This window comes from Megalobrama amblycephala, linkage group LG17 (genome assembly GCF_018812025.1).
Source record: "Megalobrama amblycephala isolate DHTTF-2021 linkage group LG17, ASM1881202v1, whole genome shotgun sequence".
Classification (NCBI taxonomy): Eukaryota; Metazoa; Chordata; class Actinopteri; order Cypriniformes; family Xenocyprididae; genus Megalobrama; species Megalobrama amblycephala.
The window spans coordinates 33984926-34233629 of record NC_063060.1 but is presented as its reverse complement, the minus strand read 5'-3'; the positions used below and the strand labels follow the sequence as shown (position 1 = coordinate 34233629).

At 37.0% G+C, this 248704-nt stretch overlaps 5 protein-coding genes across 19 annotated transcripts; 2 read left to right on the top strand and 3 right to left on the bottom strand.

Annotated features, from left to right (window-relative positions):
- The first annotated feature begins 12298 nt into the window (after positions 1-12298).
- On the top strand, positions 12299-56014 carry lg17h10orf67 (linkage group 17 C10orf67 homolog). Of its 8 annotated transcripts, none has more exons than XR_007180789.1 (17): positions 12299-12747; positions 12911-13031; positions 13629-13772; positions 13874-13948; positions 14081-14197; positions 17250-17388; positions 18509-18567; positions 18642-18707; positions 22085-22150; positions 25921-25968; positions 26045-26124; positions 26214-26279; positions 26359-26446; positions 30078-30164; positions 30252-30335; positions 35516-35613; positions 55811-56014. XR_007180789.1 is itself a non-coding variant. In XM_048162951.1 (16 exons), exons 1-15 carry the CDS (start codon positions 12668-12670, stop codon positions 30333-30335), a joined length of 1320 nt encoding a protein of 439 aa, XP_048018908.1. In that variant the 5' UTR covers positions 12299-12667; the 3' UTR covers positions 55811-56012. The 8 variants fall into 8 exon arrangements, 5 of the variants coding, with proteins under 5 accessions (XP_048018908.1, XP_048018907.1, XP_048018909.1 ...); XR_007180787.1 differs by having other exon boundaries at positions 12301-12747; positions 30242-30335; positions 55811-56011; XR_007180788.1 differs by lacking the exon at positions 55811-56014 and adding an exon at positions 35691-36158 and having other exon boundaries at positions 12301-12747; positions 30242-30335.
- Positions 41310-51920, bottom strand: ptf1a (pancreas associated transcription factor 1a). 3 transcript variants are annotated; one of them, XM_048162954.1, is made up of 5 exons: positions 49407-51920; positions 48881-48988; positions 47233-47334; positions 41948-42898; positions 41310-41826 (listed from the first exon to the last, which is right to left on the bottom strand). In XM_048162954.1, exons 4-5 carry the CDS (start codon positions 42540-42542, stop codon positions 41624-41626), a joined length of 798 nt encoding a protein of 265 aa, XP_048018911.1. In that variant the 5' UTR covers positions 42543-42898; positions 47233-47334; positions 48881-48988; positions 49407-51920; the 3' UTR covers positions 41310-41623. The 3 variants fall into 3 exon arrangements, with proteins under 3 accessions (XP_048018911.1, XP_048018910.1, XP_048018912.1); XM_048162953.1 differs by lacking the exon at positions 48881-48988; XM_048162955.1 differs by lacking the exons at positions 47233-47334; positions 48881-48988; positions 49407-51920 and having other exon boundaries at positions 41948-43602.
- On the bottom strand, positions 53189-191395 carry dlgap1a (discs, large (Drosophila) homolog-associated protein 1a). Of its 6 annotated transcripts, XR_007180786.1 has the most exons (13): positions 191186-191395; positions 143459-143535; positions 98028-99092; positions 89425-89636; positions 82075-82252; positions 80755-80992; positions 60861-61264; positions 60638-60717; positions 56637-57055; positions 55793-55884; positions 54614-54769; positions 54125-54265; positions 53914-54046 (listed from the first exon to the last, which is right to left on the bottom strand). XR_007180786.1 is itself a non-coding variant. In XM_048162941.1 (12 exons), exons 3-12 carry the CDS (start codon positions 99018-99020, stop codon positions 53831-53833), a joined length of 2988 nt encoding a protein of 995 aa, XP_048018898.1. In that variant the 5' UTR covers positions 99021-99092; positions 143459-143535; positions 191186-191395; the 3' UTR covers positions 53189-53830. The 6 variants fall into 6 exon arrangements, 5 of the variants coding, with proteins under 5 accessions (XP_048018898.1, XP_048018901.1, XP_048018903.1 ...); XM_048162941.1 differs by lacking the exon at positions 54125-54265 and having other exon boundaries at positions 53189-54046; XM_048162944.1 differs by lacking the exon at positions 54125-54265 and having other exon boundaries at positions 53189-54046; positions 54614-54766.
- A 6144-nt stretch (positions 191396-197539) lies between these two features.
- cahz (carbonic anhydrase) lies at positions 197540-203669 on the top strand. The gene is given in 8 exon segments (XM_048163976.1): positions 197540-198177; positions 198719-198916; positions 200094-200212; positions 200465-200557; positions 200646-200708; positions 200819-200941; positions 200943-200975; positions 202853-203669. Coding segments are annotated over 8 exon segments (783 nt in total). The 5' UTR covers positions 197540-198143; the 3' UTR covers positions 202973-203669.
- A 10466-nt stretch (positions 203670-214135) lies between these two features.
- LOC125251870 (proline-rich receptor-like protein kinase PERK14) lies at positions 214136-223931 on the bottom strand. Its single transcript, XM_048164974.1, has 3 exons — positions 223466-223931; positions 221486-221549; positions 214136-215222 (listed from the first exon to the last, which is right to left on the bottom strand). Exons 2-3 carry the CDS (start codon positions 221491-221493, stop codon positions 214922-214924), a joined length of 309 nt encoding a protein of 102 aa, XP_048020931.1. The 5' UTR covers positions 221494-221549; positions 223466-223931; the 3' UTR covers positions 214136-214921.
- Positions 223932-248704: the final 24773 nt, after the last annotated feature.

Genomic DNA, 248704 nt, shown 5'->3' with positions numbered 1-248704 from the left:
AAATGTGGTTAAAGTTACCATCGCTTCTTACTATATTCACGGAGATAAGAGAGCCGTCGCTATTTTCATTTTTTAAACACTTGCAGTCTGTATAATGCATAAAGACAACTTCATCCTTTATAAATCTCTCCAACAGTGTAGCATTAGCCGTTAGCCACGGAGCACAGCCTCAAATTCATTCAGAATCAAATGTAAACAATATAACAGTATACAATACTCACATAATCCGACGCATGCATGCCGCATACATGACGAACACTTTGTAAAGATCCATTTTGAGGGTTATATTAGCTGTGTAAACTTTGGTAAGGCACTGTTCAAGGCAAGCGCGAGCTCTGTGGCCGTGGAGCACGGGATTTAAAGGGGCCGCAGCATAAAATCGGCGTGTTTATAATGATGCCCCAAAATAGGCAGTTAAAAAAATTAATACAAAAAAATCTATGGGGTATTTTGAGCTGAAACTTCACAGACACATTCAGGGGACACCTTAGACTTATATTACATCTTTTAAAAACATAATCTAGGGCACCTTTAAAGTAATATAATAATCAAGCATAGCGTCATGTTAGTCAAGTTCACGTCAGCTGATTAATGTCTAATGACTCAGCTGACGTGAGCTTGACTAACATGACCTGCCAGAACTAACTTTATGCTTGATTATCATATTACTCTAACTGTTTGTATAATCTTTGGTCAGTATTATTTAAAAATTCACATTAAATCTTGACAGACTTGTGTTCTAAGGAATTATGCAGGTGCAGAGGAAGGATGGTTCTATGGTAGTTGGAGCTCTGGAGAAGGGTCAAGACATGTTTTTCAGTTTGTTTACTGATGTTTAGATTCTGAGTGGGTTAGGCAAAACAAAAATGGCCATAATGGCATCACCACAATTATGAAGTTCAGTGGGGCACATTACTGATTTATTGGATCATTTGGGGGTTTCTTCAGGGGTGAGAGACTTCTGACCACTCTATGCATATATTCAGCATAATTTCAATTTCAAGCAAACATGCATAATTTCACAACATCTGATTTTCAGACATCTTTACATTTGAACCAGTCTACCATGATGACTTTGAGCTCTTTCCCTCTCCTCTATTTAAGGGGAACGGGCAGTTCTCTGTCCCTGATTGTCTAAGCAAAGTCATCAGGAAATGAGTTTTCCTCCTCTTAATTTAGTTTGCCTTTGCTATGAGCCAAAGGGTATGTACACATACACACCTGACTGATCTTTGTACTTACAGTGTGTGTGTGTGTGTGTGTGTGTGTGTGTGTGTGTGTGTGTGTGTGTAGAGGGGGAGGAGGCACATTGATTGTGAAAGGAAGTAAGTGACTATGGGCTACAAACCTACTTATGGGTTATTGATTTTTTTTTTTTTTTTTTAACAAAGCTCAGCCATGGAGACAGATAGCAGAGTATAGTTCAGCTAGTGTCCAACTCTGTGGGAGAGGATAGGGCACAATGGCAAGCAGAGATCCCCAAGGAGGAGACGGTGTCACTATAGTCCTTCCTGTGTTTCTTCTCCATTAGCCACAGTAATATAAATGTCACCTTCTTACTCACAGACAAGATAAAATAGAGCCCTCATTATCTCCTCTCAGGATGAAATGCCGTAGCTGTGTCATGGTCAAAAATAGGCCACTCTGACTTCCCTGAGTAAGAGTGGATGAGTGTACACTGGATTTGCTTAGAATATACAGCATGTCTCCTTTCTCAAGCTGCTTATTGTGACACCACTTGTTAGGAGACAAAAAGCAATAAGACACGATTGTAGCATTCTGTTCAAGACATATTACAATGCTAAAACCAGATGCTAGGACAAATGTAGCATATCCTGTATTTTTTTTATAATTTCCAATAAATGGAATAACAATAATGCTAATTTGTTTGTACATCCTTAAAATTGCTATTTGCAGCCAGAATCCAGCACTAATTTGAGGAATGAGGAAGATGGGCACAAGTTGATAGTTTTAGGAATGATCCATTCCAGGTGCTTGTATCCATATACTATTTTTCAAAGAGCTTGTCCTGTGTAGGGTGGCGGGATGTTGGAACCTATCCAAGTGTCTCGGGCTGTATGAAGGGCTGTGTCACTCCTAATCCATCTTAATTTACAACGAGTCAAAAATTATAGTGATGACCTGGCATTATGTACTTATTATGATTGTTGGGAGGTAATTAAAGGGTTAGTTCACCCAAAACTGAAAATAATGTAATTTATTACTCACCCTCATATCGTTCCACACCTGTAAGGCCTTTTGTTCATCTTCGGAACACAAATTAAGAAATTTTTGATGAAATCCGATGGATTATTGCGGCCTGCATAGCCAGCAATGACACTTCCTCTCTCAAGATCCATTAATGTACTAAAAACATATTTAAATCAGTTCATGTGAATACAGTGGCTCAATATTAATATTATAATGCTACAAGAATATTTATAAAACAAAATAACGACTTATAAAGTGATGGCCGATTTCAAAACACTGCTTCATGAAGCTTTGGAGCGTTATGAATCTTTTGTGTCGAATCATGATTCGGATCGTGTGTCAAACCGCCAAACTGCTGAAATCACGTGACTTTGGTGCACTGAACCGCTGATTCGACACACTGATTCATTATGCCCTGAAGCTTCATGAAGCAATGTTTTGAAATCAGCCATCACTATATAAGTCATTATTTTTTTTTTTTTTTGGTGCACAAAAAATATTCCTAAACTCACTTAAAGGGTTAGTTCACTGAAAAATGAAAATTCTGTCATCATTTACTCACCCTCATGTTGTTCCAAATTCATAAGACTTTCGTTCATCTTCGGAACACAAATGAAGATCTTTTTGATGAAATCTGACAGCATTCTGTCGCTCCATAGACTGCGTTTGCAAGTGAAACTTTCGTAAAGAGATCGTAAAACTAATCCATAAATGAATCCATAAGTTATTTTAATTATGAGGGCACATGAATTTTAAAATGAAATTTAATTATATTTAGAAATCATGATGTGCATGGATAAATAATTTATAATAAATTCTGCAATATTCCATTAAAAAATAAGAATAGTCCATTTTGATTTATTTTTGATGACTTGGGAAAAAAAAAGATTATGGTTAAGCATTGGGTGAAAACTTTTGAACAAGAAGATGTCACAATTTTTCTTATTTTGTTTAAATATCATTGTTTTTCATTTAGTACTACTCTTAGGAAGCAACAGAAGATACTTGCATATTTCCCGGAAGAAAAATTAGGTACAATTTACCTTGATATTTGAATTCAAAAGTTTTCACCCCCCGACTCTCAATGCATCGTGTTTCTTTCTGGAGCATCAGTGAATGTTTGAACCTTTTTTAATTGTTGAGTTTGAGTCCCTCAGTTGTCTTCAGTGTGAAAAGACGGATCTCAAAATCATTCAGTCACTGCTGTAAAGCGTTCAAATATGCAAAAAATGCTTGAAAACTGATGAATCTGCAGCAGGAGCTGGAGGATTTTTCTGAAGAACAGAGCTCAGTTTAACTGCTCAGGACAAACAAGAGACTCATGAAGAAACATCACAAAACAAATCAGGTAACCACACACAGTATTAAGAATCAATGGTTCACATACTTATGAATGGGGTTATTTTAATAAATTCAGCTATTGTTTTGTCTTGTGAACTAAATGTAAACATTTTAGTGTAAAATATCTTACTCAGGACAGTACTAAATAAAAAATAACATGCATTTTGTATGATCTCTCTTATTTTATTAAAATTATTCACATTTTCACAGATTTTGCAAGTGGTTCACATACTTTTTCTTGCCACTGTATTTCTGAAATGTACAGTCACTTTAGCAACAAAATTCTGCTGACAAAAAAAAAAAAAAACAGTGTAGCCATGCGTGAAGCACCACTCACACAGAAGTCACTTTGAAACCAAGCAGGTTTCTGATGGTCAGTCAGGTGAATTGAACACGACCAAAAGCTGCCTAGGGAACTCCAGATTGCACAAATTTAAATGATTTTAATATTAGGCTTACTGTAATACTGTTGACATGTTTATATTGTTGCTAAGCTAATTGTTTTGTACATTGTCACTGACTTTTTTCCTTTTTTAGCAGAAACCAATATAAGCTAAAATAATATTCAGGCTCAAATCAATATTTCATATCCACATATTTAGCCTATTTATTTGGTGTGTAGGCCTTGCCATGTAATAAGTGTGATGATGCACGGTTAATGTGCATTATTCCTCACTGGATATTTTGAAAATGGTTTTGGCTACACGTTCATCTCATAGATACTGCTGGTGACTGTATGAGCTGGCTTGTAGGTGGGCTGTCAGTGAGTTGAGCCTTGTGTGCTGAAGGAAGCCAAAGAAGTCCATTTTAAATTAACTGGACCCTAATACCAAGTCCAGGTCACTCTCCCCCACTCTCATTTCTTCCTTTGAAGTCTACTCCTACTCAGACTGCACTAATATCCATGCGTCTGATGTTCTCTCCCACAGACCTGTGGTTACAGACAAGCTACGGTAAGAGCAGACTGTGGGGGTTGGAGAGACAACTATTTCTATCATGTTGAAAACACTATTAATTTAATCACCGAAAATGACTCATACCCCTGGTGACCCATCATTAACCTGAAAAGACTGTCCAAAAAAAAAAATGTCCATAGATGAGAGACATTGCAGCATGAATCAGTCCATATGAATGGAGTTGTATGGTGACTTATGTCATCGAAGGTCATATCCAGAGCTGGAACATCCTACAAACAGCGCTCATTAAATGCATGTGTCAGACTCACAAAGTTCATCGGACACAATGACTCACACTATTCTGTCAGACACAAGTTGGAGACTGACAGAGGAAATAGATTCTCACTTTTTGTGACTCAAAGATGCAGATGCGAGATTAATGCAGGGCTTCCACAGTCACGAAAAACCTGGATATATCAGGGATTTTCAGGCCTAGGAAACGTGGAAACAAGCAACATTTCCAGAATGACTATATTTCTAGACATTCACAGCTACTCAGTATGTGCTAAGATTACATTTACTCTATTACATAATACTTATCTAGTAATTACAAACGATTAGTAAATTTTAAAATTGTGGTTATGGTCAGTTTAATAACACCAAGTGTCATTCAAAACTTGAGTCTGAATCTGCAATTGTGAATGTGAAAATTTTTTGCAGTGAAAAGACACATTGTTTGTTTTGTTAAATATTAGCAATAATATTTATGAGTTAAAGTGCCCAAGAATGCTTTTTCACAAGATGTAATATAAGTCTAAGGTGTCTCCTGAATGTGTCTGTGAAGTTTCAGCTCAAAATACCCCATAGATTTTATTAAATTAATTTTTTTAACTGCCTATTTTGGGGCATCATTAACAATGCACTGATTTACACTCGGCGCCTCCCCTTTAAATCGCGTGCTCCCTGCCACACGAGCTCTCGACTATATTACAGCTCATTTACAAAGTTCACACAGCTAATATAACCCTCAAATGGATCTTTACAAAGTGTTCGTCATGCATGCGGCGGATTATGTGAGTATTGTATACTGTTTTATTGTTTACATCTGATTCTGAATGAATTTGAGGCTGTGCTCCGTGGCTAACGGCTAATGCTACACTGTTGGAGAGATTTATAAAGGATGAAGTTGTGTTTATGCATTATACAGACTGCAAGTGTTTAAAAATGAAAATAGCGACGGCTCTTGTCTCCGTGAATACAGTAAGGAACGATGGTAACTTTAACCACATTTAACAGTACATTAGCAACATGCTAACAAAACATTTAGAAAGACAATTCACAAATATCACTAAAAATATCATGATATCATGGATCATGTGAGTTATTATTGCTCCATCTGCCATTTTTCGCTATTGTTCTTGCTTGCTTACCTAGTCTGTTGAGTCACCTGTGCACAGATCCAGACGTTAATACTGGCTGCCCTTGTCTAATGCCTTTCATAATGTTGGGAACATGGGCTGGCATATGCAAATATTGGGGGCGTACATATTAATGATCCCGACTGTTACATAACAGTCAGTGTTATGTTGAGATTCGCCTGTTCTTCGAAGGTCTTTTAAACAAATGAGATTTATATAAGAAAGAGGAAACAATGGAGTTTGAGACTCACTGTATGTCATTTCCATGTACTGAACTCTTGTTATTTAACTATGCCAAGGTAAATTCAATTTTTCATTCGAGGGCACCTTTAAAAGTTTAATCCATGTTATTGTATGTGGGCTTAAATTAGAAACAGTTCAGTCGGTCTTTCACAGTTGTAACCAAAGTTGTAGTTTGTTGACAGATGTTGTTCTTGCTTCCCTTTCAAAAAAGCTTTGTGTCTATCGATGAGCAACATTTCAGTTATGTACCTTGGCACATTGTTTTCATAATCAGCCACTGGCAGAGAATAAAGGACGTCCTTTGTGTTCAAAAGCCATTAGTTTTAGCAGATATCAGCTCTTTGAGCAGGTTCTTGGCACAGTTTGATCTAAGAGCATTAACAGGATTAAAAAATCCCAGAGGGATGGTGGGCATTCACTGAGAAATATCAGAACTGGAACCTTCCATCTCATAGAACACACAGTGGGACAAATGAATGTTGCATATGACACAGAAAAAACTTAATTTTTTGATATTGTAAAGGTTTGTTTACAATATTGCATCCTAAATCACAGCTACAGTAGCACTTTTGAATGGCCATCAATTAAAAAAGAATGGTGTAGTTATCACATTTACCAGCAGGGGCTGACTGGAACCATAATTAGCCTGACCCCTTGATTCCATCCTGTTAAACCTTTTTAATATCCTTTTAACAAAAGCCAGTTCCTTGATGGCATTTTCCTCAAACAAGTGATGATTTTTGGTGGAATAGTATTAGTTTTTTTGGACATCTGTGATGTTTTGCGGAATGGTGGTGTTACCAAAATTAAGTTAGAGGGATAGTTCAACCAAAAATGAAAATTCTGTCATCATTTACTCACCCTCATGTTGTTCCAAACCTGTATGAATTTGTTCTCTTGTTGAACACAAAATAAGATATTTTGAAGAATATGGGTAACCAAAGTATGGAAAAACTCAATGGGGTCCAATGACTGTTTGCTTCCCGACATTCTTCAAAATATCTTCCTTTTTGTTTAGCAGAAGAAAGAAATTCATACAGGTTTGGAACAACTGGAGGGTGAGTAAATGATGACAGAATTTTTGGTGAACTGTCCCTTTAAGGAAGGAGTTTCATGAGATTGAATGTAGTATCTGTTTAATGATGTCACACCTGGTCAGCTACTGCCCTCTAGAGAAAACAGTCAAAAACAGCAAATCTGCAAAGCATGTCCATACACAGTTCTTAAAATAAATAAGGAGCATTAGATAAAACAGCGGATAAGCTCAGGATATTTGTTATTCAGCTCATTTCTGTGTCAGCCTAGTTGTTCTCACTTTCTCCAGCGTAAGACTAAACCATCAGCAATAATCAAACTTATGCCATATGCCATTTTGAACCTCTGTCATATGCTGTCAACTCAACTAATTATTTTCTCTGTTTATTCAGAAGGGAAGCTTTAGCTTATGTCACCAGAGGCCATTTGTTAATATCATGTTTTCCCCCTCCCAGTGGTGTGTTCTCTGGGGGCTGCCATGTCTCGTTTTGGTTTCCTAAACAATCTGGCCCTGATTAGATCCCATGGGGTTCATTCAAAATCTGCGTTCCTTTTCCAGTGTGTTTGCTGTGTTGTGGATTTTAATAAATATTACATGGGTCAATCACACAGTAGGTGCTTCGTTATTTATTACATTACCCTCCGGAAAATAAATAAATAAATAAAGATCTTTAATCAATCTTTATTTATTTATTTTTTTAAATAAAGGCCTATATAAATTTGTTTCACAATTTTGTCATGCTCTTTTTGTTGTTTAAACAAAATTAAAGTAAAGATATTTATTTGACTGCTCATAATAGATAACAATTAATGACCGCAATCAATAATTAGAGACAATTTCTTACTATGACAAATGATTAATTTGGCAGCCTGCCCATTTTTGACTGCTGGGCAAAAAAAAAAAAAAAAAAAAAAAAAAACTGACTGCCCACTGACCTATTTTCCACAGTTTAGTAAATATGGGGATTACTGTGATTACTTCTGTGCCCATATTGATAACAATTTAATTAGGAAGTATGTAAATTAAGAGTCAGAATTATGCATTAAGTAGACAAAAAAATAAAATAAAATAAAATAATATTTTTTTATTTTCTTTATAAAGTTTTAGTGTTGCAGGTGTCTGAAATAACCAACATTTAAGTTTTAAAAAACAAAATAAATAAATGTAAAATAAATTTAAATGAAAAAGACTGTTTTATTTGTCATGAACTGACTGTTTCAAAAATAACTCTTTGCAGGTTAAAACGTTTTAACCAGTGGAGGGCAGCAAAAAGCGACCTTGTGTTTGAGCCCATTAGAGTAGAATCAACCAGAATAGTGATACCAGATCTGCCTCCTGACTTGATAATGAACTGAAATCACCTTAAAATGAACTGTTTGCAAGGACACTGCTGTCATTTGTTGGCATGGCAAATCCAAAGAAGCCCCATGAAACTGAACCCCTGCGTGCACACTAACGAGAGCCTGGGTCGTTTATCCATTTATGTTGCCGAGTGTCATGTTGACATCTATAAATGTGCAATATATAAATACATATGTGAAACATTTTAATAATTTGCATAAATTAGTGTCAATAGACCAATATAATGATCTTGTTGTCCTGTCCGAGAGCACCCATATCCCCAGTCATTCTATTAGATTAGTTTTATTATTCCTCAGAATGGTCCCTATGAATGGAGTCCATAGTGTGACAACACCCCTTTCAGCACAGCTCTCCTCAGGCTCGCACCGGGGCCCCAAGGCTTCTGCAGAGTGCTGGTTCAGACTAAATGAATTAAGACTGATTTCCATTGTCAGCTGGTGGGCCATGTCTTAGGGAATTTGTTGCTTGACTTGGCTTTAAAAATATACCCTCCATTTTCTGTAAAGTTATGCCTGCCTCATCATTATGACGCAGAACTATTCAGAGTGGTTTCTAAATAGCTGCTAAAAGATATGTGTTTTAAAGACAAAAATACTATTGTAAATATATTTCAATCTTTAAATTAAAGGGTTAGTTCACCCCAGTTTTTTGTCATTAATTACTCACCCTGTTGTCCTTCCAAACCAGTAAGAGCTTTGTTCATCTTCACAAATTAATATATATATAAGTAAAGTTAAGTGCTGCTCTGTTTACAACGTCAACAGCGTAGGAGACTGAAATGGAAGAAATTGTTAAATAAAGACCTTATTTTTGTTTGTTTTTTGCACACAAAAAGTATACTTCACTTCATAACATTAAGGTTGAATCACTGTAGTCACATGGACTATTTTAATTATGTTTTTACTACCTTTCTGAGCCTTGAGTTCATCAAAAATATCTTAATTTGTGTTCTGAAGAACGACATGAGGTGAGTAATTAATGACAGAAATTTCATTTTTGGGTGAAATGTCCCTTTAAGAATTTTGTTGTAAAATTGTACATTTCATGTTAGAACAAAATTAGCTACTTATTACAAATAAAACGGTATTTGTTCATTTATTCACATCGCATCAGTATCATCATGTAGATATTCCCATGTTAGTTTTCAATAAATTGTGCTCAAGATGGAGAAACAACACAGAATTGACATTTTATCACATTGAGACATACTCTGAACAGATATGATATTGTATTTGTCTGCAGATTTCATTGTTTTTACATATAGCACACTATGAGCAATGCAACATCACATCCTGTGTGAGCTGAAAATAACAATCAGACAAAATAACATACTGAAAAAATTTATTTTGGCTCATTAGTAGGTGTGTGTTAAACAAGCATGTCCAAGACGGTTGCTCTCACTTCACGCCTGACTGATACTCAATGATGCATATGTTATTGATCATCATTTGGAACAGCATGAAATAACAAACCACTTTTGACTGCTTACAAATGAAGATCAGAGATCTCCATGCAGTGAAAATAGAGCCATAAAGCTCCACTATTAGCCCTTTACTAAACTGAGAGGACTACACTGATTAATTAAAGGGCCATATTGGCTTGCCCCAGGGCAGACTCTTACAGTAGAAGCAACGCTGTCTCTGAGGGGGAGGGGACATACCTAGAGTCTGCTGTTGTGACTGCTTCACTGAGGGTTGGGCTTACACCATGCAGGGGAGTATATTTCAGTATCGGGGATTATGCTGTTTAAGCAGACTCCAAGAGATTATGCCATCTAGACAGACTATGGCAGACTAATCTATTTTAATGGACTTTTCCTTGTCTGAAAATGAAGAGTGGGCTTTGTGATTAGAGACATGAAAGTGCCCAACAGCCCCCTTAAAATATATTAAGGAGGTAAACACAGTTAATTTGAAGTCTGTTGTCTGTCTTCAGTCTGAGATATGAATTGACTAGAATTGCTTACTAAACACAGAGAGCATAGTCGTCTGCTGTCATAGTGAATTAGGATAGCTGTTTAGAGCTAATCAAGGGTAATAGGCTTCAGAATTTCACTTGTAATTTCATTTGTCAATATCTGTTCTGCGAACAAGTGGAGCAGGTTCAGTCCCATCTAAATAATGTGGTCCCTGCAGGATTAAAAGCAATTTAATGCCTTTGGCTCAAGCTCTTTTTTAATTTAATTTTACTGTAAACTAGTTTTATAGTAGTAAACACTTACTGTGCAACTTTGAGACAATAACTCATTTTATATGACACTTAAGCAGTGGTTCTCAACCTTTATAATACATACTGCTCAAGTGTCATGTAAAATGATTATGTTATTGTCTCAGAGTTTCACATGAATTTGATATAGGTAAATTAATCAACCACCCCAATTAATATTGTGATTCCAGAAGTTTCTAGAACTTCAGTAGAACAAGGGAAAAAAGGAAAATTGTATTTACTTTCATCTTGATTTAATGTATTTAGTATTTTATTAAATTAGACTGTTTTAATATATTCTGCATAATATGATATTAATAATAATATATTAATTTAAATCATTTTAAAGTCATCATGTGACACCCTTGGAAGTTTGCTGAGGTCCCCTAGATGAGAACCACTAGCTTACATGCCCTGAGTCATATCTTTTTATTTATTTATTTATTTATTTATTTTTATTGCAAGAAAATAAACATCACTGCATTGAAATACAATAAGATAAAATGAAAAGGAAAAGAAGGGACATTCTAAAACGCTTAACGCTTAACGTGGCTTAATGCACTAAAGGGGCTCGCACAACGCGAAGCTCAGCGCCGCGACACGTCTTTAAAATTCGAACGCATTGTTTTCTATGAGCGTACGCACACCGGCATCGACATTCGGCGCCTGTCCGTGGCGCCCAGCTACGACTCAGAAAACAACAGAAAACAATGCATTCGAATTTTAAAGATGTGTCGCGGCGCTTAGCTTCACGTCCGGTGTGCGAGCCCCTTAAGACAGTGATTTTAACAGACAAAACTTACTAAATATCATACTAATAAAGTATAGGCCTACTATGTGCAAAAAATCAGATGAGCCCAGATCTTAATGTGTTTAGTAACACGTTAAGCCTTTTCCTGAAAACCTATATAAGAAAAGGCTTAACGTGGCTTAATGTACTAAGACAGTGATTTTAACAGACCAAACTCACTAAATATCATACTAATAAAGTATACTATGTGCAAAAAATCAGTTCAAAGTTTGCTCGGTTAAAATCGCTGTCTTTAAGCCTCGTTAAGTCTTTTCTTATAAAGGTTTTCTATGGGAGGAAAAGGTTTAACGTGTTATTAAACGCGTTAAGATCATATTCTGAGCTTATCTGATTTTTTGCACATAGTATACTTTATTAGTATGATATTTAGTAAGTTTAGTCGGTTAAAATTATTGACTTAGTACATTAAGCCACGTTAAGTGTTTTAGAATGTCCCGAAAGGGGGAAGAAGATAGAAAAAAATTCATACAAAAAAACAAAACAAAAACAAAAACAAAAAAAGGCACCTCAACCAGTAAGAAAAATGTGTTCATAATTCTTAAGAAACATGTTGTTCTTATTGTTATCAATGAGTTTAAGATATTTTACAATAAGGGAAATCTCAGCAAGAAAGACATCAAGTCTGGGCAGAAATTTTTATGTATTTATGAATAAAAAAATGCAACACAAAGAAAGCCCTAGTAAAGCTCTATCGCTATACTACCTCTATTGCGAATGTACTCGCCTTGAGACGCATGCGCAGTCTTGGCTCTAAATTTGACCAAATAAAAAAATTGGGTGGCAAGGTAGGCTACAAGGTTGCGTTTAGTTAAATCAAATGGATTTGAAATCCCCGCCATAATATTAGTTATTACTCATAATATACAGACCTGTTTAACTAATTAAATTATTCACAACATTTTAGCATAAAGCCGAACGTATTATATGTTCTATATCGTGTAACTATCATATTTTTATCATGTGAAACGACTGTATCCTATGGGAGTCCAGCTAAAAACGGCTTGCAGTGAGAAACAGAAACAAGTTGCAGTGAGAGTCGTTCGCTTCCTGTTAAGTTTCTGTTGCTACGGCAACCGGTTGAGCACCCGAAATCTGTAGCCAAATATTATGCGATAGTATTTTATGCCCTGTGTAGTTTGGAAACATGGACGTTATCGAAAAGAGAATAAACAGCATTGAAGCCGAAGAGGTGCTGATTTCAAAAGAAATTGAGGAAATACGTCGGTAAGAAGTTTTTCCATGCTCTCTTTCTCTTGCAAACAAGCTGTAAGACATCCAGACCCAAATTCATCTTCAGCTAAGTTCTGTCGGTGAACTATGTCGATCTTTTCACAAGGGTAGGATTTGAACTTAATTTCATCACCACACGATCTTTCTCCCTCTTCAGGTATTCTCTGTCACATGAGTTGAGAACAGGTTTTTTTGGACAAGATGCTTGTGTCCAAACTGACGAATCAGAGCTGCCAAATATAAAGATTCTCGCTGCCGACACTACCAATCTTATGAAGGTGTGTATTTGTTATCTTTAGATGAATAGCCAGTCCATTTTATCGTCAGTTTAGTCTGTTAATAGCACTTTTTTTTTTATTTTACCTCAAAAATAGGAAGCAATCTGTCAGCTGTCAATCAATCTGCCGCCATCTTTAAAACTAAAGTTTTTCTTGCCTCAAAAAAGGCCCACAGAAAGCTGATACTTTGTCAGTGCATTCCGCTAGATATACTCATTCACGCTGCTGGCTTTTCATCTTATTAGCTCAAGATTCTTCTAACTTTAGCTCTGAGTGGCCTCACTGTGGGCTGCCTAGGTCACCTGCTGAGAGGGCATATGGTGGCTTTGTGGAGAAGAACAGTGCCTTCACAAGGAATCCTCTAGCCTGCAGAGTTAAACATATTGATTAGCAGGCTAGCAGCCAAATAAATGCTCTACTAAATGCATGTTTAGTTCCATCACTCACAGATATCCTGTAGGCCTACAATATTGTGATGGCAGCACAAAAATTAATGCATTTACTTGCAGTTGGAAGTTAGCTTTGTATTTCCTACCCACAGCAAGATATTCTGTGTTAAATAAATAACCTGTTTTAAAATATTGAATTTTATCTCAGCAAATGCACGTGTTAAAAGAAGACACTGAAAAGAAACTGAAAATAATACGTTTTCAGTATGAGACCAAATTGCAGGAAGAATCTGATACACTTTATACAAGAATGAATGAAAAAATCAAGAATTTGGAAAACTGCTACAAAGAGGTTTGTATTCAGGTTTCATCAATAAATGTGTTTCTTCTGTAATGATCATTACAAATGCATTGATCTTCACTTCAATTTGATGTCTGTTTTATTATTTGAAGAAATTATCTGTTCTCCGGAGAAGCTATCAGCAGCAGCTCTCTGATGCTATGCAGGTGATCAAAGCCAGTTATAAGGTAAGCTTTTAATGAATTTGGAATATCAACGAAGATATTGCAAAAATATTTTGTTTTTAATTTGATATAATTTATTGTTACAAAATTCACAATCTTTCAATATGATATCTTGCATGGCCAAAACTTTACAAGAATAAAGAAGACACGGTTTGTGATGTTACTGACGGAAGAGTAAAGGACCTTCTGAATGAGCTTCACGAGAAGAACCTGAGGATTGAGTTTATAAGTGAACAGCTGAAGAAAAATGAGGTACAGATGCACTGCCAATCATCACAGAAACACAATAGTGTTTCATTTGTTGAACTAGTGCTCACCAAGGCTGCATTTATTTGATCAGAAATACAGCAAAAACACTAAATATGATTGCCAACTTGCCATCAAAAATAACATTTTAAACATACATAACATACATTTTAAAATATAATTTATTCCTCTGATGGCAAAGCTGAATTTTAAAGGGATAGTTCACCCAAAAATGAAAATAATCAAGCCATTCTGGGTGTACTATCTTCTTTCAGATGGACACAATCAGAGATATATTTAAAAATATCCTGGCACTTCCAAACTTTATAATGGTTTTTAAGAAAAATATCCATATTTAAAACTTTAGTTAATAACTAGCTTTCGGCAGACGGCTGTACGCATCGATTTGCAGCGGAAGAGTAACCTCTGACCCGACACATGACGCAATGACGAACGCGGAAGCGCAGAGGATAGAGCAAAACAAAACACTGGTGACGAATAAGAAGTCTAAAATAAGAAATTGTAAAGAAAAATATAAGAGGATTTCATTATAAAAGAAGAGGAGCTTGAGTTTGTTGCACAGCCCTATTTGTTTAAACCGCGTTTAAGCTTACGATACTCCCACATCCTCCATCATACATCGCGTCAGGGGTTACTCTTGTGACGCAAGTTGACTTGCGCAGTATGCGTACGGTCGTCTTCCGGAACCTAGTAGTTATTTTAGTTTTAAATATGGATATTTTTCTTTCAAAAACCCATTGCTTCCCTTCAGAAGGCCTTTATTAACCCCCTGGGGCCATATGGATTATATTTTTGATGGATGGATGCATTTTTTTGGGCTTCAAAATATCTCATCCCCCATTCAGTACCATTATAAAGCTTGGAAAAGCCAGGATATTTTTATATATATCTCTGATTGTGTTCTTCTGAAAGAAGATAGTCATATACACCTAGGACAGCTTGGGGCTGAGTAAATCATGGGGCAATTCTCAATTTTTGGATAAACCATGCCTTCATGCAGCCAATACTCTATTTTTCAGGGTCACATGATCTTTCAGAAATCTTTGTAATATGCTGATTTGGTGCTCAAGAGACATTTCTTATTATTGTCAACGTTGAAGGCCAATATATATATATATATTTTTTTTTTTTGAGTGCAGCTTTTGCACTGAGGCATTACTTGGCCAGTAGTGCATTTATCATTAATGATGTCAATATGATTCCTGATTACTTAAATGTCATCCAGCGTGTGTTGATATTGACCAGCAGGATGGTAATTATTGTTTAGTGGCCTGCTCTATTATGGCCTGAAGTGCACTTGGGAGTGGCCCGGCCCCATGGCTATACACTAATAAGCAGGTTCTTGCGTTCCACAAAGTGAAATCAATTACTCAGCTTTATGCCCTTGCAAAAGGGGTTTACATGCAACATGAATGAGCTATCAGGTGCCAATAAGTGAGGTGTCTATTATTAGCCTTTTTAATAGGCTGCCCCTCTCACTCTGCCTGAGAGAGTTATCTCTCACCCTGAGTGTCTGAGCTCTGTCCAACCAAAACGGCTGCTTGTGTAGGCAGATGGCCGGGAGAACGGCCATACAAAACCTGCCACTCAAAGTGTAACAAATGAGTCCAGCCCGGCGGAGTTGAGCTTTGTTCATTGTGCTAATGAGAACTCTCACGCCCACAGGAGAGATGCATGGCTAATCACCTGTAGTTCTGTTGCTGCAGCAGATGGTGGAGCCAGAGTTAAAGGTTGGGGTGTTCAAACAGGTCTATAGGATAATTTTTTTTTTTTTCCTCTTTGAGGATAAAAAATTAGGTTCAGTAACTATGAATGAATCCATTTAAGTTTACTATCTCCGCCACTTCCTCATGGTAGATGATGATAGTGTAACAGGGAGGGAAGGATGAAGTGACCACCCTGCATGGAGGAATATTCTGTCATGCTGGATGCATTGATGTCCATTCCTATTAGTGATGGAGTAATCCTCCGGTCCATGACATGTACATCATCATCTGACCGTCACACTTGGGGAGTCACGTTCATAACACATGGCTCTTTATTCTGGGGTTAAATCTGTAGTAAGCAACCATATGCAAGATGTCATAAATCGGAGCGTTTATTTGATTCTGTGTGACTAAAATGGCACCTTGACTTGTATGTTGAGATCATCCCAAATCATCAAACATTAAATTAACTTATTGCAATCAAAAACTCTTTATGATCGCAATTTATTTTCTTTATGAATGAGAGAGAGAGAGAGAGAGAGAGAGAGAGACAGAGTGAAGAAAGTGAAAAAAGAAAACCCTTTGAAAGCCTTTGAACGCCTGCACAATCTTAAGTGTGACAGGCATGCAAAAGCCCTGTTAATGTTCGGGGCATGAATGGTTGCTGCGGTACAAAGTAGAGGGCCAACTGCGTGGATATCACAGGAACCTGATGGGCTCCATGCGGCTCCCAGTCTGCAAACTTCAGCGCGCTGACATGTGATGTGATCCTGGTGACACTGGCAGCGCTGCTACTGAGGGACAGCACAAAGGCAACAAGCCCCCCCGGGAAACTGTGCTCTCTGCAAACCCCCTGGGGCTGCTCAGCCATCCTCCAATCGCCCCCCTCACAGCCTGGCTCTGCCGAGCTTGTTAGAAAGCAGAGCCCAGACTGTGGGTGGATAGGCCCCAGCTGCCTTCCTTGACTTCCAGAATAAATTGACCTGAATGACAGGGGCACACAAACAGTATGATATGTATTATTCCTGTCAATAAAAATGTCCCCATGAATTATGGGCTTTGTATGTAATGTACTGCCGTCTTTCTTCCGGGCAAGAAGAAAAGGCCGAAAGAGGGAAGAGGAGAAAAAAAAGAAGAGATTTCCCTTTTCTAAGTGTGTTTGCTTTTTTGTTTCTCGCTTTTTATTATTCAGGGGGAAATGGTAGGAGGCAGAAAGTTGTACGATTGCTTTGTGCCTGAATGGCACTCATATTTGCCACGCAGCTTGAGCGGCGTGGCTTTTGTTTCGCGCTGTAAAGGGAAAGTTAAAAAGGACTTGTGTCATTTTTCAGATCGGCACCGAGGGAGCGGAGGACCCAGAGAAAAGCAGATTGAAGTCAGAGAATGAAAAGCTAAAAGATAACATCGACTTGTTGCACGTCGAGCTGGAAGAAATTCACCGAGCCCTGGAGTCCAAAGAGCAGAGTCTGGGTAACACGTCATGTTTTAGCACACACACACACACACACACGTTTGTTTTTGTGAATTTTGGGGACATTCCATAGGAGTAATGGTTTTTATACTGTACAAACCGTATTTTCTATCCCCCTACACTACCCGTACCCCTAAACCTACCCATCACAGAAAACTGCACATTTTTACTTTTTATAAGCCTTTTGAAAAATGGGGACATGGGGTAATGTCCTCATAAGTCACCCTCTCCTTGTAATACCTATGTCATACCCATGTCATTATACAAATTTGTGTCCTGATATGTCACAAAAACGCGCGCGCACACACACACACACACAGTCACGCAAGTATGTTTCTTTTGATTTTCAGTGTGTTTTGGGACAAAAACACACATTTGTCTCAAATGGTTGTTTTGGAAATGTAGACTCATTCCCTTATCTGACTTGATGTGAGGGAGTTAGCATTCAGAGCGCAATGTTTGACGACACTTGTCAGATCATAGCTATCATCTCACACTCTGTGGGAGTCTGTGAGGAGAAAGCAAACACAAGACAGGTGTATTCTCAAGGGTCAGGCCTTTATCTCTCATAGTGTTTGATATTCATTCATTGCTTATGTAACTTTGGTAACCGTCTGAATATTTTACGCCACTGTTTTTTTCTGATTACGCATGAACACGTCTATTTTTGAAATGCTCCAAAACAACATATCAGCCATTTTATTGGAACATAAACTCCTTTTATGTATCTCCATTCAGAATGTGAAGAACCATCTGCTAAAACGTTTTGCATTGGCTGTGACTAAAGATAAGAGCTGTCCAGGTCTTAAGTCTCTATGGAAATAAAAGCACTTGGGCATTAACACACACTTGGCCCTTGAACTTAGTGGTTTGTGTTTGGTCAGTGCATGTGAGTGGACGTGTCAACAGCATTGCACCAGGTCAGAAGCTTGTCAGGACCCTGAGCCAGAACAGGTCATGCAGGCCAGGACTGGGCTTCAGTCCACTGACCCAAGATGCAAAAGATGAACAAAGACAAGTGGATGTCCTGTCGTTGTGCTCATGACATCAGCCTTTGTTTCTCTTCTAGATATTGTGCTTTTTAAAAAAACAAATATTCTCTCTTGCTTCTGTCCATAGCTCTGAATTTGGAACAGTTGAAATCAGAGGCGGACGACAGCAAAAAGGCCCTTCAAGAGGTATTATATAGTAAGAAGTTAAAAACATCCTTATTGCATTTGTTTTATAACACTGTAATTTCCATTTATTTCAGTTGGCAAGTGAGCATGAACAGCTGAAAATGCAGTTAAACTTTGAGAGAGAAAGTGGCAGAGAAAAGGTGAGAATTTTTTTTTTTTACTCCTTTTCAAAAGGCAGCATTTGTGGCATAATGTTGATTGCCACAAAATTAATTCGAACCTGACCATTGTTTCCTTTTAACAAAGCAAAGATATGGTATGTTATATTATAGTGAGACACGACAATTTGTGGATCCAATCTGTAAACGGTAAAATCCTCATTCTTTCAATAGTACAAAATGCAGTTAACATGATTTTAGTGTGAAAAAATTGGGTAACACTTTAGTTTAGGGTCCATTTTTCACTATTAACTAGTTGCTTATTAGCATGCATATTACTAGGATATTGGCTGATTATTAGTACTTATAAAGCACATATTAATGCCAAATTCTGCATGATCATATTCTACATCCCATAACCAATACATAAACATAAGAACTACCTTACTAACTATTAATAAGCAGTAATTAGGAGTTTATTGAGGCAAAAGTCATAGTTAATAGTGAGAATTGGACCCTAATCTAAAGTGTGACCAAAAATTGTTGGTTAACCTTTTGTGTGTGAAGTTAATATAACTTTTATTGAATTAATATAATTGCTTTTATAAATTATAAGCTTTGCACTTCTGCTTTTAAATCTTTAAATAATTAGCCCCATTCACTTCCATTACATACATATTGTTTTCCCTGTTCCTCCCGGGAAATAATTCTCCTTACCAGAAATGTTTACTGTGTGACTACTGTGTGACATCTAAGATAAATAGGGCAGCATATGTCAGGTTTGCAGGCCAGACAATGTTGTCCCTCATAATTTTGCATGTTTTACTCGTGTGTGTTAGCTCTATGAGCAGAGAGAAGCATGCCAGCGGAGCAAATTACCATGAATTAAATACTATGCAGCAACTGGTGCATGAGGGAGAGCTAAATTATTTTATGATATGTGATCAAGCACAGCTGAGAATATCCAGCATCAAGCTGACATTGTAGCTTGTTGATTTGGTAAAACATTTGGCGAATGGACGTGGAGCAGTGTATATATGTGTTGTTTATTTAGTGTTTTATCTTTTGTGCAGTAAAGATGAAATGTGTGTGAAGTAGCACTGCGTGGTGTTAAGATTGGGGCCATGCCAGAGTTTATATTATTGCACTACAGTAAGAAACCATGTGGTCCGAGTGCTTTGTTGTGCATTTTGAATACGCTGTAAGTTGGACTGCTGCCTTGTATTCATAAGTCCTGAGCTCGAATGTCAGCCTATTGCTTTATTTTACTACCAAAACCTTTAAATACAATATTAATTCATTTAAAATACTTTCAAAATGGAGAATTGTTCATTTACATACTTAAAACACAGACAAAATGTGGTTAGCAAGTATCATTTTACACAGGATCTGCAGTTGATTGCGAGGAACAAAATGCACCAAGTTTGCCACACAATGGCTGGAATTAAAATATGAACACAGAGGACAACGTAAAAAGAGTGTGAAAGACTCAGCCATTGAATCCGGCCACACAGAATCTAGGAGGTTAAAAGTCTCCCTCTGGCCTTGCAGGGTTGCTGGGAGACAAGCAGCAAGGGTCCTGTCAAAGCTGGCATAATTTACCCTGCAATCAAACGCTCATATTAGCACAGCTCTTCAGCCGAGTAAAGAAGAGTACGCATACAGATGTTTATTGTTGTCACTTGGTGCTTGTTAGTTTATTTATTTAGTTATTTTAAATAGGTATTTATTATGCATAAACTAAAGCAAATGCTCTTAAAAATCATCTGGTCTGTTACATGACCATACGTACCACTGAAAATTAAATGATAACATAAAGGAAAAAATGCAGACAGATTTTTCTTCATAAATGTATAAAATAAAAAATTGGTATTGGTCTCTTTTTTTAAGTAATGTTTATTTAACCAGGAAAATGTGACAACATTAAGCATAAAAAATACTGTGAGGACTGTGAGGACTTTGCCTCATCATTTTAAAACTCCACCGTATGCCATATATATATACAGTCAAACCAAAATTTATTCAGACACCTTGAACATTTTATTCATTAATACAGTTTATTCACTATAGTTTAAAAAATGGTAATAAAATATGACAAGATGTCAGAGTTAAACTGTGTCAGAAAAATAAAAAAATCTTAATTATGTCAGATAACACTTAAGCAAAACATGGTCAAGTCAACGTGTCTAAATAATTTTTGGTTCCAAATTTGTATTAATTTTACTGGTAGTCCACTGTATGAAGATTTTTTTGGCCACAATATGTCACAGTTTGCTTAATTTTGCTATCCTCACTTACATAAATGAACTATAGTGTCCTGCACCCACTAGTAAAAACATATCAAAAATATAAAAAATGTCTGAATAAACACACACACACACACACAAATATATTTTTTTATTATTACATACAGTATATTACACTGCTCACCACTGTTCTAGCTCACCACTGAAAATGGAATTAATTGTTGAAATCCATAAATAAACCATAAACAAAAGTTCAATGCAACGAAGACTTTTTAAAAAAAAATAAAGACATTTTAAATTTTTATTGCATATATTGTTATTATTCATGTATGTATAATTTGATATACAGATATACTGATGCAGTCTTTAATTATATATGTTATCTTAATTTTTAACTTTGTTAACAAATCATTTCTATCTTTTTTTTTTTTTTTTTTTTCATTTTTTTAAAGTGCTTTATAATAGAGAGGCATATTAGTTTCAGATCAATAATGTTCTTCCGGCTCTTCACATAATACTGAGTGGACACAAAACCTGGTAGGACCTGGAAAGAGGCTAATGGAGCAGGTGGTGGCCAAACACACTCCATGTAGAAACCCTGGTTAAAACCCACTAATGAAGACCTCCTTAATGTTGTTTGAGCCACCGGGAGAAAAGGATTATCCATATTTAGTGTAGCAGTTCAGATTGGCCTCTTTTCAGTCTTGCATCCTTTGTTGAGCCGCCCCTTTGTGCTTTGACTGACAAACTCAATGTTAAGGTCTAGCATGGTGGCTCTGCATAAAAATGTAAAGTAAAAAATGACATTTTGAAAAAACAAAGTTTTTTTCCATTTTATTTTGGTGACTTTGATCAATGGAGCAGAAAATTTGTTTCCATAGCCAGAGGGCTGCGGGAAAAACCTATAATGAGAGGCTGAAGCCCAGGCCAGAGTGGAGTGTGAAGCTCAGCTGGGTGTAGGCTTCGCCTCTGTGAAAGGACACCCAAATGAATGGCCCATCAACCACACAACTGCACTTGTCATCAGCACCATTGGCTGACCACTTCTGAAGTTTTAACCTGGGTGTAAATACTCCTAAAATCCGTTGGGATGGTACGCGAGTAAGCGAGCAGCATGAAGTCTGACTTACTGTCTGCTCTTGTTTGCAAGATAACATTTTAATTCTTTTGCAGATAAAACAGATAAAAGAGGAGATGAAGAAAGAAATTGCATGCATTGAAGCCTCACGCCTGAAGGAGGTGAGTATGAGACGCAGCAGAACTCGTGCTCAGATACGGCACGGACTTGACTCAAGTCCTATCTGTCTCAGGATGTTTGGAGGTCTTGAACTCTTGACCAAAGGACGGTCCCTCCATTACCCCAGACATCAGTGTCCTAAAGCAAAGACAGAGGATAAGGTGCACACGCAGTGTCTAAGTCATATCGATTTTAGCCATGAGTCTGTGGTTAAAATTCAACCCGTACCAACAGTGAAACGCATTCATTAACAGCCCTGAGTGATGGATGGCAGCTCCCTCTCCCTCTGTCAAGTGCAGTTCTTTTTCTTTTTCATCCAAAATGCCTTTTCTATCACAGATGTGAATTACAACCTTGCTAAGTCAAGTAAATTCTTAATTCAAGCTATTTTTTTTTAATTTTATTTAATTAGCAAGGATAGATTAAATTGATCAAAAGTGTTACAAAAAGTTTCTATTTCAAATAAATGCTCCTCTTTTGAACTTTCTAATCATCAAAGAATCCTGAAAAAAAAAAAAAACTTTTCCACCAAATGTTTATCAGCACAACTGTTGTCAACAATGATAATAAAATGATTCTGAAGGATCATGTGACACTGAAGACTGGAGTAATGCCATCACAGGAATAAATTACATCTTAATATATATTAAAATGGAAAACAGTTACTTTAAAGGGGTAGTTCACCCAAAAAAATGAAAATTCTGTCATCATTTACTCCCTCTCAAGTTGTTACAAACCTGTATGAATCTTTTGTATTCTGCTGAACACAAAAGATGAAACCAAACAGTTGTTGGACCCCATTTACTTCCATAGTATTTTTTTCCATTAATCATATTCTTCAAAATCTCATCTTTTGTGTTTAGCAGAAAAAAGAAATTCATACAGGTTTGGAACAACTTGAGGGGGAGTAAATGATGACAGAATTTTCATTTTTGGGTGAACTATCCCTTTAAGGTGTTAAAACATTTTACAATATTACTGTTTCTTACAAAAAAATTATAAAAACATGAAGCCTTGGTGAGCTTAAAGAATTAGCATAAGAACCTTTCAAAAATACTGACCCCAAACCCAAACGATAGTGTATAAATTGTCATACACACTAATAGCTATATTATATTATGCATTAAACTTTATTTTTCTTTATCTATTTTTATATAATGCTATTTTCAGTGTTTATCATACTTATCTTTAAATAAACTATTAATGTAGTATCACAGCTTTTTTTATTTGATTGTTCATGGATTGTCATTGAATGGGGGTGTTGGCGTTAGAGTGGGGGGGGGGATCAGGACGATGACTCTGTCAACATAGTGACCGCATAGAGGCGGCCGAGGAGGTGGCCAGTGTGAATCCCTGGCCTCAGCGCCTAGGAGAGGGTGGAATGTGGCATGCAGCTGACACAACACGGTGACAGGCTGGAGTGGGTGATGGGGTACAGCTGAATAAAAGTGGACAATAAGCCCGCTTTAAAGTCCACTTCATAAAGGGCACCCTTACAATGAGCTTGGCCAGTGTGGCTAGTTATTATGGAAATGTGTGGAACTCTTATCTTTTTTTATAACGCCCAAGCCTCGATCTTAACTGGCACGTGCCTGGCCCTGTATAGACAGTGACTCAAACGTAGATACAATGCAGAAACAGTTTGATTTATTCACCTTGGAAAACAATAGTTCTATAAACATGTGGTCTGTGCTTGAATGATTAGAAGCACTATTCTTCAAAATCATGTCATATTAATTTTTTTTTGTTTTTCCTCACCAAAATACACACTACACACAAAAGTTTAGGGTCAGAAATTTTTTCAAGTAAATGAATCTGTTTAATAAGGATGCATTAAATTAATTAAAGTGTTATTAAAGACATAAGACAAAAAGACAAAAGATTTCTGTTTAAAATAAATATAAAGAATACTGAAAAAATATTAAGCAGCATAACTGTTTTTAACATTGATAATAAGAAATGTTTCTTGAGCACCAAATCAGCATATTAGACTGATTTCTGAAGGATCATGTGACACTGAAGATTGGAGTAATGATGCTGTAAATTCAGCTTCGCCATCTCAAAAATATATTACATTTTGTATTTTACATTATTATTGTTTTTACTGTATTTATTTATTTATTTTCAAATAAATGCTGCCTTGATGAGCATGAGAGACTTAAAAAAAGTCTTACTGACCCCAAACTTTTGCAATGTAGTGTACATGGAATGTATCAAAAATTTTCAGAAGGTTATTCTTCGGTTGAATGTGAAATTATTAATTATTTTATGTCCAAACTATATGTGTAGTTGAATCCATGAAACTAGTAAGGAAACAGACTGAAGTGTAACATGACTTCATTAGTGTTCGTTTTCAATGCAGAGTACTTCATGAGTCCTTACACAACTCACTGTTGTATTGTCACAAATCAACACCTACTCCTTTTTGCACACAATGGGTCCCTGAACAATCTGGCAAGGAAACTTTGTTTTTCCCATTCTCTTTTTTTCTTTGGTTAGGATGAAAGAAAAAGGGTGGACTCACATCCTTTCTGTGTTGGGTTAGACTAACAACACACTCTGCACCCACTCTTACTAAGAGAAACTTAAAAAGGCACTCCCACGTTCTGTTAGGCCTTTTTGGGGGAACACGGGTGGAAAAGTGGATGTCCGAGCTGACCTCAGGTGACCTGACCTTCACACTGCTCTGAACGTATGCACTCAATCAGCCAACATGACATTCCACAAAGCTGTGTCAAGCCTTGATTGGACATGCCAAACAAAGTGGACATTTGGTGTTAAAATGACCTTTTGTGAGCCACGGATTGATATAATGACACACAGAATATGGCCCTCCGTTTAAATCTCCATTGGAAAACAGATAAAACTTCAAAGCCATTTCCTTTTCGATCTGAGCTGAAGTAGAACGGCACATGAAACGTGTTGCTAGATTCAGTGGATAGTTCACCCAAAATTGAAAGTTCTGTCATCATTATGTTGTTCTAATCCTGCTATATAAATTTTCTTTCTTCTGACAAACACAAAGGATGTTTTAAAGAACGTTGGAGTCCAAACAATATTGGACCCCACCGACTTTTATTGTACGTGCGAAAAACACTGAGACATTTCTCAAACTATCTTCTTTTGTGTTTCATAGAAGTAAGTAGTTACTAAGGTAACTACAGATTTCACCAGCTCCAGTTTGAATCAACATCTCTGACTGATAACAGAATATTGTAACATTGGAACATGAATTTTTGTGAAGCTGCACCTTTGACGGAATAGTATGGAAAAAACACTATGGAAGTCCACAACTGTTTGGTTAAAAACATTCTTCGCAAAATCAGGACAAAAGCACGCACATCACTGGCAAAAATACGCTCAAGGTTAGGTGCTTGACAAAAAAATAATAAAAAAACAGAAAAAGTTGGCACACCAAAGCTCCAAAATAAGCAAAAAATTTAATAGAAGACTCATGCATTATGTTTCGAGCATGCAGGCTCTTCATCAGACATTTTTTGCTTATTTTGGAGTTTTGGTGTGTTTTTTTTTTTACAAATATTCTTCAAAATATCTTCAGCAGAAGAAAGAAATTCATACTGGTTTGGAACAACTTCAGTGTGAGTAAATGATGACAGAATTTTCATTTTTGGGTGAACTATCCCTAGATGTACTGTAATGAAAATGCAAAGACAAAAGTAACATTTTATTTGTACTCCTTTATTGACACAGACTTACTATACAGAAATGCATCATTGTAATTTTAGTATGTTTGTGATTCTCCCATTGTCAGAAAGCTGAAATTGAGAAGCAAAAGCAAGGAGAACCTACATCCATGGAGGTACGCTTCTCTTTGTTGAAGTAGCATACATATATCCATAAACTTCTCTGAATCTTTGCATTCTTTTTTCTTTCAGCTTCTTGGGGATGCAGAGCTGGTTCAAAAAATTAAAGATCATAGAAAGACAGAAGCAGTGCTGAAAAAGGAGATTGAAAGGTATAATAAAACTTTGAAAGAGATCAATCCTACAGTGCTTGTTCTTTCCACTGCCTTCTGTTGTTCTTATTGTTTTTAAATGTTATCAGGCTCAATAAGCAGTTGTGCATGTCAAATCAGGTGTGGGAGAAGAAGTTTGAGATTTTAAGACAGAGGTACACAGTTTTTTAAAACTCCAATTTTTGTTTTATTAGACTCCATGAGCTCTGCCACATTGACTATTTCTCTCTTAAGTTTCCATGCCATCAAGGATGAGATGTTTTTACGGCAGACGTTGCAGCGACAGGAAGCCATTCTGCACAACGCCTCAGTCAGCTTTGCGGTCAGTAGCTTCTCTGAGAGCGATACAGTTTTGTCCACATGGAATCAATATGCCCTCCCATGATATTTACACCAACACGTCTTTTTCTTCATCAAAGCTAATCTTACCACTCTGAAAGAGGGAAGGAGCTTTAATCATGTAACCCTTAATGAAATCTGCACCTGTGGCCTGTCCCGCACACACACACAGAGCACATATACAGTAGAGGTTAACCCAGAACAGACTTTAACAGGTGCACGCCCATTAAGCCCCTCATCTCTGGCCTCAATTGGTGAAGGCTGATGAATATGTATAAGTTTTGTTTTTGTTTTGCTCTGTACCCCACACCCTATTTAGCAGGCGAACAAATGCAACTCGGATCAACTCGTTGAGGCCCGCCTGTGTCGGATGTCATTAATTAAACAAAAAATGCACATGAAAACAGCTGAGAATGCCTTAATAGAGACAAGTACCCAATGTTTGCCATTACATGGTATTTTTTGTTGTATATACAATACCATTTAAAAGTTTAGGGTTACTAAGGGTTACTTTTTAATGTTTTTGAAAGTCTCTTATGCTCACCAAAGTTCCATTTATTTTATCAAAATACAGTAAAAACATCAATATGGTAAAATGAAGAGACCTGAACAGTACACATTGCTTTCAGTGCTGCCAAATTGATTTCGTCGCTACATTTAGCGACTTCTCCGCTCCTTTTGAGACTTTCAAATGCCTAGTGACAAATTTAGCAACTTCTTGGACAAACCTTATCTAGATTCTGTGACTCGCCCACTGATCTATGTTTATATTAAAGGTGCCATCGAATGTTTTTTTACAAGATGTAATATAAGTCTAAGGTGTCCCCTGAATGTGTCTGTGAAGTTGCAGCTCAACATACCCCATAGATTTTTTTTAATTAATTTTTTTAACTGCCTATTTTGAGGCATAATTAGAAATGCGCAGATTCAGGCTGCGGCCCCTTTAATTGCTCGCGCTCTCCACCCCCTCCCGAGTTCTTGACTCTATCATTGCATAAACAAAGTTCACACAGCTAATATAACCCTCAAAATGGATCTTTACAAAGTGTTCGTCATGCAGCATGTCTAATCGCGTAAGTATGGTATTTATTTGGATGTTTACATTTGATTCTGAATGAGTTTGATAGTGCGCCGTGGCTAAAGCTAACATTACACACTGTTGGAGAGATTTATAAAGAATGAAGTTGTGTTTATGCATTATACAGACTGCAAGTGTTTAATAATGAAAATAGCGATGGCTCTTGTCTCCGTGAATACAGTAAGAAACGATGGTAACTTTAACCACATTTAACAGTACATTAGCAACATGCTAACGAAACATTTAGAAAGACAATTTACAAATATCACTAAAAATATCATGTTATCATGGATCATGTCAGTTATTATTGCTCCATCTGCCATTTTTCGCTGTTGTCCTTGCTTGCTTACCTAGTCTGATGATTCAGCTGTGCACAGCTCCAGACGTTAATACTGGCTGCCCTTGTCTAATGTCTCGATCATGAGCTGGCATATGCAAATGTTACGTAACAGTCGGTGTTATGTTGAGATTCACCTGTTCTTCGGTGGTCTTTTAAACAAATGAGATTTATATAAGAAGGAGGGAACAATGGAGTTTGAGACTCACTGTATGTCATTTCCATGTACTGAACTCTTGTTATTCAACTATGCCGAGGTAAATTCAATTTTCAATTCGATGGCACCTTTAATATAGATCAGTGGACTTGCCAGTATAATGTCATCTAGCGACATTTAGCGACCTGTTTTAATTACTTTCAACTGAAAGCAGTTGGCAACACTGGTTTCTATCTGTGTTTAAACAAAACTCATTTAAGCCTTGCCAAATTTAACATTTGAGCACAAGAAGTGAAAGAGAACTCGCGTAAGCGCTATGAGAAGATTTGTGCACTCATCAGAAGTGGAAGTGCGGAAGCGTGTTTACAGCGTGCAAATATTGAGTTTTCTTGCGCGTGAACGGACAAATTCACACAAAAATTATGTCAACATGCCCGTCTTGGCGATTACCCTAGCAAACATAGTAGGTTATGTCTTAAGTGAACTTAAACACTTGAGAAAGGACCCCAGTTATACTTTTCACATGTGCAACTGGGTGAGGGTCCGCATGATGTAAAAATCATCATCGGAGGGTGTACGCGGAGATTCTTTACGGAAATCCATGTGCATCCCATTTTTTGACCGCGCGGACAAGTACGTATAGCATATATATATTTGGGCTGTCAACGTTAACACATTAATGCATGCGATTAATACAAATTGCGTCATTAACGTAATTTACGCCACGCAGTTAGATGATCTTAGGGGTGTTTACACAACACTAAAAACTGAAAAAATGTTATGTGTTTTGGCTGTTCATTTACATAACAACACCGTTTTGAGGTTCTGAAAAAATGCAAAGTTTTGAAAACAGGTTTCAAAGTGCTCTTTTTTTTTGCTCTCATTATCAACTTAACATTAACAGTATCACAACATATATTCATGTTACAGAATGTACGAAACCTCAAAAACAAGAAGTAAAAAATTTTATAAAAGTAAAGAACAAGTAGATGTAATCAGAAAAAAAGACAATGAAATGTAAACATGACAAGAAATAAAAAAGTTACAGTATTTTAGGGCAGTCTTTAAATAGGAAATCAAAGTGCAATTTTTTGAAAACAATAACGCATGTGCATGCGTATTACATATCCTTTTTATAGGTGTGTATAGTTTTTCTTTACAAAGTGAACTCGTCATCTACTGGCCTGGCATGCATAATACAGCATTTTTAATCATTTTTGTGGATCCATGTGAACGGGGATCTCTTGGACAGCGTTGCCATCTGTATGTGAAAAACGCAAAGGAAAAACGTTCCCCTTTTTAGTACATCGTACCCTTAGGCCCTGTCCACACAAACAAAGGTATTTTCAAAACCGCAACCCTTTCTATGCGGTTTGGCTGTTTGTCCACACGCAAAAGCAGTATCAGGTCACTGAAACTGAACCTTTTTGAAAACTCCTGCCAGGGTGAAGATTTTCAGAAACTCCGGTTGCAGTGTTGATGTGTAGCCAGTGAAACCGGAGATTTTGGCTTGACCAACTTGGCTTTACGGTTGAGTCTTGACAGTGCTTCATAGCGTGTTTTTGCATTTTCATGTGGACGGAGATGTTTTTTTAAATGAAGGAGGAAAAATCTGTTTATAAAAATACCTGTGTACGTGTGGACTAGGCCTTAGAAGTCGAGAGTTCATCACACTGAGCATCTACAATGGCGCAAGCACCAATAACTCTTTCTTTTCTACCCCTTTAAGCTGATTTCGCTTCTCAAATCATTTTGAGGGTATGACGATGTCCTCAGTAATATAGTGAAATATGTTGAAAGCTTACTTATGAGACATATGAAATAGTCCTCATTGCTTGAAAGGCTTTCATGATGTTTTCACTATGTGGTCCTCATTTACAAGGTTGATATATTTTCATTTTCAGCAAATAGTTTGGAGTTTAGCAAATATCATGACCTCTGTATAAAACCAACTGCATATATGAGATGTCCGCATTAATAAAGTGAAACCAACATGTGCATTTGAGAAAATTTGAGATATCTCAGATGTCTTTTTCTTGTAGATGGATGCTCCTTGCTCACCACAGCAGAAGAGTCCAGCAGACGATACTTTTAAAAAGTTGTGCCTAAATAGCAAAGTGGCTCCTTTGGTAAGAAACCTTCCGACTGAAACTGTTCTGGTTTTGGGGTGATGGACTTTGTAGTTTAAATGTTCCTCTGCTGTAAGCCACGTATAGGTGCTGGAGGTCAGCAGAAAAGGGACAAAGTCGTGGACATCAGCCTACAGAGTGAGAGAGGTGCAGATGCTCTCCCTGGATTAGGTTAGTGCATGTCAACCTGAAAGAGATAACAACACAGACAAGTAACTAAAAGATCTAATTTAACTTGATTACAGTTGTGTTGTAGTATAGCATTAACACCTGTCCTCAATTTGATCACATCAAAAAAAGATGTTTATAAAGATTTCAAAGATATTGATTTAACCAAACATGTCACATCACTTTGAAAGGCTGCCTTGTGCACTATTATCATATTTGCACTGACACATGAGGAGCAGGAATGAGAAATGATGGAGAGAGTTGTCTTGCCACAGCTACTTTTTAATCTCTCTTTTGCCTATTATTGACTTTCTGATGATTGGGATCTAGGTTAATGAGCTTAGCAGGCATGACTTGGCTAGATAACTGAAAGACTTAATACCCTCTGTCAATATGGAAGCTCTCAGACACAAATATCTGATGCACAGAAGCTAACTAATCAATCTGCCCAGATTACAACGCTGTCCTGTCTGTGGATTTCAACAGGCCAGTAGTCATAGACAATATGTGTCTGGTTCTGCACAACTGTTTTCTACACTGATAATAATAAGAAATGTTTCTTGAGCACCAAATCAGCATATCAGAATGATTTCTGAAGGATCATATGACACTGAAGACTGGAGTAATGATGCTGAAAATTTTAAAATATATTAAAATACAAAAAAAATTGTAATAATATTACTATTTTTACTGTAGTTTTGATCAAATAAATGCAGCCTTGGTGAGCATAAGAGTTTATATGTGTATATATAATTTTATATTTTAATATAAAAATTGTATAAAAGCATTAAATGTAAAAGAAGGATCAAAGCTTTCACTTTATGTCTAACCCTCTTTATATTTGCTTAAGTACTTGTGAAAAGCCTTGTACTTGCAGCCTGGGCTCTGGATAGAGATGTCTACAGGCCACTGCAGTAGTTTATAGTGGGTCAGCATGAAGGGGGGTCACTGGTCCTCTGTCCAGAGGGCCTGGCCAGTGACCTCTACAACTGCTAGCCGGCCCCTGTCTAAACCACGGGAATCTGGTCCATACATCACCACTGACACCCAATAATTGAGACACTGGAGATAAGGCACCGGCTACTGAGGGTCTTGACACTTGGAAAAGAGTTGGCAAACATTGTTGTCACACAGCAGATTATGTTTATTCAGTGTGTCACCAATCTAAGGTGGTGTGAATAATTTCAAGCCTGCACTTTTACAAGCTTTTATTTGGACATCCGTGCCAAGTTTGCCTTGCCTGTCTGTCTGAGTGGTCTTGTTAGCTGAGCTAAATTTCTAATAATGAATATTGTCTTCTAAAATGAATCCAATTTAAATGCCAGTATGTTTGATTGAGGAAAATGTTTGACATATATAACAATATTTAATATAGAAAGTATTAAACTTTTTAACCGCATTGTAAACACTAGGAAAGAGAGTAAAGTTTAAGCAGCATGTTAAAATCTCACTTTTTTCTAAAAGAGTTAAATGTTCCCTTTTTAATATGGCAAGTGCATGGCTTCAAAGTCACTCGGCAAATGATCAAAAGAAGGGGGACAAGACTGCTTGGACACAACCATAATAAATTTTTTCTTCTTTTTGTTCATGAATACGTCTGGCCCATATGCTTTTCTGCACAACTATTTGAAAGAGGCATTTACAAACCCAGGCCCACCACATTAAACTCTATAACAATCTTCATTCATGGTAACTTATCAGACTCAATTAATCAACTTCAACAATGGCAATTCTGATGTGTTCAAGCAACCTGAAAGGCGTAGGTCAGCACTAGGGCAGTCCTGAGCTTGACTTTTTTTTTTCTGCGCTTAAAACTGCATATTCTGTCATTAGCCATTATTAAGACTCTTTTGACCTCATATTTTAGACCCACACCCCCAAAAAATAAATAAAAAAATAAAATGACTTAATAAAAAAACAAACAACTTTCAAAACGAGCTTTTGTTTTTCTTTTTTTTCCTCTAAAAGGCTACAAAGCCTCGCAGTTGATAAAAAGCCTCTCAGTCAGTCTCAAAGGAGCATGTCTTCTCTGCTGCAATGTGAATGGTATTGTTATGGCTATTCCAGTGGGCTGAAAAGGGGTAACCACTGGTTTGATTCGGTTACACGGTGTGGTTAAGTTCTCCCTCCCACCGCCTTGGTGTCTATGGAGGGTCCGTGACCTGTTTTGAATCGGCCAGGGAAATGTCATGTTGCCCCTCCCATGGGCAGTACTCGCATTCACTCGATTGGTACAAAAAATGACTTGGGATGGTAAAAACCACAGTTCCTGCATCACAATTTATAGGTGCTCTAATATCAATGAAATGTATGATTTACTAGTGATATTCAGTTATGTGGCTGGAAATGCTATGTACTACCTTGCACTAATTTAAAATAAAACAAATAATTTTGGATTATTTTGTGAAAGCCAAACTTGTTTGGTATATATTAGATTATTTTAATGGGTGCTGTTGTTTTAATGTATAAGATTTCCTTTGTGTTTTGAAGCTTTTTGCTAAATTAAGTGTTTTATTTAATTGCAGATTCCCAGGTGACCCTTGCTGATGAGGAAGATGAAGTATAAATTGGAGTTCTTTCTTTCTTTCTTCTAAACAGGCAACCACGCCATCACATTTGAAATAGAAATGGCACCACAAATTGATAACTATATTACACTCTATTACATTTTAACCCAGTCAATGGGTTGTTTTAATCCAGCGGTTAGGTTAAATGTTTGCCCAACCTGCTGGGTAGTTTTATTCAACTCAGCTATTGTTTAAAAATTACTGTATTGCTTGCTTAAAATTAACCCAAAATATGTTGGAAATGAACATTTATTAATAAGTTTAATGAATAATAATTAAACAATAAACATTTATTAAATTGCTTATTAATAGATGTTTGCCTTTTGAATTTTATTGTTCCCTCTAGTAATTATGTGTATGATTTTTAATTTCCAACCTATTTTGGGTTCAATTTAAGCCAGCCATACAGTCATTTTTAAACAATAGTTGAGTTAAATAGAACTGCCCAGGCAAACATTTAACCCAGCCGCTGGGTTTGTCCATTTGTCCGTTTTTAACCCAGCATGTTTTAGAGTGTAGTATCCACATATTGTTCATATATTGTTCTGTTTATTCTAAGTGCGTGCTGCAGTTATGTCTCTAGCGCTTTAAATGCTCAGGCTCTTTAAAGCAGGATTGATTCTGATTGGCTGTTGATGTTTTTATCAACGATATTGTTTCTCTGTGCCGTTATTGTTATAGTTGTATTCTTTTATATTTGTTGTTATTATCCTTGCTGTGAACGGGCCTTTAGTCTGTGCACTGCATGTTTTTGTCATTTCAAAACTTGACTATGGTATGAAAGTCGCATAATAGAACTTTTTTTTTCTTTATAAATCAGAAATAAAATCCTTAATACCTTCGTTTTAATTATTTTAATTGTTTTTGGTCTGAAGAATAAAATACCTAGTTAGAATGAAAGTAGAATTCACAGTCTATAATTATATTTAAGGATATTGATCTGTATCAAGCTGCTCTTCGTAATAAGTCATTTGCACAATAATTCCTACTCCACGAATTTAAACAAAAGTCTATTCATTTTGTCAGTGAAGATATCACGGCACTGTACAGTGCGTTTGAACTGTTTTGGCATGTTTTCAAGCAAAGCAAAGAGAAAACTTCAAATCTCTTTAAGTAAATTCATTAGATTTCCCCCATAGTGAAGCCACACAGAGCTCCCATTAAGAGAAAACAAAGGCTATCGTGACTTTAACTGACTGTAATTGACTGTGCTGTGAATGGACTCAGTCTACTGCAGCTCTTAAGCCTGAATGCTGTTGGAGAGGTGCAGACATGAGTAACTGTATGCATTCTTCTGCCACAGTAAAGAGTGCTCCAAGAATGGTCTTTAGCTTTCCGCATGCCGCATACAGCACAAAACCAGCGGAATGCACAGCTTTGGAGGCCATCTCAATGGCTGTGAAGCCAAACAATAAGATCTTGGCTCTCAAACCCATTTCAGTCTTTAGCCTTGCTCAGCCCCCATCGCTTTCGCTCGGTCTTTATTTCACTTCTTCACACTGTACAGAATAAATGATCATAGAAATGCCCACTACTTTTACGTTCTGTTGTATTGTACACGCTTTCAAAAAAATCAAACATTTTTAAAAGAGTTAATCACCTATAGGATGAAATGTAGTAGCATTGACCTTCTAAATCTCTAGAACGGAGTGGTTTGGCTGGTAGCTGTAGTGTTCTGTATAAACAGTGGCAAACCCCTGCAGAGCTGTTCTCCAAACTCTGGTCTCACCAGACCCCACTGACCCTCAGGGACAAGCTTAGAATCAATTACCAATTTCTCCTTTAACTATCTGTCATGTACAACGGACGGTTATTGGGTTATGACTTGATCAGACTGATCACTGTGCCGTGACCCTTTTCTCAGGGATTATGTGATTATGGCCTAATTCCTTGTAATCTTCCACTAACTGGCCCATTGCCAGAATCACAAAACAACTTTTCCATACTGCTGTGCTACTGAACAGACCAGCGTGGTCCAAACTGCTTGCAGCCTAGTTACCATAGAAACTACTATAAGATGTCAGATATATATCATTAGCTAAAACAATCCCAGGAGGGGGTATCGCACTAAAGTTGTTTGCTACTTTCACAGGGTTTCAGGCTCAGGTTGTAAAACAACAAAGTGGAATTTTAGCTGAACTCCAGAAATTAATTAGTTTCATTAGTTGGTAGATAAATGGCGATGGCTGGTGTGTTGGATTCCAGCAGAGTTTCACCATAGAGGGTTAATGGGAGTCTGGCCTGGAAGCTTTCCCGGCTCTGGCCCAAGGCCATTTCAGCCAATCACTCTAAACTTGTGGTCAAGTTGCACTGAGCTGTACGCCTTTGCTTCTTTGCCACAGCTATAAGTTTGTTCAAAGCTGGAAAACAATTGAACGGATAAGTGAAGTTTTTTTGTTTTTTAAAGTAATGGGGTTGCCAAAGGGACTTATACTTATAGCAATTAATAAAAAAAACAAAGTAACATTTTTATATTAATATAGTCCCCACTTAATTTATTCCTTTTTTTTTTTTTTTAGTTGCAGAGAAATAAATTATTAATGTCATAAAGCTGGACATCTTTACTCTAAATATATTTCTATTTTGTGTGTGTGTGTGTGTGTGTGTGTGTTACAGCTGCATTTGTGTTGCAAATACCTCCCCGCTGAGAAATGCTTATAATAGGAGAAATCAGTTGGACAGCAGTGAGGTTCATGCCAGCGAACAACTGAAAGGTCTGTTTTCATAGATTCCCTTTTGTGAATATTAAAACGAGACCTGGTGAAAAATGATGCATGCTTTTACACTTTAGAAACCTGGCAACTAGGGGAAAAACCCTCTCAAGTCCATCCTGTCGAACAAAGGGCGGTCGACGCATTGAGCTAAGATGCAGCGAGTTCTGCGTCCCAGGCACATGACGTGCATCATGGAAACATATTGTATCGAAATCGTTTGTGGGAGAATACCGGGGATGAAAAAGAATGGGGCGCTTTGATCCGCGCCCTGGGGTCCCGAGCTCCCCGAGTGCGCGCAGACTGACTGCAAGGCCTTATTCACTTTCAGATAGACACACTTACAAACGCCAGTGAATGAAATTTGCATATTTGTAATTTATCACATTTTAGCCGACTTTTCTGTCTCTTTGCGGAAGGTAGAAGTCTGAATAAAAAAGTGGATCAATTATCAACGCGAAGCTGTTCCCTTCTCATAGGCAGAAGGCTGTGGTTTGGAAATTAAAGTTGTTGTAAAAAACAAAAACAAAGCAAAACCTCAACAAATGAAAAAATAGAACTATACAACGGCATTTTAGACGAACCAACAACCATAAATGTTTTAAAGCTATTTTATAGCTTTTTGCTTTTTTTACATTTTGCCAAATTTTACTTTTTAAATTTTGTCATGTCATGGAAAAAAAGCCTATGCCAGCCAGAGTGCGATTAATAATTATTTATTATATGAGAATTCATAGAAACTGAAAGCTCTATGAAAGCCCTCATGTTGCATGCTATTAACATATTTAGTCGCGTTGTTCTGCTAAGCCCTCATTCCTTGAAGAACTATCGGAATATGTGCATTCCCTTGCGATGGGTTCAAACAAAGCAAAAAGCATTAATAAAAGTATGGGATCCAGGCATTTGAATGCAGTGACAGGCTGGGTCTGGATATCTTAGCACTGACACAAAACCGCATACGGTAACTACATGCCTGCCTTGAAATACGAGGGTTTGAATAAAGGAGCAGTAATATTTCATATGAGGCACGCAAAAGCTGGATACAATGCCTCTCATATTAAGAACAATATTCAGTCCATTCTGTGGCGAACAAAGATCATAGCACGACGTCTTTGAGGCTAATTCAGTCAAAGGCACATTTTGGCTTTCCCCGCGGTAAGGTCAGTGTCGTTGTGTATGGTCCACCAAGGGTGGTATGGGGTTCCATGGCCAAGCAAAGCCAGCTGTCCCTGGTGTAGGGCGACCAATCAGAATTGTTATTATAAAGCACCAGAGATACTATTGTGGCTAATCGTGAACCTTGTGTTGTGGAGTGTAAAGTTCAAAGTTTTGCCTATAGCTTAGCACTTAATATTTTACGCACAATGCAAGTTTTGTATACTGTCAGATACGGCTTCTAAAGTAACGATTGGACTTTTTTGTCTAGAAGTTTGCTTTGACCGTGACTTGGAAAAACACAAATACAATTCGATGAATTGCTGTAATCGGTTCATTAACCATCAAAACTAAAAACTAATAATTAAAAATGGCGGTAGGTTAATCATGGTCATCATATTAAGAGGTGTCATGCCTGAGGTTATATGATGTGTTTTAACGTTCAAGTATGGTTTGACTTGTTAACTTTGAACATATGTGCTCTGTAACGCTGATCACAAGGTAAAAACTTAATTTAGCCTACATAATAAAATATAATTCATCATTTCATTTTAGTGACATATTAAGAATATTATTTATTGAGAAAAAAAAAAACAATTCACTTTCACAAAAATATATTAAATATGCACATTAAATGCATAAAGAACGCCTTATGTAAAAGTAACTGCAGCAAGAAAGTAGAATTTTTTCCCTGAATTGAATCTTTGAGGTGAAGAGAGGGAGGCCACCTTCAGATGAGCAAAACTCTACCAGCTTCCTATTTCGCTCTTGTTAGCTGGACATCCCGTGCGCAAAAACCCAGCTTGCCTTGGTGATATTTTATTTTCCAAGGTCCAATGTCATGGCATAACAGTATTTTTTTCTGGAGGTAACTGGCGTCTTTTGTTACAAAAGAGAATGAGGAGCTGCCTAAGGGGGTCATTCTCTCCTTTTATGCTCAATTGAACAATATTTTCTTTTTCTTAAAAATCCTGCACGCGTGCGCGCTTTTGTGCACTTGTTTCCCTGGATCCTGTTTGGCTGCTAAGAAGTTAAATGATTCGCAATAGACACCGGTTGCTGTGTCGAGGGTTTCGTCAGTACAAAGGCTGCTGCTTTCGCACCATATGCTTAATGGACACAGCCGTAAAGGCCATAATAAAGGTAAAACGTGGTCTTTTAAAAGTTGGAAAGGTTCCCTTTATTTGATTTAGATGGAGCAGACTACGTGCGCACAAACCAAAGCGCGCCCGGGCATTGACTCGCTCTTTCTTTTCTGAGGCACTGCAGCCACCACGTAGTGTTTCATTACAACATAAGCTTTTCATCACCCGGCTTTGTTCTGAATGAAAGTAATGCTGTGAATTAAAGAAATGACAATATTTTCTATCAGCTTGAAGGTCCAAGAGAAGGGCTCTCAAGCTTGGCAAAAATCAGGCACATCATTCATCACGTCACCCCGCACCTGTGGTCCTGGCATTCAAAGAAAAAAAAACCTATTCTTATTAACCTTAATTATTCAAAAAGGACACAATGGCTGAAATAGAGCAGGTTGAAGTCTGTTTATTGGTCGTAAATGTCTCTCTGAAGATCTCCAAGGCTCTTTGTTAGTCCCGCGCGGAGACCGCTCTTCTCCTTTCAGACATGAGTAGCCTTGGACTTTTCAGTTTTCAATCGTAACATCTGCTTAATCGTACGGATCAAAATATGGAGACACCAAACATATGCAATGGAGGATTTGTTAAATCCGGGTAATGAGTTATTAACAAGACGAAACAATGGAGCAGGATGGTGAGGGCCTTATGTTAACGGAGTCACTTTTCGGAGCGCCTCGCATTACCCTTCCCTCTAAACCGAACGCCAGGTGATGGCGAGGGAATCAATGTCCTTGGGAGGCAGTGCTCCGGTCCTTTTTTCTGCACGTGAAACATTGGTGGACATAAATTTAATGGCTTGATCAAGCCACTGCAGTGCGTCTATTGCCCCTGGACTTGGAGGACAAAACAATCCCGTCGGCTGGCTCGTGTTGGCGCCCTAAATCCGGGTGGATCATTGAAAATGTGTTTTATTATAACGCACGTCATGCTTTACTGTTCCCATATTGTGTCAGGACAAAGGCTAATGGTACATTAAAGACAAGAAAACCATGCCAACACGTCTTGGAGACGTTGTAGACGGAGACGGGCCTCCCTCTTTGCTTGTTTTAAGCAGCTGCTGTCCAGGACCCAGGCGCACAAAAAGAACAAGTTTGAAATACCAGGTGCATCGGAGAGAAACTCGACAGGGACGGATATTTTAAAGCTCGGAGCACAGTCCTAGCAATAAAGATATCATGGCAATTATCTGCAGACTCAGCACCGTGTAAAACTAGGGGCGCCTGGACAGCCTGTACTTTGGCAACAAAGTCCCCCTACCCGGGGTGCATGATGAGCCCGGCTTTCTCAAGCACCTGTTAGCCTGGGCCCTCCCGAGGTAGCCTAATATTTTTTTGGACAAATAATTAGTGATATATTTGCTGTATTGAGGATTACGCTGTACCCCCCAGAGGCCGCTTGGACATGGGGGATTTAGTAGGCTTTAAAGAGTTTGGGTATCGGGGAATCAACTGGTGTTTGTTCAAGCTGGCAGCTGGCACCCCGATGCCACTGTTGCCATGCACTAATGAAAATGCGCTGGACTCAAAGATTTTCAGTCTTATCCTCCATATTTTTGCAGGCGATAATCCGAATATGAGCAGATTTAAAGCTTATGAGAATCTTGATAGGCGTTGTTCCCAGCTTAGCGCGCATCCTAAGATTGTTGACACTGATAGTTTTAAACCGTGCGTAATCGTTTCACTTTCTTTAATAATTATAAGTGTTGACTATATGGGGCTCATAATTAATGACGGCGACTGTGCCTTTAGTTTCCTAAAATGTCACTGCGCAAAATCTGTCTGCTTTAACGCGCACAGGAAGAGAGTGGAACAACTTTTTTATTCACTTTTTTTTTCTTTGTACATAATTAATCAAATCTGACCAAACTTTGCAAAGCCTACATGAAACCGCCCTGCAGCGATTCCAGTTTCTGCACAATACCATTAGCTACCCACTGTGGGACGTTGGAACACATAATAACGGGTATAAACCTGACAAGCAATAAACGGTCACCTTTTAAGCTTTGCCAAGCCAAAACCCCAAAGTGACAAAATGGAAACCTGAAAAGATCCAGTGCATCAGCCTTTTTCTTCCGCTTCATCGGCGCTCTTCCAAAAGATGCTTTAAGGGTTTTGTACTGTGCCTGTTTTTGAAAAAAACTCTTTTCACTTGTATAAGATGCCAAAATACAATGATAGCCGCATTTTCTTCCCTTAATCAAATTGAAATGTTACCACGGGCAAATAGTTGAAATCGCCATAAGACGTTTGGGTCCTTTATCTTAGTTAAGTCTGACTTGCTAACATTTGACTTTCTAATGAGCATAATGGGATTACATGGTTTTAGTCCTGCGCCCTGGATAGCAGGAATCAACGCGTTTAATGAGGCGCTAATACATGGAAAAGTTGGATTATGTCCATCAGTTAAGATTTCATTTAATTCATTAAGAGAATTCACAATGGAGTTATTGTTGACACTGATTAAATGGTCATCTCCACATAATAAACGTACATAACTAAATAGGGAAGTAAACACATTAGGCTAGTAAACGGTAAGCATTTGTTAACAAGAGCAAAAATGTAATAATGCTTCCGCTTATTGTATGATTGCACACAGTGTATTAATTATAGAACAAAAAAGATTAGACATTACAAAACAAACAATAAGATTTTACAGTATTAAATAAATACCTGTGATTCCAGTCCCAGTCCATCCAAGATATTAGCCTCCAAGCGCTCTTCATGAGTTTACATTGGACATGTGGACATGGGCATGTGTTTGGGCTACCTCTTAATAACTGCGAGAGCTGACGTAGAGACAACTGGGTACATAGAACACGAGTGGATACCACGGGAAAATTTAGCCTCTGAGCACCTGCAGTGTACCCAGGCCAACTGCCCAAGGCAAAGGAAACGTCATGCCTCTTTTAGCAATTTGGACCCACACTTTAAAACATACTCGTTCCTCTCCTGTTTAGTTATTTATTTATTTTTCACCCAAACTGTCAGAGTCACAGCGAGGGTCCGTCAGATTTCCATAATGATAAATAGTGACATCTTTCAGCTGTTGTTGCACACTATATCCAAGGCTTCACACCTCACATTAAAGTGTCTATTCAGAAATGACGTTTTAGTTACAGTTAATCGCACGATTTGACTCTGGCCTATTCATTGTCACAGAATAAAAGATGACCTGTCTACAAGATATATCATCATATATGCCTACTCTATTGATGTTATCATATTGTAAAAAAAATAGAATTATATAGTATTGTACCAAGTGATGCACGTTTGCCTAAATTATTTCATTTTGAATCAAACTGATGTTGAACAAACAAAATAGATATTTTGGGAGTCAGTTTTGTGGTAGGAATTGTTTTATATAGGCCCATTGGGACATCGAAAGATTCAAACACATGAGCGTGGGATACTATAGACAAATTTATTGAGTCATCATATCAGTATAAATATAGACGATTTTTCATGTTTCGTTTGTATAAAAATATGTTTTGTTTGACATAAAATCCGTATTAAATTAGAAAAATATATTACAGCACAATTAAAACAATTAAATACACACAATGATTGCCAGTGGCCTTATGTTCAATTCAGACTAAAAAGCTGAAACATGGATAGACACAATAATATATTACAAATAAACAAAACAAAAAAAACAAAAAAAATGGATATATCCATACAATTCAGTTGTACACAATGTGTATACAGGATAATAACGGCACTGCCTTAGGAAATAAAGTTAAAGGGAGGTTCATTCTCAATGTTGTTTATGGATGATTTCAAGTGCAACTTTCGTGGGTCCTCTGGTGTCCAGACTTTCGCTGTTCTAATGATGTTCTGATCTTTTAACTGCTTCTCATCAGTCCATGAAAGAGAGTGTCCGGCGAGAGGAGGCAAGCCGTAGTCTGGGTCGTTTGGAGATGGGGATCCTAAAAAAAAAAAAAAAAAAAAAAAACGAAAGTTGTTTAAATAATGATGATAACATCAACAGTAAATAATAATAATAATAATAAAGACGAAATAATAAAATAATCATAAAGATATACATACTTGTTCCTCTGTGGCAAATGATGACTTTTTTAGGTTGGTTTAATGTATCACTGTGTGGGTTCCGGATTGGCATGTCGGACTGCACAAGTTCTGCAAGGAAGTTTATGTAGCCGATTGCCAGACGTAAAGTGTCAACTTTTGAAAGTCTCTTCTCGTATGGCAGGGTAGGGATGTGAGATCGTAGTCCCTCGAAAGCATCGTTAATGGACTGCATCCTCCGTCGCTCCCGGACGTTAGCCGCTTGACGCAACTGTTGCATCTCCGCTTCGGATCTCATGCGCCTCCGCCTCTTCAGTAAGAGACCGTCTCTGTGAGGGGACAGCTCCGAGGTGCTGTCAGCGCATCCGTACGAGAAAGTCGAAGAAGACGAGGAAAAAGAGAAGTTGCCAACGTCACAGTAATCTCCGTCCTGCGCTATCCGACTGTCCTTGTAATATTCTTGGATTTGACTGGTGAGGAAATCGACGTCCTCGTCCAAAAAGTCGTCTGTGTCTAAGTGGTCTCTCGAAGAGTGGTCCGTGAAGAAGTCATCGTCGTCGAAATAAGGGGAGGAGAAGGAGTCTAAGCCTGTGAATGGATCCAACACAGTGTCCATTTTTTGTGCTGTGTTGGTGTTGCCCAGTAACAACAATCGCCGACTTTTCTAGCTTTCCTCTTGATGCTCAAGAGTTGGTTCGGTTTGAAAGGCGGCACGCGAGGACTCTTATAACTACATCCATAGTCGCGTGCCATTGACCGTAAGCGCCAACCAATCAGCGCCAAGCATCCCCAGCGTCCGCAGCTGAGGCAGCTCACCTTAGGATAAGGCATGTTGACAGGCCACCTCCCCCAGAACACGCCCCCTGAGCCCAAAACACCGAGACAGGACATGCTCCTAAATTGTCGACAAAGCGACTGCCTATATTGACAACTGTATCAGAAATCATCTCTCCGTCAGTGTCCCAGTCAAACCTTAAAAAACGACCACAATAAATTAAAAGTTTTTCTATGTAGGCCTATTTTTGTTTTTAAATTGTATATTTTTTACATATACTTCAATCGACCTAAATGACAGAAATGCGTGATTTTGATATTTTATGGTACAAAATAATAAATGAAAATCACATAACTGCAATGCATTAATGTTTAAAATATTATATATATAACTTAATTTTGTCATGTGAATTTTCTATCAATTTTACATTATTCTGTGGTATTTTGTAATTTATCGGTTCCTCGGATGTAAAACAGACAAAATAGCAGCAGTTAAAGGGTTAGTTCACCCAAAATTTTAATTTATGTCATTAATTACTCACCCTCATGTCCTTCCACATGTAAGACCTTCATTCATCTTCAGACCACAAATTAAGATATTTTTGATAAAATGCAAGTTTAAAAAAAACAAACAAACAAACAAACAAAAAAAACAATAGAAAGCGATGTAATTACCGTCATTCAAGGTCCAGAAAGGTATTAAAACATCGATAAAATAGTCAAAGTCACATGTGCAGGCGTCGGCCAATACTGAGTCGATGTTCAGAAACTGGAAGCGCAGCAACGAAAATATCGTAGGAGAATGACAGAGGAGAGATGAATTTGTTGAATAAAGTCATTATTTTGGTTTTGTTTTTGCGCACAAAAAGTATTCCCATCGCTTCATAACATTAAGGTTGAACCACTGTAGTCATGTTGACTATTTTAATGATGTTTTTACTACTTTTCTGGACGCTGAATGTGGTAATTTCGTTGCGTTTCTATTGAGGATAAAAAAACTCTTGGATTTCATCAAAAATATCTTCATTTGTGTTCCGAAGATGAGCGAAGGCCTTACGGGTTTTGGAACGACATGAGGGTGAGTGCTTAATGACAGAAATGTCATTTTTGGGTGAACTAACCCTTTAAGGGTACATGGTGTACCCTCTTAATTATTGAAACTTAAATGTTAATTTTGTTTGGCGTTTGTCTTGCAGTGACTGGATAAAGCGCACCCAGTTATCATATGTAATTAAGGGGTCAGGGAGGTAGGTAGGCCTACTGTTGACCCTGTCACCTTGAGGCTCCTCTTAAAGCAGGTAACCATTCAAGCGCCCACCATTCGCGTGCGCGAAGCCCCTTCCATCGGCCTCTTAATTATCAAGACGTGCAGCTATGTTAAAGCCCCATTGGTCGTCCACGAGGTCCACACAATACAGCACAAACATTTGTGTATGAGTGATGTCAGTGAAAGGAACTGTCATTTAAGAGGCAGAGAGGGTAAAGAATAGGTCTCTCATCAATCACGGGTTGTAGGATGCCTGGCCGCACGTTTGTATCAAAGCAGTGGACACTCGCCTGTTCAAGAAACAATCACAAGAATAAGGCGAGAGCTCCAGTGGTAAAGCGGAGGCGTTTTCAGCTTTCAATACGAACAACCTATAGTCACTCTAAAGCGCATCTTTAACAATACGTGTTCTTGAACAGACGGAAAAATATTGAATGGCAAAACAAACATGAATGAAGATTGTACATTAAGAGGAGCGCTGTTTGCAAAACACATTTGCAGAAAGACAAATTAAACTATTGTCTCTCAATTTCCTAAAAAGTTAATTACCTCTTAACACTGAGATATTCAAAGGCGAAAGATGTTAGTGTTATTCATACAGGTAGTTTCACAAACCAAAAAGCAGTTTTCAGTGAAGAATTTTGAATATTGTGTCCATAAACATTATTCTTTGGAAAAGGTATGTTTTTACATTTTTTACTTTATTAATACATTTTAATAAAATGATTTAACGTAATAACATTGACGTAAAAAGCCAATCTAATATATTCTGTAGTTTAAATCCTGCTTTAAAATCATAATGTTATTTTTTATGTATATTAAATATCTGTAAAACGTTTAAAATAGCGTTATTGATTTGGCTATATATATATATATATATATATATGTGTGTGTGTGTGTGTGTGTGTGTGTGTGTGTGCGCGCGCTTTTAAATACATTTAAATAAATAGTGTAAAGTTCAATTAGCAGGGACCGCCACGCTTTTGACCGACAAATTCCCTTAGATTTTTAGAAGAAAAAAAAAAAGGAGTTGTCATATAAAAGTGTGTGGTTGTATATTTTCTTTTAACACGAGACATCATTATACAAGTCCTTGAATAACAAACAAGACTAAATATATCATGCAGCGGAGGAACGACGAGCAGCGGGCCGGGTAGGGTTATTATGTATGGGGCTGGTACTGGCATTAAGAGCAGTGTGCCTCACAGTGGTCGCCAATGAGGAGGTTTGTAAGACACCTCACAACAAATTATGCTGGTACCTGAGATGCTAACTGGTTGGAGCCCATAAACAACCCTTATTCTCTGCTATTCAAACAAAGATGGAGGGGGTCACTTTGTTAGTTAAAGGGAAAAAGGGTCTGGTGAGTGTATGGTTGTTGCACCCCGCTGCAAGCTGCAACGCGAGGGACAATCCGTGGGAATCACACCACTTGCGCGCTCTGCACTCAAAGAGACCCACTGCCGACAGTGAATGAACAGAACAGCCGTACAGCTTGTATGCTAAAACGCGTATTTAGAATATTAAAAAAGGTGTTGATAAATGTCTCTCTTTTTTTTTTTTTTTTTAGGAAGAGTGCTCTTATTGTTTGACAGTTTAAAAAATTGACGAGGAGCAAACACACCAGAAATGTCATTATTCAATTCCAAAATATGAGAAATGATTTTGTTTTTCATCAGACTATATAACACAAATAAGAAAAGTCACTGAACGACTATTTACTCAAGAACACAAAGTTCACGTTCAAGTGCGTATATAAACTCTCCATGATTTGGAATGGTGCACCTGTGGAGTCCACTGTGGCGCGACACAAGTGGCACCTGAACGCCCACCGGTTGTTCAGCAAAGCGAGTCATTCAGCCATTAAGCGCAGACAGGACCGTGACCGTCACCTTTGCGCTATCAATTTAGCAATGTCACATATCTCAGCGACCGCGGCTGCAGACCTTGGGCTGGCATGGGAATAGCAACACATGGATTTTTGAACAGATATTACGCGTTATAAATGAGACGTCTTATTTCAGGTCATGGTGCATTACAGTTCATGAGGCGAGGCTGCAAGCAGCAAGAACCGACGCGGTAAAAATATTAAAAACTAAGATAATAATATTTATTATTATAATAATATTTTATTTTTAACGATACAGTTGATTTAGAAACTTTTTGTGGATTAGCGAGAGGAAAAAGTGAACAGAATTTCAATTTGTTTAAGTGGAAATCGCTACTAATCCGTTTAATCTCTTGTGTCAATCCGGATTAGAGAAAGGATTAGATTTAAATGAATCAATCAATGACAATAATTGGACTACTTAACAAGGTAATATGGGCTTGATAGGTGTACCAAGCCTCTTGTTTTAGAGGACATGATTTTTGACTTGGCTTCCCTTCGTGGGCCATTTAAAAAATCTATTTTCAGCAACAAATAGCCAACAATTGTTGAAACAAAAGCCACACAATGTGATTGGCGCTGGTCCTCGCGTGTTGGGTAATGTAAAACGATAAAAGGCACCACACTTTGTCGACGCGCCTGTCAAGTGGCTTTCATTGTTTCTACACTTTACATTTATTGACCTGGTATTCAAAAAGGTTGACTGGTAGACAACTATTGACTACAGGAGCCTTGCGTTTTCACGGCCTCTTTGAGGGGTCATAGATGTTAGGAGCGCAAGCTGCAGAACACTGGGGATCCCTGGGAATCCAGCCACATGCGCCAGAGCAACAGGAGCAGCAACAGCGCACTGAGCGCTCGTCCTCCAGCTTGCCAGACAAATTAGAACGCTAGTCGTGGGGTGTGGAGAGATTCCTGCATTCACAGCGATGAACAAATAACGCACTCTTTCTTAAGTGGCACATCACACGGGGATACATTGTCCCTTCAGATTTAAGACAGACAATGGTTTCATTCAAATATCAGCATCTCAATGTATGAAAGATACTTCATCGGATATAGGTATGGCTAACTTAACTTCGATTAAACCAATTAAAGGACGACTCATATTTTATCCTAGATTAACAGCATCGATTTCATGGATCTGGAACTGGGGAATGTAGTTAGAAGCGTAATCATAATCCTCTCAAAAGCGTAAACAGCACCTATAAAAGTGTTATATAGTCTAGTTATTATTATCCTCGCGCTGAAATTAAGAAGATTATCGATTCACTACATCCTAGACTAATTGATTTTTCCTGCGTTAATCTGAAAATATGGCTGCCCTCAGGCTGTTTCAGATTAGTGAGGTGTTTGAGTAGCGTCCAGCAAATAAACCTTATAGAGGAAAAGGGGAGCGCGGGGGTGCAGGGTCGTCCTCTTCAGGAGCTCTATGGCCCTGGTGCATCAGTCCCATTTTTTCTTCATCATTCATTCATTCTGCAAAATAGTAAACAACCTAGTCGACAAGTTTAAAACTTCAAAAATGGATTAACATAAAAAAAAAGTCTGTTCGGATTATCTATTTTAAAATTTCTACTAATAAATAGTTCTCAACAATGCTACACGCATAATGGCAAGTTAAATAGTTCCACAAACCAAAAAGCAAACTTCATTATGAAGCAGAACGTGTTAACGCATCGTTTCGGGAGCTGTCAGCTCCAAAGGTGCTGAACTAAGGTCCAAATTCCGTAAAATCTCTAATTTAGGCTATCTACCATACACAAAAAGAGTGCATGAATATGAAATGCATATTTTTTTTTACTTTGCAAGTATACATAACAAATATAAGAAAATACGCAATAATAGACTTTTATTAATATAAATGTATAAATGTAGGCTATTTCCTGTAAAATTTGGCATTGTACTAGTCAAGACATGATTGCCGTGTTTCGGCTAAAAACCAGTTGAAGGTTTTACTTGGCTGGATTTTATGGGCAAGTGGCGACTCAAAACGATACCAAAACGGTTCGTAGAAAAGTGAAAAACAAACAAACAAACAAACAAACAAACACAAAAAAACGTCTTTATAGGCCTATTTGAATTATGCGCAAAATAAAGCAATTTCATTGGGCGCACGGCCTTTGACATCATCAACGAGATGGGCTAGAAAGGATTCACACTCAATTTTTAAAGTTGATAATTTCGCTGTCCAAACTATGCAATGCTTTTTATCCTCACATTAATCTTTCAACCCCTATGGTAGCTATTAATGCATTAATAGTCCAAAGCTATTTACGTTTTTTACAATTTCGATTTGTAAAACGTGTCCTTTACGATCTAACAGGCCTATTTATGAACATAATGAGACACTGAGAAACAAAACAGCCTATTTAGACATACAATTTAATGTATTTAAGAGAGCTAGGCTACATTATTTGCAAAAACGACAACCTAGGGCCCAGTTTTTCTGATAACGATTTAAGCCATTAAGAGCTATGGCCTACAAGGTTATACATTTTCCTTTTGGTTTCCCAACAGCGCACTTAACATGAACGATCATAGGCTACTAAAGTCGCTGTCTGTTCAAACAAATGTTTCCTAATAAAATGTTATATGTTTCCATAACTTACATAGGAATTCCATGACATTTTTGTCTAATGTTAAGAATATGCTACTTTTAATTTAGCTAGCCTATATGGTGGAGACAGAAATAGGCTACAGGTTTATGGTTATAAATATTAGATTTTTTTTTTTCATTTATAATTTTCAAATTCAACAAATAAAAGCTTTAAGTTATATTATTATTTGCGGGTTTTGCAGGTGACTTCAAAAAGTCTGTCACTCTTGGATCACTCCAAGAGTAGCCTACAAGGTATTCAGATAGCCTAGATAGATACTTCTTTACCTAATGATGCTTTTGGGAATCAGTCAGCAACATCAGACCGTTTTTACTTTAAACAAAAGGGGTCGATGATGTTTAACTATAGGCTACTTTAAAAAATAAAAGTATATTTAGGTGTATAGGGTTACACTTATATCTTACCCATTAACATAGCATAATTAGTATAGGCCGTCCAAACTGAAGAATGTGTGGGATGGTGGAAGGTACAGAAGAGCAACAAGTGCTTTGTTGCTGGATCATCAGTGACGCCTAGTGTTGGAAGAGAGCATTGTACAGAAAAATCTGGCTCTGTTTCCGCAAATTACTTTGATTCACTCAAAAATATCGAAATAAACAAAAATGTCAGAACAGGACATTACGATGAGGGAAAACTAAAGATTACATGCATGGTCATCTAATTGTAGTCTAAGTGGAAGAGATGAAGGATGGTAATCCCTTTGGGGGTACTCCACTATAAAAAGTTTGAGAACCACTGACATAAGCTATCATTCTTGTTTGTTTCACGTAAAACTTGAGGAATAAGTATGAGGAATAATTAGCTTTGCAAGCACTACTAATGATTGTTTACAAACAAGATTCCCACATGCCCCTCAGGTAGTCCAGCCATTAACATTTTGCTAACAGCTAAAAAGCTAATTAGCAAAGTTGCTGACCAAATCTTGCTTACCTGTAATGATATACCAACAGTTCTTTTAAAATCCTCCACCACATGAATGATGCCATTGCTCATGTTGTCCTGAAATCCTTGTCATTGGCCTAGTATTTATTTGGTGATAGCATCGAGTGTTATTTTTCTTTACAGCGTCTCCTTTTGTTCGAACTTGGTAACTGCCCCTAAACAGCATTACAGTCAGTCACGCTAAAAAATACACAGTAGTATTTATTTTTTATATAAACATAACGACTGAAGTTATATTATTTTAATATCCATTGGAACCGCAAAAAACCAAATTAACAAGAATATACATTTAAATTCATTCATTACAAACTTGGCCCAGCCAATTCATAACATCTAAAAGTTCAGTTCGCCTTCCCATCATGATATGACAAAAAAAAAAAGTGAATTAATATTTTTATGTAGGATATTGTTTGTATACGTTTTGTAATACATGTCAAGACATATAGGCCTAAAGTTTCAAGAATTTATTCTTTGTTCATCGTATGTATGCACATATAATGTTTATACATACAGTACAACATATTCACAATATGAGGGTGGCATGACAGATCACTAAACAGAATCAAAACCGTATAAAATAAATCCTAAATAGATAAGACAAGTAAATAAGTACATAAATAAATAAATAAATAAATAATAGTATAAAGCAGATATATATCTATAGGACTCAAATTGTGTCTGCATGCTTACAGGAACATCCTCATCATTTTCTTGTACAAACAATATAGACTAAAATAAGAACAAGGGGCTTTGATACTGTACATGAGTTCATGAGGCTACTTGACTTCAACCAACAGAAAAATTCAAAGATTGTGTTAACCAATAAAATTAGGAAGCACTTTTATAGACTCACACACACACGCAATGCGCACAGGCTCTCACACACACCTATTTACCATAAAGATACATACATTCTTTAAAACACAAACGGACTCACACACCTGTGTGCATTTAACACGCAAACACGCTCACAAATACACGCGTAAAACATCACCACTGGGAGACCCTGAATTTGCTGCACTCGCTTCATCTCCGTCTTTTCCTGAGAGTTTAACGCTAGTTTAGCTCACCTGACACGGCTGATCAGGCAGAGTCACACGGTCCTCTCAGAGTCACAACCCTTTTGAGCACAAAGCTTACAAAAAACTTCCCCCTGTGCCCCAACACAGTATTAAAACACACATGAAATTAAGTCACTGGAATTGCTACTGGAAAGACATAATCTTGTGGACAATGATGAAAAGCTTGCATTTTATTAGAATTCCCCTTCTAGTGTCATTTTTTTTTTTTTTTTGCAGTCGTCTCATTGGAGTACCTCTACTTGTCTACATAAAAATCCACAGAAGGCCCCAAATCTATGTTAGAAAAATGATTAGTAGGTTTATTTGTATTTTATACACTAAAGAATATAATAATGTGCCTAAATGTCCCACGTATGACTAAAGAGGTTTTAAAAGAAGAAGAACTGTTCAAGAGTGGCCAAGCGTTCACAATAGCAAGCATCAGAATGACAAGAAACAGAAATGGCTACGGAATAGTGAAGGCATCTTTTCATTAGCGATGAATCACTTTTACAGAATCTCTACATCAAAATAATGTAGTATGATTAGAATTTTATATGAGTATTGCTTTTAGCTGAAAATACCCTGTTATGTGGTAATCATTTTCCAATTGTACTACAAAAAGAAAGAAAAGGGCAGAGATGGAAGCGAAAAAATTGCAAAACATTCTGCTCTTCTGAGAAAAACAGAAATGCTAAAAGACAATAGGATACAGTATTTCTAGTTTGTAAAATGGACTGAGAAAGAGAGAGAGAGAGAGGGTTTACCTACTTCACATGGCTAGGAACATAATTCACTATGATCACATCTCTTCAGATCTTCAGATTAAGACAGTGTGTGAAAGAGAGAGACAGATGGAAGAAGTAAAACATTAAACCTGCTATAAAATTCCTTCAACCCTCAAGGGAAAAGGTACAGACAGATTATATTACAAACCCCCAGCCCATTCCACTCAGAGTGAATACGCTTGTTTATTATCTGTTAGAAGTCTGTGTGTAGAACTGTTAAATGATAAAGTATATATGTGTGTATATGCCCACGTTTATCTACACGGAGAGCAAAGGTCAGCCTATGGCTCTGAGAGAGGTCGCTATGCATGTGGAATCATGTCTGTGTGTATATGTGATTACAAACAAACTGTATGTAACCACACATGCATAAAAAAAAGAAAAATATTATATATAAAGTGGCTGAGCTCCAAATGGTGTGTGTGCATATGATCTTATTCAAGGTAGACATATTTAATTTGACGTGAATGAAAGTGAGGCTGTAAAGGAACAGTTGAGCTATTGATAATATGATGTGAGGTGTAAAGAAATGCTGCTGTAATCTAAAAAATGTTATATTCAGTAGTATATAATTAAATGGTTAGTTCACCCAAAAATGAAAAATCTGTCATTTATTACTCACCTCATGCCGTTCCACACCCGTAAGACCTTCGTTAATCTTTGGAACGCAAATTAAGATATTTTTGTTGAAATTCGATGGCTCAGTGAGGCCTGCATAGGGAGCAATGACATTTCCTCTCTCAAGATCCATAAAGGTACTAAAAAATATTTAAATCAGTTCATGTGAGTGCAGTGGTTCAATATTAATATTATAAAGCGATGAGAATATTTTTGGAGCGCCAAAAAAACAAAATAACGACTTATATAGTAATGGCCGATTTCAAAACAATGCTTCAGGAAGATTCGGAGCATAATGAATCAGCGTGTCGAATCAGCGGTTCGGAGTGCCAAAGTCACGTGATTTCAGCAGTTTGCCAGTTTGACACGCGATCCAAATCACTATATAAGCCACCATCACTATATAAGCCGTTATTTTGTTTTTTTGGCGCACCAAAAATATTCTCGTCGCTTTATAATATTAATATTGAACCACTGTACTCACATGAACTGATTTAAATATGTTTTTAGTACATTAATGGATCTTGAGAGAGGAAATGTCATTGCTGGCTATGGAGGCCTCACGGAGCCATCGGATTTCATCAAAAATATCTTAATTTGTGTTCCGAAGATTAACGAAGGTCTTACGGGTGTGGAACGGCATGAGGGTGAGTAATAAATGACATTTTTGGGTGAACTAATCCTTTAAGCATTTGCCCTACCTTCCAGTTAAAGTATTTAAAAATCCTTGAAACAAGATACATGTTGAGAAGCAACATTGTATAAGACATAAAAAGACTTTTCAGAGAATGCATCTGTAATACTAGTGTATTTTGTGTAATTCCACTGGCAGATTTATTTTTTCTTTTTTCTTTTAAGTATAAAAAAAGTTTAAAATAAGTGGAAGATATCTGCCAGTGTTGTAAGACAAAAAAAAGTTTGGGGCTAGTAAGATTTTCTCTTTTGAAAGAAATTAATACTTTTATTCAGCAAAGATATATTAGATTAATCAAAAGTAAATAAATTTATAATGTTACAATAGATTTCTATTTTAAATAAATGCTGATAAATATGAACTTTCTTTTCATCAAAGAATCCTGAATAAAATGTATATCACCGTTTCCACAAAAATATTAAGCAGCACAACTGTTTTCAACATTGATAATAATAATAATAAATGTTTCTTGAGCACCAAATCAGCATATTAAGACTGATTTCTGGAGGATCATGTGACACTGAAGACTAGAGTAATGATGCTGAAAATTCAACTTTGCCATCACAGGAATAAATTACATTTTAAATATATTGAAATAGAAAACTGTTACTTTAAATTGTAATAATATTTCACAATATTACTGTTTTTACTGTATATTTATTAAATAAATTAAGCCTTGGTGAGCAGAAGAGACAAACAAATCTAACAAACCCCAAACTTTTGAATTAAATTCAAGATACAATCTATGAAAACAAGTATTAATATTTTATGCAGTGTTGCTTGTCAAAGAAAAATTAATCTTGGTTTAAGGAAATGTTTTACTGTAAACAAGTAAAAAAAAAAAAAAATCAAAGGTTCCTCCGGTGAATCTCAATCATTTCGTCCACTGCATGTTCAGGATGTTTAATTGGTTGTACTGGAAAACAGTCTTTACAAAAAGTCTCCAGGGGACAAGAAACCATACAAACTACAGCCTCGTTTTCATTTGCGTAAAATTAAATAAGGCGTTAATAAGTCCTGACTAAATCTTGGGGTCATAGAAATATGATGTACATCTATGTTGGATGTCATTTTTTAAATGATGAAAGGTCAAATTACTACTACTGTGCTATCATGGTGCTGGTGTATGTCGCTCCTAATATACAGTGGTCTTAGCATTAGGCAAATATAGATCTGTGTGACGTGTTGTGCTCATGGCGGAATTCTGCACTTGGGCGTTCATGTGTGAGTGCGTTTTTGTGTTTGGCAGTTTCATAGTCTGGTCTGGGCCTCAGGTATATAGATCTCGATGCTGTCTGCGCTCTCTGTGGCCGAGTTCTGCCGCACTGAAGCGGCTCGCTTGGCCGCCATCAAGCGCTTGCGAGCCTCTTGACGCTGCTTCTCGGTGCTCTCCAGCGAGCGGTCTCTGGCCAGGGGAGGGTGGCCTTTCGGGGGTTTCTTTGGCACTGGGGGAGGCAGCCTTCTCTCCTGAACAGGGATGACAAACAGTCAGTTAGCCGCCGCGGCGGGCGGAGAAAGACGAGCGGAGACAGCAATATGGCACACCTGCACACAGACAGTGCTAAGGCCAGCCGCGGCTCCGCGGCCGACTGAGTGCGGTAAGAGAACGGCCCGGCAGGGGTGATAGGTTGGGGGCCGCTGCCCCCATGGTGCGTGCCAGATGGAATGACTTCTGAAAACAGCTCACTGTCAAACAAACAAACAAACAAAACAAACATGAAGAGGATGTCAGGAAATTAAGAGTGAGTGAGAGAAACATTCACAGTCACATTAGACCAACAGAGCGACATGAGGGAGGCAAAAGCAACATTTTTGGAGGCAAATTAATAATCATTCACAATAATATTGTGGATTTTGGAGGTTTGTTATTGCCAATGCCCACCCCTGAATGCATAATATCACACTACGGAAGCAACAGATCATGCACATGAATGAAAAAACGCAATGTTGCCCTTCGATCAGGCATCTGGCACGTCTGCATTCATATTCTTCATATATCAATGACTCTGTACCGATTCTGCAAGTTTGTTGTACCTTTCTCTCAGGGGGGTCGAGGGGTCTCCAGTTGTTGGCTTTGAGCTGGTGAAGCTCATCGAACTTTAGGCTGATATTCTCAATGGAAAGTTGAAGCATGTCCCAGAACCCAGCAAGATCTTGAGCCACTGGCCGCGGGTGAGCATTTGGGTTCTGCTGAGTCAAGAGGTGTTACAGAAGTGGAAGAAGGAAAATTATATATTACTATTAGTTTTCTCTACACTGTGCACATCTAAAGGGTTAGTTCACCCAAAAATGAAAATTCTATCATTAATTTCGCAAATGATAATATGTTGACCGTGTAATGTTATTTACATGCGCCTCAAGATAAAGTGACACCCAGACTCTTAACCTGAAGGGAAGGAGAGATCGTCAATAGCCAGTGTAATACTTTCACAATTTTGCAGTTTTGATTTAGTTCCTACCAACAAAATTTCAGGCTTTTCACTATTAACCTTAAGGAAATTATATGTAAACCATGACTTATTTCAGATAAACAAAGCAAAAGAGAGGAAGGTGGTAATGTTAAATTAGGCTTTGAAGACATATAGAGCTGGGTGTCATAAGCATAACAATGAAAGTTTGTACCAAATTTACAGAAAATTTGTCCTAAAGGCAATAGATATATAATAAACAGAAGAGGGCCTAAAACTGAGCCCTGAGGCACACCACTAGTAATCTGAAATGTCCGTGATTTGAAACTTTTAATTTGAATGAACTGAGGCCGACCCGATAAATATGATCTAAACCAATCAAAAGGAATACCAGTGATTCCAATGGAAGGCAACCTCTCAAGTAAAATACTATGTGAAATGGTGTCAAAAGAATGAGTATTGATAAAAGTCCAGAATCCACAGCCATTAACAAATCGATAGGCAGACTGAAATTGCTCAAACAATTTATTCTCCATTAGATAAGCATGTACCAAAAGGGATCAGACTGAGAAGTAGTAGATTTTGATTTTCGGACACTCTCAGCTATTTCGTTGGCCATAGGCAATTAGGAACTAAAAATGATGTTTAAGAGGAGTCAACCTAGAAAATCATGTACTACATGCCCCATTATTGTGAGTCATCAAGTTATGAATAGTTTCGATTTTATCGTTAAAATAAATCATAAAAGTATCACACAAGGTAGTAGAATGTGAGTGTAATTATTATCATTACTGTTAGTACTCACCATATTTTCCTCACACAGCTCCCTGAACTGCTGAAACTTCTGGGACATGAGCAGCTGTGCACTTCCCACTGCACTGCGGATCTTCCCCAGGACTGAATGGCACACACACAAACGAACAGGTGAGCATCAAATACACACATTAAACTACAGCACTAGAAACGAGGAATTCTGCTCATTCTGAGACTTAACAGGCTTGAAAAAAGGAGCTCTATTATGATTAATATAATTAAGAGAGACTAAAGTGTCTGGTGTGATGCCAGCATTTCTTAAAGCAATGCCTGAGATTTCAGGCAAACAGTGTGAGGACCAGGATGTCCAGCAGGAGGCAGATGACTTCATGCAGACAGGGTGATCTCAATAAACAGTTGTTGCACTTTTGCATGTGGTTTCAGCAAAAAAACAAAAAAAAAACAATAATAATGATAAAAGTAAATAAATAAATAAATGGTTTATTTTAAGGTGACGTAGTTACATTGTACTTAATAATTAACTACATGAGAGAGGGTTAGGGTTTGGTTTAGGGTTAGTTACTTGTAATAATGCATAATTTACTGTTATTACTATAGTAAGTACATGTAGTAACATGTAAAATAAAGTGTTACCAAATAAAAATATAATTTTGCATCCCTAATCACCTGCATTCCATATTTAATTTAGCTGTTTTAAAATAAAAGTCATTGTCATTATTATTAGTGCAAACATGCCAAAACAATGTACAGAGCACACAAAAGTAACCAGAATAATGTTTAATATTATATTTGACTTTCTTTAAAGATGGACGACCTATTAGAAGATATTTATATGAGACTCTATTATGGCATTATGGGTAAAATCAGTCACTCACTGTCATCAGGTAGCTTGTTTTCCTTCTCATCGTGCTCCATCTGCCTGCACCAGCCCTCCATGCGCTCTGTCTCCGCCTGCAGCAGCTTGAGGAACCAGCGGCCGTCACGCTGGCACACCGAGCGGCCCACGACTTCCAGGGGATCTTCTGTTACGCTATCAATCCAGGGGTCAGGTGGAGGCAGGATGGATGGATCAAACCCAACGTCCTCATAGTCGTCTGAGGTGCAGGCATGGTAGTGATTCCCTGAGCCCTGGATGCTGACGGTGGAGGTGGCGGCATCACGCGAGTACTGCCGTGACAAGCAGCCTGAAGAGGGAAAATCTGTGACAGGAGAGTCAGCTGGTGTGTAGTCCGGAGTGTCCAGATCAGCTTGTACTGCTGCCGTCACGCTGTTAGAGCGAGTGAACCGCCGATGACTGAGGCACAGAGGAAAGAAAGAAAGAAAGAAAGAAAGAAAGAAACTCAATTTATTCCAGTACATACAGTAATACGCACTTTTATGATAAAAATGGATTTAATTTCTGAATTAATATTCATTTTGATAATTGTTTAGGAAGCATAAAAATGTTGAAATTGTCAATTGAAAATCTTGAAAATAAAACCTTATTAAGTAATTTGGCGTCATCCTTTATTAGTAATTTTATTAACACTAATGTTACTTAGAAAAAATATTTTAAGAAAAAATACACTGTTTATTAAGATTTGAAGAACAATGTCATTTGGTGCAACCAACATGCAGAAAAAACAGGAAATCATGTGAAATGACCCCTGTAGTCAACATGTCTCTTGGGTTGTAAAATGTCATTTTGGATTTCATGAGAGCTACACATTCCAAAAAAGTTGGGACAGGTAGCAATAAGAGGCCGGAAAAGTTAAATGTACATATAAGGAACAGCTGGAGGACCAATTTGCAACTTCTTAGGTCAATTGGCAACATGATTGGGTATAAAAAGAGCCTCTCAGAGTGGCAGTGTCTCTCAGAAGTCAAGATGGGCAGAGGATCACCAATTCCCCCAATGCTGCGGCGAAAAATAGTGGAGCAATATCAGAAAGGAGTTTCTCAGAGAAAAATTGCAAAGAGTTTGAAGTTATCATCATCTACAGTGCATAATATCATCCAAAGATTCAGAGAATTTGGACCAATCTCTGTGCGTAAGGGTCAAGGCAGGAAATCCATACTGGATGCCCATGATCTTCGGGCCCTTAGACGGCACTGCATCACATACAGGAATGCTACTGTAATGGAAATCACAACATGGGCTCAGGAATACTTCCAGAAAACATTGTCGCCATGTCATCCGGATTAAAGAGGACAAGGACAACCCAAGTTGTTATCAGTGCTCAGTTCAGAAGCCTGCATCTCTGATGGTATGGGGTTGCATGAGTGCGTGTGGCATGGGCAGCTTACACATCTGGAAAGGCACCATCAATGCTGAAAGGTATATCCAAGTTCTAGAACAACATATGCTCCCATCCAGACGTCGTCTCTTTCAGGGAAGACCTTGCATTTTCCAACATGACAATGCCAGACCACATACTGCATCAATTACAACATCATGGCTGCATAGAAGAAGGATCCGGGTACTGAAATGGCCAGCCTGCAGTCCAGATCTTTCACCCATAGAAAACATTTGGCGCATCATAAAGAGGAAGATGCGACAAAGAAGACCTAAGACAGTTGAGCAACTAGAAGCCTGTATTAGACAAGAATGGGACAACATTCCTATTCCTAAACTTGAGCAACTTGTCTCCTCAGTCCCCAGACGTTTGCAGACTGTTATAAAAAGAAGAGGGGATGCCACACAGTGGTAAACATGGCCTTGTCCCAACTTTTTTGAGATGTGTTGATGCCATGAAATTTAAAATCAACTTATTTTTCCCATAAAATGATACATTTTCTCAGTTTAAACATTTGATATGTCATCTATGTTGTATTCTGAATAAAATATTGAAATTTGAAACTTCCACATCATTGCATTCTGTTTTTATTCACAATTTGTACAGTGTACAGTTGTACAGTTTTTGGAATCGGGTTTGTATATAAAAATATGAGATGATCAAAATAATGATTAATGGCAATTTTTTTTCAAGTTTTTTCTTCATCGTGGCCTTGCATGTCATTGACTCATCAGCAGTAGTCAAAGGCTCTGTCTCAAAACATGAGCTGCCTACTGCCTACATGAGCTACTGTCTATATAGACACCATTTGTACTGGTAAGAGATGATCTTTGCAGGCACAAACATCATTAACAGCTATTTATTTGGCAGACAAATAGCACCACTCAAGTGATTTGCAAAAGACACTGATTTAAAGCACACAGCTAGTGATCATTTAATAAAAAGATGTAGCAAACATGAAAATTGGATAAAATAATGCATCTTTTAAAGCTGGTTTCCTGTCAACACTTTTCAGTAATGACATAATAAACATTTACACTCTCCTTTAGCTTTGTTCAACCATATTTAATGAAAATGTTTTGCTGAGCTCATTACATTGAATTGTGGAACTGCCTTATTGAAAGAAACATGTAGTGGTACTTCAAATTTAGGCAAAAATTAGGTCTTTTAGGACGCTGCATAATCGGTTGTCTACAATTTATGACATCAGGAGCACGTCTATGGTGCCTAAAAATACTGTCTAGCTAGGCAGTTTTGAGAAGAGCCATGGTGTGCCAGCTTTAGCGCACTGGGATAATCCTGTCCCTGCTCAATAAGTTTAATAAAGTGAAAGTGTCTCCCTAATACAGAGTTTCTTAATCCTTCATTTTAATGCACTCTCTCACCATATGTAGTGTGCAGTTTAACAGCTGAAGGTGATGAACAATACTTTTCAGAATATTCACTTCAAACCAAAGCACTAGTCTATAGATCGATACAATTTGATAAAATACACATGGATCAGACATGTTTTAGAACCAGTAAATTATCTGAGAGCAAACAGAGTAATAGAGAGTTAGAGAAAAGCATTACCCATAACTACAATGATATAGCCCAACATTAAAGACTGAAGTGATTTGGAAATATTTGATTATTCGATAATTTAAAAAAATCCATATTGATTTGAATATTGGAGGCATCATCAATGTTTTTGATGGTTTCTGTCCTGAATCACTGGATGCTAATCAAACATAAACAGCACTGAGCAGATTGAAACAGATTAAGAGTATAGATATACTATAGGTCAAACATTTGGGGTCAGCAAGATTGCCTAAAACCCCCTTTAGCTGTTATACATTCACTGTAAACCACGGCTTCACGGGGCTTATTGCGTTTATAAAACGACAATTCCATATACAAATATTAAAACAAACTTATGTAGCCTATATATCAATGCAACTTTCATGAAGTAAAATAACTAAATGCCTTCCTTCCGCTGGAAAAAATAGTCCCTGACCGTGAACATGTGATCATGTGACACTGAAGAGTAATGATGCTGAAAATTCAGCTTTGCCATCAAAGGAATAAATTACATTTAAAAAATATTGAAATAGAAAACTTGTAAAACTGTTTCACAATAATGCTGTTTTTACTGTATTATTGATCAAATAAATGCAGCCTTGGTGAGCAGAAGATACTTCTTTCAAAAACATAAAAAAACTTTCAAAATCTGTCAATGCGAGTCGAACATCATTGAAAAAGTGATGGTGGCGAATGACGTCAACTCAGACGGAGACCAAACCGTGATCACATGACTCTCTTCACTCTTCATTTTCTCCGCCTTTAGAGACCAATGTTTTGCTGACATTTAAAGATGGTGCGGACAGCAAAAGTTGATTATCATTTCGTCTGTGTCCGTTTTTAATTCCTTTTCAGCCTAAGCTTTTCCGGGTCAGTATGTCTACCTTGGGTTGTTTCGCCAAGTCTATAGTGTAAATGCAGAATTGGATATGAGTCACTTTTAAAAGTGATGTAATCTGGTCATCAAAAAAAATCATATATCATCAACAAATCGAAATTGGACATCAAAACCTGCAGTGTAAATGCGGCCATAGACTCACCCATGCTCTTCTTCTACCTGAATCCCCACTGACTGGAACTTGGACGGGTCCTCTAGTTCCTGGTCCTCAGGTCCATCCACCTGTTTAAATGCATTACATAGTAAACCAGCCACCTCCACACTCATTTGAAGATTCATCTACTAAATGCTTTTCTAATAGCCAACAGGAATGATGAAACTATGAAAGCAATGATTAAAAATATGCTGAATATTTTCTCACTCACCTGGATGCCAATAGAAAGGCACCTGCTCTTCCTGAGCACATCCCTGCGGACGTCTTCCAGGGCTGGTATGGGTATGGGAACGGGAACAGGCATGGGCAGCGGAGAGGACGGGGTAGTGCTGATGGTGATGGTGCTGTTGCTAACGTGCTGACTGACAGGGCCGTGGATCTGAGCGTTGGCCGCCTCGATGGCTGCCGTCAGCGCTTTCATGCTGTCAATGCTCTCTGTGGAATTGCTCAGGCCGGAGTGGAGGACGGGCTCACCCCGCGTTCCGGGGCCGTCCATGTAAGCGTCCTGCGCAGACTCAGTGCTGCTCTGGGCCGTGATGGAGATGAAGGGCTTGGTGGAGGTGCGGGGAGGTACAGGTGGAGGAGTCTTCTTGTAGGTGGTGATACACGACGATACTGTAGACAGAAAAGTACACATTCATTTCGCAGATGGAAATACAGAGGAAATACAGACTTAGAAAAAAATTATTTAAATGGTTGCGTTAAGGATGTAAACAGCTAAGGAACTTTGAAGGGAAAAAATAGGGTTTTATATTAATAGTCAGGATACAAATTCACCATGGCTGGTGAACTTATTTTTGTTTGGTTTTTGCGCACAAAAATTATTCTCGTCGCTTCATAACATTAAGGTTAAACCACTGTAGTCACATGGACTATTTTATATCTTTACTACCTTTCTGGACCTTGAAAGTGCACTGTAAAAAAAATCCCAGTAAAATTTACGGTAAAAAACCGGCAGCTGTGGTTGCCAGAACTTTACCGTAAAAAATACAGTAGCAACGTAAAAAAAATCTGTTAAATTTACCGTAAAATAACGTATTTCATTAACTGATATAATGTTAATTTACCAACCTAATGAAGTACTAATATCTGTTTTGCACCTTTAAAATACACTGACAGTCACCAAACACAGTGGTGATAAGAGTCACATGATGAATCAAAGTTCATCACAAGCAGCTTTTCCACAAGCTGAGGAGAACAATACTAATATATAGAAGGTGCACACAGTGTCATTCACACACACTAAACACCATCATGGTAACATGCATGAAATTTTAAAAATGCAATAAACATTAATTTAACAACATTAGATGTAGCATAAACCCCTAATGTACATAACTGATTAGAAAAAAATGAGAAAAAGTAAGAAGAAACAGAGTTATTTCAACGAAAATATATCAAATGTGAAGTGTCACGCAGGGAATTGTGGGAATGTCAATTTACGTTTTTTCACTGTAAATTTTACAATGAATTGTTATTCCAAAAACTGTGAATTTAACGGTATTTTACCGTAAAATTACATTAAATGTACCGTTAGATCTGTTACAGTTATTCACCGTATATAGTACGGAAACTTTCTGTAAACCAATTGACAGTTTTTTACTGTTAAAATCACGGTCATTTAACGTTGCAGTCAATCGGAGGTCAGAAAGCTCTTGGATTTCATAAAAAAAAATCGTAATTTTTTTTTTGAAAATGAATGAAGGTCTTAGGGGTTTGGAACGACATGAGGGTGAGTAATGACAGAATTTTAATTTTTGGGTGAACTAACCTGTTAATGAGAGGTTTCCTGAGCTTGCGTAACTCAGCACTCTGGTGTTTTGAGCAGTGAGTGGACTCTGACTAACTTAAACACCTCTGATTGGCCATTGCGTTCAAAAGATAAACAACTATGTCTGTGATTGGCAACATTGCTCACCACTGCAAAAACATGTTGTAAATGGATGCGTTTGACGTTCTCCAGGGCGCAAACCAAATATTCAATGGAGTGTCTGCCAAATCTGCTTCGTCAGTATTACAGTATCAACTGAGGGTGCTCTTGCTTACGTTTGAGGGTGCTTAGCACCCCCGTAGACCTGGGCCTGATTCAAAATAGCTACAGCAAGATAATCTTATATCTAAACCAGAGAATCCTGACTGCTGATCTAACGAAAGCAATTTTTCTGAATGTAAAATCAGTGTCGTGGACCTCTGTTTAAATATCTTATATATTGTGAATGCATATCTTGCAGTAACTTGCCATTACTTGAATGAAAACTCAGTGCCGCTCACTGTTATGCTGGTTTTTGTGTTTTCAGCAACACACACAGCTAAGCACATTAGAGAGGCCAGGAATGTTTTGCTGGAGTCATGGGGAATAAGAGATAAGACTCAGAACAGACCACGCTTCCAACATGACTCTGTGAGCTAATCTTTTGCCTTTGCCACAACTTTAAATCTGGCAGTAAAATGTCCTTTCACAAACCATGGATTTGCATAAGATTTGTCTCGTAAACCATTTCAGGTCAAGCTCAGCTGCCACATAGATATGGTCTGCGATCCAGCAACAGATGGGACCCAAGATGGAACAGCAAATTCTGGATGTTTCCAATATATAGCAGTGTAAGCTAATTGATCTTCACTGAGCTCTGGGATAGACCCCTGCCATGTGCTGGTTACTGGTAAACCTGCAATGTTCTGACTTACAGTCTCACAGATATATAGATAAATATAGAGATAAAAACAAATACAGTAATGATGACTTGACAGTAACAGTAATTCAACATAAGATAATTATATTCCCCAAATAATAATATATTAAATACAATTTAAAATAATAGATTTATATATTATTAGTTCATTATTAACATATTGGTATAAAATATGCACATGATTATGATTTTTTCACAGTATTATCTGACCAGCAGGGGCCATTGTGGTAAATACTCATTGCATTCATTTTAATTTTATTTTTAATCCTTAAAAAGCTTCTGATAGAGAGCATTATTTAATATTCACTTATTAACATACTTATGGAAGAATCCTATTATATCAGTGGGCCATCTGTTGACACTGAAAGTGTTATCTTGAAGTGCTACTGCTTGACACAGTGCTGGTGGAGCACTGACTCATTTCCTCCAGCACTTCACTTCAAAGAGTGAAACACCCCTCACAACCCGGGTAAACATGAAATCCCTAAACGATGGCCGCATAAAGCTGCAGATAGAGGTGTGTGTTGCGAGATAAACAGTGAGAGAGTCTGTGTGAGCAAGGCATATATTTTCTTCATTTTGTTTTCTTCAAAACAACCACAAGGGGGCAGGCTAAAGCGAGACAGAGACCCGCTGTTAATGTCCCGTCTGATTTCACTTCCTCGTTCTCCTACTCTTTGGTTTTTGTCTCTCTCCATATTTTCAGTGAGTTCTCTTTTTCAAAAAGCATAGCGCTGATTTGTCATATTTTGCCACTGTATGTATTAAATAATTGTAAATTAAATTTGAGCACCTCTGACTTAATCATGAGAGAAACAAATTAAGTATCAATGTGATGACACTTAATCTCAATATTAAATATTTTTCAAGCTATTAAATGGCCTGAAATGGGGTCTTAGATATGTGAGACATAAGGGTTAAAAAACAGTCAAGATATAATATAAACGCATCATTATCTTTTGCAAAAGTTATTCATGTTTATGATACCAGTCATGCTGAATAACACCGGCTATGAAATCAGCCCTTAACACATATTTACAGGCATTCAAAATAAGTTCCAATGGAAACTCTTTTTTTGCCACATAAAAACAAAACCAATTAACACAAAAAGTCATAATTATGGTATAAAAAAGAATTGCTATTTATGTCAAAATGACTTAATCTGATATCAACAATGTCAATTTATATTTGCCATTTTATGTCACATTATGTCATATTGACTTTGTACATCAGTTTCGACTTTGTCATAATTATGACTTTTTATCTTAAAATGATGACTTCATATCACAATTTCAACTTTCTGTCATAATGACTCTCATGATTGACTTTTAATGCCATAATTTTGATTTTTCATCTTATAAATGTCTGATAACGTCCTAATTATTTATTTACTAAAGATTATTAGATTTATCAAAGCATGATTTTTTCTTCTTATTTGGCAGAATTTTTTTTTTTATATATATCATAAGTTTGTTAACAACATGAATGAATTCATTACTTCAATGATCTCACTGTTTCTGCCTTAAATTAATACATTGTTAGCTAATTGAGTGATTTGTATATGTACATTTCTGAAATACATTACTTGGACACAGTCACCTCTGATAACAAATCACTCTACACTATACTGTAATGTAGACACATGCATTTTCTGTAAAGCTGCTTTAAAAACGATATGTATTGAGAAAAGCACTATACAAATAAATGTGAACTGAAAACGGCTTTCGTAAGTTCCCCTCTTGAATTACCTTTTAAATCTAAAGATAAAATGGTGTTGTTCACAGAAAGTCTTATCCCATTGTTTGCTTCTTTGACAACCAGTCACACGAAGAAAGTCACGGCATGTGTTTGAATAACAGAATCCATCTCCCCAAACAACAGAGTATCAAAGAGTGCAAGTACACACAATTGCTTCAACCGACTTAATCTCGGTCTCTCACGACTTCATTTTCTTACATACATCCATCCACGTAGAGGTTCACACACGACCGCAGCCAAAACAAATGTTTCGTATAATCTCAGAAAGACTAGCTAGTAAGTTCAGGACAAACTTCTGCTCTTGAGCTGCAGTGTGTGTTGCTGAGATAACAGCCTGCAGATCAGATGCTGCTCCAGCTCTAGAGATTTCTGTCATAGAGGCATCCTCTCCTCTAATTTCACCCCCTCCCTCTCTAATCAACTCTCTTTTCATGGTCCACCTGGGTTTGTAGTGATAAAGGGGATCAGTAAAGCTGCATTGTTGTACAGCATGATTGTTTTTGTATAATTACAAGTGAGACTGCTGCTGATTGTGTCATTATCTTTGGCGTTTGTTGTTATACCAAAACAGATGTTCACAGGAGTGTTTGACAATTACTTTCAAACGCGTCCTAATAGATGACACTACAATAACTGGGAAAGACAGATTGTTAATATACTGTAAGAATGGTCATAGGTTACTCACATAAGGTAATTAGTGGACAGAATAGCATTTAGCACGAAACTGGACGGAGATTACAGTAGCAGCCTGGATAATAACACCTATAATACCTGCTGCAGAAAGCAGAAAACATCTAAAAGGAAGAAAAAGGACCCCTCAGAAGTATGCAAACTGCTCAATGCTATCTTTGCTTATAAGCACACATTATCTTGAGCCAATCACTTGAGTTATAAATATCATGTGACTCTGAAGCCACAAGAACATGACATCATAACAACTCAGCCTCAAGCCCCTCGCTAGTGACTATCTTGCTGGTGTTTGAGTTGTGATGTAAAAAGCAAAGGCTGGGGAGAAATGTCAGTCACTGGCTAAACATCTACATCTACAGTATAAACAGATCTTATGAAACATACACTATGGTTCAAATGTTTAGTGTTGTTAGATTTTTTTTTTTTTTTTAAAGTCTTGTGCTTATCAAGGATGTATTTAATATTTTTGTAGAAAGGATTCTTTGATGAAAAGAACTTTCAAAAGAACAGCATTTATTTGAAATAGAAATATTTTGTTTAAATTACGTTACAAATGTATTTACTGTACTTTTGATTAAATTAATGCATCCTATCTGAAACTTTTGTTAGTGTATATAATATTATGAAATATTTGTACTTATATGTTGCTGGCAAAATACAGAGGGACTTTGAAAAGTTATTAATAAAGAATGCTTTTCAGTAGCATAATGGTGTAGTCATGCAATTTTCCAGCAGGGGCTAATGGGCCAATGCTAATCAGCCAAATCTTTGCCCCTTGATTCTAACATATCACTTTGTATTTTCAGACACTTTCATTTTCAGTTATGAATTATTGTCCATATCACTGCAGTATCACATAGACAGCAACTTCATGAAGGAACCTCTTAATTTTCCCTGGTAGAAATGAACCAACCACACGCATTCAAAATACTTAGTCATAATGCCAAGTCCAAGTCAAGTCTCAAGTCTTTGAGGTCCAAGTCAAGACTCAAGCCTTTGAGGTCCAAGTCCAAGTCAAGACTCAAGTCTTTGAGGTCCAAGTCAAGTCTCAAGTCTTTGAGGTTCAAGTCCAAGTCAAGACTGAAGTCTTTGAGGTCTAAGTCAAGTTTCAAGTCTTTGAGGTCCAAGTCAAGTCTCAAGTCTTTGAGGTCCAATTCAAGACTCAAGTCTTTGAGGTCCAAGTCAAGACTCAAGTCTTTAAGGTCCAAGTCAAGTCTCAAGTCTTTGAGGTCCAAGTCAAGACTCAAGTCTTTAAGGTCCAAGTCAAGACTCAAGTCTTTAAGGTCCAAGTCAAGTCTCAAGTCTTTGAGGTCCAAGTCAAGTCTCAAGTCTTTGAGGTTCAAGTCCAAGTCAAGACTGAAGTCTTTGAGGTCTAAGTCAAGTTTCAAGTCTTTGAGGTCCAAGTCAAGTCTCAAGTCTTTGAGGTCCAATTCAAGACTCAAGTCTTTGAGGTCCAAGTCAAGACTCAAGTCTTTAAGGTCCAAGTCAAGTCTCAAGTCTTTGAGGTCCAAGTCAAGACTCAAGTCTTTAAGGTCCAAGTCAAGACTCAAGTCTTTAAGGTCCAAGTCAAGTCTCAAGTCTTTGAGGTCCAAGTCAAGTCTCAAGTCTTTGAGGTCCAAGTCAAGTCTCAAGTCTTTGAGGTCCAAGTCAAGTCTCAAGTCTTTGAGGTCCAAGTCAAGTCTCAAGTCTTTGAGGTCCAAGTCAAGTCTCAAGTCTTTGAGGTCCAAGTCAAGTCTCAAGTCTTTGAGGTCCAAGTCAAGTCTCAAGTCTTTGAGGTCCAAGTCAAGACTCAAGTCTTTGAGGTCCAAGTCAAGTCTCAAGTCTTTGAGGTCCAAGTCAAGACTCAAGTCTTTGAGGTCCAAGTCAAGTCTCAAGTCTTTGAGGTCCAAGTCAAGTCTCAAGTCTTTGAGGTCCAAATCAAGTCTCAAGTCTTTGAGGTCCAAGTCAAGACTCAAGTCTTTGAGGTCCAAGTCAAGTCTCAAGTCTTTAAGGTCCAAGTCAAGTCTCAAGTCTTTGAGGTCCAAATCAAGTCTCAAGTCTTTGAGGTCCAAGTCCAAGTCAAGACACAAATCTCTGAGCTATAACTATATAGCTATATAGTAACATTATACCATTTGGAATGTTTTATATAACATTATATAAGAGCACTTTTCCAATGGGTGCCTTCAGATGCATCATGCGCAATATAATAACACTGCCTTGGTGTGTTTATTGCAGCACATATTGATAGGGAATTAATGAATAAAGAATGAATATTAAAATGTCGTGTTTCATGCTGTCATGTGGGGTAGTAAAGAATGTAATTGGAAATGCCTTACCAAAATGACTTGTGTTTTTCACGAGTCTGTCTTCAAGTCCAAGTCAAGTCGCAAGTCATTTTTTTTTGTGACTTAAGTGCAACTCGAGTCCAAGTCGCAGACTCAAGTTTTCATCTCTGGTTATTAAATAAATTATTAATAAAAATAAGAAAAATAAATGTACAAAATTACCATTTTTATACCCAGATTTCAGGGACATACAGTATTACTCAGATACCATTTCAACCTGAGCTATCAAGTGAGGAAGATGCAGGAAACCTGCTCCAACATCCTATATTTGCATTACTAATTCCTCCATTTCTCACCTATACTAATGGAAAGTGTCAGCTAAATGACTAAAATGTAAATGTAAAGGGAAGAGATGGGCTGAGCTAGCACTCCTGCTGATGTGCAGTGTAAACACACCCACACATACAGGCACTGCTCTAGTCAGTGTGTCTCCTCTGGCCTGCCAGCCAGAATGCTTAAAGACTTCATTCCTTACAAGGTTTTGTATTACAGACATCATATAGAGCCTGTTAGGAAAACCTTCAAAATGTGAGATGCAATCAACTCCGGATTTAATGCAACTGTTCCAAAAGAAGAGGAACAGATGTTTCTGATAAAACTCTTTATGTGATGGTGTTGGAACACACAACTATCTGATACTTAACAGCGATAAAACCCTAATGATAGCAACAGCTTATTATTAGTTTACCATATTTTAACAGTTTTATTTAATTACTGCTGTTAGTTTGAGTAAATAAACACTTGCATAAAAACGTGTAATGCTTTTAGCTTCCCGAAAAAGTATATGATGACATATTTGCTTACTAAATATGAGAGATACGTCATGTTAACAATTTGCTAGCAGATTTCAGCCTTAGTAGGATTACAGTTATCGTTACTCTCATTAAAATATCACACATAGTTTCCACTTATGTGCAGATATGGTCATGTAGACTAGTGCATATCACTGTGTGCGAACGATGATACAATGTGTGTTTAAGCATTTTAACCTTGACCTCCTGTCACTGACAGCATTTGTATTGTGTCTGCCGCTCTCTGACCCTGAGCTCAGAGGACAAGGTGAATGATACGGTCGCAGAAAAATCAATTTGAGCCCGCCGACTCGTCTCTCCTACAATGACAGGACGCTCTCTGCACGTTCATGTTCTTAAACACCCTGACAGGGTTGTTTCACATGACAAACTGACAGAATTAACCCACCTCCATTTCCTCAGGCGAATGGTCTTTCAGCCATACAGAAACATCATAATGAATTATACTCTACATCCATAATCGCAAGTATTCGCATGCATATTGAGTGCCCTTAACATCCCCTAATGTGGGATCTTTTTCAAGGACAGTGTCGTATATGCTTGGCTAATCAGCATAATCCTGACTGATTTTTAAGACCACAAAAAGAAGCAATCCGGCCTGGACAGGAATCTCTGGGTTTCATTCCGATATCTAAAGCTGCCAAAGTGTTTAATGTGGTCTAATTCTTCCCAGATGAGACCTGAGAGGAAAAAGAGAGAGCTCAAGAGGGAAAAGAGAGTGCTTGCTGTCATTTTGCCCCATGAGAGGCAATTAACACAAGCCGTCTGGCTAAAAAAAATACACAGGAGGCCATATGAGAAGAAAGGTCAAGTACCAGCCAAACTATGGGTCCCAGGGCACAACTTTGTCCGACAACCACTCACACACTATTCTGGTGGCTTTTTTGCCTTGTGTTTAATACAGTGACATTAAAATGACATACAAAGAGTAACAGTGACATAGTTTTTATGTAATGACTGCAGCAACGGTCTCCAGCTGGACTCTACAGAGAAGATATTAGGTTTATGGGGATGATCTGCAGATTTTCACAGTCTGGGGGTAAAAGGTTGAACAAAATGCAATGAGTTGACTTCTACTACACAATACACTGCTGATAATCTTATGATGAACCCTGTGTGCAGATTAAAATAAAAGCTAAAAAAAAATATACATACAATGGATAATGTAGATGTATGTTAGGCATGCTGATGTCACATCATATATATAATTTCAGTCAAAGCTATTCCATGGCCTTAGAAAACTTGAAATATAGTGCATATAGTCTTCCTTTGAGGCATTTTATTGTCCTTTTTGCATATAATATAATCATATCAATGACTCCAGTACAAGTTACAAGTTACCAATTACAATACCACTTGAGTAAAAGTCTTAGAGTATCTGATTGTAACAGTACTTAAGTGTTTTACTCATACTGAATGTAGGCACTAGCCCTCAACACCTAAAAGACATGCCAATGAAAAACAAGAAACAGCTGATTTGTGAGGAAAGCAATCACTTGTTTATTTTCTAAAATCGGAATATAAATGACGCCTCAATATTACCGCAAAAAAAATCAAGGTTGGCACAACAGACACACTCAAGTCTTGGTCAAGTCTCAAGTGCTCAAAAAGGGCATGAGTAAACCAATATCCTTCAAAAAAGATCTCTTCAATATAACGGATAAATAAAATAATGTCAAGTCAAAATGGACATGCAGCCATGTTCTCATCTCATATATAAAACACCTGTGATTAAGCAACTACAAGCAAATGCACTCACATTGGCATAAAGTAAGGGCGAGTGAGTAAGTGCAAAGACTTTAGATAAAAAAAGACTCATATTACTTATGAATGGGAGAAAGTGCAATGGACAATATGGCGGAACAAGTCCTGCCTTCTAAATAAAAGAGCCAATTGCTGATTGATAAAGTCACTGCATCACTGCAGCTGCAGTTAGAAGCTCTGGTTGCTATAGAAACTGTCAGTGCTCTGAGATGCGCGCTTCTGTATGCACGTGTGCATCGGCTGGTCTAGCCTTAAATATAAGCTATTGGAGCGTAACAACCAACATTTATGGGACAGTTCATGTCAGATTTTAGTTCAGATTTTAGATGCCCGGAGGCCATTGAATAAACAGACTTTCCTTAAAAAAAGAGACTTTGGTAAGGGCAAAAACAAAGCAATGCTTCAATGCTCTGTAGATGGCGATATTGTCTCTTTTGAAGCAGAAATAAACTGCTGCAGAAAAAGTTGCCATGCAAAATGTAATGAGTTACTGCATTACCCATTACAAATGTATTGAAGTTAAGAGTACATATACTTTTTCAACAATGTAGTCAAGTAGAAAGTAAAAGTTGCTATGATCCTCAGTCATAGTACAAAGTAGCCAAAAAGATACTTAAAGGTGCCCTAGATTCAAAAATTGAATTTACCTCGGCATAGTTAAATAACAAGAGTTCAGTACATGGAAATGACATACAGTGAGTCTCAAACTCCATTGTTTCCTCCTTCTTATGTAAATCTCATTTGTTTAAAAGACCTCTGAAGGACAGGCGAATCTCAATATAACACCGACTGTTACGTAACAGTCGGGGTGTACGCCCCCAATATTTGCATATGCCAGCCCATCTTCCCAACATTATGAAAGGCATTAGACAAGGGCAGAACGTCTGGATCTGTGCAGAGCTGAATCATCAGACTAGGTAAGCAAGCAGGACAATAGCAAAAAATGGCAGATGGAACAATAATAACTGACATGATTCATGATAACATGATATTTTTAGTGATATTTGTAAATTGTCTTTCTAAATGTTTCGTTAGCATGTTGCTAATGTACTGTTAAATGTGGTTAAAGTTACCATCGTTTCTTACTGTACTCACGGAGACAAGAGCCGTCGCTATTTTCATTTTTAAACACTTGCAGTCTGTATAATTCATAAACAACTTCATTCTTTATAAATCTCTCCAACAGTGTAGCATTAGCCGTTAGCCACGGAGCACAGCCTCAAATTCATTCAGAATCAATGTAAACATCAAAATAAACACTGTACTTACGCGATTAGACATGCTGCATGACGAACACTTTGTAAAGATCCATTTTGAGGGTTATATTAGCTGTTTGAACTTTTTTATGTTGTTTAAGGCAAGCGCAAGCTCTTGGGGCGTGGAGCACAAGATTTAAAGGGACACACACCCTGAATCGGCTCATTTCTAATGATGCCCCAAAATAGGCAGTTAAAAAAATGAATAAAAAAAAAATCTATGGGGTATTTTGAGCTGAAACTTCACAGACACATTCAGGGGACACCTTAGACTTATATTACATCTTTTAAAAAGAAGTTCTAGGGCACCTTTAAGTAGAGTAACTAATTACATTTACTCAAATACCTTTACCACTGCAAATAGAATAAAGAAGCAAGCTAGAGAAGAGGGGAAAAACAACCACTAATATATATTATTTCATATATTCAATATTCCATACTTAAAACTGAAATAGCATAGCACTCTACACAATTAACAGTTGCTTACTAGACCTAATCTGGTAAGCAAAGCTACTGCTAAACAAGAAACCGCATGATTGAGAGTGTGTCACATTAAAATAAACTTAGGTGAAGGCTGATCAGACACACTGTCCACTCCTGTGTCTGGCACACTGCCCTGGAAATGATCTTCACTGCGAATGTGTGTATGAATATGCAAAGGTATTTGTACTCTAAATCCTCACTCAATCACTTTGTCAGCAATAAAATAAAATATCTCCTAGGTAATGACAAAAGAACGAAGGAAAAGAATGGAGAATAATTTCCTCAACCAAGGCAGATAACAAGAAGCTGACAAAGCCATCCAAGCAGCGACTCTCCAGTCTGAAAATGTGGAATAATGTGGCAGAGCGTCGTCACAGCTTCCACTGATAAATGCTCGCTTCCCACTGCTGCACTTGTGAAAGTGTTTAAGTGTGTGTGTGTGTGTGTGTGTGTGTGTGTATATGAGTCAGGCATCAACTAAGAGTGACTGTGACAGGCCTTCTTCTCCAGCAGCAGTATTATCCCATCCATATCTCAGCCTCGAGCTCAGCCCGCACCAGTATTACATGCACGTCATGTACAATCACACTTCACCCCTCACACATACACACACATCCCCACAGACACTTTGCTGGATTCCATGCTCAACACTACCAGAGAATGGGGAGTTTCGGAATAACAGGCATACTGTATCATCAGAAATGCTTCCTCTGATTTTTGTTCTTGCTGAGAAAAATTGGGCAGAAACCCTTTGGCACCTGAACAGAAACACCCCATGAATACATGAATACTGTGTCTTTATAAATAAATTCCACTAAACAAAATGCCTATTCGAAACACTTCAATTCTTTTTTTCTTTTTTTTTAGCTATGTAATATGGTAAACAAACAATTTATCACATTTTGGCAAAACATGATAGGCTAAAATAATAATCAGGTTAACAGTATCAGAATAATAATTATAAACATATAAACACAATAAATACAATAGAACAAAGTTATAAAGTAAAGTCTAATAGTAGTATTCAGGTTCAGAAAAGTAATAATTAATTGTAAAATAACACTGCATAGTGTTCACTGTAAAATTAAATAATTAAATATAATTAAAGTACTGTATATAATTAAGTTTGATTAACATTAATGACAGACAGCAGGAGGTATTTATTTATAATTAAAATTAGGTCACTTTAAGACCTAATTTTACAAATCCAATATGATGATATTCATCTGATTTGTTTATGTTTTAACTGTTCATGTTCACAAGACATAACCAAATGTGTTTAATACTTGCTGAGAAGGGTGTTTTGTTTTCACATCCAAAAAAAAAAGAAGGGTAAAATAATAAGAAATAAAGTCACACAATGGAATACAGTCATAATTGTAAGATAAAAAGGCACAATTATGAGAAATAATATCACAATTGTAAGACAAAGTCACATTTTGAGATACTAAATGAAACTGAAATAAATAAAGTCACAAATAGGAGAAAAAAATTCTAAATTATAGGAAACAAAGTGTGAAACTGTGAAATGTTAAGTCAAATTTATTAGCAATAAATAATTTATTCTTAAATTAATTAATGAATTAATTAATAAATAACTTTTACAAACACTTGTTTGGTGCTTCTATGAACTGAACTGTTCCAGTATTCAGTCCTTATCTTGTGAAATACCCAACGCTGCATATTTCCGCAGTTTTCCCCACAGCTTCAGTTCCGTACTAAAAATCAATGGGCATGCGGATGGACTACAGATGAAACACTGCCCATACATTTAGCTCTGATTTAAGACACATCCAGCTATTTTCCACGCATTTCAAGTATGAACTTCTTTTTCTCTCTACACTGGACCTGCGAGGCTGCACACTCGTGTAACTTAAGGGGAACATTGATCATCGGTTCAAGCAGTGACAGCTGTGGTATTTTCCTGGCGTACACAGACAGGACAGCTCTAAAATAGCCTCCATCCTTTGACTATGAGTCTAAATGATAGCTGATGCTGGGCCAAGAACTCAGTTTAGAGACAGTGGGAGGATTTTGCAGTTGCAGCCTGAGGGACGTCACAGTTAAAGCGTCATCGGAGTGGTCTGTGCAGTCAGCCTTAAAAAACGGCACAACGTTGTGCAAACAAATGCTCGACATTGCAACAACCCACCTGTCAACATCTAACCCCTGGCTGCTTCTCTAAACTTCCTGCCTTTTACTTCACTACCTCTCTCAGTCGGAATCCTCTGCTTGAGCTGTAAAGCTCAGGCTCGTGTTAAGATTTGCAAATGCCGAAAATAAGCAAACACTGTTGTCTAAACACACACACACACACACTCCAAGGTTTAATGTTTTAACCTTACTGATGCAAAGCGAAGAGTTTGTATCATCTAACTGAATCTGTGTCCCGACAGAGGAATTAAAGGCCGCCCATTCATGCACGAGAGAGTAATGCCTTTTTATTAAAGCAATAGTGGGGAATGGATGACATTAATGGAAGAAATTGCCCATCACGTTCATTCATGACTCGCTTAACGTCTGAGCGTGTTCCCGAGAACAAGACAGATTATGCTTTCAGACTCATTGTCTGCTCCCTGTGGTGAGGATGAAGTATTGCACGCTAATGGTTTGTCAATTAGTTATACTAAAGACAAATACGGAGCAAAACCAAGCCATTAACACTTTATCAAAAGCTGCATGTTATTATGATAAAATAAACATGAATAACAGCTTCAGTAGAACATTTGGAACATAAACAAAGTGTAAAATCCTAAACTTCGCTACACTCCACTTCAAAGACTTTGCACACTACCCCAAAGGCAGTGTTGCAGCGTGTGATAAGGGCCTGCTGCGTACCAGGCAGATGGTGCTGCTCTGTTCGTCTGAACACACAGTGGTGTTCTGAAGGGGATGAAGGGAAGGTAGGTGCCCTCTCAATGTCAACCCTGACAGCTCCCTCAATTAGCCATCTCATAATTCGTCTGGCCGGGTCTCCGTGGCGAGGACATCTGGATGGGGATGACTGGACACAGTGCTGTATCTACAGTCCAGTGGTCCATTCAATCACCCTCATGTCGTCCCAAACCTGTATGTCTTTCTATTGTGGAACAAAGATGAATATATTATTAAAACTGTTTTTATTGTTCATGCAACTGAAGTCAGTGAGGTCCTGTTTGGGGGTTTCACTTACAAATACATATTGTATTACGGAAGTAAAATGGATTGCAAAAGGCAATGACGCAAACACAGCTAGTGTGGGGTACATACCGGCTTCAACCCTAACAAACACCACTCAAATGCACAGCAATTCTCACTCTCAAATCAATGTCAGGCACAGATAGAAGGTCAGGTCATGTCTGTCACATCTCTTGCCAGAGTCAACCCAGCCAAGGCGTCACATCAGGCTCCCTTCGGAGCTTTGTCAGTATGTGAAGTTTAAACAAATGGAAGTTATCAATTGCACAGCCCTACCAAATTATATCTGAATCCGGCTGGCAGGTGCATCCCATGTAGAGCAACACACTATCTCTTAATTATCGACGTCACACATGACGTTCTTTTCTTTATTATTTTGGGGAGTGAACAGGAAGTGAAGTGGAAGAGAGAGAGGGACGAGTTTGGAGAGGACAACGAGTCAGGATTCAGACTAATGTCACCTGAAATGCAACTGCCTTGCCTATAAAAAAATGGGCTCCATGAATTAGTATGTTTAAAGCTTAAAAATGAAAAATGAATGAACCCACTGCTAACAACAGACCCATCAACACAATCAGTGATGTTTTGGAAAAAAAAAAGAAAAGAAAAAAATGTTTTTTAAGAATCCTGGCTGCCAGTGTGGATTATACTGGGTGAGATGAGATGATGAGACTGGTGTGTCTTTAAAACTGCCTACATATTTATCTAAGGGACAACTCTTTAGACCACACTGCCTCTAATTATAAATCTTAAAATCCCCTCATAAACAAGGTCTAGTTGCTTTTCAAGAGGGATGGCATGAAAATTAAAGCTTTGAAATAACAGTTTGTCAGTTCTGACAGTCTGTATTCCCTGGTGTTTTGATCCAATGGCAGTAACCAAAGATGTGACTCAAATATGTGGTTAAAAGGCCTGACTAACCATTAGATTAAACCAGCCCAAAGGTGACATGAGCACTAATGTGAGACCCTAAAAGTTATCTCATAATATTTCAAGAAACTTTTCCCATTTCCTTACTTTTCTCCTCCTCAGCCAGCTGTCTTCTCTCCATAGATGCACTGAGGCTGGTGGCCATATGTTGGCTCTCTGACTAGCCCCAGGCATTCGGAGAACACGAGTGGAGAACACAGCACTCAAATCTGCATTACTAGTGCAGAGAAAGATTGCAGCACTGTCGAAACAACACCATATAGAATGAATGCAACGTCCAATGAGGGATTACGACATCAAACAGCTCTCCGAAAGTCCCGATTTATTAAAATTCAACATGTCAAAAATTGCAGCGGTGTAGATAATCTCTCATTTAATGTTTTTACTGACAAGTATTACATACTTGGGCTTTTCCAAACAAACTGCCAGTGTGAAAATTCCACCAGAGACACTGTCAAACTTAAACCCCCGTTCATACTGACAACAACCTGCAGCAAAAGCAATCAGAAGTTATTCATTTTCAGTAAGAATTGGTGGTTTTCAGCATCTACTGTCCAGTGACTCTCGGTGGAGCTTTAGGTTTTTTTTGTGAGATATTGAAGTCGAGTAAGACATTAAAGGGATAGTTCACCCAAAAATGAAAATCTGATGTTTATCTGCTTACCCCCAGAGCATCCAAGATGTAGGTGTCTTTGTTTCTTCAGTAGAACACAAATTATGATTTTTTAACTCCAACCGTTGCTGTCTGTCAGTCAAATAATGCTAGTGGATGGGAACTTCTACAATAAGAGTAAATAAAACTTGCTTAGACAAGTCCAAATTAAACCCTGTGGCTCGTGACGACACATTGATGTCCTAAGACATGAAACGATCGGTTTGTGCGAGAAACTGAACAGTATTTATATCATTTTTTACCTCTAATACACCACTATGTCCAACTGCATTCATCACTCGATTCGTTTGGTCTGATCGCGCTCTGACAGCGGCAGTGATGTCTCGCTCTCATTGAAGTATATGCGCGAGACATCACTGCCGCTGTCAGAGCACGAATCGAGTGACGAATGCAGTTGGACATAGTGGTGTATTAGAGGTAAAAAATGATATAAATACTGTTCAGTTTCTCACACAAACCAATCGTTTCGTGTCTTAAGACATCAATGTGTCGTCACGAGCCGCAGGGTTTAATTTGGATTTGTCTGTCGTGTTTTATTTACTCTTATAGTCCAAGTTCCCGCTGACTTGCATTATACCACTGACAGACGGCAACGGTTGGAGTTAAAAATCATAATTTGTGTTCTACTGAAGAAACAAAGACACCTACATCTTGGATGCGCTGGGGGTAAGCAGATAAACATCAAATTTTCATTTTTGGGTGAACTATCCCTTTAATGCTCATTTCACATTTCACTGTTCTGTACCTGATCTGTTTTATATAATTTGAAAAAAACTGGCTCCATGACTTTTGACCTTTTGACTTAAAATGATAAAATAATACAAAAGTGTGGAAAACTGTGCCAGAAGTTGTCTGCATTCTGAGGGAGTAGGATTCATGCATTGATAATTGTTCATCTTGTTCATGATGTGATGTATTATGCAGTGCTGCTTTATCCAAATGCTTCCCCCTGCAGAAATAAAACTTATTCCTTGTCAAAATAGACTGTCGTCTTATTTTTACTGGCAATAGTTGTAATCAGATCTTCAAAACTATAGACAGTTACAAAGCTCACCATTAACATCAGGGCATCCAACGGCAGAAACGCTTTCTAGCGATCAACAGCATGAATGTGCAAATTGGGCTTTACAAATTACATTGAAACTAGGGTAAAAATATCATTAAGGACAGACAGGCTTCACCAATAGGTTTAGTTCAATAGTAAAAACTCTAGGCACTTTTTTATGAAGATGTCAACTGTGATGAAATCACACTGGGTTCGGATGCTGGAGGTGGATTAGTGATCACTGGGGTTTCACATTAAAGAAAATCCCAGAGCAAAAGCAGACACAGGTCACACTGAGTTCACACATCCTGCCTGACATCTGGATCGCTGTTGGTCACCTGAAATCTTATTTGTAGTTTATTTTCAATTCTCAGCTTGAATCCTGAGCAGTTACATTTGCAAATGTGTATACATTTGTGTATAAATAAAAAAGATGCTCAATTTTCCATTTTTATATGGTGCACAAGAACATGATAACCTACTCTCAGAGCAAATGCAATGATTTACTCTTTCTCTATACATCAGATTAAATCATTCAAATTCACTTTATCATTCAATTCCCCATTACTGCTGTTACTGCCTCATGGTGCTAATAAAAAGCAAATTAGACACATCCTGTCAGGGCTTCTTAGGATAAACATGTGACCCACAGAGAAAACAACAACAAATGAATATTGATTCTGCCGCAGACAGCCTCCTTGATACAAGAAAGAGAGTTTTATATACTGATAGAGTGGGCTGCTAATGTACAGACAGACACAGATAGACAGATACACAGACAGATGGATAGGCAGAAAGATGGATGGAAAAAATGACAGACAGACAGATAGAACGGCAGAGAGAAAGACACACAGATAGAATGACAGTCAAACCAATCCAACCATCTATCCAATTTCCTAGCGTTATTCCCGCTCATTTGCAGGGTCCGTTTCACACACACATTTTGATCCTGACACAACCCAGCACTGAGAGTGCTGGGACACATTCACACTCACACACACTCCTACGACAATTTGGCATATCCAATCCACCTAACTTTCATGTCTTTGGACTGCGGGGGAAACCGGAGCACCCGGAGGAAACCCACGCTGACACGGGGAGAACATGAACATCCACACAAAAAGGACTCGGCTCGAACCGGGGACCTTCTTGTTGTGAGGCGACAGTGCTAAATACTGAGCCACCGTGCCGCCCCAATGTCAGACAAACCAATAAACCAGTAAAATGGCGGAACGATAGACAGAAAAAACAACAGACAGTCAAAGAGAGATAGATGGATAGAATGAAAGACAGACAGAATGACAGAGAGAACAATAGATTTTTTTTTCGTTTTGATTTTGATTTCCAACAATTAATTTGAGGTATTTGAGGTAAAATGATTGTGCCACATTCTGTCTAGCGAAACTTCCTTTCTTGTTGGTGCACTTTTCTTCCCTTAAAGGGTCAATCAAAAATGAAAATTCTGTCATTAATTACTCCCCCTCATGTCGTTCCACACCCATAAGAATTGCATTCATCTTTGGAACATAAATGAAGATTTTTTTGATGAAATCTGAGAGCTTTCTGTCCCTCCATTGACTGCTTTTGCAACTGAAACTAGGGCTGCACAACGATTAATCGCGATTAATCACTTGCAAAATAAAAGTCTGTGTTTACGTAATAAATGTGTGTGTTCTGTGTATTAATATATACATAATTATTATACACAGAACACACACATTTATTACGTAAACACAGACTTTTATTTTGCAAACGATTAATCGCGATTAATCGTTGTGCAGCCCTAAGTTTATAAAGAGATCGTAAAACTAATCCATATTGAATTGAGTGTAGTTTAGTTCAACTTTTCTGAAGAAACTTGATCGCTTTATATGATGAACAGACTGAATTTAGGCTTTTATTCACACATAAACATTGATCAGCAAACATCAAGCTCAACCGAACCTGCTTGACGCATGAGAACAAACCTCTTGCAGAAGCTCAAATGTGCTGCATACCACATGAGAATTAACCTCATTGGTTCTTGCACATCATGCGACCTTGCTTGAGCTTCCGTTGGTTTACCACAAGTGATCAATGTTTATGTGAATAAAAGCCTATCTGAATAAAAAATAAAATTCAATCTGTTCATCATTTGGACTAAACCACTCAATTCATATGGATTAGTTTTACAATCTCTTTATGAACTTCTTAAAGCATCAAAGTTTCAGCTGCAAAGGCAGTCTATGGAGGGACAAAAAAGCTCTCAATAAAAGATCTTCATTTGTGTTTCGCATATGAACGCATGTCTTACTTATTTGGACTGACAAGAGGGTGAGTAATTAATGACAGAATTTTCATTTTTGGGTAAACTAACCCTATAAAGTTATTGTCATTAAATGCAGTCTACTGCTGCTAAACTGTGGAACATGTTTGATAATAAAAAGAGATATTAAACACACAATAAGTATGATAGCTAGACAGAGAGACAGACAGACGGAGTATGCACTTGCAGGCTGACCTGTGCTGCTCTGGATGGTTCTGACAGTAGTAGTGGTCCTCGGGGGAGAGGCTGGGAGTAAAGGTCCCTCGTCATCCTGCGAGCAGCCCTGGTCGATGGCACGCACGTAACTGTGACTCCTCATGCGGAAGCACCCGGGCATGGGCAGGTCCAGGGCGTCCACGGCCTGCGACTCCATTTCACTGAACACACTCTCACACACTGCCTCGATCTGCCCGTTAACTTCCACCTCACTCACCTGCAGGCAGGCAGAGGAGAAAACAGGAGAGATACAGACAGAGAGAAAAGACAAGAAATGAAAATGAGAAAAGAACAATCAAGATAAACAGACAAGGCAGTGCTCAGAGAAAAGAGCGGGCATCATCCTTAAAATTAGCTTTAAGTCCCACTTACCACGGGGTTATATAGGGGTGCAGAGTCAAAAGAAAGGGGAAAACAGAGCCAGAAACTACAGAGAAGTCATTAGGAGCAGGTGAGAAACACGCAGGGCGGTGGCAAGAGGAGGAAGAGTCAATAAAATAAGAAACATAGTGAGGCTTGAAGGACAGCTTTATAGGGTAAATGAAGGTGTACGCCACACCAGCATGGAGGAAATCCTCAAGTGGGGTTTACTGACGGGTTGGAAGATGGTGAGACAGTACTAGGATCAACGTGTTCATTAGTGTTGATCCCAACAGAAACCGAGGGTGGATGAGAGTGGGGGTTAATGAAGATGTGATAAGGTAAAATTGTGGAAAGAGGAGGATTGTAGAAAGGGTGGGTGTTATAAACAAGGCAGACAGCTCAAAACTCTGTCCCAATCACCCATGAGAGCTATACAGACCACATTCTTATCTCCTAACTGTGAAGTTAACAGTCATGTGCCATCTACAAAGTCTTTACAGGAAGGTCTAAAGCGTTTTAATGGAAATATTTCAAAACATTCTTTGTGAATTTAGAATTTTGGTCTTCTGTCAGAAAGCAGTCAGCGCTGGCGCCAAATGGCAATGATGTCATTTTTGCCATTTTGTAATTAGCATGACAAATCAGTGCCTGAGTGTGCCTAAGATGGATGAGTAACTGAAGTGTGCCTAAGATGGATGAGTAACTGCCTGATGAATGCCATCCCACTTCTACGTAACATGGAGTATGTTAGTTGGTTAGACACATACATCTGTGATTGAACACTGCTATGGTGATGGCTCAGATTCATCTGACCGATGGATGAATCGGATGGCGGTTTCATGGTTTTTAACTGGACTTGTTGGGCTAATCTGCACTGATTTTGACCTTCCTCCCCCTGCACCCCGCTATGACGGTGTGTTGGGGGTGAGCACAAACCTGGCTGATGGTGCTCATAGCCCTCATGTAGCTCTCGTTGCGTGAGCGGTATTGGGGAGAGGCTAGCAGAGCTTTGGGGTCCAGGGTGTCCAGGCTCCTATTGATGGAAACTTCACTCACCGCCCGCAAGTAGCTGTGACTCCGGATCTGCAGCTTTGGAGAGTGCTCTTGCGAGATCCTGTGGATGGAGAAAAACACAAAAGATGTTTATTTTTTTGTTGAGAGAAAGCATTTTATTAAAATACTGAGTGTTTTAGCTAGGCTACACTATTCAGTTTATAATAATATATATATATATATATATATATATATATATATATATATATATATATTAGTGATGTCAAAATTAGTGCGTTAATGCATGTGATTAATTTTTCCAGTTTAACACATTAAAAATATTTAACGCGATTAACGCAGCATCAGTTCTTTCCATCATAATTTGGCTAGCGTTACATTGTGATCACGCTCTGTTAGACAGGTAGGAAATATACAGAAACTGAATAAAGTTATCGAACACTTTACAGTCTTCAATATTATAATAAATTAAATATGACATTTACATAAGTTCACTTAAATTAAAAGTTATTTTTTAAAGCCCAATAAATGTTGAAATTGATAGCTTTTAGTTATACTGTAATGTTGAATGTCTATAATTAATGTTTTTTTTTTTTTTTTTTTAATCAATTTCTTAGAGACATCAGTACCAGTATTAGTATCAGTGATACTAACCTTCATTCATAAAAAACATGCCATTTAAACAAATATTTAAAATATACTGTCTTTAAGTTGTTTCTACATTATTTTGGAGAGTTACTGTGGAATTATAACAACATGAAAATATTAAAAAATATTTTAATAGCAATAAAAAAAAAATAGAAAAAAAAAGCAATTAGAAAAAAATGTGTGATTAATTAGTTTGTTTTTAACCGATTGACAGCACTAATATATATTTTATATATATATATATATATATATATATATATATATATATATATATATATATATATATAAACTCAAATTTTAATCGCATTACAGAAAAAAATGTGCGATTAATATATATATAATAAAAATGCATTATTTAAAATATTAAACAAAAATAAATGAATGACGATTTTTCACCACATTTTTGTTTGTTCTAGTATTTTATTTAATATTTAAATAATAATATTTATTAATAAATTAAGATTTTTAAATATTTATTTAATTTTATATATAGTTAGGACCAATTATTGGACTTTGGCATAAAATGTCCGTGTAAAAACATATTTTGCAGGAATTGAATTACATTTATTTCTGATTTGTTATAAAAGAGATCAAAATAGCACTTGGATCTGTTAGAGGCACACAATTCAGTTTCTCCATGTAAAAACACAGAAGAGACAGCCATGGCTCAGGTCATTCTTCTTTAGACGGAAACGGAGACCCACAAATAATTTCATTCAATCAAATGTGTAGCATGTTATTTAACGTCACGAAGTTGAGTACTTATAGCATAGAAGGCATGCTCCTCATCAAAGTCCCTTCATCGTGGCACGTGGGGTAGCCGTGAGCAAATCAAACGCTCATGCAGGATTTCTGCATGTGTCCAGTGCACAGGGGCCTACATTATGAATGTGGCTCTTTAAATAGCTAAAGGGATGGTTCATTCAGGTCACTCAGGCATAAAGCAGGTGGGGCGAGTGCAGCACACGGGCAAGGAGAGAAACAGCTAAACTCACTTAAGGCCACCCACGCAGACCAGCACACACATACCCGAGACTCGCGCTGACACTTTGCTGACAGGCAGACAACTTGCATCCGCATCAGCAGTATGGGAATTAGTGGAAGCTCCGACATTGGACGTAGTATTCCCACCCTCCATCTGCATGGCTTCACACATACATAATAAGTGAACACCACAACTCCTCACAGAGCGGTGCGGTCCAAAACGCCCCAGGGCATCTCCTTACACTACTGGAGAACAGAATGGCTAAACTTCACAAGTGCCAAGGGGGGCCGCATCCCCCACGGTGAGCCTGGCTTTGGGGAACTGGTTATGCATGATGTCATCATTGCGGAATAAGCCGATAAGTTTCCGCCTCACTGTTGCGGTCGTCTCAACGGATTGGTCGCTGTGCGGTTGTTAATTACGTCAGCCATTCACAATGCAGCGCTGTGCCTCACGTACTTTCTGCTGCAGTGGCAGCTCCCTGAGGCATCTAAGAATGTCTATTTTCATGCTTCACAAAGATACGGAATTGTATCTGATGACTAATGTGCATGTGAGTTATTCGGTGTTCTGAACTATCAAATAAGCAGTGGCCTACTTAATGTAAAGAACAAGCTCTAGAAATATAGACATCGAGCACTCACTTATTATTATTAATCATAAACCAAGTTAAAGGTCAAAGCACTGTCCCCTGACATATAATCAGGGTATTAGTTGGTTTGGAGGATTGTGACAGTATGCTAAAGGAAACAAACCTCCCTTGCACATGCAGATGTAACATTTACATTTGAAGCTTTTCTTCGTCAATAAACAGATAAAACCATCAAAATACGGGATTGAGGAAATTCCATGAGATGAAATATTTATGAGTGCTCATAATGCTAGAACAGTATTACAAATCTGCAAAATCCTCCAATCCTTGTCTGGGCTTTCCAGTGGGCTTAGGGTGGAATCTCCAAGCACTTTTGTAGAGCTTGAGCAGATATGAATCTGAATTTTAAGCAAATAAATTACACAGTCTGACATGTTGGATTGAAAAGACAGCAGTGATGATTTCACAATAAAATTACTGAAGAAAACATTCGTTGATGGAAGTGAGATGAACAATGTGCATCGTGCCAATAAGAATATGACTTGTAATTAAAAGCATACAGTTGACAGAAATTGTAATATATATATAAATACATCAAAAGTTTACATGTAAAATTAGCAAAATATCATTTTATTTATTTCATAATTTTTAATATCTTTAAAGAATGTTTTTTTTTTTTTAAAAAAAAGGTCCCTTTAAGCAAGGTGTATGTAACTTTTGACCACAATTTTATATATTATATATATTTTTTCAAAATGTGCATTTGATTTAAATTTTCCATTCTCAACTAAAATGTTATTATTTTGCTGACAAAAATTTGATGCCATTTTAGTGAGAGTCAAAAATGACAAAATAATATAAATTTAGTCACAAAGTTCTGAATAAATTTATTAGATATCTGTCACACGACACAAACTGTCACTAAAAACAGTGTACAAATTATCACTGCACATCAAAAATTATGAAGTAATGAGAATAGATACAATAATGAGAACAAACAATTGATTTAATGAACTCAGCCCACCAACAGACCATTTGAGCCAACCTTTTATGATGTAATACGGCACAAATCTGTTACTATGGCAACCCCACAATGACTTCCCTAAACGTAGACCATCCCCCTGCTCACACACGCTGTACTCACATGTGCAGTAATGTGCTGGACTCTTTAAAACCACAACGACGCATTCGTATTGCATATTAAGGCTGTTAACTATATTGGTGAGGGTCAATTAATGTTCCGAATAAGTGATGAGTTTGAGTTCCTTCTGCTTACAAGACCTCAGTCGACAGATATGGGAGGGTGTTTTACAATGCAAGGGCTTTTAAGGAAGTCTCTGGGCTAATTAGAGTAATTACTTGTACCTCTGCCACTGCAGTGGCGTGGCATATTGTGCTTCCTTAATTAAATCCGTACTCGGCCCCTGGCCAGCAGGAATAATGGTGTTGTGTTACCTTGGAGATGCTGACTGATATCTCCGCTGAGGGAAGCATGTCTGTCTGACCATCTAATCTCGTACCCTTCAATGTGTCTGTGTGGATATCAGCTGCGGTTCTGCCCGTCAAGCTGTGCTAGGTGCCCCAAGTCATACGGCAGGTTGGTAATTAACGCAGCGCTGTACCCTGGCTGATTAGCCACTCATTACTCAGCAGTAACAGAAAAGCCTGGTGACCTACATTAACAGGAGTCAGGTGCCTATGGGGAAGCAGGGCATGTAGGTACAGCAGTCCAAACCAATCAATCTGAGCTCAGAGCTGGACTAAACCAAAGTATCAGAGTGATAGTCAAAGGGCACAAATGCCTACTTTAAAGTTTAAATGAAACTTAAAGGGGTCATGAACTGCATTGTTTTATAATGTTTCCCTGGGTGCACTTATAATGTTAGTATGTTTCTTACATCAAAAATCGTCATAATTTAGAAATAAAAGGCATTTTTCCTACCCTGATTTTAGCCCTCTTATTTGAACACTCTGTTTTAAAGGGTTAGTTCACCCAAAAATTAAAATGATGTCATTAATTACTCACCCTCATGTTGTTCTACACCCGTAAGACCTTTGTTCATCTTCGGAACACAAATTAAGATATTTTTGATGAAATCCGATGGCTCACTGAGGCCTCTATTGCCAGCAATGTCACCGAACTTGACAAGATCCAGAAAGGTACTCAAAACATATTTAAAACACAGTACAGTGGTTCTACCTTAATATTATAAAGCGACGAGAATACTTTTTGTGCGCCAAAAAAACAAAATAACGACTTTTCAACAATATCTCGTGATGGCTGATTTCAAAACACTGCTTCAAAGCTTTTACGAATCTTTTGTCTCGAATCAATTGTTCGGAGCGCCAAAGTGACGTGATTTCAGCAGTTTGGCAGCTTGATATGCGATCCAAATCACTGATTCAAAACAAAAGATTCGTAAAGCTTCGAAGCAGTGTTTTGAAATCAAATTTGAAGTTTGAATATGTTTTGAGTACCTTTCTGGATCTTGTCAAGTTCGGTGACATTGCTGGCAATAGAGGCCTCAGTGAGCCATCGGATTTCATCAAAAATATCTTAATTTGTGTTCCGAAGATGAACAAAGGTCTTACGGGTGTAGAACAACATGAGGGTGAGTAATTAATGACATCATTTTAATTTTTGGGTGAACTAACCCTTTAAAACAGAGTGTTCAAATAAGAGGGCTAAAATCAGGGTAGGAAAAATGCCTTTTATTTCTAAATTATGACGATTTTTGATGCAAGAAACATACTAACATTATAAGTGCATTGACAGCTCCAGCAATTGCAAAGGGAGCATTCTTTGATCGCTGTCTTTATATAATGTAATCGCCGTTTAAATAACAGATTATTTTCATCCTAAGAGAAACAATGTGAAGTTGACCGTTTAGTCACTGGTTTGATTTACTGAACATCTGACTGTACATGAATCATTACATATCAGATCAGGCAGTTACTTACATGTTGTTGCATTACTGTCGAGTCCATATCGTAAAAGTCTGTTTGCTAAGCCTGCACCAAAATGCGATTGATTTACCACAGTGAAATACCGAATACAAATAAATAAAGCTCAACTGAGACATTCACATTGTTGAAAATAAATAACCAAGCATTAAGATCCTTTGAAAGGTAATTATTTTTAGTCATGTATCGCTCTACTTTCCTCGTCATCTCACTAACACGCCAGTGGGCGGAGCTAATGTTGATTTCTTCTGCAGAGGCGGTGTTTCACCTATCTAGATAGGCACATTCCAGGATCAGCTTTTATTATAAAAAGCTTTTATTGGACTAACAATCAAGTTTTCAGTTCTGAAACTTACAGATATATCACTCTTATATATCAAAAGCTCAAGGAAAAGTTGATTTCTCAATTCATGACCCGTTTAATATCTCTAAAATCCATCATTTGATATTATTTAATTTATACAACAGTGAGTCTTTGATAAACAAGAAACCAAAACAACAGAGATGTAAGTTCCAGACAAATTAATATCTTAACTTAAAAAAAAAAAAAAGTTTCCCTGCACCTCTCCATAGGGAGATGAGTGCAGCACAGCAGATAAAACAGACAGTTAATAAACTCATCACTCTCTAAAGCTACATGGTAACAGATCTGCATGTTTGGCAGGTGTTAAAGGTGTTGACTACAGCTCTGGTACGCTTTGAAATGGCCATTGGACAGGCAGAGGATTTGAAGCTGTTAGATGGCCATCTGGATGACTATTACGTGGCTAAAGCACAGTCATTCTTCAAAAGATGCCAAGCTTGGGATCCCAATGCAGAAGAACATGGTTAGAGCTGTTGCCAACATCAAACACTTTGATGCTTACTTTTATTTCACTTCACTTGAAGTTCAAGTAACACGCAATATGACGGCTTTTAATTGTGGAACTCAAAGGAATTAATTCATAAAATCAACTGGCAAATCAATAATCAGTTCAAATAATATGAGTAGAATAGTATTTGCTAATAACCTTTTTGTCCTATTTCCACAACAAATTTTCTGTACAAGCCACTGTGGTTATGACATCAGCCTTCAGGTGAGACATCACCCAGCATGATGTCTTTGGATTCAGCAAGTGATTCACTCAACTAATCAATTCAACTCGTTCAAAAGATTTAGTTTAATCAATATCTCAAGTGGAAAAATCGGTTTGACTTCCAAACGGGTTAAAATGAACCATAACAAAGCTACTCTTGAATCAGACATCACTAGATGAAACTGCAGCAAATGGTCACTGATCAATTTAGTAGTTCATTATCTGAAAATATCCAATTTGTCTTGGCTCCTCAAAGTAGTTCAGTTGAGAACGGAAGGTCTAAACCGGATGTCAGGACCGAGATGTCTTCTTTTATAGAAAGAAAATAGGTGGGTAATTACCAAGATAATCTACCTGTTAAACTATCTGCTATTCTCTATGTGACCCCTTTCATTTAGCTAACTTAATCCAACAATTTTTTTATTTGCGTATGTATTGATCCATAGAAAAACACTGGCCACTCCAAACCTGCATAGACCATGTTTTATCTCACCTAAACAATCATTATGAGAATTATGAAAAACAATTATTTTAATTATATATTTGCTAATACATATCTTTAGCAATTTCCAAGAATAATAAACAGTTGGTATATTAATTGAGGAATTAATTGCACAAATGGGCCTAAATAATACACGATTACAGTCTGGACATGGCCAGTGGTCAAGACAGTGTTATTTTAGTATCACTGATATACTATTACTATTACTGCTATACTATTTCTGTTTTCATAAAAAAAAAAAAAAAAAAAAAAAAAAAAAAAAAAAAGTTTTAGTTATTTTAGTATTTCGAGTTAAACTAAAATAAAATCAGAAATGATGCCTTGACAACTAGCGGAAATGAAATAAGTTTAAGATTTTATTTCAGTTAACATTTATTTCAACTAACAATTTTTTTATGGTTTTTGCTTTGCGATAATAACCCTGATTCAAGATAAAACTTATGTGCTGAACTTTTACACAACAAATATTAACACATACAACACTATGGATCTAAATCTTAGAACTTACTTTAAAGTAGTCATCTCTGTCAGTGATGGCTGGGTGGCTTTGAGGTAGCTGGCCCGTCGTGCCTGCATCTTGGGTGAGGGTTTAGGGCTGCCGTCTGAGTCTCCGCTGTCATCTTCCGCCATGGCTTTCACGTAGCTGCCGCTGCGCATGCGTCTGCATGGGATATCCTCATCCTTTCCCAATGGAAAGCCCGCCCACTCGTCTTGAGGGACCTGCGGGGTCAGAGGTGACACTGTGTCATTCACCTCTGCCGAAAGGTGCATGTCACCATCCGAACTGCCTCCTGTGCGCTCGGCTCCAAAAACCACCCGTACATACACATGCACACACACACACACACACACACACACACACACACACACACACACACACACACACACACACACACACACACACACACACACACACACTCTAGATAGACTCTTCCTCTCTTTGTGCCGGCAGAGATAATTAATGAGGCTGCCGGTGTGAGCTTGCATGATTACACTAACGACGCCTCCCTGGGTAGTTAAGCATCTGTCTCAGTGCGACTCTCCCAGGGTAAACTCTCATCAATAGGACTCTCTGAAAGTACGAGAAGTTGGACTGCGGTTTTAAGAGAGCGGAACAACTTAGACTTACAAAAGAGAAAGGCTTTCATTTTCAACCACTTGATTTTTTGAGGGTAATCAAATGCTAACTATCTAATTGTAATAAAACCTTGACAAATGCTCAGACTCCAATAGATAAAAGCATGTCCGATGTAATAAAAAATCTAAAACAAGCATTGTATTAAACCATGAAGTATGAAGTGCTCCAGTTGTGCCAGAGCTCTTGACAGTAACCCCCTTTCTGAAGTGGGCCAAGGGTTGAATTCGAATTAGATGTTAATAAGTACAAAAAAAATAAATGAATATAGAAAATAATTTTAAAAAGTAAAAAAAAAAGTCAAGTCATTATGCAAAATTCACTTTTTTTAAAGTTATATTTATGGGCTTTTTGTGCCTTTGTTTGGAGAGAACAGTAGAGAGCAGACAGGAAAGCATTGGGCAGAGAGGGGTGGGGGTTGGGGGGCAGGATCGGCAAAGGACCTTGAGACGGGAATCGAATTAGGGTCGCCGTGAACGCATTTGCACCAAATGTCGGCGCAATAACCACTAGGCTATCAGCACCGACCAAAATTCACTTTTATAAGGTGTTTAAACACAGATGTGTCCACAGTGTGTGTTAACAACCTGCCTATAATGGTAAAAATCCACCCACTCCTTTTTTGTAATCCCCATAAATCATAAACAGTCTCTCCAAACACACGGTTCCAGATTTCCCCCGAAACTCTTACGTAAATGTAGGGAAGCCCCGCCCATGACTGGTGACGATCTGCCTTCTTAACATGCCGGTACATGGTAGTCGATGAGTTGAGTCAACTCCACAGCAACTACATAAATTTATCCACTAACCATTCAGAAACATCCAGTTGCATACTAAAAGTTGTAACTTCTTCCTCTCCATCAGTGTCCGACTCTGGTTTGAACAATGGCTGAACACTGCTGCTGGCGACCGTCATTTTGGCTGCGTGAGATTCTCCAGGTTTGTTGTTGCTGAGCAACTGAAGCGCGAGCTGTTAAAGCTCCGCCCTCTTCTGGAAAGGTGGCCGGGAGCAGCAGCTCATTTGCATTTAAAGATACACATAAAAAAAGCTGTGTTTTTGCTTACACCCAAATAAGGGCAAATTTGACAAGTTATAATAAATGGTCTGGGGGGTTTTCATTTGTATTTCTTTTGAGATGAAACTTCACAGACACATTCTGGGGACACCAGAGACTTATATTACATCTTGTGAAAAGGGCATAATAGATGCCCTTTAAGTAAAAGTCATAAAATTAAAACTTCAACGCTTCAACTAACATTAATAAATATAAATAAACATAAATGAATGAACAAAGTAAAAAGCACTTCTAAATTTTTAGGACATTCTTATGCACTATTAGAAACATAAAGCGTCAATAAAGTTGGGTCATAATAAACTCTTTATGCACAGTGATCCAGGCTCAATTTCCATTATGACAACTAAATTTATCATTTAATAAATCAAGTATTAGACTATCAGAGACAGAATCTAATCTGGTTTCATTATAGTTTCTTTACTTGATAACTTGACCTCAAACCAGGGGTGAACTCATTGTGAACTTAAAGGTGCCCTAGAATTGAAAATTGAATTTACCTCGACATAGTTAAATAATTAGAGTTCTGTCCATGGAAATGACATACAGTGAGTCTCAAACACCATTGTTTCCTCCTCTTTATGTAAATTAGATTTTTGCAAAAGACCTCTGAAGAACAGGCGAATCTCACCATAACACCAACTGTGACGCAACAGTCGGGATCATTTATATGTATGCCCCCAAATTTTGCATATGCCAGCCCATGTTCAAGGCATTAGACAAGCCAGTATTAACATCTGGAGCTGTGCACAGCCAAATCAACAGACTTTATGCAGGTAAGCAAGCAAGGACAATAGCGAAAAATGGCAGATGGAGCAATAATAACTGACATGATCCATGATATCATGATATTTTTAGTGATATTTGTAAGTTGTCTTTCTAAATATTTTGTTAGCATGTTGCTAATGTACTGTTAAATGTGGCTAAAGTTACCATCATTTCTTACTGTATTCACGGAGACTGGAGCTGTCGTTATTTTCATTATTAAACACCTGCAGTCTGTATAATTCATAAAAACAACTTCATTCTTTATAAATCTCTCCAAAAGTGTGTAATGTTAGCTTTAGTCAGGGAGCACTATCAAACTCATTCAGAATCAAATGTAAACATCCAAATAAATACTATACTTACTATATCTGATATGCTGCATGACGAACACTTTGTAAAGATCCATTTTGAGGGTTATATTAGCTGTGTGAACTTTGTTTATGCAATGTATTATAGAGTTGTGAGCTTGGGGGGCGGGGAGCGCGAGCATTTAAAGGGGACACGCACAGAAATGGCGCATTTTTAATTATGCCCCAAAATAGGCAGTTAAAAAATTGAATAATAAAAAAATCTATGGGGTATTTTGAGCTGAAACTTCACAGTCACATTCAGGGGACACCTTAGACTTATATTACATCTTGTGAAAAAGGGTTCTATGGCACCTTTAATGTTACACAAATATCTGCCATTATGCTATAAATGCAACTGTTCAGCACTTAGGTAATGGGTCATTTATTATTATTATTATTATTATTATTAAATCAGTGTCAGATTGAGAGCATGCAAGTTACTGCAAGCTCATTATAAGGCCATACAAAACTCATGTTAACAAAGAGCACTGCTATGTTTCAAGCTGGTACGCTACAAGCATCACTCTGCATAGAGGTTCATTTTAAGGTTTGGAAAAAGATACTCCGCTGGCATCGAGAGAAAATCCCACTTTAAAAAATTTCACTGTGATTATATGAATCACTGCAGAGCTTGTGTTACTGGGGAAACGGCTGGCCTTGACGTCAGGAAGTGTATAAAAGGCAGTCAGAGGAAGAATGACTCCAGTAACACCGGTTCTTTGCCCACACATACACTCACAGACTCGACAAACACAAAAACTTCCTTCAAAGATACCACCAACACCCACACAAGCCTTTCGTCAAGTCGCGTCTGATGAGCAGAAAATGAGGATAAATCCTGTTGAGCAGACCTGGGTACAGGGCTCAGAGTCCTCACAGCAGATTGGGCCTCGCTTGATCATTTCAAGGGATGAAAGACCCACATGAGAGATTTCCTTTTATTAACAGAATTTCAGTTTACATCTTTAGTTGCTTATTCTAGCCCGATGCAGCACAGTTTTAAAAGTGCAGTAAGCAATGTTAGCTCTTCTGGAATCTTCCCCAGACAGGAACATAACACCTCTCACTTAACATTAAATCATTTTTTTAATATAGCCCAATATCACTAATCACAATCCAAACAACATCCATCCGTTTTGGTTGAGCACTTGAAAAAACAAGTTAATTTTCCTATAAATCATTAGAAAGGTCTAAAGTTTTATTATAAAATATGAAATTATTATGATGAAAATCTGTGACAGTAATTTCTTAATTTTTGTCAGCAAATCCTATATGAATCCATTGAGAGAAAAATGAAAAACTTCTTAACAGTGGAGAAAAACTTATGGGTTCGCATATGTTTACTTCAAATTTCTTTAGAGAGAACTATTATTTTTCCTACTTTTATCCATTATAAGGTGGTGTAGCATTAATGAATACACACATAAAATGTAAAAATAGTTGGAGGGCGCCCTCACATAGAAGGTCCACAAGTGAGCCTCATAGAAGTCATAAAACGTGATGTTCAAGGAAATCCCTTACATGGACAAAGGCATTCAGCTATAGCAGAATAAAAAGCAGATAGAGATGTTTTGACTAATGAAATGTGAAGATAATAAACATACGACGGTTTATCTGTGTTCTTCTACACATCTCGGGTATTTTCATAAGAATAAAGGATATTTATAATGCAATGCTAATTGACAGCCTTTGTCACTGTATAGAATACTATAAAATAATATAATTCTGTATAAATCTGTGATTTGAAGCCACATCAGATCACAATAAAGGACATTATTCCAAAAACTTGACTCTGACATTATGAAGTAAGTTTGGAGTAAAACTGTATCGCTTTCTCAATCACAATTTTTATCAGAAAAATCGCAATTTGTCCCCCCCCCCCAAAACATGCAGCCCTACTAACCACCATCCTAAATAATACCATTGATGAGACCATTGAGAAGAGCAGCTGCATATCATCTCAAATGTTGAAAAACATGATCAAAGCAAGGGTTATTTTGCTAGCATTATCGCACAGCTAACAACTGAACTCGAATGATCTGCTTTACCTGCCATGCTCTCAGCTTCCTTAGTGCTTACCATATTTGGGCATTCCTGTGAACGCACAAAATGATTGACAGGCAGAAAGGGCCTCAAAGTGTTCTGACTGGCAAGCCAAACGATCTGACTGTGGTGAGACGTCATAGAAACAGGTGCCATTCTATAAAAATCACTTATTGCACTTTAAATATAAGGATGTAATGAATTTTAAAACTGAAAGAACTGATAATTGAAAACCCTACACTGATTGATCACTATTGTAAATACTGGGGGTAAGTCCCCCTCACTGTCTATGTTCGTAATAGACCTGCTTTAATTTACTTCATTACAAAGCAAACATAAGAGCTTAGGAGCTGATGCACACACACAGATGTACAAAACCTCAAATACAAAAAGTATAAAACCCTAAATTTCTGTTTGAAGTCCACAAAATCAAAATAATTCTAACTTGATATTGACAAACTCGCTGAATGTCTAAGAATCTTTCCACAAACCTTTAGAACAAGAACTGCATAGTGCGATGCCCTGTCACTCACGGTTACTATGGCAACTGGCGTCCAGATTTAGCCCTGAAGAAAGATGCCAATTATTCTTTGTATTGACAGAGCATGATAGAGAACATGTGAGACATCCTGCCAGCTCAATTTAGCTTCTGAATTAGTATGGGCTACCCACGTGCAAACTCTGATTCATGGTCCTCTGCAGGTGGTCTTAAGATCTTTTCTAGTTCCCTCATTTAATGCATGTATAACGTAACGGTTTACCTCATTTGTCTGTTCACTCAGACTTTGAGGACTGTGTAGCCTTACATACAAAAGGAATAGGAACAACTTTAAATAATATCAGTTGCACTGAGTTCCCTTTCACTCCAACTTATATGTTCTCTCAAACAATCTATATTTAAGCAATATCATAGTGCTGCTATACGGAGTATCAGTACTAGAGTTGCTCGATTATGGAAAAACTCATAATCACAATTTTTTTTTGGTCAATATTGAAATCACGATTATTAATCAACGATATAGTCTTTTTTCAGATATAGTATTTTTAGATATCAGTAAAATTTCACAATTATCGATAGGCTATTTCAACAAAAACTAATACTAGGTTAACTAATGTAGCTAAACAAAAAGTCCTCAAAACTGTTACAAAAGGCAAGTAAACAGCCAGCAATATAATAAGAACAAATAAACTAACGACAAACAAAATGGACAAATAAATACAACAGAACATAAATACTAATTAAATAAACAGTGCTTTAAATTATTCAGGAAGATGTACTAACAGTGGTATTCAGTTAAGTAATAGCCTACAACAGAAACTAAATAATCCAATGTAAAAACAACACTGCATAGTCTTCACTGTATACAATAAATATAGATTAATCCTTATTAAAGCTACACAAGTTATTCATTCAAGAGCAGTAAGTGATATCTTTTTCATTTGTCGTTTGTTTAACATTAAAGACAGGCTGAAGCAGTAATATTGGGCTGTTGTCACTTTAAGACTGAATGCACAGATCCAATATACTGTTACACATGCATTTTCTTTCTCAACTGTTTACATTCACTTTAGACATAACTGACTGTGTTTACAGTTGTTAGGCTGCATAGATTAGGTCAGCCGGAACAGGGAACACTTCCCATAACACCTGATGTACTCGCTACATCATAAGAAGAATGGCGTCTACGCTAATATTAGTCTCTCTCTGGTTATCCCAAGGTTTGCCGCAGCCTGCCAGATCCAGGCCGTATCCAGATGAGATGAAGGACCTGCGCCTAAACATGGCGATAAGGCAGCCCTGACGTTTCAACTAAACCATCCCCTGTGAAGGCCTCCTTCCCTTTCTTTTCCTTATGTATAGATAAAACGTTGTCAAAATTATTCCAGTTTCAGTTAAAGGTATTTGTTTTTTTTTTTCCCCAGTAGGAAAGGTGTCATTTAAGCGGCCCCTAAAGTAATAATTACCAATTTTTACAACGGAAGTGATTCAATCAAAAAACTAACTTTAGCTCGATAATAATTTTCCTATTGTCACTGTGAAGCTGCTTTGAAACAATATGTATTGTGAAAAGTGCTATATAAATGAAGATGACTTGACTTGACTTTACAACGATACTTGCCAAAACAGTATTTTGACATTTTTGTGTGTAGGCTATTTGACCGTTTAGGCGCGAATCCGATGCCCATAGTATACTTTGCTTATGCACATTCTGCTCTGTTTCTGAGCTCACACACAAAAATCTTGTTTTCACAATCGTCGGAAACCGAAATCAAAAATCAATTAAGATTAATCGGACAGCCCTAATCAGTACAACACTGATTGTGTGGTATTCTTGTCCTATCAACTGCTGTCATGAACAATTCACTTGCCTGTTGAGGACCCTGGGGGTAGCTGTTTGGGTTAGGGTTAGGGTTAATTTAAATTCTGAAACTGAAATGAATCTGAACTGAATTTAATTCAATTTAGTTTATGTATTCCAGGTTAAATATTTTATATATTTCATTATATTTAATAAATGAATTCATTTGGACCAGGGTGAACAAACACTTCCTTTGCCAGAATGTATAAGACCTATGTTTTGAATTTCTATGAATTGCAGTTCAGTAAATTCTTCTTGTCATTCCAATTCAAATTACAATTCAACTTCCTATGGTATGTGGCCAATTTAAAATCATGAATGGAAAGGGAGCAAATTCTTCAATTCTGAAACTTTGCTGCACATGGTATAAGCTAAGGTAGTATGCTAATCGGCTAAGAGTATGCTACACTAGGACCTAATTGTTCATGACACCAGTGGCCAGTCGCATAAACATAACCACTACGTTAAGACTGTATTAAGGATTAGTCTGACCAACAAGCAGGTTTTCATGTGTAATCAGTTTTAAAAGGTTAGATCACCCAAAAATGAAAATTCTGTCATTAATTTCTCACCCTCATGTCGTTCCAAACCCTTTGGAACACAAATGAAGAATTAAAGCCTAAATTCAATCTGCTCATCATATAAAGTGATCGTGTCTCTTCAGAAAATTTGGACTAAACCACTCAATTCATATGGATTAGTTTTACGATCTCTTTATGAGCTTTTTGAAGTGTCTAAGTGGTAGTTGCGTAGCTGTCAATAGAGGGTCAGAAGGCTCTCAGATTTCATCAAAACGATCATCATTTGTATTGAGAAGAAGAACGAAAGTCTTAGTATCTCTATCTCATTAACTTTTCAAATTCAAATTAGACCAATCTACTTTTTTGTGTAACTGACATACAAAAAAGTTATGACCAGTCTTAAAGGAAAAAAAAGCTTGTAAGACTAGTCTAAGCAGTTTATGCCACCAGCCACAGATCTAATTGATGTATAAAGACTATTGTCTTCATATGGATCAACAAGAACATTGCTCAGTCAGGCAGATCCATCCTATCCCACCACCTACACAGACACATACACACAAACACACACATAGCCCAATAAAATAAGAACTTTCTGGAAAACATTGGTAAAAAAATGTGATTTTCAGGTTTAGAGAGGGAAATAATACCAGTCAGAGATTGAATGGATCCAAACAGATGCTTGTCAGCTAAACAGAAAGTAAGGCAGCTAGTGGGTTGCACTTACTTCTCGGCAGAACTCAAATCAAAACTGGAGGCTCTCTCCAGTGGTGGAGGAGGAAGAGGAGGGGTGGTGGAAAGGTGGAGGTGGGTTAGGCGAGCATGTGGGTGTAGGGGAGAATCGAAAGGCTTTTTGCATACCTGCAAGAATTGGCATGAGCGCTCCTGCTGACAAGCCTCTGCTTTCACTAGAGCCTTATCTACATTTACCGAGGCCTTCTGGTAGACTTGACGTGCTCTGCTCACCGTGAGAGAGGACGACCACGAGCTCTTCTTCACGAGCTGTGAAGCGTCCACGCTCAGCGGGATGCTTGTGCACGTCGAGCACTTGCCCAAATCGTTGTTGCTGCGGGAGTTTTTAAGCGCCTGGTCATTGATGGTGTTGTAGGCCTCCAGGAAGTACTGTGACTGTGACTTATCCGGATGACGGCCCATGGTCATGACGCCTGGTGGTCCATGGTGAAACAGGCAGGCCTCACGCTCCAAGTCATCCGAGCTCCAGTAGCCAGAAGGTGGCGTCCGGTTCTTGGGCTCAGCCGACTTGCAGCGCTCTCGGCTCTTGCTGCGCTTGCGGTGCCGGATAGCAGGGGGTTCTCCATCGGGGCTGGCCTTGCCTCCGTTGATGCTGCCCTTGCCGTGGCCATGACCGTGGTGTGGGCCCTCTAATGAGTGGGACTTGGTAAAGAGCTTCTGAACGGAGTGCACCAGGTGCCGGATTCGGCCAGGGCTGTCGCTCCGTTGCTCCAAGGCTGCGGCGGCACGCTTGTACTGTAGTGTGTGATAGCCGTCCCGAGGCACTGGGAGTTGCCGGTCGAACTGATCCAGCAGGGCGATGGGGAGACGCTGTTGGCCCTTGTTGGCTGGAACCCCTCCCCCGGTGTAAGGAACCACAGCGGTCTCATCCTTCAGCTCATGCTGAGAGCTGTAGTGTCGGCGGGGGAAGGTCCCATAAGGCACCACGCAGTCAGGCTGGTAGGGGCTTCTCTGGGAGTAGTAAGAATGGTCGACTGGGTGGGGGCTGTCGATCTGGCTGATGAGGTAGGGCTTGTGGTCCAAGTGGTGACCCATGGAGTCCAAAGAGGGGTCACAGGTCACCATGTGGTGGTGGCTGCGGCTGCTGGATAAGCCTTTCATCACAGAGATGGAATCATCCAGAGAGAGTAGGAGGCATCCACTCGCAGTACGGCTCCAAAGTGGCCTGACAGTCTGCAGGGAATACATAGAAAGACATAAATGACCATGAGTACACTGTGGGAATGTTTTCATGTTTTTTGTTCTGTGGGTCAACGACAGGATGCTCATTTTTGTTTGTCCAGATCTATGAATTTATTCAGAAATACACATATAATTTAACGTTAAATATTAATAATACATTTTTACATAATTACATAATACATATTTGACTTTTTAATGACAAGGCCAGGTTAGTTCAAGTTCTAAAATTCAGTGCAATTAATTTATGTATGAATTACTTTTTTACCTTGAAAACATTTAAAAAATAATAATAATAATAAAAAAAAATAAAAAAATCTTTTAAGACGTTACACTCACATGTATTTCATGTATAAGACAATGGTGTTAAAGGGTTAGTTCACCCAAAAATGAAAGTTATGTCATTAATTACTCACCCTCTTGTCGTTCCACACCCGTTCATCTTGGGAACACAGATTAAGATATTTTTGATGAAATCTGATGGTTCAGTGAGGCCTCTATTGCCAGCAAGATAATTAACACTTTCAATGCCCAGAAAGCTAACAAATCTTTCTACACGAGGCTTCGGTACGTCATAAGTGTTTCGAAATTTCAATAGTTCATGTGACTTTGGTAGTTTGATATGCGATCCTAACCACTGATTTGAAACAAAAGATCTGTAAAGCTCCGAAGCAGTGTTTTGAAATCGACCATCACTAGATATTGTTGAAAAGTCATTATTTTGTTCTTTTGGTGCACAAAAAGTATTCTCGTCGCTTTATAATATTAAGGTTGAACCGCTATACTCAAATGAACTGTTTTAAATATGTTTTTATTACCTTTCTGGGCATATGAAAGTGTAAATGATCTTGCTGGCAATGGAGGCCTCACTGAGCCATTGGATTTAATCAAAATTAATTTGTGTTCTGAAGATGAACAAAAGTCTTACAGGTGTAGAACGACATGAATTAATGACCTAATTTTCATTTTTGGGTGAACTAACCCTTTAAGTTTTTGAAACGTATAAAACCAACATTAATAAAAAGAATGTGTTCTAAAGTATTTTTGAAAAAGATTGTCCTTTTCTTTATCTTTGATTCTGATATCAGCAAAAACTGTTGAATAAATGGTCTTGTTCCTGTTTTATGCAAAGTGGAACCACAACCACTTTACATAAAACAATATGTACCATAACCCAACCAAGCAGAGCTGATCTGATCAAATACCCTGTTAGTTCAATGAACATCTGTGTCTGACATTACCCAGCAACAGTCAAGCTTTCAAAATGCTTTTTTGTCTGACAGTACTTGAAAGGATTATTCAAGGCTGAGAAGTCTTGACATACTTTTCTGCTCTTCTCAGAGGGAGGGGAAGAAAGCTAAAATTCAGATGATAGACAGACAATGTAAAATGGAAAGTAGTATTGAGAATCACAATGAAGTTGCCTTCTGGCATATTCAAGAGGAACTACATAGATCCTTTGGAGCTCTTTGGAGTTGACTTAGGCCTATGCATTTTAAAAACTTTTTTTAAACTTTCAAACAAAGATTGCCAGCGATTTCAAACCATTACAGTTTTATTATAAAATATATATTAAAATATTTTATATAATATTATTTCATATATTAAAAATAATATTTTTTTTTATTTTAAATATTTATTTGTAAAATTATAAATAATACACACCAAATGACTTGCTACATCATCTGTACAACCCCTAGCATACCATTTTAATTTAATCCCTACTCACAACTACTTCCAGCTGCTCTCTGTCAGAATCATCAAGATCAGCGCAAGGTGAGCCTGATGGGACACAAGTTAGCACTATGCCTACTGGAGCACTGATTCAACATTAAGCTATTTCTCTTAAAACCACTGATTTGAGAAAATTTAGTTTCAAAGCTCAGGCTTTCATCAAGGCTCTTCTTGGAAAGCTCACACCCTGCAATTGCTTGCAATAAGTTCACAAAAATCAAAACTGATTGTGCTATTTTTCAGTCAGGCTATCTATTATTGTACGTAAAAATTAGCTGGGATAAACCCCTTCATCAGGTATGCGATGTGGCTGAATCACTCATGTGAACAACTTTGTCATTCCGATTTTGGTAAAAACGCTGGGCTTTTTGTAAGGCACACAGCCAAATGTGGCTAACTGCAGATGGTGAGCATATCCTCATTCAGCCACACTAATTGCGTGACGTTGGATATGAAGAAGAACATTTGTTCCAAGAAAGAGAGGGAGAGAGAGAGAGAGAGAGAGAGAGAGAGGGCAAGCAGAAGAGCAGCAGAGAGAGTGAGAAAGAGCCAACCCTGTTATTAGAGAGGTTATTATTGGGCCTTGTGACAGTCTAATGGGAGGGGGCTGTTGCAGCTAGGAGTGCAAAGCCACAGATCTCAAACACCTACATGCCACACATTCATATCACACACACACAAACAGGAAGAGAGGAGCTCATTTACAGTAAATCTTTAGACAGCCAATTGCAAAGCCACTGATTCAAACAGCACTGGGATTCACACTGGTAGTGTGAATGTTCTTCACAGTCATGCCAGCGTCATCCATCCTATTCATAACTTCAACCAGATACACATCATCCACAGTCCATGGTCTGTAACTATTAACTAACATGAACTAACCATGAGCAATACATTTGTTACTGTATTTGTTAATCTTTGTTAATGTTAGTTAATAAAAATACAGCTGTTCATAGTTTGTTCATTACTTCACAGTGAATTAACTCTTGATTTTAATAATGTATTAGTAAATGTTGAAATTATCATTAACAAAGATTAATAAATGCTGTAGAACTGCAGTTCATTATTAGTTCATGTTAACTAATGTTGTTAACTAATGAATTATATTAGTTAAAATAATTTTATTATAAAGTGTTACCCCATTTTCTAATATATCTCTAAATATAATTTATTGAATTTTCAGCAGTCTTCAGTGTCACATGATCCTTCGGAAAACATTCTAATATGCTGATTTGTTGCTCAAGAAACATTATTATTATCTGTGTGTGTGTGTGTGTGTGTGTGTGTGTGTCTGCATTCCACTGTTTGAGATAGAAACCCGATTCCAAAAAAGTTGGGACACTGTACAAATAAAAGTAAATGCAAAAAAAAGGAATGCAATAATTTACAAATCTCATAAACTTATATTTTATTCACAATAGAATATAGATAACATATCATATGTTGAAAGTGAGACATTTTGAAATGTCATGCCAAATATTGGCTTTGGATTTCATGACAGCTCATTCCAAAAAAGTTGGGACAGGTAGCAATAAGAGGCCGGAAAAGTTAAATGAACATATAAGGAACAGCTGGAGGACCAATTTGCAACTTATTAGGTCAATTGGCAACATGATTGGGTATAAAAAGAGCCTCTCAGAGTGGCAGTGTCTCTCAGAAGTCAAGATGGGCAGAGGATCACCAATTCCCCCAATGCTGTGGCAAAAAATAGTGAAGCAATATTAGAAAGGAGTTTCTCAGAGACAAATTGGAAAGAGTTTGAAGTTATTATCATTTACAGTGCATAATATCATCCAAAGATTCAGAGAATCTGGAACAATCTCTGTGCGTAAGGGTCAAGGCCGGAAAACCATACTGGATGCCCGTGATCTTCGGGCCTTTAGACGGCACTGCATCACATACAGGAATGCTACTGTAATGGAAATCACAACATGGGCTCAGGAATACTTCCAGAAAACATTGTTGGTGAACACAATCCACCGTGCCATTCGCCGTCGCCGGCTAAAACTCTATAGGTCAAAAAAAAAAGCCATATCTAAACATGATCCAAAAGCGCAGGCGTTTTCTCTGTGCCAAGGCTCATTTAAAATGGACTGTGGCAAAGTGGAAAACTGTTCTGTGGTCAGACGAATCAAAATTTGAAGTTCTTTGTGGAAAACTGGGATGCCATGTCATCTGGACTAAAGAGGACAAGGACAACCCAAGTTGTTATCAGCGCTCAGTTCAGAAGCCTGCATCTCTGATGGTATGGGGTTGCATGAGTGCGTGTGGCATGGGCAGCTTACACATCTGGAAAGGCACCATCAATGCTGAAAGGTATATCCAAGTTCTAGAACAACATATGCTCCCATCCAGACATCGTCTCTTTCAGGGAAGACCTTGCATTTTCCAACATGACAATGCCAGACCACATACTGCATCAATTACAACATCATGGCTGTGTAGAAGAAGGATCCGGGTACTGAAATGGCCAGCCTGCAGTCCAGATCTTTCACCCATAGAAAACATTTGGAGCATCATTAAGAGGAAGATGCGACAAAGAAGACCTAAGACAGTTGAGCAACTAGAAGCCTGTATTAGACAAGAATGGGACAACATTCCTGTTCCTAAACTTGAGCAACTTGTCTCCTCAGTCCCCAGACGTTTGCAGACTGTTATAAAAAGAAGAGGGGATGCCACACCGTGGTAAACATGGCCTTGTCCCAACTTTTTTGAGATGTGTTGATGCCATGAAATTTAAAATCAACTTATTTTCCCCTTAAAATGATACATTTGATATGTCAGAAGTTGTATTCTGAATAAAATATTGAAATTTGAAACTTCCACATCATTGTATCTGTTTTTATTCACAATTTGTACAGTGTCCCAACTTTTTTGGAATCAGGTTTGTATTTATCATACATTTCTATATGAATAAATAATCTATTTTTAATTCAAAACATTTTTCATATTTTATTTCTAATACATAACTACAATTTTAATTTGAATCTTTCTCTATAAGACTTATTTCACGGACCACATTTTTACAGTAGTAGTGTGGGATGTGAATAGATAATGTTGTCTTTAAGTTTTAACATTGCTGATATGTCTAAGTGTGTACTACAATTTTATTCCACAACCGAAAAAAAATAAATAAATTAAAATAAAAAAATAAGGCAGGAATGGTAATAGATTGACAAAAATGTAATATAGCCAACTATTCTGCTTGCCCCAAAAGTGTTGAGCTTGTTTTCCTAAAGGCCACCTTAAAGAGCACCTGCTTTTATCTCAGAAAAAAAGTTCTCAGCACTCAGTTCTGACTGAGCATGATATCGATAATAAAACCAATGCATACATGGTGCTCACTAAAACACTGTTTTAGTGTGATACTAGAGCAGTGCAAGTGCAAGTGTTCGCCTTGATGAGAAACAGCTCTATAATTGGCAGTTATTAATCACCACAATTTCATATCAACTCTGAAAATAGTGAACTAATGTATTATATTTGCCGCAAACATTCACAGATAATAGGAAAGCACTTTGCGGACCATCCCATAATGTGCCCTCATTCTACTGTACATATAAAAATGAAATATTAATGCTACACGCATCTTAATAAAGCCATTCCCCTCAGTCATCTCTGGAGAGACACCAAATGAGAAAAACTTAAAAGCTCCTGTAGCTCTTGTCCTGGAATTGCATTCCGTTTGCAAGGGAAATAGGTCATTTGTGACAGGTGGAGTGTGGATTGGCCATGATGTGATTCCCTGTAAAAGCTTTCTAATGGAGACTAACACCTGCCACCCACCTTCCCCTAATGCTACTGAATCCTACACTACCATTCATAAGACTGTGACGCCAATTCATTGTTCCCTCAGTGTGGGAAGAATCATGTGACTGGAGAATCATGTGACTGGAGTAATGATGCTGAAAATTCAGCTTTGCATCACAGGAATAAATTACATTTTAAAACAGTATGTTAAATTGTAGGTTTTTTTCTGTATTTTTGATCAGATAAATGCAGTCTTGGTGAGCATAAGTCTTCTTTCAAAAGCATTAACAAATCTTACTGACCCCAAACTTTTTGACGGTAGTGAATACACACACACACGTTTGTTTTTGTGAAATGTGGGGATATTCCATAGACGTAATGCTTTTTATACTGTACAAACTGTATTTTCTATCCCCCTACACTACCCCTACCCCTAAACCTACCCATCACAGGAAACTGTGCACAATTTTACTTTCTCACAAAAACTCATTCTGTATGATTTATAAGCCTTTATATATATATATATAAAATATGAAAGACAAAGATTCAGTAAAATTATCTCAAGAATAGACATGCAATGCCATGATATTGCAGTAAAAATTCTATATATGATAATATACTTGCATGTGTATTGAAACACAAAAAAGAACAGCATGACACATATCGCGACTCACTAAATCACAATAATACTGTGGAAATACTTAAGGGAACCTCTGTGATTCCACTGTCTTCTATAAGCATATGAGTGGAACTCGTGCAGGAAAGTGTGTTGGGCCATATTTTTATGGGTGACAAAAACTATATTTCATTACTGCAGTCTTGCATGGCAAAATGTCCATCTGTCTTTTTTGTGAGTATTAATGAGAGAGGTTACACAGCATGAGTAATTAGTCTCTGAGGGAAAAGGGTCATCTCACAGTGGCTGAACAGATGGAAAAAAAAGGAATATTTATATATATTTATATATATATATATATATATATATTATATATATATATATATATATATATATATATATATATATATATATATATATACACACACACACACACACACACACACACACACACACGCACACACACACAGAGATAGAGAGACTGGAATGGTAGAGCAAGATATATACAGTTATGAACTGTACAGTTTTGTTCACTCAAAGGTCATTTTACTACAGGCCATGAACATTCAATAGTAGAGTTAAAAGTAGAGTAGGCAATGTTTTTCATATAGACTTTTTTTTGTTATACTTGTCGAAATTCTCTTCCCATCCTGATAGCAATCAATAATAGAAGTGGTCTAAATATTACAAAAAAATGACATATATCTTCTGTGGAAGTCCTGGGATCAAAAAATGTTCATTCGGATGCTATGATACGATGTTCTACCTGCCTGTCAACATATGTATTTCCATACTTTCTCGTGCTCACGCAGAGTCACCCGTCATCGGTGCATCCCATGAGGCTATGCAGAGTTGTAGACAGACAGTCACCGAGAGCCACAAACCAAACAGAAGCTGCCTTATGCAGTTCCTCCTGAACCAAAACAACAAGCTTATGCTGTGTCTATGACATGTCATAATTACTGTAATTAAGAGATGGCAACCAGTGACATTCTACCCGGAGCTGTTCACATCCTCAGACTTATGCCGAATTGAATATGCAGCAGTCAGAGCTCTTTAAGTTGTTTACATTCATTATTATTGTAAGGTTGTGTGCTTTAAAACGTGAGGTAATTTAACGCAGTCTCTTGTGGCACTTTGCAGACTCTGCTCAGGCTGTGTGCGTTCATACGTTTTGAAGGAGGATGCGTGGATTTGGAGAGCGCTCTGAAGTGGGATCTTCAAAGCTTTCAAAGCTAGCTTGCTATTGCTAACGGCTCCAAAATTCCCTACTACAAAAATCATTCTCAGGATTTTGATCCTCCAAAACATGGGAGGATGGAGCCCTTTTTGAGTGAATCTCACAAACCCTTTCATACATAAATAAGCATATATAAATTACAATATATATATATTACAGTTATTCACAGAAATTTAATGAGGACCATTACTGAGAAGTGGAAAATGTGTTTAATTGTCATGAAAATAATGTCACAATAGACAAAACTTTTACGGTCTAAAAACAGGTTCCATGTTTCATATGCAAAATATAACATTTTTCATTTAATTTTGGGGTGAAATGAGATCTGCACATGTTTTGTGATTTATCCATTAATGAAGAAATTAGCACTACAGTTACTCCAAACAGTTTCAAGTATCTTGGTGATGCTTGAAATCACAGCTGACTCTGAGCTCTCGTACAGACAGCAGTTGTGACAGAATGGGAGTACTATGACGAATTGGTGTGTTTTCCCCCTGATTTATTGCTGTGGTTGTGGGCATCCACAAGCATATGGAGAGCTAACACTTTTCCCCCACTTTCCGAGCCATTATTTCCAGTGAGGAAATAATTACAACTTTGCATAAAGAATTCAGACCAACATCCATAATGTTTAAAGGGTTAGTTCACCCAAAAATGACAGAATTTTCATTAATTACACACCCTCATGTCGTTCCACACACATAGGACCTTTGTTCATCTTTGGAACACAAATGAAGATATTATTGACGACATCCGAGAGCTCTCTGACCCCTTCATAGGCATAGACAGCAATTTAATTACCACTTTCAAGGCCCAGAAAGATAGCACAGACATAGTTAAAATATTCCATGTGACTACAGTGGTTCAACTTAAATTTTATGAAGCGACGAGAATAATTTTTGTGCACAAAAACAAAAGAAAATTAACTTTATTCAACAATTTCTTCTCCTTCCTGTCATTATCCTATGCTGTTTACGTTGTAGAAACAGTGCAGTACTTCCAGGTTCTATGTCAGAACACCGACTGAGTATTGATCGATGCTGTACACGTGAGCAGCATGAGGCATGCGTGTGATGCTGACGCAGGAGCCGGCCAATAACGAGTCGGCATTCTGACGTAGAACACGGAAGCACCGCACTGAGTTTACAATATCAACTGCATAGGAGACTGACAGGGAAGAGAAGAAATTGTTGAATAAAATTATTATTTTTTATTTTCTCGTTGCTTCATAAAATTAAAGTTGAACCACTGTAGTCACATGACCTATTTTAACAATGACTTTGCAACCTTTCTGGGCCTTAAAAGTGGTAATTAAATTGCTGTCTATGGAGGGGTCAGAGAGCTCTCGGATTTCATCAAAAATATCTTAATTTGTGTTCCAAAGATGAACAAAGGTCTTATGGGTTTGGAACAACATGAGGGTGACACAGAGTGAAAAATACATAACGATGCAAAAAGGAACACTGACAACATGTCCACAGACAAGACAGGGCAGGTTACTTATGATATTAAACAAAGTCCCAGCTTTCAAATTCGAACAATAAAAACCGTTTTGTGGCTCTTTAATGTGTCGTGACAGATTGCTGTAGTGCCTCAGCTCATGCAGCTCGTGAACCGATCACCTCTTCCTACTAGCATCAAATAAATATGAATGAACATGAGAAGGAATGTTGTTTCAAAGAAAGACATCAGTACACACCATTTTTCAAGTTCAAGTCCACTGAGGTTAACCTTTCAACTCCTGACTGCTTTGTCAGACAAAATGGCGGATTTGGCGTTATGATTGGTTAGATCACTTGTCAATCAAACTCCCGGCAAAGGGTCAGTTAATGGCAGAATTGTCATTTTTGGGTGAACTAACCCTTTAAGTGTTTTTGACAAAAAAAAAAAAAAAAAAATCTTACTAGAAGAAATACGAAAAAAGAACTGTTAAAGCTGCAAGCAGCAATGAAACCTCCCTCACACCCGGGCTCACCGCCACCCGGTGGCCTTAGGAAAACTGTGAACAGTGGGCGATATTCATTTAAGCGGATAAATAGAGGAGAAATATGGCAAAGTCATTTTGATGCACCATACTTCCTGCTGCCAGCAGGTGGTGCTTTGACTCTAACTGAATATTGGCATGTAGATGTCTTTAGGTCAGGACTATTATCAAACATGAAGTTTGGGGCAGATCTGACATTGTATGTCTGAGTTACAACAACTTCCTGTTTCGTGGCGTTAATCACATACATGAACACTTAGCCAAGTGTTGCATGATTTAACGTGTTTCTAGCATGTTTGGTACTTCATGGCATATACAAATGTGTTTCTGGGAGTGAATTACAGTGCAAAGCATGCCATTTCCTGTTGCCAACAGGTGGCGCTATGACTAAATGAATATTGGCATATAGACATCTTTAGGCCAGGACTCTTATCACACGTGTGAAGTTTGGGGCAGATCGGACACTGTATGCCGCATGTCCTGATATTGCTGAGTTAGATGTGTTCCTGGGTCAACATATTTTGTTGATCCTCGAACAAAATTCTAGTCTGAAAATTTAGTCTTAACCCTATTCCTACCCCTAAACCTAACCCTACCCATAAGTTATTCCAAAAATCAGAGGGAAATGATAGATGAATAACACTGATGTAGAAGCACCAATTCATGATTTTAAGCCTAAACTTGACAATCTGTAAACTTGTCCCTCAAATCTGATTGGTTGATTTGTATGTTGTTCCAGGATCAACAAAAATGTTGACCCAGGAACATGTTGAACTCAGCAATATCAGGTTATGCCTGTATGCCTGCGTTACAACAGCTTCCTCTTTCCTGGCGAAGCATGAGACGTTCACACTTGTAGTTCGGTTCGTTTGGTTCATTTGGTCTGGACCAAAGAAGGAAAAAAAACAAACCTTTAGTCCTGGTCCGGTTAGCGTTCAGATTGGCAATTTTATCACCGAACCAAAAGATACCGAACTTTAAGGCATAGGGATACATTCACAACGTGATTGGTCGGATTTTATGACGTATTGCCTATTTTGAGACGGAACTTACCGAACATCCAAAACAATGCTGTTTGCTGAGGTAAATGCGCTCGTTATGTGCGCGTAGCAGTGCGTAGCCTGCATGTGATGGTATTTTGGCCAGCTGGGAACTCGTAAAGAGCTTATAAATTGTGTAAAGTAGTCAAAACACCAGCGGGAATCCATCCGTCACACACACAAACAATCTGCTGCATGGAGACGTGCCTCTGATGCCTGTGATGGGCAAACTCGCGTCTATGACGAGAAAAACCGACATGCGTGAGGATTCTGTCCTTTTTAGGGTCTCATCTTCCTGTTTTTGGTTCGGTTACATGTCTTTGGTCCATGTTGCGTTCATATATCATTTGAACCGCACCAGAGTTCGTTTGGAAGCGGACCGAGACCCATCTTTTCAGCGGTCTCGGTCCGCTTGTTTGGTGCGCACCAGGGTTCGGATGGCAGCGTTCACATATGTTCAAATGAACGGCACTAACCGAGCAATCGCACCAGGGTTCGTTTTAATCGAACCAAACATGACAAGTGTGAATGCACCCTTTGTCAGGCCGCCAAAAAAAAAGCTCTAGGAGGAGTTTGTTAAAGTACGTCTGGAAATGGCAAAAACTGCTAAAATTTTGCAGAGAAAAGTCAAATTATCTCACTTCCAGTTGGGTTTTCAGATATTGCACCTAGTGACTTGCAACTTTTTTTGTAGGTATGAAGCCGTTACATGTGTCTACTGAATTTCATACTTATACGTGAAACAGTGTTAAGGGCGCTTAATTGAAATTTTGTAAGTGCCGTTATCAAGCCATTTTGCCACACCAAATTCTGAAACCCATATCAGATGTAAATTTTCACCACTTCTGACGCGTGTGCAAAGTTTCATGAGTTTTTGAGCATGTTTAGGCCCTCAAAAATGCAATTCATTTCAGAGAAGAAGAAGAATTGACCGAGCAATTACAATAAGGTCCTCACACCAACGGTGCTCGGGCCCTAATGAAGTATTATATACAGTATAAATGTACAATAGATCAAATTCTCTGTTGAAAACAATGACCGAAAGCACAGTGCTAATATTTGTCCTTCTCTGTTCCGCTTCAGGAGATGTGAACCATCACCACTTTTCTCCTGAATTCCTGAGTTAAACCCCAGAAAGATCCATGACCCCTGTTTGCCCCTTACCAGCCACTTTCGTCTCCATCCACCCATCTCTCTATTCGTCTATCCCTGTCTATCCTTCTCCGTTCGGTCTTGAACACCTATGGCCTTCAAAAACCGCAATCTCATAGTTCTGTCAGCAGGGAACAGGAGCCTTGACTGTCCTCAATTGCTCATTTATCAGTTACAGACGGAAGGAGGAACACATACCAATATAGCGGTGACCAACATGGACATACGTGCTCATACACACTCACTATAGTAACAAACACACGTGACCATGCGGAGAATGATGAGCCGATAAAGAGCGATATTGATCCCGGTCTGGCGGTATAGCATTGGAGGCAGCGTGATTGATAGCAGACCAAGGACCGGGATAATAGACTGAAATTTGATTTGTTCATAACACAATATCCATCTGACATTTATACATTGTTTAAAGAAAACGGATTAGCCTACGAGAACAAAAACATTAGTTATGATCAATAATAATGCAAGAAAAAAAAACTTTCATAATAATTTATGAAGCGGGAGCTAACCTTGTGATAAATCATGTTGTACTTGTTATCTTGAGGTTTTTTTAGTTATATGCCAAGAGAAGGGGGTTTTAGTTGTATCAAGACTTGTGTAATCAGTTGGCAAAGCTTTAGCTGTAGTGAGGATGGTGGAGCTACTGAATCGATGCAAAGGCCTATTGTGCATTTTGGTGACTCAAGAGCCTCTGTTTGCAGACTTCCTGTGAGCCAAAAATAAACTCAACTTGAATAGATTTCCTCTCTTCCCACGCAGGAATCAGAGAAGCAGAGGGAATGAGAGAGACGAGAGAGAGAGAGAGAGAGAGAGAGAGAGAGAGAGAGGTGGCATAATGTTCATTAGCTGTCAGAAGGATCTGATTTTCATAGGCCTGCATTTCTTAAGACGGGAAAGGTCATGTGTCGTAGCCGGATATGACTCTGTAGACTATGCATTCACTTGTGGGTCTTTTATATTGGACAAGCCATTTTGTGAACCATGTTTAATGGATCTTCAAAGAGTTCAGATGCATTTGATGGGTCAGTGTTTTTAAATTGTTAGCCCCCGCTGGCAGATGCTGTAACTACACCAATCTTTCTCCACTGACGCTTATTCAAAACTGTAATATACTGAAGAATATTCTGGCCAAGTAAACAATGTCTGGAGCTGTAAACATATTAGCATTACATTCTGAAGTGTTCCGAAGCCATGCAATAGTTTTGTATGAGGAACTCACCAAAAATGTATCAAAACTGACAAAAATCACTTCATGAGAGAAGCTGCAGTGTCCAATTTGTGAGCAAATTCTTTTGAGATAATTTGTTTTAATGAATGTTCAAAAAACAGTCTGATAATTTTCCTCAAAAGAGATTATCAGTAAAAAATGACTTTAAAGGGCACCCATTTTGTCGCTTTTCACAAGATGTAAAAAGTCCCCAGAATGTGTCCATGAAGTTTCAGTTCAAAATAACCCACTGATCATTTAATATAGCTTGTCAAATTTGGGTGTGAGCAAAAACACGCCGTTTTTGTGTGTGTCCCTTTAAATGCAAATGAGCTGCTACTCCCGACTCGCTTTCCAAAAGAGGGCGGAGATTTAACAGCTTGTGATTCAGATACTCAACAACAACAAAAGTGGAGAATCTCACGCAGCCAAAATAACGATTGTCAGTAACGGTGTTCAGCCTTACATTGTTCAAACCGGAGTCAGACAGTGATGGAGAGATTTTGGAAGGAGTTACAACTTTTAGAATGCAACTGGATGTTTCTGAATGGTTAGTGGATAAATGTGCTAGCCTTTGCAAATAAACATATCATTTTCAATGTCTTGCCTTTACAGAAAATGTACACAGTTTTTCAAGACAATCACCTTCTACACTGTTCTTTGTAGGTTATACGGCATATAAACAATGTTTAAAACAGACGACAGACATCTGGTCTCTTAAGCCGAGTTCAGACTGCACGATTTTCAAAGTAGTCGGGTCACTGTTCTTTTCACACTGCATGACTATCTTGGCCAGCATTCAGTCGCTGCTGTGTTCAAACTGCACGATGGATCGGCGACAGAGGGTTTCACACTGCATGACTTTACAATAGGAAGAATCGCCGACAACTCTGTCTGGCACGCAAACTACGTTTCACAACCAAACACACGCGAGATGTGACAAGGAAACAACGCGATATCACGCGTGCAGGACCGGAGTTATTATTATTATTATTAAAAACGGTAGCCTGCAAGAAGCTTGCAATACGAGCTGCCTGTGCGCTGATTTGCAGCGAAAACAAGAAAAAGAAAAGAAGAATATGGAGGAGGAAATGGGTGGGGAGACTGTGGATTGTGTGTTCTGCAACGAGAGCTGGAGGTAAATACATAACTTTTCAATGTGCTGCTGTTGCATATGGTCAAGCAAATGTTTGTGTTTTGTTTCCGTTTGATAGAATTGTAATGTTTATGTGAATGAAGCCATGCTTGCTGATGTTGTGGTCTATAACTCCTCCCCGAACTCCCCGCTGCTCTGTATCTTGCTCTCTCATTGGCTGTCAGTCATCGCCGATGTAGTTTTCAGTCAGAACACTTTTCACACAGCAGGAGTTTGAATCGCCGACAGGTCCAGATATTTAGCATGCCAAATATCTCACGGGCGTCGGCGACTCGTTGGCGATTCTCTCAGATCGCGTCTTTGCTCATTCACACTGCGTGATTGTCACTCGTGTGAACGAGCACCGATTTGCCTGAGATTTCGGGCATTTGTCGGCGATTTCTCAAAACCTGTCGGCGAGCCAAAATCGGGGCTAAAATCGTGCAGTCTGAACTCGGCATAAGGGTGCGTTCACACTTGTCATGTTTGGCTCTGTTAGTGCGGTTCATTTGAACGTGTGAACGCTTCCAAATGAACTCTGGTGTGGTTTGAATGATATATGAATGCAACACGGACATGTAAACGAACCAAAAACAGGAAGATGAGACCCTAAAAAGGACAGAAACTTCACGCATGTTATATTGTTTTTGTCATAGTCGCGAGTTTGCCCATCACAGGCATCAGAGTCTCCATGCAGCAGATTGTTTGCATGTGTGACAGAGGGATTCTAACCGCTGTTTTGACTCCTTTACACATTTTATAAGCTCTTCATGAGAAGTGCATTTACCTCAGCACACAACATTGTTTTGGATGCTTGGTATGTTCCATCTCAAAATAAGCAATATGTCATATAATATGACCAATCAGGTTGTGAATGTATCCTTATGCCGTTAGGTTCGTTATCTTTTGGTTCGGTGTTAAAATTGCCAATCTGAACGCTAATCGGACCAGGACTAAATGTTTTTTTTTTTTCTTTTTTGGTCCGGACCAAATGAACCAAACGAACCGAACTACAAGTGTGAACGCACCCTAAGACAACAATAGCTTTAGCTGCATTTGTTGTGGAACTGGCTAACAGGCACATCGACTGAAATGCTGATTTGCTCAAAAATCATAAAAAATAAACAGTGTGACAATTACTTCTTCTGGAGGTGAAGCTGGATCACGAATAGTTCGTACAGATCCATCCTTGAGTAACAACTTTCTAACAAAGCCTGCCTTGTATTGCCCCTCATTCACAAAGTCTGGAGTGAAATGATTTGTGCAGACATAAACAAATTTAGGTATATTTTAGGGTGTATTACCTTCAAAAATAAAACTAATCCACTATGTCGTCAGTAGCTCAGATGTTAGGAGAAAATTAAGACTATTATGTTCACTCTTAAATTCACTCTTATGTTCACTCAAAATTTAGATGTCACATATGAAGTACATTTGGTTGCCTTACTTACAAATTATTTTAACAGTGTACTGTACTTTTCAGATTAGATCTTGCTTGCCTGGCTAGGTTTTACTATGTTTAGGCTTTGGTAAAACTCTTTTAAGCCTTTCATATTGACTCTCACTTTTTGGGTAATTTTGCAAACCCGATTCCAAAAAAGTTGAGACGCTGTACAAATTGTGAATAAAAACAGAATACAATGATGTGGAAGTTTCAAATTTCAATATTTTATTCAGAATACAACACAGATGACATATCAAATGTTTAAACTGAGAAAATGTATCATTTTAAGGGAAAAATAAGTTGATTTTAAATTTCATGGCATCAACACATCTCAAAAAAGTTGGGACAAGTATGGAAGTAATTTAATGCCAAATGTTTTTGAAATAAAAAGCTTGTTGAATTGCACTAATTGAAAAAAAACCCTGCATCACATTAGCTGTGCTTGCATTTAGATGCATTGTATTTTTAAGGCTTGCATTTTTATGGGCTGAAATTCAACATGGTCGTATATTTAAGCTGTGAATATTTCAATTAAAAATATTTCACACAAATTTTCATTATTAAAATTCAATAATTTATATTCACCTTTCAGATTTCACTTCCAAAATATTCATTCTGTTTAAAAATACAACCTATAAAATTCAACTAGCAATTTTCAGTCCATTTTATTTCGCTTTACAAATTCGCTTCCACAAATTCAGTGGTTCAAATTCGGCAGAAATTTCAACATTTCACATCCGGGGAACTGCAGGAAAATCAGTAGAGTGCCAATGCATAATCTCCATCTGCTGTTAGTCGACTTCACCAGCAGGTGCCGCTAGCGGCTGTTTACAAAGACGAGCAACGGCTAGTAAGTCATCATTCATTCATAAAAACGGATTTACAGAAATGGAGCAAGCGGTAAGTGAATGTGTGATGATTATCAGTGCCAGTATAAATGCAGAAAAGCTGATAAAGACACAAAAGCTGCATTTATGTTTAATTCAGTGTTTAATTCAGCCGCGCGGTGTTGTAATACTATGGTTTCCCTCATCCGTCATAGCTCCCTGCCATCAGGACATATAAAACTCTTAACACAGCTTAATGGACTCCTGTACAGTGATATAAAAGACCAAACTCGCACCTCATTTGTGATGTAGATTATACTATATAGGCTCCAAGAAAGCAGATACTGGCATAAAGTTGTTTTGACCCTGAACGTCAATTCGCAAATTTAGGGACCGTCTCTAAAGTTACGATATTGGTATTCACGTTTCTACCTTCAGTAGCGTTTAAAGAGAATGATTTACAGTCACAAAACCAACTCTAAAGTGTTCATCTAGGTCTCAGGTCGAACAGTGATGCGCCCTACTCTCTCTCTCTCTCTCTCTCTCTCTCTCTCTCTCTCTCACACACACACACACACACACACACACACACACACACACACACACACACACACACACACACACACACACACACACACACACATTCAAACACACACAACTCAAAGTACATGCACATACTTTTTTTCTTTTCTTTTTTTCTTTTTACACATTCATCACACAATTCGTTCTACTTAGTTAATTTTATTTTTCCTGCTCATATAAATGCTTTGGCAACACAATGTAAAATTTGTATAAGCAGGATAATATATGAGCAGGAAAAATGAAAATGAAGTAGAATGAATTGTGTGATGAACGTGTTAAAAAATAGAAATAGTATATAATATGCATGTACTTTGAGTGGGGTGTGTTTGAATATGCATGTGCATGTGCGTACAAGAGTTTGTGTGAGTTCAAGTGTGTGTGTGTGTGTGTGTGTGTGTGTGTGTGTGTGTTCTTGTTTATATTACATCGTGGGGATGTATATAAATGTCCCCACGATGTAATATAAACCTGAGTTCACCTACATCGTGGGGACCGGCCACCGGTCCCCACAATGTAAATTAATTATTAAAAATACTAAATGGTGGTTTTGTGAGAAAATAAAGGTATGCACAGGTTCCTGTGATGGTTAGGTTTAGGGTTAGGGGTAGGGTAGGGGGATAGGAAGTACGGTTTGTACAGTATAAAATGCATTGCAGCCTATGGAAAGTCCCCACAATTCACAAAAACCTAACATGTGTGTGTGTGTGTGTGTGTGAGTGAGTGAGTGAGTGAGTGAGTGAACTCTTGATTTTAATAATGCATTAGTAAATGCTGGAATTAAAATTAACAAAGATTAATAAGTGCTGTAGAAGTGCAGTTCTTTATTAGTTCATATTAACTAACTATAATATAAAGTGTTACCTTTTATTTTAATAAGCATCAAAAATCTAAAAGGTTTGCATTACCTGAGACCTAGATGAACACTTTAGAGTTGGTTTTGTGACTGTAAATAATTATCTTTAAACGCTACTGAAGGTAGAAACGTGAATACCAATATCTTAACTTTAGGGACGGTCCCTAAATTTGCGAAAATCAAACGTTCAGCGTCAAAACAACTTTATGCCAGTATCTGCTTTCTTGGAGCCTATATAGTATAACTTACATCACAAACGAGGTGCGAGTTTGCTCTTTTATATCACTGTACACGAGTCCATTAAGCTGTGTTAAGAGTTTTATATGTCCTGATGGCAGGGGAATCCTATGACGGATGAGGGAAACCATAGTATTACAACACAGTGCTGCGATATAAAGTTAAGGAAACTAAACAACAGAGAGAAATATATGTCTACCTCAGATTTAATGTATGATCTGTACACCAGCATCGGACAATAACGTTATAATCTCGTTCACGGGAGAGAAAGCTGCTTACATGTAGACTAAACAGGGAAAGTAACCGTAAAGACACTGAATTAAACATAAATGCAGCTTTTGTGTCTTTATCAGCTTTTCTGCATTTATACTGGCACTGATAATCATCACACATTCACTTACCGCTTGCTCCATTTCTGTAAATCCGCTTTTATGAATGAATGATGACTTACTAGCCGTTGCTGGTCTTTGTAAACAGCCGCTAGCGGCACCTGCTGGTGAAGTCGACTAACAGCAGATGGAGATCATGCATCGGCACTCTACTGCTTTTCCTGCAGTTCCCCGGATGTGAAATGTTGAATTTTCTGTCGAATTTGAACCACTGAATTTGTGGAAGCGAATTTGTAAAGCGAAATAAAATGGACTGAAAATTGCTAGTCGAATTTTATAGGTTGTATTTTTAAACAGAATGAATATTTTGGAATTGAAATCTGAAAGGTGAAAATAAATTATTGAATTTTTAATAATGAAAATGTGTGTGAAATATTTTTTATTGAAATATTCACAGCTTAAATATACGACCATGTTGAATTTCAGCCCATAAAAATGCAAGCCTTAAAAATACAATGCATCTAAATGCAAGCACAGCTAATGTGATGCATGTTTTTTTTCCAGTTAGTGCAATTCAACAAGCTTTTTATTTCAAAAACATTTGGCATTAAAATACTTCCATAGACAAGGCCATGTTTACCACTATGTGGCACAGATCTGGACTGCAGGCTGGCCATTTCAGTACCCGGATCCTTCTTCTACGCAGCCATGATGTTGTAATTGATGCAGTATGTGGTCTGGCATTGTCATGTTAGAAAACCCAAAGTCTTCCCTGAAAGAGACAACGTCTGGATGGGAGCATATGTTTTTCTAGAACTTGGATATACCTTTCAGCATTGATGGTGCCTTTCCAGATGTGTAAGCTGCCCATGCCACACGCACTCATGCAACCCCATACCATCAGAGATGCAGGCTTCTGAACTGAGCGCATAACAACTTGGGTTGTCCTTGTCCTCTTTAGTCCGGATGACATGGCATCCCAGTTTTCCAAAAAGAACTTCAAATTTTGATTCGTCTGACCACAGAACAGTTTTCCACTTTGCCACAGTCCATTTTAAATGAGCCTTGGCCCAGAGAAAACACCTGCGCTTCTGGATCATGTTTAGATATGTCTTCTTTTTTGACCTATAGAGTTTTAGCCGACAACGGCGAATGGCACGGTAGATTGTGTTCACCCACAATGTTTTCTGGAAGTATTCCTGAGCCCATGTTGTGATTTCCATTAGAGTAGCATTCCTGTATGTGATGCAGTGTCGTCTAATGGCCCGAAGATCACGGGCATCCAGTATGGTTTTCCCGGCCTTGACCCTTACGCACAGAGATTGTTCCAGATTCTCTGAATCTTTGGATGATATTATGCACTGTAGATGATGATAACTTCAAACTCTTTGCAATTTTTCTCTGAGAAACTCCTTTCTGATATTTCTCCACTATTTTTCGCCACAGCATTGGGGGAATTGGTGATCCTCTGCCCATCCTGACTTCTGAGAGATACTGCCACTCTGAGAGGGTCTTTTTATACCCAATCATGTTGCCAATTGACCTAATAAGTTGCAAATTGGTCCTCCAGCTGTTCCTTATATGTACATTTAACTTTTCTGGCCTCTTATTGCTACCTGTCCCAACTTTTTTGGAATGTGTAGCTCTCATGAAATCCAAAATGAGCCAATATTTGACATGACATTTCAAAATGTCTCACTTTCAACATTTGATATGTTATCTATATTCTATTGTGAATAAAATATAAGTTTATGAGATTTGTAAATTATTGCATTCCTTTTTTATTCACAATTTGTACAGTGTCCCAACTTTTTTGGAATTGGGTTTGTACACCATGTGACCTCAAATAAGCACTGATATGTGACAGCGCAGGGCTTTAACCTTTTGTGTTCGCAAGTCAGACTTATAAACTCAAATAGGCATGATTCAAAAAGATCAGTAGATTTCATACAGTTGAGGTAATATAATGTGTGGTTACGTTTAGTACTGGATTCAGTGTGTATGTGCACAAATACTTTCTGTTCCAGAAATATCTCAAAAGATGAGGGGTGAATGTCACCATGGTAACAGATGGTTTTAATATAAATTGCTGCAGTCCTTCTACAAAACATTTCTGCTCCTTTTAAAAACAGCCTGGGCATGACTCCATCAGACACTGGCATCTGGGAAAACACCAATGAACATTCTAGCTAAACAACATTTAATATTAAAATCAAATTGAATTGGATTAATTGACCTCTAAAGCTACTGTTAAATCTGAGACAGCTGTAGTAGAAATAGTCACAGACACAAAATTAATACTATAATATATTACAAAATTATTATTAAATAAATATTATACAGTACATGCAAATGATTGTTTTTGTCAAAATGATCAGATGATCTTGATGCTTTAGATGAAAATGCAGTAGAAAAGAATACTAATTATCTAAAAATGTTGGGGTTATAAATAAGAGTTCTTTCCTTTATAGCTGAACGGTTTCAATGTCATGTCTGCAAAACATTGGCATTAGCTGATTAAAACAAGTTATCCGGAAAATTGCATTGCGAGGATTCCATCACAAGGACAGAGCCAGCTGTGGGAAACAAGGCGTTGTGTTTAGAGAGGATGTGGAAAGCAAATGTGGGATAGGGTTGATGGCTTTAGCTTTCATCTTTATTTTGTAGTGCATGTCTTTATTATTTTGACAGAGTTAGAGTTAGCCAGATGAGTAAAATAAATGACTTAAAAGTAGAAACAAAACCTCTTTTGTAAACTATTTAGGAGCAATGAACTAATTCTTTGAATGAATGAATGAATGAACTAATTACTTTGAGTGAATGAATGAATGAATCAATCAATCAATCAATTAATTCCTTTGAATGAATGAATGAATGAACTAATTACTTTGAATGAATGAATGAATGAATGAATGAACTAATTCCTTTGAATGAATGAATGAATGAATGAACTAATTCCTTTGAATGAATGAATGAATGAATGAACGAATGAACTAATTCCTTTGAATGAATGAATAAATGAATGAATGACAACAAAATCTTTTTTAAACAAACATTTTTAATTTAAGCCGGGCACACATTTAACGACTAGCTAAAACATTCTAAGACTGTGCTCAACAAACAGCGATTGTTTCCTGCGACTGAAGCAGATTTAAATACTTACACATGGAATTTGAACACCGACTGTAATCGCAGACTGAACGCAACTGGCTCTGACTGGATGCGTTTGAGCGCGATCAGTCATAAGTATCAATTTACATTCATAATCGGCCTTACAATTGTTAAGTGTGTGCGCGGCTTTAGTGTTCTTTATGCCATTTATTACACAATGGCACAGTAAAGCACTTAAATCCAGAATGTATTTAAAGTTCATGCATAAGTTATTTTAAGCCTAAGAACTATATTTGTAATTTATTTAGTAAGACTGTCTAATTTCCTTGAGAACAATTTAATTCACTATATTGCTTTTATCAACAATGCACTGAATAATAGCAGACAACTGATATGCACAATAAAATAAAGAATAAAAATTGCAATGAAGAAAAATATAAATGACAGAGGTGGGTGATTAAAGCTCTAATGTAAAGTACAAATCAAAAATTATTCAGACACTAGATATAATTTTTATATTTTTTTTACAAGTGGGTGCAGGACACTATAGTTAATTTATGTTAGTGAGGACAGCTAAATAACAGTGACATATTATACCCAAAATTTCTTCATACAGTGGACTACCAGTAAAACTGATAACAATTTGGGACCAAGACACTTTGACCTGACCATGTTTTGCTTAAGTGTTATCTGACATAATTAAGATCTTGTCATATTTTATTACAATTTGTTTTAAACTATAGTGAATAAACTGTAATAATGAATGAAATGTTCAAGGTGTCTGAATACATTTTGGTTTGACTGTATTTATAGAGCAGCAACCAACAGATAAAAACTTTGGATGCAATTTGTGTCCCTCATTTACATATGTGTAAATATCATATCACTATTAAATTCTCTAACAAAAACCTTTTCATACCCCTGAATACAATGTTTGTAAAGCTGTCATTTTTCTGCACTAACTATATGCCAACATAAAATTTTGCTAGAGTTGGCACAATTTTTTTTAACACTTACACACATTACTTATCTGATTTACAGTTGTAAATTTACAGTATATAAATGTACGTAATCAAACTGGAAAAGGTACATCTCATAGAATGATCTTTTTTACCACTGTTTTACCATAATTAAGTCACAGATTAACCTTTACAAAAAGGCAAAAACACTTAAAAAAATTCAGAGATTATGTGGGACCCAAATTACTGATTTAATTCTAATTATCTAATGTATTTAATCAACTATCAAGTTCTAATATAATTTACAGGGGTGACTTTATGTAAAGTGTATGTTCTGTTTTAGTTTCATTTTCACTCTCTTTGCTCTGTGCCGTTTTAATGCTTACTCCTTTGTCGTGTGCTTCACTACAGCCACAGCCATGACACTTTTGAATTGTTCACTTGCCTATTTATTTATTGACCAAATTTATGATGATATAAATTAAGAAAGAACTGCATTAATTTGTTAAAATTAGATATAACATATGTAATAATCATGGTGCAGTGTCAGGTACAGACTCTTCAGCAACAGGTATACGTTCTCTGTATTACAGTCATACGGTCATCTGGCTTTGTTTTATGCGGCTCCATAACATCACCCTTTGTTTAGTGTAGTAATCAATGACCTCTCCTAAGCAGTGTGGATTAAATAAAGGAAAGGGCACACCACTGGGTTTTCAAACTGCTAAATGACCTTTTAATGATAGAGCAAGCTTTTAAATGAGGATAATTAAATGCTATTGGATTGGATTTCTACTATGTGGAGTGATAAGGGAGATTTTGTGGTTGAATCAAGACAAAAACCCCAACGGTGTGCTATTCCTCATGTGGGTTCTGTCCTTTAATGTAGGAAAAAATTAATGTAGCACTTGAGGCACTTCTAAGCCACTCAGGATAACCATTGTAAATGTATCTACCATGGTGGTCACAAACTGTTCTGTCTGTAACTGCACTAAATTAATGGAGAATGCTTCTATTAAAGTAACACAAAGCATCAATCTGTTGACTTGACTCTTATCTGACTGGTATCAATGCTAAACTATGTCCTGGAGGGCTACTGTCCTGCAGAGTTTAGCTCCAACTTGCCTCAACACACCTGCCTAGAAGTTTCTAGTATGCCTAGTAAGACCTTGGTTAGCTGGTTCAGGTGTGTGTGGGGGGTTGGAGCGAAACTCTGCAGGACAGTAGCCCTCCAGGAGCAGGATTGGACACCCCTGGTTTAAAGCTCCTCGGTTTCTTACTTCAACAAAACCTAAAACCAAAGGTTAAAAAATTACATCACTTGGCTGATACTTTTCTAGTAAAGTTTGAAAGAGTTTAGTTTATAAAACTACATCCCAAGTACTGTACCATTTCTGTGGTTTCCAAGCATAAGATGACAACCAGAATCTTGTGCCACAACTTGTGAAACATAGTGCCATTTTAAAACTGTTAAAAGAAGCATTTGTAGAGATGCATAATATAGATATAATTGATTGGGGTGGGTGCAAGAACACACATCCATATATTTGGTCCCCCCATATATTTTTATTATAGCCTTGTATTCTTTTTAAGACTTTGTAATGAACTGGTGACTAAATTCAAATGTTTTGACTTTTATTCTCACAGGTTTAACACTGGAAGTCAAGCTGAGCGTTTTCATGTGTCAAGGCTTGTCATTTCTTCTCTTCTTTCCATTTCACACTGGAACACATCTTTAGCCACTTTACCCTCATCCTTCCCTGCACCAATAGTGCTGAGTAAGTAAATAGTATAGCCAACCATCAAGAACAGGAGGACAGCCCATGAATATTTCAAAGAAATGCTGGCTCTGCTCACACTAACAGTGCCAGAAATTCAAAAACTATCATATATATATATATATATATAGGGCTGTCAAGCAATTAATTTATTTACATTTTTTAATTAATTTATATATAATTAAATACATGATGCTCCGATTAATTAATGAAATTAATAGTACATCCATTTTGGTATTACCACTAAAGAATTTTTAGCAAATCACTGATACCCCTTTTCCACCAAGGCAGTTTGAGTGCTGGTTCGGAGCCAGAACCTAGTTTCAAATCAGTTCTTTGTGTTTCGACACCCAAAGCACCAGCTCTGAACCAGGAAAAGCGGTTCGTAAGTAGCACCAAAACATTGCTGGGCTAGAAGTAAGAACCGCTTGCGTCAGGGGCTGGGGGCGGGGTTACCGTGACCAACAAGACACCTGTGACCGCCATTTTTGAAATAGCAGCTAATCGAGCTAATAGCAGCTCGATTGTAATCTCCGTCTATATACAAATTACGGCGAGCTGTGTTTGGATGCCGATGTAGGTTCGCAAAGCCATGAGCATCAACAGTAGTGAAACATCCGTGATTGTTGATAGAAGGCTTGTTCGAGATGCATCGGAGCAGCGCGAACTGATTCGGCGGATCCGCAGGAGCGTTTGTAGAGCATACGACTCCTTGTGCTTTTGGATCGTTCTCGCGGAGCTTTGATGTCATGCGCCGATCGTTATGCGAGAAGCCGATGCATTTCAAATATGCTGTGAAATATGAGACGTATACAGTGACGTAAGACCTGGCTCTGTGCTGGCTCTCTAGCCCGTGGAAAGGCAAACCGGTTCTTAGAAGGCTCGTCAGTTGAACCAACTCCGAACTGGCCCTAGCACTAGCTATGAACTAGCACCCGGTTCGTGCTGGTGGAAAGGGGGTATGAATAGACGTTACAAAAAGTAGCTTTAGGAAGAAATATTTTCATTCAAAAATGTATTACACACAAACTTAATTCACTCCAGAATGAACATTTCCTGATAATTTGTTCACCCCCATGTCATCCAAGATGTTCATGTCTTTCACCACAAATGCTCTTGCACTAGCGTCCATGACTTCACGCATTACGTAGTCACATTGGAAAGGTCACGCGTGACGTAGGCAGAAGTACCAAAAAAACTCCATCTCACTTTCTCCTCCAACTTCAAAATTGTCCAACATTGTTGTTTTACCTTTTTTGGTAAAGGGCGTTTGACTTAGTCTTTGCACGCTTTGTAAACACTGGGTTGGTACTTCCACCTACGTCACACGTGACCTTTCCAACATTATTACGTAATGTGTGAAGTTGTGGACGCTAGTGCAAGATGAGCATTTGTGGTTAAAAAGTATATCTTTTTTTTTTTTTTTTTTTTTTTATTAGAAAATTACCCATTGTTTTGCTAGACAAGACACTTATTCCTCGTCTGGGATTGTGTAGAGCCCTTTGAAGCTGCATTGAACTGCTATTAACCACTGAAGTCCACTATATGGAAAAAAAATCCTGGAATGTTTTCCTCAAAAACCTTAATTTCTTTTTGACTGAAGAAAGAAAGACATGAACATCTTGGATGACATGGGGGTGAGTAAATTATCAGGACATTTTTAATTTTGGAGTGAACTAAACCTTTAAGGCTACAATGTTTTTTTTTTGAGAGTGAGAGTGCATCTGAAGTGGCATTTGGTATATTTACACAGACTATTTAATGCAGCTCACATGGCGCATGAATATGAATGCAAATGAAATTATACTCTAAATGTGAAACTAAAACTGTCCTAATCACTTAAGTCACTGTCTTAATGAGTGAGTCATTTAGTCATTCGTTCAACTAATTCATTCAAATGGCTGATTCATTCAGGAATGAGGCATGTGGCCATCTGAATGAGTAACTGAATCAATGGCTTCAAAAACACTGATTCATTCAGTAATGAAACACCGCTGTGTGTTGCCTGGAGATGTACAACAGTTCTTCTGTTGTTTTGGTGGAACTATTTTCATTAGCGAAATTGAGCAAAAACAGAAAATATTGACAATATTGTGTCTAAAATGTAACATTATTAACTTCTTATTTATTGAACTGTTGTATAAAATCAATATCTGCCACATTTGCAATTGTGTTGATATTTGGGGAAAACAGCACTCTTCCTTGTGTGATATTGTAAACCATATCATACGATATAAATATAAGACAAAAACCCATACAGGTATTTTTTGCCCACATATCTTGAATTATAGTGCCATTTTAACTGCATTCTAATAGGCTTTCTCACACAGTCAGTCATTGCCTTGCATCATGTTTGTAACTAAACTGCATACAATGTAAGATGACATACAGGTCTGGGCCAGGGCTGGGTGTGATAAAGCGTTAATAATTTTAAAAACTTATATTTTTTCCATAATTAATCACACCAATAATATATTTTATATATATATATATTATATATAAAATAAGCATTAAGATATGACATTAGCAAAGGGAAAGGTCTTGTTGTGTTTTATTGTATTAACTATAAGCTGTTTTATCTGACAAAATTGAAGTGAGGTCCACATGAGAGTTGTTTAAAGTTAGTGCAGATGTTATCTGTCAACACATATCCTCCACTGATTAGCAGCTAGTCCCACAGGGCTTAAGCATTCTCTTTAGGCCCAGCATATGTGACACTACCCCATTTTTGCTTTCAATCAAGCCATGATTACAGCCTGGGAACTACAGACCACAAAGAACCCTCTCTAGCCAATCAATTTTAGCAGTCAATCAACCGAAAACTCGGGTTTGAATTTTACCAAGTGAAAAAAAAAAAAAAAAAAAAAAAACAGACATGTCAACAGAATCACAGGTGCAAAGATGCTCAAAAAACACAGAAATCACATATTTCAAGAAAAAGAAAGGTCATATTAAGTTCCATCCCTAAATAGCATATTGTTGCCATAGCTACAACAAGAGACTAACAATTGTATTATATCTAAAATGTACTACAGGGTACAAAAATTTGAGAGCACTCTTGGCATAGTTAAATAACAAGAGTTCAGTACATGGAAATGACATACAGTCTCAAACTCCATTGTTTCCTCCTTCTTATATAAATCTCATTTGTTTAAAAGACCTCCGAAGAACAGGCGAATCTCAACATAACACCGACTGTTACATAACAGTCGGGGTGTACGCCCCAATATTTGCATATGCCAGCCCATGTTCCCAACATTATGAAAGGGATTAGACAAGGGCAGCCAGTATTAACGTCTGGATGTGCACAGGTGAATTAACAGACTAGGAAAGCAAGCAAAAACAATAGCGAAAAATGGCAGATGGAGCAATAATAACTGACATGATCCATGATATCATGATATTTTTAGTGATATTTGTGAATTGTCTTTCTAAATGTTTCGTTTGCATGTTGCTAATGTACTGTTAAATGTGGTTAAAGTTACCATCGTTTCTTACTGTATTCACGGAGACAAGAGCCGTCGCTATTTTCATTATTAAACACTTGCAGTCTGTATAATGCATAAACACAACTTCATTCTTTATAAATCTCTCCAACAGTGTAGCATTAGCCGTTAGCCACGGAGCACAGCCTCAAATTCATTCAAAATCAAATGTAAACAATATAACAGTATACAATACTCACATAATCCGACGCATGCATGCCGCATGCATGACAAACACTTTGTAAAGATCCATTTGAGGGTTATATTAGCTGTGTAAACTTTGTTTATGCACTGTTCAAGGCAAGCGCGAGCTCCGTGGGCGGGGAGCAGGAGAATTAAAGGGCCAGTAGCCCTGAATCGGCTCATTTATAATGATGCCTCAAAATAGGTAGTTAAAAAAATGAATTAAAAAAAAATCTATGGGGTATTTTGAGCTGAAACTTCACAGACACATTCAGGGGACACCTTAGACTTATATTACATCTTTTTAAAAAAAGTTCTAGTGCACCTTTAAAGTCTAATTTACACCTGTAAATAAAAATTAAGTTTTAAGATCAAAAACCAGAAATGTTATTTTAAAATAAAGTTGTATAAAATATTTTTCACTATTTCTAGGTGATTTATACTAGCCATTCAAGAGATCTCGAGTGCTGCTGTCATTCAAGCAAAAAGGTAACGTACCAAATACAAAGACATTCTAAAATTCATTTTAATTTTTCTATTTAAAAGTTTCACTCAAATTAGTGTTAATAATATAATTTATAATTAAAATAAATGTAGTATAAAAATGCAAAATAGAAGCAATTTCACTAGTGTTCTCAGATGTTTGCACCATACTGTACCTTTTACATTTTACAATATTTTTGCTTGAGTATTTCACACACACGCACGCACACACATGCACACTCATGAACACTCATGCACATGCACACTCACGCACACACACACACACACACACACACATACACATACATATATATATATATATATATATATATAGATATATATAGACACACACAGATAGTAAATTAATGTAAGGTGGTCTGTTCATAATGGTATCAAGTCTCATAGTCTCTTTAAACAAAAGACATGGCTACATTAGAATGACTGTCAATAGAGAAAGATGCTTTTTGGTTCCAGATGGTGCATAGTAGTTACAACATTTAACATTTTGATCCCTAATAATGAGGACGTGCCTTTCACTATGAGCTTCAGTTTCATCTCGAATAACAGTGCTTTCAAGTCATGTCAGAAAGATCCTATTTACAAGTTAAACACACATGAACACCAGCACTAAGTTGTAATTATAAGTGACAAACTTTAGATTTTCTTTGATTTCAAAATTTCCGAGTTGGGGGCTTGTCACTGAGAAAACAAATTTGCTGAAATGAACTATCTAAGTTATATGTACAAAATTCAACAGAATAGGCTATATAACAATTCAATTTACACCTTCATCAATTGGATAAAGCACAAAAAAGCAAAAACACACACCACACATTCTTTATTCAGCATTCTTTAAAAAATGTAACTGTCATTTTGTACGTCACCATCGTTCTCCGACCAAACCGATTTGAACGCACATGTTATCATAATTTCAACTTCCAAACTCATAAATTTGAACTTCCCAGGAGTATTGGAACGCACCATAAGACCAGATTAATTGTCATTCACATCTGATAGTGTCCACATACCTTTAGTGATGGTCATTAAAATAAACCAGACAAGATCATCATGACCCCAACACAAAGCAGAGGGGTCTTGTATCATCCTAAAGAGCTTTATTTTATAAAAATAATTGGCTGACTGTACATTATCCTGCTTGATACACTGCAATTTTTATTAATAAATGGGCATGAAACAATGATTTGAGTTGAAATGTAGAGTATGTTGGAAGAAAGAGAATGTGGAGTGAAACTAGCACAGCGTAGGAAATTCGTTGCCAGGGACAACAGGCAAACCTACAGTTTAGTGTCATTATGCACAAATATCTGAACGCAGAATACCACAATTGGCTAATCAGAATCAAGATTCTGCACAACTGCATATAGTGGCTGGCCTGATGAAACCATATGTTGAGTAATGTTGTTTATACTCTTACATCAATCTTTTATAGACGAGAAATCACAGAGTGGGGGAAGAGGGGAAAAGCATCTGTAACAATTTTAATGGAATCAAAAGGTTAGCAAGCACTGGCTCATTATGTCACACATCAGGCAGTATGCACAAATCCATTATGCATCAGCACATGAAAACGAGGAAATGCAGGGGAAAAGAAGAGATAAGGGAGGAGAAATGTCAGAAAGCTGAGCCGCAGGCTGCATCCTCCAGTCCGCCTGGGATACGTCAGAGTGTGAGTTTGTGTGCGCAAGTGTGTATGTATGTCTGCGTGTCTTTGGGAGAAAAGAAGCACATTCCCACCCACTCAATCCCATGATTCAACCGAGCCTGCACCAGGCGTGGGCTTGAGAGAGAGAAAAAGAGCGACAGAGAAAGAGCTCTCTTTCAGAGAAAGCGAGCGAGAAGAGACATGGGGAAGAGAGAGAACCCAGCAAAGAGGATGCAATGATAGAAAACATTTCTTTATCCACTCCTCACAGCTATGTTGAAATATTCCTTTCAGCTGGGGTTCAGGCAGTGCTCTGAGGATGCAGGGCCGCTGGGCCCCAGGATGGGAAGAGGTGGGCAGGTTGGAAGTGTTTCTGCTCCTGATGGCTTCAGCACATAAGGACATGTCTTAAGAATATTCTAGGTTCAGTAAAAGTTAAGCTTAATCAGCAGTGTGTGTTGGATAATGCTGATTATCAGTGCTGGGGGTAACGCATTACAAGTGACACAAGTTACGTAATCAGATTACTTTTTTCAAGTAACTAGTAACGCAGTACTAGGCTTATTCATTTCACTTTTGATGTGAAAGGGCCTTTACATTTGCCCAAAATAGAACTTAGCCCAGATGAGAAAAAATAACGCAAAATTAATGTAACGCATTACTTCTCAAAAAAGTAACTAAGTAATGTAATTAGTTACTTTTTTAGGGAGTAACGCAATATTGTAATGCATTACTTTTAAAAGTAACTTTCCCCAACACTGCTAATTACAACAAAAATTATTTTTACTTGTTTAATGTCCTTGTATTTTTACTCAAAGAAACAAAAATATGGGTTACACTGAGGCTTCAATAGTATAGCCACAAGAAAGATGTAAACAATATGCATGGTGACATGGTTTGAGTGTGAAAACACTACTGTTCAAAAGTGTGTGGTTAGCAGTGTTGGGCACATTTCTTTAAAAAAGTAATTAGTAATAGTTACTTGTTACTTCTCAAAAATAGTAACTGAGTTACATCATTATAAAAGTAACTAATTACCAGGGAAAGTAACTATTGTGTTACTTTTCTAAAAAATAAAATAAAATATGTCAAATAACTTGGATGCCCCTAATATTAAATATAAGTCTAAAAATAAATTATTCTTGATCCAACTTGTGACTCATGATCCGCTCTTGCTCACGACATGAAATTTCTCTGTACTGTACTATGTGTTGGTAGCCATTAAAGAAAACATAGTTTCATATTTATGTTTAAATAGTCCAATATGTTATGTTTTAAATCCATATATTTGATTATGAAAAGTGAACAGCATGAGTAAGATGCATCATAAGATGCGCAATATATCGGGACACATTGAGTGGGTCAGCCATGATTTTGACCACTTCATTAAGTTTTGTTTTGTAGAAAGCCTTTCTTTAAAGTGAATTCCATTTCGTAAAAATTGTATCTTAATTTTAATCAATGTTTCATCAAACAATTGCCTGGATTTAATAAATAAGAAGCAACAAATATAGCAGACAATATAATCACGACATGGAGGTGCCAGCGTGATTACTTGCACGTGAACTGGAGCGTGTCTTTTAGGCTAAATGAACTAAAACTCAGCATATAGGCTGCTTGCCTCACAGACATGAGAAAAATATCTACAGAAAGCTTGAAATGTTTACTTTTAAACGAATCAATCATCATCAGTTATCATCAGTTTCACACATCAATCATCATCAGTTTGCATGTGTCCCACCCCAACACACACCAGAGAAAACCCTTTGCAGGTCCTATGGCTGAGAGAGAGCCTACTCGGATGAAAACCGCTTCAGTGAGCTCAATTATAGTAATGCTGCATTTTTTTTTTTCGGTAACGGCGTTGTAACGGGAGAAAAAGTAATTTGTTTGATTACTCGTTACTGAAAAAAGTAACGCCTTTCAAATGTTTAAAAAAAAATCAAATGTCCACAAAAATATCAAACAGCACAACCATTTTTTACATTGATAATTGAGCACCAAATCAGTATCCAATCAGCACCAAATCAGCAAATCAGTAAATTCAGCTTTGCCAAGACATTCATTTTAAATTGGCATAATATTCTGCAATATTACTGTTTTTTACTGTATTTTTGATCAAATAAATGCATCCTTGGTGAGGATAAGAGATCCTGAACTCTTGAATGGTAGTGTAAATACAACTTTACAACTTCATTGCCATCACAATGGAACATTATAAACGCTAAAACAACTGTAAAAATGATCTTTACAGCTCAAATAATACACAAGATTTATCAGAAGAATTAATGCAAGTGCTTTTATAAAATTATAAGCTTAACATTTCTGCTTTTAAATCCATTGGCCCTGTTTACTTAATTTTTTTTATTTTTTTGAAAGAAAAAATGATTTTTTGAGCTTAACATGTATTGAACCCAGAATATTTCTTTAATTACAAACATGGCCAACTGATTCACAGCTATGAGTAATATGTGCATTGTGGTGCTCAGACTGATTCAGTTATTTGAGTCTAGGCTTGTGAAACAGACACTACAATCCATGTTGTTAAACAGATTTGTGATAGCACAAGATGACAGGATGACAGTCTCTTCCTGACAGACTACAGGTGTAACATCAGTCCCAGTCAGGTGCCAGTCAGGTGTCCCCATAGATCACTGTAAGATCATTACTCTTCAAATTTTTTGTCAATCATTGCAAACAGGGCTGGATCAAAGGATCATCGGCCCCTGGAGCACAAATGTCACCCAACCCACCCATGATGGCACATGACATACTCGATGTGAAACATTTTCCTGCGATTATGATACAGTATAAGTATCTCTATAAGTTAAAATGCAAACACAACCACAAGTAAATAGTCCAAAATCAACCTTCACCAAGCACCAAAAGCAAGTGAAGAACCTGATTCACGTTATTAGTCACTGCTATATAATGCATGGCTTATATTTGAAGATATTTTGACTTTCACTGTTTTTTGTTTGTTTGTTTGTTTTTACCTAACATAAGAGATGTGGTGAATTAAAGTAAAGATGTTCAAGTGCTCTACTGAAGTGACTGCCTAAAACTAATGCAAGTGTTTGTCCTCCTCTAATGTTTTCAGATGCAGATTATCTGAGGTGAGTGACTGCTGTAATTTATGCATCTACAATCAACTTTTTTCACAGTTGAAAATTTGCCATCAAAGGTTGTTCTAGGATAACAAAACAAAAAACAAATCAAAACAAAACAAAAGACAAAAAACAAAACAAAAAACAAAACAAAACAAAACAAAACAAAAAGACAAAAAACAAAACAAAACAAAGAAAAACAAAACAAAACAAAAACCAAAACAAAACAAAAAAAGTCTGCAAAATAAAAAGAGTTCCACATGCCTGGTTGGTAATCCTGTCCTGAAAAAAAGGGCATAGGCCCTGGAGCACATGCCTCACATGGCTTGTTGGTAATCCTGTCCTTATTGCAAATGACGAAAATTTGACTCTTACAGTTCAAGGACAGTTCATACACAGATGACAACTCCCACAGGTTTTATGAGGAGGGCGTGTGTCTTCAGCTGAGAAAATGTCATGCCAGTATTTCTGAAGCACATGCAGCTGGTATTAGCCACTTGAATTCCCCATGAAATGTTTTCTTCAGGCCATGACTGTTTCATTAATGTGCTTCTCTATCTCTCACATACACACACGTGTGCACAAAGGAGGAGAAAAAAAAAAAAAAAACAAGCAAACAAATATCAAACGGGCACCCTTTTCACATTTTCCTGATGCAAATGTCCTCTGTTAATGTTAACTGCCTTGAGCTGGATGACTTGGGGGAGCATAAAAGTTCATGCAGTTTGCATAAATAGACGCAAAATGCACTGTAAGACTATGAAGTCCTGTGGGAAATCTAGCATAAGAGCTGATGGAATGCAATGTATTGTTTTTATTTAACTGAGAATGATGTTTGAAACTGTCTTGAGTTTGTGCGGCTACTTCTACCTCTATGATAACCATGTCGTATGATAACCATATCGTTATCATGCATCATGCATTTCTTACAGTCAGTGCCACCATGGACAGCTCCTACATTCACTCAGGCATCAGACTCTAACTTCAGAACCCTGGCCAGCTACCTCAATATACAGTATACAGTACATCAGGGATGGGCAACTCCGGTCCTGGAGGGCCAGTGTCCTGCAGAGTTTATCTCCATCCCTGATAAAAACTCACTTGCCTATAACTTTCTACTAATCCTAAAGACCTTGATTAGCTGGTTCAGGTGTGTTTGATTAGGGCTGGAGCTAAACTCTGCTGGGCAGTGGCCCTCCAGGACTGAAGTTGCCCATCCCTGGTATACATGGTGTCCTGCTCTGTGTCAGCTCAGCAAACTATTAGCCCATGTTTTGCACACTTTCCTCCATAGGGTGCTAAAATGTCACCCTCCGTTTAATCCACCAGTAACGGTGTTGTGAAACACTCTCTTCAATTTGCACTTTCACACTTACAACAAGTCTCTGCTCTCTTCTCGTAGAGGAGGAACTGCTGTTTTAATTTGTTTTGTAACTTCTAATTTGTCTCTTGAGTGAGTTTTTCAGCAGAGCGTTCAAATCTGATGCCAATGAGGTCTGTAAGAAACCTTTGAACCAGGAATTCTAGTCACTGTCACTTGGAAGAGCTCTTTATTTTGTGTATAGCCTGAACTGATGGTTCTTCTGAATGATGGAAAAGAGGGAAAAACCTCATTATGTTTTCACATTTTTTTTTTTTTTTTTTAATTTTATACTAGTCCAGTGTTCTGGACATGTGAAAGCTCATATTTTGTTAATGCACTTACATTAATAATTTAGCACAACCCTTTTATTTGAGCTGTAACGTTTTCCATATCAACCTTTTAAGGTGGGAACACTGGGTTACTTAGTAACTACTTATCCTAGCATACAAGATACCTGGTTTATCAATGTTATAAACACACAAACACTTCTGCTATAATATTCACCTGATTTTTCAATGCAGAAGAAAGCTATTTCAGGTAAATGAGACTTCTGATTCATTAGACACTGTAAAAGAATGACAAAGTGCATTAAACAGTAAACTATTTGAACTATAAACCAGTGTGATTATGATTACGATAATAAATTAAAATAATATGTTGACAAATACCAGTTTGCAACATCAAGCAAGGTAACGGACTGTTTTTGTACAGCAAAAATAACTGGAAGTGGCTGACAAATTAAAGTGGCTGAAGTTAAAAATGTAGGCACTTCTTATGTTGTTGGATGTAATCGCATCAAATAGTGGACAGCAAAACCAGTCATAAGGGTCAGTTTTTTTTGAAATTGAGATTTTTACACATCATCTGAAAGCTGAACAAATAAGCTTTCCATTGATGTATGGTTTATGGTTTATAGGACAATATTTGAAAATTTGAAAAATCAAAATACTGAGAAAATCGCATTAAAGTTATCCAAATTGAGTCCTTTGCAATGCATATCCACTCACAAATATACATTTTTTATATATTTACTATAGGAAATTTACAAAATTTCTTCAAGGAACATGATCTTCACTTAATATCCTAATGATTTTTGGCATAAAAAAAAAAAATCTATTATTTTGACCCATACAATGTAATGTTGGCTATTGCTACAAATATACCTGTAGTGAGTGGCAGCATTGATTTTCAGTGTGAATACCATGAAAAACACATCTAAAAGGAGAAAGAGCTATGCGACTGACTGTTCAACTAAATTTGACAAGAAACAACTGGACTCCAGGCAGCAAAACATGGATTTGCAGTTATCATTTTGTGTCAAAATGTTGAATTTTGAGGTAAAAATCATACCCTATATATTGTATTGACAACTCATCAATTAAATATTTACCATCTGCATAATTGGATGTTTTTAAATAAACACTGAAGTTTTATGGCTGGATGATATGACTAGACATATAACATACAGTATAAGTGATCACCTGGATTTATATGGAGTCAAAACCAGGCCACATAGATTTGCAAAAGAATAAAGTATTGCAAAAGAAGTGCCTCACATGTGAGCACTAAAATCAGTGACACTGGTAAATACTAGCTTGACTTACAGTACACACGTGTGTTTGTAGGTCAAAAGTAATGGTGGGGAAAGGATGCCTCTGCTCCGAAACCAATTCTCATTGGGGTTTTGTCGAGTGCTCAACCATATTACATTTGAGGAGATATTTCTGGTGCCGTGCAGCAAAGGATCTTAAATGAGGTGCTAAGATACAGGATATGCTTAATAAGAGAATATAAAAGATGTTTAATACGAAGTGAACACACAATTACAAATATAACAATGAGAGTGAATCATCCTAAGGCAAAATTTTCCGTTATGATGCATAAGGCAGGAAGGGAATTCATTAGATCTATTACAAAACACAGTGAGCTGCCTCGCTACCTACTGCCTACATAGACAGCTGCCGTCTATAACAGAATCCAAATTGAAACAGAACTTCATAAGTGACTGATTTGCAACACTTTATTTAGGCAGCAACTCTGTGCGTCATACAGTACATGTAGTGCTCCACATGCAAAGCGCAAGAGAGATTTCATTCACAATTGATTTCAATGCAAGCGATTCCAGAGGAACAATTCAGTACTTTAATGAGATAGTTCATCCAAAAATGAAAATTCTATCATTTACTCATCCTCATGTCGTTCCAAACCTGTATGACTTTCTTTTCTGTAGAACATTAAAAAAAAAAAGATATTTTGAAGACTGTTGGTAACCAAACAGTTTTAGTTCCCATTGGCTTGCATTGTTTTGTTTTGTTTTGTTATATACAGTGCTCAGCGTAAATGACAACCCCTTTAAAAAATATCTCAATGAACACAAAAACTATTTCCAAAATGTCTAAGACTAAGTTTTATATAACATCTGTTTAACTTATAACATGAAAGTAGGGTTAATAATATAACTTAGAGAACAAAATTTTCAGTTTTACTCAAATTAGGGTGATGCAAAAATGAGTACACCCCACTGAAAGTCTCTGGAGCAAGGCTAAATTTTAGACTACAAATGTCTAATTTAACAAGAATTTAACCACAGGTGAGTCTAATTATTCATTACACAGGTGTCCAGCAGACAGTTGACCATAAAAGGGTGTTAAAACCCCTTCCCATTTCATGCTGTCAGCAATGGCACCACATGGAAGAGAAATGTCACAAGACCAGAGAAAGAAAATAATTCTTTACACCAGAAAGGTGAAGGATACAAGAAGATCAACAAAGCTTTACTTATTATCAAAGCTTTACTTATAATACTGTAGCAAAAGTGACACAAATATTTAAAAAAGATGGAACGGCAAATATCTCGCAGAGACGTCCAGGTCGTCCGAAAGCTCTCGGATTTAATCAAAAATATCTTAAAGGTGCCATCGAACGTTTTTTTACAAGATGTAATATAAGTCTAAGGTGTCCCCTGAATGTATCTGTGAAGTTTCAGCTCAAAATACCCCATAGATTTTTTTTTATTAATTTTTTTAACTGCCTATTTTGGGGCATAATTAGAAATGCGCCGATTCATGTTGCGGCCCCTTTAAATGCTCACGCTCCCCGCCCACGGAGCTCACGCTTGCCTTAAACAGTGCATAAACAAAGTTTACACAGCTAATATAACCCTCAAAATGGATCTTTACAAAGTGTTCGTCATGCATGCTGCATGCATGCGTCGGATTATGTGAGTATTGTTTTTATTTGGATGTTTACATTTGATTCTGAATGAATTTGAGGCTGTGATCCGTGGCTAACGGCTAATGCTACACTGTTGGAGAGATTTATAAAGAATGAAGTTGTGTTTATGCATTATACAGACTGCAAGTGTTTAATAATGAAAATAACGACGGCTCTTGTCTCCGTAAATACAGTAAGAAACAATGGTAACTTTAACCACATTTAACAGTACATTAGCAACATGCTAACAAAACATTTAGAAAGACAGTTTACAAATATCACTAAAAATATCATGTTATCATGGATCATGTCAGTTATTATTGCTCCATCTGCCATTTTTCGCTATTGTTCTTGCTTGCTTACCTAGTCTGATGATTCAGCTGTGCACAGATCCAGACGTTAATACTGGCTGCCCTTGTGTAATTCCTTGAACATGGGCTGGCATATGCAAATATTGAGGGCGTACATATTAATGATCCCGACTGTTACATAACAGTCTATGCCAAGGTAAATTCAATTTTTAATTCTAGGGCAGCTTTAATTTGTCTTCCAAAGATGAATGAAGGTCTTACGGGTTTGGAACGACATGAGGGTGAGCAATTTTTAGGTGAACTAACCCTTTAATTTATATATAAAAAACAAAAACAAAACAAAAACTTACTGAACCCAAACTTGGACAGTGTAAAACAGTTTGCATTTATTTTAATCACTATTCTCAATATTTTCTCTTACATCCATCTTTCATTGCTCAGCACAATGCATACATGTGATGCTGCATTTGAAAAAGGCCAAAGAGAGGTATCTTAGGATAACAATTAATTTGCCTACCTGGAGGCAGCTCACAAGGTTTCGTAGTTATTCTGTACTGAGAGCATGTTGAATAACTACTGCCTGAAGAGAAATGTAAGCATGAAGATATCTATAATAACCGTTCAGTTTATCAACAGCATATCCTGGAGTTACACGCACTACATACACTTCATAATGTCAGACTTTTCTCCGGGGGTATCTTACAAGAAAGGCTCATCACCTTCTAGTGCATTTACATAAGACACATATATTTATGAAATATGAGTTGCAAATCAAGACTTAAAAGTTAAAAAAAGATAGAAGCCAATGATAATGTTATTTCTATATTTGAGGGTACAGTGGTTTTCTTAATGAGTTGGAATCAATTATGATTGAATCATCTGTGATGTGGGAATTATGCACTGTAAAAAAAATCTCCGTAAAATGTATGGTAAAAAAAACAGCAGCTGTGGTTGCCAGAACTTTACAGTAAAGAATACGGTAGGTACGTTTTACTGTAGGTTTTCCTTAGTTTACTGTCTGTTTTACAGTTCAAAACCGTATAATTTAAAGGTTTATATCATAATAATAATGGTTCATAACTGTTTATTTACACACTGTAAAAAAAAATGCTGTTAAATTTACAGTAAAAAACGTATTTCATTAACTGATACAAATGTTAATTTACCAACCTATTGAAGTACTAATATCCGTTTTGTAAATTTGTAATACACTGACAACGACCAAACACAGTGATGATGAGAGTCACATGATGAATCAAAGCTCATCACAAGCAGCTTTTCCACAAGCTGAGAAGGACAATACTAATATTTAGAAGTTGCACACACTAAAACACCACCATGGTAACACACATGAAATTTAAAAAAATGCAATAAACATTAATTTAACAACATTAGATATAACATAAAACCGAATGTACTTAACGGATTAGAAAAACTAATGAAAAATGAAAAAAAAGTGAAGTGTCACGCAAGGAATTGTTATTTTTCACTTCCAAAAATTTTACTGTAAAATTACATTAAATGTACAGTTAGATCTATTACAGTTATTAACCGTATATATAGTACAGAAACTTTCTGTAAACCAATTAACCGTTTTTCACCGTAGCATTTTTACAGTCTTTTACCATTAAAATCACGGTCATTTTTTACAGTGTACTACTATGCGTCATCTGTTTTAGGGTACTCGCTGTGAGCATCATATCCCGCTCAGTGCATTGCTGGCATTTTAAAAAATGAGGGCCACAAATGTGTCTCACTTTCATTATCCTTCCTATTTTTGATTCAGGTTGTCAATAACAAAAACTGGCAAAAAAACAAAAAATAATCCCTCAATTTCTTCTCCTTTTTCAGCTCATACTCTCATCAGATAAAGCTATTTTAAATGGGGAGCAGAACAGGGGAAAGCGGGGAAATATGGAGATATTAAACTGAAAATTTAATGAGCAGAGCTCTCGCCACGGGCAACTCAGAGCCACCATTCTGAGAAAGTGCATCTCGCACCACGTGTTTCACCTTCTGCTGTGACACGTTCGCTGGTGCCAGAAAAGGCTCGTTTCACTCTCGCTCACAAAAGACGGGCAATAGCAGACACGAACGGCAAAACATGGCCTATTTTTCAGAAAGTGCCCAGCAACCTTAGGCAGCTCTATTATCGAACTCAGAGATGCTTTATTTATGGAGACCCTTCTCTTCATCCTTTATAAAAAAAGTTTATCATCTCTAGGAATTCAATATGAAACATCCTGCACTAGAGAACTGGCATTACAAAACCGTAATGGAAAACAGGAAAAAGAAGCTGAGCTAAAGAACTATTGGTAAGCTGAAGCATCCACTTCTTTTTCTCAGTGAGCCTTTTTTTGCTATCATGTTGTTTTCTTAACTTTTACCATTTCTTTTTTAAGGTCAGCATGAAATAAACATTATGAGTCAAAACCAGAAGGGGTAATAATGTTACAACTGTTTCAAAAAGTGATTTTCACTATTATTTACAACAGGATTTGCAATTGTAATTTATTTAAGCCACAAAATAAACTTTCCATTCCATAAAATAAGTATAATGAATTACGCAAAAAGCATTTCGAATGTCTCCAGCACATTTTTATAATAACCCAAAAATCAAACACAGATCACCTTACGCACGTCATCATGTCTGTCAAAAACTTAGGCTGGCTGTCAGTTGGAATATTAGAACCAAACATACCGACACTCATGGGCATCAATCACTTCACGGAATACTTCCCAGAAAGAAAGAAATAATCGTTACCTTACGATCCATCTGTTTTCAAATCCATATCATTTGAATATCATAACATCGATGTCTGTCAAAAAATAACATGCACAATACACTGTAGTATTTATTAGAAGCAGAGGTCCAGGGAGCACAGGCATTTCCTGGAAAACTACCAGATATTTTGAATGTGTCATCGCTTTCTGAGAAGAGGGAGAAAATGGCGAAATGAGTGGCTGTCAACATGCTGTCTGTCACGATGTGCATAATACATAACACACATGAGTAAAAATAAGTTCTTTACTCACTGAAATTGAATCGAAATGATCAGGGAACTTCAAAAAGCCAATCCAACTGAAAAACATTGCTGGGTTAGTGAATATCCTTCAACCTGTCTTGCTTTTGATGGTCATTTTTTTATGCAGAATCTACACATTCTGATTCTGACATTCCTGATTTTAATATTTTCAATAATTTTCTATTCTTGACTGATCTTTTTTTCATAATTTTGGCAATAGATAAACTGTTAAATGAGTGATTTTGAGATGAATCCCTGTAGTCGCCCCAGATTATGCAGGTTACTTTTTTTTTTTAGACCTTGTCATTTTAATTAAAATGTCACAAATGGCAGACTTGTGATTTATGCCAGACATCTCCAGTCATTTAGTCCTCTTAATCCCATTCAGTGCCCTTTATCTGAATACAAAAAATTACTTAACTTGAAGACAAAGTATAACTCTACACTGTAAAAAAAAAACTTGTTGGTTTAACTTAAAAAGTTGTTACCTGGTTGCCTTAAAATGTTAAGTTCATTGAAATTAAAATTGAGTTAATACAATGAAAGCGATTGGTTTAATCAACAGAAACTCAACATATTATGTTATCTGAACCACATTAATTATTGAAGTTGATTTGACAAAAAAATTTTGTTATAAATGATTAAAAAATAAATAAATAAATAAATAAATAAATAAATAATATATATATATATATATATATATATATATATATAAAAAAAATAAAAATATATATATATATTTTTTTTTTTTTTTTTTTTTTTACAGTGTATCAGTTATATCCTATGGCTTCCAGGAAATCTTTTTAGGAAAACCAATAGGACTATTAGGCATATGTGTTACATCACCTAATTAATATTCATGAGCCAAGTTGAAAAGGTTAACAATATGCCCCACCCACTTTTCAGAATATTCTTAGCCTACACCCTTGCTTCTAGCCGTATAACTCGGATGTTTGACTCATAACGTCATGACCTAAAGGAAAAGAACAATACTGACTTCAGATTAAGAACACAGCTAGTATAATTTTAGTCCTCAGCTCTCCCTCAGGAACTGAAAATGAATTCAATATTCAAATAAAAAGGCAAAGTTTAAAAAAAACAGTGGCGTCATCTTTCTCGGTTCATGGCTGTCACCTCGCAGTCAATGGACGTCATTCTAGATTAGTCATCAAGTACTGCTCTTCAGATCAACTTATACTCAGACACTGTCGTGGACCGAATGATGCTTTTAGATGCAGCGGTCGCATTCCAAAGTGCTCCTGCTATTACGCATCAAAGCTGCGTGGGATTATGACATTTATTAAAATGTATAGTTTATCTATAGATGGTTGTAAGTTTAACAACCTCTCGTTTCCAATGTCCTTTTTTTAGCATAGGGTGCCTGCTGTTACAACCGCACTGAAAATACAAATTCTGAAGGAATGATTCATATGAACTTTTCAATATTTTAAGATGTATTTCCCATGGAATTAAAAAAACACTTTAGAAGAGATAAATTGGAAACTAAAAAAGTGTTTCAAATCAAATCACATCTTATCAGACACTGCAGACCCACTATGCAGATTGTTTTGCTTGCATTATGGCAGCTGTAGATTGAACATTGGCGCGGCACATGAGTCTGATTAAATTAGGCCGTGTCACTGCCTCCATTTAACTGGTGTTCCTGTGTAGCAAACAGTTCTGTCCTAATGAAAGCAGTCGAGCTGAAGCACTCCAGAAGCCCTTATCAGTGAATGTCAGATCAGTTCTCTACAGAGTACTCCCAGATAACTTAACAGCCATGACTCTCATCCAATGAACCTGCACACTGTGTGTGGAGCGCTGGAGCTGCAGTATCAGATGATAGCCCTGCGCTGGACAGTTAATCCAAGCATCCTGCTGATTCACAGGACAAACCCAAGGGTGGCGCATTGTTTCTCCATACTCATTATAATGGCACCTGCTATTTGACTGAAAGCACTATGTTTAGCAGCTGGCCTAAAGCTATTTGTGAACATCTGGATTGTCTATATTTTCATAATATGTATTTTTGTCTTATTTTCCAGTAAAAATATCTAAACAAGATATTATACCTTAAAACAAGATGCATTTTTTTTTTTTTACTTGAGAAGCAAAACTGTGAAAGGGTCAGTGACATTTGGCTAACTTCTGTTAATTTTTTTTTTTTTTTTAAAAACAACAACAACATAGAAATTCAATGCATAATGTGCATACAATGACTGAAATATACATCTTCTATGACATGCAAGTTTTTATTTTCATATTAAAATTGTTTTATTTTTGGCAAGTATGAAGTCAAAAATGTGTTTGTGATACAACAGTCCTAATGGAGAAAAAAATAATTAAAATAATTAAATTATTTATAAGTAGTTTAGTATTATCTTTTAGTTTCATTGATTAAGCTTCACTGTTTATTAAGTTTTCTTTTAATGTGATATTTTTTTGAAAATTATATTTAATGGTATTTTCATAACCATGTAAAAATCAACTTAAAAGATATTTATTTTACTTTAAAGCAGACACTCTTAACTCTTTGCCCACCAGCGTTTTTTTTGTTTGTTTGTATTTTTTTTTTTTAGGGCCAGCATTTTTGATCATTTTCACAAAAATGTCATGGCCCCCAGAATATTTTTGTATGAATATCTGAACATACAATATATCAAAAGAAAGAACAGAGCCTCTGCTTTTAAACAAAAGCATTTTATTCTGCTTCATTCATTCTTTTTTTTTTTTTATCAACTCTTGAATGTGGGTAAGTTTCATAAAAAAGCAACATTTTGAACAAAAAGCTGAGAAAAACATGATTTTGTCAAAAACTACAGTAAATCTGGATTGAACTCAGATCAAAACAGCTGCGTGAGATTCTCCAGCTTTGTTGTTGTTGAGCAACCAAAGCACAAGCTGTTAAAGCAGCAGCTCATTTGCATTTAAAGGAACACACACAAAACAGTGCGTTTTTGCTCACACTCAAATAGGGGCAAATTTGACAAGCTATAATAAATGATCTATGGGGTATTTTGAGTTGAAACTTCACAGACACAGTCTGGGGACACCAGAATGGGGATTCTTGTGAAACATCTTGTGAAAAGGGGCATTATAGGTCCCCTTTAAGGATGTTTGGAAATATTTTCTGCATTTCAAAATGTGCAACACGTTCAAGAGCAGCAGAATATCAACCAAAAACCAGGTGAAAGCCTAATCCTCCTTTCTTAATCTATTAAACAGACTGTGTTTTCCTTGACAAGACACGAGTGTAAGTGAGCATAGGTGTGTACTACCCCATCTGTCTGTGGCTTCTCACGGACAACTCCGTGTCCTTACATGTTGTCCTCAATCGCGTACCAACCGACAGAGCGTCGCATATTAAACGATGTACCATCTAATTAAATTATTATTATGCATATTACAATCAGGTCAAGAATTAGGTTAATCTGAATGATACCAAACAAACAGCATTAGCAAACCAGGCAGATTTCCACAAAGCTCATAATACAACAGAATATTTGAGGAACACATGAAATCATACTCACGCTCAACAGTTCATCATTTTCGGATGATATATTCCAGTGCACACAGGAATCCTTTTGTTACAAAACTCCACACCAACCTGACGGGGATGAAGAGAAACAGAACTGTGGTTATTAAATTTAACAAGAGCACCAACAGGGACGTTCACGAAGCCAGAAAAAAAAATATACCGCTACCTAATTTGAGCAAGGGAAGAATAAAATGGGAGAGGCTTTATGGTTCTCATTAGAAGTAGGTGCGTGTTTATTATCCAAGATGAAGACAGAAAGAGAGGGTTGAAGGCAGAGACTTCAAACGCATGGGGTGAGAGAACGAGCATTCCTGCCACACTCTTTACAGACGCTCTTTACGACTTAACAAATATAAAGTGCATTACAGAGAGGAAGACATTGCCCCTTGGAAATACGCTTGGGAACTATTAAATGAAAAATGTTTCAGACCACTCAGAATTTCTAAGAGCAGTGCAGTTCAACAGATCTTGTCAAACACCAAACAATTCAGTATTTCAAATGAGAGTTTGTGGATAAAGCAGGGAGCAGAATTTTGCTTTGTTAAATGTATAAACCTTTAAGATTTAAAATATAATATATGGGCTGCTAATTGATTAAATTAGCTGTTTAAGATTAACATATTTTAAGGAAAGAAAATAAAATGTGTGTATTTTTATGGATGACAGTCGTAATGAAATATATTCCATTAGATTCAAGAAGTATTAGCAAAATGTTTTTAGCATAAATCTCAATAAATTTTATTACATTTATTAAAGTTATTTTATTAGTTACATTTAAAAAGTCTTAAAGGCAGGGTAGGTAAGAAATTTTGTTCCAAATTTGTTTAAACTTTCTATATATATACACATGCATAATTAAAATGTAAGAACTCTGATAAAAAGAGTATAAAAATCGAGTGACTCTAGACCGTTTAATCTGTATTAAACACAGCTCATTATTTCCATCCGGGACGAAACATAGGATTGGCTTAGGCGGCTGTCACTCTCTCGCAACCATGGCAACCACCCTTTTGCCACACATGACCTGCCCACTTGCGCGCGCACGTTTGATTAGGGGAATTCAAGAGGCATGGATCCTAGGAATACCAAAACAATGGCAGAGAAACAGCAAGCAAAATTCACAGTACCGGCCTATGCAGTTAGTGAAGGCAAACCGGGCAAAAAAGGAAGACAGTAACAGTACAAGAAAAGGCAATGAACAAAAAGTCTTTGGATAAACAAAGAAATAAAACGCGAGTTGATATCGGCGTGGCTCTCCAGCGATGGCGAGAACTGAGGGAACTCAAGGGGCTGAAAAGTGACTCCTTGATGGCTTTATTTCTGCTGGACAGGTAAATCTTTCTTTTTGTATTTTGATCATACATATTTTTTTGTTTATTTTTTCATGAAGCATGTGTCATTAGCACACGTAGCTGCGTAATATAGCTAACATAACATTACTTAGCGAGCCGTAGTAGAGACGATAAATAATCTATAGGCCTAGCTCAAGATGATAGCTATAGTGTTGAATTGTGCATAATTTTGCTTTAGATAACTAAATACATGTTTAACAGATAGTAGGCCTAACGTTACTCCGCATCTAGGAACTTTTCTTAGAACTATATTTACCCTCTGTCTAACTCTTTTACCATGTTCACCTGTAAGTTTACCTGCACGTTTTTTTTCGCCTTTGTTTTGTTTTTATATTCTCTACCTATGTTTACTGATGTCTTTATCTTGTATCTGTGTGTGTCGTACACACTTTGTTGTATGTGTGTGTTATTATTTTGTGTCTGCAATGCAGTTGTGAGTTGATATTTGAGTGTATGTTACTCTGTTTATCTGTAGAACAACGTATATGTTATGAATCTTACACGAAATTCATCTTCATCACAGTGTAAATGATGGTAATGGAAAAACGTGTATCATGCAACCTGTTTTTAGCTTTGCCTTATAGATAACTAACTCGTTAGCGAATTAAATTATGTTTATCTTCATAATTATAAAGTTATTTTTATTACATGTGATTCTGACATGATGTCACTACATGCACTGTGCTCCTTCCTCTCCGCTCGTCTCAGGTAAATAATGCGTCTTCCAGCTCAGTGGTCGGAGTCGCACGTTCATGCGTTTTGGGGGCGTGGCTTTGGAAGGAGCCCAGAAGGGAGGGGGTGGAGTGAATGGAAATAATGAGCTGTCTTTAAAACAGTCGTGAGAGGTCTACAGACACTCGATTTTTATACTTTCTTTTTCAGAGTACTTACATTTTAAATATGTATTGATATATAAATAAAGTTTAAACAAATTTTGAAAAAAAAAGTTTTTTATACATTTTTTACCTACCCTGCCTTTAATATATGAAGTCATTTTGCTTTTCCAAGACAAAATCTTTTTTTTTTTTTATTCTATCGATGAAAGGTTTTCAAATTTGAATTTTAGATTTCTTGTAAAGCATAAAAATTTCAGAAAAAACAAAATGCACAAAAGTTAAATCTGTTTAGCTTAACTAATTTCACAAAAGTAACACTTTGGGGTTGAGGTCAAAACCTCTAACCAAAATGTTTGAGAAAAATCAATACAACTGAGCCTTGAACTGTAACGAAACATGTTTTCACTCAGTTATTATGAAGTAAATCACATTTCTTGTTGTCTTGAAGAACACTAAGGCTTTCACATTTCATCTCTGGTGAGTTTAATATCAAACCAGCCATCAAAATAAAAAATCTTCTCGGCACTTCAAGGACAACACTCTGTCATGCCATTTAACTGAGACTCTGAAGGCCTTTATGAGCTCCACGGGAAGATATCAGATCAATATTATGATTTCACCCCAACATTTGCATATTGATCTCTTTATGAGATCCTCCACAGTAGCAGTCGTCAGAGCATTATAGAGAGCCATGGATTTGTCATGAGATAGCACGCACACACACAATAAAATGAGTGTTTGTATGATTAAGCGGACTCTTCCTGAGCCTCCGGATGCAGCTCAAGACAAGCTGTTTCCTCTGGATCATTATTCACACAGACGAGCATCATTGGCTTTGATCATTAGATGTTATCTTTGATGAAACTCCGTAACACAAACGGGTAAACTGTCGGCTGAGTGTGAGATGCAATGAGTGGGAAGCGATGTGTTGATTTCCCAGCTGAAGTGAATATATGGAGGTTTTCTGCTCTGTACCCTCTCTATAGATCCCATTGGTGATCCAGAGTTATTACAGAGAGAACACTTTCTCTTAAAGTGATACATACTGTACATGGATTAAGCCCTTAAACAACCTCTCAGTTGGCTATCGCTGTGTACTGGTATTGGATAATTTCAGGGCTCAACATCACAGTGAATGTGTCAAGCAACTCAACAACATCCTCATCCATGTTCATATGGAGCAACATTCTAATAACACTAACAAAACCCGTAACAATACTAATAAAACTATAATATATTTCATGTTCATATTAGAATACTATTCATTTCATATTTTTACAATGCTACAATACTATATTTACAAAAATATATTTATGTAGTTGATGTTAAACTACTATTATTACTATTATTAACAGTGACATTTAGTTGGATCATTAGTCTTAAAACCACACCACAAATATATTAATGCTGGCAGGCACGGATGTGTACTTTATGTAAAAAGTCTCAATCACAGATGTGTCAAGAAATTTCAAGTTCATTTTAAATGGGACTTCACCAGAAATTATTGTGTCAAAATGGTGAAATTAAATTCTGTCATGACAACTCTCGGAGTGTCTGCCATGGTAATGGATATGACAATGTTGATATATTTTGTCTTGGTGGAACAGATCTGCTACGCTGCTGCTGCTGCAGAGCAAGTACGGGACTTTCTCCTTCCAATACATACACAACACGCTGCTGTGAGCAAGTAAGACATGCTGCTGCTGTACAAAGTAGTGACTGAATTACCTGTAACAGATATATACAGGTGGAGCTGGGGAAGGTGGAGGGTTTCTGAAAACGTGCTGCACTGTTAAAGGTGCCCTAGAACTTCTTTTTAAAAGATGTAATATAAGTCTAAGGTGTCCCCTGAATGTATCTGTGAAGTTTCAGCTCAAAATACCCCATAGATTTTTTTTATTCATTTTTTTAACTGCCTATTTTGGGGCATCATTAACTATGCACCGATATATAGGTTGCGGCCCCTTTAATTCTCGTGCTCCCCCTCCCCCGGAGCTCGCGCTTGCCTTGAACAGCATAAACACAATTTACACAGCTAATATAACCCTCAAAATGGATCTTTACAAGATGTTCGTCATGCATGCTGCTTGCATACATCGGATCATGTAAGTATAGTATTTATTTGGATGCATTACATTTGATTCTGAATGAGTTTGAGGCTATGCTGCGTGGCTAAAGCTAACATTACACACTGTTGGAGAGATTTATAAAGAATGAAGTTATTATACAGACTGCAAAGTGTTTAAAAATGAAAATAGCGACGGCTCTCGTCTCCGTGAATACAGTAATAAATGATGGTAACTTTAACCACATTTAACAGTACATTAGCAACATGCTAACGAAACATTTAGAAAGACAATTCACAAATATCACTAAAAATATCATGTTATCATGGATCATGTCAGTTATTATTGCTCCATCTGCCATTTTTCGCTATTGTTCTTGCTTGCTTACCTAGTCTGATGATTCAGCTGTGCATATCCAGACGTTCTAATGGCTTGATCATGGGCTGGCATATGCAAATATTGGGGGCGTACACCCCGACTGTTACGTAACAGTCGGTGTTATGTTGAGATTTGCCTGTTCTTCGGAGGTCTTTTAAACAAATGAGATTTATATAAGAAGGAGGAAACAATGGAGTTTGAGACTCACTGTATGTCTTTTCCATGTACTGAACTCTTGTTATTCAACTATGCCAATATAAATTCAATATTTAATTCTAGGGCACTTTTAAGGCAAATGCTAACCAAGTATTTGAAGGTTGAGCACGCAGGCTCATTGGCTACTGATACAGCAGGAATTACATTATTAACCCAATGGTTGGGTTTGTCCATAATTGCCTCAAATTTGGTTTGAAACAACCCAGCATTTTTTAAGAGTGTAAATGTGCCTGCGCCATCTAGAGTTTCATGACAGAACTTTGTATTTAAATTAAATTAAATTCCTCAGCAGAAACACCCCTAAAAGGAAGAGCCTTCACTCTAAAAAAATGCAGTATTAACAACAACCCAATTTGGGATATTTGGCAACCCAGCGCTGGGTCAAAATTGGACAAACCCAGTGTTGGGTTGTTTTTACCCAGCTGGTTAGGTTAAATGTTTGATCCGACATGCTGGGTTGTTTTATTAAACTCAACTATTGATTAAAAATTACTATATTGCTGGATTAAAGGGTTAGTTCACCCAAAAATGAAAATTATGTCATTAATGACTCACCCTCATGTCGTTCCAAACCCATAAGACCTCCGTTCATCTTCGGAACACAGTTTAAGATATTTTAGATTTTGTCAGAGAGCTTTTTGTCCCTCCAATTAAAATGTAGGTACGGTATACTGTCCATGTCCAGAAAGGTAATAAAAACATCATCAAAGTAGTCCATGTGACATCAGTGGGTTAGTTAGAAGTTTCTGAAGCATCTAAAATACATTTTGGTCCAAAAATAACAAAAACTACGACTTTATTCAGCATTGTCTTCTTTTCCGGGTCTGTGTATATCCGCTTTCAATCCACAGTGACGCTGCTTCTTCTTCTACGGCAGTTGGCATCCAGCTTATTGGTGCATTACCGCCCCCTTCTGCTCCGGACAGTGACGCTGATGACGTGTTATCTAGTGTGCCCGAGCTTCGTTTACAGTCTGAGGGAGACGCACACTGTATTCAAGCTATTCTACATTGTATTTTGGTATTGCTATATTTTTTAAAATGGTGCGTAGGTGTGCACGTTGCGGATGTCCTAATCGCGTCACTGTCTGGAGCAGAAGGGGGCGGTAATGCACCAATAAGCTGGATGCCAACCGCCGTAGAAGAAGAAGAAGCAGCAGCGTCACTGTGGATATACACAGACCCGGAAGAGAATACAATGCTGAATAAAGTCGTAGTTTTTGTTATTTTTGGACCAAAATGTATTTTAGATGCTTCAAAAATTTCTAACTAACCCACTGATGTCACATGGACTACTTTGATGATGTTTTTATTACCTTTCTGGACATGGACAGTGCACCGTACACACATATTAATTGGAGGGACAGAAAGCTCTCTGACTAAATCTAGAATATCTTAAACTGTGTTCCGAAGATGAACGGAGGTCTTACGGGTTTGGAACGACATGAGGTTGAGTCATTAATGACATAATTTTCATTTTTGGGTGAACTAACCCTTTAAAATGAACCCAAAATACAATACGTCGAAAATTAAAAACACACCAGATTACTAGAGTAATAACACAGGCAACAGTAATAATCAAAAGGTGAAAATTTCTAAACATAAACAACACAATTATACAGCTTATACAGTTAAACAAAATAGCTTTTTAAAAATTAAATATATAATAACTTACGTTTGAAAACAATTTTGACCATATTTCACTTATTTTTTTCTCACGCCAATGAACAGACTAAAATCATTTTGTCCAAAAGTCGCTGCAGCCAGTTTTCAAAGTTCTCTCTCCTCTCCGATTCAATTAATTTTCTTCTATTTTCCACATATATTCCTGTCATAGGTGCAGCAGAGTGTTGCCGAAACCTGAGCCGGTCATGGACTGCTGTTCGGCGGGGGAGCTGCAAACCTCAGGCCGCTGTGCTGCGTTTTTTTTAAAGGTTTAAAGAGGGGCGTGACCAAAAAAGTACCAAGAACCACTGCTCTAACCCAAATGGCTGGTCAACACAAAAACTACCCAAATCATGGAAAAATTAACCCAACAAAGTGACCCAGTAGGATCAATCCAGCGTTTGGGTAAAACAAACAAACAAAAAAAAAAAAAATGTTTTTTTGGATTTTTGTTACAAAGTCTTGTTGACTCTACATAATTAAATCAAGTTTGACCTCGTGCATAATGTGTGTTTGAACTTTACTTTGCTGCCATTGAGTGTTTACAGTCTTTTCATACTTAATAAAGTGCTTATGTTACTTTGCATACAGATCACTTTTGCTGTCCAGCGCCTCAGGCACAAACAAACAATTTGCTATGGATGAATCCATTAACATACAGTACAGCGTACAGTGGAATACACTCATATGCATGAATAACCTCTCATAATGTCCTAGACTAAAAAGCACATTGTACTTATTTCAATATCTCAATACTTCAATGCTAAACCACCAAAACATATATCTTCACCAGCGGCAGATTTTCTCAAGATGTCCTTTGCCGTTCCTGCCTCACTAATACAGGAGAATTACTGTCTTGACAGGCCGCATATAGAGCTTAGCCTAATTCAATTGTCCGCTATTCTCGGTCCTCATACTAGAGGCTCTTCTTACACCCAGCTCCTGTGTGTAAGCGCCTGTGATTGATGGAGATAATGAATGAGTCTACATCTATTATCGTGATGCGGGATGCTGTGTGAAGTAATATCAAAGTAGGAACGTGGTGGGAACGCTGAGCACTGGAGAGGCCAGGAGCCCGAGCAGCCAGTCTCACTGATATATGGCACCGCCTCAGGCTACCTGGCAACTGACTAACCCATGGTAATGCAATATGTTCACTTTTAGAGCAGCTCAGATTGCTGTTCTTCACACAGCAGTCAGACTCATTTTGAATTTCAGAGGGGGAATTGTGAACGTAGCTACTGTTGTTTTAAAACCAATTGTGATTGAAGCTGGAAGCATTATAAGTGTTTATAATGTCTATAATGTTCTATAGATGAAGAATGAATTAACAAAATATAACCCTTTCTATATGTTACATATAGTGCCACATACAGTACAGTACCTCATACCGATGGATGAGTCTGAAACGCAACTACCCTATACTGGCAGTTGAATGAGGCTTAGCAAGTGCACCATGATAGCACAAAATGGTTGATCTTTAAAGTTAATTAATTTGTCATTTTATTTCATTAGTCTTTGAGTGGAAGGGGTGGAATGTACAGTAGGTCAGAGAGAGACAGAGAGGGGGAGAGTAAAAGAGAAACTGAGAAGAAGCGTTATCAACAGCTGCCAGGGCTCATTGGAGTTATCACGCCTCACTTTACAGGCAGCAGATCTCTGGCAAAATTCATCATCTGTACAGATCTGTGGGGCTTTTTTTTCCACAGGCTAATTTGTTTGAAATGTTACTGCTAAAAACAGATGCTGTCAGTATTTGTGTAGAGGGACTGAAGGTGACATCAGGGCTCAGGGAATCAACATCAGCAAGAGTTAAATACATCGGACATAAACAAAGCTCCATATGAGTGACTTTGTTCCTGCACCATGGTAATAAAATAAAGATAAAATAAAACACATTGATTGATTTATTGATTTATAAGCGCCTCCCTGGCTCTATTTTCAATTTTTTTTTTTTTCTAAAATGAAAGCAACTTTCAGTTTTAGTTTTAATTTTTCAGCATAAAACAAATTGCTCACCTATAAGATGTCAGACAGCTCAAATATGCAACATTTTTAACAACTGATTGTACAATACCTTGTAGTTCTAGTGCTACTTAAAAATAATGCTAATACTTACTAAAATACTTAACGACTAGCTGAAACATTGAATGAACTGAACACACTATACAGGGCTCAACGCTAAGGATTTTTTCTATTGGCCCGGTCGGGCCAGTGGTTCAAATTTTTACTTGCCCTGCCAAAATTTTCACTGGCCCCACAACAAAAAAATTAATAAAAGTAAAAGACAAGAAAATGGGCCTATAAAATAAGCATAGTTATTGTTTTCGTTGTCTTTGTTACATTTAACCTCAATAAATACCAAAAGCTACTAGATTAACTTATATTTTAAATATTGTTAGACAAATAAACTAAGTAATAAAATAGTAACAAATAATCAAATTACGAGTAATAGCACAAATAAATACAATAGAACAAACATATAAATGAAATAAATGGTGCTTTTCAAGTTTTTCATGTAGGTTTAAACAGGAGATTTTCAGGTACAGAAATTGTAATCTAATGTATAACTATATAACTATAGAAAATATTAAACTTCATTAAAGTTAATCAGTCAAGAGCAGTTACAGATGCATAAAAATGTTTTTAATGTTGAAAATATAAAACATTAAATAGGCTACTGTTATTTGAAATTATAAAAAAAAAAAATGAAAACACTTTAAAGGTGAAGTTAAACCCGCCAGTAGGTGGCAGCGAATCACTGTTAATGAGCGAATCATTGAGATTCAACCGATTCATTCAAATGGCTGATTCATTCAGGAAGTGTTGCTCAGAGACGCAAAACCATTCTGTGTACTTTGGAACTATTTTCGTTGGCGAAATACAGCGAAACAGACAATTTGGTGTCTTAAATGTAAGTCACTTGATATTAAGTTCTTGTTCATTAAACTGTACACTAAATAAAATCAATATCACATTTGTAACTTAATAATGCTAATATTTGGAGAAAAATGGCGCTCTTTGTGTAATATTGGTTAACTATATTAAATTATATAAATATGAAATATATACAGGGGCATTTTTTCCCTTATCTTGAATTCTGGGGGCATTCTAAAGGCATTTTAATAGACTAAATCACGCAGTGAAAGCGTACACTAAATATGCACGCGCACGTCTACTAGACTATGTCACGTATTGCATGCGTGCCCTCAGTGGTGTGTGTGTTTTTTTTTTTTTTGTAAAGTGAGGGACATACTCGATACTATCAGATCGTTAATCAACAATTACGATATCGCACACCCAGCACTGGCCCAATCGGGCAAGTGGCCGTTCCGTCTACTGTCCCGAGCGTCGTTCACACTGGCCCCAGTCCTTATTGTCGAGCCCTGCTATATGATTTGAAATGCCGACTTCAAACAGAGACTAAATGCAACTGGCATAGACATGGCGCATTTGGGCATGATCAGTCGTAAGTATCAAATTACATTCATAATAGGCCTTACAATCGTTTAGTGTGTCCCCGGCTTAAGTGACAGTAGTTTCATAGTGAAATGTCCTAATAAACAGTTAGCAGTAACAGATATAATATTCACCACATTGTGCATAGGATACTAAGTAAATAAGTGTTCGAGTAGGGCCTCACCCACGCTATCTGGACCTCATTTCAGGCGTCTGCAGTAAAGCAGCTCATATCCCACAGCACTGCACAGTTCATCTGACACCCAGCCTGATCATGTGACACAGATGAAAGACGAAAAGCATCAATACCTCTACTGTCTCATCATCTATTTACTAAGTGTCTTACTTTGGAGCACAGATGCTTGTATATTAGTACTAGTACTTATGTAGTACTTGAATGTGGAATTTCATACCTAATGCATAAATGTTCAAAGAGCTGAAAAAATGGGTTTTGAAATAAACTGCACTGACAGAATGCTTTCACTGACACAATGACACTGGTGTGAACCCTAATTTGAAACACTATCAACATGTCACTGAGGACCACTGATAGTGTTTCATGTGCATTGTTCCTCACCTTTCAGTGGGTTATAGCTAACTACAGCATGTGTGTGTGAGAGGGAGAGAAATAATTTTTTTGCAATTTAATAATCACTTGCAAAGGAGCATGTTCAGTCAGTCAAATAGTCAGGTGGCTGGATCTTTGGTGGTTTAAATGATCCATATGCCTTCTTGTTGCTCATTAGCACCATGTCATTACACATTCATTGCTATATCATTACATGAAATATTCTTTTTACACACACACACACACACACACACACACAAACAAACAAACACATAGCAATATCAAAATGATTTCTGAAGGATCATGCGACACTGAAGACTGGAGTAACGGCAGCTAAAAATTCAGATTTTCCACAAGAGGAATACATTACAAATGAAAATATATTAAAATAGTAAACAGTTATTATAATAAATGTACACAGGAAATGCAAATTATTAAACACCATCATGACATTCTGTGTATTAAAGATGATAAAGAGGATCTTTTCGTCGACTGAGAAACCAAAGAAGACTGTTACTGAGTTTTTGAAATGAGCGCATGCGTAAGAACAACCCCCCTTCCTTTTGAGGGAACGCCTCCCAAAATTCGTGCACAAGTATTGGAACACGAGTGTTTACCACCGGCATTCGCTGTATCGTGTTAGTGGATTCATTATGTCGGACTCACCGCAGGTAACTCATAATCTGCAGTTGTTACTCCTGTCTCCGGACAAAAACATCGCATGCGGCGCCTGTGGAGTGTGGAAAGTTACTGGAGCACGCAGCTGCGCACGTCTCTCACAAGGAACGTCACGGCAGTGATTGACAAGCCAGAGGGACAATCCGCGCACGTCTCTCACAAGGAATGTCACGGCATTGATTGACAAGCCAGAGGGCCAATCGTTTATGCGATCATCGCGTAAACGATTGGCTGATGTTTTTAAGGCCCTACCTCGTGCACAGATGATGTATATTAATATTATTCCTTTCAGTGCACCTAATAAATAGTTTTTTATCAGTTAGTAAAGACAGTTTCAAGTAATATTCTCAATAAACTCGCAATCGCCTCTACACTTAAGCTAAAAAAAATAATGGCAAAGCCAAGGCATTATACATTTCAGAGGAGATTTATACCAGAATCATGCAACTTCTCATTTAGCTAAAGAATGAGAACAACTTCCTAAAAGACTCAGGCTGCATTTACACTGCAAGTCTTAATGCACAAATCCGATCTTTTGACCAGTGTGTTTACATTCACTTTAGACGCGACTGGTATCCGATATCTGTGTTTACATTACTTCCTGCCCCAAAATGATCGTCAATCATAGTTTTAAATGCACATAATAGATCCTCGGGTTTTGAATGGCAGTGCTATTAAAATTATTCATGGAGTGGCCCAAAAAAATATCAATTTCTTGATTTTAATCATTTTTACGAACCGATATCGATTCTTAAATCCCAAGAACCTTTAGTCTAGTCTGTTTTCAGTTGATGAATGAGCAGAATATGTAGCGCCTCCCATTCAATAAATCGCAATAATCTTTGTGCTTTGTTACTTTTGATATGAAGCAAAGTCTCAGATTTCAAATGATGTCCATCTTATTATGAGATTCAAAAAATAAATACCGTTTTGGCGCTGTTTAATGTGACGTGACAGATCGCTTCAGTGCCTCAGTTAAAGGTCCCGTTCTTCGTGATCCCACATTTCAAACTTTAGTTAGTGTGTAATGTTGTTGTTAGAGTATAAATAAAATCTGTAAAATTTTAAAGCTCAAAGTTCAATGCCAAGCGAGATATTTTATTTAACAGAAGTCGCCTACATCGAACAGCCAGTTTGGACTACATCCCTCTACTTCCTTCTTTAATGACGTCACTAAAACAGTTTTTTGACTAACCTCCGCCCACAGGAATACACAAGAGTTGCGTTTGTAGAGTGTGTTTGTCGCCATGTCGTCGAAACGCTGTTATTTTCATCCCGCAGTCCAATCACCGGGTCTGATTCCGGCTCAAATTGATTGGGTAAAATTAAAGACATGTTTACAATAACACTGAGCGCGTGCATCTCCACGTTATGGTAAGAGGTGTGACCTTTCCGGGCAAGATGCGCTAAACTGCTGTCGAATCACAACACAGGAACCGCTGGCACAATCAGAACTCGTTACGTATTTCTGAAGGAGGGACTTCATAGAACAAGGAAGTCATCAGCCCGTTTTTATGACAGTGGAAACAGCGGTATACAGATAAGTAAATTATGTGAAAAATACTGTGTTTTTTTACACGCAAAACATGAACACATGTTATATTGCACACTATAAACACAATCAAAGCTTCATAAACCACGAAAAACGGGACCTTTAAAGAGAAGCGAACAGATTGTGAACATCCTCTCCTCCGCTTTAATACCAGTTACAGCGCAAAATAAACACGACTAAACATCTGAAGGTATGTTAAAATATACAGTACAACTTACTGAAATCCGTACCATGTCTCATGTAATAGCTCAATCAGTGTTTCAACCTCGGAAAGACGTCAATAAAACAGCTTGTAAACAATGTCACGTAACGTCACATTTACCTCAGAGAAACGTGACCATAAACTCATTAGTCAGCTAGAAAAGTGTACTCAAGAAAGCAGCATTCTGATAAATATAGCTATGCACATTACATATTCATTATAATTTTTATGTTCTTCAATATTTAATGCATGTAATTCTAAACTTTATTTATAATAAAAAACATCATTGAGTGTAACTTAAGTGTTTGTATATAAATAAGTTAATTTAATCTTCCATATTATTATAGTAGTACCAACTGACTTACATGTGTAGTTTTTAGCATAAGTTTTCTTTCCCTCTAGAAAATTTGCCATGTACTGTAACTGAAATACTACATCCAAAATAATTGATATCGAATCGAAATCGTAATCGAATCGAATGCATGTGAATAGTTATCGAATCGAATTGTGAAAATTGCGTCAATACCCAGCCCTATTGTTTATAAATATCTTCTGTCATTTTGATCCGCTTGCATCCTTGTTGAAGGTGCCCTAGAATAAAAAATTGAATTTACCTTGGCATAGTTGAATAACAAGAGTTCAGTACATGGAAATGACATACAGTGAGTCTCAAACACTATTGTTTCCTCCTTCTTATATAAATCTCATTTGTTTAGAAGACCTCCGAAGAGCAGGCGAATCTCAACATAACACCGACTGTTACGTAACAGTCGGGATCATTAATATGTACGCCCCCAATATTTGCATATGCCAGCTCATGATCAAAGCATTACACGAGGGCAGGACGTCTGGATGTGCACAGCTGAATCATCAGACTAGGTAAGCAAGCAAGGACAACAGCAAAAAATGGTAGATGGAGCAATAATAACTGACATGATCCATGATAACATGATATTTTTAGTGATATTTGTAAATTATCTTTCTAAATGTTTCGTTAGCATGTTGCTAATGTACTGTTAAATGTGGTTAAAGTTACCATCGTTTATTACTGTATTCACGGAGACAAGACTGTCGTTATTTTCATTTTTTAAACACTTGCACTCTGTATAATGCATAAACACAACTTCATTCTTTATAAATCTCTCCAACAGTGTGTAATGTTAGCTTTAGCCACGGAGCACCATCAAACTCATTCAGAATCAAATGTAAACATCCAAATAAATACCATACTTACGCGATTAGACATGCTGCATGACAGACACTTTGTAAAGATCCATTTTGAGGGTTATATTAGCTATGTGAACTTTGTTTATGCTGTTTAAGGCAAGCGCGAGCTCGGGGGGCAGGGAGCACGAGAATTAAAGGGGCCGCAACCTGAATCGGTGCATATTTAATGATGCCTCAAAATAGGCAGTTAAAAAAATGAATAAAAAAAATCTATGGGGTATTTTGAGCTGAAACTTCACAGACACATTCAGGGGACACCTTAGACTTATATTACATCTTTTGAAAACACGTTCTACAGCACCTTTGAATAAAAGCATTAAAGTGTTAGTTCACCCAAAAATAAAATTTCTGGTATTTTTGAGAAGTTACTCTCCAGTTGGCATTCTGATGTAGAACCTGGAAGCGCTGCAGTGTGTCTACAACATAAACAATACAGGAGACTGAGAGGGAAGAGAAGAAATTGTTGAAAAAAATAATTATTTTTGTTTTGTTTTTTTTTGACCACAAAAAGTATTCTTGTCGCTTCATAACATTAAGGTTGGACTACTGTAGTCACATGGACTATTTTAATGATGTCTACTACTTTTCTGGACCTTTAATGTGGTAATCACGTTGCTTTCTCTTGGGGATTATTGAACCTCTCGGATTTCATCAAAAATATCTTAATTTGTCTTCCGAAGACGAACGAAGGCATTACGGGTGTGGAACGACATGAGGGTTAGTATTTAATAACAGAAATTTCATTTTTGGGTGAACTAACCCTTTAAGTTGTTCAAAAAAGAACAATGTGTATGTTGTTTGAAAATAAAATTGTCATTATACTTTGTTCATTTTTAATGGCCATCACTGGAGAAAACTGCTTTTTGACATTTACCAGCAGGAATGATGATAATCAGCCAAAACGGACTCCTTGAGGGTACCTTTTAAATATCATGATATATAAATATGGCATTCATACTGTACCATGGTACAATGACATTAATGCATGGATAATTCCATTACAGATGCAATGCTTAAGAAAGTATGACCGTGGACACGAAAATATCTGTAGAGGCTGAATGAGTTTCATTTTCCAGCCGTTAGAGATGAGTAAGAGAGCTCACCACCCCCGGCACTGTGCTCTGCCTGGCCACCAAGTAGGCGTGCAGACTGGCACCTCACTGACGCCAGCCTTCCAGCACATCATCACTGCTGGCGCACTGAGACAAAGAGAAGCACACACCTTCCTGTATAACCTCTGCATAAAACTTATTACTTTAGAAGGAGGCCAAGCATGTGGGATCTTCACAACAATCAAACAAATACTCAGTCCAGATGATTCAATGCAACAAGATTCCAGTGACGGGCAATTTTCTACTCACACAGCAAGAGGCATGACGTGGCACAACAACAGCCAATCAGAACATATTTGATATTTAAAGCCAAAATACACACTGGCCCGGGCTGTAGTTTCAAAGATACAGAGGAGCCAGAACAACTGATGACAGCAACAACAATAGATGCCCGCATTAATGAGTGCTTGTGTGAGGGGATTAAATAATAGCCCAAGTATAGTACAAAATTTGCTCACTTTTGGAGAACTTTTAGCACAGACCCTGGACAAGGATCTCTCTAGTCACAAAATTTTAGATAGCAAGACGTGCACTCATATTACTTTGAATGGGAGAAAGTACAATGCGCAATATGGAGGAATAAATCCCGCCTTCCAAATAAAAGTGGCCTCGGATGCCCAAAATAGCTGCCTTGAGGCGTTGCAAATATGTCCACCAAGCGAACAGACTTTTCTTGATAAGGATTTTGCAAGTGCAACAAGCGCACATCAAACACCTTCACCCGCCGTTTTTAAAATAGCCGTCTACACAAACAGTTTATAGCCATATATTTACTACACAAACTAACTCAAAGAACATGGAAAACAATGATAGATGGACCTCAAGTTAAGGAGAAAATCCAACGCAACTTTGGACAAAGCGAAATTTGATTATGTATTGCGGACCAGTCTGCTGATAGACGCCTGCTTTCCAACGCTCCCGATCCTGCTTTCAAACTGCTTTCAAATTCAAACCCTCCATGTGCTTTCAAATGCTACCGTGCGTTGATCATTGTAGCCAATCACAGACATATCCGATGAGCGCGACGACACAATGGCCAATCAGAGTTTTTACGAATATGCTCAGCAGCCCTCAAAAAGGCACGTAAAATTTCAAAATGAGAAAAAAAACATGTACAATTTCAGTACCGATAGGTACCGAAGTCAGTACGTTTGACAACTCTAACATCAACGAAATGGCAAACGCTCATACTTTTTCATATACTGTCTTTCTTTGTATAACAGTTCTATAATAACACATTAGACAGGCTGTTAAACAAATTGTAAACTAATGAAGACAGAGAATATGAGGCAGAGAATATTCTCAGCGCTATCAAAATAAAGGTTTGCAATGTTGTCAAAATAAAAGTCACAACAACATGCGCAGCGAATGCAACCAGGAAAATGGCCCTAGGTGAACTATTAGTTCTCAAGGAACCACCCTGGTGGCTAGTTCCTAGAACTACCCAATGTGAAAGTCCCTTATCTAATGCTGGTGGGGGAAAACATTTTCTGACTTGCTTCTCCAAAATACCCCCAAAGTGGCTCAAAAATATTTACATCTGGTGACTGTGCAGGCCATGGGAGATGTTCAACTTCACTTTCATGTTCATCAAACCATTCTGTCACAAGTCTTGCTGTGTGTATTGGTGCATTACCATGCTGATACACAGCACCCCCTTCAGGGTACAATGTTTGAACCATTAGGTGCACATGGTCCTCCAGAATGGATTGGTAGTTCTTGGCAGTGACGCACCCATCAAGCACAGTAGGGAATGCCATTATATTTCAGCCCAAACCCTCACTGATCCACCCACGTGCTTCACTCTGGGCACACAACAGCCTGGGTGTTAAGCCTATTTGGGGCTTCTCCACACCGTAGCTCCCACGGATGTGGAAAAGACAGTGAAGGTGGACTCGATACATGTTTCACATTGTCCACAGCCCAAGATCTGAACTATTGGCACCAATGAAACTGACATTTGGCATTGGCATGAGTGACCAAAGGTTTGGCTCTAGCAGCCAGACCATGAATACTGACTCTGTGGCGCTCCTGATGAACAGTTTTGGTGGAACCAGGAGAATCGTAGTGCTGTTCAAATCAAAATATATGACAGAATAAATGCAATATGATTGTGCTGCCCCACTTCTCTCACTTGCAACTGGCTAGGTGAAAACAAAGACACACAAATAAGAGACAGCGTTATCACTTGTTGCTTTGTTAAAGACATCAGGACACTTGTTAATAATGTAAGATATAAACAGTGAATGAAAGCTTTTTTTTCTGGGTTGCTTGAATATTAACCAAACAATGGCAGATTTGTCCCACAATTTTGAGATGAGAAAATGAACCCTCACCTTACCCACAAATCATACTTCTGCCTTCAGGCTCAGTCTCTCGCCAATCACAGATTGGCTTGTATTCTCCCTAATTAGGAATTATGTGACCACACAAGCCCTGTGACCCTAGTTCACCCCTCTAGCCTCATCTAAGGCCCAGATAAGCTATACATCAGCTTTAAGGGACAACAAACATGAGAATCATAAAAAAGCATAATGGCATACACACAAACACCATTTTAATTAAGTAAAAGACACTCCCACCACCTCCACACACATACACACAAGAAGTCGTTAATTTAGAGCTGCAAATGACCCAAAGCCTGTGTCACGCTTAAATCCCACAGCGGCACGCCCGCCGAGCTTTTCCTCTGACCCCACAAGACCTTCTCCTCACCTCTGGACGCCTGAGTGAGTCACACAAGCCCAGTGTGCAAGCGTGGGGGCCTTGAGCAAAGCAAATCTGATGTTCTATCTCAAGTAATTACACTCCGTCATAATGACAACGATGAATACGAAAACAGCAGGAAGCTGTAGAGTTTTCTTTAGACGCACGCAAAACATTCAAGCTTCCGTTTAATGATTCACATACCCTGTAGTAGCCTCATTGTGCTGTAACTATTCTTAATGCAACAGCACCAATGCGACCGTGCCAGACCACACTCATTACACTTCCACACCAGAGCCGGTGCTAATGGAATCATTGCAAGCTGGCTGCGCTTCAAGTTTTTAATTGAAAATGCTACAGAGGTTTTTTGGTTTGAGCTAAGCTGTCGGGGTTTGTTTTGTTGCCCTGTTGATGCCTTCCCGCTTTTTGCAAAGCAATTTGATGCCACATCAGGGTTGTAATCTCTGTGGTTGCAACAAAAAGCAGCAAATCCACATTCAGATGTAATAACAGCTTTTGTCATTTTTTGAGCTTTACAATTATTACGTTTTCACAATCACATGGAAAACGTATCTAAAATACAGACATAAAAGCTCAGCCAACTCACCTGGGTCATTGACAAAAGTAAAGTTTAAAAGTGTAAAAAAAACCATAATGGAGATATAATTAATTTTGAAGTTTTATTAAGTGTTAACAATGAGATTGTGGTTTTTATAATCAATTAACAATGCTTTTGTCATTTTTTACAAGATGGACAAAATTTGTCACCGAAAAAGTCATTCACTTTTGGTTATACCGAATGACGCTATTTTCAAACAATGTTAACAGGCTGATATCATTTTATATTTTATATTTAGTACAAGTTTTTTAAATATTACAACATTTTCCATGTCTTATAGCAGTTGTACCGAATGACATGATGTTTCGGGACAGGCGTATGAGCAAGTGAAAATTTTTTCAAATAGTTAAAAGAGAGTTAGTTACTTTGCTTCACAACCATGTGGTCCTTTGCAGGTGTCTGAATGATGTCACATCCTGTCACATGATATTGACAGCATGACTTGATCCAAAATGGTCCCTTTATATTGGTTACTCCGAATGACATCAATGAAATTCATTTTTCCGGACATTCTTTCTCATAACAAAGCAACGACTTCTACAAATAATTTTAATTTTAATACATTTGCACTATGTTAATATATGATGTTATAAAATCATGCCAGAATACAAAAATAATACATTTATTACATTTTAAGATATTTGAATCACAAATGGCTGTATTGGCCTTTGGACGGTTAAACCGAACAACCTTTTGACACTTCAAAATCTTTAAAATACTTTTGTATGTAGCAAAATATAATTAAAACCTTTTGGATTTAAAGGGATAGTTCACCCAAAAATGAAAATTTGATGTTTATCTGCTTACCCCCAGCGCATCCAAGATGTAGGTGACTTTGTTTCTTCAGTAGAACACAAATGATGATTTTTAACTCCAACCGTTGCTGTCTGTCAGTCAAATAATGCTAGTGGATGGGAACTTCTACAATAAGAGTAAATAAAACTTGCTTAGACAAGTCCAAATTAAACCCTGCAGCTCATGACGACACATTGATGTCCTAAGACAAGAAACAATCGGTTTGTGTGAGAAACCGAACAGTATTTATATCATTTTTTACCTCTAATACACCACTATGTCCAACGGCATTCATCACTCGATTCGTTTGGTCTGATCGCGCTCTGACAACGGCAGTGATGTCTCGCGCATATACTTCTATGAGAGCGAGACATCACTGCCGCTGTCAGAGCGCGATCAGACCAAACGAATCGAGTGATGAATGCAGTTGGACATAGTGGTGTATTAGAGGTAAAAAATGATATAAATACTGTTCGGTTTCTCGCAAAAACCGATCGTTTCGTGTCTTAAGACATCAAAGTGTCGCCACGAGCCGCAGGGTTTCATTTGGATTTGTCTGTCGTGTTTTATTTACTCTTATAGTCCAAGTTCCCGCTGACATGCATTATACCACTGACAGACGGTAGCGGTTGCAGTTAAAAATCATCATTTGTGTTCTACTGAAGAAACAAAGTCACCTACATCTTGGATGCGCTGGGGGTAAGCAGATAAACATCAAATTTTCTTTTTTTGGGTGAACTATCCCTTTAAAGGTGCCATCGAACGTTTTTTTTTTACAAGATGTAATATAAGTCTAAGGTGTCCCCTGAATGTGTCTGTGAAGTTTCAGCTCAAAATACCCCATAGATTTTTTTAAATAATTTTTTTTAACTGCCTATTTTGGGGCATCATTAACTATGCACCGATTCATTCTGCGGCCCCTTTAAATCATGTACTCCCTGCCCCCTCTGAGCTGTCAACTATAATACAGTGCATTTACAAAGTTCACACAGCTAATCAAATGGATCTTTAAAAGATCGATTACATCTTACATCGATTACATCTTACATCGATACATCGATTCCTGTGAGTATAGTATTTATTTGGATGATTACATTTGATTCTGAATGAGTTTGATAGTAGCTAGGCTGCAGCTAACAGGCTAAAGCTAACATTACACACTGTTGGAGAGATTTATAAAGAATGAAGATGTGTTTATGAATTATACAGACTGTAAGTGTTTAAAAATGAAAATAGCGACGGCTCTTGTCTCCGTGAATACAGTAATAAACGATGGTAACTTTAACCACATTTAACAGTACATTAGCAACATGATAATGAAACATTTAGAAAGAAAATTTACAAATATCACTAAAAATATCATGTAATCATGGATCATGTCAGTTATTATTGCTCCATCTGCCATTTTTCGCTATTGTTCTTGCTTACCTAGTCTGATGATTCAGCTGTGCACAGATCCAGACGTTAATACTGGCTGCTCTTGTCTAATGCTTGAACATGAGCTGGCATATGCACATATTGGGGGCGTACATATTAATGATCCCGACTGTTACGTAACAGTTGGTGTTATGTTGAGATTCGCCTGTTCGTCGGAGGTCTTTTAAACAAATGAGATTTATATAAGAAGGAGGAAACAATGGAGTTTGAGACTCACTATATGTCATTTCCATGTACTGAACTCTTGTTATTTAACTATGCTGAGGAAAATTACATTTTTAATTCTAGGGCACCTTTAATAAAAAAGAGATCTAGTTGTACTACCTTACATACTTTGGATGTCATATCTTTGTTTTTTATTATTATTAAGGCCTTTGGACAAAAAAAGACCATCACGTCATTGACCCTTACACAGGAATAACCATACAACATTAACAAAAATAAATAAATAAATAAATAAATAATAAGATGCTCCCTCCCCGAGATTCCCTTGAACACTTAAGATTAATGAAATAATAAATAAATAAAAAATTAAAAAGAATAAAATCTAAAAATGACTATAAATAACTAAACAAACAAACAAATAACAGTTGTCCAGTTTTTCTATGTAAGCATGAGATAAAACCGCTTGATCTATTCCATCTGTAAGAATAGGCTACAGTAAATAGAATTTGCATACAATTGAACTTTTTCTTGATATCTGTCCAAACCTTACAAGTAATAACAGATTGGTAGTTGTTTTCTACTCAGTATATCAGGGGAATAAATGGTGCAGCAGCAAGAAGGACACCTTCAATTTGCAATTCTTCTAAGCGTTGCCATGCAGGAGAGTCAGCATATTCTGCTTGCCAAATCCATCCAGCTCTTATCTGGACTGCACAATAAAATAAACAGAAATTGGGAAACTGCAGCCCTCCTATACGACATGTGCTGAGATTTTAGCTTAGTACGTTCCCTTTCCAAAAAAAAAAAAAAAAAAAAAAAAGAAAAAAAAAATGAATGTATATATGCTAAAAAAAAAAAAAAAAAAAAAAAAACTAAAATAGTTCCCATGGCCAATTAATGCGATGGAAAGAGACTCCCATCTTCCTACCTTTTTTGAAGTGTAATATACTCAAGTAATTAAATCAAAATGAAAAAAAAAAAGTGTTCTGTATTGAAATGAATCTTCCTTGTGCATTTGTCAGGTGAGCTGTTTTACCACTTTATCCCCATTCTCATTACAGCATTGTTATTCTGAGGTGGGTGCATTTGGCCTCTGCTTGTAAGAATGTCATAACTCTCTCAATGTGTGTAATCATCTAAGCACAGAATCATCTTTAGATAAAGACTATTCCTATTCCTTTGAGAATATAGCCTAGTAGACTTTTTTGTTTCGTTTTTTTTTTTTTTTTTGCCAGAGGAGCAGACAATAATTAGGCCTCTTAAGTAAGTGATTCCCAAAATTACCTCCGGGAATGCAGAGTCTTCATTCACACTTAGAAAAGTCTCAATATTTGTGTTTAAGAATGTCATGAACCAAGAATTGCTGAGTAAATGATTACTAAATTCAAAATTTAAAGCCTGGTAATTTTAGGATCTCTTATGTTCTTTGTGTAAAAGAAAAGGTAACCCTTAAAGGATTAGTCCACGTTTAAATACACTTTTCCTGATAAATTTACTCACCCCCATGTCATCCAAGATGTTCATGTCGAAGGTTTTTGAGGAAAACATTCCAGGATTTTTCTCCTTATAGTGGATTTCAATGGCTACCAACAGGTTGAAGGTCAAAATTACAGTTTCAGTGCAGCTTCAAGGGCTTTAAACGATACCAGATGAGTAATAAGAGTCTTATCTAGCGAATCGATCGGTCATTTTCGGAAAAAATACAACCGTTTATGCTTTATAAACAAAATATCGCATTGAACGTACTTTCCGCTTCCGCATTCTTCATAACGCTTACGCTGAATGTTCTATGCCTTCCCTATTCAAGTTACGGAAAAAAACGAAACTGGCACCGCGTTCGTTCCGTAAGTAGAATAGGGAAGGTGTAGAACATTCAGCGTAAGCGTTATGAAGAATGTGAAAGTGGAAAGTTCGTTCAATGCGATATTCGAAAATGACCGATCGATTCGCTAGATAAGACCCTTATTACTCGTCTGGTATCGTTTAAAGCCCTTGAAGCTGCACTAAAACTGTAATTTTGACCTTCAACCTGTTGGTAGCCATTGAAATCCACTGTAAGGAGAATAATCCTGGAATGTTTTCCTCAAAAACCTTCATTTCTTTTCGACTGACGAAAGAAAGACATGAACATCTTGGATGACATGGGGGTGAGTAAATTTATCAGGAAAAGTGTATTTAAAAGTGGACTAATCCTTTAAATCTGGGAGGATGGGAGTAAAATTCCTTCATATCAAGTCTAATTCAGCCATCACAAATGTCAAGGCTCTTACAGACCACAAAAATATCAAGCAACTGTTCTCAATACTGATAATAAGAAATGTTTGTTGAGCAGAAAATAAGCATATTAGAATGAGATCTGAAGGATCATGTGACACTGAAGATTGGGGAAATTATGCTGAAAATTAAGCTTTCCCATCGCAGGAATAAATTACATTATTAATTATATTAAATAAAAAAAAAGTTATTTGAAATTACAAAACTTTTTCACTTTTTTTGTGAAATGAATTTTTCACATTATTTTATGAAATGAAAAGAGATCTTAATTGTTTTTCATATACAGCAATGTGATTAAATGAAGCGTAAATGGAGATTTTTGCTCCTGAGAATCTGACCATATAGGTCTCACATCTGATTTCACATCTCAGCTCCATAATTTTACTGTATATCAACAAGAAATATCTAAGAAAGTTGCGTCCCCTGAGCTACAGGCAACCTCTATTACTGCAGCCTGATCGCACTGTCAAAGCTTCAATGAGATCTGCTCAAGACAATAACACTATCCACCTCAATCATAACTCATTCAAAAAGTAATTCAGCTATGTTTACATGCACCCAAATAATCTGTTCATTCTGACTGATAGCTTGGATTGGATTGAAAAGCTTTCATGTAAACATCTTTCAACACAAATGAACTTGATCCAAATTAAATTTTGATTGGATTGAACAGGGTTGGTGTAGACATGAAATAATCTGACCAATAGAAAGAAAGAAAAAAACTAAGCATGTAAACACTTGAATACGACCATCTTCTCAATCAAATTAAAAAAATATCTTATACACATGTGTAATGGTGTGATGCACGTGTTTACCAGAGCCCTTTTATATTAAGATCTGGGCTTTACTTCTTATGAACGTGAATACGTTTATTTACTTCTTACACACTGGTCAGTGAAGAAGAATATTTATTAAACAAAAAAATATCAAAATTAGTGCATGTAAACATACCTGACAAAACAAAACATCTGACAAAGAGAGAAAACAAAACTGCCTTTGGTCTCCTTTGGGCCCAATCCACTCAGCACACTATTTCATAGCACTGAGGGAAAGAGTTGCATTTAATCTGACCTTTCAGCTCACAGCCCACAAATGTCACGCAGTCTTTAATATTCCACTGCACAGTCATGTGACTTCTGCTGAAACCCTTACATGCTTGCATGGGGTCCGCATCTAAATGCTAGCTAGCATATGCTTCACTGTGCTAAGAGGAAAACAAGTCAATAAAAGTGTCTATCAGTATTACAAAGACTATACATATTAGTTCAATAAAAAGCACCTGAGATTTAGAGCTCATCGTTATTAAAACATGATGGGTTCTGCCTTATGTAGTTCTGAGAGAGAGAGAGAGAGAGAGAGAGAGAGAGAGAGAGAGAGTGAGAGAGAGAGAGAGATAAGCAAAAATCTCAAATGATTGCTTGAAAATGATTGTTTCAAGCTTCTTGGGAGAGATGACCCCTAAATAGACTGTATTTAATCTCAATGTGACCTAGATTATGAATAAAAGATGCAGGAATATGACATGTGTGCTTGGACCAATCTAATATATTGAAGTCTTTGTCCAGCAAGATATTCTTCCATCAACAGCATGTGAAGCAGATCGCAATCTAACAAAGGCTGTACTATTTAACATTTTAGCATTTTAACAGGGATTAAGTTTGTCTAATCTATGTCTAAACCAGCCACAACATTAAAGGTGCCCTAGAATCAAAAATTGAATTTACCTTGGCATAGTTGAATAACAAGAGTTCAGTACATGGAAAAGACATACATTGAGTTTCAAACTCCATTGCTTCCTCCTTCTTATGTAAATCTCATTTGTTTAAAAGACCTCCGAAAAACAGGTGAATCTCAACATAACACTGACTGTTACGTAACAGTCGGGATCATTAATATGTACGCCCCCAATATTTGCATATGCCAGCCCATGTTCAAGGCATTAGACAAGAGCAGCCAGTATTAACGTCTGGATCTGTGCACAGCTGAATCATCAGACTAGGAAAGCAAGCAAGAACAATAGCAAAAACTGGCAGATGGAGCGATAATAACTGACACGATCCATGATTACATGATATTTTTAGTGATATTTGTGAATTGTCTTTCTAAATGTTTTGTTAGCATGTTGCTAATGTATTGTTAAATGTGGTTAAAGTTACCATCGTTTCTTACTGTATTCACAGAGACAAGAGAGCCGTCACTATTTTCATTTTTAAACACTTGCAGACTGTATAATTCATAAACACAACTTCATTCTTTATAAATCTCTCCAACAGTGAGTAATGTTAGCTTTAGCCACGAAGCACAGCCTCAAACTCATTCAGAATCAAATGTAAACATCCAAATAAATACTATACTCACATGATCTGATGCATGCATGCAGTATGCATGACGAACATCTTGTAAAGATCCATTTGAGGGTTATATTAGCTGTGTGAACTTTGTAAATGCACTGTATTATAGTCGAGAGCTCGGGGAGGCAGGGAGCGTGCGATTTAAAGAGGCCGCAGCCTGAATCGGTGCATAGTTAATGATGCCCCAAAATAGGCAGTTAAAAAATTAATTTAAAAAAAATCTATGGGGTGTTTTGAGCTGAAACTTCACAGAACCATTCAGGGGACACCTTAGACCAGTGTTTCTCAACTCCAGTCCTCGGGACCCACTGCTCTGCACATTTTGTATGTATCCCTTATTTAACACACCTGATTTAGATCATCAGCTCATTAGGAGAGTCTGCATGAACTGAATTGAGTGTGTCATATAAGAGAGACATACAAAATGTGCAGAGCAGTGGGTCCCGAGGACTTGAGTTGAGAACCACTGCCTTAGACTTATATTACATCTTGTAAAAACTGGTTCTAGGGCACCTTCAAACAGTACTTTGTTCAACATTTACAGTAATAGCATGACCGTTTAATTCGCCATCTATGAAAAATAAAAACATTAAAGTTAATGTAAAGCTTTGCATATCAGCCCGCAGTACTGGAAATAGAATTACCCAGCATTCCTCAGTAGGTCTGGATGTGCTGTGATTAGAGGCTTGAGGGATCTCCTGCTCGATCTGCCTCTCATTCCTCTAGTCTACTAGTCTCGATTCCTGCCGTCATGAGCTACACAATAGCAGCGGGAACCAGGGACGACGCTGATTAGTTCTGGGAAATCCTAAAGGGTTGTTGGGAAACTTTCTGTCTGTGAATAAATTGTGTTCAGAACAACACTGATCAAGGTGCCAGATGTTTCAGCAAAAGACAATCTTTGATACCGAAAAGCACTGAAGTATACAGTGGGGCCCAAATGTTCACATTGAAACAGGGATTTAAAATCTAATTTAAAAGGAGTGGTTGATTATTATTTCACTTTTTTAACTTTAGTTAGTGTGTAATGTTGCTGTTAGGTAAACATAAAAAAAAAAATAAAAAAATAAAAAAATCGGCACACTGCCACTGCTGCTCTCAAAATTTATTAAAAAGACAACGTTTCAACCAAAGAGGTCTTCGTCAGGTCAGGCAAACAGTAAATAGTCAAAAAATGGCAATTTCTTATCATTTTCTCAACATGGTCAATAACACCTGATACAATTCATTTTAACGTTTAATGTTGCTGTTAGAGCATAAACAACACCTAGAAAGTTACAACGCTCAAAGTTCAATGCAAAGGGAGATATTTTCTTTTAAAAATTCACAGTTTAAGGATTACACCAAATGGCTGGTAGGGAGCTTCTTCCCGGGTTAGTGACATCACTAACCCTAAAATTTACATAAACCCTGCCCCCGAGTCTCTCCATCAGTGTCCGACTCTGTTTTGAACAATGCAAGGATGAATACAGTTACTGACAATCGTCATTTTGGCTGCGTGAGATTCGCCAGCTTTGTTGTTGTTGAGCAACCGAAGCACAAGCTGTTAAAGGTACAATTTGTAAGATATTCACAGTAAAATATCCAAAAACCACTAGGCTAGTGTTATATATTTTGTCCAGCTGATTACTAACAATATCTCTAATGTTTTCAACTACTTGTAAATCATGAGAAAATTTCCATTCTAAACAGTGACACGGGGCAGTGCAGTCGCCTGTCAATGACGTCAGTTACCCTTTGTTACTGCCTTTACTGACATAGAAACCACATGACAACAGTGTCGTGGACAAATGCGGAAGTAGTGTCTAGCGTCCAGCAAACCACTAGCTTGCTTCAAGCAGTTCCTTATTTACTTCTTGCACGTTTTATGGTGGATTGTGTTACTTATTTATGGAACATAATTACTGTTTACCATCTGCCGCTGGTTCTGTCGACAAGGACAGCTCCCGTAAACGTAAGCGTATGGGCCAACCAAATGACCCAAGAAGAGTTTGGGACAAGAGGAGAGAAAGAGCGAGGATCAATATCGGTGTTACATTTTCTAGATGGAGAGAGCTTCGCGACAAACTTCCCCTAGAAAGAGATGCCGATCTCGCTTGTGTTTTACTCGACAGGTGAGTTGTTTTGATTCGTATCTTTACAGAAAACGTATGCCATTATAACGATCAACACGATTAGTATTATGGGGCATACACGCCAAACGCTGGGCATCGCGTCTCTAGACCCACGCGAGGACGCGTCTGATCCATAGTTTATACATTTATAAAACTTTACCTCATCCGTTAAATCCATGATTTATCTTTCCGTCTGATTGATGGCCGTCAGCGGTTGGGTAGAAGACAACAAATCCCATCATTCCACACACCTTCTTAGCGTCATCAAACCACGCGATTGTTATTGTTTTGGTAGTGCGCCCTCTAGTGGTAGGTCCTACAAATTGTACCTTTAAAGCTCTGCCCTCTTTTGGGAAGTGGGTGAGAGCAGCAGCTCATTTGCATTTAAAGGGACACAAAGTTCCTTCAAAAGTAGAAAAATACATGCTATAATACGTTTTGAGTTTCTAAGCTTCTTTAGTGATAAATCACATGACAGTGCTGACAACTACTTTCTGCGTTTCTCTCTGTGTGCGAGATCTTCATGTTTTGTGCAGCTACTGTTTGTATGAGTGTTCGTGCCACAATGCAGCTGTGCGAGCACGGTAGCTTGATATAATAATACACACCCGATCGTCTAAAATTGCTTGAATGTCCAAACTGGCAAACCTTAAAACACACACAACTGACAAAGTTTAGTGAAGACGCAAGGCTCACCGCTCGCGCGCAGTCTTTGTGTGTTGACTCTGCACCTCTGTGTTGCTTTCATGCCACTGACTGGATGGGGCAGAGTCACGTGGCTACACGTACGGTAGTTTGTTTTTAAGGGGGAAGTATTAACAGGATTAAAAAAACGAAATAACCGATATATCAAAATTACATCAGTTAGAGGTTCTGAAATTACTTTTCGATTAATCGTCCAGCCCTACACCAGAGACTTACATTACATCTTGTGAAAGAGCCGTAATACAGTAGGTCCTCTTTAATAAGGGCACATAACATATGAGTAAAGTTCGATAATGGGCCATAATATAATCAGCCAATAAGAATACAATACTGGCCAATTTTAAATGTTTAGTTTTTAGTATAGAATTTTAGTTTTTAGTATAGAATTTCAATATTGTCCATTTCTTGGTTATCGGCCAAGACATAATTTATCAGTATTGGACAAAATGTTATACATTTTTTATTTTTTTTTTATTTTTCATTCCAAATTTTGTACTAATAATAAACAGTATAAAATAAATGTTTCTCATTTTAATATATTTTAAAATTATATTTATTCCTACGATGGCAAAGCTGAATTTCCAGCAGCCATTACTCTATTCTTCAGTGTCACATGAATGATCCTTCGGAAATCATTCTAATATACTGATTTGATGCTCAAGAAGCATTTCTTAATATTATAAATGTTGAAAACAGTTGTGCTACTTAATATTTTTGTGGAAACAATGATTTTTCACATTTTCAGGATTATTTGATGAATTGAAAGTACAAAAGAACAGCATTTATTTAAAAAAAAAAAAAAAAAAAAAAAGAAATCGTTTGTACTTTACTGTCACTTTTGATGAATTTAATGTGTCCTAGCTGAATAAAAATATGAATTTCTATCAAAAAAATAAAATTTGAACCCAGACTTTTGAATGGTAGTGTGATTTGTAATGAAATATGATCAATTAATTGTTACTAAAACACTACTCCTTTGCCAAAAGAAGAGACCCAATCAAATCAAAGTTTAAAGTGTGTCAGGTAGTGTGTCTAGTTAAAGTGTGCCTAAGCGGCGACAAAATTCTTACAGAGAAAGATCAGCCTGCTCACAATGTCTAGGCTTTGCAGCCTCCTAAAATCCACAGAACTGTCTGATGGCATTTTAGCACTTCATATCTCACCCTGCAGAAGGAACAAAATATAAGGAATAAAACACACCAAAGAGACAGTCGGGGTCCATCTTGTTTGAATGCAAAAAAGAACTGCATGTTTGTAGAGTTTCAGCACATGTGTAGGAGCACAGCATCGTCTTCTCCTCCCCATCCCTCTCTAATTTTCCCTTCTTTTCCCCACTCTCTTCCTTCAAGCTAGTGTGACAACATCTTTTTCTTCCCCAATGCGAGGGCTCCCCCACCCCACCATGCTTCTGTCTGCAGTGGCCCAGTTAGTGCTAGATTATTCCGCTTGCATCATCGCATTTCTCTGCATCTCCCACTGTCTTTTGTGCCACCCCAGCCACTCTTGATCTGCGTGTGCACATTTAAGCCTCCTGGATCTGCCCAAGTGGCCTGCCGCGACCCACTGTGCCACCGCCTTCTTCAACCAATCATATTTTTACCCACAATGAGGAGCTAAGTATCCAGACAGTGTCATTTTGGTCTATCACTGTCACTAACTCTTGGAACCATCTGAACATTTTAAAAGGGTCATAGCATATAGTTGCTGTTGGACCAAAAATAAAACAAAAAGTGAAAATAAAAGTGAAAAATATATAACAACCCTCTACAATGCGAGTAAATCACTCGCATATGCAACTAAATCTTTACTCTGTGACTAAATAATGTCTATAATTAGCCATTGGCTAATAAATTCTTAGATTTTACTCGCCAGTGTGTGTGTTTGAAGCGAAGTATAAGTTTAGCATAGATATATTTTCACTCGCTGAACACTCTGACTGAGCGCTTGAGCGTTTTCCTCTCCATCAAGTGATCTGTACAATTTCAATTCAGCTCAATGGATGCAGAGCGTACCTGTATTTGACGTACCGCAATCTCTAGCGTGAAGGATTCACCATCGCTTTGCTGGGAGCGCTGCGTTTCCCACACATGCAAAGAGATTCTTTGTTGTATTTCCCAGTTCATTTGGAATTATTCAGCTTTTAAGAACAAGCAGAAGAGATGCCAGTGTTGTGCCGAATTTCCACCCCCTGCCAAATTATTACCCCCTCGTTGAAGTCACTACCTGATTGCCTATTCTTAACCCCACCCCTAATTCTAACCCCTCCCCCAAACCTACTCCTAAACCTACCAATACAAGGGGGGTAATAATCTGGCAGGGGGTTGAAATTCTGCACAACTGGTAGTACTGGTAGTGGGCAGAACTAATGCGCAAATGGCAATCTCATTGGTTGGTGCACATATATTACCATCCCTGTTTTGATTTCAGCAAATCACTTCGAGCAAATGCTGACAACATGATAAATATTCATGAACCCAGCAGCTCATCAATCCTTAGTGCTTTGTATATTGTTATTAGTAATAAAATTAGTAGTAGTAGTATTATCTTTTGATAATAATTAATATTATCCATTAATATTATCTATTTTTTTTTATAGAAACACTGAATGACCAACAATATCTTAAGCACCACCACCAGTCCTAAGTTCAGTTAAAATGACAAATATGCATTTGTAGCCTCTCTAGTTCGCACCTGCCCGCTCCAAGCGGGACGCGAACCCGGGCCCATCCGCATGGGAGGTGGGCGCTCTCTAGAGCACATCTTGAGTTCAGGTGAGTGAGGTATACATGCACAGCTCTTACTAGCCTACGTCTGTTACACTCACCCCCCTAAACCTCACTCTCATCCGGGTCACAGAACCCCCTTCGCACCTGCACGCTCCAAGTGGGAAGCGAACCCGGGCCCATCCGCATGGGAGTCGGACGCTCTAACAAGGAGGCTAAAGGCTGCAACCTCTAACGTCAGTCGCTAGAGCACCTTTTGTACGTGGGCGTAGGCTCTTACTAGCCTACGTCTGTTACACATTCATACATGGTTACCAAGTTTTAGTTCTAATTACTAAAGTTCTATCATTAAATAATGCTTGATTATCATAACATCATAATATAATGCTTGATTGACTGATGTTAAGAGTGTACGTTCATATATTTAAAAAGCTGTGCCATTTCTCAAAGATAAGCTGATATAGTGGAAATATTGAATCATATACATATATAAAAACTGTATATCAGTCTGGCAAGCCTGGCAAGTAAACGAAAACAATTACACTAGCCAATGGCGATTTTATTGCCATTGAAGTCTACTCTCTACTTTCACTGAAAGAGCAGCCCAATTGATTTCTTATAAAGCTTACCATGCATGCTCTGCGTTATATAAAGAATATCTCAAATTTCAAGAACAGCACTCATGCATTTACGGTGTGAGTCAAGAACTAGGAGAATTGGGCAGTCAGGATGTGTAGTCAATTACTCTGCTGACATTTAAAATGAAGAAAGGGGTCTTTATTATTTCCATTATTCTCCACCCTCAGGATGCCAGAAACCTCTGCCGAGGGGGCGTGCAGCCCTCTGAATGCCCTTGCGAAACAAAAGCTGGCTTTTCTGCACGCCTCAGAACACACAGAATCTGGGGAATAATTTCATGTGAGATTTCACTGTGGTTCATAAGAGAATCTGCGTCTCCCTCATCACTCAAATGACAGAGTGAGATTTATAATGATAGGGAGGCACAGCTGGTATCCCAAGATTAAGCCAATAGATATGCCACCATGGCAACATCTGTTTTTTTTTGTTTTTTTTTTAAATTAATGATCATAGGAGTGCTATAGAGACAGAGCTGCACTTTGACATTACTACAAAGAAAAAAAAATCCCTTCCAGTCTTAATTTATCCATTTAACAATGAAAACCTATTAATCCCTTTCTATGGCTCAATTTTCACCAAATGTAACAATTAGCATATAAAAAAAGTTGATGCTTTATGTAACATAATTTGGTTTATGGCATTTTATTTGCACCTTAAACCACTACAAGCAGATATGCATCCATAAATGTACATCTTTCACCAAACTCTAAATCACAAAATTGAGATACTGGCAATGCTTAATTCAAATAATAAGGAAAATGGATCAGTTGACATATCAATTCTGGTGTGGAAGCATGTCAGGAGTGATGCACATATTCAAACATTAATGATGACATCTTTACACACCTCATATTATGGGGTCTTTAACACTGATATTAATCATTAAGCTTGATGATAATGAATAAAGGCAAGACCCATTTTCTTTTATGTGCATGTACATATCCATAACGATACGCTGTCTTTGGCAATTGCATGGAGAGATCTTACAAAGGGGACCAATGTAGCGGAGATTAAAGCAACGGCCATTCATTATCACACAAGTCTCATTAACTCTATACAGTGAGGCTGCTGAAGCAGAAATTCATTAACTCGAAACCATAAAACAAACATTTGGAAAGGCATACAAGCCCTTTAAAATAAAAATTGTCCTTTTCCAATTACAGACATATATCTGTGTTAGTCAAACAACTAAGATGATCTGAATGACATTAGCCATATTCAATTTTAAACAAAGAAAAAAAATTAACTACATGCTGATACATCTGTTTACACTTCACACTGAAGCATATGCAAAACACTACTAATTTACATTTAATCTCATGGCTGTCAGGCTAAACAATTAAAATTATTCTTTCAGAAACCCTCCACCTTCCCCAGCTCCACCTGTATAGATCTGCTATGGGTAATTCATGTACGCTATATTGTACAGCAGCAGCATCTTACTTGCTCACAGCAGCATGTAGTGTATGTATTGGCAGTAGCAAGTCCCGTACTTGCTCTGCAGCAGCAGCAACAGCATACAGATCTATTCCGCCTAGACCAAATATATCCACATTGTCATACCCATTACCATTCCAAACATTCCAAGAGTTGTCTTGACAGGATTATTGTTGCACAGAAAAAAAATATAGGCTACTTAAAATATTACATGCCTCAGGTCGCTAAGAAAGCTGTAGTCAAACTCAAACTTTAAAAAATGAATGAGGGGGAGGGTGCTAAATGAAGTCCAGGGTCCATAAAGACCCGAGGTATGCATTTAACGGTTAATTTTGTTGTCAAAAAAAATTCTCTTTTTTTATATTTTGCATACTATCAAACATCGACTATCAGTCAATGTAAACACGTGAGCGATCATCCTGGGAAAATGTTTGGAGCACACTCTTGCATTGTCTGTAATCTTATGAGAGAATCAGTTGATTAACGCAAGTTTGATACCTGCCATCTTAACGGCATATTTTGTGTAACTTGCTAAGATATCACTAGCTAACTAGCTAATGTTATTTTTCTTATATGAAAATTAGGTCTAACACCCCTTCTTAGTTTTACAATATATTCACGACAGGCTTTGGGTCACTTGGAAAGTGATGAAATCATACACTTTTATCACACACTTTCCAGGCAGGATATATAGCACCTAGTACACAATAATACAACAATTACACTCCTGTGATACGTCCGGGTTTCTTCCCACCGGAACATCACTCAATTTCAACATGGCGGCTGCGTGAAATCAGCTCATGGCTAAAAGGTGACTCAATTCAGACACAACTGCCGCTGTAATTGTCTTGTCAAAGTAAGAGCCCCTCATTGAGCCCCTTTCCCTGCTGTGGCCATCTGGTGAGATGACCCATCTCTCCACCTCTCCGCTGCTGGAAATGTCACTTCCTGGTCAAGAAGCACATTCAGCTGGCAAAGACAGACTAACTTCCAGCGACACTACACCATTGCTTTCACTGGCAAATAAGGTTTTACAAATGTTATTCTAAAACTTGCAGAAAAAAAAAAAATGTAGAATAGCAACAAGTACCCATATGTTTATTTATTTATATATTTTTTAATATTTTTTTATTACAATTAATCTGTTTACTAGGGGACCAATATTACATTACATTATTCTGGCAGATAACAATAAGCAAACAATTAGTTCAACAAACACTTAATGGCTGATATTAAAATTCTAGACTACACTGTCTAAATAAATTAAAAAGAAAACCCTAAAAACTGTCAATCATTTTAAATGCTACAGTAAATGGAAATTAATTCATATTCATTTTTAGATTATATGTTTTTAAATTTGTATGTTTAACTGTAAGCATTACACCACAAAAGATAAAATACAATTTAAGGAAAAAGTCAAACTAAAATGAAATCAAAATGTAAAAAAAAAAAAATATATATATATATATATATATCCATCTAACAGCACGGTCTCACAGCCGCATTACCGTTTCCGATTATCTGAAGGATGTATTTTTAATTGCAGTTAATGAGTAGACCTTCTCTGTGTTATATCCTCCCAACAGAGTCCTTAGATCCTCTAAATCTAATGGAATGAAAAAAATGAAATGTATCAGATGATATCCAATCATCATGACTCTGTTAGATATTATCTGACAAAAAATGAATCAGAAAGAAAAGATTAATCAAATACTCTTAAGTTTTAGTAGTTGTGGAGTGCAAAGAGCTGATGTATAAACCGTTTCAGAGCTCTAGAGAAAATAACAACTCAATTGACCCGTCTATGGCTAAAGTAAGCATGTGTATGTGCTGACTAAAAGGGACTTGTGACTCATTAAATCAGTCAACCTTTCTGCAGTGATTATGGGAAGAGTGCTGTGGTGCTCTCAACTTTTCCCCCCACTGCCTTTTAAAACATGCGTAAACGAAGGCGTAGGTGTGCAAGAAAATGTTAATTCAACATTATTACACACCTGAAACAGTCTAACTCCGCAGTCTGTCTTGGACTTTTGAAAGAGAGCCAAATCAGATGTCATTCAGGTTGTAAAACACCTTCTAGAAGTGAGCAAACCAATAAAATTACTACAGTTCTTCATGCTAGTGTAATGCAAAGCAAATACAGACAGAGTGGAAGGAAGGTGTGAGGAAGAAATGTGAAAAATTCACCAGGATATTTTGTAACGGTCTATAATTTATTTTCTCCAGCCCCTGGTTCTCCCTTCCCTCAAGCCACCTGCCTGCTCCATCTCTCAGCACACAAGTGCTGCAAATAAAAGAGTCCCTCAGTTCCACGGAGGCTGATAGTAATCCTACACATTTACACACAGCTTCAGATGTCCCCAGTCTGATAGTGAATAGCATTACTGCCACTGCCATTGTGTCTGCATGGCCTCATCACGGTCTCAATGACGTCCCACTCTGCCCCGAACAATCCACAAATACAATTCTCAAATGGTCTTGACCTGCCATTTAATCTTGACTCTAAACTTAACCACGAAAAGTAAAAAACAAACATTATGTTGTAGTTAAGCTTTATCCTGCGTAATATTTAGCAGCACGAGTTGAACATTGTTCATCAAAGAGTCACCAAAAAAAAAAAAAAAAAAAAGAAAATGTAAAGGCTTTAAAGGTTATCATTGAGGAACAAATGAAAGACTGAATATAAAGCCTGGGAAAAGCAAATTCTAAAAGCTTGAAGAAACAAATGGCCTGAACAGAATAAAATTACATCTGAGATACGAATGAGAAAGGCTGAACTCTATATTAAAAAAAAAATCCATAAGTCAGCAAAGTATTATTTTTAAAGGAATAGTTCACCCTAAAAATGTCAATTCTGTCATTACTCAAACTCATGTTCTAACTTGTAGGTCTTTCATTTCACACAATACACTCAAAAAAAAAAAAAAAAGATTTTTTGATGCTGTTCAGTTTATTTAAACAATTTATTTTGATTCAACACCATTGTATCAGGTTTCTGGTTTAAATGTGATTCATTCATGTTAAATTGACTTGAAATGATTACTCTTTGACTTAACTTGATGTTTTCATATTGGAATAACATGTTTCAATCAAGTAAACCCAACCAGGACTCAATCAAACAGGATTTTCACTTCCCATCATGCTTTGCAAAGGGGCTGATTTGGGAGAGTAAATGTTGAAATAAAGTGTTATTTTAAGCAGTTTTTAGGAAGATGAGAAAATGGAAAGACTTTTTAATGTTTACTGTTCTATTATGTTGGTATTTAAAAGTTTCTGTTAATTAATAGTTTTAGGGTTACCATTGTGGTGAATTGTTGCACTTGTGCTTGGGTTGAGGACCTGCTAACAAACTTTCAAATTACTTTAATAAGAAAGTAATCACTGTGGTATTGTCGTCAATGGACTTGATCAATGATCAATTAAGGCTTTACAATGTTTTTGGTTAAGGTAATTTAGGATGAATCCAGTATCACATCTAGATTTCTAACACAGAACATCACAAAAGTTATATAAATTACAAAATTAAACAAGAAGAATTAATCAATGTATATGAAAACAATTTATTATTTATTTATTTACTTATTGCTTTTTATTTTTTTACCAAAACATTGCAAATTAGTTGGGCTGACACTATTAAATTAAGCTGTGCCCAACCATAGTAAATAAGTTGAATCAACCTTAATAAATTAAGTTGACCCAACGTAAGTACATTAAATTGGAATAACAGAATTGCATATGCTGAAATAAAGCAACTTAATCATGTGGAAATCCTTTCCATGATTTTTTATGTTCGTTCAAAGAATTATTTTTTTGAGTGTAGGTGAAATTCTGAAGAAAATTCAATCAGAAATTCTGACTTGGAATATCATGGATAAAGTCATTTGTATCACTTTTATGATACTTTAATGGTCTCAGCTCAGAGCTAAGGCAAAATAGAGTAGAGTGACATAACACTCTACTACTCACCTACTCAGTCCAGGAGAATGGAATGCTGAACAAAAGAAAAAAAAAAGAAGAAAAAAAAAGTATGACCTAAAGCAGTGGTTCCCAACTACATTCCTGGAGGCCCACCAACACTGCACATTTTGCATGTCTCCTCAATCAAGCACACCTGATTAAGGTTATCAGCTCATTAGTAGTTACTCAAAGATCTAAAATGGGTGTGTCAGACTAAGGAGACATGCAAAATGTGTAGTGTTGGTGGTCCTCCAGGAATGTGGTTGGGAACCACTGACCTAAAGCAATGTCTGCATAAGGCATCCAAATTAGATTAATTATCAACACATAAAAGTATGATTGGTTTTAATAAAATAACTTATTGAGCAACCATTATCCTAAACTGTGCTTAGCAATGAGAGAAACAGTGGAACAGAGTAGTAACTGGAAAGTTAAACAGAAAGAGCAGTTGGGAGTTATTATAGATTTTTTAAGTTTCTCCCAGATTGTTGCAAATTCTAAATTCTACAGTCAATTTATTAGGAAGAATAGATAATCATGCCGAAAACAAGGGATTCAATTTAAAGGAACAGTACAATGTCTTAAAGCAGAAGTGCATATTTTTTATGTTAAAGGGGTCATATAATGCCACTTTTACAAGATGTAAAATAAGTCTCTGATGTCCCCAGAGTGTGTGAAGTTTTAGCTCAAAATACCCCAAAGATAATTGTTAATAGCATGTTAAATTTGTCACTTTTTGAGGGTGAGCAAAAACTCTCAGTTTTTGTGTGTGTCCCTTTAAATGCAAATGAGCTGCTGCTCCCAAGAAGAGGGCGGAGTTTCAAGAGCTTGCGTTAACAGCGCCGATTACCTCAGGCAGACTCACTGAAAATGTTAGAAACTGTTCAGCCTTTTATGTTCAAAACGGAGTCGGACAATGGAGAGACTCGAGAAGAAGTGACAACATGTAGATTGCAACAGGACGTTTCTGAATGGTTAGCTGATGAATTTATGTAGCTGATGGAGTTAACTATCTTAAAGTCATTGATTAACATATTCTGTCATGATAATCTATAAATCGCTCTTGTGGGAACTGTTGTAAGATCCTACAGAGCCAGAGAATATATGCTGCATGAAGATAGAACAGGTAAAGTTTAGTTTAATTACGGTTGTAACTTGTCATGTTGTTATCTTGTTTTTATGACATGCTATTGCATTTGTGTTACGTACTGTATTGCATTAACATGGCCTCATCCCTTTGTTGCGTGTTCTCGGGGGCAGGGTTTATGTAAATTTTAGGGTTAGTGATGTCTTTTGCATACAAAGTATGACAATGATAATCTCAGGTGCTGATTATGTGCTTCAAAGAATTTAATGTGAGATTGAATATCATTTTTCGTGACATGTGTAGATAGCTTACTGAATGCAACAATATAAGCAAATTCACCTCAGATCTTAAAAATAAATGAAAGGAAACAATGTTCAAACTGTCAATTCAAGGTGAACAAACAAGTGTTATTCTATGATTAAAAAAGGTTGGTTTCAGTCACTCAGTGTGTATTTTTAATCATGTTAAAATAGTGTAAGATTTAAGAATTTGATAACGTATTTCGTTGCAAATGCAATGCACTTGCAGAGAGAGCCCGCCCACACGCTCTTCTGATTGGCTGTGATTTTTGATTGATTTTGTCACGTCTCAGGTCAAGTCTGGTTTGGATAGATAAATCGCTTGCCACTGGAAATCATATCGCATCGCGTCTGGTTAGGACACGGTGTTAGGCTGTTTAAATTTGCTTTTCAAAGCTGCAATTTTCTGCCAAAGGCCAACTCAAGCAACAGAAGTAACAAGCAGCATCATGAGCTGTTTCTTTCCCCTGTTTTGTCTGAATGCCAGGGTATATTCATCATTTGGCAAAGCAAAAACGACAAACTTTAACATCTAACGCCCCAATTCTGCAATTCATACCTTTCTTCATAACTTATTACATACATTATTCATGACTTACCATGCTACCTTAAAATAGCTCATTGATTTAAAGACCACCGAGTATTTCCATCTTGTGTCATAGTCCTCCTTGGGAGAGCTCATTAAAGCAGCTATAGTTCTGTGCTAGAACCTTCATTAGCAATTGAGACCAAAATAATGAGTCTATGTCTTTAAAAAAAAAAAAAAAAAAAAAGAATTAAAAAGCCAAAGAACTGATTAGCAATGAATACATATAGCCTATTCAGGAAACGTGTCAGTGAAACATTGTATAATAGGTTGTTTCCAGGCAACACACTGCTGTGCTGCTCAACAATGAGTTCTGTGGTTGTAACACGTTTAGCTTTGATTGTTTCATTCTACCTGTAAGTCCTCACTGAAAATATTCAAGCCCGCATCTACTGATTGGACCATATTTCAAAGGCAGTAAGTACAGGTGTACAAAAGCGCTATGATTGGTCTTTTGCTAAATGCTACTATTAGAAACTGCATGTCGGGAACAAACCACACGCATCTTTTGCATAATTCCCTAAGGCAAACCTGCAGGATATCACTTCTAAGAGCTATGAGCGCTGGAAACAGTAACACTACATTCGTACAGGCTGCCAGGTGTCTACGTTTAGTGCTCTGAAAAGATGGGATAAAAATATATGTAGTGAAAGTATAAGGCTTGTCTGATTCATCTGAATACATTTACATATGCTCTCATTCAAAGTGCATAGAGATAAATACAGTAATACACACAGGGTCTATATGATCCAGCATTATTCTCTCCTATATATTAAAAAAGTAAAGCAAAATGTTTCCAGATGAATCATGTTATTTGATGTGCGCCACTGACAGGTATAACTCCACAGTGGGTGATATTATTGGATGCTAGCAGTTTCTAGCAGTGCAGCTTGATCTGCAAAGTAACATTAAACAGGAGGAGTTTACTCCAGTCCACAGAATAGACAATTCTCTGGATTGTCTACTGACAATTCTCTGATAAAAGATTAATCTGTCGATTACTTTTTCGATTAATCAATTAATCTGATGAAAATTCTTAATTTTACATTAAAAAAAAAAATTCATTAAAAATTATTTTAAATCTATTATTTTATAACCTGCCCAATGTTATCCTCCAAACAATGTGTAATATAAAGCCTATGAAAACAAATATAGTGAATGTATCTATGTAGGCTATATTGTGTAGCCTATAAGCAAAAAAGTTCTAAATATTTTTTATAATCATCTTTGATCACCAAAATGACATATTTAAACATGTTTTTTCCCTTGAAAAAGATGCAGCAAGTCCAAATGACAGTCTAGTCTGCAGTACCGGAGGAAACCTGCAGCAGGCAGGGTACCAGCTGCAGAAAGGGTAGCTCAATTGTGGCCAACCTATCAGAAATGGATGTGAAGGAGAACTGTATGGGCTTGATAATAGTTTAGCTAAAGGAAATATTCTGGGTTCAGTACAAGTTAAGCTCAATCTACAACATTTGTGGCATAATGTTGGTTTCTCACAAAGATTAATTTCCATTTATCCTGTTAAAAAAGCTGTGTTACAATGAGCAATTTACAATGGAAGAGAATGGGGCCAATCTGTAAGAGTTCAAATATACAACAAAATGCAATAAACCCTAAAACTACAGTAAAAAAAACAAAACAAAACAAAAAACAGCAGTTTTAGAGCTGCACGGTTATTCATTAAATGATTACAATACCCATTAAAATGAAACTTAATCCTAAATGACAACACTTTGACTATGTCTATTAAACCTTTGACAAGTATGATCCACTGTACGATACAGCGGAACATTAAAATCTGTGTTCATGCTGTCATTGACCCAAAGAAAGCAGTTGTCATGTGAAACAGCTTCACAAACAGTCTATAGTTCGGATATAAACACTGATATCTAAGGTAGCTATCAAAATAAAGTAAAGTAAATCACCTTTTGATTTTGTACATGGTCATTTCCTATATACAGGTATATAGATTCAATGTTATATATACTTATGCTTAGATAGTAAGTAAGGTAGTTGTTGTAGTGGTTATGCTTAGGTATGGGAAGGGTTAAGGGACCTAGAATATGGTCATACAGAATAAGGCATTAATATGTGCTAAGTACTAATAAACAGGCAATATGCTAGTAATATGCATGACAATAAGCATCTAGTTAATAGTGAATATGTGTACCTAATCTAAAGTGTTACATTGTTTTGTCTCCTGCTATGGCACTACTGCCCTACATGTTACCTACTAGTGAATTGGGATGTCCAGATAAAGTAGAGTACTCAGGGGGGCAGACCTGTGGCAGGTGTGTGTGTGTGTGTGTTTCAACAATACAACACTGATAAAATGAGAGGAGGCTGATGTGCCAGACTGTGAGAATGTGCAGAGGAGTTGGTGAAACTCGAATGGGGATCTCGTTGTTGGGGAATTGGGCCAAATACTCTATTACGTCAAAAGCATCAATTTCAGAAAAGTAATTTTCTGTTTGCTAAAGTAGACTGTATATGGACCTAATATTTTCCAATTAATATTAAAAAAAAATGCGCAAAACTTTTTGTTGCAGTGTCAAATTAATATGACTTAATCAGTGACTTAAGTTACACCAACAAAAGAAAGGGACAGATCAAGTAGAAATAAATAACTCCATAACTCCTTAGGTAACAAATGCACATTATATGCACAAAATATCAGTTATTGGCCAATATTAGAGATTATTTTTATTTATCAGTATCAATATTGGATATTGTCACAGTATCAGGTGTGTGTGCAGACAGACAAACAGATAAAGAGTTAGATGGATAAAAATCCAATAAGGAGTTTAATCCAAATAGGCAAATATCCAAAACAGGGCAGAGAAACAAACTTAACGTGAACGTGACCGAACCAAGAATGAATGTGAGGGAACAACTTTAATAGGAACACAAACGAGACTAATTAATCAAACACAGCTGAAACCAATGAAAACAAGTGAGAAGTGGGAAAACTGAACAAAGGAAACAGGAACCTCAAGAAAACGTACTAAAAGTCAGTGAATGAATAACAAAAGTAACAAAACATAACTGTGACAGATATACACTATAGTTCAACAATGTTTTTTTTTTTTTTAATAAATGAATACTTTTATTCAGCAAGGATGCATACTATTGATCTAAAGCGACTGTGATGGGGCGTTCACACCAGTCGCGACTTGTGCGAATAAAGTGCGCTATTCGCGCGTAGTTGGACGATTGAACATTTTGAGTTTACTCGCTTCATTCGCACGTGAAATTCACTTCACAACAGACGTGAAACAGAGTCCCAGACTCTTCCACTTCTTTCTGCACACTTCCTCTGAATAAACACATCAGCGGAAAAGTAGTTGTAAAATATGGTGAATAAGCTCAATTTGCCGGCTTTAGCTAGCTTTTATTCTCAATATGTATAAATAGAGTTCAAACTGAGTAAAGAGCGTTTTTTTACAACTTACTAGATTGTCCGACCTCCTCACTCACTTTCTTCCAAGCAAGATCCTTTTTATTCCTGTTTCTATAAAAGTACTAAGATGTATCGTACAGCTCTGGGTATCCACATACAGCGACGATGATTTTGTCCTCCATTGTTGTTTCGGATTTCTGCCTCCACTCGCTACGTCATAATCATGTCACTACTAGAGCAAGCTCCTGATTGGTTAATGCAGCGCAAATATTCGCCAAAGTTCAGATTTTTCAACTCTCCCGAAACGCTCAATTCGCTTTGCGTCATTTGCGCGAATCGCGCCACAGGATGTCTATCGCGTCTTTGCATTGACTTAAAGGTGCTAAAGACGATGTTTTGTTTTATACATTTTTGCAATATTACTTGAAACTGTCTTTACTAACTGACTATTTATTAGGTGCACTGAAAGGAATAATATTAATATATATCATCTGTGCACGAGGTAGGGCCTTAAAAACATCAGCCAATCGTTTACACGATCATCGCGTAAACGATTGGCCCTCTGGCTTGTCAATCACTGCCATTACATTCCTTGTGAAAGACGTGCGTGGATTGGCTCTCTGGCTTGTCAATCACTGCCATGATGTTCATTGTGAGAGACGTGCGCGGCTGCGCGCTCCAGTAACTTTCCACACTCCACAGGCGCCGCATGCAATGTTTTTGTCAGGAGACAGGAGTAACAACTGCAGATTATGAGTTACCTGCGGTGAGTCCGACATAATGAATCCACTAACACGACACAGCGAATGCCGGTGGTAAACACTTGTGTTTTCCAATACTCGTGCACGAGTTTTGGGAGGCGTTCCCTCGAAATGAGCTGTGAAGGAGGGGGGTTGTGTTTACGCATGCGCTCATTTCAAAAACTCACTAACAGTCTTTGGTTTCTCAGTCGACGAAAAGATCCTCTTTAGCACCTTTAACATGTAAATCCCTCGCGCTTAACGCTTCATTTGCGGCTGGTGTGAACGCACCATAAATTCTTTGACATCGTTACTAAAAAAAAAATTCTATTTCAAATAAATGCTGTTCTTTTGAACTTTCTATACATCAAAAAATCCTGACAAAATGCATCACAGTTTCCACAAAAATATTAAGCAGCACAACTTTATCTCTTATCATTATCAGTTTTCAACATTGATAATGATAAGAGATAAGAAATGTTTCCTGAGCAGCAAATCAGCATATTAGACTGATTTCTGAAGACTGGAGTAATGATGCTGAAAATTCAGCTTTACCATCAGAGGAATAAATTACGTTTTGAAATATATTGAAAAAGAAAACAGTTAATTAAAACTATAATAATATTTCACAATTTTAATGTTTTACTGTATTTTTGATCAAATAAATGCAGCCTTGGTGTCTTTCAAAAAACATTAAAAAAAAAATCTTACCAAGCCTAAACTTTTGTTTGAAATTGAATATTTCATTTTCTATTTTCCATATTTTTACACTTTTGCCATCAACACTATAATTTATTAATACTGTTAAAAGCAAATCTCAAAAAATATGGGTTTTTCATACTGTTTTTTTTTTAATTTCATTTAGACAAAATAGAACAAATTATAAAACAATCATCCATATTTCAGTTGTGAACCATAATTTAATATGAGTGCATCCCTTCTTCATATATATATATATATATATATATATATATATATATATATATATATATATATATATATATATATATATAAGAACATCCATACATCCTCATCATGAGGAACAGTGAGTTTTAGTGATTCACGTCTATTTTTTGAGTGACGTAACAGCAGTGCTATACAAGGCACAACATTTTTCAGTGAATCATCCTTCCACCTCCGCAGCATAAATACCACCTGTTTCAGAGTGCAGAGGGCCGCAAACCTCTGAAAATCACACAGCTATCCTCATTAAGATGCAAACTCCCACAGTCTTGCAGCTAATTCTGCACCCTATACTTACACCCTTCCTCCACAACATCCAGTGTTATTAGTATTATTTAAGGCAGAGGACTCAGACTGTCCTCAGTTGAATCATGAAGAACAGTTCTTTGAAGAAATACAAGCTTACATTCTACAATAATTTGACATTAATCCGATCATAAATCTTCTCAAGCTGGTAGGGATACATTTTTATCCCCATCAAAAAAGTAGCTCTTGATTAAAGTGTATTAACAGGGGATCATTTAAAATATTGTTTCTTTTAAATGTGCACATTAGAGCCACTCACATAATAAAAAAGTCAATATTACAAGCCTAAGTGTACCGCATTACAAGATTAAAACATTAACAATTTATAACAATAAGAGATCACATGGCATTTAGAATAGCAGAGCATATCGAATTCTGCAAAGAGAACAAGTGGGGTTTCTAAACCATGTGAAATAACTACGCACAAAAGTGTGTCAGCTCAACTGGCTCGTGTAAAACGGCTGATCAAATCAAGAGTCAAATTCGGTTACAATGATCAACTCCTCACACGCTGGCCTTCTTGTCCCGCTCCATCTCGCACATCATTCTATACCACTGTGTCTGACTTAACTGCACAGAATGGATTTTGCTGGCACCACTTAATGGCTAATAAAATGAATACAGCCTTAACAGAGAGGCAGAGATTCAAGGTCCCCTTCAAGCGTATTATTTTAAAGTGATCATTGCCTTTAATTGAGCTTAACGGAACACTTCCTAATTAGATTATTTCATTCCTGTTACCAAACAAAGCCATCATCAACGCATGCCCACTGATGCTAGACTGGGCAGTGATACAGCTCAGCAAACTCAACTCTCCCTACAGGGATGGCGAACTGAGCATCACTATGTGACAGAGACACCCAGGTGGGAATCTATAATCATGTATACTGCAAACTTCATGATCGCATTGCTATTTTGAATGAAAAATTTATTATTTTAAATATGTCTGTATATCTAGGCACATTTTAAATAAAAGCAAACCAGACACTACTTCAAGCTTCATAGAAAAGCTGATGAAAAATAAAATCACACTGTTCCAGGGCACTTGACACAGTGGACTGACTCAGATCTAATAAATCTCATATGCACCCACCTCCGCAGTTTGTCTCTCTATCTCTCTCTCTCCTTCCCTCACTGTCTTTCAGGATATAGCTTTCTATCCTCCCCTAAGCATGACATCAAAACTAAATTGCATTTATGTCAGACAGTAAGACGTTGACAAGAATAGACAAGAATTGTAGTTCAATAAATAACCTATTGATCAAAATTGACATGTCAAAGAGATTTAAATACAGCTTCCTTCCTCACACATGAATCTGCCAGATAAAAAAAAACAAAAAAAACACACACGATCAAATTTATGAAAAAGAAACGCATTGTTTATGGTTAACCCTGGTGCTCTTCGCATGTTGGTCAAAAATGACTGATTTTGTATTTCAATTAAATAAATGAACTATAATTTAGTTCGATATTTTTTTTATTTAATATTTTGTATTTTATGGGATTTTTTGGTACTCAATTATATTTACGCTGTAGTTATACTAATCCATTTATTCACTTTTTGAGCATAGACCTGAAAATGAAATTTCCAACTTAAACGGTCATATATTTTGAATGCTTTAGAGCACAGACTTACTTGGCAAATTATTGCTGAAGTGAAAAAAGTTAACAAAAAAGGTTACAGAATTTTATGTTCATTGTTATAAAAAATTGCACAAAAATACTATTTTAAATTTTTTTCAAAAACACTTTTTACTCTAACACCGCAAGAAAATCAAAGCCATAAATCTAAACAAGTTGAGTTCCAAATTTGAGCTTGATATCTCAAAAAATGAGCTTTCAGGAAGATTTTGTTTGGCCACAGTAAACGTTTTCACTATGAAATTCATCTCCCATTCATTTTCATTGCACTCATTTTTGACCATGATGAGCATTAAGTGTAACTATTTTTTTCAGGACCATTAAACTTTTCGAATCATGTCCATGATTTTTTCTTTACCAAATTTCATACCATTCCGAGCACCAGAGGGTGAGGGTGCTCGAGGGTGATTATTTTTGTAATAGTCCCTTTCTTCCTGGCATGTTCAATTTAGCAATATTAAACTCATGAACAAGAATCCCATGATGCTTCAAATATCACCGAAGAGAAATAAGGTATAAATGTAAAAGAAATGAAATTTTGTCATCATTTAATCTCCCTAATGTCATTCTAAACCTGTATGACTTTCTTTCTTCTGCAGAATACAACAGAAGATGGTTTAAGTAATGGTGGTAAACAAACAGTTTTGGCTACCACTGTATGGACAAAAAACAGACATTTCTCAAAATATCATCTTTTATGTTCCACAAAAAAAGTAAGTCATATAGACTTGGAACTTCACAATACATTTTCTGGACAAACTTTCCCTTTATAATTATTTGTTTCGCACTTTCAGTTATAATTTAAAAAAAAAATTATATTTTGAAACTTATTTCAGACTTCAAACTGAAGCTTGTGGTTATAATAATAAAAGTTGAGCCAAAACCTGGCGAATGTGTAGGCAAATTAAATTTCTTTTTCAAATAAATAAATAAAGAATTAACGTATTTCAAATTTCTTTCTCAGTAACCAGATCAACTTGGCATACCGAGACACCATCCATAAGACTCAAGTCACCTGTCATTTCAACAGCTGTGTATGGTCTCACAGCACCAATACTTCCTCCTGTACCAGATGTTAGATGCAGGTGATTTGCCAATAAATTAGCTTGATCAAAACAGACAATTCATCTAATGTATCTGAATTTGATTATTAGCGCGTGCTGTATGTTGATACATGATGCTACCTGTGTCACCGGTCTTTGTTACACTCAAAGAGACTGTAGCGCACCAGAGGCTGTAGAAATGAAGTGTACAGCTATTTGAAACATCAACGTTACACCAAACAAGACAGAATTTACACAGCGTCTGTGAAGAGGCACCTCAGTGGTGTGATAAATAAACGGACACCAGCAGAAAACAAGCGGCGTGCTTCAGTCAATGCAATTAATGCCATTTGCAACAAGAAAATAATCACACTAGGAATCTTATGAACAAACCGCATATCAAAATAATAAAGCCTTACCTTTGGATCTTTATAAGTAACAATTCATAAACACAGAGCGGTGAAGTAAATCCTTAAACGTTTCTGAAATACAGACAGTGCACGGAGTGGTGGTCGCACGAATGACACTGGAGTCGGTCTGATCCGCACCTGACAGCGAGCCGTGTAGCTGCAGCGGAGGTACGTGTGCTGTTCAGTGATGCCGGAGCACCGGCAAAATGCGTCGTGGAATATGGCCAGTGGACTTCAGTGAGTTGATTCTGAGAAAAATCCCTTCATGAGAAATCAAAGACATCTAAAGTCCATCTGTTGAATTATGAATGCTATTGTTTTAAATGATATTACTTACTCAAATTCTGCAAAGTATTTGTTACTCTGTAAAGTAACATTTGAGAGATTTTGTAATTTCAAAAACCTATCAAATTAATGTACAATTAGCTTCCAAATATTACAGACATTTATAGCTATGCTATAAATTGCATGTATGTGTAAGCTACATTTAAATTTTTGTATAATTTGTATTTGGCTATATCATTATCATCATTATAGGCTGTCGGCTTTTTACTGTTTTAGTCATCATGAAAACCCGCCTAGTTAGATTAATAATAAATCCTAAAAACACTGGCCTGGAGAATGACATTTGGATCTTAATCTGTGCACAATGCGGTTAAAACCCCGACATATTGGCTCATAAACCCATCAACATACAATATTATTCTGGTACTTTTGTCAATTGGCAATCCATGTCAGGTTTTAGATTTTGCCAACCGGATACGCTCCATCACAAACCATCATTGTATTACGTAGTCACAGCGCCTTACTTTAATTCCAAAAAGCAAGAGGATAATTTTAGTGTTCATCTTTTTTATTGTTTAGTATTTAAAAATAGATTTATTGCTATTAAATATTTTACTGGCAGACCAGATGTTTTAAAGTTTGAATTAACATTTTCTGTTGAAGAATGTAAAGCCACATATTCAGAATAAAATGTGTATGATTCACATGTTAGCCTAGCATTAATTCAGAAAAAAAAAAGAGAGAAACAATGGAATATTCTGTAGTGTGGGTTCATAATACTAATTTAAAGCTGCTGTCCATAACTTTTTTTGGTTAAAAAATATCCAAAATCAATTTTTGAGCAAGTAGCCTACATATCCCGCCAAAACTATCTCCTTATCTTAGCTCGATTCACAAAGGTAAGCTTGTAATAATGTTTTATAATAAGAGCAACCTGGTGGGTTTCCGCGGGGAATTCGAGCATGCAGGAGTTCGTTTTTGCGTCATTACGTCACGTCTGTAAACAGAAAAAAGGAGTCCAGGCTAGTCTGCTTTATCATGTGAGGATGCTGCTTGTTGTAGCGGATCATTTATAGCAAAGAATATACACTAACAAGAAGCGACACTCAATAGAACGTTCCATTGCAACACCGGCGCCCAGCAGCGGCCCTGCGGTTCCGCCATTTTGTGGTGAAAGTCCACTAGATTCTATAGCATTATCGGCTGCTTTGTTAAAAAAAAAGTACATTAAAGCTAAAATCCAACCTGAATGATGACAACACGGAATAAAATACCATCACTAGTGATCATCAAATCTTTTTAACAGTTTTACATTTTACAGATTTGTGTTTAAATCTTCTACTTTTTTCACAAAACCTTTGCTCTCTAGAAACTTAGTCAGTTTGGGTTAAAATTCTTTAAAAGGCTTATAAACACTGAATTAGTACTTTTATCACAGTAGGCCTACTTTTTATTGGTTGCAATGTAACCACTCTGCCGTCTGAAGTCTTTTGCTTTTGACTACGGGTGAATCTCCAGTTGTCACTGATAATTGTCAGTGTCAGATTGACGTTTAATTATGTCAGCTGCTGTGAGAACAGGCTATAAACAAAGAGTATAGAACCCAAGAGGCGACACTCTGATAATTTTGGGCTAAAAATACATATGAAATGACATGCATCAGAAAAATTGGCAATGTTGGGATAATAAATATATGAATATAACAGCTTGATTTTGCAGTTTTGTCTAATGTACATTAAAGCAAAGGGGGGAAGTATGTGATAATAGACACAGCAATGCATCATGTATTATAAGATCATTGTTTGTAGCGTGATCCATTAAAACGTACAATATTTCAATTCAGACGATAGCTACTATTATTACTATTACTCCATTAAGTCTGAAATATATTGTTCGCTGCAAACGTGATGATCTTAAATGTATTAATTATTAATTTACTATTAATAAATGTGTAAAGTTGCATAAAATGGAAATACTCAATAAAGTAGGCTAACTACGTTACCTCAGATGAATGGTTGGATTCCACAACTGGTAAAATAAAACATAGATATACAACAACACAGTAGGAGCCATTAAAGTTACTGGTGACTTAATTTAAAAACCTGTTCTATTGCGCTTCTGATTTGGCAGTAAAATTCGCCGATTTGGGGTGCGTAAGATGTGAAGGATTCAGTTGGTATTTTCACCCCATAATGGCGGCCGCGCTACCGGAGCGCCATCTACTGGCTGTTAGCCAAAAATTATTAGAGTGTCGCCCCTTGGGTTCTATACTCTTTGTTTATAGCCTGTTCTCACAACAGCTTAAATAATTAAACGTCAATCTGACACTGACAATTATCAGTGACAAGTGGAGATTCACCCGTAGTCAAAAGCAAAAGACTTCAGACTGCGGAGTGGCTACAGAAATTGAAATCTACAGGTAACGCTTATACACACTAAATACACATTGTCACGCAGTGCTGATGTTGTTAACATTAACAATTTGAGAACAAAATATAACAATACTAATAATTTGCACAGTTTGACGTGATCCGAGCTACGCAATCGTTAGATTTAATCACCATTGGCAGCGTGATTTATTGTAGGTCTAATGCTTTTTTTCTCAGTTGGTCAGAACAAAAGTGGCAGACATGTTACTTACTTGTTCAGATGACATTTTCCGGTGAAAATTCTTATTTTGGTCATACTTTCAAGATGTAGAATCTGTGATTCCGAAGTACAGTATCCACAACGATGTGTTGACTCACAGCAAACATTAGATTTATCCGAGCTGCGGAGCAGTAAAGATGATAATTCCACAAATAACTGCATCTGCAGGTTTCAAACAGAAGATGGCGACAAAGAGGCAAAACTTACGGACTGCAGCTTTAAAATAAAGAACTAAAAATAAGACCAACATGTCTTCCTAAAGATACAAAATCTCTGCAATACATGTCATATTTGGCTTGAAAATAACATTAATTTTAAGAAGCTGTCCAATTAGATTACATTGTTCCCTCTTAAAGTATCAGTGATGGCTGAATGGAGCCTATCAGGGGTCATGATGCTGCCTGTGAAGTGGGGGGAACCCTGCTGCACAGCCCGTCGTTAGAAGGTCAAAATGATCTGGCCCTTTCACAGAGCCCATGTCACTCGCATCCAATCAGGGAAGTGAATAGAACCAAATGAGAGGTTTCGTAAGCTCCTTTTGCTGCTGCCATTCTTGTTCTTAGTTAGACTCAGCATGCATTTGATCCTGCGGAGCCAAATTTACATCCGTGACATGAAAGGAGCTCATTTTCTTCCCTTTCATTACTGATTCATATTGTAGCATTCAAGCAGCTTGATGAGCTTTCTCCTTTTTCACATGGAAGGTAAAACTCCACCCCACTCCACAAAAGTACTCTTTAAAATGTCTGGTTTAATCTAATGTCCACTAACTTACAATATTTATGTTACAAATGACAAGACCTTCATTCATCTATGAGGGTCACTTAAAGAAAGAAAGATTAACCATCATATTGTTTAATCAAGACTAAGAATAATCAATAACATGCTATGCATCACATATTATTATTATAATTATTATTAGTTTAAAAGGTTATGTTAAAAAACATTAGCTCCAGTTTACATAAATCTACAGTACAACCCACTCTTAAAAACTTGTTGCACTGTATGAAACTGATACATCACTATTTATTTAAATTCTTAAAACTCACTGACTTTAGTTCGTAATTTTTCAGAACTCTCTAAATCATTAGTCTGATTATGAACAGATGTATCATGAGTTTAATATTAAGAATTTACATATATACACCTCATAAACTGACTACTGAGCAGTTAAATTAAACACTATGGAACAGTAAGTGTAGTGTTATAAGAAAAATGATTCTACTCTGACACCTAGTGGTTTGAATGTTCAGTTGCACATAAGGCATCCGAGATCAGGGCTAGTTTTGTACACTTTTAATTAATCCAGTGAACATTTAAGGACAGGTTTGTGTTGGAAAATCAATTTTTGAATAGACACATATTTTAAAGTCTTGACAAACAAAAACAAAGCTCTTAAAATATCCACTATTACTGCCTAATTGTGTGACAACATGCCCCAATAGCAGTGAATATGGTGCAGCCTGCCCTTAAACAGTCTAAAATATACAATTTTCAGCTAATATAATCATTTAAACAAAAGTAAAGGTAATGTACAAATACAGTGAACCATTGTTTTGACCATACACATTTTGTAATTAATAAAATACATAACTGAATAACATTTAAATTAGTGCTGTCAAGTGATTAATAGCGATTAATCGCATCCAAAATAAAAGTGTTAGCATAATTTGTTCTGTGTATATTTATTATGTATATATAAATACACACACATACATGTATATATTTTAGAAATATTTACATGTATACGTGTGTGTGTGTGTGTGTGTGTGTGTGTGTGTGTGTGTGTGTGTGTGTGTGTTTGTGTGTGTGTATCAGTGGTGTAAAGTATTTGAGTAAATGTAATTATTTACTGTACTTAAGTATCTTTTTGGTTACTTTGTAGTTGTACTGAGTATCAAATATATTAGCAACTTTTACTCTCTACTTGATTACATTTTTGAACAAGTAAATGCACTTTTTACTCCAATACATTTATGATGAGTAATGCAATTAAAAATTATATTTTACATGGCACCTAACTTTTTCTGCAGCAGTTTGTTTCTGCTATAAAGAAGTGATATCACCATCTATCTACTATATCTTGTGCATTTTGCCTTTACTTCCCCAAACTTGTCAACAAGGCTACTTTACGTGAATGCGAGTGCATTAGTTTCTGAATCACAGGTGTTTGATTTAGGAGATGAGGTCATGACTGCAGCCGGTGATGAGACCGAAACCAGCTCATCTATAGTGCGAGTAGACTTTGACTATTTAATTTTACTTAACATTATTTTATTTATCTGCTGTATTGACAAGACCTTTATAAAGGATATTGGTTTACTTATGGCCTTTTTGTGCACTTGAGCTTAACTGAGACTTGAGAGTTTGTAGACATTTAAGAGGTTGTTGTCCCAGCCTTGATTTATTGCAATATTGAGGTGTTCAGTTTTACTTTGATCTTAGAAAATAAACAACTGTTTCTTATTTTCACTGGCATGTCTCTTAGGTGCCGAGAACTAGTGCATCAGTATGAGTAAAATAAGTACTGTTAAAATCAGATACTTTAAGATTTTTACTCAAGTCATATTGGAATTGGTTACTTATAACTTGTAATGGCGTCATTTTCGATGACTCCATTTTCGATGATTCTTTACACCTCTAGTATATATATATATATATATATATATATATATATATATATATATATATATTTTTTTTTTTTTTTTTTTTTAAATATATATGTGCATGTGTGTGTATTTATATATACATAATAAATATACACAGCACACACACATAGGCTAATATATTTTTTAAACAAACTTTTATTTTGTAATCGTAATGTGACTAATTTAAATTCACTGACATTTATTAAAAATACCTTTGTCTTAAAACAGTTCAATCGTTTTTATTATATACAAAATTATAAAAAATAAATAAATAAAATGAACTTAGTCTGAGCCTTTGATTGCTATTTTCGACTTCAGCCACCAGATGACAGCAACTGAATAACGCAAAGAGGTCAAACCACGCAACGCTCATACGTTTCACAATTACAAATTGCTATTAAAACGTTATTTAACATACTAAACACATATCAGTGACATATAGCTAAAAAAAAAAAAATGCATTGGTACAGGTATACAGTAACAATGTAATTTATAGCATACGTTTTTCTAATCAAAAAGTGGTACTGTTAAGACAAAGTATAGCTACTTAATCATATACTCCTTGAAAATAATGTAGGCAACATGCACACACATTTTAAGCAACGAACGTATATTTAGACCTCTTTTAGCTTCGGTAGGCTAATTGTTTATATCACCCACTAATCGTTGTGTGCGCAGTGGTCCCTTTAAATGAGCGCCGGGCACTTCACTGAACGGGTACCAGAAGATGTTGGTGTTTAAACTACGGCTGCTTCAGTTTTCATTAGAAATGTGGATCATAATAACGTTCTAAACGGCAACCTTAGCTCCAGAATCGGTCATTAGGCTACTGAGATCCAGAGTTCATCGTCGCACCTCCACTTGTTCATCCTGCTACGGCTTGCGTGTCACCACACAGCATCGCATAAGGACGAAGAAGGTCAATATAATGTATCGCTGCCTGGATAACGTTTGTGTTTCTGAATCGTCAAAGAAAATGACAAATGGAGATGTCTGCTATTCGAGACAAAGAAGAGCAAAAGCATCTTGAACGCCTGGAAAACAGAGAGTACTATCAGTCGTGTGGAATGTCCGCATCCCGTCTGTTTTCCTGCGACCGAGCATCTCTGAGCCGCATCAGCGAACGGAGCAGCGCGATGCTCAACGTGCGAATTAAAGGGACGGGAGGTGCGATTTTTTGATTTGTTCAAGTGTCCTCTGACTGACTCCTCCTGTGCTACCCGGAGACCATGTGGCCAAGCCCACTGAGTTGAGATAGGTACCAGTAACAGCAGGGGAACTCTATATAAAGGCTGACATAGTTTAGAGGAACCATCAGTTTCTGGTCTTTAGCAACCAGGTCTTACAAGTAGAAGAGTGGAACACATCGAAAGACACAAATAATAATGTCTCACGCTTGGGGTTATGGACCAACTGACGGTAAGATCAGTTTTACGGATTCTAAATGAATATTATTCAGTAATTAATCAGATTTTAAATATAATTTAGCAGAGCTTTTTTTACATTCTTAAACACTAATGCAACATCTAAACATCTTTGTTGATGCATTATGATTGTTAGGTTATACTCTGTGTGGAAAATTGCTAATATCATATCATTAAACAGAAAACCACAAAAACAACAATAAATAAGCAAAACTAGATAAATTGTGGCAGATTGCAAATGTTTTGTCACCTTAAATCTATTAGCTGGGTTAAAAAAAAGAGAAATTGGCAAGAACTGGATACAACCTGAAACAGCCTACTTTAGGTTACACCAATAAAAGTCATTTCTAAATATCAAATCAGCAAAAAAAGGTTCTTTGAGATAACAGCTGCACGTATCCACTTCTTACAGCGTACGTTTGCTGACCTTGAATCTGGCAAGGAATGTAAACACACTTATGTTGTGCATCTAAGCACTAGGTTTTTATCTTCATGTGTTTCGCTTTTCATCTTTTTCTTTTGCTTTGTCATTTCAGGGCCAGAACATTGGGTAGAAAGCTTTCCCATTGCAAATGGACCCAGGCAGTCTCCCATTGATATCGTACCCACCCAAGCGCAACACGACCCTTCTCTGAAGGGTCTCAAATTGAAGTATGACCCCGCCACCGCGAAGGGCATCCTCAACAATGGCCATTCATTCCAAGTGGATTTCACTGATGACGACAACAGCTCAAGTTAGTCTATTTCTGGCATTTTGTGCTTATTTTCAACCTCTCAAAGCAATTAATAATATACAACTGATTATGAATTTATTTAATTTCATTTTACCTTGGCATAGTCAGACTGTCATATTATCAACATTCTAGGGATTTTGTCAGGTCAATGTTTTGGCTATACTTAAATATTCATCATTTGTCCCCATAGCAAGTGTAAAAATCTGCAAGAAAAGACTTTTTTTTGCATATCGAGAATTAGCATATCATCTAATTCAGTCAACCATTATGTAATAGTATATAAACAGCTCAGTATTAAGCTACTCTACCACACCTCCTCCTTCACTATTTCTCTCCATTCATTACTAACTTAATTTATTAACAAGACCCAAGGCGACTTATAGCACTCAAGTCCTCTCCATCTCAGAAAGCAAGTATAACATGAACTTATGAACTCGTGAATTTCTATTATCGTGTCCTCGTACACTAGCACTTTGCCTCTCGCTGAATTCCTTCCTATTTATTCTAATTTATCTACATGAAATCTTCAAATGAAAAACTGTTATGTGAGCAGTGAATGTGGATGTGTCCCTTCCTCTGCTAGTGGAAATCAGGCACTTAGAGCTCTGTGTACTCAAGTGCTAATGTATTCTATTATGAGAGAAAGAATAGAGCCACATATCAATGCTGTATGCCTTGGTCGCTCAATGAGAGCAACATGTGCTGAATTTTAATGACCGTTTCAAGAGGGGACTCACACATATGCTTGGACATTTTAAAGAGTGCTACAGAAACACTATTAAAAAAGTATTAACAAATAACACTTTCTGCCTGCAGAAAAGAGATGAAAGAAGTTGCTAATTGATATATTAGGTGGAGAATATTGAACTGCTCAAATAATATCCAAGTCCACTCACATTAACATTGCCCAACAGGCAACCTGTCCAAGTAGGAAGTAGAGGATTTTCATTTTCATGGTGTACATTATAATGTTGTGACACCTAAATTCACTCATCAACCATTTTTAATATCGGCTATATATTGGTAATTGACCATAACATGTAAATAATATCTGCTTATCGTTATGCTACATTTATTGCTTATGAGATTGAATCTGAAACACAGTTTCACTAAATTGTTAATGACTAATGATTTCTAGAAACATCTGAATGATTGGATTAATTGTTTGTGTGTGTAGCTCTGGCTGGAGGCCCCGTCACTGGGATATACAGGTTGAGACAGTTCCATTTCCATTGGGGAAGCAGTGATGACAAGGGCTCAGAGCACACTATTGCTGGAACCAAGTTCCCCTGTGAGGTAATGAGGCTCTCTCACTTTTCTCATTGAAGCAACCCTCATTCTTCTGTGTTGTGGTACAGACCGTTCTAATTCTTGAACATTTCTCCCTTGGAACTAATTATAGCTCACTGCTCATAAATATTCTTGATGTTTTCTCATGAATGTGTAAATCCCCCTTTTTTAAATAAGCCAAGATATTAAGCTAATTCAGTCTTTTTTTCTTATTTTGCACATGCTGAATTTTCATAACACGTCTCCCCCTTTCTAAAGCTTCATCTCGTTCACTGGAACACTAAGTACCCAAACTTTGGAGAAGCTGCCAGTAAGCCTGATGGCCTTGCTGTGGTTGGAGTTTTTCTCAAGGTCAGGATTTTTGCCCAAAATTATTTAATGCATTGCTTGCAGTGATTAAATTATATAAAATGATGGATACATTGGTTCTGTTTACCAGACTGGTTCTGCCAATCCAAGACTTCAGAAAGTTTTAGATGCTCTCGATGACATCAGATCAAAGGTATCAACGGCACTAGCTGTCATTTTTAGTCTTATGAATGAGCATATTTACTCGTTTCACTTGCCCTCAGATGTTTTTATTCTTTTACAATACATCTGTTTCTTCTCCAGGGCAGACAGACTACTTTTGCTAACTTTGACCCTAAAACCTTGCTGCCCACCTCTCTGGATTTCTGGACTTATGAGGGATCTCTGACCACACCCCCTCTGCTGGAGAGTGTCACCTGGATTGTTTCTGAAAGAGCCAATCAGTGTTAGTCCTGCTCAGGTACTTTATGCATCTATGCTTTCACACTCTCATTTGTGTACTTACAATTACAAACAGGTACATCTACTTCTAGTATCTTACAATATCTTGAGTCATCATTTTGTCCACACAATTTTTGTTAATTCGGAAGGGGGAACATGTTTAATAAAGTTTTGCCAATCATTCGAGTTGTTAAAAAAATTTGGTCAAATTGGGGTCTCAACATTTAACGCCACTCCTACTTTGAAACTGGGAGGGTCGGTGCTCCATAGGTTTCTGCTTCTACAAGATTACTTTATCTTAAATATATTGCTTGCCTGACGGCCGATATCATATTTAAGTCAGGCTTGTGCCTTTAAGATAGAAGCCAACACCCATACAGAGGAATTAGGACTTCTTTGCAGTCTAAATATTGTTAATTTGTTTTATTTAATAAAGGCCTGTTACTGTCTGAAGCTTTTCATATCATAAAAAAATGGCCAAATGAATATTACTCAGTTTAGCAAGATGAAGAAGTGTAATTAGAATTTAGAAAGAACAATAAGTATTCTACAATTGCTTGTTAGTGATACACCAAACTGAAAATTCTGGACACACTGGGCCAGAAAAAAATAGACTTTGTTTGGAATAACTAAATATATTCATAATATTATAATATACCGTTCAAAAGTTTGGGGTCAGTAATAATGATGCTGAAAATTCAGTTTTGCCATTACAATTAAATTTTTAAATGTATTAAAATAGAAAACAATTATTTTGAATTGTAATGATATTTCACAATATTACTGTTTTTCTCATTATTTTTAATCAAATAAATGTTGCCTTGGTGAGCATAAGAGGCAAAACATTTAAATAGTAGTGTACACTTGTTCGTCATTAAAGGGTTAGTTCACCCAAAAGTGAAAATTCTGTCATTTATTACTCACCCTCGTGTCATTCCACATCCGTAAGACCTTCATTCATCTCCGGAACACAAATTAAGATCTTTTTGATGAAGTCTGAAAGGTTTGTGTCCCTTCATAGAGATCCAATGCAGCTACCACTCCAAGATCCAGAAAGGTTTATTTACAAAATAATATTATCCAAACTGTGTTCCTGCAACAATGTCGGCTCTCTTGAACGCGTGTTGCAGATCAATATTTTTGTAAGTAAAGTGGTAAATTATGTTTTTTTGCACACACAATGCACTCATAAAATTGAGGTTAAACCACTGGAGTCACATGGAGTACTTTAATGATGTCATTCCTACCTTTCTGGACCTTGAAAGTGGTAGTTGCATTCAATCTCTATGGAGGGACAGAAAGCTCTCAGACTAAATGCTGCAAAAGACATAAAAAAAGATTTGAATTTGTGTTCCGAAGATTAACGAAGGTCTTACGGATGTGAAACGACATGAGGGTGATTAATAAATGACAGAAATTTTCATTTTTGGGTGAACTAACCCTTTAAAATGACATTACTACCAAAAACTAAAAGATTGCACAACCCTCACAGACCAGCGTCGTCTTATGCCTTTATGCTCCTTTTCCCAAAATGTGCCTGAGCTAAATTTGGTGTAGCACAATGACTAACAAGTTTTAAAGCTTGTCTTGAAAATTTTGCATCAGCAGGACCATATCGAGAGTAACATTATGCTTTCAAAAAAATTGCCCTGTTCATTACCTGTCCCTGGTGTAGGCAGTGCTGTTAGCCTGCAGTGGTTATTTTAGTCTCCAGTGGTTAGTCAGAATAGTCTGACGGCTGCACAGGAACTCTGGAAAGTGCTCTATGAATGAGCATGGAGCTAAATATAGTAAATATAGGGTGTAATAAGGCTCTGCAAGCCTGCCAACAACACACTAAACACCACAATCCAAGATAAAACAATCTGTCTCTTTCTCTCTCTGTCTGCTCTTTAGATGGCTAAATTCCGTAGCCTGTTGTTCACATCAGAAGGAGAGGCACCTTGCTGCATGGTTGACAACTACAGACCCCCTCAACCTCTCAAGGGACGCAAAGTCCGTGCGTCCTTCAAGTAAATCGAAGCCACAACCCTCCCACTTGCTGTCTGATCATGGTGCTTTTGACTGGTTCACAAAAAACAAGTCCCTGTGAAATTGCTACTGAAACATCACAGTATTTGTTCTCAATACAGGCCTTTGCTTACATTGCAATGTTGATGACAAAAAAAGCTGGATCTAATCTTTTTAAACTGTCTGTTTGTTATAAATGCCCATATTATTACTTAACATGAGGAATAATTTTTAAAATGCAGTGGTTAGTTACCTACATTCACATGCAGCTCTTATGTAAACTGGACAAATGGGAGACTATTTAAATCCCAGTTAATTTTTGATCGCTTCACTTTGCGCTTAATAGGTACATTTTCTAGCTTTGCGGAATTGCACTATACTCCATGTTATTCAGTAGGAAAGACATTATGGTTCTGTTTGGGCTTATGGCAATGTGTGAATATGTCAGTTGTCAGCTGAGATACCTACAGGAAAACGCACTAAATGCAATATGTTGTTGTTAAAGTGATTCACTATTTAAAAAAGGGATTTCAAGGGCTTTTAAAGATTGTTTCTAAGAATGATGTAACTTGATGTTCTGCTGTAGGCACTATAACATTCTTTTAGAATTAAAAGTTAATTGAGTAGTATTGCAAACAAATATCATATGTAAATCAGTAATGTATTAGGAATTTTATCAGCAATAAATATATTTTAAACTACACTTCCTGTGATTGCTTTCTGTCCACTGCACAATGCATTACATTAGCGGTAAAAACTAATGTTGAGATCAGCTTTAATACAGAATGATCAAAAAAGTAAATAAAAAATGATTAAAAAAAGTAAACTGGTAAAAGTTGAGAAGTACAATTCATCCATGTAATGTCCAAGGTGCACAGGCAAATTTTGTAACCCCTTTGACCCAGTGTTGCATAATTACAAGCTCAAAATCTAACATGATCAAAGCATTCAACACTATCTTAATATCTGCACGTTCTAGACACATCACTAATCACAGAAAAAAAATATTTTAGGCATTTTACTAACTTGAATGATTTATCCAATCCAGTAAAAAAAAAAAAAAATGAGACAGGTGAGGCAGGTTCGCAGGTTGCGTGAGTTTATGGCCAGTTAAACAGACCCATTTACAAAATCTAGCATTCAAAAGCATTGCAGGGTTGAACAATAGGACATATAGTTGCGTAAATTGTGGTCTTAAAGAGAAGAAACATGTACAGGTATATTTTAGTAGAGCTTAAACTGATGTTGTAATATTACAACAGTGGGCCTTACAGGGTTAACTAGTTGCTTATTAGCATGCATATTACTAAGATATTGGTTATTTATTAGTTATAAAGCATATATTAATGCCTTATTCTGCATGACCATATTCTATATCCCCTAATCCTACGCAATACCTAAACTTAACAACTACCTTATACCTTAACTATACATATATTATTGTTTACTTATACAGTTGTGGCTTAATGGTTAGAAAGTCAGACTGGTAACCCGAAGGTTGCGGGTTCAAGTCTCAATATTGGCAGAAAATGATTGCGGTGCCTTTGAGCGCCTCAATCACTCCCCGGGTGCAAATGTAAAAATGGCTGCCCACTGGTCTTGGTGTGTGTGTATAGAGATGGGCAGTATTTTAATTAAATGTATTTAAAATACGTATTTAATAACTTTTGAGTATTTTGTAATTTGTATTTTCCTTAACAAAGAAAAAAATCTAATGTAATTTGTAATTAAATACTTTGAGAGACAGTATTTTGTATTTAAAATACTTAAAATACATTCAAATATGTTATTTTATTCTCACATACAGTAACTTTCATCACCAATCTTAAAGATAGGGTAGGTCATTTTCGGAGAGGCTAGCAATAGTGAGCTAGCTTTGAAAGCATACGATCCTACCCTCCATTCAGAATGTGTCCAAAACCATGCCTTCTCCAAAACACTGTGAACACAAACAGCAGGGAGCAAAAGCATCACGAGAGACAGCATTAAACTACCTCATATCTCAAAGAACATAACACTACAATAATAATGAATGTAAACATCTTAAAGGTCACTGACCTGTACCACCTGACTGCTGCAGATTAATTTCGACATTGATAGTGTTGATAGCCATCTGATTGGCTGACGCTTGTGTTGATGCTTGAAAAACTGAGAAACTTTCAACTTCTGCTGTGAGCAACGCGAGTGAAGATGCAACGAAACCCACAATTCAGTTAGACATGAATGACGTCACCCATTCAAAGTAAATGAGAAGCGTTAACGCCGAAGCCCCGTGTAAATGCACCTTAAAAATGGCTACTTCTTTGGTTGCGGAGCTCGTGACTGACTTCTGTCTAACTCTGCATAGCATGAAAAGCGCTGATGACGTGTGATGTCTGGTATAAAAATACAGGCAGGTAGAACATTAATGAAGATTAATGCAAATAGCTAGAACTTGTGAATTGACTTGCTAGCTAAAGCATGATGTGCGCTGTCTAGTGTCGCTGCGGATAATCCATGGACAGGTGGGTCAAGTAATAATATCACTGATTAATTGCGAGAGAAAACACAGTCATGTCTTAAATTATTGCAACTGTTTGGGTAAAACTGGATGTATGTCAGTACATTTGGTCCGTGCGTTCATTCTTAAAGTGACAGCAGCCTAATAAACCTGCTGCTGTCTGTCATTAATGTTAATCAACAAAAGAAAAACAAAATCACTAAGTGCTCATGACTGAATAACTTTAGTATCTTTTTAAGGATCTTTAATCTGTATTTAATTCACACAGTGAGGACTGTGCAGTGTTTATACATTTGATTATTCATTTTCTGTATTATTTCCTACTTGAATGCTACTGTTAAATAGTTGTTAGTGCTTTTTGAATGCTTTGGCTATACATAGCAACTGAGAGCAACCCTTTCTTACGTGTATCTAACTCCACTGTTACTCTCAACCTTAATGATTGTGTGTAAATTTTGTTTGTATTTTCAAATTACAAATTACTAGTATTTTAATTAAATACATTTTTTTAACAGCAGTATTTTGTATTTTATTTAAATACATTTGATAAGTAAGTATTTGTAATTTGTAACTAAATACTTTTTGATGTATTTGTGCCCATCTCTGTGTGTGTATAATGTGTGTGCAACTTGGATGGGTTAGATGCAGAGGACATATTCCAAATATGAATTACCCTACTTGGCCTTCACTTTCACTTTCAAATGTATTAATTTAAGTTTAAATGTTAAAAATGTACACTATACCGTTCAAAATTTTGGGGGATGTTTTTAAAGGAAATTAATACTTTTATTCATCAAGGAAACATTAAATATATCAAAAGTGTCAGAAAAAAACATTTATAATGCTACAAAAGCCTTAAAAAATCTATTAAAAGTTATGTTCTTTTGAACTTTCTATTTATAAAAAAATAATAATAATAATAATAATTTTCTCCACAAAATATATTAAGCAATGTTGAAAACAAGCACAATTGTTTTCAACATTGATAATAATTGAAAATGTTTCTTGAGCACCAAAACAGCATATTAGAATCATTTCTGGAAGATCATGTGACACTGATGACTAGAGAAATGGCTTTGCCATCACAGGAATAAATTACATTTTAAAATATATTAAAATAGAAATAGTTATTGTTCATTACTGGTGAGCAAAAGAGATTATTAAATCATAAATTAATAAAAATATAAAAAAAAGGAGAAGAAGAAATAAGCCTTACTCCAGACCAGCAAACTTGTAGGTTTTACCACAAACAAAACCCACTTTGCTTTTCATGTGGCTTTGTGACAAATACAGATACAGAAATCAACCTCTTCCTCATGCTATTTTCTGCTAACTGATGTGGTTTGAAGTAATTCTTAAGAACCATTTCAACCTTTTTCTGAAGTCATATTTCAACATTTTTAATTGTGCAAGATCTATTTGTGAAATTTCACCAGTAAAAGAGGAAATTTGTAATGTGAGAACATTCAAGATAAATATCTGTCAAGCACTCTTGTCCATGTCAGTTTTGTGCTCTGTTATTATGGAGAAATAATGAGATCATTACCCAGAGATACTGTCATAGAGGCTGAGAGAGGCCTTTATCTTGGAAGCTGGCACATCACCACAGATGAGTGAAGTTTTGGATGCCAGTCAGTGTCTCATTAACACATGGCTAATGCTCTTTGTCAGTATCCAGGCTTACTTATGCAACCCATGCTTTGCTGGGGACACATGCTAATGGCGGTCTTGAATCTGGGTTGGCATCATCTATAGTGGTACAAAGCAGACAACATTTGGTGGCACAATCCAATGCGGTTGCCTTGCAGAGAAACCCTCACACAAGAGCTTCTTATGAGCTTAAGTGATAAATTACTTCTTATTAATAATTGCTTTCCATCTACAGCTTAGTACAGTTTGTCCACTGGCTGCTCTCACTAAAACACTCTGGTTTGAAAACAAACAGAGGGAGTGCAGTGACAAAATGGAGAATGAAAGTAGATGAACAGATTAAGCATGAGTTGAAGATGAGCAAAACACTGAGGATTTCAGACAAAATAACATGAGATAAAGACAGAGGATAAGGTGAAGCACAGGTATGAGATCAGAGGATAGAGAAAGCAAATAGAGGAAGAGCAGGAGATGAAATAGCAGGGAGGATAAAGAAAGCAGAAAGAAAACAAAAAGCAAATATAAAGGCTTTTTTCCTTTTGAGTTCAGATTGCACGTCCTGATTTTGCCGAGTTAGATGTGTTCCTGGGATGATATATTTTGTTGATCCTAGTACAACACACAGCAAAATCTCCAGAGTTAAATCAACTCTGCTCAGAGTACATATGGTCCCTCTCTAAATAGTGTTAAAATGACACTGAAGCAGAGTTAAAGTTAATGAGATAATTAAGCAATTAATTAAGTGATGATCGTGCATTAGTGATGAACACCTGCTGTTAACAAGCAGAATCACTAAAGAAAAGAGAAACACAAGAACAGTCTTATTAATTGCTTAATTATCTCATTAACTTTAACTCTGTTTCAGTGTTACTTTAACACTATTTAGAGAGGGACCAAATGTACTCTGAGCAGAGTTGATTTAACTCTGGGGATTTTACTGTGCATTCCTGTCCGAAAAATTAAACCCTATCCATATCCCTACCCCTGAACCTAACCCTACCCATAAGTTATCCCTAAAACCAGAGGGAAATGATAGGTGAATAACACTGATGTTGAAACACCTAACCCTGGTTGTAAGCCTAAACTTGACATAAACTGTAAACTTCTTCCTCAAATCTGATTGGTTGATTGGAATGTTGTTCCAGAATCAACAAAGATGTTTATCCAGGAACATGTTGCACTTGGTGAAATCAAATTTTGTCATTATTTATTTATCCTCATGTTGTTCCAAATCTGTATAAGTTTCTTTCTTCTGCTAAACACAAAAGAAGATATTTTTAAAGAATGTTGGTAACCAGACAGTTGCCATTGATTTCCATAGTCAATGACATTGTCAACGGCTACCGTCAACTGTCTGGTTACCAACTTTCTTCAAAATATCATCTTTTGTGTTCAACAGAAGAAAGAAACACATACAGGTTTGGAGCAACATGAAGGTGAGTAAATGATGACAGAATTTTCATTTTTGGGTGAACTATCCCTTTAAGTATTTTAAAGCTGCTATATGACATATTAATGAAACTGGTGACAGATGAATAATTGTATCACAGACATACAAGCATTCCCCACATGCAATCCATACACAACTGCATGCTATTAGCATATAGCATATCATTAGACATATAGCAAAGCAAAAAGTGAAATGCTGGATTGATACGAGGCTGTTGCACATGTCACAGCGATGCATTACAATTACTTATGCATGATACCACAAATAATGCCTATGTGGTACGGTACAATCCCTTAAGAAGACCTGCTATTGTGTCGCTTTTTCCATTACACCAATGAAAATCCCAAAGCATGACATACAAATAAAATAATCTAAAAATGAAAAGACAAGATATAATAAATCAAAATAAAATATATTAAATATATATATAAAATAAAATTATTATCGATATTACAGCATGCAAAAAGAAAAAAAAAAAATCTAAACAAGTGACCAGATTGTAAATCTGTAAACTGCACTAGAAAGAAAGAAAGAAAGAAAGAAAGAAAGAAAGAAAGAAAGAAAGAAAGAAAGAAAGAAAGAAATGTACACAAACTAAGAGTCAAATGGGCCAGACTGAATCAGATCCTCTTTTTTTTAATTATCTTAATAGTTTTGCAGAAACGGACAGCACCATTAGGAGAACTGTGGATGAGTGGTCCAGAATAAAGCCTCTTTATCTAAACAATAAAACCATTGAAGAGAGGATTTCAGGGGACAGATCAGTTTCATTTTCCCCCAGCTTTGGAAGCACCATTTGAGAACTCCACCAGCACACAACCTGAAAATGACTAGCAGAACAGGTCACTTTTTCTTCTCACATGAAGAAACATCATACATATTTATCACTCAAACATTGTAGAAAAAAAAGAGACATCAAATAAAAATGTTTGAGGACTTTTTGTTCAGAAGTACTGCCCTTGATTTGGCCAGCATGAAATATCCATAATTTATTGTACCCAAGGTGCTGAACTAACTGCAAGCCAAGCCACAAATTTCACAGGACCAAGTTTTATATGCTCAAAAGTAGCAAAATGATTTAACAAGGATTGCTTAGACCTATCTGTTGCATCTTGCAGATTCAGGTGGAAGCTTCAAAGCTTCATGTATTGCACACTGTGTTTGTATATGGTCTACCATTCTATGCTGTCTACACGATGTGTTCTTTGTTATGGATTTAAATGTCTTGCACAATTTGATATAATCGCTATATGCAATGGCATTGGCTCTTGTTCTGGACTGGGCAAATATCCGTTGTCCTTATGATTGATTGTATGACTATGATTTATTGTGAAGCATCCTTGAGCTCAGGAAAAGCACTATATAAATGAAACATATTATTACTATTTTTTAGACAGTAATTATAGTCACATTTTAAACATTTACAGTGGGTACGGAAAGTATTCAGACCCCCTTAAATTTTTCACTCTTTGTTATATTGCAGCCATTTGCTAAAATCATTTAAGTTCATTTTTTTTCCTCATTAATGTACACACAGCACCCCATATTGACAGAAAAACACAGAATTGTTGACATTTTTGCAGATTTATTAAAAAAGAAAAACTGAAATATCACATGGTCCTAAGTATTCAGACCCTTTGCTGTGTCACTCATATATTTAACTCGGGTGCTGTCCATTTCTTCTGATCATCCTTGAGATGGTTCTACACCTTCATTTGAGTCCAGCTGTATTTGATTATACTGATTGGACTTGATTAGGAAAGCCACACACCTGTCTATATAAGACCTTACAGCTCACAGTGCATGTCAGAGCAAATGAGAATCATGAGGTCAAAGGAACTGCCTGAAGAGCTCAGAGACAGAATTGTGGCAAGGCACAGATCTGGCCAAGGTTACAAAAAAATTTCTGCTGCACTTAAGGTTCCTAAGAGCACAGTGGCCTCCATAATCCTTAAATGGAAGATGTTTGGGACGACCAGAACCCTTCTTAGAGCTTGCTGTCCGGCCAAACTGAGCTATCGGGGGAGAAGAGCCTTGGTGAGAGAGGTAAAGAAGAACCCAAAGATCACTGTGGCTGAGCTCCAGAGGTGCAGTCGGGAGATGGGAGAAAGTTGTAGAAAGTCAACCATCACTGCAGCCCCCCACCAGTCGGGGCTTTATGGCAGAGTGTCCCGACGGAAGCCTCTCCTCAGTGCAAGACACATGAAAGCCCACATGGAGTTTGCCAAGATGGTGAGAAATAAGATTCTCTGGTCTGATGAGACCAAGATAGAACTTTTTGGCCTTAATTCTAAGCGGTATGTGTGGAGAAAACTAGGCACTGCTCATCACCTGTCCAATACAGTCCCAACAGTGAAGCATGGTGGTGGCAGCATCATGCTGTGGGGGAGCTGCAGGGACAGGACGACTGGTTGCAATCAAGGGAAAGATGAATGCGGCCAAGTACAGGGATATCCTGGACGAAAACCTTCTCCAGAGTGCTCAGGACCTCAGACTGGGCTGAAGGTTTACCTTCCAACAAGACAATGACCCTAAGCACACAGATAAAATAACGAAGAAGTGGCTTCACAACAACTGTTCTTGAATGGCCCAGCCAGAGCCCTGACTTAAACCCAACTGAGCATCTCTGGAGAGACCTAAAAATGTCTGTCCACCAACGTTTACCATCCAACCTGACAGAACTGGAGAGGATCTGCAAGGAGGAATGGCAGAGGATCCTCAAATCCAGGTGTGAAAAACTTGTTGCATCTTTCCCAAAAAGACTCATGGCTGTATTAGATCAAAAGGGTGCTTCCACTAAATACTGAGCAAAGGGTCTGAATACTTAGGACCATGTGATATTTCAGTTTTTCCTTTTTAATAAATCTGCAAAAATGTCAACAATTCTGTGTTTTTTTGTCAATATGGGGTGCTGTGTGTACATTAATGAGGAAAAAAATGAACTTAAATGATTTTAGCAAATGGCTGCAATATAACAAAGAGTGAAACATTTAAGGGGGTCTGAATACTTTCCGTACCCACTGTATATGAAGGACAGTCATAAATCCACTACTGCTGAAACTATTTTGAGAGTAGCACTCGAAATGCAAAATATTACATTGTGCTTGGTTTTAGTAAGTTTATTACAATTTAAAATAACTAAATAAATATATTTTAATATAGTTTCAAATGTAATTTATTCCTTTGATGGCAAAGATTAATTTTTCATGTCATGTGATCCTTCAGAAATCATGCTGATTTGGTGCTCAAGAAACATTTCTTATTATTCTCAATGTTGAAAACAGTTGTGCTGCTAAATAGTTTTTCAGGATTCTTGGATGAATGGAAAATTCAAAAGAACAGCATATATTTGGAACAGGAACCTTTTGTATCATTGTAAATGTCTATACTGTCACTTTTAATCAATTCAATGTGTCCTTGATGAATAAAAGTATTAATTTCTTTAAAAAAATTAAAAAAATCTTTCTGACCCCAAACTTTTGAGCAGCAGTGTACATGTAATCATGTGCTGTCTAGAGTCATGGAAGGTTAGGAAGCCCCACAGTCATGGCTGTTAGACAGAAGATAAGAGAGCAGGCAATAGTGTGATTATCAGGGTGGGTCACTGTAACTTCACTCTTATGCAACACTAGCCAGCTAATCTACAAAAGATCTGTATTATACCAATTGTTGTATATATACACTGTATTTTGGTTTTAGAGGCAGGAATTAGAGGAATGGAATACATCATTCTTGAATGCAGCATTAAAAGCATTATAAAGACATCTTCTAAACAGAATCAGTGATTGTCAGTTTTATATAGTTATAATTATTCTTACTTTTAAACTATATTCATCAAACAGCAGGCCATTGTGGAAAAAACAGATACTCTAAAAGCTTTGTCAGAGATACAACTTGCAGATTATGAATCAGTTTTGTCTTCAAGTATTTACCCATTATTGTTTGTCATAATTAATACAAAATTGTGCAAACAGGTTTGGGGTAGTGTCAAATATACTGTCCCACTTAAGTGGCTACCAATGAAAGAAAGCTACTACAATCCATGTGGAAAAATGGATGTGTTGCTGCAATTAGAGAGAGAACACTACATCTTTTTATCATGATAGCATAAGTGATTCTGCTCTCTCTCTCCGGGGGTTCTACCACTAATGTGGAAGTCATTTCCAATTGAGCCTGTAGCTTCCTTTGTATTACAGTAGGGAGAGAGCAGGGACTGTTAATAACGATGAAATAATAATCCTTCAGAATTCAAGCTTTGAAATTAGGAAAATATTTTTACTTATCTTATTTTTACTTATAATTCATAGAGAAACAAATGTTGTGTGCACATACTTGGTACATTATACTTGGTATATACTTCATTACAGATTTTACATTGAGATTTTTACTGACCCTGCCCATCTCCACATTGTTTTTCACCTCAGCGTCTTTCATAACCATTTCAGAGAAGCTAATGTTTCAGTACATAGTTATTTTACCTGTAAACCACTGAAGATTACGAAAAAAAATTCAATTCAGTGATAAATCATGTTTTAGTAAAAAAATTAACCTGCTGAATCCTTTCAAAGCATGGCTCATTACTTTCATGTGACTCTCACTTCAGGCTTTTTCATGAACTTTGTTGAATTCATTCATGCTCTTTCCATGCAGTGTGTGGAAGGTGTACGAGTCTTAGCTCTCCTCGGGGGCCATGTACTGGCTCACCGAGTGGGTGGAAGAGGGTGCGGTTTACTGTTCTCTCTAATCAGACTCCAGCACCTGGACGTGCATAGTATAGGGCTTCTACTTTTCTGATGTAAGCCTCTTCTTTATGGTTTTCAACGCATGTTTAAAATGTTATCAATAGCTCACACGAATAATGAGAAACTGAATAACTGAATAAGGACATGGTATATATATATATATATATATATATATATATATATATATATATATATATATATATATATATATATATATATATATATATATATATGTTACTATGTAGATGGCAAAAGTGGCCCTCAGTGTCATTTAGCAACACGGCTGGTAAACGCAGGGCAGTCTCATAAGGGAGGCGTCACATTAATGTTTTCATTCTTCAAATATTATCATATAATTGCATATCTACACATTATACTTTTTTGAAAGAAACTGATGGATTAAATGCATTAAATTGAGTAAAAGTGACAGTAATGACATTTATAATGTTGCAAAATATTTCTATTTCAAATACATGCTGTTCCTTTTGCACTTTTTATTCATAAAAGTTAAAAATGTATCACAGTTTCCACAAAATATATTAAGCATTACTGTTTTCAACATTGATAATAATAATAGAAATATTTGAGCATATTAAATACATTAAAAAGTAATAAATTACATTTCAAAATATATTAAAATAGAATTTTAATATATTATAAATAACATTAATATAATCTAAAATAAATAAAAAATAATATAAATATAAAATTAATATAAAATTGTAATAATGTTTCACAATATTACTGTATTTTTGATCAAATAAATGGCCATGATGGGTATTCTTTTGAAAAGAAGAAGAAAAAAAAAGAACTTTTGAATAGTGGTGTATATTAAGTTACTGTAATGGTTTAAGTGGCTGCAATGAGTGCACAATCTAATAATGAACATTCAGGAGGATCATGGAAAAACACAATCACTTCCAACATAAATGAGCCTGGACAAATGAACTAAGGAAACTCAGGGTTTAAATACATGGAGTATGTTTAGTGTAACTTAGAAACAATGAATAACCATGGAAACAAACGAGCAAAAGGAGTACAGGCAAAATGGCAACAGAACATAGAAAACGAAACCAAAACAGAACTATGACATCACATCCCCCTTCCGGAAGGCACGCCCCCAAGCTGTAAACAAAGTCCAACTGAGGAGGGAGGGTGGGGGCTCTGGAAGAGGACTTGGAGCAGGCAGAAGCCAGTAAACCAGGTGAGGTGACAAAGGGAGACACCAGGGTGGTGATACAGGTGGGAGGAGCCAGGAAGGATCCAGGAGAAGCAGGAGCCAGACGGGGACCCAGAGAGCAGCCAGGACGATAGCCCACGGCAATAGGAAGGAGCCATGGTGAAGACTTTGCTGACGACACCTGAGGGACGACTGACGGACATAGGACTCCACCTCCATTGGCCTCAGGCACAGACAGAGAACAGATGGGACCTGGTGACACCGATGGTCCTGGATGCCAAGGAAGAGAAGCAGTGATGAGCATCTGAGCTGAAGCAAGGGAACCTGAGGACTGAGGTTGAGCCATTGGGACTGAGGACTGAAGTGGAGCAGAAGGGAAGGTGGAGCCAGAAGGAGCAGAAGGGGTGGAGACTGAGAGACAGAGAGCAGCTGATCAAGGAGAAGCCGGAGGGACGAGGGAGCCCGGTGGAGCTGTAAGGACGATGGCATCTGGAGCCAAGAAAGGGAGGAGCCAAGGCGAAGCCAATAGGTTGATGGGCTGAGGTGGAGAGACGAGATCAGGGGCGAGCTGGAGACCAAAGACCCAAGGCAGATCCACACAGAATGGCATTAGAGGATATGTCAAGGGGCTGAAGGGAACCAGTGGAGGTGGGGCTGACAGACTGGCTGATTTTGGAAGAGGAGGTGGGAGAGGGAGGCTAGATGGGAACTCTGGAGACACAGGAGACTTTGAGCTGGGCAGGACCAGGAACACATGCAAACTCAATTAATAACCATGGAAACAAACTAGCAAATGGAACACAGGTAAAACAGGAACATAACACAGAAAACAAAACTACATGTGACAGCTACATTTTAAAACCATGATATCCATTTTTCAGACCCACATCCTCAAAACTAAACATAACCACATTACTAATTACTGCCTGTTCCCATATATAGTAGTAGTCAGACGTGTTGAATTCCATGTTAGTTATGGCCTCATCAGGGAGGATTATTAGCAGAGCAAGACTCAAAGTAGCCTTAATATAATCATAAACATCGCAAATGAATATAACTGATGAGAACACCAGAACACATGCACACCATGGAGAATGTAGCTTGAACCGCTTTACCGTTGACAAATATGTATATATTTTATGTGGCAATGAAATGAAAAGTTATTAAAACTAAGTGTGGGAAACAATGATAAAGTGTGAAAAGTGTGGCCAATTTGTGGATCCGTACAGGCAGAGTGTGTTTGTGTGAGCTATGTTTGCTGTGCAAAGCTTCTGTCCATTGAGACTCCGGCTTCTCATGTTGCATTCATGCCTTTGATCATAATAGCAATTTTGCAGGTATAATGAACCCAGCTGTGGCAAAGCCTTATACACTTTAATGGTGCCAGGCAACAACCAGTACCTTTAAAACACAAGCTATTCCCACAGCACAAAAGGCACAGTCCTAGATCCGGGTGAAGGCAAACAGAAACTAATACATTCACATTCACACACCCACTCAAAACACACATGCACAAACACTTCAAAATGGTTAAAAAGATTATCTCTTTAAATGGTACAATATTGTTCTTTCTATTACTTAAACTTAAATCACATTTATCGACATATTGTGTAATTGTTTCCATTAATTTGACCTCAAATGTTCTATTGATTATCAATGCAAAAGCCAATACAAAGCCAATGAAATGCAGTTAGCATCTAACCAAATTGCAATAGGAATACAATATATTTTATATATATATATATATATATATATATATATATATATATATATATATATATATATATATATATATATATATATATATATATATATATATATATACAGTACAGTCCAAAAGTTTGGAACCACTAAGATTTTTAATGTTTTTAAAAGAAGTTTCGTCTGCTCACCAAGGCTACATTTATTTAATTAAAAATACAGTAAAAAACAGTAATATTGTGAAATATTATTACAATTTAAAATAACTGTTTTCTATTTGAATATATTTCACAAAGTAATTTATTCCTGTGATGCAAAGCTGAATTTTCAGCATCATTACTCCAGTCTTCAGTGTCACATGATCCTTCAGAAATCATTCTAATATGCTGATCTGCTGCTCAAGAAACATTTAATGTGTACAATTGTACAAAATATTTGTGTACAATATTTTTTTTCAGGATTATTTGATGAATAGAAAGTTAAAAAGAACAGTGTTTATCTGAAATCTAATCTTTTGTAACATTATAAATGTCTTTACTGCCACTTTTGATTGATTTAATGCATCCTTGCTGAATAAAAGTATTCATTTCTTTAATTTCTTTTCAAAAAAATAAAAATAAAAATTCTTACTGACCCCAAACTTTTGAACGGTAGTGTATAATGCTACAGAAGCTTTGTATTTCAGATAAATGCTGTTCTTTTGAACTTTCTATTCATCAAGGAATCCTGAAAAAAAAGTACACAACTGTTTTCAACATTGAAAATAATCATAAATGTTTATTGAGCAGAAAATATGATTAAATAGTGATTAAAATCAGAATTTTTGGAGGGCTCCTGCTTGAATTTGGACCGCAACAGATTAATTTGGCCATTGTTGTCATTCAATTTCATGTGTTGTCATTTTACGGTACACTCAAAAAAATAAATTGATTGAACATGATTTGATCATAGCACCCATTATCCATCTAATCAAATAAAGTAACCTTGGATTGCTTTGAATATTTTATATGAACACAATATACATTTGTAGTTTAAACATGATTTTAATATGTCAATGTAACTTCTTTGCAAGTAGTTTGTATCAAAATGTTTGTATCGTGTTAGTGGTGATGCACTTTAATTCAACAAAATTCTGCCTTGTTACACCAACTAGTTAATGTCTTGTTCATGTATAGTTTTGGTAATTTAATGACTATCTATATTGTTGTTTCAATTAGATTTAAATTTAATTTGATTTATGCAAATAATGATGTTATAAGGTTTATGATTTATGATGCTTTTGGAAAACACTATCCAAAGCACTACCATAGAGATCACTTCATTATTAAAGTGAAATGATTTTTTGTTAGCTGGTCCTCAACCCAAGCGCTACACTTCTCCACAATGGTAACCCCCAAAACCACTAACATAACATAAACTTTTAAATACCAATATAATATAACAGTAACTATTAAAAAGACACTCAATTTTCTCATGTTGCGAAAAAATGCTTAAAATAACACTTTATTTCAACATTTACTCTTTCAGTTCAGCCCCTTTGCAAAGCATGATGGGAAGTAAAAGTCCTGTTTGATTAAATCCTGGTTGGGTTACTTGATACCTGTTATTTTAATATGAAAACATCAAGTTAAGTCAAAGAGTAATCATTTCAAGTCAATTTAACATGAATCAATCACATTTAAACCAGAAACCTGATACAATGGTGTTGAATCAAAATAAATTGTTTAAATAAAGTGAACACTGAACAGCATCAAAAATCTTTTTTTTTTTTTTTTTTGAGTGTATGACCTGGTGTGAACGCATCATAAGGTCTATAGAACAGAATAGAATAGAATAGAATAGTCTAATTAATAGAATGGTCAGTCAATTGAAACCAATTAAACTGTGTATGTTATTGTGAAAAAGCTTTTTGGTCTGGCAAATGTGCTTGGAGAGGTCAGTCCCTCCTCCACAACTGCACCTCTAGACTCAACAGGAGTACAGCAGAAGGATTCCCAATTAAAACAAGCGTACCTGCATGTCCCTTCATCAGCGAAATAAAGACAGATTGATAGTTTGCATTTCATTAGCCCTGTTCCCCAGGCTGCTCTGCAGCTTCAGCACCCACACATTGAACAGAGGCCTTCCTCTGACACAAGCCAAGACTCAGCAAACCTCTCTTTCTGACCCATCCCTTACCCTTCCCCCTTTTTCGTTTCTATATCTTACCCTTCCTCTCCAAATGCTTGACTAGAGATGGTCACCATGGCAACTGCCTGTTCATCATTTATCATGAGCTGGAAATACAGTGGAATATAATGCAGAGGTTCTGGCATAATGGGGTCATTGTTTAATCTGTCAACACAGCATTTTTGATTGCCACAACATCTTCAAGCCATGTGCTTATCTTTCATGTCTGCCAAAGCAGATTACGTTTATTTTAGTTTGGGGTAGAATATAATTTTTACAGCTTTCGCCACATGGCTTGAGAATGACAAATCACAGCATCCCTTGATGCAGTTTAGATGTTACATTTGAATACACATCCCACGCTGACAGTATCAAACGCTTGTGAATGATTCAGAGCTTTATTAATTTTTCACATGCTGCATTTAAAGAAGTTATCTTTGCAGAGAAACACTGTCTACAGCTTTATTCCTGTGTGAAGTCTTTAGATAAGAGGTAACCTGTAAAGAAGGCAAGCGTTCCCAGCGGTCTGAATGTGACCTGGATATCACCACCAGCTTGTCAGTGTCGTCCCTCTACCCCTACCCCCACAACTACAGAACAATTTATATAACAGCCTGCATGATGAGAGTACTACAGTATTGTACAGTGAGGTACAGTGAGGATGAGATTTAAGCAGGCCAGTCATGTTTTAGACTATAAAGAGCACCAAGTCTAATTGAGTGCAAAAGTGTCTGCCCCCTTTTTCAGTGGCACTGGTTCTGGAAGTTTTTTTGTTTTTTTTTCATTAATTTTTCCCATAGGGATTTTAAAATAGTCTTCGTTAAAGAGTTTTAAGCCATGAACCAAGCCAATCAGCTATGAGGTGAATCATACACAACAAACTTTGATTTGAAAATCAGACAAAAAGACAAAAAGTACAAGACTGTGTATTTAACGGCTTAAGTGGGGGAAAGAACTACAATCCCACGAAGCATTGCGAACAGCATAAACAAATGAAAAAGAAAGAAATGTAAAACTATACTCATTATTGGGAGATCGGCATGTCATTTGCAGTGCTTCATGGGGGTGGATGGAGCTAAAGAGCTATTTTGGAGTGTGTTGCTTTTTCAACTATCTGATTGGTGTAATTTTATGTACAGAATCATGGGTAATGTAGTTTTTCACCAGGAATTCCACTGTTAAACACGATTATTTTAAAAATAAGCTGAAATAATGTGGGCTAACAGCTTCAGCAGAAGCAAAAACCATGGATTAATAACCTCTTAGCTTGTAGAAGGGCTGTCTTTAAAGGTTTAAGTTATTCAAAATCAATTTCCTTATAGAGAAAATGAATGGAGCTTTTAATTTCAGAACCCGGCTGTTGCGCTTGAGTGCGAATAGAAGGCCATTGGGACCAATGTCAAAATTAAAATGCAGAATTATCGTATTCACCTGGCAATAAACGCATGAAATTGTGGTTTGATTAAAATATGAACTAAATCTCATAATTAGTCAAATCTAAAATAAATAAATAAATAAACCTGACCCTTCACCAGTTAGTGTACATTAAAACTATTAAGAATCATTTCATTAATTAAAATAAAGCTGAAATAAAATAGCATACAAATAAAAGATGAAAAACTTCAACTCTGCAACTAACTGAAATGAAAATGAAAGGCAGGTTTTAGCAAAGAGTCAATTTTCTCCACACTGACATCAACAGACTATGTGTTTAACTCAAGTGACTCATTCTGTAATACATATCTTTTTGAATGTAATTTGGGAAATTTAAGTGCCTCACATTGACTCAATGTTTCTGTAACTCTAAATCTTTGGGTAATTCAAAGTCCTGTACATATTTACATGAAGGCTCAGGGTGAACTACAGGGGTTTGCTGTATCCTAGCAACAAATGCACACCCAAATGGAGATCTGCCACAGGGGTTTTCACTAGCAGAGGACACTGGTGATGTTGGCAACACACACACACACGCAGACGCACACTTTAAACAACATGCACACTCTAAAATCAGGACACTAAGTTGCTGTAAGCAATAACTATGAATTAAGTCAAGGATGACATTTCTTTGAGAGACTTTGCTTAGACATTCACTCTCAAAAAAAGAAGGTTCTTTAAAAGGTTCTTTACATATAGTAACAGTTCTATTTAGAACTGTATCATCCTGAATGTTTTATATGCTGAAATGGTTCTTTCTGTCAGGGTTCTTTATTCCCGCCTTTTTGTTTTTCAAATCTGTAACTGTCAAAGCCACCTCATTACTGATTTTCTGGAGGTCAGCCATGCAGTTACGCAGACTTTCAACACACTCTCAACAGGTAAATGATTTCTTTCTTAAAATGTCTATACATTTTAAATTGTAATTTTAAAAGGTTTCCTACCAATCATGTATTTTTCTTTTTAGTTTAACAGAACATATAAGCAGCTGTGTGAGCAGCTCAAGGGTGCGTTTCCCAAAGCGAACTATGGTCGTAAGTTCCGTCATTACCAATAGAGTTCAATGGGACTTACGACCATAGTTCACCAACGATGCTTTCGGGAAACGCACCCCTGTTCAGTTAAGTATACTCATCTTTTCTTTACACAAATAGAGATATTGAATTTATGATCCATATTGTTAGATTTTCAATTCACTTTATGCATAAACATAATCAGTCACAAATGAGCCGTTAAATTCTTAAAAAATAATGCACACCTGAGGTGGTAATGCGGCCACGATGTGAAGCGTCAATTATTCCGCTTATACTACGGTTACCACAGCTCAAAACTCTGATTACAGTTAGATACGTGAAGTGATATGGAACTGTAATGCGGTCAATACCTGCCTGGAACTACTTTAGCCGTGTGTTTCCCTGAAAATAATTGCACACCTTAGAACGTTCATCAACCAATCAGATTCAAGCATTCAACAGCCCTGTAGTACAAGGTTCTTTATAGCACTTTCAAAGCATGGTTCTTTATGGAACCTTATAAAAAGGGTTCTATTTAGCACCAAAAAGGTTTCTGCTATCATTACATGCCAAATAACCCCAAGTTGTTAAGAGTGTATCTAATCATGCACACACAAAAAAAAAAACCCATAGAGAATATTTTTAGTTTGGCAAGCAAACTCATTTTTATCATTACTCACCTGAACATGCCATTAAATATTCAGGGCAGCAGAGCTGAACCAGCATTTCTCTGACTGTGTTACACTGAAATACAAATCATTTTTATTCATTATTAGAAATATTTTTTTGTTTTGTTTGTTTGTTTTTAAATACTACGTATTCATTTAGTTTGATTCGTTAAGATTTGCAAAGAAGTTGCAATCTAAGAGAGACAACTTTCAGACTCCATACTTTTAATGAGGAGGAACTCATTAAAATCCCAGCAGGGATTATCAACCTTTTTCAGGCCAAGAATTCCTTGGTGAATAGAGAGATGGAGTTACTAATATTAACATCAACTTGTGTATACTGTAGTACAGAATGTATTTACATATTTCTTGTTGCTTATATTGCAGAGCTTTTAAAATGTTCATTACTGATGTACAGAGTCATATACTTGTACATTTAAATTTCCCTTAATACAATTTAATGTGGGATGAAACATTTTTTTCTGATCTTTAGCTACTTAACTTTAGCTTTGGCTGAAGTTAAATAATATATTGTATTTTTGTTTAACGCATATTCAGAAAATAATTTGAGATCAAAGAACATTTGGCCGACTGCCTACTGTATCATTGCAGAACCCCTATTAAAGACCCCTGCTATACACAGTTGGAATAATCCCCATTTATTATTGTTTTGGTTTGTAAGTAGCTTTTGTGCATTTAAACACATTTTAATAGCTTACAATGTCACAATTCTCTAAGGTTCTCTCTACCATACTCACTCATACTCGTAACACACAAATCTACAGTACTTAAAGGTCTTACTGCTTCAAGTAACTTTCTGTCTGGTCGCAGCTTTTGGAAACACCTGTTCTCAAGGTTTCATCTGACCAGCAAAGCCGAGCCTGAACAGTGATTCTATTCAATACTGAAGATCAATTTCACTCACCATTTGTGTAGAGACTTTGTTAAATAATTTGGAGCACCAACACATTCAAGACAAGAATATGCAATAGAAAATCATCCAAACTAGAAAATCTTAATGCACTGTAATATAATGTAATGTAATATACAACTTTCTTTAAGGCCTGAAATGAGATTTTACACATGAAACAAGGATCTTCTTAAGGATTTCTAGGCATTTCTAGGCTTCAGCTGTTTTATCTCAGTCACATTAAATGTCAGTGATTATATCAGCTATTATCACCTTTCATGTGTGCTACAAACAATAGATGCATTAAGATATCTGAGGTAAAAACAAAAAAACTAAAAACAAAACAGACTGGTTAAAGGAAACTGCCTGTAAAGGAAATCTGACAGAACATGTTGGGTTCATTTTACCCAGCAAATTGGGTTGTTTATTTAACCTAGCATAATGGGTTGATTCAGTTTTACTATAATACTAGCTTATTATTATTTATTTTTTTACTTCATACATAAATAAATGTTTACGGATTAACTTAAATCCTCTAAACTTGTTTTAAATACTCCACAGGATTGCATGATAATTTAGTCTATTTTCGGTTATATTTTATAACATAAAATATTTTATGTAGTTTTTAATATTGCCTACATTTAAGCTCGTTTAACAAATATTAGAATTAAAAAAATTAAACATTTAGAAGTAATTAAAGTGTAATCGACCAGTCTCTCTTGTACCGTTTCCAGCGTAACGGCGCTGGATCTCGTGCCGGAGATGGCTCGCGTTCGACGGGGGAACTGCTAACTTCAGACCGCCGCCAAGCGTTTCACTCGTAGCCGAAAAATGACTCCATAATCTGTCCATAAATAATCAGTGTACAATTCTGAGAACATATTTTAACATCCTAAGTATTTGTATTCTATTTTTTGAATAAAATCATACATTTTATGCAAGGCATCAGGCGTTTCCATCAGTGAAAAGACCGACGCGACACTCGTTTAGGAGACTCACATAGCGCCCCTGTATCTTTGCACAAAATTAAACGATATACAGAACAATAACGAATTTTTAGATAAAATAAAACGTACACAAACCTGTATTTTACCGAAGACTTGCATGCACCAATTTGACGGAGCTGCACTGCTCTCTCCTGAAGAGGCCGCAAAAAGCCCGCGATAAATAACACAACCAACCCCCAGTATCTGGGTAACACAAAAAATACCCAAACACTGAAAAAATCGCAACACGACCCAAAAGGCTCAATCTAGGACTTTTAAGATTTTTAAGAGTGTATTATATACAAATAGACATACAGCTATTAAATGTTACACAAAATTGTTATTTGTACATAGAATAGTATAATTATGCACAGCACATAGGTGGGGAAAACATTGAGGAAAGAGCATAAAGCATCTTAGGTTACAATTCCATAGTAGCCTACATGGAAACAATTATGCAGTTGACATCATAATTGCTGTCTTTTCTTCAGGGAATCATTTGTTGGAATAAGATGCTCTGATAGACACTCTGACTTGTGCAAACAACCTGTCAGTGACCTTATCTGAGAGGACTGCTCTTAATTTAACTTTGTTCCACAAAGATAAGTAGCCTACACATAAAGCTTATGTAAAAGCTTATGTAACATCATAAGGAATCAGTCTGTACTTTACGACAGTGTGAACAATCAACATAATGTTTTTTTTTTTTTTTCCCAACACATTCAGGGCAATTTGATTAAACAGATTCCAGCTACAAGTTCCACCGACAACATAAATATTTTTTGAACTAAATTTCAAAAAGCACCAATCAACTGAAAATATGCCAAGAAGTTCATTGCAATTATAACATCCTCTTTAGAGAGGAGCCTCCCCAATGTAGTTAGATGTGTTTGAGAGATACAAAAGAGATATTTCCCATCAAAGCCCATCAGCTCTCTACAGAGAGAAGGACACTGAGTGATAATCTTGGGAGTTAGTCATTACTGATTGAGAGAAGAAAAAAAAAAAGGATAAAAGCTGGAACCAGGAAGTGCAAAAGTTGAGAGAGAGAGAAGGAGAAAGTCCATCAAAAGCAGCATTAAAATCTCATCATAACATTATGTTGCCAAATATGGTCAAAATAATCTGTTTATCAAGAAAAAAAAAATGTTGGTCTAAATTACGCAATGGATCAAAGTAGGACTCAAAAGCTGAAGTTTAGGTATGTAAATTGTTGTTCTGTTGTCTTAGTGTTTGTGGGTATGGGGAGCAGTATTTCAAGATGTAGGCTAGTCTACACAAAGACCACAAGGTCATTCTCTTGTCTGTGACTTATGCATTACCCATCCCCCAATCCTCCATCTCTTGTCTCTCTCTGCCCCCTCTTTGTTTGACACTGGCCTTTCTTGCAGTCTACTGAGGCGAGACTGTTGTGCAACTATCATTTGCCAGACACCCACATTGTTGAATGAAGTTGGCCTGAATGTCTTTAACTCTTTCACTGTCCACTCACGTCAACCCATCTGATGCAAAAACAGGACTTAACAAAAACTATAGGCTAACAAAAACTAGTCTGTTATGCTCGCAAGCTGGCATTTATTTTTTTTTAAATAAAAAATACAGTAAAAACAGTCATAGTGTGAATAATGCACTTTTAATTATTCCTGTGATGGCAAAGCTGAATTTTCAGCATCATTACTGCAGTCTTCGGTGTCACATGATCCTTCAGAAATCATTTTAATATGCTGATTTGGTGTTTAAGATACATTTATTATTATTATTATTATTATTATCAATGTTGTGCTGCTTAATATTTTTGTGAAAACAGTGATGGTGAAAAAGTTCAATAAAACAAAAATATTCCACAAAAAAAGGTACTTACCCAAACTTTTGAACAGTAGTATATAAATGTAAAAAGAACAATAAAAAGTAACATTTAGGCTACTCTAGCCCAGCTCCCAAGCAGAAGTTGCATATAATGTATTTAAAACTTTTCAGATCTGAGCACACATTTCTTCTGAGCTCAAACAGTTACTTATTTGTTAGAAGAATAACAGCCTGTCAGAAATATTGCTTTTAAATAAGCTGGAAATTTGCTGAGTTGTGTAAATTTCTTTGAAAAACATCAGAGAGGCAATACATTACAAATTAGAAAGAAGAAGAAGAAAAAACACCAGTAAGCCTTGAGCTTGAGTAAAAGAGGCTGTCCTTGTACTTGACAATGCACCTTACAGCACTGACTGAATAAAAATCAGTTGGCTTGAATAGTGTGTACAAAGAAAGAAAACATGGAGTTTATTTGCTGCATCAAAGAAGGTCATTATGAAGTAAGGTCATAGACACAGACAGAGCTTGATAAATAAATCTTGTTTGCAGTTAAAATATTTGTGTAACAGGGACGGGTCAGGTGCTGGACACAAAAAGATTAGCATGTAAGCTACAAGTTCACAAGAAGTCTCAGATAACAGACATCAAGTTATGACTCAATGATGCTATGATGTGGCACCGGGCATCCAGTGGTTAAACTATTATACTAAAGCTTTGGGGAAAAATATGTTGCAATAAATATTTAAAACGATTCTGCATGCATTACTGAATTACTGCTGCTGTTCTACTGCTCTTAGTGACAAAGATAAAACAAATGTGACTCATGTATCACTGGAAATCATTGGCTTAATGCTTATATCAACATGCTTTTGTAGTCTTGAAAGCACACATATTAATTACAAATCTGTCCATTGGGGAAAAAAGCAACTACAGCAATGGTTTCTCTGTCTCTATGTCTGTATTGCTGGCTGCCTTACAAAGCCTTTACAGCAATTAACAAAATATCATTATGGCACTATAAATGCACATCATAAGACTATAAATCTTTCGATTATGATAACAGAAATAGTCAGTTTAATATTGATTATAATTTAAGTGTACAATTCAAATGTAATATCTTTATAAGACACATGAAAAAGACTAGTTCAGATTGAATTAATCAGAACATATGCCTTTTTCATTCGGTTATTTTCCTTTTCAGCTTTAGGTCTGAATGAATAAACTCTACTGCCAGTCTCTCAAAACAAGAGAGCTCACTTTTCTGATCCCATATTGTCGCTCTCATGGATATTTTCATTATAATTGTGTCCAACACCACCATCTGGTGGAGGCCTTATGTTGTTGTAAATAGCATTCTCCAGAAGTTCTCTATTATCTCTCTATTTCCATCTCCAAGAGGAGAAGAAATTATGGATTCAGAAAAGAAGAATATGGTGGAAGGAAAACCATCTTGAAATGAGGGTGATTCTCAAACCACTCTTGCACCAGTGCTGAAAGGTGGAATTGGACATTGTCCCCAAACAACTACAACATTTTACTCCATTTGGTCCTGGAGAAAGAGGATATCTTTGAGGGATTTTAAAAATTTATAGGAACCTGTCTGTGTTGTTTTGCCCCAAGGCAGTATTGTGTGCCACAACAACAGTGGTTGAAATTGTGGCACACATAGTGATGTTGCCTTCTCGTTGTCCTGGGACACTGACTGTGGCACGATAGCCAATCACATTTCTCCCTCTCCTCCTTTTATTGTGAAGATTGAAGCCAGCTTCATCAATATACTGTACATGTGCTCAGAGTAAGAGCAGGATTAGATAAATGGGTTAAAAAGACATAATGCTGAACTGAACAAGCACAACTCTTCTTGCTCTTTCTTCTTGCTCTTTTCAACTTCTCCTCTTCCTATACCCTCTCCCTTTATCTCTGTCTTCACGGTTCCTCTCCCTCTCATTAATACACTTTTTCTTCCCTCTCAACCACCTCTCACTTTTACACCTCTTCCTTTCCCCCATCTCATTAGGGCCCAAGCCCTAACACCATGGCTGTGTCCGAAATCGCCCCCTATACCCTTACCTAGGGCACTATTTGAGGGGACAGCCAATTGTGGTGTCCGAAGCCATAATGGACATAATCGAGTGCACTCATTCAATCCCACAATGCACCGCAATAACAAGTGTACAACCGATGTACCAGAGATTGTATATTATAGGGAGATGAGAGGGTCTGTATCTCTTACCATTGGAGAAAGCAGAACGGCTAACTTAATCACGTGCAGCGCCTCTCAGCCTATTGTGTAATGGCAATGACATCAATGCCCGCCATTCAAACCTCCTCCTGCGTACCGTCACTAGCCTGACGTGGTCATACTCAATTCTAGTCAGAATATGAGTCTGATACTGCTCCATTGGGCTTTGATTATGGGGGCGCATTTCAACCGATCCAGGAAAGACCTCAATTGGATAGACCTACAACCAATCAGAGCTACAGAGTAAGTGACGTATATTTAGCGACGCATAGTTGTCAACAGAACTCTTCTTAGCGACCATCGGGGCCAGCTGATAAATCAAACTTTTGCCGAATCCCGTAGGAAGGACGGCAAAGACATCTTTCCCATCGACAAATGCCTTGATCGTGGTCCTCTGTTCCTCTTTTAAAATTAATGCGCTGTCGATATCTTCTATATAACAGACGCGATGGCGGAATCTACACATCTCAGTTCTTCAACAGCCATCATTGTTGTAAACTAATTGACCTTTCGCAAAGACTCGCCCCCCTTAGTTACTGTTGCTTTGTCCGACAAGCTCTTTGATGACGTGGGTGGTTACGTAACCGCAGATAGCCTGTCCATCATCGATTAAAGCCCGCCCTGGCAATTTGATTGGCTCGGCCTTCTGGGAGCCGAGCATAATTACTCCACAATGGATCGAGTCCAGACCGAACTTCCCGTCCAAAAAATGTTGTGGGAGGGGTTCGGGCTGGCACCCAGGCTATACCGTCACAGCCGGAGCCTTAGCATTAGCCGTTACGCTTTTTTGGCTAAAGGTTGCAGGCTTGCCTTCCAGTGGCTTTTACACAGCATCTGTTGTTCTATCTGTTAAACAGTACTGTGGTACATTTGCTTTTGGTAATGCCGTAATTGAGTCCTACCTGCCGCAACATTCCCTAGTCTGCCTTCTCTTAAAAAATACTTTATCAAGCTAAAATCTATATATAGTTCCAAACGAAAGTATTTTTTAGTGTAAAACATGCTGAAGATTAGCAATCAGGCTGTCGATTAATTAAATGATTATTATACTATTTCCCCACAAAAGCTGTTTAATCAGCATAGTGAAGCCTCTCATCCATTGACATCCATTCAAAAAACGGCCTCTGGTCTCCTTCCCTGCATACTGCCAGAGGTGGAGCGTTAGCATTAGCGTTATGCTTTTTTGGCTAAAGGTTGCAGGCTTGCCTTCCAGTGGCGTTGGATGTACACTCGGTTGAGAATACCTATAATGCACCGCGAGATCGTGCATCGAATGAATTCACGCGTCATGCTGCAGCCATATAAATTCATTTTAAATTGTTTAAAAACATAATTTCCATTTTAAGATAAATTTTCATCTTACTACTGGAGCTACTTAGGCCTACTACTTACTACTACTAAGTTTCAAATGATTATTAAACAGCAAGCACAAACTATGCAAAAGCGACCATTCCGGTGGTCTCAGAGTCTGAATTCACTCACTTGTTTCCATTCACTCCTTCAAGTGTATTAGTGGACTGATGTAGGGAATAGTGAATGAGAGTATAGGGGAAGATTTCGAACACAGCACGCGTCTACACCAGATGCGACCGTTGTCGCGCCGCAACAGCTAAAAGCTGTCTACACTGAATGCGACAAACCGACCGTTGCAAAGCACTTGGACTAAGTCAGAAATACAACGGGGAATCCGTTTACTGTCAGGAATTTCACCTACAGTAACCAAACTTAATACACTAATATATTTCATCGGGCCAAACAACTTTCGCATTCTAAGTCATATGCCAACCCAACAGGAAGCCAGCTATTGTGGGTTGTTTGAAAAACTCATGATCTGGAATTTAATCTCATCGCCACAAACTCGCTCAGCATGAAGCCAAGACATCGAGGATGCTAAATTGCAGACAGGTTTTTTATATCTCGAACGGTTTGGCCATAGCGAGGCAACAAATTTACTGTTTTTCTTTTATTTTCCCATATTAGGCAATTGTTGTAATTGAGGTGAGACTGTGTAAACAATCAGGAAATTTGCATGTGTATTATTGAGTCAATTTGGGACTAACTGAAAGCATACGTGCAACTGAGAATTTAACAAACAATTAAATCATTTTGTTTGGAAAAATGGTACAGTTTGTGATTTTTGTAAAAGCAATAAAACGAGCTGCAATTGTTTTTTTCCCCCCTGATATAATTAAGTTTTGGTTGGCTGTTTGTTTTACTATGAAAACATTTAAGAAAATTGTGTACAGTGTTTTGAGAAAAGGGTGCATGCATTCTAACTGTTCTGAGAGTAGTTAACTGAGTTTGGAGAAATTTCAAATCGATTGAGAAAAACTATAAATACACAATTTGCTATTAAATAAACTGGTTAACCTGTTTTTATGGTCTTGTAGGCTCTTCATTGCGTGCAAAAATTTATTACATAAAGTGGGGTCCAAAATACTTGACAATGATGGGTCCGTGAAGAAAATGTTAACATTTACGGAAGCTTTCCATTCTTTTTAAATGTTCTTCACACTAAGAAAAAACTGTTATTTTAAGAACTGTTCACTGAAAGGTTATTTGGGGAACCAAAAATGTCTATTTGTCTATCGCATAGCTGCGAAAACCCCATTTTGAAGCTTTAATTTTAAGAGTGTGTATTGTGCATTCTAAATTTCTAATTCTAAATTTTTTCTATTTTTTTTTCAAAGAGAACTCAAATAGAAACATAAATAGTGCAGAATCTTAAACATTCATTTAATGTTTCTCTTGTTTTTCTCAAAAACTTTGTTCATGTCAGGTTTAAGTGCAAGAAAGCCCATAATTTCATTTCAGTCTCAGACTTTTGGATCCCGCCATATATATTCCTGTTCCATCTAGCAGGTTTCATAATGCAGGTGGATAGCAGCTGCACTGCTGAGATATGTGTGTATGTGTTTATCAGGAAACCCTGTTGGGAACTGGGATGCAGTTACAGTGCCCTGAAGCCATCTATTCTGTAAAGCAGCTATCGACCTCCAGCTGTGAGAGCAGAACTGGGCAATTTTGGTGAAAAGACCTCTGAAGATAGAGAGCAGTGCCCAGTGCACATAAAGACTACTCATCCTCTACTGCTAAAGAAATCAACACACAAAAAGGCCAACAAAACCCATAGGGCCATTACCACAGGTTTACCTTATTACATATGTTCTGACTGGGACAGTTTTATTCTGGACAATTCATAAAAGATTCATTTGTATTTATTAAAGAGGAAATACAAAAGGGTGAGAGAGGTTATAGAACTCCCACTACAACATAAGCGATTTTCACTGAGAAGTATACAAGACTACCTTATGATTGACAGCTGGAATATTCCCTTCTGTAGTGTAAAATATATTGTAGGCTGCTGCATTAAAAAGTTATGATCTGTTTAGGAATCTAAGGAAGCTTGTGGAATGCCAAAATCTCCATTTTATACCACCAGGGGGCAGACTGAACAAGCAAAAAGATTATCAAGTAATTTGGCACTCAGATTCTTGGGAAGTACATGATAATTATTTACATAATCTTATCAGGCAGTAATTAAACTGTATCTAGAATTGAGTAGTTTTATGATGCTGTTGAAAATAAAACAATACGATTGTTTATATTTACTAAAAATAGCACACATTCTTTCAGTATGAAATACAAAGTCATTGTTCTCAAACAAAAGCTATGCAAAGGTAACTAAACTCTAAACTAAAGGCAAACTGACACCATAACATTATGGTTATTGTAAGCTGCAGTCATTTTAAGTAGGAATGAGGCTATTTGTCACAAACTGACAATGTCACATCTAAAATAGATTTCTTTAAAAAGGAAGGGAAAGAAAAGATTATGAATAATGCTGAACTCACTTGCAATCCAGATTGCAATGATCACCTGGTGTAGGGCAGCCAGGTATCTCATTCCTCCATATAAAGCATATAAAGAAGTGGCCTGCTGGAGGCTGATAAGCTTTATTTTGCAGGGACTTGGGGGACAGATTGAATAGAGCTGTGCTGATCCATCTCAGAGATTGAATCAGGTGAGGGATTTAGGCAAAGCCTGTGAATGGCCATGCTCTCAAAGGGGACGTCAACGCCTATGCATATCACAATATATATATGTAGCATTTAATGAGTGCTTAGCTTATTTACATAGATGCAGAGGCCAGTAATGTCAGAACAGTGATGCTCCCTGAAGGAATTCAGGTAAAATGCCTTGCTTTGTCTGCATCTAAATATCATGCGTTTTTGAATAAAAACCATTGGAAAAACATTCATCTGCAGCCTTGCTAAACTCGAGACAGTCAATGCGTTGGATGAAAGAGAGGCATGTGGTTCAAGGCATTTCACAAGTCACTAATTTACAGATAAATTATTTGACTGGATGGAATAACTGACCATTTCTGACATCCTGCTACCGCAATTGCTATAACATTACCACTTTACCTCAAGGTGGCAGTTTCATGGTTGAAAACGTATCGCTGGAGTCATCACCCATTATATGAGACATTTACTGTTATTTCAAACCGTTTTCTGCTGTTATACATCAACCTGCAGTTTGTTGCAGTTACTTAGTGACACTTTATGGGTCATTTTTATCATATCTGTGCTGTCTCTGCAAAAAGAGAAACAGAAAACCTGTAGATTTTGAGATTGAAACATTATCAAAAGGCTCAAAGTGTTCTTTTATCTCTGCTATAAAGCAGAGGCTTGGAAACTTCTTGAGGCTTTGAAACCCATGATGAGGCACCCCCTTCCTAAAATATAAAAGGTAGTTATATTTATCATTAATACAATACATTTTAACATTATATAGTTGGTCATAAAATGGTTAGTTCTAGTCCTTGATTGGTCAATAGCTGTGTTTTATTCACTATAAAACACAGCTATGACAGCTTCACCTAATGGTTCTGTGTATCACTACACAACACCCTTAGCAACTACTCTTAGCAATGTAAACTATATGTTCTCAATTGATATTGTTCATTGAAGCTTACTGTATTATGTAGAAGAGTGTTTTGAGAAAAAGATCGAGTGAGTGAGTTTATTAGCCTACCTGCATTTAGATTTAGCATTTTCCTTCAGGTCATTCTATGTTCATAATAAAAAATCTGTTTAAATGTCCGATGTATTATCCTGTCCATTTAACAGTTAAGGGGTTTTCCCGTGACTGACAGCGCTAGTCAAAACATTTGTCAGCTGTGTCTTGTTTTGTTTTTACAACAATTCAGTCTTTTCAATATAAAAGTCTTTGGTACTGACTGACACTCTCATTAAGACAGTCGTTGCCGCCATCTAATGGTGTAATAATGTAACTTCTGTTGCTGTTCACGGTCAGGGACTATTTTTTCCGGCGGAAGGAAGGCTTTAGTAAAAGTTTACTTTATGAAAGTTGGCTTTAATATTTGTATTGTGTGGTAACCATTTTATAAAAGCAAAAAGGTACTCAAGGCTAGTGCTGTATCATGAATAAGTCACGGCTGAAGGGGTACCTTATCTTGTACCTTATTGCTTACATATAATGCAACTTTTACTCTGGAGCCATGAGTTTGATTTTTGGCCCTTAATAAGTTTGAGCACCTAAAGAAAATGAACATTTGTGAACTTTTACACCTCAAGAATAAATGTTGAATATACTCTTGATCTTGATTGTAATTTAGTTTTTACAGCAAGAAATAATTCATACCACCATATCATTCAAGTGGCTTAAAAAGAAAAGGTCAGGACATTCTTGTTGCAACAATACTGATGGGGAAACAAAGAATGTTGATCCAGAAGCATGTACTACTTGTGCCACTTTAGTGCTATTTATATAGTTTTCACTAAAACAGGGAAAGCCATAGCAGCCTTCAGCTCTATTAACCCCTATAAATGCTATTTGAGATTGTTTTATATGTAACTTTGACAGGCTAAAATGAGGCTGGCATCATCATGGTAGAGTTAAAGGAGCGTCTAAAAGTAGGCTTTCCCCCAGGGAGGTCATGTGCTCAGGCCCACACAGTGATACATCTTTCTTGTTGACTGTAGTAACTACTGTTCCACTAAAACATCATAAATTACATGTTGTTTGAAGGTGTTTCAACCTTGAACACCGGTATTCTGAGCTAGTTTAAGGAAACATTAATCACATTCAGCTGGAAAGTGTGAATCTTTCATAGCCATTGCCGCACAGCAGAAAAACAAAATCAAAAATCATTGTGTTATAAAACAACCAACTAATACAAAAAATTATCTAGCTGCTGGGGTTATTGTTGATAAATTCTCTTAATGATCAATGCTTCACTTTGTTCATTTTTTCCCAGTGTGCTCAGTTGTTACAATCCTCACAGAAAACCCATTACAGAATATGTTCTCAGAATATGATCCTCAAAGCAAGCCGGCATTTCATAAGCGGAACTGAGCTACCGTACAAAGTTTCCTATTGATTCGTAAGAGTAATACACCCCTGTGGTATTTTCATTGAAATTTCTTTGAGATTTCTTTGAGATTTTATGCCTGAAGAGTGACCATAGAGAAAATATAATATAGGTTAAAGTTTATGAGACAAAACTTTAAGCCTGACAAATCAATTCTTCTGTAACATTTGCGAAGGTGAACATTTCCCACACAGGAACAAAGGCAGCGAGGAGGAGATTGATAAAAGCTCCAGGTTGTTCTGTGCACACCACTGTGGAAGTAAGTTATAACTTCATAGTTTGTAAAGTATAATCTAACTCAGGATTGTAGAAATGTCCTTTAAAAAATGTTGATTTCATATCAAGTGTCTATATTTGTGAAAAATTTGGTGTAGGATTAGGCATAACATTTTGAATAAAGAATCTAAAGGGCATTGGAAGCATAATACTGCACAGTGGTGCTCGACATGGATTTGGTATAAATGTGAAAGGCCTGTGTCCTTTCACGAACCCCTTACACCCTCTCTCTTCCACTACTTTCCTATCACTCTCCGTTGTGCTATTCCATAAAGGTAAAGTGCCCATCATTGAAATAACTGGGCAATATCACGAGCAAGAGTGCTGTTGTACTTATGCAGCCCTGTATTCAGATACAGTGGGTACGGAAAGTATTCAGACCCCCTTAAATTTTTCACTCTTTGTTATATTGCAGCCATTTGCTAAAATCATTTAAGTTCATTTTTTTTCCTAATTAATGTACACACAGCACCCCATATTGACAGAAAAACACAGAATTGTTGACATTTTTGCAGATTTATTAAAAAAGAAAAACTGAAATATTACATGGTCCTAAGTATTCAGACCCTTTGCTGTGACACTCATATATTTAACTCAGGTGCTGTCCATTTCTTCTGATCATCCTTGAGATGGTTCTACACCTTCATTTGAGTCCAGCTGTGTTTGATTATACTGATTGGACTTGATTAGAAACGCCACACACCTGTCTATATAAGTGTGTAAGACCTTACAGCTCACAGTGCATGTCAGAGCAAATGAGAATCATGAGGTCAAAGGAACTGCCTGAAGAGCTCAGAGACAGAATTGTGGCAAGGCACAGATCTGGCCAAGGTTACAAAAAAAAATCTGCTGCACTTAAGGTTCCTAAGAGCACAGTGGCCTCCATAATCCTTAAATGGAAGACGTTTGAGATGACCAGAACCCTTCCTAGAGCTGGCCGTCTGGCCAAACTGAGCTATCGGGGGAGAAGAGCCTTGGTGAGAGAGGTAAAGAAGAACCCAAAGATCACTGTGGCTGAGCTCCAGAGATGCAGTCGGGAGATGGGAGAAAGTTGTAGAAAGTCAACCATCACTGCAGCCCTCCACCAGTCGGGGCTTTATGGCAGAGTGGCCCGACGGAAGCCTCTCCTCAGTGCAAGACATATGAAAGCCCGCATGGAGTTTGCCAAGATGGTGAGGAGAAAACCAGGCACTGCTCATCACCTGTCCAATACAGTCCCAACAGTGAAGCATGGTGGTGGCAGCATCATGCTGTGGGGGTGTTTTTCAGCTGCAGGCACAGGACGACTGGTTGCAATCAAGGGAAAGATGAATGCGGCCAAGTACAGGGATATCCTGGATAAAAACCTTCTCCAGAGTGCTCAGGACCTCAGACTGTGCCGAAGGTTTACCTTCCAACAAGACAATGACCCTAAGCACACAGCTAAAATAACGAAGGAGTGGCTTCACAACAACTGGAGAGGATCTGCAAGAAGGAATGGCAGAGGATCCCCAAATCCAGGTGTGAAAAACTTGTTGCATCTTTCCCAAAAAGACTCATGGCTGTATTAGATCAAAAGGGTGCTTCTACTAAATATTGAGCAAAGGGTCTGAATACTTAGGACCATGTGATATTTCAGTTTTTCTTTTTTAATAAATCTGCAAAAATGTCAACAATTCTGTGTTTTTCTGTCAATATGGGGTGCTGTGTGTACATTAATGAGGAAAAAAAATTAACAAAGAGTGAAAAATTTAAGGGGGTCTGAATACTTTCCGTACCCACTGTATGACCGCAAGTGTGATAATGTTTTATACAGCAGTTGTACAGTATAAACAAGAACTCTAAGGGATAGTTTAGACTGTCTTTGATGGTTTTATCTGATTTGTACACTGCTGTTCAAAAGTTTGGGGTCATTAAGTTTTTTTATTCAGCAAGGATGTATATTAGAATGTATATTAGAATGATTTCTGAAGGATCATGTGACATTGAAGACTGGCGTAATGATGCTGAAAATTCAGCTGTCATCACAGGAATAAATTACATTTTAAAATATATTAAAACTGAAAACAGTTATTATACACTGTAATAATATTTCACAATTTTACTGTTTTTACTGTAAAAAATTGATTTGAAAAAATGCAACCTTGGTGAGACGTCTTTCAAAAACATTAACAAATCATCTCAAACACAAATTTTTTAATGGAGTATGGAGTAGAGTATATTTGTCATTACAAATTCGAATTCAAGGTATCACATGTCTTCTGTAAACATATTGCACTATTTTATCTCACATTTATACATTGCAGGCTGCTGTTCCCTGAAACCTCTGAATGCAGCTCCAAGAATCTTACAACTTCTGGCTTACAGGAAAACAGCCATCTGTGTTTTCTATGACACCCAACATAAGTTGAGAACTTAACTATAACTGAGAACTTGTGAGCCCACCGCCAGCACTGAAATCAGTGATTCTGATCATGTTTGACTAAAAATTGAGGGTAGACATTATTGGCTTACTGATTGAAACTCTCTTCACATCCTGATAGCAATCAATAAAAGAAGTGGTCTAAATATTTAAAAAAAATTACATATATCTTCTGTGGAAGTCTCAGGACCAAAAAAATGTTTGTCCAATCACTGCATTCGGTCCGAATGCAATAATATGATGTTTTACCTTATTATTATTATTATTTTAAGGGATTAAGAAAAAGGCATGGAATATGATACATTAAACTGAACAGTAGGTGGCGGTATGTGCTCATGACACCAGTCTGTCATTAAAATAAAAGATGAAGAAAACAACGTGCTTATGCTACAGAGCAGTTCATGTCCTCAGACTCACGCGTTTCTATGACAACACTATCCGAATCTGCAGCAGTCAGGTGGTACAAGTAAACGCTCTTTAAGTTGTTTACATTCATTGTAAAGTTATGTGCTTTGAGACATTATTTAACGCTCTCTCGTGATGCTTTGCAGACTCTGCTCTGGCTGTGCCCATTCATATTTAGGAGGAGGCGTGGCTTTGAATGGAAGGTGGGATCTTATGATTTTAAAGCTAGCTTGCTATTGCTTGCCTCTCCGAAATAGCCTACCCTACCTTTAATTTGGATCTTTGTTAATTTAGGTGTACACTTCTAAATAGTTTTCGGTCACACTTTAGTATAGGGAACACATATAAACTATTAACTATGAACTATAATATAACTATTTTCTATCACTGATAATGCTGTGATGACTTTACAGTAGCAGCTTTATAGCAGTGGAAAGGAAAACTCCCTAAGACGCTCAAAAGTTAAATACGCTTGTTGTGGCTCCTGGACATAACCCTTCAATGCTTGCCATTGTACAGTATCAACAGTTTCAAAGTTGCTGACCCAATACATGTTATACCCCACGATATGAATTTGCTTCCGGAAAGTGACTTAAGTTACACGCAGCTCCCAGTCATCATTAAGACCAGCAAGGCACATAATTAGCAATTATGAATGAGATAGATAAGTGAGTGCAATGATGGTCTCATTTCTCCATCTGTAAGTCTACCCTGGAATTTAATTATTAATACATGAGCTTTAATTGAGCTTCTGTCTGAGCACATGCTCAGAGTAATTAAAATGTGACTGAGATATGCTTTAAAAGTTAATCGGAATATCGGGGCCCAATTTAAAATATTTTATGAAAAAAGGAGGGCTGCTGATAGCAGGGAACATTAAATTTGAGGAAGAAATGGGACAGTCATCAGCAAACTTTATGATATACTCACTCATTCATCATGGCTCCCAGGCAAACATTTCACTTCCGCAACATTATGAATCCATTGAAGGGATGTTTAAAGCATTTTTCATAGCAGACATTAAAGGTGAAGTGTGTCATTTCTGCACCACTAGCAGCTCCAAAATGAACTGCAATCTGTGAGTTTGAGTGGCCCAATTAGGCAAGACTTAACTCTGACTCAATCAATGGTGTTAGTTTGAGACAGAACTATATGTTTGTTGCACAATGGAAGGAAGGAGAAAGACTGAAAACAGTCATAATTATTTTTTACTATCCTGTTTGTTGCTGCTAAAAATGAGAAAGTACACACTTCACCTTTAAAATAGGCACCACTGTCACTGCGTTGCAAATGAAATCGGTATTTCATCATGTGATAACTGAGGTAAAACGTGCCTTAGATGAACCAGTCAGTTTAACTTGGGGTTTGTCTGTTTTGCAGCAACATCCAAAAAAGTACACAGTAAAATCCCCAGAGTTAAATCAACTCATCTCATATGGTCCCTCTATAAATAGTGTTAAAGTAACACTGAAGCAGAGTTAAAGTTAATGAGACAATTAATAAGACTGTGACTGAAGTCAGTTGTAGTTCTTGTGTTTCTCGTTTCTTCAGTGATTCTGCTTGTTAACAGCAGGTGTTCATCACTAATGCACAATCATCACTTAATTAATTGCTTAATTATCTAATTAACTTTAACTCTGCTTTAGTGATATTTTAACACTATTTAGAGAGGGACCATATGTACTCTGAGCAGAGTTGATTTAACTCTGGAGATTTTGCTGTGTATAGTGGCAGTACCATGGTACAGTGCTGGTAACATATACCATGATTACCCCATGTCATGGTATTGAGATGATGCTACAATACATAAAAAAAACAAAAAAAAACAAAACAAAACAAGGGTATTGCCATGTTAAATCCAAAAACATAGAAATACCATGGCACTTTTTGTTAATGACAAACTTTGGGCTTCTCACAAATAATTGAATAACACTGTTAAAAGTATAATCTTAAGAAAATCTCGAAATGAATATCCATTTTTTCATACTTGTGATGCCTAAATTCACTTGTTGCATTTCAAATGGCCACTTTTAATGAATGTTTGCAAAATAGTGTATTTCTCAATTATAACATGATCTTATTGGCCATAATTGTAATATCGGTCAGTCGAATCATACCAGCCCTCACCTCGGTAAGCAATACAAATTGATTTCAGAGAAAAATCAGGATTCAGTACCAGGCACATTGCAGGCGCTGCATGCTACAGTAAGGTGGTCTGCTTTGAATTATGAAGGCTACAGTCTAAATAGCTTCCTTCAGCCTCATATTCAGTGAATTGAAGCCTAGGCCTGCACAAATGGGTGGAGAAGACCTCCCTACAGATACACATAAAGGTCACCTTTGTTCGCGTTTACCACATTTCGACAAAAGCATTTCCCAACAGATTGGAGGGAATCATAGCTGGCTGGAACTCCTTAAAGGGATGCTGTCTCCGTTTCATCCATTCTCTGAAATTCTCTGAGACACAATCCGCAGATCTGTTCGGTTCAGGTCTCCTGCAGAGCTCTGACCTTTGGCGAAATCAGAGAGAGAGAGAGAGAAGCAATCTGCTCATCTGATCAAAGCTCTGGTGGACATTTCTCACATAAAACAGTGAGAGAGAGGATTGCAATGGTAATTGTGGCAGTATCTGAGATAGATTCAACAAATCATAGTGAGACGGGTGCAAATATACTTTACCAGTCTGTAAGGTTTTTTAAAATGTTTTAGAAAGAAGTCTCTTATGCTTACCAAGCCATATTATCACAAATTAAAATAAATGTTTGTTTGTTTTATTGATGATGCTGACCCCAAACCTTTGAATGATAGTGATAGTTTCTGATGACCTTAATCTTTTGATATAAGGGCTTATGCTGAAATGCTTAAATTAATTTTGTAAACAAATATAAATTGTCATCACTGCAGCACTCAGCACCAGTACTAATGTGCTCACCTCTTAGTCACTCATCATCTGGCCTTGAATGTGGAAACAGACTCCACCTGCTCTACTTACCTCGGTGGTTCATCTAAAAAAGCCTATTTCCTGTGTCGATTCCCCTGTGTTTCCTTCACCTCTCCAACAATCTCCTTCGCCTTTGTACCTGAAACCTGTAGATTAAAGATTACCTGCATATTCACCATGTTCATCAGTTCCTAACATTTACTACCTGCAATGGAAAGAAACGCAGCTTTTATCCACCAGCTTTCACTCAGTTCTGTTTATGTGCCATTTACTCACCTGAAATGTGCCATTCATCCATCTGTTCAATAAATGACTGTTTGGATTGTTTAAATCTGTCTTTGAGTCTGGTTATGTGCACTCAAAAAAATGAATTGTTGGATTTACTTAAAAAAAAAAACAGTGTCAAGTGGTTCCACGTGACTATTTTGAGTAATTTGTAAGAACACAGTTGACAAAATGTCAATACAAATCATTTGTCACGGTTACATAATATCAAAGTCCCTTTCAAGGAAAGTCTGTTCACTCAGCGGCCATATTTGCAACTCGTCCGGGCAGCTATTTCAGGCATCCAAGACCAAGTCCTATCTATTTGAATGGGGGAATCCTGAATTCTCAAAAACTGCTTGGCGAACTCACAATTAAATTACATATTTCAAATCAGCAACAAAATCTGACCTGAACTGATCCATAAATGTTGTTTCTTATGCTCAAAAAGCGTTAAAAAGCTTATTTTTTCAGGCTAGACGAGCCAATGCGCATGTGCAGTCCTAAAGGCGAGTCTCAGGTTTCTATGGGAACCAGAGCCTCTAACGGCAGCTACAGTGACGCAATGACTTTATCAATCAGTGATTGGCTCTTTTACTTAGAAGGCGGGAAGTAATCTGCCATGTTGCGCGTTGCATTTTCTCCCATTCATAACTAATAGGGCTGCGTTCCAGTTCGGTTTTTAAATGCCCTTCCCTCGCCAACTTCCCTCGGTCTCGTTGACTCGGATGTACGTCATTGCTTACGTTGCACGAGTGCCCACTTCTGGCGGAACCTTTGCAATGGGCTGAACTGGAACGTCCTAAGCCCTTGATCACTTGGAATCCGCAATGGAGCTGATTTATTATTTATTTTTTCCTCTTACAAATTTGTTTAATACAGCATTCTATATGTATATATGTGTGTTTTAAATGTTTAAAAAAATAATTAATATATCATAGAATTGTTTGTGGTAGGGTAAATTAAACGCGATATGCGGTGACGTCATAATCGTCTTGCATTGTGGGTTTTGGAGCTGCCTGAAGTGTACATGTGAAGTAGACTCGGTTAAAATCGAGGGAGCGAGGGTCTGTCCATGTAAACTTCCCTCGTCCACTTCACGAAGTGGAACGCACTTCAAAATGGCGGCAGGGATTCCCCCGAGGGGAAGTCTGTAGGGAAGTTCGCGAGTGCGTGTCTAAAACTGGAGTGGAACGCAGCCTAGGAGTGAACCGTCTTTCTAGATCTATAGACCACTTTGGAGCAGACGTCACAATTACGTCACTTGCAGCTGCGCGCGCATACTGGTTGCAGAAAAATAGCGGTAGCAATTGAAGGAAAATGTGCAAAATCCACAGAATAAGAGAAAAATGTTTTGTTGTGCCTCTGGATGTTGGAATCGGAATGCAAAAAATATAGTCTTCATTTTTAAAGAAAACCATCGTTGAAAACGTCCTTTGAAGATAAACAGAGACGTTTCACAGACTGGACTGATGACACCTGCAAGGATTAGTCTACTATTAAAGCAGGAATTTGATGTAAACAGTAAGTCTACATAATATTCACATATGTAGTTCAGAGGACATACATACATAGCAGTTACAGCATGAAATAATTATAATTAAAATAATTTAAACTTATAATATTTTACATAGATAACTTTTAAACATAATAATTTTTATTTCACAATTCTGACTTTTTTTTCTTGCATTTGCGTGTTTATTACTCCCAGTTCGGACTTTATAACTCGCAATTGTGAGTTTATTTCACAATTCTAAGGGGGAAAAAGTCAGAATTGCGGGATAAATTGCAATTCAGAAAAGACAGAATAACGAATATATCTCACAATTCTGTTTTTCTTTGTAAGAAATGTGAGATGTAAACTCAGATTTGCGAGAAATAAAAGTCAGAATTGTGAGATATAAACTTGAAATTAACTTTTTTTTATTCTTTTATTTCGTGGCTTCCATAGACTTCTACTGCTCAACTGTCATTTTCTGCAACCAGCTAGGCTCCGCCCACAAAAAACGTCATCGCTGTTTGCAAACACCAAATTGGTCTATAGTCTTTGATAATATTTATATATGTTCTTTAAGGTGAACATATATTAATTGACTTAGTTTACCTTACTAAATTAACTTTTTGCTCTACAAAATGCACTCAAAAACAAACAAACCAAAAAAAAAAAAAAAAAAAAATCAGTGAACAAATTCAATTTAATTGAGGACAGGAATTCCATCGTGTGTACATGAGTGCCCACAGCCTAAACACAGGCACCACTCTTCTGCGTAATGGTAACCACAAAAATCAAAAACATTACAAACTCCTCTAAATGTCCAACATAACTGAACATTAAACACTATCATAAACTAACAACATCTTTCCCTTTACTGAAAAGAACATAAAATAACACTTTAATCCATAAATTTACTCTCCTAATGCAGTCCCTTGCAAGTTGCAAAGCATTCTGGGAATTACGGATCCACTGCTCAGTCAACATTAATTTGTGCGTTTCACCTAGCAATGTTAAGTTGCTAAACAAACACTTATTAAGTAAAGCTGAAAATACTAGTAGAAACAGCTCAGTTAAATCAAGTTAATGTAGTTACATGAGTTTTTAAGTAATGTGAACAAGATTGGGTTGAGTGGTGAAACTAACAACAGTTTTTTTTTTTTTTTTTTTAATGTTTTTTGAGTTTGGTTGTTTCATAATTTTGATGACCTTACTATTTTATTAAAATTGGAAAATAGTAATAAAGAGGAATAAGTAGTGTCTAATCTTTCAACTGGTATCTTATGTCTGAGAAAACAGCTTCATTCCATAATTGCCCTTAATTGCCTTTGCACATTTTGAAAACCATCTCATCCGAGTTTACTCTAATGCTAATTCATTGTTAAAATCTTTAATCATTCACCCTAATTGACTGAAGGGGCTTAATTAAAAGCGTTGTTAAAGTGTCTCATGTATCCTCTTACAAATGACAAATGCTTGACACTCATTCTCATCCATTTAAGGATCCAACCTGTGATGTGTGTGACAATGGTTAAACAGAAAATAATTAATAAATACCTAAATGGGATATCATGAGGCAATAGAAGCATCATCTTCAGGGCTCAGTTGCATCCCTCGAATCTCAAAAGACACAGTGATAAGCATTCTTGTTTATGCAACACTTCACCTCTGGTTTTTAAGTTCACTGTCATGGAAGGTTCAGCAGTGTGACACTGTTATTAGATGTTTCAACTGTTCATTCTTAAGGAGGACGCGTTCATGTGACGCATTGCCCTAGAGAGAAAATTGTTACATTGCTTTATTCAGAGACAAGAGCCATTTTTAAAAGTGAAAGTGTGAAATAAGATTTAAAAGCCTGAATTGTGTCACAGTCAGATTAAAACAACAACAAAAAAACATATTAAAAATATATATTAACTATATTAAAAGAAAGTACACTTTAAAAAATGCTGGGTTAAAAACAACCCAAGTTGGGTTGAAAATGGACAAACTCAGCGATTGGGTTGTTTTAACGACCCATTGGTTGGGTTAAATGTTTGCCCAGCCTGCCTGGGTAGTTTTATTTAATTTAACTATTGTGTAAAAATTACTGTATAGTTTGCTTAAAATGAACCCAAAATATGTTGGAAATTAACATTTATTAATATGTTTAATAAATGTTTGTTTATTAATAAGTTTAATGAATAATAATTAAACAATAAACATTTATTTAATTGCTTATTACTGTAAAAAACTTTGGGTTATTTTATTAACCCAACCGTTGGGTTACACATATTGGGTCACTAGGTTCGGTTATTTACCAAAAATGTTGGGTCATTTTTAAAATCGTTGGGTTAAATGCGGATCCCGTGACGGTTCAAATTTTAACGGTCCAGGGACAGTCGACGGAAAGAAGCTGCAGCAGCCTGATTATGAAGGTAAGCCATGTCGTTTTCATATATAAAACTTTTATAACATTAGGTATTGTGTAGTGAAACATTAACTTACTACGTATATTCTAAAACTGAATTTTATATTTTTACTAAGGAAGAGTAGGTCTCAGCAATCACTATCCAATATTACGCATGTTTTACGGTCTTCGTGATAATCTTTCATAATATGACAACTAAATTTGAGCTTCAGACTTTAAAAAAGTACTTTTTTTGTACAGGTCTTTTAGAAATGCGGAACGAAAGTGCCGTTTGAGCCGAGCCGAGCCGCACGGACCGTTTATCAGCACGGCCTACGCAGCGCGAGCTCGGTCCTCGATCCTCGATCATACGGTACTACAACAGAGCTGTTTGAATTGTAGTAGTTATCGATAAATAACCTACTGTTTATTAGATTTACTGTAGTAACACTAACTGCAAATCTGTTGCAGAAATGTGGTATATTAATAATGCATGTTCTATATAGTAATGCATGTAAATGTATAACAGGGGTATCTGAAGCAAAATAACCCACAGTTGGGAAGGTGCTATGTTAACCCATAGTTGGGTTACTTGTTGGGTTATTTTTAACCCAACATTTTTTAGTGAGTAAATGTTCACCTTTTGATTTTTATTGTTGCCTCTAGTAATTATGTGTCTGATTTTTAATTTCCAACCTCTTTTGGGTTCATTTTAAGCCAGCCATATAGTCATTTTTTTAACAGTAGTTGAGTTAAATAAAACTGCCCAGCATGTTGGGCAAACATTTAACCCAACTACTGGGTTAAAAAAAAAACACTGAGTTTGGCCATTTTCAACCCAACTTGGGTTGTTTTTAACCCAACATTTTTTAGAGTGTATAGTAGAACATTACATAATTGCACTGGCTAAACTGTGTGAGAGTCCAGTGCTCTCAGAAAGTATGGACACCAGATAAAATGACAGGTTTGATGACTGTCGTCTTTGAAAAAAAGCAGAAATGGAGGCATGTTTCCCATAGGACACTATCTGAGCTGTAGTTGTGACCTTCAAGCATCCGCCTTTTAGTTTTAGGGATTCAGCAATGACCCAGTACACAACCAGTCTCTCTGTAAGCAGGGGCTGACATTTAATGCTTTTATTGGCATGCAGTGCATCTCAGGAAAATATCAGCAAGCAATTATGTCACTAGCAAGGAAAAATGAATGTCGCCATGTGAGTCTTAAGGTTTTCCTCCCACAAGAATGGTGGCTTAAACATTTTGACTTTATAACAGATAAATGATCTTGCCTCATGACCAAACAATGGAGAATGTAAATGCACAGCCTACACTTGTTTAAATTACGCTAATGTGGACATTAGACATGGCTCAAGGAATCCTGCAGAACAGGACACTCAGGAGGCTTTGATTGCACTCAGAATGAGAAATCACACAGGATATATGTTTAATATCTCAATTTTTCATCCTAAAAGTAAGATATATGGAGAGAAAACCAAGAAAAATAATTCTATTTCCAAAGTTAACATTATTTTTTTCTGGTGATTGAAATTATGCCTTAAATTCTGTCTATTGAGCTTAAATTGATATTCTTTTGAATAATAATTTGGGAATTTTAAAAAGATCAAGTTAAAAAAAATGACAGGGCACCACGCTTTCTTACAATATAATTAAAGACGATAGTTACTTCTTTGTACTGCTGATATACCTTTGTAATTTATAATAATATTAGCAAAAGTGACAAGCGTTATATAAAGACCTGTCATCTATTTATGGAAGAAAACAAACAGCATGATTATTATAAACTGTACAATCATAGTATCACAAAAGATCTCTGAAAAAGAATATTGGTAACACTTTACAATAAGGTCCCATTTGTTAATGTTAGTTAATGCATTAACTAACAATGAGCAATACATTTTTTTTTACAGTATTTATTAATCTTTGTTAATGTATAGTTAATAAAAAATATAAATATTCATAGTTAGTTCATGTTAGCTCAGGTCCATTACATTTATTATTAACACAGATAACTTTTTATTTTAATAAAGTATTCATAATTGCTGACATTAACATTAACTAAGGCCTGGTTTCACAAACAGGGATTAGTTTAAGCCAGGATTAGGTTTTAGTTAAATTAGGATATTTAATTAGCTTTTAGAAAAGGTGTGCATCTTAAGACAAAACAATGGCACTGACATATTTTAATTTATGTCAGTGCAAGTAGCTTTCAGTTAAAACAGCTCAAACATGCATTTAAGTCTGGGACTAGGCTTAAACCTTGTCTGTGAAACCTAAATACTAACTGCCTTAGAAATACTAAATGCTTTAGAAGTATTTTTAATTGTTAGTTCATGTTAGCTACTGTAGTTAACTAATGTTAACAAATGGAACCTCATTGTAAAGTGTTAACAAAATATCAAAATATCTATTTGCAATATGAGCTGCTGTCTGGAAGCAAAACACAACATATATATCTAGATTTACAAGAGACAGGCCCCATTTCCATTTTAGAAATACACGGCAGATAGCATCCTACTGCATTTGCAATTCCGCCCTTTCCTACACCATTACGCACAGGCCATGTTTCCTAGTCTAATGACCATGGTTTACAATATAACTAAAAATAAGCCCTGCATTAGCAGGAGATGGTTTCACAATGTGAGGTTTTAACCTTCCGAAGAGACGTGTCAGTCACGTCTGCCTGTCAGTTACATCCATTTTCCATGACTGCTGTGGAGATCTGCTTAGGGATTCCACGAGCATGCATCTTCCAATCAAAGAAAGGGCCCGAAGTGATGGAGTGGATGCATGCAATCAATACCACCCCAGCCTCAGTGCTCACATTTCATTACAAATGAAATAAATGATCCTCCCTCTCCCTTTACATGAAAATAAATGAGTGTTAAAAGGGGAGTGTTAAGCCAGGTGTGAGTGTTATTGAAGGTTTTCCTCCCTCAAGAACAGTGGCTTAAGCCTTCCGACTTTATTACAGTGGTGCTCTCTATGGATCTTGTCTCCTGTGGCCACACATTGAAGAATATTTACTCACGGTCTACGCTAATGAGGACATTAGATGTGGCTCAAGCAAACCTGCAGAACAGGACGCTTTGGCTTTGATTATGCTCAGAATGAGAAATCATACAAGATTTATTTAATATCTCAACTGTTAATCCAGACAGAAGTGAGATTACACGTATAGCAAAATGAGAAAAAATCTAATTGCAACAGAAAGACCGTTAGCTACTGTAACAATGTTTATGTGAAGGGTGGTTAGTTAAAGGTCCCGTTCTTCGTGATCCCATGTTTCAAACTTTAGTTAGTGTGTAATGTTGTTGTTAGAGTATAAATAAAATCTGTAAAATTTTAAAGCTCAAAGTTAAATTCCAAGCGAGATATTTTATTTAACAGAAGTCGCCTACATCGAACGGCCAGTTTGGACTACATCCCTCTACTTCCTTCTTTAATGACGTCACTAAAACAGTTTTTTGACTAACCTCCGCCCACAGGAATACACAAGAGTTGCGTTTGTAGAGTGTGTTTGTCGCCATGTCGTCGAAACGCTGTTATTTTCATCCGGGTCACCGGGTCTGATTCCGGCTCAAATTGATAGGGTAAAATTAAAGACATGTTTACAAAAACACTGAGCGCGTGCATCTCCACGTTATGGTAAGAGGCGTGACTTTTCCAGGCACGGTGCGCTCAGAGCTGTCGAATCACAACACAGGAACCGCTGGCACAATCAGAACTCGTTACGTATTTCTGAAGGAGGGACTTCATAGAACAAGGAAGTCATCAGCCCGTTTTTATGACAGTGGAAACAGCGGTATACAGATAATTAAATTATGTGAAAAATACTGTGTTTTTTTACACGCGAAACATGAACACATGTTATATTGCACACTATAAACACAATCAAAGCTTCAAAAAAACACGAAAAACGGGACCTTTAAGTTTAGCTAAATGCTTGCTAAAGACGTAACAGCAACACATTGTTTTAGTAATTATAATTTGGGTGCAAAACTCCAGAGTAAATGACATTGTATCAGTCGAACCTGAGTAAGTGCCAGCCGGTCACAATTAACAAACCTTTTTTGGCGATTTAAAAACGTGATGGCAAATAAGCTTTCCAACTAATGTAAGTCAATATTTGCATAGTCTGATATAAGTAGTATTTTTATCTCTCACACGTGTCAAGTCAAGTCAAGTCACCTTTATTTATATAGCGCTTTTTACAATGCAGATTGTGTCAAAGCAGCTTTACATTGATAACTGGTATATAATTTGGCTGCACAGCAGCTCTTAAATAATAGTGTCAATGCAGGCAGATCAGAAGCACTGTTGAATAAATGTCAAGAATACTATTGAATATCAAATGTCAAGTGTCCCCAACTAAGCAAGCCAAAGGCGACAGCGGCAAGGAACCCAAACTCCATCAGGTGACATCAGGTGGCAAACAAGTGGCAAATAGGTGTTAAAATGGAGAAAAAAAAACCTTGGGAGAAACCAGGCTTAGTCGGGGGGCCAGTTCTCCTCTGGCGAACAGTGCTTTGTTACAATCAGGTTGCTATCATAAGTCTGATAGGATCGCAACAATCAAAGTATTTATTTCAGTTCCATCCAGTTGAGGATCGTATTCATCACGCTGGTATGGACGGTTTGTTGAGGAACTGTGCTACTGGCTGTCGTGTCGATGAGGCCTTCACAATGGATGATCCAGTTG

Excerpts from the sequence above, each read along its gene's own strand:
- lg17h10orf67 (XM_048162948.1), top strand. The coding sequence starts at position 12,668 with ATGGACGTTATCGAAAAGAGAATAAACAGCATTGAAGCCGAAGAGGTG. Across the intron at positions 17,389-18,508 it reads GTCCAAAGAGCAGAGTCTGG|CTCTGAATTTGGAACAGTTG; the intron begins GTAACACGTCAT and ends TTCTGTCCATAG. Across the intron at positions 22,151-25,920 it reads AAGCCTCACGCCTGAAGGAG|AAAGCTGAAATTGAGAAGCA; the intron begins GTGAGTATGAGA and ends TCCCATTGTCAG.
- ptf1a (XM_048162954.1), bottom strand. The coding sequence starts at position 42,542 with ATGGACACTGTGTTGGATCCATTCACAGGCTTAGACTCCTTCTCCTCC. Across the intron at positions 41,827-41,947 it reads CATTTGCCACAGAGGAACAA|GATCCCCATCTCCAAACGAC; the intron begins GTATGTATATCT and ends TTTTTTTTTTAG.
- dlgap1a (XM_048162941.1), bottom strand. The coding sequence starts at position 99,020 with ATGAAAGGCTTATCCAGCAGCCGCAGCCACCACCACATGGTGACCTGT. Across the intron at positions 61,265-80,754 it reads AACCATCCAGAGCAGCACAG|TATCGTCGTGTATCACCACC; the intron begins GTCAGCCTGCAA and ends TTCTGTCTACAG. Across the intron at positions 60,718-60,860 it reads GCCTTTCTATTGGCATCCAG|GTGGATGGACCTGAGGACCA; the intron begins GTGAGTGAGAAA and ends GCATTTAAACAG.